The sequence below is a fragment of the Gavia stellata genome, chromosome 11, assembly GCF_030936135.1.
Source record: "Gavia stellata isolate bGavSte3 chromosome 11, bGavSte3.hap2, whole genome shotgun sequence".
Taxonomy (NCBI): domain Eukaryota; kingdom Metazoa; phylum Chordata; class Aves; order Gaviiformes; family Gaviidae; genus Gavia; species Gavia stellata.
This window is the reverse complement of record NC_082604.1, coordinates 4,417,225-4,705,582: the sequence shown is the minus strand read 5'-3', so window position 1 is coordinate 4,705,582 and position 288,358 is coordinate 4,417,225. Positions and strand designations below refer to the sequence as shown.

At 42.0% G+C, this 288,358-nt stretch overlaps 1 protein-coding gene across 1 annotated transcript; it reads left to right on the top strand.

The window, feature by feature from the left end:
• The first annotated feature begins 72,157 nt into the window (after positions 1 to 72,157).
• On the top strand, positions 72,158 to 268,892 carry HS6ST1 (heparan sulfate 6-O-sulfotransferase 1). The gene is made up of 3 exons (XM_059822703.1): positions 72,158 to 72,172; positions 75,471 to 75,982; positions 267,577 to 268,892. Exons 1-3 carry the CDS (start codon positions 72,158 to 72,160, stop codon positions 268,283 to 268,285), a joined length of 1,236 nt encoding a protein of 411 aa, XP_059678686.1. The 3' UTR covers positions 268,286 to 268,892.
• Positions 268,893 to 288,358: the final 19,466 nt, after the last annotated feature.

Below are 288,358 nucleotides of genomic sequence, written 5' to 3'. Positions count from 1 at the left end.
ACAGGAGAATTAGTTTGGGTGAATTTGCAAGGAGATCTGTTGTTTTGTCCTTAACCCATTTATGCAGGGTACAAGTTGTTGTCACATGTCACTTTCACCCCATTTCCTAAAACTTGTATGATTAAGAGGGTAGAGTCAGGTCTTGATGGCTGCTTTCTGTCAAGACACAAAAGTGTATTCAAGTCTGTACCAGCTTTGCTCCGACCTGCCTGAAGACCTGCAACAACTTGGTCTCTTTCTGCTGCATACCTTTGGTCATGTCCATAGCTAAACATACAGTGGCTAAGCTTGAAAGCAGTTAGAGAAAAGGACTACAGAAGCCAAACTCCTCAGCATCCCCCTTGTAAATTAATCTTGAAACAATGTTGCTCCACCATCTGCCAAAGTCCTGGATCGATACTGAATATCTTCCCGAAGGCTTACAAATTTAATAGGAGCTACATAGCTGAACCACCCACTAACTTTGAAATCACCAACTGCTTTTCCAGGAATTGTGTTGTTCCTTGATCATGCAAAGCAAGTAGAGCAGATACTCCTTTCTCTGTCCTGCTCCTCCAATTCAGCTTGAATTGTACCAGTGTGTATCCACAATTTAAGAACCAAACTACAAGGAAAGAGAGTCCTGTATCTGTATTAAGGGCTTTTGGCCAGACATTTGTGGAATGTTATCTTGGGATCTGTGAAACACATTTTGACCAGCAGTTTACTAAAAACATGAATTATGAATTTACTCATTTCAGTAAGTGTTTGTAGCATATTTAAACAATTATTCTTATCCAGGAATGGGCGTCAGTAATTTCACTGAAGCAGCAGGGGATTCTTGAGCAGGAAGAATACAGCTGTCTAGCATAGTCTTTCATTATGGTCGTAACTCCTGAGTATCTTTTTAAGTGATAAGGATTTCTATAATAGTGTAAAAACAAAAACCTTCATCTCTGAAGATAACAGGGCTGTTGAGTGCCAATTCAACAACAGTGTGATCAGTCTGGAAAATCTGGTTATTGTTATAGATTAAACAAATGGAATCAGACTTTCTCCTGAAATGTTCCTCGTTATTACTCTTATAGAATTGGACTCTTTGGCAGTCTGGGAGGATTCCTACCTGAAAGTGCTTAACATTATTAAAAATCTGGCTACTAAACTAAACAGGATGCATTCTCACCAGTGACCAGGGAAATTTATCAATTACCAATTGTATGGCACCAAAGCTGCAGATTATTTGGCTTTGGGGCTCTGTTTTTGCAGCTTCTTTGTGGATCCTCATCCAGTGAATGAACTTTAATGTTTGTGTTTTTTCAAGTTTCCAAATCCAGCTGGCAGTATTTACAGTAACTGAGTACGAAAGAAAATACTGCTATTAATCATTCTTGTAAAAACAGAGCTTTCTGAATATGTTTAGTCCATTTCTTGTCTGAAAGCCAGAGCTGCCCTTGCTACAAAAGCCAATTAGTCTTGTCATTCTTAGTTTTTATTTTTCGTTTGTCTTGGTTTATAAGATTAATTATAGAACTGATTCTCTTATCTTTATGGATGACTTTGGTCTGCTAGGTTGTTCTAGATCATATTGTGAGTAATACTTACACCGTCTTTCCTCTAGAGCTAGAGCATAACCTTGAGAGGGTTGAAATGCTATTTTCACCAAACTTCTGAAGGAAGAGAACAGCGTTGCCTAGTTTATTTGAAACCCTGTCTGCTTGGAAAACAAGTGGACCAGCAGCTTAGAATAATTACTGCTGTAAAATTAAAGTATTTTCTGAATTAGATGGATACCAACTGGGTTACCTGGCAGTAATTCAACTGTGTACATCCCATCAGAGTGTGTGGCAGAGATCCTCTGCCCAAGCTGACGCGGTTTCTGCTGTAGCTCTTAAGTCCTCTGGAAATGATCACTTTTATAGCTGTCCCCAAACACAGCTTCCTCCATGTACTGCAAACGGAGATGGAATTGTGAACCTGTTTGATATAATTGATATATGGTCTTAGGATCCCTTAAGTAATAACTAAGGTGCTTAAAGTTCTAATCCTCTTGCTGAATAAAGCTCTTGGAAACTTGCTATTTTATTTACAACTTCAGCTTTCACTTATTTCTGCACTGTAATGAATAGCCTGGGTAAGAATAAATATTCTTCATTTGAACTCTTATTGAGTAATTTGCTGTTTGAAAGGGGTAGAGATCTGCCACATAATTCCAAAATCTGTGTTTTTGCTAATTATTAGCCTAAAATCTCTTCAAGGGAAAATGCATGCTAACAAATTGACTGGCCAGCATTAGTGTCTGCTCAAACTGTGCATATAGATTCTGAAATGCTGTTGTCTCATGGGAGCTGTAACAATGTTCCTATTGTGTTCTGCTCAAATATAAAATTTCTCTCCATTCCCAGGCTCTGTGCTGAAGGGCTGAGCAGGAAAGGTCGTGCAGCTGTGAAAGGGACAGCAGCCAAACTTCATTCTGTGCCTGAGCTGATTAAATTGCTGCTGCCTTCAGAGTACTCACCCCCTGGCTCTGAGACCTATTTGTTCAAGTGGTGGTTTCTGGAGACCTTTAAAGGCCTTTTAGTTGCGTGCATGGAAAAGAAGTATTAGGAAAGTAATGTATCAGAACAGCTGGAAGCTAACCAGCTTAGAGTAAGCCTCCTTTGGCCCTGCCAGTTCTCTGCAAAGCCACAGCAAAGTATGAAGCTGCTCTTTGGTAGTCTCTGGTATAGACCACTGCAGGAAGAGATCCTTTGTATAACTTTTTCTTTAGGAGGAAAAAGAGAAAACTGGCAACCAAACTTGCATTTCTTTTCAGGTTCCTCATGTCTCTGCAATTTGGAGAGAAGGCCAATGTATTTCTTGATCTACTGAGATCACATGCCCTGCTTGGCAGCAGTTTCTTCTACATGCAAAGACCTTTCTCCATTTTTACTAAACATCAAGGAGTCTCTCTAGCTGGCCTGCAGATTATAGCTGCAATTATGCTTGTTCTAGTTCAACAATTTTCCAAAGTAGAAACTTTGGGAGGGATATAAACAAGAGAAGAACTTCAGTATCTTTTCATTAGAAACACCTTGAAGAATCTGTTCCTCTTTTGATGGTGTATAAAAGCTTTTTGCCTGAACTTCCTGGAAATGGTTCAGTGAGGGACATAGTCACAGAAACTATTAAATGCAGGCATGATGCAAAATTAAGAGTCAATATTAATAAAGGCTGTGGTCTCATCCTTTTTCCTGGAGAAAAGAATCAGCTTTCTGTACACATTGTTATTGAATGCAGACTTGCTGACAAGCAGGTGGGGACAGCAGTTGGCAGAGCAAAATCTTTTTTCCATGTTGTCTTAACACCTGGTAATTTTGGCTAAGAGTTATCAAGCAGTTTGGAAACTGGGCACCTAACCTTTAGAGCCCTGCAAAAGAAAATATCTTAGCATCACGGTTCAACTAGCAAATTTTTCCTTAGCAATTGATAAATTCAGTTGACTCTGTACTATTTGTACTCTTCTGTAAAACCTGTTTCCATTTAATTCCGGACCCTTGTGAACAATTGTTATGGTCTCAGAGTAAAACAGAACTAGAAGATAGCTCTTAAGGCAAATAGCACAGCAAGGCTAGATCATCATCTGCATGAGGGAGCCAAGGTTTCCTCTACTCCAAAGGCTGGAGTGGATTGTTCTGGAAATAATCCTCAACAAGGGTGCACAGTAAAAGACCTACACATAGCAAAATGGATCATACGTGTTTGTCTTCACAATTCTTTAAGATCATACCTTGAATTGAACTTGCAATGAGGAAGAAATTTTTTCCCAGATTAAAGTAGGAGGGTCTCTCCTATAAAGATGCAAGGAGACTAACTTGCTGGAAAGATATGGATGTTCTTATGTAGACTCTGCCCTGTGCAGTGTCCAACCTTGGCCTCTCCTGTGCTCTCCTTATGGTAGAAACTTGATAGTCTACTGAGGACTGGCTGAATGTATTGAATTCCTACACTGAATGCAGGAATGTATGGAAGAAACTTAATGACCTGTGATTCAGCAGGTTGTTAGATTTATTGGCTCATGTCGACCTTAAAACCTATGAAACTATCACATGTGTCTTTGATCAAAATTTCTGCATGAAAATACTTTATCTGACACTATCTTCTCACCTGTGTTCATTAATGACTTCATTCAGAGGCAGTTTGACTCTAGAAGGCAAAGTTAATCTTTTGTTATCATTAGGCTTTATCTGCTGCTACCACCTTTTCTGGAGGAGCAGGAGTGCCTTCCAGAGTACCATTAATCATTGTCTTTCCTTAGGAACTGTTCAAATCCTGCAAAAGAGAAATTTGAAATTGAAGCTTATATCCTATGATACTTAAGCCTCTTGCTCAGATAACAGAGCAGCATGTATTTTTAACTGAAAGTTATTTCAGAGAAGCAAATAGCACTTCCCAAATTTATCACATCCCTGTTGATTTGTGTTGATTTTAAAGAGAGATTGGCAAGAAACAATAAAACAGCACTAAGGGCTGTTGTGTACTGTGACTTCTGTCAACTTGATTATGAACATATTACCAAGAAGGGCCCTTCTTGTTGTTCCCTGGTGCTATCTGGGAGTTTGGCAGGTACAGAAAAACAGCCTAAACCTCAAGGACCAAGTTTAGCAAACTGCTTATTTCAGTTATCACTGTTTTGGGGAGCTGCCAGAGGGTTTCACAGAAAGAGGCGTAGTCTAGAAAATGACCTGGTCAAGTAGCATCAGGTCTCACAACTATCTTGCTGTGTTCTTCCTTGAAATTCAGCCATGCTGGAAAACCTTTCTCTGTACGAAAAGCTGAACTGTCATGAAGATTCTGGCTATGTTTTAAATAATGAAAAAGCAGCTTGCTTCTAGTGTAGATCTGGGCTGGCATGAGGCAGAGAGAATGAACATTTCCATGCCTTCTGATTACTGTTTAGCTCACAAGCATATAGCACATTCCGTCAAAGATGACTGCAGACAAACAGCTAAGCTTGCATGAGTTTCTTCTGCACATCAAATTTACAAAAATTAGCCTGTTAAAATAGATTGAAGTTCAGGTAGGATATGAAGCTGTATGTAAACTTCAAGATAATCCTTTCACTGCTGAGCTTTTTCCCTTCTGAAAAGATGAATACCCTAAAAGGAGGGAAGGAGAAACCTGGTATTGTATCCTTTGTGAAAGGGGAACTGGGGCAGAAACCTAGTGATAAATTTAAACCATGACTGGGATCAAATCTCAGTGGTGCAACAAATAGCCTAATGTAGGGTCATCTTATCTAGAGCTCAGTTAAAGTATTTTATTGATGGTCCTTACATCTTTGCTGTTAGAAACCATTTGGACAACATCAATGCAAGAGAAGTATGGGTTTCCTAGAATAAAACAAATATGCTAAATGTGTCCGCGGTGGCAGTTTTTAACCAGCAGACCCTGTAAAGCCTCTGCTGATTTGAGACACACAATTGCAAGTGCAATTGCAAGCTGATTTGGCCCATGTAAACAAAGCTGTGCATGCAGTCTGCAATCAAGTGAGCACATGTGCACAGCTGTGTTTATCTGACACTTTGCAAATCAGGATTTTATTTCTAAATAGCATGCTGACAAGAACAAGGTCATGGAAATCTTCCTGTTAGCACTTAGAAGGAAATAGATATTTTTAGAATGTCACCTTAAGAGCTTGAATATTAAGATTCTAATTTCTCACAAAGGATCGCTTTTTTAAATGTTTAAACCTTCACTTAAATGTACCCAACTACAGGACCACAAAGAATATAGCTAGAAAAAGCCTTAAGTAATTAATGGACTCATAATAAATAAAATTTCCCTAACACTCGCCTTAGACTTTCAAAGAAAAGTGTTGCTGGCAAAATATATGGGCTTGGTTATGACATGTCCAATCCATTGCAGAGGGCTTCTATTTCCCATTGACTTCTCTGGAATTGAAAGGCTTCAGTCTCTATTGAAGCTGACAAAGTTGAACACTGGATTTCATTCATGGCAATAGGGGGTATGTAAGAGTATCTTGAGAATTTTGTTGTGAAGTCAATTCTTAATTGAATTTTTTGAATCTACTTTGGAATGAAAGATGGACCATGGGCTTTCAGAAGTTGGTTTAAAAAAATGTACTTCCTCCAACTGACAGCATATCAGCAATACAGCCACTGGATGACAGGTATAAGGACTGCTGACAGCCTGAAAGATATTTAGAAAGCTTATTCAAAATATTACTCATAGAAGGGTGGATCATCATCTGGTCATATCTGAGAGTCACATTTTGGATATGAATTGGGGTGTGTTATCAAACTGGAGACAGCCAAAAGTCAGGACAATTGGGGAGCAATTTACATAAACGTGTATTTTCTGTCCCTTTAAGACCTTAGTACATCACTGCTTAGAATCAGGCAAAGTTTCTAGTACTAAAATAATCTCATTTGCATTTGGATAATATTATCTTCTACTATTGTCTGTGCCTTGCAGAAGAGTTCTTTTGTATGTAAAGAAGATTACACTGCCTGTGTAATACTGAGTTGCTACAGTGGTACTGCTTCTTGAGCATTGCTGCTGAGGTTAAGGGTTTACAGCATGGCAAATGCAGACAAGCGTAGATTTTCACCTTTATTCAGTATAGCTTCCGGGGATGCAGGACGTAATCTGGTCAAGTAATGGAAAAGCTGGGGAGGAGCTGCAGGCTGTTTTGTTTTTATCCCTGGTTGTTGTGCTGTTAGGTAGCCAGCAGCCCTGATTTGTGGTATGCCTGACTGCAAAGTTGCCTCCGTAACTGTTACACATAGGGCACACTCATGAATAATCAGGTAACTTTGGAAAAGCTGTTTTGATGTATAATATGCAAAATGGTACTTTTAAATGCTTTTCAAAAGTATTACGGGATTATACTAACTGAACTTGTAAAGTAGCTAGGAAAAGCCTAAATATTTATTATGAACTCATGGTTTTGGAGAACTTGGCTGGGGAGGCCACCCAGACAGAATGAGAACCGGGAGGGCTGGCAAGGGGCTCTTCTGATCAAACCAGAAACAAGACACTGGATAATCATAACTGACTTATATGGAACCTAAAAGAAACAAATATGGACTCTCAAAATAGAAACAAATGGCCTGTATGGCTCTTAATAAATTCTTCCCCCTCCCTTACACATGCTGGTTATGTCATATCTTCATTATCTGTGCTACAAAAAGTTCATTTCGGCTCTTTTAGTTGTTCACATAATAGGACAGAGAAGGTCCTTTAGATTGAAGGGGATGAAAACCATATGGAATGGCTGGTTGCCACTTCCCTACATAGCACAATTCCCAGAAGACAGGAAGATTACCCAAGCTCATCTACTTGCAAAGTAGGTTACCAAGCAGGAAAAAAGGTGGTGTTACTGAGTAAACATAGTCTGTGCATAAATACTCTATTCTTAAAATGGGATACTATTTGCCTGCAGGTATTGAAAATTATGCATTATGTACAGATTCCAACATAATAAACAAATGCTTGCATCCATTTCTCCTGGGCAGCTAACTGTGAAGCGAGATCTTTTTTTCTATCAAGTAGAGAATCTTAGAGAATTATCCCAGGTAATTCTATGCGATGAAATAACTACATTTGCTGTCTACCTGTGCTTGAGAAAAGGGAAGAGAGTGAACATTTGTTTCCTATTTCAAGCTACTGTTGTGCTACAGATGAATTTTCCAGTCTCTGCCTTTCTCCAAAATATCTTCTTACTAAATTAGAATTAAAGAAGACAGACTTAAGAAAAGGTATTTAATTTATTTTTAGTCATAATTGTAAGTCTCCAACTCAATCCTAGCTGGGCAACAGCAGATTTAGTACATTCCCAACACATTAGTGGTCACATCATTCAAGAGGGCTGTGCTTACCTTCTTGTGCTGGAAAAGTCTGTGCTGAAATTTAAGTTCTGTTCTTTTTCCTGCTTCTTCCCCCAGCCAGTGGAACCCAAGGTAGTTTCAAAGGGTAATGTACTGAGCCAAGTCTGTCTAGAGAACTGGCCTTGGAAGTTACCGCTGGTCTTTGGTGGGAACAATTTAACCAAGGTATTAAATTTAAAGGATGTAACCCCACAAAGAAAACTCAATCTTTTAAGGTCCCACACTTTAAAAGCAGTAATTTTAAGCAAGCTCCCAGTGATTGGGATGCCCAGAATAGGGGGTTTGCTAGTAATGTGGGATAAGTTAGAAAACTTGAGAACAAGCTGAAAAATATCCGGAGTTAAAGTTGTGTTAGGTTCCTCATATAAAATGCCTGTGCAGGCTTTCTAGGACACTTCTTCAGATTCTGTTTGCTTTTGCATCTGTAATGCTGTAGCTGATGTAGGTTGGATCCTGAGATGGTGTAACTTACCCTACTTGAGTAGGATGCGCTTAGGTTATACAAGATGAACATTTAAGTTTGTGCTAGGCTTACAGGAAGAAAAAGTAAATTAACTTAAGGACTAGAAATAATAATGATGGCACTTGCCCTTGTAAAGGAGCTATTTTAGATCACTTTTCAGAAGTTTAGTTTCTCAGGTTTTTTTCAGGTTGAGCTCAGTGTAGTACTTCTTGCTGGGGGACTGTGAATCTTCCCACTTTTTGATAATGAAATGTCTAGCCCTGCAGGTTACAAACTACTGGCAATTAAGTTGGATTTTAAAATATCTGTCCCATATGAATATTTTCAGCTTGCTTAAATATTTGAAGTTTGTTGCATTTAAGATAGCAGTACTCTCAGTAACTGCTGGACAGGGCTACTCTGTGTCAGACTGTATTCCAGCAAGTGAAGTTGGCCCTGAAATGTCAGAGTGATGCCAAATGGAAAAGTGAAATTCCTGACTTTTGAAGAATGTACTGAGCTGTTTGTATGAGGCAAAGTGATATTCTTTGATACAGAATAGAAACTTTCTGGAAGGCAGAAGGAGCACTGTGTGGGGCCTCTAGCTGTAAGGTTGGGGAAGCTCTTGGGACCGTTGTTTGTATCTTGTTTCCATGTCCTTGGCCGAAGTTCCTTTATTCTGATCCAGCTTGTCTGCTCTTCCTCTCTCCTGCCCTTTTTGTAGTCATGATAGTGGAGGCCAGCCACACAAGAGACCCCTCCCTGCAAAGGAGCAGCAGCTCACCCTTGCTCTTCAGATGATTTATAAACTACCACCCCCCCCAACTCACAGCAAGTTTTCAGTCCTGTAGAGAACAGCATGTCAGTTCTCTGCTGCCATGGCTGTATGGCTTAATCCCTCTCTGAGAAGGACACTGACCAAGGATGAACAGCCCTACTTTTTTTCCTCCCTTTCACTGCTGACCTTAGGAGATGGGCATGCATGTACTGATGGATTTCTGATGTATCTGCCTTGACTGGTCCCTGGGTAAGAGTTTAATAATCTCAGAAAAAAGTCCAAAACTATAAAGGAGGCCCTTCAGACTGCAGGGTCTATGCAAAAGGTGTGTATTTGCATTTATGAGAACGGGAAGATTCCCTTTGGTTCAGAGGCCCTGCTCTAAGACAAAGAAGCTCTAGGGCCTTCTTGGGGAAGAATAATTAAATATGTAATACTAGAGAAACATAGTACCAGCTTGTTCTTGAAAATAGCTCAACCCAATTTTAAAAATAATGCAAGTTGGACAGATTAGCAAAAAAAAACTAGGGAGGGGAAAAAAACTAGCTATAAAACTTCAGCTGTACTGTTTAAAGTCTGGCTAAATTTTAAAAGTAAGATAATAGCTCTGCAGCGCAAAGGTTTGAGCAAGTTAATTCTATGGGCCTGTTACATAATTGAGAAATTTCTACTGTGTCACCTGGAAACTTAAAATGCTGTTGTTGGTATCTTCTCTACTTGTGCGATAGACCTGTCAGTAAAGAATCAGCATTCTAACTGCAGTTAGAGAAGGTCTTAACGTTTGAGCTACAAGGTCCATTACAGCTTTTGTGGGTTAACACACAAATGTAGGAAGCAAAGTAATTTTTGGAACAGATTGGCAGAAGGTCAATGGTGTACCAAACACACAGGCGGAGAGCACCTTAGACTGTTCTAGAGTATATGTTGGTTGTAGGAGCATGGGAAAATGTTTTTGTGTAGGCCATACTGTTGCTGAAAAAAATAGTCTTTTAAGTTAGCTGTGTCAAACTGGATGAATGCTGTAAGGATTGAATAACTGTATGGTCCCTGCTTTGAATCTGCATCCGTGCAGTTTTCATAACTCTAATGAAGTTTGTTGCTCCTTGCCTGACCCTATATTGTCAAGTGTATGAGAAATGCCAGAGTGAACTTTGAAGGTACATAGTTAATAGAAAAAAGGATTAATGCAATCCACAAAGACCTTGCTAACATATACTGTAAAAGCACACTAAATACCACAAATTAACCTTATTCAGTATTTAAAAAAAAATTCAAAGCTTTAATGTTTTGAATAGCCTGCTCTGTTCTCTTGTAGCTGATTAACGATATTAAATTTTAGTAAATCAACAATTTTTGGCAAAAATGTAGAAGTACAGGTCAATGTAGACTGAAATATCAGCCATAAGAAAAAAATCAAATGCTTTTAAAATACCATTTTCCCTTTATATTTATTCTGCAGCTGTGGCTTTATTTAGTAGTAATCCAGTGCATCTTGCATGTGATGAATTATTTTTTTTGATCCGATTTCTTTCTGATTTAGAGACCAATTAGTCATTCCTGTATCTCCCCCCATTCTGATGCTTCCCAACACCTGAATTACAGATACTATTTTATGGTAAAGTAATTAACCTATGAAATTAGAACCTCTTGAATTTCTTCATTTCTTACAAAAAGCAGCAAGTAGAAAAATATGCCTGATGCTTTAATAAGAGCTTCATTTTCATGCCTTTCCAAACCCATAACAGGAATAAAAATCAGTGAACTCAAGGGAGCTGAATTAGATAAGCCACACCTACCAAACCCTTCTGCTTCAGAAACCACAGAAGGCTCTCCCATAACTTCATACTGCAACAACTCAACTCAAAATATTGTACAAAAAAACCTTAAGCATCTTTTAATGTGTGTATCCTTAAAGCAGGGATCTTTTTTTAAACGATGCCCAGGAAATTAGGCATAACTGGCTCAGTGAAGTAAATGTAACTGTTTTCTTCAGTGCTTGGTCCTCCTGTATACCTTTGGGAGGCTGAACTACTTATGAGAAACCTATTTGGGGATATATAAAAATGAAGAGAAAGACAATACAGGGGAGATAAAAGGAAGAGCCTGGAAGTTTGGGAAGATACATGTGTGCTCTGTTGCTATATGAAAGTACAGAAAGGCAAATATCATAACATCTTTAGTGGAGTCCACCTTGAAAGGGTAGAGAGTCATAAATGATTGGAGCCATGAGCTCAACAAGAGGAGCAGGAGTTCAAGTAACTAGAGGTTCATGAACTCAAGAGAATCTTCTGGAGAAAGTGCTTAAGCATTGTCTTCAAATACAGCTCCTGAGTTACATTCTAAAACAAGTGTCTCATGTTTTGAAGAAAATTTAAATTAAATTCTACTAACATGTACAGTATGTATTTGCATAGATTAGTGGAAGTAACTGAATCATCATTCACAGAGTCACTAAGGTTGGAAAAGACCTGTAAGATCATCAAGTCCAACCATCAACTAACACCACCATGCCCACTAAACCATGTCCCACAACGCCTCATCCACATGCTCCTTGAACACCTCCAAGGATGGTGACTCCGCCACCTCCCAGGGCAGCCTGTTCCAGTGTTTCACCACTCTCTCAGTAAAGAAATTTTTCCTAATATCCAGCCTGAACCTCCCCTGGTGCAACTTGAGGCCATTTCCTCTAGTCCTGTCGCTAGTCACTTGGGAGAAGAGACCAACACCCACCTCTCTGCAACCCCCTTTCAGGTAATTGTAGAGAGCGATAAGGTTCTCCCCTCAGCCTCCTCTTCTCCAGGCTAAACAACTCCAGCTCTCTCAGCTGCTCCTCATCAGACTTGTGCTCCAGATCCCTCACCAGCTTAGTTGCCCTTCTCTGGATGCGCTCCAGCACCTCAATGTCCTTCTTGGAGTGAGGGGCCCAAAACTGAACACAGTATTCGAGGTGCGGCCTTACCAGAGCCGAGTACAGAGGCACGATCACTTCCCTACTCCTGCTGGCCACACTATTTCTGATACAGGCCAGGATGTTGTTGGCCTTCTTGGCTACCTGGGCACACTGCCGGCTCATATTCAGCCGGCTGTCGATCAACACCCCCAGGTCCTTTTCTGCGGGGCAGCTTTCCAGCCACTTGTTCCCAAGCCTGTAGTGTTGCATGGGGTTGTTGTGACCCAAGTGCAGGACCTGTCACTTGGCCTTGTTGAACCTCATACAATTGGCCTCGGCCCATCGATCCAGCCTGCCCAGATCCCTCTGCAGAGCCTTTCTACCCTTGAGCAGATCAACGCTCCCACCCAACCTGGTGTCGTCTGCAAACTTGCTGAGGGTGCACTCGATTCCCTCGTCCAGATCATCGATAAATATGTTAAACAAGCCCAGACCCAAAACAAAGCCCTGGGGGACTCCGCTTGTGACTGGCCGCCAACTGAATTTGACTCCATTCACCACGACTCTCTGAGCTCAACTGTCCAGCCAGTTTTTTTACCCAGCAAATAGTGTACCTGTCTAAGCCACGATTTACCAGCTTCTCCAGGAGAATACTGTGGGAGACAGTGTCGAAGGCTTAACTAAAGTCCAGGTAGACAACATCCACAGCCTTTCCCTCATCCACTCAGTGGGTTACCTGGTCATAGAAGGAGATCAGGTTGGCCAAGCAAGACCTGCCCTTCATGAACCTGTGCTGGCTGGGCCTGATCCCTTGGTTGTCCTGCATGTGTCCTGTGAGCTCCCTCAAGATGAACCTCTCCATAATCTTCCCTGGCACTGAGGTCAGGCTGACAGGCCTGTATTTCTCTGGATCCTTCTTCCGGCCCTTCTTGTAGATGGGCGTCACGTTGGCAAGCCTCCAGTCATCCGGGACCTCCCCTGTTAACCAGGACTGTTGATGAATGATGGAGAGCGGCTTGGCAAGCTCCTTCACCAGCTTCCTCAGCACCCTTGGGTGGATGCCATCAGGCCCCATAGACTTGTGAGTGTCCAGGTGGCACAGCAGGTCATTAACTGCTTCTTCCTGGATTATGGGGAGTTTCTTTTGCTCTCCGTCCTTGTCTTGTAGCTCAGGGAGCTGAATACCCTGGGGATACCTGGTCTGGCTATTAAAGACTGAGGCAAAGAAGGCATTAAGTACCTCAGCCTTTTCCTCATCCTTGGTGACAATGTTCCCTCCCACATCTAGTAAAGGATGGAGATTCTCCTTGGCTCTCTTTTTGTTGTTAATGTATTTATAGAAGCGTTTTTTGTTATCCCTTACGACCGTGGCCAGATTGAGCTCTAGCTGGGCTTTTGCCTTTCTAATTCCCTCTCTGCATGACCTATCGAGATCCTTGTATTCTTCTTCAATTGCCTGCCCCTTCTTCCAAAGGTGATAAACTCTCCTTTTTTTTCCTGAGTCCCAGCAAAAACTCCATGCCGGCCGTCTTCCCTGCCCGCTCTTCTTATGGCACGTGGGGACTGCCTGCTCCTGCGCCTTTAAGATTTCCTTCTTGAAGAGGGCCCAGCCTTCCTGGACCCCTTTGCCCTTTAGGACTGTCTCCCAAGGGACCCTCTCAACCAGTGTCCTGAACAGGCTGAAGTTCACAACACTTGGATTGATGGAGAGCTTTTAAAAGGTGCTTCAATTCAGTTTTGCATTCCTTTCAGTTCAGCTCACCTGGGGCTTTCTCTGCTCTAAAGAACACATTAAATTCTAGGTGACTAGAAAAATCCTGTAAAATTTTCCAGGATTTTTGTTGTGCAATCCAAAATAAAGTAAAACAATAAAAATTTAAATCACTGATTTAAATTTAAATCACTAATTTAAATCACTGAGTCAGATGCCAAAACAATTTTACACATGCTTCCTTTTGTCCCAAACAAACCAACCCTGCTTCCCTTCATTTCAGTGGGACAGCCTGTGGGAATAGGGTGAATATGCACACTTGCGTAGGGCTGAAGCTTGAGGAAAAAGCAAAACTGCTGCATTGATCATTATTTGTTTCTGTGTGAACAAAGGCAAATCAATTTAGCCTCCAGAGCACAGTAGAAGAGGAATTCAGTTCAGCAAGTGTTCAAAATGGGTTAAAGCATGCTGAGTGCTGCACACCAAAAATACTATGAAAAATGCCTCATTTTCTTATCTGTAAATCCCAGAACTTAATAAAAAGTGACTCCCATGTGAATTAAAATAAAAAATCTCCATGAAAATCAGGCAGGCAGGAGAGGAAAGATTATGCCACACTGTCAGTCATGTGGCACTGAAAGATGTCTGGTACCAGTAGTAATATTTACTGGTTAATCCTTAACTCTGTATTCTCTTAAAAACCATGAAGAGTGGTTTATTACAATGCAGAACTATATATGCTGCCCTAAAATGTAGAAGTTGCTGAAATGAGAACGCTGATAAGCAAAACCTATCAAGAAGCAATAAATTAAACTTTAGTCCAACTTTCTTGTGGAATATTAACTTTCTTGGTACCAGGGCCTTGTTAAAAATGGGAAAATGTTCCTTAAAGCTTTGGTGGAAAAGAATAGTGACGAGAAGGAATTATGTAGGCGTTGGGTACTTGGATTCTTATTTCCAAAGCCTCAGATGGCACAGGTAAGTAACAACAAGTTGCCACAAGCAGTCAAAGTTTGGGTGGCTTGTGCTGCAGGATTCACTGTTTGCCAGTACCTGCTTGATTGTATGTTTTCATCTTGCAGTCAATGCAAAGTAATCTCCTATAAAAATGTTATTAAAACGTGTATGTAAGGGTAGTTAAGCACTGGCTGGCTTTATAGGTTCTCTTTTTTTCCTGATCTAGAACCTAGATGTTTAAAAATAAAGGCAGTTTAAGTACTGATGTGGTTTCCTACAAATACATTCCTTGTACTTTTCCTTGTAGGACAAAACAGTTGTTAGACCTACCACTCTTCTAAGCAATGTAAGAAAACATCTCAGAAGAACAGTATTTTTCTTAATAAACAATATCCCGAAATGGACAGAGTATTTTAGTTCAGTCCTCCCCACTGTGAATGGAATAGTTATGTTCTCTGCCTTTTGTGATTTATTATGTTAATACTGCTTAGAAATTTTAATCTGTGGTTCAAGCAGAAGGGGTACCTTAGGGTTCCATTATAGGCATTAGTCCCTTAATGTTTATCTAGTCTATGAATTTCTCAAGTAACAGGGTTAAAAAATGCATTTGTTTGGCTACTGTAGTCTGAATGATACTGCATATTGCTTTTTGCTGAAAGCTGCTATTCCAGCAAGCTGTTGGCAGCTTCTATAACCTAGCTGCCTGAGAAAATGGCCTGGACCACTTGATTTCTTGGTTACTGTTAGAGAATGTGAGGAAGGCTTCCTGTTAGAAATTGAGCTTTTTAAGGGGAAGTGTTTCTTATGTTAGTGGCCTAAAGAAACAAGGAATGCCAAAAAGAGTTATTTCAGCAGAAATTTTGCTTCTTACCAAGGGGGAAGGGAAAAACAATGTTGCTGATTAACATTACACATTTTTCTGACCATAAATAGTCCTCATCTTTTTTTTTTCTGCCCCTCCTTTGGCCTGTCATCTATTCTTTATGTGATCAGTGAAAGTGCCAAACGCCAGCAGTGATTTGTGAACTGTGAAATGGCTTTAGAAGCCTGAGCACGAAGGAAGATATCTGCTTGAGCCTGTTTCCGTAATCAGTATCAATGTCAGTGCTGTCCTGTGCTGATTTTTTCTATTTTATGTGTAAATTCAATTTCCTTATAAGAAAGGTAATGAGAGCGATGCAAGTTTTTTCTTAAGCATTTGTTCAGCATCGTTCTTCAGCATGTTATAGGTACTGCTTGCTTTAGCGCAAACATACCAGGACCGTTCTCCAGCCAGCCAAAGGTTTTTGTGATAGAAGTAAGTTTTATCTAATACAGTCTCATCAGACAGTGTGCTGCTGCTAAAATGGGCAAAATTAAACAGAACACAGTAGTATAGCAGTAGGCTACCTTTCCCCTTGCAGTGGTAAATATTAGTAGTAAGAGCTAGGCAAGTAGTCTCTAAATCACAATTTAGCTATACTGTCAAAGTACTGTTTCTGGCAGATACATTCTGTCTCCACTGGGAGCATTGCCTGTATAATCATACCAGCCTTTCCTCTGAGGTATGCAGTTTGCTTTTTCTCAGGTAAAGCACCCAGGCAGACCTCTAACTTTCTGGTAGAAAGGACTCCACAGTAGGTAATGCTGATCAGACATTGGGAAGCAACTGCTATTTTGCTTTTTTCTTCCTGTAGCAGTTTCTGCCCCTGCGTACTGCATAATGGCAAGTGAATTTCATGTAATAATGTTGTCTTATTTGGACAGAAGCTGGTATTTCCTCATGAGTATAAGGATGTGAATAAAATCAGTGTTAGTGAGTCAAGGAATATAAGGCCTTCATCATGTCTGCGTAGAGAGCTGGGATTGCCTCACATAACTCTCCTGGACCCATGAATGATTAGGCAGGAGCATGTAGACAGCGTGTGATTTTTGACCACTGTATTGCTATTCATGTATGGGATGGGGGACAAAGACCTGGTTGTTTACGTACAGTGTAACAGCATCTTGTCTTGCTCACGGTGGTTTGTGTGAGCAATTTTGTTTTGAATTTTCTTGGAACTGAACTTTTTACAGCATAGTATGGTTCTGTAATCCACTTCTATAGTACAAAATATGTCTTAGGGTGTGAATGTAGCTGAATGAATCAGTAGCAACTTACAAGAAAAATTGGTCCACAGATGCGAAGTCCAAACTTGTATAATTGATGCTAGGCATTGTAGATGTTCTCCATTTCCAGTCACTCTATTGGTACGAAGAAGGGTCCTGATCCTGGGAATGCTGAAACAAAATCAGCTTTACTCATATGGGACATGGCAGCAGAATTTAGATCAAATTGGGTAGGTTAAGGAATCACAAGTCACACGATACACTTAAAACTCAAACTTCAGACATGTGCTAGAAGTATGGTGTGGTTTTTGGGTGGAGAGCTTCTTATGCTTTACTTCTGGTGTTGACATTAGTGAGACCTAACCATGACCTAACACCTTAACAGAAGGAACTGTTTTCAGTGAGTTTTATTCTTTGAGAACTATGGTAGTGAAAAACCAACCGTGCAGTACTCTTCTGTCAAAATTTCCTCTGAAATATGTTAAGTTTCTGGAACAGTGATCATTTACAGGGAGTTTGTGTGCTAGTGATATGATTAAGAAGAATATTTTACATGGGTGGGGTTTGCTAACAGGGGCCAACACATCAAACTTGAAATCCATTAATAGCATTCACATTGTCTTTGTATTTCTACCAAATGGCAGATAGAATCCAATTTAGCTGCTTTTATGTCACTTTCTTTTCTTTATTTCATAAAAACTGGAGTGCTGCCATTGTTCATAAACAAGGCTGGAAAAATCAGAGTAAACTGATGAATACCATGAAATACTTGGCTCAAATTCATTTTGGCGAATAAGCAACTCCAAGTCAACTGCCAGCACTGACTAAAATTCTACTTTGTTTTTTAGCTGAAAGCATGAATTAGGTCCATCTAAACTAGTGTTCAGCTTCATTGTACAGAATTTCTAACAGCATTGCAACTTCTCGTCTATACATAACTGTTAACAGTTAAGACTGTGTCATTTAGTTTGCTCTGAGGAAGACTGATAGCAAAAACATGTTAGTTTAGCTAATTTTCCTGTTTTCAATTCTTATCCTCTAGTGGCTACATTGTACCACTTTTTCCAACTAGTAGGGGAAAATTGTTAGTGTTTGGAGATGTTGTACTGAGGCAACTTAGAAGTACTAGTAAAGAGACAATTTTTATGCATCCCCAGACCTTTTTATTGGAGGTCATGTGATATGAATGTGCTGTGTAGCCTTGGGCTTCTTCTCTCACTCCAGTCCAAATCAGTCCTACAAGTTTTGCATCCTTAAGTAGTACATTTTAGTGGTGGGTGACAAGTGGCATCACAGTCAAGATTCTAAAAGTGAATTGTTAAGTGGGACCCAAATGAAAAGATACTGCAGTGATCATAGAATGGTTTGATACCTGAGCTGTGCCTGCACTGCCTCCTGTGGTCGTACTTCTCTGCCTTGCTCAGAAGCTGTGACGGTGGTCTGTCCTAGCAGTGTTCAGGGACACAGCAGGGTTGGCACCTTTCATCCCCTTCCTGGCTGGTGGCATTCATCTCCCCAGCTAAGTTCAAGTGTAGAACTGCTATTTGTGAAGTCAGTGTAAATCTCAGCTTGCTGCTGGGATTATCTCAGGTTACACAATCCTGTTCTTAAGGGACCATATGGGAAGAGGTGAGGGTCAGTATTCCCTTTCCATCATAAGGTCACATCTACAAGGAACAGCTTCTGTATCACACGGGCAACCAGAAAGTTGGTGTTGGACGAACTTTCTCTTCTCCCAAGAATGAATCCCAAAATATTAAATAAAATCATTGTTTCGGAGTACTACAATTTGGAAGGTTGTGGTATTAGATGTTTTTTACGCTTATTTGACTTTGGGATGATAAATCTACTACCTTGACTGGATTCTTTGGAAGTTTTGTATTTATCTTGTCTGTTTCCCTTCTGTTGCCCTTAGACACTTCCATTCAGGATGGCATTTTGTTGGCACTTTGCTGGGAAATGCCAAGTCAAACAAGCAGCAGAAGCGTTTTGGTGTGAATAGTTTAGGTATTTAGGAATAAATCAGTTTTGAAGTGAGATACTATTAAGGTGAGTGAATTTAGAACTGTTCAGTAAGTCATGATCTACAGGGTGCTGAGACTCAAGTTCCCTATAAATACATTAGTCTAACTTCTTTTCATAAGTATGAAGATGTTTGATAACCCTACACATTGTAGTTTGGATTCTGGGGCTAGGCAAATCATCATCCAGGGATAAGGCTTTCTTGTGCAAGAACTTCAGAAAACTTTCTTTTTATTCCTCCTTATTATGGGTTAGCAAGACTGAAGTTAGGCACCAAGAGACTGCTGGGGTTATGCCTTCCAGAACCTGAGGTACTGTTTGTGGGATAGGGGTGGAATGAAAGGTGTCATGTCCTGTTTGATTTAGTGGTGACTAGCACTGAAATCTGACTTTATACTCTGGAGCACAGTGAAAACTTGAAAGTGTGAAGATGATTTTATTGCAACTGTACTGAATGTGTAGCCTTTAAATATGAATGCAGTAAACTGATAAAGATTAAATTGTCCAATTAGTTATATCTTGCCAGAATGCACAGGTCTTTATTCTCCCAGACACTTCAAATATGTTCTGATAATACTAAATATTTTCATGGGGTTTATCACCATGATATCAGACTGCTTGCACACTTGCTTGAATAGAAATAACATTTTGTGTAGTATTTTTCTTTTCATTCAGACTTTTCTGAATTTTTTTTTAATACAATACTGGAGAGAATAATTGGTGTGCATATTGCACTACATGTGACTTGACATGTGATTCCATATGCAAGCAATACTCAGCTGGGGTGTCATGTCAACACTGCATGCAAGGTAAAATATGCTAAGCAAACAAAAATGTCATTAAAGAATAAGCTTCTCCAAAGAATAAGCCGGCTGCACATCGAAGTTAAGTGCTTAAGAGTTCCTTAATGGAGTGCCATTAATATATCTAGTCTGGGGGTGGGACGGGGAAGAAGGCTCTGTGGTAACCCACAGGCAGTATTGTAACATCACTTGTGCACTTAATTATATCCTGTTAAACATCAATCTGTTTGCATTTCTGATTCTACAAAGTGCCTCCAGCATTCCTAAAACAGCTTTGAATATTTCTCCCTGTCCAATAATCAATCAATTTTTTAATTAGTATACTAAGATAGCTGATGAGATAAGCAAATACCTTCCCAAATAACTGATGTGCCAGTTTTGCAGCAAGAAAATCCTCATAGTCATCCTCCTCTCCACTATTTACTGTAAATCAGAAAATCTGAAGTTTATTTCTTAATCTAAAGGGGTAGGAAAAAGCAAACAAACCCAATAAGCTATTCTACTACAAGACTCTTCCAGGACCTAAGTGAAATAAAAGATAGTCATTTAGAACTTTCCGTCAAGTTGGTCTTGGTCATATATGACCAGTTAATTGCCTGAATAGCTTCAGAAACTCTGGCCTCAGTTTCCAGTAGTCTGGCATTTTTAATGTCTTGTATTTGCATCAACCGTGTATTATTTTCCTTTCATTGATACATAATCTTGCATACGCACATAACTGATTACAACTTAGTTGTCTGGCTTTCAGCATCACTCTTGCCAACCAACTGTGCAGTAAGTCATTTTGCAAACTGCACACATTACTTTTGCCTTTGGTAAAATTTCAATATGTCTTTCGTACCTAGAGGAGAGTTCAAAGGCAACATCTGAAGTATGTAAACAAAGCAAGATGGCTAATATAATTCAACAGCATACATGATTCTCCAGGTATTTGGGCTGCCTTTTAGAAAAAGGTCTTGGTAATAAACTTTGGGCATGTAAGACACCTCATTCTCCTGTTAAGGTTCTTTTTCCACTTTCTGTATTCAATTATATATAGTCTGTGTCTCAGGATTGATCTCAACTAAGTGGAACATTTCAGATCTCTTAGTACGCCACTTATGGGAGACTTACACCATCTTCATCAAAAGTTGCAGTTAGCTTTCATCATATGTGGCAAGGTAATATTTATTAGACATGCAAATAACTTGTGCGATACAATGTCTGTAATGCCACCTTCTGATCTGAACGTGAATGATAGTATTGAAAAGATCACATGAATTGTATGATGAGGCAGACTTACTTCCCAGCTCTTGGTTTGTGATCACATTTATATTTTAATCAGGAATATCTAATGGCTTCTACCAGTTTAAGTATTACAATATTTGTTGGCACAAAGTAGGTATTGTAATGTTGCAGTTGTGTAGACCTGGAAGAACCACAGGTTCCTGTATGTTCCTGTATGCTATTTTTCACCGTTTGTCTGTGCTTCTCCCACATGCGCTTGGCAGTCTTTCTGGCTTTACCCATTTTTATGTGTGAAACAGCAAAACTTTGGCTTGTAGGAAATCACTTTTCTAGGATAAAAGTGATAATTCAAGGAATTAATGCAAAAGAGCATTTTTAAAAAAAAAAAAAATTGTTGCAATCATGTCCCAGCCTCAGTTACTACAGAACTGCACTTCAGGACACTCACCACTATGTCAGACTACCCCTTTCTTGAGGTATCCTGCCAGTAATGTAGGAGCTGTTTTTTTAATCATAGTTTTTATCTGTTTCCAGAGTATAAAAATGGAATATCATTTAAAAATAATTTCAATAACATTTTTAACTACTCCCTGAAATTGTTTCATAAGGCAAACATCCCTTGGCCACTGTTTTTTTTATATTCAGTCATTGCTCAGTTTCTTTTGAGTTTGCAGAGATTTTTGTCATAGAGGATCCCATTTCAGCTGCCTGGAATAGATAATCTGATTCTGATACCTGAACCATTGTAACATCTTGCAGTGCTGCATCAGCCTGAAAGAGACTGCCACAGAATCCCACTTATTGCTCTGTTGTTCTTCTATTGGCCCTCTTTTCACTGCTTCTTAACTCCCTCCCAATCCACCAAAATGTTTGGGTAAGTTGGAAGGTGAAGTTCACTTGCCATTTCCTTGGCTGGGATCATAACTCTGCAGAAGTGTCAAAGTTTTGTGGCACAGTTATAGGGAAAGGGAACAGCGCACAATGGCATTGCTTGCAGCCCCATAAACAGAAAACAAAATTGATGCATTCTCAAGGGCACTAGCTAGTTTTTTCTCCCCCCTCAATCTGTCAGGAACAAGTGCAACAGTATTGGACCTGTCAAGGAATGGCCAGGCAAACAAGGAGATCACTCATCAGTGTCAGTGACAAGATTCTGAATTTGACGGCAAAGCAACAAGAGGAATAAGGATGACTTGATAATGGAAGTGCATAAGCAGCACTTCAGGCAATCAGAAAAGCACATGGGAATGAGAATGAGCTGCTGTCAGTATATCTCCTTCATGGTGATGAGAGGGAGGGAGTGAAACTTGGAGTTTCATAATGACAGGCTTGAGAAAGTGTTCCAGGCTACAAGCTGCAGAGAGTCAAATCCCCTGTAAATACAGATACCATGAAATCACCTTGATGGTGCCTGTATGCTAAAAAAATACTTGGAACAGTTCCTGGACAAAGAAAGAATGCATGGACCGCAGGTCACCACATAGGTAGCAGTATGGGCTTTCAAGGTACAGCTGATTTTTTAAATTCCAGGAGCAAATTCACCAACTTTTATAGACCCTACCTTAATATTTATCTTACCTGGCCAAAGAATGTATAAATGTAATAAACTCATTTTAGCATCAGAGAAAATTCTTAAAGTGAAGAGAAATCAATTTAAAGATCTACAGTTCAGTGCAACACATTCAGCTAAATGAATTCAGCAAAAGTGGTGCTGTCCCATCAAAATGAAAACCTACTCTACAGAATATTTTTAAAAGAAATTGGGATAGTAGTATAATGATCTGAAGAGACTATCTGGTATATAAAAAACCCAGATTTAAGAGCTGCTTCAGCAGGTTCAGCCACAGCCTGACAGAAAACAAACTCCAGTCTAGAGCAGGGACTTCAGTTCTTTTTTATTATGGAGAAAGCTAGTTCCCACAAAACTATACTTGTATATACCTAAGCCATACCACAACACCAAGAATCACATTTCCATCTGCAAGATCAAAGCACTCAGAATCAACAAGTTCATTACAACCCAGGAGACTATAGGGATAAACTGATTTACTGAAGGATTATCAATAATTACTGTCAACACATTTTTCATCACTTTGTGGAAAAATCATTTTGGAACACAAGGCCACACCCAGTATATAAATCTTTCTGTAGGATCAACACTCCTGTAACTTTATTTTGTAACTGCAGACTGGAGGAGGCATGGCTCAGTGTTAACTTGATTGAGATCTTTATATCTGTTGTGGTGACCATATCTTGATAGCATTTAATTGCAAATAGTATAGCATTATAAACCGTTACATTTTTGGCAACTTGTCAGTCCAACATCCTAGATATAAGTGCCAGGATTTGTGACTTTACTCTTTGAGCTACATCTGTCATTCTGAAGATAACATTCTGTTATAGCTGAGTCTTATGGCAAAGTGTTTCTGCAAGTAGACTGACAACCACATATCCCTGAAAGGTGAGTGGCAGGAGGAGCTGATGCTGCCAGGAATTGCACAAGGGACAGTGTTGACAAAAACTAACACTAATTGTTGCATATCATTCTCAGGTCAAGAGCATTTGTTTAACTTCTGAGCAGTTGTGTTATCTGGTCTTGAATGTTGAGTCTTCTGTTGAACAGTGCAGACATGAGCTCTTTTGCATACCAATTCAAGGTATAAAAAAAGAAGTTGCAATTAAGAGCAAGACTGATGTTGCATTAATAAGCTCAGTCCTAGCAAATTACTGAGCTAATGCTATACTGGTGACAACGAGACTTGGTCGGAATAATGTTTATGGCTGAAAAGTTAATTTGTTCTATGAATTGCATATTTTTGCAAGCAATTACAAAGCAGAATTAGGCTAAGGATCGTGTTATCTTATTACTCTTACATACTGTAAATCGACATTAGAAGTTTCAAGGCTTTTGGATAGAGATGAGCATCTTGCCTCCTTGCATTCAAGTTCTGGAACTCTTCTACAGTAGTTAAATTGATGACTCATTTATGCTATAGTCCTCAAAGTCACCACTGGTATTTGCCACAACTTGAAATCCGTACAGCTCAGGATTGTTTCACCCTGTGAAGCAATGACTAAGATGTCTGGCTCTGCCTTACTCTCATCTAAGGTAACGTACTGGCACCATGACTGTCTCCCAGAGGAAAAATGTTATGTTATCTCATAGTGAGTCGGTTATGGCTTTTTTTGTTCGGTTTCTTTTGGAATGAGTCATGGTGCTTGAATCCCTCCAGTGTGTGTGTGTCAGTTTGCCTGGTGCTCAGAGATTTTAAGGGAATAGTGGAGGGGGTTGAAGACAATGATGGCGGGAGACAGCATGGCTCTAGTCAGAATACGAGAGGAAAAGTTACAGTTTGTTTTAATGGCAGTTTTACCAATGAGTGATAAAGGACCTTGGATATATCCCTGTTAGTCTGTGTCCATAGTCCCATCTATGAAATGAGAATAACAGCATATCGTTTAACCAGGTTAAAGCAGATTAAGAAACGCAGATAGTTCTATCTGAATAATTCCTCTGATTCCAGCACCATCACTTGGAAATCTGCAAAATGTAGCCCAGTGAATACCTGTCCTATACAGCTGTATGGAGTTATAACGCCTATTTATCCTCTGGATTTTTTTTAAGTTGGGGTGTTTGAAAAAAGAAGCAGGTACGGAAGCCAGAAGGTGGAGTGTGGCTCACAAACTCTGCCTTCAGTCTCAACCACGTTCCTCTCCAGTGACTTGAATGACCACTATTAAATTAGAAATAGATGGATTGCATCTATCACTTAGGGACTAATAAATGTATCTGCATAGTTGCAGGGGGCTCCCTACAGTGATAGTGAAGACTTTGAGATACTGATAGCGGTATCTTAACAGATCAGAATGACAAAGTGAATCAGATTTCATATAGGCTGTTGGAAGGGAAGGAGGACTTGTCATGTATCTTTCCAAGGTGCCAAAACCTCTCACAGTTGTGTGTTTTCGCTAGGACTGAGTCTGAGTCTTTAATGAAAAAGCTGATACCCTTCTAACAGGGAATCCATAGGTAGGAAGTAAGTGCCAGGGAATTGGAATTAACTGTATGGCTAATGCAATGCAAGAACAAGATGAGTGAACTCAAAGAAAATTTTTTTGTTTAATTTTCTGGATCTTTTGTTCTTTGCTTTCTAAGGTGGAAATGGAGTTGTGTGGTTTTTTTATTGCAAGTAACTCATTAAACTCTTTTGAAAAAGATAGAAGTCAGTATATGAAGTTAAAAGAGATGGTGCAATAAGAAGTGTAAAGGGAGATTAATTATCTTATTCTACGATTCTTTCATAAATCGCCTAGAAATATTCCTGTTATTGATGTCTCTGAGCAGCAACTATTCTAGCTATGATGGAGTCCCCCACAGGAAATGCAAGCTGCATTCATTCCACAGATGATGAAGTTGTGCTGTCACTACAAGCGCAGCAAAGCTAACTTGACAAGAGGGTTCTCTGTTAACAAAGATCTTCTGTTGATGTTTGGAGTTTTGTTAAACACTGCAGTATCAGCTAGAGGTGTGTGTAATTTTCATGTTAGGCCACCACTGTTAGACTGACAAAACTTCGTAGTATTGACTTATTGCAGTGCAATGGTGTTGTTGGCATGGGTCATTAATTGCCACCATAGTATTGCTGTTTTCCCAAAGTAGAATATTTGCTAAGTTAGTGGAGCTGGGAACCCTCTGGCCACTTCTAACCTTCTCTTCTGTGTAAATATTTGAGGTATAGTTATTATACAGCACCATGGCTTGCCTCTGCTTGGAAAAGAAAGTTTCTGAGAGCAAGTAAATGAACAACATAAACTTAAATATAACCCATTCTTCTACCATAGCTTTGTTTCAGAAAGCACATTAAGTCACTTCCAAGGGAATAACACGCAGACAACCAGTTTTATTTAGTTAGATTAATTCCATTTTAATATTTCCATTAGCCATTTTAAACTTGGCACTGCAAAGTAATAAAATCCCCCAAATATTGACAGATAGAAAAGTAAATGCCACCCAGCCATGACAAGCTGTTTTTCAGCCAACCTCCTGGAGATAGAAGGGCTGCTATCATAATTTATTTATATATTAATAAGGCACATGATTTTTATCACTAGTTTTTCCCTTCTAGCAATTAAGGCGAAGCTGATAAAATCTTTCACTAAGTCAACATTTTTGTTAACTTTTGAAAATTCATAGCTAAAAACCTTTGTCCTGCACACTGGGAAGAAAAGGATAAAACTTCTCTTGTGGAGCATGGAACAGTCAGACATGAATGGAAGAAAAGCGAAGGGTCAGCAGGGATGTATAGGCACCAGAACTGGCACTGGTAGACCCCTGCTTTGTTACTGGAGGTGCATGGTTGGCTGCATGGCAAGTGTGAATGAACTGTGCTGCCTCTTCTACCTATGGTCCACAGTTCTACTGGAGCATTAGGGGCGAATATTTGAATGAATTGCAGAGTGAAACAGTTTGGTCTTTACTTTTAATTAGGCTTTATATCTTTAATGTAAGCTTGACAGCTAATCTATTCAGGACTTGAAAATATAGTTGAGTCCATGTGTGGGAGGAGGTCCAAAAGGCTGGATGAAACCTGAAACTTAGTGTACTCAACCAGTGATCTTACATGTTCTGCTCAGTAACTTCTAGCCACAGAGGAAAACTGACTTTTGCATATGCTAATGTCAAGGGCAAGTTACCACTTACCTTGTGTTGAAAGACAAAATCCGTAATTTTTCAAGGGGGGTCCTTACAGTTACTAATTATGGACCCCACCTTTGGCTGCTGGATCTTGCACTAGACTTAAAATATTTAAATACTGAATATCCATGGGTTTTATATATGCTAAGGAAATATTTTCTGAATTGTAAATATTTGAAAGGTAGAATACATCTGTATAAAGGCACTTCATGTTTTTCTGGATTTGTCCCTCACTGGATTGAAGGCTAGAACTTCAGCTGACAACAACACGGCTCCAGAGAGTTTTTATCAGCTGAGAAATTGCCTTCTTCAGTTAGTGTTTGCCTGAGAATCATAATAATTAGCATTTACTGTAAGGTATAAATGCTTTCTACTGTGTAATTGCATAAGGAGACAACTAATCCTTGGGGAGAACATGGTTCCTGGCCTTTGGACAGTGACATTCACTCCTTCAGCAACAGTAGGAAAGTAGCTAATAATCTCAATTTTGAGTAGTTTATACAGTGTTTTGTCACGTGTCCAGTGTGCCATCCTTTCCAGGAAGACATGTCATTCTGCTCAATATGGTTACCCAGGCACAAACATAAAAGTAACTGTGTATTAATAAAATGTTTTAGCAAATAATTTTGTAAAATCTTCTCATTACCTGAAGAGAATAAACCCGTATACTGGAGTGTCTGGCAAGATATACCTTTGACCCTTGACGACAAAACTTGTGACTCAAATAAGGTGAAGAGTCTAAAATATAAATGGAAATCGTGGGACAAACCTTGCAATATATTACATATTTTCCAGCTGAGCAAACCAGTAGCAGCTAAAACTGATTCAGTGTGACAGGCATATAGATGCAAAAAGGATGCCTTTAAGTGCCTGTCTTTACTACTAGGCCATGAATTTCATAGTAGAACTGAGATACTACTAAAACAGAAGTTGTTTTAGCCATGGAGAATTTTACGGCTGTTGCTGGTTTTAACCAGTTAATTCAGCCTTTCAAGCTATGTAATCTTTAGTAAAAGAAGTAGTACCAAATACAGTTTTGTTAACGTATTTAGCACTATTAGGTTTCCTAATTACCCTTTTCCAAATTTTGCGTTTGATTCTGCTATTCACTGTATTTTTAGTTTTTATCAATTTTAAGGTTAGGTATAAAGGATCCAATGGATTCATGTACAAAGGGAAGGAAAGGCATAAAAGCGCTGTCTCACTGCTCCAGAAACAATTTGAGATTTGTTCTCTACACACTGAATCCTTAAATTATCTCAACAGGTCCTGCTGACTTCATACTTCATGACTTCAGAGTTAATGAAACTCTGTCTAACCTGCAAATCTTATAGCTAGCAAAACCAAGTTATACTTAGCCAAAATAGAACATCATAAAACTACTGTTTTGTAATTTACTCGTAAGCCACAGTAGCTCCAGTCACTGTAGAATTGTAAAATATGGTATGGCCTAGGTTCAATAAAACAAAGTGAATGAAGTGTTAATTTGATAATTGTGTGGTTCATCTGAGTACTAAAACACAATAGGGCATGCCTTATTCCATCAAAATAGGCTACCTCAGGGGTGTTATGATGGTCTCATCCCTTCAACCACCCAAGAAGCACAGTAATGTGCAGTAAAGTTTGCCCAAAGGGCTGTGCTGCAACTGTAATGTAGGTTTCTGTCAGAGCTGTTTTCATTCTAAGAGATGGACTGTTTTGTTTTAACCATGCTTTGAAAAATATTTTCAGAAGACACAAATCTTGTTTAATATAGCTATGTATGGGGACAGAGTACATATAGGGGAAGTAGAAACTACACTTATTTTTTTTTACTACCCTTTCCAAAGGTTCTTTATTCAGATACAAAAAAAAATGAAGAGGCATTCAGGAATAAGGCTTTTATTAACTGAATTATTATTAATAGTAAAAAGGTAACAGAATTACTTGTCATAACTAAGAAGGCGGTAGAGACTTTCCATTAGTTTCACAGAAAAGGCCCATACGACAGGAGTTTAGTCAAATGCTGAAGATTTGGTACTCCTTTTGCTACTACATTTAAGAATGGTGGTAGCACAAGCATGTTATTTCCATAGTCTTAAAATCCTGATTCTTCAGTGCTATTCATATGAGCAGCACCTGCAAATGGCTGATGTTCCACTGATACCTTTGGGACTTTGAATAATCATATATCAGGATTGTAGCCCAAGATTCATTGATTTAGATAGTACTTCCCTGCTGCAAAATATTGAAAGCGCATCCTGACAATCTAGAGGTCTATTATGTTCTAACAATATGATTACTAAACCATAATTGGATGACTCTTACTCACCATCAGCCTTATGTGTTGCTCAGTGTTTTAAATGGGATCTTCTAATTGAATAACAAGGCACAGCAAAGCAAAGGATGTGCTAGCAAACTGTAAGCTATGATCTCATGAGTGCTGTGATTCCAAGAGGAATGTTCTTTGAGGTTGTTTTGATGCTGTTGTTAAAACATATAACTGTGAGAAGTCTGGCAAGAGGAATTTAATTTATTCTGCTAAGCAATGAAGTCAATCTTCAGCCGAGTATTTAAACTCTTGAACAAGTTTTTTCCTAACAATATTTTGTGGAGGCTGCTAGTGTCTCTTTTATAAGGCAGATAACTTGTCCTAAGGCTCCCATCAGTTGGAGAACCGCTTCAAAAGTTCAAAAGAATAGCTCAGTTTTCTGAAGGCTATTAATCCCAGTATGTGATGTCTTCACAGTGCTTTTGACAAAATTAGTATCTGATTTTGCAGCTGTTTTTGTACTAATGGATCTCTACTATTCATGAAACCCCATTGACTGTATCACTTATTTTACTGCAATATCTAGGATCTTGACTGTGGACAAGCCTATTACCAAGCATTTTGCAAACAGAACAAAAGGACTGTTTGGGCTCACAATGATTCACGTCAGCCCTTATGAAACAGCCACTTTCTTTACTGTTACTGTGATGGGAATTTCTCCAGTCACAGGCCAGCCCCATACAGGCATAAGAAAATAATTTTCTATTATCTCTCTACACAGGCAAAAAGAGGCAACCCAAGAGGAATCATAAGGAATGGGGGGGCAGCTCAAGGTACTCAGCCTCTTTTATGATGCTATTTGCCTGTGCCATCCTCTTGCTTTCTTTCTCATTCTTCTCTTTATATTAGCAAACCACCATTCCTTTTACCATCCCCAGCCTTGCCAGCTTCTTGTGTTCATGCTGTTTCCATATTCAGCTCATTGCAGCTTCTTGATACAAATGCTAGCTCACATTTGTAATTCCATAGAGGCTAGGCTGCTTCTGTTCCTTAGTGGAGGAAGGTGAAACCAAAACAGTGTGGACCACCAGCACCTTGTGATGGACCATGAAAAATTACAGAAACGTGCGAGCAGGCAAGATTTGCATTCAGATTGTTGAGGTTTGATGCTTACTTCTAAACACAGGTGACAGAAAACTCTTACCACAATGCTGTCCACCAGAATCGCTCTCATTGCACCTCAGCCTTTAGTATAAGGCCTTGAGTCTTCTAGGGTATGAATTTGTGTAGCTCAAATGATTTTGCACTCCCTAATACTGTGAAAGGCAAGTGTCTATTCTGGCATGAAGAAAAAATGCTGGTCAAAGTGAGACTGGTATAGTAGGCAGGGAAATGTCAAAAGAGGGGGCTAAACTGTGGAAAATCTTCTTCCAGAAAGAAAGGATAAGCTCTTTATCCATGCTGCAGTCTCTGGAACAAATCACAAGCAAGCACGAGGTGAGAAATAGTTCCTTTAAAAAAATGTGTGATGGGCATAACTAGTTGATTTTTCATGAAATAAAATCTGAGATAAGTAATCCATTGCTTTACCAAGCGCATCAGTGAAAATCTGGTCTTTTCCATATCCTGGCAGGCAGCTACAGAAACAATGTATTTGACCACCCTGAAATGCTCACCAGTGAATTCCCTAAAAACGCATTGCATCAGCTAACCACAAAGTATGTGCTTGAACTGTATGCTAGCTTCTCCCTTTTCCTCCTTTTTGAAAGAGAAGAGAACCAATTGGCAAGGTCCACAGACATAACTCTCTGTGGCCATTTTAAACTATGGAACCTAGTGCGATGCGTCATTGCTGCAAAGGGCTGAAAGGGCCTTTCTTGACTGTATTAAGGTCAAGAAGACCCAGGCTGAATAGTCTATCTGAACTAGAAAGAATTGTTATTGCATACCCAACACATCGGGGAAGGCAGCAATAATACAAATACTGTGTGTAGTTTCCAGTACTTATAGGAGGCTGGGCACCCACACAGAGTAACTTACCTCCTTGCAAGCCAAATGCAACTTACAACTGTATTAAAATGACTGGTGTGAAACTGTATTTTCAGGGTAATGAAGTGATTTGCTTGTCATATATCCGTCTCTTCAACTAGAGATTTACATTCATACTGAAATACCCCTAGGGGTGTAACTGTTGCCAGAAATTCTAGTTGCAAATAATTTTGGCAACAAGCGTTCAAGCATTAAACTCCCAAGTGGCAACAAAACCTATGGTTTTTGTCATCAGAGCTTCTACCAGTCACTGAAGTACCAAGAACATCTGTTTTGTGATATGTAGCATGGTATCCATGGTGTTCATTAGCTAAAGCCTTTAAATTTCCTGTGCCCCTAATAAAGGTTGTGTCAAAATCAATCTAATGCAATGACTTGGGGGTGGGGTGGGGGAGAGTGGGAAGCACCCATTTGATTTTAAAAGGAAATCATTTGGTTCTTTAAGGTGCTGGACAAAGAATAGAGACCTAGATGAACTGGAAATTATTTCTAGTTCATCTGCAAAATGAGCAAACTGCATCTGCTCCCACCACTCTGTCCTCAGTACCAACCTTGAAGAAGGTATTCCTTCCAGTCTTATCATTTATAGGACCCTAGCATAGTGAGGCAGTAATGGCAGTCATAATATACCATTTCTAGCAAACAGTGTGTGTCTGCTGAAGTTTGTGGCTATTCCGCGTAGGTGTGAGTTGAGCTTATGTTGTAGGCAAACAATGGTGATGGGCAGAAAATACCTGAAATTTTTTCATAGTGTTGGAAACATGTTCCTGATTTTTCTTACCGGTTGGCACGCATTGGTATCAGATATAATTAGGAAATAGTTTTGAGTAGCATTTTGGAATATGTGTATATAAACATTGATCTACTGAGCCTCTCAAAAAGGAGAGGAAGTTGCATTTAAATTGTACATCAAAGACATGAAAAATAAAAGGAATTAGTTGGATGTTGGCCAACCTATTTCCTCTTACCAACATCCACTTTTCATTCTCCTGTAAGAAGCAAGGGCAGAAGCACAAAGCACTCCTATTTTCATTCTCTAAGGCAGTTCTTCTCAGGCTTTGCCAGCGAGCAAGGTCAGTTTTCTCAGGCTGCAACCTCTTTCACATCTGAATTATGTTGGCAGATAGCCCTGGACAGAACCATTTGTAACAGAGCTCCTCAAGTTACAAGGCCTTTGTCCAAAGTCTATGAAAGTCAGTGTGAAAGTTTTCACTGAAGTTTATGGATTTGGTGTTGGGGTCTCAATGGGGACTTTTTCTTTAAAAGCATGTTTTTATAGATGCTTAAATCGAACAGGATGGAGCCCATGGCACTAGCTCAACACTTGAATTTTTAAATCAGCTAAAAATTATTTGACATTTACCTTAAAAGTGGGACAAAATTATTAGTTCTGTAATTGCTTTGTTAACATTCGAAATTTGATCTGAAGCTCATTGACATTAGCATGACTTTATGTTAAATAATGAGTTTCTGATTGGGAGTTAGAAGTATTTAAGCATAACTAAAGTGGAAGTAAAAGGCAAAAGAAAGGCAGGAAAGGTTTAGATTCTCATGTTTTATGACTTGTAACTGTTGGGGGGGTGTTCAGAAAAATCAGCATAGCTAGTCAGAACAGGAATATAGATTCAGCCAAAACAAAATTATGAAATTACTCTCTTTGTCATTTGCTTTTTATACTTTGGTAAGAAAAACGTTCTGTAGATGCCAAGTATAAGGAACAGAAAGGATGCTAGGATTACTACAAGCATTGCAAACTTAAACCAGGTTTTATAAATAACTTGTGAAATTGGTTCCTAAATGCGTTGTGAACGTGAAGGCGGACGGCAGAGGTAGCGCGTAATTTGTCAGTCTCTTTGTGGTCAATGGGAGTCGCAGCAAGATGGGAGCACAGTGGTCTGGAAAGTAATTCACGCCTTTTGACACTTGTGTTAATATGCCTCTCCTTTTCCAAACAGATTGAGGTGTAATTGCTGCAAGAAGAACCATTAGTCTTATACAGTTTTTTAGAATTACTAGATTTAAGTATTTCATTAGAAAAGCTGAGTGGTACTTCCTTGCAGTTTCCCTTCTTTTCCAGGAATCAATAGCAATAATCCAATAATCTTGATTGAGATAGAAACACAGGAAAGAAATTGCTCTGTGGAAGTAATATATAGTTTCATACTTGGCTTTACTGCAACCTAGGCTGTAAAAGAGTATGTCAATGAACAGTCCTATTGCACAGAACAACTAATTTTCTGCTTTAATGTATCTCTATATCGTTAACCTTTTAATACCTTCTAAGAAAACCTATTTGAAGGAGATCAAAGTAGGTGCATCTTGGATTCTCTCTGTTGTTCCATTGTGAATATCTGCTCTGAAATTTCATGAGTCAACTGAGATGTTACTGTTATTTCTTCTACTTGGTGCTGGTGGTGCTGATTCACACATACTATTTCTGTTTCTTTTTGTTTCTGTATTGTTTCTGGTACTTTTCTTGGCCCTTCCTGTGTGCAAATGGTCTAATAGTCACTCTTAATTCCTAGACAATCCAAACGTAAAATTGTGAAAACCAGCAATACTGTTCAATGCACAAGCTATTTGTTGAATGGAGCATTGATACATGTAGCCTTAAGATGGTCTAAGGTATTTATAATTAGTCTCTTCTGTTTTCTTTGTAAGAAGTGCTGGTTGTAATGAATTGCAGGTAGAGGCAAGCTTTAAATAACCTGAAGTATTTGTAGCAGCATTAGTTTCCAAACAGTTCTACTCTGCTATTGTATTAGCTTCCTAAGACAGCACCTGCTCTGGACTGTGCAATTTAAGATGCAAACATTCAACAGGACAACCTGAAAATGCATTCATATTAAATTTTGTGCATACTGAGAGATCTGTCTATACCACATCAACAGGAATTTGCACTGTTTTGCTTTCCTGTTCATCATGCTTAAGAGTAAAATAAGTCATCACTTCAACTTTGTATTAGTATTTGGATGAAATAGTGCAAGTGTCATTTCCCTATAAAAGGAGAGCGTGTCAACGTTATACAGACGGTAAGCGGAGACAAAATTCAACTTCCAACACTGACACATACTGAGGTACTGTGCAGCTGGCATATATTCCATTCTAGCTTATTGTGGAAAAGCATTTGCTGTTCTTTTACACTTTTTGTGTCATCTCCCCTCACGCAAGCTTGGGAGAAATGTCTTGCTGCCTCAATGTGTAAAAACTACCTCACCGTGCCGGTGGAGACACTTCAGGGCTTCTACTGCAGGATGAACTTCACATTAGCCTTTCCTCACCACACTACGAGACCCAGACCTTTTTAAAACTGCATGCAGCACTAGAACAGAAGTCCATCCATTCCTCTATCTTTAACAGGGCCAGCTTTTAGGATGCTGTACTTACCGTAAGAATCAGTAAAAGCTAAATATTTTGTAATGAACCTGGATGAAATAAAAGTTTGTCTTCATTTTATCAGGTTTTAAATGTTATTCTAGTTGGAACTTTATCAGTGAACTGGTCATAGTATTTAAATTAAGCAAGAAATAAATCAGGGTGTTGTCTACTGAAATAGTGAAAATAATCTTTAGAGAATGTAGTATGACATCTCACGATAGTATCTCAAGACCTTGTTTTAGGGCAGAGTGACCAGATAGCTGAGGAAAAAGATTTTGAAAAGACAACACAGTCAGACAAGACTCTTAATTCATGCAGAAGAGTGAATTACTGTCATGTCAAAAAATAAATGTAAATAGTTTGAGATATGTAAATTTACTTTTAATTAGCATCACAAACTGCTGATATGACAAAAAGTAGAATAGATGGTCAAGTGACTGATAGATGTATGATGCAATTGTTGTGGTGAGAGCTGAGATTCCAGGTGTGCAGTAGGGCTACCAAATGTAGTCCTTGACAGCACTTTGAACAAGGGTGTTTTACAGTGGAAAAAGCTGAAACAAGTCTAACTTTTGTGTATTGTATGTTGACTGTGGAACCATTATTGACAAAGCCCTAGCATTTTCCAAAGGCCATCCTCCACCTAAGTCCTTGTTGTATTTCTTGGACAGCTCTTGCAAAATCTTGAGATTGTTTTAAAAGTTCAGGACTGCAAATGGGGGATTTATTTACCTCACTTTTAAATTATTCTGCATGTGAACAACTTCAAGCTCTTCTCCAAAACTACAAATGCTGGAAACGTGTATAAAATAAAATGTAATCTGATTATGTCCCAGCTCTTGACATCAAGGAATATCTCCCAAATACTTCAAGAATCATTATAGAACACGAATCTAACAATGCTAGTCTAATTCTTTTTCCCATCTCTATAATCATAGAAAGCCTAGATGCAGTGAAAATACTGGACGTGTGTTACGTAGACCAGGCTTTATAAGGACTCATGCTTTTGTTGGCCGCACTCCTGATTTGTTGGACATGGGCTAGTGATGTTGTAGGGATAGTTTGAGTGTGATTTTGAATAACATGGGGTTTTCTCTGTGGTGATATAAGATTAAAAAGATAAAGATGCAATCAAAATAATTGTGAAATAGTTATTTACTAAATTGTGAAATAGATGTAAATATTTCTGCAGAAACTGGCAGTACACACCACCCTGCCTCAGTTCAGTGTTCCTGTTGATGAAACCTCTCTCAAATAGACTGCAAAACTGATAGAAAAAGCTTTATCTTCCCTTTCACAAGAACCTTTAAACCTCCCTTTTAAGTAAAAGCTTATCTGCTAATTGGTTTGACCCCTGATTCACCTATTCATTAAAGGAGTACATCACTTTGCCCAGTCTGATGCCTAAAAGGTAATGGTAACTCTCACCTGGGAGTGTGAATTGAGGTTCTGTTTTTTATTCCTGGACAACATGCTGTTACATTTAGTGTGAAACCCCTACAATACCATTAATAAAGAGATTTTTATTCCTCATAAATCAAATAGTACCTTTATTTGATATTTAAGGGCAAGTCAAGGATATTGAAGTATTGCTGAAGATAGTAATAAAAAAACCCAGCTGTGCTTGATAATCCATTTAAAGACCTGCAGAAAGGATTGATAATTATCCTGGCATTATAATAGCTTGATTTCTACAGGCTTTGCATCTCCTGACTTTGTATTACTTTTGCATCTATGACTTTTGAGGTATTATTTTTAGGTTAATTTTTTACAAGATTTCAAAGTCTCAAACTTGATGATAGGTCTCCAGAAGTCTAAATGGGGTTGCAGTTCCCAAGGGGAGACTTGTTAGAAAAGAATTTGTGGTACTATCTTAACTAGAATATTCACCTCATCTGCATCTTGCAGAAACCTTTGGAGTCTGTCATGCACAAGCCTCACTCTTACCAATTCAACAGAATAATGCATGACAGAATTAACCCCTTGATGTTGGACTGTCTTGAAAGGAGAGAGAATTTATGCTGGCAGATCAACAAAGACAGTAAGCCTGCAAGAGCAGACCTTGGATACAATCAAAGGTCAGCGTCTTGCAACACTGGATTGTGACAGTTGGATAAAGAGAGAGACGGTGTGTATGCATGTGTGTGAGGGTGCGTAGGCTCTTAAAATGGAATGAAAATGATAAATGGGTTAAGTGACCTGGAAACAAAAACCACAAACTCTTCTCATTTTCCATTGTCCTGTAGAAGTCTAGCTCTATATACCTATTTCATGCAGGGATAAATAGTGATTTTCACCTTATCTTACCCAAGTCAGAATTGGAGACTAATATAGCTGGAGATTTATTTGTGTGTAATCAGAGAAGAAACAGCCTGCCATATGAAAGTTCTGACAAGTCTAGAGGAAATCAGTAGAGATTCAGATGCTGGGACTGATAGTTTTACACAGCTTTTCAGAGTAATGTTCATCTTGTTTGACCTTTGGTAAAGCTAAAAGTTCTCAAGGCCCCAGCTACTGTTCTTTAGTACTTGGAGCTTTCCAACCACTCTGAAATACATTTGGCCTCTTAGGCCCATTAGGAATGTCCCCATTCCTTACCCTGTATTACATCCATGGGGAATGGTCAGTCTAGAAGACTGATAAATGAAGCAAGCCTTTCCCTGACAATTCTTCAAATTACTCCTGAAAAATCTTGCCCATTAGAAGTCAATCCCAGCAGTAACCATGTTGAGAACCTACAGAAGCAGAGTAGGGCTGGCCCTACAGAGTAGTATAGAAAAGCTTATTTCTTCACCTGCTATGTTAAGTAGCAAATAAAAGTATTCATTAACATAGCTGAGTCCCACTATCAGAGCAGTAAGAGCTCGTGCTAATGGCAGAGATACAACGTTCTTTAATGCATGCCATAAATTCACAATGCTGTGTAAGAAAGTAAAATTACTAATGAAACAGCAGCAGCTTTCCAGATCCTAATGTCATTTATATCCTTTTTGATATCTTTCCATTATATCAACTGCTGCCAAAGCTGATGTAAGAAAAGCAAATTTCCCATAAACATGATTATTCAGGAATTTGGAGGCAACTGGGTGCGCAGAAGATACCTCCTAGTTCTTCCATACTTGTCTGTCTTCATTTTTGTGCTTTGGGAGTGAGATTTGTTCCCCAAGTTCTCCAAGCATGTACTCAACCCCAAAGCAGGTGGAAGGCTGGCCAAGTGACCCTTCCTAGCCTTGTAGCTAGGAACATACGGGCACAAGCCCATTCTGTGTCAAAATGTGGATGAGAACTTCAGATACAGTCTCCCATGTGCTTCCTCTTAACAGTGAACGTGGTACAGATAGAGGAACCACCCGAAGTATATGATTTGGTGTGACAGGCACAATCGGCTACTGAGCAACTAAAATGAGGAAGAAGTCATCTGACTTCCTTATCAGAGCAGGACAACGAACTGGTTTTCCCAAGCGAAAAATAACAGGACTAGAAATGTATTGAGCCAAAACAAGGGAATGTGGGACTTGTCTTAATATTAGGGGAGGGCACTGAAGCTGTGTCTGCAGTGCTGACAGTGCTGGTGGAGCTTGCTGCAGTGCTGAGGGATCACTTCCCTGCAGGGGGGCTGTTGCAGTGGTGAAGGAGCTACTTTTTGTGCGATTCCCTGTGCAGCTCTGGCATGTTCCAGGACTTTTTGCTTGCTGAAGGAGCTAGCCCTGGTTGTTCCTATAGTTCTTCTCTTGCCAGATAAAAAAATTCAGGAAAGAAGAGCCTTGGGATCCTTCCAGGGGTGACTGCTGGTGTCTTCACAAGCCAGTTACTGAGGGTGAGATTTTTTTGGATCACTTTGATTTCCCGTTTAAATTCAAAACGCATCTAGACTTCCTCAGATCGATCTGAAAAGCATAAGCCGAAGTGCCCGAGGGTTTGTGCGGCGGCAGCGGGGCTTGCGCGGCCCCCGGAGCGCTGCGGCGAGCGGCGGCGGCGGGGCTCCCGGCTGCCATCTCTTGGCGCGCCGGGGGAAGAGCGCGCCTGTGACCCGCTCTTCCTTGGACGTTGGGATTGAGATTTAACTGACTTTTAAGAAATCTGGAGGATCTTAGGAGAGAATTGAAGTAGGGATACTACATTAATGCTGTCCTTACTGAGAGACAATAACCAACAAGGCTGTTTTGATATGGCTGAACCAAAAAGGAACTTAGGCTATTTTCAAGTATCCTCTCAAGTTACCCTGCTCCAATGCTGCTGGAAGTGTAATTTCCACCCATCCTGGTACCTGTAGCTATGTGTAATAGAACAAGGAGATGATGTAGTAAGAGATAGGGTAGAAGCTGCAACATTTCCACAACCTGGAGTCAGACCTGCTTTTCGGTGCCCCAGGCTAAGGGACTTAGGACTTGCTGCCAGCATTTACTTAAGTGGAGCTCACACAAGACAGGCATATTGAAAGATTTGTCACTACCAGTATATTCACTGGAGCATGTAAGGAAATAGACAAAGGACTTTTCCAAGGATATTGCAAGAACATAGCAAGATTATATAAACATACAATATAAATATTTTGTTATTGTATTTACCCAGATTACCCAATAATATCTGAAGTGTAACTCTGTAAATTGTGTTTATTTACACTTGCATACTGAACTAGTAGCAGAGTCTTGCAGCATTATTGTAGGTACTGGAGGAGGATATTACGTTTCCGATGTTATTGGGAAAGAAGCCAGAATCACTTCCCTCCCTTCTCCCCTCAGCAGCGGTCCTAGAGATTTGAGTCCTCTGTACAGCTAACATTGACAGAGTTGGTTGTATTCAGGGAAGGTTTCTGTGTTCCAACTTTAGGAGAAAAACTTTTTAAACATCAAACTATGCTGCAAAGCAGAGGTAGGCAGCTGAAGAGAAGTGGAAAACAGAAAAGCAACAGCAAAAGACTGCTGTGAGAATGAGGTTAACAGCAAGGAATGAGGAATGTCAAGCAGCATGAGAACCATGAAGTAAAATGAGTGTGGGTGTCCAGCAGCAGTGGAACAAAAAGCAGATATGTACAGAGAGACTAGGTGGGAGAAAAGATCAGACAGAGTCTACCTGAAAAGATAAGCTTGCCGTTGCTTCTTTCTCTCTTCACTGAGGGTGGCTGAAGGATTAGGATGACTTTCAGTCTGTTGGTTAAAAGAAGCTACAGTTCTTGTTTCCTGGCTGAGGCTTATCTTTAAAACAGAAATTAGTTAGATGAAGCAGAGTGAACAGGGCTAGTACAAAGGACCTATGACACAATATTTATCTTTTTAGCATGGCATATAGGATATTTTATCAGTATAGGCAACTTCTAGTCAGTTATCTTTGGTTAGGTATTTGGGAGTCCTGGCATAGCCCAGCTGTGAGAGAGAGAGTTAACTGTACCCATAAAAATCATACTTGCAAGTTTTACTGTACTCAAACACATATTTTGCTTCCTGTGTGCAATTGCTTTGTGACACTTGTCACAGAAAGGGTTCTGGGCATAAGCATGATTTGGTAAGCATAACTAAATGTTCTTTGTAAATTTAGTGATGTGTTTTGTAACGTGATAGTTTTAAGTCTCAATGAGAGTGGACAATCATACCAAAATACTCTTTCTAAAGTCCTTGTGTTATGACTTATGCTCTTAGTGCTAGATTTGGGACATGGAAATCATAGGAGCTGAAATAACTGCAATGTAATGCAGGAATACAAAAACAGTTGGGGAAGTGGTAAATGGACTCTTGGGAATTAAAATGTATTTTTTTGCATGTTCCTCTGCTAAGGGAGGAGAATAGAGAAGCTGAAATAGCAGAAGTTCTCCCCAGTGTGTTGGTTCTCAGTGCACTATTGTGAACTGCAAGTCTCTTTAACCTTAGGCATGGGTTAATTCAGCAGTATAGTTCTTCTCCTGTGCAGGAGACAGCATTGACCCTGTTCTTGGCAGATCTCCAGCATGGAAGCTGCTAATGGATGGCATGTCTGGACCTTGCTGAGGATACTTGCATCCTAAATTCATCAGTAAACAAAATGGTAACTCAGTCCAAACTAGTAAATAAGGTAATGAACAACTGAGACCCTGTGAAAGATGATATAATCTGGAATGGCTGTTGTGTGTGTTGGTAACGTGGAACCTGTCAAACATAATGACTTGCGTTTCTGGTATAAAGGCTTGATCTTTTTGGAAGCTCAGTTATCAATGTCCTGAGGATGGTTTTCTTATGGTGTAAAATCATAGAAGAGCATCAGATCTATTCTGGTGAAGGGTCTAGAGAACAAGTCCTGTGAGGTGTGGCTGAGGGAGCTGGGGTTATTTAGCCTGGAGAAAAGAAGGCTGATGGGAGGCCTGATCACTCTGCAACTACCTGAAAGGAGGTTGTAGCGAGGTGGGTGTTGGTCTCTTCTCCCAAGTGATAAGCAATAGGACGAGATGAAAACACCCTCAAGTTGTGCCAGGGGAGGTTTAGATTGGATATTAGGAAAAATTTCTTCCCTGAAAGGGTTGTCAAGCACTGGAACAGGCTGCCCAGGGAAGCAGTGCAGTCGCCATCCCTGGAGGTATTTTAAAAGACGTGTGGATGTAGCACTTAAGGATATAGTTTAGTGGTGGACTTGGCAGTGCTAGGTTAACCGTTGGACTTGATGATCTTAAAGGTCTTTTCCAACCTAAACGATTCTATTCAATAGCAAATAAACAGTTTTAAGTGAGTAAAGTTACTCTAAAATTTTCAGAATAAAATAGGACAGAGAATGTATCTGAGAGAGGCTCAGCTAACCTTAATGATGCAAAGAATACAAAGGAATACCCTGGTCATATTTTGAGTCAGTTTCAGGTTCCCCAAAATCGTCATGTTTTGGCAAGGCAAGAGGAAAGAAAAGTCAGTAGCATGAGAATTGAATAGTATTAATATTTACTCTGTTTTTTCTCTTGCTGTACCTGATTGCTGAGGGCGGAGTTGGGCTTTTTGATGGCACATGGGAACCTAACTTTGCATCTGAAGTTCAAGCAAATTTTGCCCAGCTAGTAATTAAGTTTAAAACTAAACTCTGCAGGCATATGACCTGGGGGTGCTATTAGAAACTGTTGTACCAGAAAATCTTCCAAACATGTTATAATATTTTCTTGCACAGTAAAGCTTACAGTGCTAGTTGGATGATATTCCTATTAGATTTAAACAATTGCATTTTGTTTATGCTTTCTGATCATAGCCATTGGGAGGTTTTAGTCCTCAAGATAGGCTGGACCATGTAGTTTATTCACGCACTGAATTTGGGAGTTTGGGTAGTCACTGGATTATAATGAATCCTCCCTAGGAGGAGATACCATCTGTAGCATATGCCATTCCAGTGTGCTGCACTGTCTCAGAGAACCTTAAATGAAGATGTGATTAGTACAATAAGGTGTGATGATAAGGCTTGCTGATCAAGTCCTACTAGTTGCATTCATTCTCTTCTGACCTTCTTCCTCAATCTCTGGGAAATTGACTTTGAATTTAAAGTTTTGTTTGTAGCAAAACATAGCCTGTAAATGGGAAATGCAACAATTTTTCCCCTGTCAGCTGTAATTTTCTTTCCTTTTTTACTTTCTCTTTCCTTTCAATTTATTTTTGTTGCCTTTCCTTTCTTGTTGGCACATAAAATTCCTCCAGTGACTTAATGAAGGGAAGCTATTTCACTAGGGCAACCAAACACCTCTGCCAGGACACCACTAACTGGCATGCTATAAGTCAGCCCACCTTTCAAGCTCCAGGCAGATGTTTTCAAAACCAAGTGGAAATTTGTTTCCAAAAAGGATGCACGGTGTTAGTAGAAATGCAGCAGTAGGTACAATTCAATATCTTGGATCTTCAGCTCAGCTGAGAGTCAGTGGCTGCAGTAATGGACTTAAAAATGGCAATGAGATTCATGAAGATTTATTGATTGAAGAAGTGAAATAAAGGAAAGGCTGGCAAGATCCTCAGGAAATACTCTGATGTGACATATAAAATGAGCGGTGAGAAGCGTATTTTCACTGTCTTGCAAAAAAAAAAACCCCAAAAAAGCCTTCCTTGACATGTCTTCAGCCACTCTTTACTGGGAGCAAGTAAAAAGTTTTACCAGGAGGCATTGTGCCACCTGATTTCAGTAAATTTGTTTTTTCTGCAGTTTTCATCCCTTACTGCATCTGCTCACTCTCAGCATGAGGAGTTCACTTCAAGTGGGGCACAAACCTTCAGTCAGCCTATTTCCAGTTTACCAGAAAGTGTTGCACAAATTGTTAAGGTAAATTGCCACCTTGCAAAAAAAAAAAAAGTTTCTGGCCAATTTGCCTTGCACTAGCAAGAAGCACAGTTGTGCTGCACTCCTGGTCTTACCTGTCCACGCTGGCACCCATGTTTCTTTTATTAGTACCCTGAGAGTGCCTTGCCTTCAGATCAGCATTCTTTTATAAATTTGTGGTTTTCTCTTTTCCTCCCTTTAGCAGAGATGTAGTCTGGTAATGCTACTCTTGTTGGAATACCAATTAAACTTGCTATATTTTGCATTAGAGCACAACCATGAAAGGGTTAGTGTAGCAGCTGAGGCTGTAGCTACCTCTTGGTAACAGCACTTTATAGTCCCTAGGAAGGGAGAACTTTCCTCACCTGGGAGCTCACCAGGGCAGCAGAGCCATTCAGCTCTTATGGGGGGAGAACAGCAAGCTAGGCAGGACTTAGAGCCGAGCAATCGTGCTTTTCCAGAAGCTTCCCCGCCTTCTCCCAGAGTAGGGCTGTCAGAAAATGATTGACTGGTTTGATGGCCAACAGCTACTTTAGCCTTGCTGTCAACAGTGTTCCATCTCCTTTTTTGACACTTTGTAACTCCAGTGAGGGTAAAAGTGCCTGGCAAGGCCAGAACCCAGGATGGACAGAATATGCATGTCTTGGTCCTTATTTTGGGCCTTTAGTACCATCTTAAAATGATAGAAAGTCTGTTACCTCAGTGGAGGATTTAGTCAACTCAGCAGAGAATGGTTTGGAGCCTGAACTGAGTAAGGGGGACACTGAGGCAGGAGCACTGGTAGGCTGCATTGCTGGAGAAAGAAATCAAGGAACTCCTGATTTTCCTTCCGCAGGCTGCAGCTGTTTCCACTCTTGAACAAAGAAAAGGGATCACTGAAAACTGGTCCTTTTGGAACAGCATAGCTCAAAGTCTCTTTCTTCTTCTCCATTCTGTTAAATTAACACTTGAGGAAATGCTGGTGGTGGGTGACTTGATGTCTCCCTTCTCTCAAGTAGTAAGATTTTAGGAAACTACTCCCTTACTGAGGCAAGAGTAAGCGCAGAAATGCCAAGCAGGATTATGAACCCTGGCTACATAGAAAAAACAGCAAGGAAGAGATAAAGAAAACTATAGGAAAGGTCTGAAGAAAAAAAAAAACTTTCCCCACCTTACCAATTCCACTGAGGTGATCTCATCTCTCTACATCCAACATTCAGTGTCTCTGATGTTTTGTGAAGCTGTTGTAGCTGTGTGTGTTTTGCTTTGCTCTCACAAGGTTTCCAGCATCCCCTGCCCCACGACAGATACAGTATCTCCCTCAGAAGAGGTCTCCAGACTTGCTGTGAAATCTCACTCTACTGTGGTGAATGGAACAGGGTGTTTCTTTAAGTATTTTAGACCTCAGTCTTTTCCATACTCTTAAATACTTGGTTTGGAATGCGTTTTCCCCATATCCTTACAGAAGTTCAGCATACCCCTGTGATGGCATGAAAGACCTGCTTATATCTCTGCTGAGTAGAGTGCTAAAGTGCATGATACCAGCAGAACTTACGGCACTGTGTCAGAAACAGCAAGAGCTGAGAAGATGTTGCTCCCAGTGAGCAAGAACAGAGCTTGCATACAACCTCTGTGCTGTCTGCAACTATTGGCCAGTCCTACAAGCTCCCTTTTCCATTTTGAAGGGATTTGGTTGGAATAACTGTCCCCAGCTTTGATTAGCTGACAAGTTTAGATTCGTGTAGGTGGTGGAGAGAGCCATGCAGGTGGAGGAGGAGATAATGCAAAACTACAAGTGAAGCTTGTTAAAGAGAATGTATTTGTCATGAATACAGCATCACAGTAAAGATGCCCTTCTGTCTCTTTCTTGCTTACCTCACCTCATTCCTTTTCTCCTTTATTTTCATTCTCCATCTGGTCTTAATGAAGCAATAAGAAGGGTGAGTGCAGGCCCCAGTGTTCTTAGTGGATTGTTGAAGTAAGCATCTCTAAACTAAAGGGATGGCTTCTTTCAAGTGGTGCAACACCAATAGTTTCGGCAAAGCTACGCTAACATGCACTAGGAAATAATTAATCTTGGTCATTTCCCTAGTAGGCAAGGAAGAAGGAAATATGAAGTAGTTCAGTTTCCCTTGACTGCACAGACATTATTGTACCAGGTATGAAGACTAGGTTGGCTCTCAGTGTACATACTGTTATATGGATTTACTCCTAATGCACTTCTTTCCTCTCCTCAGTAGCGGGATAAGACATTTGCAAGCATGGCATGTTGAGTTAATTGGAATCTTTGCAAATTACTGTGAAGAAAAAATTTCCCCCTCTCGTAAACTTACAATACCACTCTAAGGTCACTTCTATAAAAACTGGGTGGCATCAATTCCTAACAAATTCAGATGCTGGGTTACAGACAGGTCAAGGCAGAAGTGGATGGTGATCTCCTGTTATTTGTACTGCAGATGAGGCTGCCAGTGGTTTCAAATTGAGCAATTTCTAAATTTGCTGTGAAATACACTAAGAGCCATCATCTCTAAGAGGTTTTTTTAATTGCTAATTGCAACATTCTGTGCAAGGTCCCCTTCAGCCTCAGAGACCTGGGATTGCAAGCCAGTAAGTGGGGCTGGGCTGAGCACTCCTTCGTGGTCTGTGCTGGGAGTTAGCATCCCACGGAGAAGGTGGGGGATGCTCTTTAGCTTTTGACTGCTAAAGCCATTAGCTTGGATGAAGGATTTGTTTTTGTTGTTTAGCTGCCAAATGTGGTAGCCAAGAGAGGTCAAAGGACGCTAAGTTTGGGAATATCTTTAACCACACATCCATCACTGGTCTTTTTAATTGGATTATTGTTTTTTCATAGAAAAACCTCTCATAAATCACCTACCTCTTCCATTCAGTAGTAGTTTCACTTTCGCACTGCAGCAGCATGAGGCTGAATGGTTGGCAGAAAGACTACTCTTTATAGAGGTGGAAAGGATGATTTTGCATAGGAAAAACGCGGGGGGGGACATGACAGTGCGGTCACTTCATTGCTGCTAAATTTGCCAGCTGCAAAGATTCTGCCCGCAGTGGAAGGATTTTCTGTCAGCAGACCTCTCAAATATATTCATTGCCATGGTAGAGGGACCTGCCCTGTACTTTCAGTCATTTGAAAATGGAAGGGTTATATTGCAAGTGCAGAGGGTGTCTTCCAGCACAGCCTCTTCCAATTTTTATATTCCTTTGGGCAGCACAACATCCAAGAGTGTTGTAATATTTTCATTTCCCTCCTCCTTCAAGATTTTTGCAAAGAACATACAGTAGGTGGGAGATCAGGCTGACTGGTCCTATTCAGTATGTAGCATCGCAGGTTAAGGAAAGAGACCACCCCAGTGAGCTGTATGTGCTGAATGAGATTTGACAAGTTGTGGTGGAATGCACATGCATATTTGAGGTTTTACAAGTCTCTGTCTTGAGCATCTCTTTTGCTAGTCTGAGGTTATGGTCAAAAATGTCAGATGAAGGGGCAGCTCAGGTGTTTGAGATACTGTTCAGAAAAGCTTTTGGAGACTAGATTTGATTACATTCTCAGAGCAAAGTGTAGATGTGAAAAGCAAGTTGTGTTGTGCTCTACTTCCTTTTTACCGCCGGGAGGAGCTGGTAGAATAAGCTCCCCAAATGCCCCAGGTGCCTTCACTCCAGACTTTTTTAGATCCAGTAGAAGCAGAGATGCCTGTGAAATGTGCTGGGGTGGTATTTTTTTTGTGTGTGTGTGCGCGCATGTGTGCGTGTGTGTGTGTTCATTCGGGATAACCCTGCATGTATTTTTCCCACTCACACTGCTTTCTTTGTACAGAGAGGGCAGACATTCCTTTCGGCTCAAGGGCATACATTTAAATAGCATATTACATTGGACTAGGTGCAGTAGAACAGCCAGAATCCAATCTACACGGAGTGATTTCTAAATATCAGAGATGTGTCAAAGCCATTAACAAGAAAATTCTGCCTTCAGCCAAGAGGGAAATGTATGAACAGGCCTCCAGGCTGTTCAGATGCTTCAGGCACTTTTCCTGCTTCAGCTAGCAGGCTCCGTCACTCACTCTATACATCATGACCAATGAGTACTTGTTGGAGAGGTCAAGAGCACTGGGGAGAAGGAAGACAGAATTTTCAGACCTTTTCCAAAGTGTCATGGTTCAGTTGTTCCATGTTTCTCAGCTAAGATGCAGGTAGTGAAGAGTTTTTGAGAACACAAATTTAAAAAGCAAAGATAATGTTGGAAGAGTGTGATAAATGTGGACTCTTCCCCCTCAAGACAATAACTGGCAATAATGATGAGCATGTCTGTGGCAGTATTAAATCAACCCGGTGATTCTTTCTAGCTTATTTCTTTGTAAGTAAGCAGAATTAGTTTCTGTGCAGTATGAATGAAATACCTACATAGTATCTTGGATCTTTGGCTCAGAGCACAGATGGCAAACATTGCGTAGACCCTCACAAGGTCACTTTGGGGAAGTCAGCCTTAAAAAAGCTCTCTGGGGATGGAGTAGTCAACTGTACTGCACAGCAGTGTATCATGGAACAGGCAAAGGAACATGGATACCTTGAGCTGTGGGAAGGAAAATGGAGGAGTGCCAAGTGCATCTCACTAAGCTAGAGTTTGCTTATGATCTTGTAGCATCTTTTGATTACCTTCTGGTCATTTCAATAACTACAAATGGTCGCAGTGCTTCATAGCAGGGAGGCAGCGCAGGTCCATTACCGAATGAAGAGAGGGAGAGCATCGTACCAAAATGCCAATACCACTTCCTGAAGGCTTCATCAGGCTTTCATCAGTACTTTGCTGTTGCTCATGGCTGTTTGCCCTCAAGATTTTCAGACTGCACAGAGTAGCTGCTCTCTGGGTAGCGGCTATAGGAAGCAGATTTATTCAAGATTTATTAACCTATGCTACAACTTTGAAAGGCTAGAGCAGTTTGTGAACTTCCACCTCTGCTTAGATACTGAGAGAATAGTTGTGGAAGTCAACTTAAAGAGACCACGTGAACCACACAGTCTGGCAGTTAGTAAGGCATTTCAAATGTATTGTGTCATGTATGGTCAGCTAATCAAGTGGTATGATTTGGTGAGCACCACTTGGGCTCTACAGCAAATAAAAGAGCTATTTGAGTGATGAAAAAGCATGTGAGCTACTTGAGTGATGAAAGGGCTTGTAACCAATTTGAATATTTTTCCCCTCAGATGCTGGATTTGGGACTTCGAGCTAATCACTTGCACTGCAGAGCATCCAAAGTCCCTGAAAGCCTTTAAGATAAGGAGGAGGGGAAGAATAGGTAGCGATGATACATTTATTTTCTTGGCTCCTCAGACATTGCCTGCTGCCAATTTTCACTGCTCTGCACACACAAAGCTATTTGTCTCTGAATGCTCAATCCCATACTGGGATTCACAAATGCTTCTTCCGTGCGTCTGTAGGGATCAGGCAGATGTACAGAATTGCCATCAAAGAAGCTATGTGCTTTGGAGGGAGAGGGAACGGGACCAAATGCTTAACATTGGTATTCTGCATTCAGCTATGGAAGGTAATCTCAGTATCAGGGCAGAAGTAGATCTGCTTATGTAGTCTGTAGTTCAGTGTTCTGCCTACCCCAGAAAGCCTCAAAACTCAGCAGAGAGGCAATCTCAGTGATGAAAATACACTGAAGAACTTAAAAGCCCAGATCTTCCCCACGAGAAAGCAAGTACTGCTCCATAGAAGCTGTCACTGGAGGTTCAAGGCTGCAGAACTAGGCCAAGGCCAAGATCATTTATTCTATATGTATATCAAATTTTTGCAATCTGGTACCTTATAGCAGCCCTTTGAGGTAAAGCTTATACCACATCTCATAAAACTGAACCCTTTGGTAAACCAAAGGCATTTTCCCAAGAATAACATAAGCAAAGTTGCAAACATCATCCAGGAATTCCTTGGCACCTGGAGTCTTAGAGTTTACTGTCCCTGTGAGAATTTGGGATAATAATTTTCAGTTCTATTTGCACTAGCTGCTATGTTTTCTATTTGGCTTTTGTTGTTAATGTCTTTTTCCATAAAGGAGTTGTATTTTTCCCTGCTACACACATGAAATTTGAACACATAGTATAAATTAACAATCAGCAGTCAAGACTTACTTGAATGTTCACAAAGTGATAGGAGATGTAGATAAACCAAAACGAGCCTTAGTTTCTGATATACTGAGAAGTTCCTTGTAAATGATTCACATTTGAATTCCTCTCTAAGGACGGTTAGTAAAAAACTTAAGGAACAAGCTAAATTTAGCAAAATTGCAGGACACATCTCACACACCCAAACATTTGAAAGCAGGAACATCAGTTATTGAAACTTATGCCTCTCCTTCTTTCACATGCTAACAAAAATATTACCACTTCTGTATTCTGCTGTTGCTCTTACATCTCCAATAAATATCCAAAGAAGTAATGCTATTCTTGTTTCAACCTGGAAATCTAACAGAAAATGTTTAATAGTGTTGCTGTGCTTTTACACCAATACATCAGAGCATCACAAGTTCCATATGTTCAATGAAGTCTTTACTGCAGAGGTTGTCGTTACTGTTAAGCCTCTCAAGCCTCTCCAGAAGTGGCTGAAGGTATACAGCAGCAAACTTAGCACACTTAAATGTTTAGTGTGTTCACCTCAGGCTACATTTTCAGTTCTGGTTAAAATCCTTTCAACAAACACTACCTCTTACATTTTGGAAACCAGGATGAAAAGGGCATGGTATGACCCAGGGATATATCCCAAATATATGTTGACACCATTCTGAGAGGTGAACCAAAAGGAAAAAATATTTAAGCTTAGAAATAATTAAAGGCTTGCATTTTCATCTCACTAGCATAAAAAAAAGTATCCCAAAAGTGTTTTTATTCTGCTTTGCCTTTTGCCATTTCAGTGACGTTTCTGAAAAAAAAAAAATTCTGGAAGAGCACTAGAAAACCACTCTATAATGCGGCAGAACCTGCACCATAATTATCTGAGTTTGAAAACTGGTGTCTGCCTGGCTGAGCTCCCCTTATAGAAATAACAGTTAAGATAGCGAGATTCTTCTATTTTGCCCTTATGTCTAAATTTTCACAATCGCCACCCAAATAGAGTGTTTGCCTTGCAATGGAGGGACAAACCCCATGACAGAGGAAGAACACTTTCATGTAGGTTTAAAATGATTCAAGGGAAATGTTATTAGTTACAAAGGAAGGAATGTGTCATCTGTTGCCTTTAAATTTGGACAACCTAAAAGGCCAAGAGAAGTCTTTCATGCCAATGTTCTGTGTCAGCACTGATTGTATTATGTTGATTAGGGTTTTATGTTATGTATACACTTTAGATCTAGGTCTAGGTTAGAAGAGGACAAGCAATTTTTTTGTGTCTACTTTCTGTTCTGTGTTTGGTAAAAGGAGGAATGAAATGTCTTTGTTTAATTGGAGAATACTTTATTTATGGAAGATGCATCACAGTACTACCATTAAGTAGCAATTCATTATGTGACTGTTTTCTTTCAGTCAGAATAGCTTCCATTTTTCTCCATGATCAGTGGAAAATTTAAATCTTCAAGATAATGGTCTAATCTACCTAAATCACAAAAATCTTAATGTTTCCTGTCTCTCATCTTTCCCTGCTGTGCTCCTTCTCTCTCCCTTATTTTCTGTGAGCTACCATCCTAAGTTACTTGCCACAGCCAGGAATGCTGCTTTTTCTTGGCCATGTTATTTCCCTTTTTTCAGGGCTCGATGCCCTGTAAGAATTGAATAAGCATTGGTCCAAAGAAAATTTGCTAGTAGTGGCTTGGAATACTGTAACTTCAAGAAATCTTGGCCTCTTATCTCCAAATACTCTTAAGTATATTTTTAATTCAATGGTGTGTCTCACTTTCCTTCCACATAAGAAAAGCAGTGATAAAGAAAATTGTTTGTAGTGTGACTGAACCCTTGGTAGTGATCAAGAAGGTGGTTTGAAAATGTTTGTTTTAGAAAATCAAAATTAAAAGGAAAAAAACCCAGTGGCATACATAGGGAGATGATCTAGAAAGCCTGAATTGATAGCTTTAGGGATACATTACCTGGAGGCAGAATCAGTAAATGTTAGTCAAAAGGGGTAAAGGGAATAAGGACCCTTGTCTATAATCACAAGCTAATACTTTGTCTTGAGAATTGTTGAAGGTTGCTAAGTGATAGTTAATGTACTTCATATCACTCACAAAACCTAGGTACATAAAAGTAAAGAAACAGCCAAAGACGTCACAAATCTAAGCTTCCTATGCAACAAAGATTTCTTCTGTCAAATTCCGTCTTTCATCACAGCATGAACATTAGTGGTACATAAAGCTCTAACAAATAGTAATTACAAAGCATTTTTAATTTAAAAATACTTACATTGCCAAATGTGAAACCTGAGAGCCCTCTTCCTTCATTGCATAGGAGAATGTGCTACATGTGGAGGCCATATCCTGGTTTACTGCAGCTGAGCATGTGAGTCCAGCTTTTTGAGGGAACCAGTTCAAAGTGTTAGCTATGCAAAAACTACCAGCTTTTCATAACATCTGAAAGTTGTTCTTATCAACTTAAGGAGAAAATACAGGGTAAATAGATGATTCATGATAAGCAGAGAGGTGATGTAACAGGTATTTAGATTTTAAACCCATAAACTATGGGGGGGGGTGTTGGGTGTTGGGTGTTTCTCCCATAATCAACTTAAAAAGTAGTGAAGTCTTTCAGATCTTTAGATTCTTGTGTCTCCTGAAGAAAAGCCCTCCTAGCATGCCAAATAAATACTTTTGTTCTAATTTTTGTAATTCTTCTGGGCTAGAGAGACAGAATCACCCATCTTATTGGCCCTCTGAAGTTATTCTTCAGTCCTTGACACCGTGAGAACCATCAAACTCTCCTTGCTAGACATCTCTAATAAAATAATGTCTAAATACCGACCAACAAAGGAAAGAAAAAGATTGAGAGCTCCTTCATGTAGCAACCTAAGGATTTCAGTTGCCTCTCCTTATCTCAGTTGTAGCGGTATAACTTAGCAGTTCTTAAGTTAAAGGAAATATTGGTGGCAAATATCCAGGTAATGGCACATAGCATTTATGGCCTTATGATAAGTAGCAGCTGCAACATCATCTTGTAACAGACTCGTTTGTCTGGGTTTGTGTCTGTTTTGAACCATAACAGCAGAATAAACCAGCTATGTTACACGTGTATCTATGCCACGTTTTTTAACATCAGGCTGTTTCTTTTTGCCTCTGTTCTTGCCTTCCTTGCAATTTCAATTAACTTTTATAGATGAGCAGTATTTCCAAAGACACGAAGTTCGTACAAGTTTTGTGAAAAATCTTTAGCTGTATATAAGAAAGAGACAAGCTACCTACTTCCAGGAGAAAGCTGGGTAGGTTGAATTCTACTGTTCTGATATTTGCAAATTCTTAAATAGAATATTAAATATTCTGATACATACAGTTATATATAGAAATGCACACACATATTCTTATCTATTCTGATATATATAGTAGTTAGAGATGATGAGTGATCCCTGGTATAGTTTGAATGTTGTATAACTGCGGATACAGGATGTGAGGAAGGCAGTTAGCATTGGGAGCATGGTAAAAAGATGGGACTTACGTGGAGCAGGGGGTGAATTCAGGAACATAGTGTGCAAATCTGTACAAACCCAGGCTTTGTTAGTTTTGCTGTTCACAGAACAACAAAAAAAGTGTTATTTGTCCAGAGAAATTGTTCACGTAGCATAGGAGTACATACAAACTGTGAATGGAACAGCACTAAGCATTAGTTCCTGGTGATAAAATTTAAGAGCAAATCTTTTTTTAGTCTTCAACATTATTAGACTCTTTTTCAGATCAGGCAGTTATTGCGAATCCACGGCAACTTCTCCATTATACTGTTACATTAGTATTTAAGCAAGCGATTAAAGGGACAAACAAGAGACTGCATTAAGCAGTACAGCTTCAGCAAGACTGCACAAATGTCAGATGTAATAAGGGAGTATTTTCTTAAGAAGCTATACCTAGGTTTTTCTTATTCCTTTGTAAGGCAACTAAAGATGGCAGAGGGTTTCATGCTTGAGAAATAGAATCAATGAAGACTTTTATTTTTACAATTCATGGTTGAATCAGCGATGACAACTTATAGTTTTGTTGCCTGCTTTTGCAAGTCAGTGGCAAAGTTACAGTCAAATTCATTTGTGCCACATCAAGTCAACTGGCCAAGAAGAAAAAAGAAACCCTTTCATACAGATTTACTTCTAATTGTTTTCTAATCAGTTTAGGTTCTGTTTGTAGTCAGAGAAGCCAAACCAATATTCAGCTAGGCAAATGTGCTACGAAGGCAATCTTCCCTCATGCCAAATACGAAAATAATGCTAGCTTGCAGTGTTACGACCTTTCTAATCTCACTATGTTAACAATGCTGAATCTTCAATTTCATGATTGCTAGGTTGTCACAGTGCCCCTCACTGTGAGGATGTTTTACTATTTACTGCCAGTACCTTACCTACCTTAATAATTGTGATAAAATTTCTTCTTGATAATGCTTGCAACGTGTTTTTGAAGTAAGCTCTTCCTATTTTACCAATAGGAAAACTAAGAAGGGAGAGAGGTTAAACTACTTGCTCAAGGCAAAAACGTAACTGAGTTGCAGAATTCCAATGCCTTTGCTGTACTCAGAATTATAAGTATGCTCCTCTTTTTTATTACATAACTTTCTTGATTGTTTCAAGGACAGTAGGAGTATTTTCTACACACATGCGTTTATTAAAGCTGCTCATCTGAAGAAGTGCTTTAAAATCTTTGTCAATATTATGTTTTTAATAGTATCTGCATCTTTAGTAATAATATATTCACAGTACTGATATATTTGATTTGTATTTCTTGAAGATTCACAGTGTATTAAAATATCCAAATTCTCTGAAGTTTTCCTACCAATCCAAATAATACTGAAGTCTTTCTGGCATCCCAGAATTTATGAGTTCCAGGTGCAAATATCTGCATTCTACATTTGCATTTTTTATTTAACAAATGTCTGTTATTACATTTTTGTGCCCAGAATCTGTATTATTTCAAGCATTTTTGAGCAGCAGTGCAATATTTGTAATTGCTAAACTCGCAAACCTACACTAAGTGGAAGTAAAACTTATATGGGGCACATTTACAGTTAGTACTATGGGGTTTTTTGGTTTGTGGGTTAAACAAACTTTCATCTTATTTTGTTGTTGATACTAATTCTCTAATATCAAAAGCATTCAGGGAAAGGAAATACGACCCTCTGAATTTGTAGCCTTAGAGGGATTTGGCGTGCTAGCCTCATCTTGTATTCTCTTAGTGTTTAAAACCTGTTGGAAACATTTTTCTGCAGAACTCAAAGTGTTAGTGACCCCAGATTTAGTGAGATCACTGACCTCTGCCTGTCCCGAAGGCAGAACGTTACATCTGGGTTCCTGATTTGGATTCATGTCTTGTATACTGCTAGGCAGCTGGTTCATCATCTGTGGTAATAGTAAAGAGAATTTTTTCCTGTGGCGCTTGTATCTGGATGTCATTTGTCTAGTATATTGCTCAAGCATATTTGTTTTTACTTTCTGAGGTAGCTGTTGACCTGGAGTCTCATTCATAAAGAAGCTAAGGCAAAAGATTTTAAGAGGCATTCTCACAAAGTTCTCACAGTAAGAAAGAAATTCTTACAGGTCAGACTCAAGAGATAACAGAAGGCCAACATTACTGATGCTGTTTTACTGATGATGCTGATGTTACTGATACTCTTAACTGCTACTCAGGACCCGGGCCATGAAGCCCACAAACCCGTGGAAGACATTCAGGACAGGAGGCTGACAATTGTGAACAACTGCATGAATCCTCTCAGCCATTGAGTAATTTAGGTTTGATTTTTTTTGCCTAGACCTTTGAAGCTAGGTTTGTTTCCTCTTCAGGCAGCAAAACCTGAGGCATGACCAACAAACAGTGGTGTGCTAGGGAGCTCCAGGACGCAGGGTCGCTGAAGGTACTCAGTAATTCAGCTAGGAGCTCACCTAGGAACCAGATTGTGGCAGTCAGAATGATGGCCAGACAAGGCTAAGTGGACTGTGCATCAGAAATAAATCACTCACGTGATTTGTTCCCAGACCACTCTTTAATGGTAATATAAACATAGACATTAGTTGTACAGGATGTTATAAGAGTTATTTTCTTATTGACAAATACTGTATGGACCCTTCGCATAATGCTTCAAGACATTGAGTCACATATCCATCTTCATAGCTCCTGTAGTTCCCTAATAGAAGAGATGCACTCTGATTCTGATGAAAAGTAGAGTAACAGCAAAATCAATTTGGAACTTTTGAATGAGAACACCACAAACTTTTTGCACTGAGGTCTCTGGATATTATTTCAAAATTTTTCTGGATAGTGGATGTTTGGTAGCATCATGTAATTGGTCAACAAGAGATCTTCTGTGATGCTGTGCACATGCTGAATTAAAAATAATAGTAAGATTGAGAAGTCAAACACTTCAGTGTTAGAAACTGCACAAATCATTGCTTGACCCAGCCCTTTAGGTAATAACTAAATGTATGTTCCACTCTTTCTAGGTGGCTAGCTGAGATTTTGAGGCCTGATTACAGAACTGTTGTTAAGCCTTAACAATTGTACCAGTATTACTAGCAAATACATTTGTAACACAGGCATGTTCCTAAAAATAGGTCTTTGTTGTAACAAATTGGACAGTTAATATTAGGTGATAATGAAGATTAAAACTATTAGAGAGATATTTGTTCCACAGGCATTGTCCATTCTGTGTACTGGATAAAAAGTAGCTCTGTGGTAAAAAGTACATGTGCAATGATGTAATTCAATATTCTATCCTTCACAGCAAAAAAGGGCCAAATTGAGTTTACACAAGCAACCTTTATTTCTGGTATTTTTTAAGTTTCAGATGTTTGATTTTGTAAACATGAGGTTATTTTCTTTCTTAAATGCAGTTTTAAATGGGTAAATTCCTGGATTTATGAAATAAAGTGACCCCTTGCTCTCTCCCTCCTTCAAATTCCATCATCTGAGTATTGACATAATCAACAGGCACCATTAAATGTTTATCACTTGAGCTAGTACTTTACAGTAGCATTCCCTATATAGGCAGACAGTATAGGAGGGGAAGGGGTTTTGTCGTACCTTTAGAAATTCTTGCTTTCAAAAAAGAAATGGCAGTTTAAGAAAATATCAGGTGGTGTTGCAGACTCTGGAAGAGCTGCTCTGCTTTTGTGAGCACTGACACCTCCTAAGCTGCAGCAACTTCTCCTTCATTTTCTCAAACCTGTTGTTGTCCAGTCTGTCTCGGTCATTCTTGTCACTAGGCTCCAAGATTGTGCTGTTCTGCTGCCTTGCTCCTCCTCGGTCTATGTCTTTTTCTTTTTCTGCGGGGATGGCCCTTGAAACAGATCCAATACAGGGAGTTGAGAGTGGTTTCAGCATGATCAGGGAGGAAGGAATTGAGAACTGTATTTGCTAAAATCAGATTCTCCACTGTCACCTGTGTGTTGCGACTGTCATTTCTGTGTTTTCTTTCCTTCTCCAGCAAGAATGAGGTACTTTTAGGGGACAGACAAGTGGATTATTCTTCATAAACTAGTAAGCATAAGTATGTAATGGTCGCAATTAAGAAATGAGCTTTGTTAAACTGTAGTGCCTTTGAATAAAGGCAGTTAGCACAGGCAAAGAGACTGTTTTCTAAAGAGATTTACAAAGCCACAATCCAGTGTAAATGCTGATAAATTAAAAGGTAACCTAGCTTTTAAGCTGTCCCCTTGCTACAAAGATCCAGTTACAAGTCAAAAGTATTTCCTTCTTAACTGAAGGGTTTTCCATGCATTAGGAAAGACACTTCCTAAAACTCCAGGGCACTCTTATTCAAAATTCATTAAATGACCATGATAAAAAATAGTGTATTTTTCTTTGCACCATAGCAAGCTATTCACATGTAAAGAATGCTGTACTGGCCTTCTTTCTTGTCTTCCACCAAACTTCCAGTTCCAGTTTTTTTAATTGTCTTCCAGTATTAGCACTCAATAGGATAAGTCCAAATCCCAAGTGCTAAAATGCAGTGTAACAAACCACTGTGCTGTGAGCTGGTCCAAATTATGCAAACATACCAGCTGTTGCCAAACAGTTAGCTTGGCACTGGAGCCCAATTAAGTATTTATGCCCATGTAAAACACTTCCCAGAGCTCTGGCTTATATGTACAAAAAAGCCTTTGATTTAAACCAAAAATAAGCTTGTGAGGCAGGGGTGGGGGTGAGGAAGAAACCTTGCATGCAAACCATGGCTTAAGCATAAGGAAATTCTATGCTTTTAAAACTGCCATTAAATCAACAAAACTCCTGTGAATGAAGAATTTTACCACCTTCTTTACTGCAGCAATATTTAATGTTAAAGGCTGTGCCAGGTATGAAGGAGAGGTTTCTGCCTCAAAAGAAAAGGTACTGTGTTGTGATTTTCTCTTTTTCACCAGGAGTATCTTTTGGGAATAGGAAGCAGGGAAAAGGCATTGGAGAAAGTAGGAGGGAACCAAAAATGGGATGATAACAGCAGGGTGTCCTTACCGGGAGGAGCACATCTCTGAGCCTTGGTTCCTCAGTTAGAGAGTACAACTAGCACTTGCTTCGTGCTTTTTTTTCTAGAAAGCCCACAAGCACATCGTACCAGTACCTATCCCTCGGTATCCATCTGTTGTGTAGTGCACTGATGTGCTGCTCTAAGGCTTTACCACTAAATGGTACTACTATGGTAACACGAAGTGGGGAAGACTGATACAAAACGTATTCAAGAGCAGCTTGAGGAACAGGGTGAGTTAGAGAAGGAGAAGAATAGAAGGGAATTACAATAAGTGAAATTAATGTGGATTTACTAACAGAGAAGTGTCTCAGTGTTGTGTGAACTACTCTTCAGGGATAGAGGCAGCCCACAGAAGTGGGGCACTACAGCCAAAGAGTATGTTGCTTTGCATTGACTGTTTTATCTGTGGAAATGTAATAAAAAGGAAGAACAAGGATTTTATTTTGCTTGCTACTTAGGAATACCATGGCCATGCCTTTAAGTATCTTGTGTCTCCTGAAGGGCCTTTTCCGTATTCCGTGTAAGGGGGCTTGGCTATAGGTCTACTTCAGGCTCTTATAATGTCAGGTACAATTTTAAATTGATGGTGTTATAGATGTAGTCTGAAATATAACTATTTAGTATGGGGGAAAGGTGGAGAATTGTTCCCATCTGCTTTAGGTTGTTGATGTATCTCAACAGGAGCTGGTAGCATCTATGTTCAGACACCTAAGTTTATAATATAGTCAAAATAGAAACTCCAGAGGTTGATGCAGTATGCCTAAACTGGATGTCTAGACTAAATCTCTCCTACTCCAGCATATTTTAGCTGAAAACACTTCTAAAAGATAGACAAATAAGAAAAAAAAACATATAATTGTCTTCATGGTGGGTGTATGCTATTTTAACAATGGAATCATATAATTTAGGCTGGAAGAGACCCCTGCAGGTCATCCAGTTCAACCTCCTGCCCGAAGCGGGGCCAGCATCAAAGTTACATCTCTTTGTTCAGTATCAGTCCAGTCAAGTTTTGTGTACCTCAAGGATGGACATTCCACAACCATCAGCCTGTTCCAGTATTTCACCCCTCTCTCTTCAATTTTTTATAATATTGAATTGGAATTTCCCTTGTTGCAACTTTCTTTCATTGATAAATATGCCTCAGCTTCATCCATAGCTGTTGTGCTGTTGTGTATACCTAAGTATAGATACATCAGAGTTTGCTTTAAATGAGCTGGGTTTGGTATCAGAGCAGCTGGTTACAGCAGTGTGGAGCTAGGAAGAGTCTGTAAAATTCATCTGAGAATCATGGAGTGGACAGGCAAGGAAAGGACTGCATAATCTCTTTATCAAGAGGGCTTAATGGGACTAAACGGATACAATTCAATAATAGAGAATCGTAGGAGAATATTGGGTATTTCAAACACTGTGCTAATACACTGTGTTAAGTCACAGCTAATTGGCATTTTATTGCCAAGTTTTCTAGTATCTCAAACTGCTGCCTCCTAAATTGCATTGTGTGAAATGCAAGTCATATTCCATTCATCAAAATACTGCTAAAAGGCCAGCCTCAAGTTGATTCCCTTTCAAAGTGAGCAAGGAATGATTGAGGCTGAACTAAAGCAGTCAGATGTGAGAATGGATGGAATGCAACACAGGATGGAGTTTGTTAAATCAACAATATCCAAGCAAGGTTGAAATGTTATCTGGGTATTGTAACCATAAAGAACTGGAATCGAAAGGATCATTTATAGATACAGCAAGTCTGTACAGAGGGGAGGCATGTAAGAGGTACATGCTCATGGTGAAGAAGTACTGTTTGATTAGGAAAAGCTTGAAAAAACTGTTGGCGTAGGGAAAAGGAAGAGTTTCCATTTTTAGGAGGAGACACAATGCTCACTTCCAACAGGGGCCTGACTCTTCAAAGCAGGGAATACTGAAGAGCAGGAAGGAAGCAGGTGTGTGCAAATGAACACAAGCAACTAGTGACAAGTTAGGTATACAGATTTAAATAAGTGAATGCGGTGGTATTTTGGAGCCCTCTCAAATCTTGGGTGCCCTTTTGCTTTGGTGACCATGTTTCCGAAGAGGTTGACAGAAAACCCTATGTGCTCACAGGGTTAGAGCCCTGGGAAATGGAGTTCTTAAGCTACTTGAGAGTATCAGAGTACCATTTAGGGTCCTACTTCTGTGAAGGTAAGGGAAAGAGTTGTACCCAGGATGCTCAACAGAGTTTAAGGAAGAGGCTAGTGACACCACCTATAGCAGCTGAGGAAAGCTTAAGGGCCCAGCGTTCCAATGCAATGAGTCCCTGACACAACAGCTTGTTAAGTGTTCAGCTTTCCTAACGATACACAGTATTTTGAAACAATTAAATGCATTTACTTCCAGTATCAGCATGACATCTTTATTTGAGGTCTATGGCAGGAGGGCTTATAATTTTAATGAAATACAAAACATATTAAAAATAAGCCATATATAAAAACAAGCCATATATAAAAACTTGGTATCAGTGACTTAGACCAGTGTCTAAAGTCAGATGAACTGCTAAGAAAATGCTGAGAATATTCAAATAGAAAATTAACTGATTCATGATCTCAGCTTAATATATCAGCAGGATGCACTGTTTAAAAATGAGTAGTGATACAAAACACCAGATAAGAAGAGAACTCTTTTCTTTTAAGAGGTAGAGTTGAAGAGAATTTAGAACAAGATCAAAAGATGATGAGGTTTTAAGGAGTAAAGTATTACTACTTATAGAGCAAGAATAATAAAAATTAAATCTGCTGAAACTGTATGATTGCCAAGCTGCTTAACATAAACATGTATTTTTTTTTTTGGCTGTAATCACACAGATCTGTTAATTTGGGATAGCTTCATTTTCTTTTTCAGGAAAAAAGATGGTTGATATGATAATATTAAAAGCTGAAAGGGGAAACAAGCTTGCTGCATCTCAGTTAGACACAGGAAAAATAAATTTGTCTTCAAGAATGCCAGATCAGAGAGTATTTGCCTCTAATGGTTTCGTTCACCATACTGTAAATTCAGGGCAATTTATAGAACTCTGATCTGTCTTGTTATAGCCTAAATTTCATGCGTGTTCAGTTTAGGCTTTGGCACAGATATAACTCTATTTTTACTGGAGTTCATTCTTCTCTTTAAGTGACCCCTGAGAATCTTCCATTGTCTCTTTCTTCCGTTGTCTCTTTCTTCAGTGAGTTACATTAGCTGCCAACTCAAAAGATGGGATGAGCTCAAATTTGAGAGGACTGGAGTGTCTTAATGTTTTTTCACTACAGTAACAGCTTTGTCTGATTAGAGGTAGTTGTTTGTAGGAAAACATTAAATACTAACTAACCTTCCCTTTATTCTCTCCCATTACAGTCTCTGTAAAAAGACAAAAGTACATTTGGGTAAAATACGGTCAAAACTGCATATTCAAGTGTCTGAAGCTAAGCCATGTCTGTGTATATGTGTCTGCAGTTTGCATGCACCCAGCTGCTATAGTGCAGGGAGCAAGGGCTTGTGCTTTGTGTAGAACTAGGGCAAGATGGCACAAATTCTAGGACTTAGGAAGTTGTTCGGACTAAATATTGTAGGTGAAGATCATGCCTCATGGCCTGAAGTTCATAAAACTTACCCTGAGTTAGTAAACTTAAGAGCACAAGGTCCGGTGATTATCAAACATGCCACAGTGCGAAAAAGGGAGTCATACAGGATATGGCAGTATGCTGTGATATGGCTTTAGTTCAAGTATTTTTCTGAACATGATACTTTCTCAAAACCTCCCTGTCTGTTACTGTGGTTATCATTCTTTAGCCAAGGTCATAAGCCACTGATAATAGATTTCAGTTCTCAGGAACCAATGTTTTTCTAAACCCATTTCAGAAAATGGCTTTTTGATCGGTTGCACACTCTCATATCAACACATTTAAAATGTTCCTATATGCACATTACTCAAGCTGTATTTTTTAAAAAGTATATGAAGTTTACTGCTGAGAATTGTTAGTATGTGGATCCACAGCAAGATCTTTTTATGGTTTAATGTGTAGCTGTATGCCTCAGAAGTACTGCAAGAAGGGAGATGCCTTGCAGAGCATGAATATCCTCATCTTGGTCCAGGGACAGAGTGGCACAGAACAGGCGCAAGTTCTTCTCATGGAGGCTAGTGTCCAGGACTAAGATCCTGTTTCTTCCTCTCCACAGATTATCTGAAGTGGGAAGAAGGTGCTCATTTTCCTTCCCACCTCTTTTCTCCAGCATGCCACAAAAGTTGTGTCTGAGTTCTTTTTCCCTAGAGACAGATGACTATACTTTTAAGGCGTGTCTTTTGGGGCTATAATTCTTAGGGGGGTGGTCTACCTAGGAGGAAGTCTGATAATTTCTACTCTCAGCTTGCCCACATTATCTTTTCCACAGAGGTTTCTGTTCCACCCCTGGGCAGGAAGGCTCAGTTATTTGAAGAGCTCCCAAACCATTGCACAAATTATAGCGGACATAATAGGGAAAGCTAAAAGCAATGCCAGTTAACCATTCTTTAAGTTACTACAGTTCAGCTTGTACCTCTTAAAAATCTAAGGGAACAGCGAGACAGGCAGCTGCTTATGGAAACCATAACAGCTATTCCTACTGGCCAGTTATGTGTGTTTCTTGCACCAGACCCTTTCTCAGAATGACAGTCATTTCTAGAAAATAGTCTTGAAGGACCTAAGAGGGGAGATAAAGAGTATTTTGGTTTTCCCGTTTTGACCTTCCCCTCCACAGCATCTTGCAGTTCAGCAGTGCAAGGGTACCAGAAAATAGTACATCTTCCTCCTGTGGCTATACTGCCAGAGAACGCTGCTGGTCAATATGCACGTGTGCTGCCCTCTGACTGCTGCAGAGCCAGTCTGTGTCAGTGGACGAGCCTTCCACAGCTGTTTTCAGTACAACTGCTATAAAATCTGCTCTGAGCATTGCTGTCAAGCCAGAGACTCATCTATTCAGGCTCCCACTATGCCTACAGGAATGCTAGTAAAGGTGGAATTTTCACGGTATAACCGATATTGTTGGCAAAGAGACCACATCCGTTTCGTTGATTTCCAGTTGCTGGTGTTGATCTGTTGCTTGAATAAGTGCACTTTTAGCTACTTTTTCTAGAGCTAAGCATCTTTGCCAGAGGTTGTATTGGCAAAAGACATCAGGCGCTGTTAGTCCAGGGCTTACAGCTGCTGACAGGGCTGTGCTGCTAGAGTGCATCCACTTTGGCACTTTATTGGTAACTGTGTGTCAACTGTGACCTTGCATGCTTCACACAGACAATGGAAGGCTGGACTGTGCCATTTTTTGCACAGCTGCATAAAAAGCTGTGGTAACAAAACACTGCGCACTTTTCATTCTCTGCTGATCAGAATTTGTTGTATATCCAAACCAAAGTGGTCTGCTGACCAGCTTGATGCATATGTCATGAATGAGTGGTTTAGGCCGCTTAAAGCATCACCATCAAGGGTACTGGTAAAAGCTATTTTAATAGAAGTTTGTGCAAATGCGACTTAACAGAATTTGATGGCAAGGTTCACTCTGTTACTTGCTAAAACATACAAAGGAAAATCAAATTAGAATTGAATCGGCATGATTTATGCAGAGAGACTAGAAAAACAAAAGGGGTAAAGAATAGGGAAGACCCTCCAATTGAGTCACGAGGTTCAGAATTAACTCCCTTGCTTTCCAAACTTCTCAAAGAGGAGTTTAGGTGCAGCTGAATCCAGACTTAGTCTCAGACTTGGTCAATGACTTATGTCTAAGGAAAGGAGAAGGTACAAGGGATAAAGAAATCCTCCTGTTGAGCCACAAGGCTCAGAATAGACCCCCTTGTTTTCTAAACTCCTTCTCGGAGAGGAGTCTAGGTGCGCCTAGGTCTAATCCTAGTCCCAGACTTGGTGAATGGGTTTTACATAAAGGATTATGTGTATTTAGCAGCAATTTGAGGTTCATTCACGGTTTGAGGCAAATCATAAGATCTTTGCAACTCTTAATGGTAGATTAGTTTTAAGATTTACAAAGCGACCTAATCAATAACAATAGCTTAGTTACAGATTGATTCACACAGACATAAAGCTATAGCTATATACAAAGGTACCTGTTAAAAATTTCACTCGAGTTCTGTGAAAATACTCACTTCAAATGTCTCGGCATTCCTCAACAGGCCAGGTTGAGTCTTAGGGAGGAGAGAGTGTTAGCCCAGGTTGCGGTCCGCCAAAATTTCACAAACTGGAGAGTTTGTGAAAACTTCTGAGAGGCGTCCCACTCAGAGGGAGATGCTGGTCGCAGCCCTCTGTGGTCCAGGAGAGCTCAAAGGGTCTCACCTGGGACCGCTGTTTCTAGGTTCGCAAGATGATTGGTGTTGTTCCACTTAGGTTACAATCCTGATAAGGAGTGTTCCAGGGGTTTTAGGGAACGATGGATCGTTCCAATCTTCTTGTTCTCATTACCCGTCTCGGTCAGGTAACAGGAGTGCCAGGTACAGTCAGTGCGGTTTTTGCCTTAACCATGCAAGAGTTCCTGGAACAGACAAGGGATGCTTAACCGCCCAACTCATTACACAAAGGCCAGGGCCTAGGTGGAATTTCTGAGATCGTAGAGCAGTCCAGGGGAGGGGGGGAGAAATGCACCACTACAGCATATCCATTTCTCGTATGGTTTCTAGAATTTGGCATATGGAATTTTTGACTCTCTTGAAGTTATCTAAAGGAATTCTTGACGGTTCAGTGGCAACTAACATTATACAGAGGCTTGTCCTTATCAGCAGGCAATTGTTTGCTCCTTGAAGCTATCAAGAGTAAAGTGCTAACCACAATTTACTCAAGTTTCTGCAAAACCAACACAAAACCTTCTCCAGGATTTATCTCCAGGAATGATGTGGAATTTTTTCTAGTATGTTTTGCTGGATTATCTGAAGAACAACAATGAAGTACTCACAATCTCTTTTGGTTTCTGCTTCACTGAGGGCTTTCAGATTCTTTTCATAGGTGACAGGAGTAGTTATCAGCAAGGTTCATGTATTCCTCCAAGGGATGCTGTGGACAAGTGCACTTGTACTGCCTTGTTATAGCCTTTGGTTCAATACAACATACATTTTGCCAATTTCCATTTCTCTATCATGGACAAAGTTTAAACCCCTTCCTGTACCCTCTTCCCTCACGAGAAAGTCCACTGTTAACCTGGCAAGCCAGCAGCAGTAGCAGAGGAAGTGCTGAATTAAAATGCTCCAATGCATTACAGTTACCCAACTTGGCTTTTGCTTTTCAACAGCCCTAATTTTGCCTGTTATTGTGCATCTCAGTGTTTAATAATGCAAATACCTAGCCAACTGTCAGTCTCTTTTTCTCAACTGATGCAATAGTTTAACATTGATACAAAGCCCCAAGCTCTGGGCTGTACTCCTTAAAACAGACGACTTGTGTCACTCAGAGTGGTTCCCCCTCAAAATGGAGCACTTCTATAATTTCTTCCAATTCCTAAATAAGCTAACAGCATGTCTATATAGGTAGTAAATGACCACAGTAAGAATTCCAGAATAGTTCTCTGTACGGACACGGCTCTAGAAAAATAGCTTGGGGAGGGGGCGTTATACCAAAGCAAACTACTTTGCATTTGAAGTAAACTGATTATTCCAAAATAAATCACTCTTCTATAAGAGTGTCCACACTGGGAACTACAATAATACATATTGCTATACTGCCAAGCACAAACTAGAAAGAATAATACTTTTATTTTAAACAATATCTAGCCTATGTGAACTCCTTTTATTCAAGACTATTTCCATTGTAAGAATAGTATTAGACAGCCTGTTTCTGTTCAGAGATTCTTATCTCAGTGTTCTCAAAAGCTGTTTTCCAAGAGGTCACCAAAATGACAGATAAGTGGAAAGCTTTAATATTCTGCCTGGAAAGAGGAATTTTTCTTCTTCCATTTCTTAGACAGCATACTTTTCCCTTAAGTTTGTTTGGTCCACAACAGTATCTTACATACTGTTAGGAAGTGCTTATACCCTACGTTGTCCAGTTCCTATGGAAAACACAAGTATGTTTCTGTGAAACAGATACTTGTATCTGTTTCAACCACTGTTAGAGAAAATGATCTCTCGCCTCTAGCTTCAGCAGCCTTTTCATTAAAATCCTCATCAAATCTAGGAAACTAAGTTTGAAATAGTCATTGTTCTTGAAAATAATATTCTATATTTTCATAAATTCAGCCCTTCCCTTTTTTAACTAAGAATATTCCTGTAACACTTTTCCAAACAAGAAGGCGGCATTTCCTTTCACTACAAATCAATACTCTTTTAATTAAGGAAAGTAATGTTAGAGATAGGTTTTCATCACAGGGCACACTATGTGCACATCAGCTCCACCTGAGAAAGTGGCAGGGACAAGCATCTTGTATTACAGCAGCATGGGGAAGCCCATACCATCAGTACAGACTCATTGCACTGTCTGTAACAAAGCCTTGACAAGGTACCCTCTGTTACAAATTTTTTCATCCTCTCTGCAGTGTAAGTAAGGAAGTTAACTGGTGATAAACAAAACTTTACCAACTTGGAGGAAAAAACAAAGAGCCATAAAAACACTAACTAAAAGAAAAGACCCTAGTCATATTAAAACTCCAGTTGTTTTAACAACTGTACAATAAATGTATTGCAGGGAGAGATTAAAACTTGTGAAATTAACAGAAAGTTGCTATCTATACATTCAGTTTCTTTCCTTTTCTGTGATACATATTTTACAGGAAATAGGTTGTTGGGCTTCCTACAGCAAGAGTGTACGTGCTCTGTATTTTTCTTTAAAACATACACAAATTGGCAGGACTGGCTGATCTTGCTTAGATCCCATTTTACTGTCACTGATGAAAAAGTCTTGGAATTTCTGCTGTTTCCATCCAGCATCATCCAGTGGTTAGAAAGTGGTACGATAAAGAAGGTAGCACTGTATCCTCTTATGTGGAATGATGTGGAATTCTCTCCAGTAATTCTGGCTGCAAATAGTTGTTGATTGTAACCTTTCTTTCTCCTGACAAAGGAGAATGAGGCAGGAATTTTTTTTTATTGCAGCAAACCTTTTAAATGGAAGCATGGAGCTGGATGAATTGTAGTGATATAGGGAGGAGTCAGATAACTGAAATTGTCAGTGTCTAGGTGTCAACTCTAGGACAAAATTCAGCACAAGTTCAGTGTAGCTCTGTTGCTTTCTTTAACCATACAGAGTTTTATGTTTACCTGGCTTGTAAGACTCAGCGAAAGGGTAGTTGGGACTTCTGTATTTCCACTAAAATAAAATAATACATTTTTATGGTGTTTAGAAGTTTAATTCTCTATTTCTGCTATGTATAGACTAGTAAGCTCAAACTTCTTTTGCTTTTCCTCTTACTGTTTTTGAGTCCATCACACCAACTAACTGTAATACCAGCGTACTGCATTTGTAGGTATTAAGCTCTTTTCTAGGACTTTATATAAAAATTGAAGAGGTAGAAAATTCTGTGCCACCAGGTATCACTGATGCTCAGTGTACAAATCAAAAAAAAGAATTAAGAGATTGATGTGCTATGTATAATGCCTTGAGTAGATCAAGCTTGAAATATACAAGCCCTCACTCCAGAGACTGTGCTGGGTCTACAGGTATTTCCCCTATGTGCCTGTATCAGGCTTAACTGATGATCCACTCTGGAGCTGGTCATGCCTTTATCTGATGCAACTTTAAGTCGCCACTATCAGGTACAGTTTCGGTAGATCACCGGTCTTATCTCTGGTAAGTTATCCTGTAGCAAGGTTCAAAAAGGGATTGAAGTGCCACCTAGGACTGAACAGAAAAGTAAACTTGAAATTCAGTCCAAGAAAGCAGCCTCGTACTACAGCCCTAGTATGCTACACTGGCCCCACTGTTTTCATTTTAACCAAGAGCTTTTGTTTGCCTTGTGGCATTTCAGCCTTTTCTCCCAATTTTCTTGTTGCTGTGGCCTAAAAATATTTAACACTCAAAAGCTTCTTTTATGGTAGCTTTTCTTTAATTATAAATGTTGTGGACTTAATTTTGGTCTTGCCATCTTCATGAAATTCCTTTTCCTCGTGCTCTCAAGTGTTGCCTTGGTATCTTTTTATAAAGACTGTTTTGATAAGACGCTGACAGTTATGATTGCTGTGATAAAACCAACCGCTGGGCACCCGCACTGCATGGGCATGCAGGCAGCAGCGCAGGGAAGCCCTTGATCTCTTGGTTCTCGGACATGCAATTCCTACTGCACAGAGGCAGCTGGAATGCAAACTTCTTCCCAGTTACCACTGAGCTAATTTTATGGTGCTCCAAATATTGTGAAATGGAGGAGTTTTTTTATTTCTGCACCTTTTTTCACATTAGGGGATTTTTAAACCAGGAGCTTTTATTTGTTCAGAAAGTATTCAGACTTTTGTTGGTCAAGTCTACAGCTCTTCTGCTACAATGCTTGTAGAAGCAGCATAATTGAAAGAGCTGATCCTGGGGACACAAGACAGAGGCTGTGATTATCCACAGCTTGGCTTTGCCAGTCAATTTCTTTTTTTAAAAAATCCATTAAGCAGTACACTTCAAATTCCTCACACTTTTCAGGTGGTTGACTTGTGTCTAAAAGCCTTCAAAGAGCTGAATTGTGCACATTTCCACTTTAACAGCACATCTCTAAGCACATGAGTGCTACATAGCTGGTTTATTTTATAGCTTTCAGCTTATTCACTTCATTACATAGCTTCTTAATTTGGGGCTTAAAGGGGAAAGTGATTAGTTACTTTTGTGCATGTACCTCAGTTCTCATGAACTTTAGCATCCCTGCTTTGTCTGTTCACCATGTATGCTCCAGCATCAGCAAGGAAGGATGAATGCCTGTTCTAATTAGTTCTTTCTCTGGAGGATGACACAGATCTCAAGTTAAAATCCTATAAGCACATTTGCTTTAGAATGGAATTTTCAAACTGAGTTGTCAGGTTTTTGATCAAGATCAGGGAAAAGATGGTATAAAATGTTAAGAAACAGTGCATGTGTTAACAGGACATCTATATGTTTATGTAAGCCCCAAAGAGACAAGGGGGCAAAAAGACAAGGATCTTCCTCGTGCATTGTAGGATTTACTGAAGAGCACAAAAAGAAAACAAAAATATATTTAATATAGTATTTAGATTAATATGTATGGCAAAAAAATCCATGCCAGCAAGCTTGGCCATAAGCCAATCTTAAGCTTCAGGTCATTGCAGAATGTTACTAAGCTGTTAATACAGAAATTATTCCAGCACCATTTTCTGACTGTCTAGACACCTGTTACAGGTGTGGATAGAGTCAACATGCGGAAACTTTGCTGGCTGCACTGACTTCCTTCCACGATGAGACCGCCGTCTTGGTATTTCTTGATATATATCACACTAATGTCACTGCCAGAAGCCAAGTGTTTGTGTCCCATTTGTGTTCTGAGGGGTTTTACAGAGCAAGGCTGAAAGGGTTACACTTGTTCCCTGCTAACAGGCATGTCACAGTGGACAGCTGCTACATGAGAGAGAGTCGGGGGGAAGTGAAATCTTGTAGAACCCAAGCTCCCCTTACGTTTATTTAATCCCCATGTACAAATGGGTAATAATGCTAGTAATATGCCACCGACAAATAGGCCTGTCCTTTCCATCAAGACTCGACAGCATCATCTTGCAGCTGTTGCAGTGCAAGGAAAAAAGGAGCCTGAATAAGGAGCGGCTAGCACCTTGTGCCTTCTCTGTGGACCCACAAACTCCTCCCTTAGATGGATTAATACATTAGAAACTATGTATGTTTCAGCTGCAATCCCAACTCCCTGCTTAAACTTGAAGGCATTCATATATTTTGAGAGATCAGCTAAGGTCTTTCCAACGTTTCAAGGTCCTGACAGACATTTGGGTCTGCCATCTGCAGTTATTATATGTCAGCATGTACACGCGGCTTTGAGTTCAACTTTTGCTTATGTCTCTCCACAGGAGGTCTCGAAGCAGTGAGCTGCAAATGGAGGCCCACAGGGTGGATCTACTTCAACTATCTTCCCTTTGCAAGAGAGAAAAGACAATCATCAGGTAACTAGCCGCATCTTAACCAGTCATATGCTGACCTCCTGCGAAGACACAGATGTTTAGATCCACAGCATCCACATGAGAAGAGGGAGTGGGATGATATCATAACCACATGGTCTGTGAAGGTAGTTCTAAAACTCAGATTTGATCTCTGTAGCTGCTGAAGTTAGACTTTCCTTTGTTTAGGACAGCTGTTAGTGGCTTCACTGTTTTGATTTCTGCCAAGGTTTCTAAGACTGTCTTTGGTACCTTTCAAACAGCAGACCTTTCCAGTGGCCCTAAAGAGGTAGTGCAAGAGCCTGAAATCAGAACCAGGCTTGCCAGGTCCGATAGATTTTTGGCATCTTCAGTACCTGCTTCCCTGACTGAAATGGAACCATGTTGTACTCGGGGAGCAGTGATCATCTTGCTGGCTGTGAGAGCTCTGTGGTGTTATGGCTAACCTACAGCATTAGTACTCGAGCCATAAAGTCTTTACACCAGTGCTTCCAAACTCCTGCGGGTTTCCAACTATGAGTACAATATCACAGGAAAACGGTTTGTGAGTGCTGCCACTCTGTGCAAATGTATATGGCTGGGAACTGCTACTGATGCTGCAACAGCAGAGGATGAGCAAAAAAAGTTTAGAAACCCCTGTTCTATACTTTGCTATAGGTCTGAGTGTTGATACTACAGGCCAACTGCTAAATCCTATTATTTGTGACTCCTCACCATTCACTTGCTATATGGTACACACACATGCGTATCGCCAAAGCAAATGAGGGTATCACGTGCCCATTCTTTCTAAAGGAGATGAAAAAAAAAAAATCTAGATTGGAATAAACAAGGTAAGTGGTTTGTTTCAACCTATTTGGGGGAACTGGGAGCTTATCCTTGGGAAACAAAGTAAATACATTCTTTTTTCTTAATTGGGAGTAGTAGAACTTTATTTAAGGTGAATTTCTTGAGATATTTCTTAGGATTTGCAAGTGTTTAAAGAGGATTTTTTTACTGCTTTGGTTAACTAAGTTATACTAGTTCACAGCAAACTAGTTAACTTATGTGCTGAGATGCCTTTAGACTTCCCCTGCCTAATAAAGCTACTATTTATTTATTAGGCTTTGAGATAAGTATTTCATTGAGGTTTTGGTAGCAGAGGTGGTATGTGGTTTACATGTTTCCTATGGCTGTTTTCTCGTGGGAGGCTTTCTGTAATAAGCTGTACTCTCACTTTATCTGATTTTGTCCTCACTTCAGTATTAACTCTGATGTTGTTCTTCATCTGAGTTCTAACTGCAAATACATAAAACTTGAGCTCAGGTGTGTGCTAGTAATTTACACCCAAACTAGTGGACCCATCCCATCATACAGGTCTAAGAGCTAAGCCTAAGTGCTGCTTGCTCTCACTGTTGGTAACCGTGTGGCTGCAGTCTAAACTTTCTGAAGGCTTAGTCCCTTAGTGCCTGCCTTCTGCATTTACTTGGAAAGAGTGGGAAAGGGACAGGCTGCCGTGCTGGGAACCAAAGCGAGGCCCTCACCCCAGGTGAACACGGGGTACTGCACCTTGCTGTAAGGCAGTATGGCTTTGTAATGGGACAGGTTACTCCAAGTCAAACCAAAGCCACTACTCTCAGCTTCTCTGCAAGGAAGGCATAGTCCCTGTGCAATATAAAGAAGAATATTTTATTAGATCTTAAGGTAAATATTTAGGCATACAATGGCCAGCAGCAAGCAATGATAAAATACTTTTCAACTGCATTTGCAAAATTTGTGGTTATTTCTTGTTATCTGTAAGAAGATCTCTAATCTTTGTATCTCACTCCTAGCAATGTCTTACCATGAATAAATCATGAGTGCTGGCTTAGCTGTCTAGGTTTCTCTTGACTAGGAAAGTGGTTGAGTGTAGATCAAGCTTAGGTAACTTAGCTAGCATAAGCCTGACCTCAGTCTGATTTATTTTGTAGTGAGAATTCAAAGTTAGTGCCTTCACAAATATGGGCTAGTGTAAGGGAATGTACAAAAACAATAGACCTTTCAAATGTACCTGAAGTGGCTTAGTTGTGTGAAAATCACTGAAAATCAATGGAACTTTTATTCCTAGATCAACTGGATTCCTCTGAAAATAACAAACAATCTTTAAATTTGCTTGTATTAGGAGAGGTTCTGCTCAGTCTGACATAAATCTGGAGTGGAAAGTCACTAGGTATTTCAGTTTTATGTTAGTATAAATGAGCAGAATTTGAGCAGCTGCTAAAACCGGTCTTCTGTCTAGTGTCAAGCTCAGAATAAAGGAAATGATACTGAAAAAATAAAACACATGGATTCCATGTCGAGGTTTAATCTCCTAGCACCTAAGATGTGGTTTATTTTTCCCACCACTTTTTTAAGTCCTAGCTTGCATCGATGCAGCTTTAAATACAACATGATCTTCAGTCAGTTGATTTTGGAGTTCCTGCAGCTTTTGGTATGATTTTTAAACGGATACCCGAACTGCTTGTGATGGTTAACTATGTGGCCGATGTAACCTCCTTTGTGCTGGACATGAAGGTGATGTAAAATGTTACGAATTCAGAGATGGACTATCACCATCTGAGGCTTGGTAGTGGAACGAGGGACGTTTGGCAGAGTGCAGTATGAGCGTTTCCATGCGGCTTACTGGGGGCTGTACAAACAGAGGAGAGACAGCGGTACACTTGAATGTACAGTGTACACTTGAATGACTGGAAGTTACACCATTAGGCAACTGAGGGTAGGATTTATGCCAGGAATGAATTGCAAAATTTATTTTTCCAAACTAGGATGCAAAGGATCAGATAGACACCAAAGTGTCAAAGAACGTTTTCAGTGGGCTAAGGGGGGGGGGGTCTTCTCTTTGCATTTGCCTGGAAGAATGCAGAGAAAGGAAATCTGAAATGCATCTCCCCCAGTCCACAGGTTAAAGATAAAAATACAAATGTTTTTTTTCCTCTAAAATGCTTTTGTTCTATGTAACCATTTAGTTTTTAGGCAGCTCAGTGATTGCAGATTGTCACTCTCACTGCCCCAGAGGAAACAAGAGTTCTGCTCCTGGAGCTGGTCAGACCTACTGTGATGAATCCCAGATGAGACGTAGGAAAGCCTAGGGAGGTCTGGCCTGCGAGTGGAAGATTCAACTTGGAAAGATGGATAATGGCTAAACGCACGGTCTAGGTGAACTCGGAGAATAAGCAGGTGGTAGCAGTAGGTAACAGGAGGCAGCAGTAACAACTTGTATTTTTCGGATTTCTCATCTTTTTCTGTTGTTTCCAAGGGAAAGGCCAGGGAAAGTGTAGATCTTGTTATTTTAACTCCACGCAGATCTTCTCTTATCTAAGAAACATGCTGATCTAAACTAGCACTGATGCAGTACTTGATGTTTAACTCCCTATGCAGCAATGAACTACTTTGTCATTGTCTTCAGTGGAATTTTACCTTCAGTATAAATAGGGATTGATTTAAGTATTTGCTTAAGTGATCATCTTAGGTGAGTCATACCTGTAAGCACCTTTGAAATACCAGTATTTCAGAGCAGCATATAGAATTAGCAGCGAAGGATTCCACAGCATTTCAGTAAAAATAAGAGTGTTGATCCCAGAGCTTTGGTTTTGCAGTATCTCCTAGGCAGGCTGTCGTCTACTTGTGTGGGTGGGTGTAGATCAGAAAGGCACAAGCCTTCCCTACACTTCCAGCATGTTCCCTGTCCCCCACTTCTAGATGGAAGGTGCTGCAGTAAAGAAAACAGCACATTTTCAGCTGTAACTCTGTATTTTCCTTTGTGGTCTGTTTATCTTTCATGGATCAGATTTTAGTATGTTCTTTCACAAACTACCAGGCGCTACACTTAACCACAAATATACATCAGTAATGAAATCCACTGGAATATCTCCCTCTGTATAACTAAAGAAAAAGGCCAAATATTTTATATCTTGCAGTTCAAACAATTCATTAACAATAAATAGCTCATGTAGCTGGAATTAACTTAATGGCTGATTTCTTCATAGTTCTGTCATTTCTAAATATTTATATATCTATAACCACAGGCAAACACACTGCGATCCTAAAATCTGCCCTGCATTTTTTATGCTGCGGTGTATAGTCCAACCACGTATGTAAACCTTACATATGTCTGTCTTTCCCAAATCATATTATAAATTTCAAACCTTTAAATTGGGTTTATAGTATGCTTCTGGATGTAGCCGAACTTTGTGTATAAGAATGACATCATTGTTTCTGGAGTTATTAGCGTACATGAAAAGAGGAAAATCAGAAGCAGACTTTTAAGAGGAAAATATCAAACAAAATAAATGGTTTGAACACAATATATGATGCTTTTGGGTGCTATAAACATTTTATTGTTACTTGTTTGGGAAGAACTGCATAACTCACTGGGGCTCCACAACTTGTGAGTAATGCAGCCATCAAAATCTAGCAGATTTATCAGTCATGGTGCTCAAATGAAAATCTGGGATCTCATTTCCTCTTAAGCCCTTATAAATTTGACCTAGTGTTTAACAATGGCTCATCTGCATGTGTTTCCTTACACTTGTTATAGACACAACTTGGATTAAAAAGTGTAATCTGAGGGGAATGTTTTAGTGCCAAAGCACTAAAACCTAGTTGTAACTTCTATTTAAAAGAGCATTGGAAACTGAAGAAAACTCACCAATAGCAGTAATTACAGGAGATACCATATTTCGGTTAGAGGTTTTTTGCTAGAAATTAACAATTGTTCGTATTATTAATTCTGCATAGACAATAACTCATGCCTAGGCTGACTGCCACTGCACTGAGCCTTGCTGTGCTCTTTGACAACGGGCCATGTTTCATCCTCCATTTACAGGCAGCTGAGAGAGGCACCAGGCGGTGATTTCTCTGGGGTTGCCAGGACACTCTGTGGCAGTGAACCCCACCCGCCTTTTGGCGCCGGGCTGACAGACCCTCCGCGGGACCCTGCTTGCACCTTCCGGAGAGGACTCTGCTTGGGTAAGGTGATCAAGCCTAGCTGTAAGCGCACCAGCCGGCCTCTGTAGGGCCTTACTGTTCCTTGCGACAGTATCCCAACCTGCTAACTGCCGCCCTACAGCGGGGATCGCTGTAAGCCAGCTCCCCCCCGGCAGTTCCTGGGTCTTCCAACGTTTTGCTTCATTTGTGAGACTACTGTATTGCAAATGAATTCCGCAGCAGCAGGGCTGCTCGGTGGAAGGCTGCCTGACCGAGCAGCAGAAAGCATCTCGCTGGGAAAGTTTTCTGTAAATAACACCTCTGATTGTTTTTGCCTCAGCTTCACCTATTATTATTCCCAAATTATGTGGCTGATGGCGTGCGCACAAGCTCCTTCCTGCCCGCAAACATCATCCTCCTCTGTGTGACCAGAGCATTTTCCTGTTGCATCCAGTTGCAACATTGCAACTAAAGGCTTGTGGTGTCCCATGTGGCAGCAGCAGACACATGTGGGAAGACCTACTCCTCTTTCCATGCAAATTTTCTTGTTACTAGTAATTGTTTCAAAAAGGGGGTAGAAATCGAGCCCCCGAGGAGAGCTAAGGCTCGCTCTTCGGGATTAATATTGAAGTGGCGTATAAAGACTGCCCCTGAAAGCGATGAGAGCCGGGTGCTTCAGAGAGCCGCAGCCGCCTCGCAGCCCACCCGGGTCTGCAGTACCAGTGATTTAAGCGGCCGCCCCGCGGGGGCCGGCGAGCGGAGCGGTCCCGGCGGCGGCCGCAGCTCCGCGCCGGGCCGGGCCGGGGAGCCGAGGCCGGGAAAGGCTGCGGGCGGAGCCTCCAACCTGAGAGCTGAGCGCAGTGCGGGCCCTCCGTGCCGCTGCCGCCGCCGCTCGGTGTGTGCCCGCAGCCGGGCGGGCTCGGGGCGGCGCGGCCGGCGGCGGCGCTGTGCATGCCGGGCGCGGGGCGGCGCGGGCAGGAAGCGCTCGCTCCCGGCCGAGCCGAGCCCGTGTGCAGCCGGCGGCGGGGGCGGGCACTGCCCTGCCGGTGCCGCTGGGGCTGGGGCACGGCAGAGTGCCGCGGCGGAGGCAGCGGCGGGATGGGGTTGGCTTCCTGAAGCGGGGGGAGGGCGGGAGGGGGCTGGTTTTGCATTTCGGTCCCTCTCCGCCCCCCTCCTGCCCCTCTCTCCTAAGTTCGCCGCTCTGCCGCGGCCCCTCCGGAGCGGCTGGCTGCGGGCTGCCCCTGCCCCGCTCCCGGCGCTGCCCGCGGCGGGGCGGGCGGGGACAGCGGGGAGCCGAGGTAACCCAGGGAGCGGCCCGCCGCCCCCGGGGAGGCTTTGCTCCGGGGAGCAGTGGGGGGAGGCGGCTGGCACAGGCGCCGGGTTCCGCCGCCCGCCCCCCGGCACCGCCGCCGTCTGCCTAGCGCTGGCAGCCCCGGGAGATGGTGACACATGAAGCGTGCGGGAAGGACCATGGTTGAGAGGACCAGCAAGTTCTTGCTGATCGTGGCCGTCTCGGTGTGCTTCATGCTTATCCTGTACCAGTACGTGGGGCCGGGGCTGAGCCTGGGTTCCCCCAGCGGCCGCTCCTACTCGGAGGAGCTGGACCTCTTCCCCACGCCGGACCCGCACTACGTGAAGAAGTACTACTTCCCCGTGCGGGAGCTGGAGCGGGAGCTCGCCTTCGACATGAAGGGCGAGGACGTGATCGTCTTCCTGCACATCCAGAAGACCGGCGGCACCACCTTCGGCCGCCACCTGGTGCAAAACGTGCGGCTGGAGGTGCCCTGCGACTGCCGGCCCGGGCAGAAGAAGTGCACCTGCTACCGCCCCAACCGCCGGGAGACCTGGCTCTTCTCCCGCTTCTCCACGGGCTGGAGCTGCGGGCTGCATGCCGACTGGACCGAGCTCACCAACTGCGTGCCCGGAGTGCTGGACCGCCGGGAGAGCGCCGCCGCCAAGACGCCCAGGTACCGGCCCGCCGCCGCCTCCCCCTACCCCGCTGCCCCTCGGGCCGCACACCCCTCCGCCCGCCGCCGCTCGCCCGAGCCCTTACACTGTTGAGCCCCCCTCCCTGTGCCTTGCAGCACGCTGGCAGCGTGTTGTGCCCCAACCTGCCCCGAACCTTTCCTCAGCCGGTTCACCTGTCCTCCCCTCCCGTCCTCCAGGCTGTGCCCTGCACCTTCCCTCTGCATTCCCAGCCAAATATCCGGCTCTTTCCCTTTCCTTCCCACGTGCCTAGTACACTGCACCCGCAGCCCATGTTCTCCTGCTCTAGCAGCCTCTGTGGACCCTTTAGCAAGCCTGTGTATTTGTGCCGCTTACTCCCTTTTTTAAACATGTAGTTTTTATCTCAGATCTCACTTGCCACCTTTTAGTACCCATCACGCCATACCCTAGTCCCAAGCTTGCCTTTGTAATCAGCTTTGCCCTAGCCTGTGCACCCCTTTTCCTCCAGCTGAAATTGTTCTCCAGTGCAACTGAGAGGCACACCAGACCACCAGTCCTCATGCTTACCCCCTTCCTTACCCCTCTAGTCTGCCTGATAGTTTTTCGCATGTTGCAGAAAACATCTCTTAAACACCCTTTCATATGTTCCTTGCTGTTTATCTTGATGGGAGATCTGAGGTGAAATCTTCTGGGGAAAGGAGCTACCTTGTATATGTTCCATGTGTCTCCCTTGTGCACCAGGAGAGAGGGAGAGCCATCCTACAGCACCCCTCAGTGCATCCCCGTTGAACACCCAGTGTATTTCTGCCCTTTTATCCCATTATTTATCTACCTTGGCTTCTTTATAGATTATAAGCTTCAGAGGAATTTTCTGTTTGAAGTACTCTGGTAAAGATAGTGGCTTATATTAAGATCTCCAAAGATTATGTTCTTTTAGCTCAATATACCTTTGTGTCTTTCATTTCAGGAGACAGGTATTTTTAATTGATCACTATTTTTTAACACTACGCACACCTTCCTTGACGTACCCGTGTTTTCATTACAACACTTTAATCTGTTTGCTTTAAAGTTTCATTCTTAAAGGTGTCCAAGATCTTATGCTAACATTTGCTTATGCCTTATGCTTTATTTATATGCATATTGTTAATACCATACATAATCCCTTTAGGGAAAAGTGGTCTTTAAGAAAGTGTGTTTTAGCATCATAACTGTTTTTTCTTCTTTGAGTTTTTTAAAAGTGATTTTTAATCATTTTTCTTTTGTTGGAGCTGTGTGCGATTGCCGGGGTTCTTTATTGTCTCTGTGATGATCGCTGCTGTTTTCAACCCATTTCAGTGTTAGTCATCCAAGTCATCCAGCAGCTCACATTGCTGTTATGCTGCCTGACCCAGGCGCAGCAAACTGAAGTATGTATCTAAAGGGCTGAGCATTCAGGCTTTCCTGTGGTCTCTTATTTTATTAATAAGTTGCTTGAAAACGCCTATAAGTAAAGTATCTTCAGCCTGCCTGGTTGCTGTTGAGATCTTAGTGAAGTGTTGCAAGGAAAAAAGCACAAAGTTCAAATCTGATTCAAAAAAGAAACAAAAAATTACTTGTTTTGTGAACCTTGGCACTTGGCTAGCAAACCGTTAACCTTATGTAAAGACCTGTGTAGTTTTATGACTTGTCTCAAAGCCTTGTGTGTTTCAGTTGGCAATTTTGTACTAAAATCTGCTATTTGTACAGTATTTACTGTCTCATCCTACTTAGCAGTTGTTTTTTTGTACAGGTACCTGAGAACAGGGCACTTCAGGTTATGAAGTAGCAATTAAATTCCTTGCTGCAACTCATGGGAAGTTGAGAACCAGAAGCCTATTGCCTCATCTCAAATGCTTGTAAATAAGGTTTTCTTTGCCATTTGTTTGGAACATCAGAAACTATATGCGTCTTAACTGTCTTGATTTTTGGACATGCAGGAAAAATAATTAATCCTGTCCCACTCCCTCATGTCTGTGCATATCCAGAAACAGTTCTGCTTAATGTGGTCTCTATACTTCCCTTAAATCTAAATTAGAATTTTGCTTTCAGCAGTGTAAGAACTAGGATGTGGAAGTTTTAGATAATCTAAGGTTTGTTGTCTAAGGTATATCTAAGGTCTGTTACAACAAAAACCAGAATTAACTGTTCATTGTATCCTGGGGATGATTTTGGTGCAATGAACAGCTGCTGGTTATTTGAATAATACTGTCCTAGGATACTGCTCTGTTCTACTGCAGTCCGGTTTAGTAGGCACCTTCTCCAAACTATTATTTAATTTCATGTCTGAGAAAATTGGGAATAAGAGTCAGGCAATGCTTGTTTAAAATAAAAATTTGATGGATTTTCTTTGTTAGAAAAAGGATAGTCTTGTACTATGTCCGTTACACTAAGAGCAGTATAACTTTATTTCTCCATTGTGAATGTTGGATCTCTTATGTTGAAACAGGACATGTTTTTACATAAGGCATATGCTAGAGAGGCTACTGTTTTATAATGGAACTGAATTATGAAAATATCTCTCTCTTTCAAAAATTAAAAAAAAAAAAAAGGCAGCAAACAACTGTTCTGGCAGGGTTCACTCACATTCTAATAATATCCAGTCTGGGTTTTGGAGTAAGCTAATGTACTGGCCTCTGCATTTACTATTTAATTCAAAGTTTAAACCTTTGTTCTTCCAACTATATGTTTATCCCCCAAAACAAAACAGCTGACTTGTGATTACAAATAAATCTGCCTTCTAGTGAATGTTGGAAAGCATGAAGGTCATTCAGTATTGCCCACGTGTACAAATCATGAGCTTAAAGCTGTTAACTTTGTAAGGAATGCAGTTTTATCACTGCATAGTGCCCTATTGCACTACATTCCATAACCTGTGCATGGTACATAAATTTACAATGCAATTGCTCTTTTTATTGTTCTGCTGTTCTGTGTTAGACTTAATGATTAGGAGCCCTAGATTGCCAAAGACTGCAATTTTTTTCTTCTTTCTTTCCTTCTTTCTTCCCCATTGAGATAGTAAGCAGTTAGAGATGGATGTTTTAGCTCTAATTGGTCAGCACTCTTCAAAAAAACCCCAAAAACCAACAACAAAAACCAACAACAAAACCAAAAACACCCCAACAAACTGCTGGTTCTCATCCCCCTCTTACCCCCCCGCTAGTGACTTTCCCTGTTTTGTATTCAAAAGACTTCTGGACAAGCACTTCTTGAAGCAAATGTTATGTTTTATACACAGCCAGTAAAAGAAAGAGATTGATTTGTTTGGGGGCTGTAAAACTTGGGACTCCAAGGAACTCTGAAGCTGGCTGTGTTTATCAGTTAAGTCACTTAGCTGCAGTTCTCTTCATGGCTTTAGTAGAGGGCAAATTCCAAGATTTTGGGAATGGAGGCCTATTCATTCCTTGTACTGTTAGGCATAAATAACTGCTGGAAAAGACTTTTTTTTTTAAAGCAGATAATACTAGGATGTGTGCTTTGAGTCATCGTGGTATTTCAGAAAGCAGAGGCTAAGCAGTTTCTGTGAACTGCTCCCTTAAATTTGTCTCACCTAAAACTGCAAGAGATCTAACCTCTTCAGTTGATTCTGAAAAAAAAGCCAAACTTTTCTGTCAGCTCAGTTCCTTAATTTGACTTCCAGAATTAGAAAAATCTATGAAGTGATCCACTAGTAACTTTTCTACCTCCTCCATTAAAGGACTGAATGAAAGCCCTTAGAGGTGTTGGAAAGGTTCCCTTGTTAGCCCCTGGAGGAAATGGGATTCGGTGCCCTTCTGGTTACATCCTTCTCTGGTGCTCCCAACACAAGAGCAGAGCTAGGTGTTCTGAAGTTGTCCTTGTAGGACACTTCATGCGTAAGCTTGACTCTAATGTAATGTGCTGCAGGAACAATAAAACAAATAAATCCCACTGAAGGAGTTCTGCGTGCTTCCTCTCCCACCTCTTCTCAAAAAAAAAAAAAACCCAAAAACACCAGCCTCACGAAACAGCGTAGGCTTTGTTACTGTCCTGCTGGCTTCTTCTGTCTTGTGAAAACAAGAGCATCTAAGCTGGCGTTTTCCTGAAGACACGTTATTCACGTGGAGAGGACTTTAAGACATACAGCTCCTTTAAAAATAGATTTCGTGCCAGCTCCCTGCTGCTGTGGCAAACTCACGTACTTGGTAGAGTGTTGGAAGGGCATTGCTGGCTCTGTGCTCCCCCAGCTCACATGCATGCGCTGCCTTCTGTTGTTCTCTATCAAGCAGCAGGTAGATTAGATTTTTTTTATTTTTTTTTTTAAATGAGCCACCTTAAGCCACTAGCTTAGTCTTGGCTTTGTGTATGTGTTTCTGTGCTAGTCTGTCATAGAAGTTTGGTTTCTGAGTTCACCTATGGACAAAAAAATTGACAGAAGTATTTATTTGTGATTTTAAAAGCATGTGCGTGCTTCCATTTTTGATATTCTTTCTCAAGATTTCATATGCTTTAGAAATAAAAAAATCGTAATCCACATACTTTTATGTAAGAAATCTATGGCAGGTTAGTAAAACCTGCTGTTAAACAGGGTAGTCCAAGTTTTAGAATCTCTCTGATAAGCTATTTAGAGCTTATGTTTTGGGATTTTTTTTTTTAAAGAAACAATTAACAGGGCTCAGCAGTTTGTTAGTTTCATTTTTCTGAAGTGTGAACTTTCACAGCTACCAACCACATATCTGTCCCTTTACAGGGATCTGTTCTTGATGAGATTTTTATTATATGTGTGCTTAGGAGCTGCAGAGACACGTTGTCAGGAGACCAAATGTTTGAGAATGAAAGGCTTTACCAAATCATTTTTATAATATTAGCACTTTCTAAAAGCTTAGACTTACCATTCTTTGTGGATCTGCGTGTGCTGAGGGTTGTGAAATACCTGTCTGCAGGGAGCAAGGGGTGTTTTTTCCACTCACAACTCGGACTAGTTTCTCTTAAGTACCAGTGGGGAAGTATCAATATAAACCTGTTTTCAGTAGCCTGATTCTCCTCTCAAATCCTTAGCATGTGGAATATTTTAAAGCCTGCTAGTCTGATATGAAACCTTTTGCACCCAGTTATGCTCACTCATAAAGCTAGGTTGGTCTTTCAGAGTCAAACAATTCTGAAGGGCCGGTTAGTTTTGTAGTGAAAATCTTTAAATTTGACATAGTAACTAAAAGTAGCTGAAAGTTGAAATTCTTCAAATAGCTGCCTTAAGTTTGAGGTACTGTATTTATCTCAGCTTAAGACTTTTGGCTAGTACACCAGGTTTAATTACTCTATTTTTTTCTTTTGTTGGCAAAGCGAAAGGATGTGTCCTTAGATATGTCCCTGCTTGAGTGTATACTTATACTAACCTGATTTTGCAAAACTATGCATTTGGTGTTTTTTCATTAATCTTTAAACAAAAGTTGCATCATAACACGGTAATTTTGGTTTTCTGCTTAGAAGTTTGCAAACACTCTTTACCCAGACCTCAGATTTTGCCTTTTTGCCCTTATCCTTTCCCACTTTACAAATAAAAATGTATCCTGTTCTGAGTAAAGCCTTTGATAATCACCTTTTCTTTTTTTTTAACCAATTTTATTGAATATTTATTTAATGAATTTTATTAACAACTGAACTGGATGCTTTGATAGATTCTCCCTGTGTAAGGACAGTCTTTAAGGAGTGGTCCACTGTAAATGCACAGCTGATGTATTCTACCACACTATTGCATGCAGATTTTTTGAGGTTAATTACTTAGAGATTACTGTTTGTAACATTTTGTATGAAACATCTTAGCCAAACTGATGCCATGCCCTGTCTTCAAGGCTCTGCTGAACGGTCCTGTTTTGTCAGTTTGAAATGCCAAATAGAGGGCCTGTTCTCTATCACTCATTGAGCAATTTTAGTGTGCATATATCTTTTCCAAACTAACGTGATCTTGAGTAATGTCACCTTGTGAACTTTGTGTTGCATCTTGAAAGAAATCTGTGATTTAAGAAAATTAGTGTGATTTAAGAAAACTGGAATTCATTATTGGCTGTAGGGGCTTTATGTGAAAAATAACGTGTGATCTGCGAGTATGTGAATTTGATGTCACCTGATAGAACAGCTGCAGACTTGCCTGGTGTGACGGGGTGGGGCATACCTGGGTATGTGTGTTGAGGCCTCTTCCCTGCAGGAGGCTGGTGAAGGTCTTTAGTTGGATATTAGGATGTGAACTGGAAGAAGTCATGTTACCTCCTAAGAAAGCACTGCTAGAGGAGGTTACGTTCTAACTTGGAGATTATTACAATACTGCCTTCCGTCTGGGCCATCTGTTTCTTCTAGGAAGTAGGAAGAGATTAGCCTCCTCTTGTGGCCTCTTCCTTCATTGGTTTGCAGGGTTAGACTTAATGGGTTTGTCCAGCAGGCAGCAGAAGCTTTTGGTGGCTGCCTGTTGTAGAAATTGCAGGAGTGTAACCTGGGACCTGTTTTCTAGAAAGTAATTCAGGCTATGCAGGCCTGGAGTTATTTAAGAAAACGTCTCTGTGAGTTCATTTCATAGGTGAAATTGATGTGCCTTATCTGAGTCATATTTGTACCCAATGCCCACACTTCCGGCTCTCGTCAGAGTCCTAGATGACTCTTTGCCAACATGTTCCTAACCCAAATGTTAGTCACAACAGCGACAAGCAGAGCTGCAGAAGAATCATGATAGAGATGAGTCAAAGGGGTGTGGTTGTGGCTGTGGTATTCTAGTTACTTTGACCTGGAAGCAAAGAGTGACTGTCCAGATAGAATACACCTGATTTTAAGTTCAGTTAGGAATATCTGGCTTATTGAATGTGTCGCACACATTTTGTGTCTCACTGCTGTCTTTTACAGGTTATAGCTTTTGTACATCTCAAAGTGGGAAAGCAGCATGGACAATTGCCTTCGGTCAGTCATAGCACCAAGGTCATTGCTTTGTGTCTCTTTATTTTAAACTTCCAGTTATTTGGCAGCAAATTTACCAAATTTGTGGTAGTAATGCTTTGAATAGGTGATATTTTGTCAGTGAATGCTTGGGCTTGTGCTTGCTTTAGAAAGCCAAAGTGGCATAGTCTTAACTCCACAAAGGTTACCTTTGTTTATGCTTGTATTTCCAGAAAGTATTAGAGCAGAGTATTATTGACTGAAATTGTGCTTTGTCAAGCAAAGATGAAGCGCATGGTCTTTAATTCCTAATAATCACAATTGTGATAGTTGCCGAGTCAAGATTTTTTGATGGAGCTTTGTTTGATGTGGATGGAACAGAATAATACTTAAAACATCAGAAGCAAATGTCTTCCTAAACAAAGATGTTAGCAATAGTGTGTTTAAAGAGTACATGAAGCACAGGAGGAACACAGAGCTGAAGTAGTCCATTACAAATTCCCTTGTTTCTGAAACGGTGGTTGACCTTAAAAGCAAAAAAAAAAAAAATTCTCTACTTCTTCTAAAGGAATTGAAGTAGAATTGATGAGGGAAAAATAACCACTAGCATAGATTCAAGGTGACACAGTTTCTGTAATTGCTGTTTGATGTATTTTTGTTCACCCTTCTATTTCCGTAACAGAGTACTCTGCTGAAAATCCAGTCTGGGAATCTCTCTGAAAGAGTCCTTTGGAGATTGACACAAAGACGCAAAGAGCCTTAAACACCTTTGTGCTGTAGCATGTCAAGTTTCAGATCTGAAGAGGATGCTTCAGATAGTCTTGTGTGTTACTGCCAAAGGAGGAGCTATTTACCAGTGCATGGCTATTGGAGCCTGAGATATCTCATGCCTGGAAAAAATGTTTTCAGGAAAGGTCCATGCAGAGAGAGGTCGTCAAATGAAAAGCACATCATATACTTAATAGGTTTAGTTGTTTCTACTTGTATGAAATGGCATACATCCTTTCTCATTTCTGTGCTTAGCCTCAGAAGAATGATACACTATACTGAATGCTGCTTCATGCCTACAAACTGCTGAGTGGAGCTAAGGATATGAAATATTCTGGGGCATCTCTGTGCTGATGATGCTTCCAGAAAGGATTAAGAAACTCCTGTTGTCCACTTCTAACTGTAACCTGAATTTCTTAGCAGTGCTAATTATATAGCTCTTTCACCTGTATATCTCAAAGCCTCTTACAGAGTATTTAGTAAATAGCAGCTGGTGTTATATTCACTCACAACGTAAAACAACTCTTATGTGGTCTGTCTTAAAGCTGGCTTTGACCATAGATCTCAGGGTTAGATGTTAATGTACAGACCTTTCCTGCCCAGTGACTTTGTCTCTTTCAGAAGCAATGGGTTTCTTAGCATGTTATTACTACTTTGCTCTGTACTTCCCTTCCTTCTACCCTATTAATGGTAAATGCTACATAATAGCTCACCTATGTTTTTATAGAGGAAATATTTCACAATTTCCTGCCAATTTAAACAAGAAAACAGTGATTTGCAATTAACTTTTTATGGTCTGACTCTGTGTTTTCCTTCATAACTAATCTCCAGCCTATTAAGCAGAGATTCTTTGATTACACCTCACTGCAGATTGAAATATTATCATTCCTTTTATGGGGCACTTCTGTGCAAGGGGGGAGAGCTCTGAGCTTCCTGACCCGCCTTTGCATTTTTGTTTTTAAAATGCACCAAATTTCCTTTTTGGTTAATGTTAATCTTGAAGTACTAACAAGACTATTTAAGGTTTTCTGGCCAAATAGCCTTGCTTAGAGTTTCAAAATGCATGGTGACTTTTCATAGTCTAATTTCAGATACATTGAAAGGGGTCTGGTTTCTGGACAAGCGCTAAAGAAGTGAAAGTGCTGCCTTCTAAAAACTCCTTCCACCTGTTGGAGTTACTCTACATTTTAGTCTTACTTCTTGTGTTAATTAGACATACACATGTATAAGATACCTGATTACAGGGAAATATTCAGTGACTTTTGAAAGAAGATTTTTGTGAAGAGCATGCATTGTTCTTTCCTTAACAGCCTAAAGAAGAAAGTCTTTTTTGTATTTTTTCCTCTCGGGTCTCTCAGAAAATTTAAATGTCCGAACAAATACTGTAAAAATAGAATTTACTTTTTTGTTTAAACTAACAGCTCTTGGTGCTGTGACCCCATTGCTCTCAGTAAAGATTTTAGTTAGGATACCTGTGACCCTATATCAAAGCATTGGGGAAAAAAATCAATGCCTCATAGCTAAGACAAACAGCAGCAGCATGCTGACTCACCAATTTCCTGACAGGTTTTGCTTTCCTAGCGGAGATGGGGAAAGAACAAGGAGCACAAAAATCACAGAGTGTAATCATAATCAGTCAACCATCCCTTCTGTTAACATGCCTTAAATCATAAAAGACAGGATTGCTGCCTTCTGTTCTTTACCTCTTTCTCTTCTCTTTCTTGCCACCTGTACCTTTTTTTTTAGGTCTTTGAAAGAGAAAAGACAGGTGTGACTTGGGCAGTTCTGCAAGGAGGAAGATTGAACAAATTTATCCTGGCTGCTGAAGCAAGTACAGTAGGGGTCATTTAGGTGAAAACCCCCATTAAGGCAAATACTTCACCCATTGTATATTGTACAGGAAAGCCGGTACATACACATAGGAGCCCCTTCAGAAAAGGAAATGCCTTAGCATCTTTTCTAGAGGGACAAAATGGGAGCTTCCTGTTCCAGGCATCTGAGTGGAGTTCCCATCACTGATCATATTGTTGTTGGTGGTGTTACTATTTGCAACATAACCAGAATAAATCATCGTGAGCCTTTTTTTGCCCTGAAGTTTTCCTTTGATTTATTTGACCAGATTTCCATACATGTTTAAAAATGACAGCATCTTTCATGTACAGACTATGTACATAGCCTGACTCCAATAGAGCCTTAGACCTGGCCAAAGACTTCACTATTAATTTCACCATTATTGTAGTGAGGTCCTGCATTTTTAACAACCGTATTGTGTTACATGTATTAGGATTCCTACTGTTGCTACCGGTAGCTTTGATTCTGAAATGCAATGCTAAAGACTAATGACTCAATATTGCCCTTCTTTATTCAAGCATTTAATCCTGCTCTTTCTCTTGTACTTTGCAAACAGGCTTTGTCTGAGCAGTGTGTTATTTCTTCAAATATCTGAACAACCTTTATTTTCTATTCCTTGAACTAATGCTTTCCTCCAGGCTGGCATCTTGTTGTGCCTTGATTACTTCAATACTATCTTCCTGAACTTGATAAATTAAATCTTCCTCTTTCACTTTAGATATCTCTTACTGCCTAACCCTTCTCACTCTCATAAGTTACTAGAAGTAGGATGTGAGCTCTGAATCAGCCAGTAGTCTCCACTTCCATCACATCTTGAATTTTCAGGCAAATTCAGTCACACTTTCTAATGTGCCAAATCTGCTTATTAAGGGGGAAGTTTCCTGTGTTGAAAGGCTAAGTTCTGTGGTGGTTGTTCATAACCGAGAGCTCATAGACCCGCGCTATTATACACATGATGAATGCTATTATCAATGGAACAGGTTAGCATTGGTATTTTGATTAGACATTCTCAGAAATGTTTGGTGCTGAAGCAGGAGTTGAAATGCTAGGGTCATTTTCCATCTTATCCTTAGTTTACTTGAAGGCTGTGTCATCTGTGCTTAGATGCCCATGACTTGACTCTTCATCCTGTGTGGTGTGCAAGCCATGGTCAAAGTAGTCCCCTATGCCCAGAACGTCCCGCAATGTGCTCCAAACTGTCTGATTGCCTTTTGGGTGTTTCTAAAGTAATCACTTAATTAAGAAGTGAAATCAGCTAGATTTTCTTAGAAAGGGAAAATGAGTTTGATAGGATGTGTTACTCTTTGAATGCTTTATACTCTTGCAAGACGTCATGTGCTTTGTTAAATTAGGGTAAGTCAGAAGAGGGTGAAATCATTTACTTAAACCTATGCTCTTTTTTTTTTGGCTTTTTTTTTAACCAAGGTTTCTCCCCATAACTCTGTGTGATCACCTTCCTCCACCGTTCTTAGTCATGATGTGAATGTAGTCCATTTACTGTTCACATGCATTTAAGAGTTTCTGAAGCTGAGCAGATTAGCAGCTTGAGGCCTAACATGGCAGGAAGTAACTACAAAAATGTCCCGTGTTTTCTATATTTAATTTGCAGACTTCTTACAATGGAGAGGATGGTTGTACTCCAGCACTGTGAACCCTGTGTGTTCCAGAATATGAAAAGAAAATCCATGTGTCTATTTTCAAATGCTGGTTGTGTCTTGAGATTTTTACTTGGGGTTTCTTTTTGTTCTGGTTCTTGATGAGCCCCTTTTTTTTAATAGGTCAGACAGTTTTAGGCTTACAAAACATAACTATGCCAACATCAGAAACAGTCAAATCTCAACAGTCAAATTTAATACCATCAATACATTTAAATCTTTTGAGTGAGTTATTACCATCTTAGGATGAGCCTCTTAACACTACTCAGAAAGGGTTGTTTTCGTGACTTTTACTAAATTGGATGAAGCTGACACCTGTTTATCCAGCCAGTCATACATAGCAAAACACATCTTACAGAAACTCAAAATTAGCCAGTGACTATTTTCATCCCTTACACTTTAATATCCAATTCCAGGTCCAAGTGTTCAGAAGGCAGTCAGGCTCCAAGCAGACAAGTGCGCTAGCAGTTTATATGGGAGTGTCATTTTCTTCTGAGAAAATGCCAGCTCCAAATATTGAAATGGTAAAACAAAAATCACCGAATGATACATGAGTTTTGATTTAAAAAAATAACTCTGTTGTTGACTGTTTCTAATGAGAGGACTAGCTATAGGTGATCTCTTACCTTGTGACTTGGGTATGTCAAGAAGGAACTGAAAAACAGCTGCCACAATTTTGTTAGTGTGAACTTGGGTTTGGTCATATGTCGTGAGGACTGATGTGACGCCTACCAGAAAGGGGAGCATCAGGAAGTTGTTCAATGGCAGGAGGAGTTGTACTTAACTTTTGGTTGTAAAAGGAGCATCTGAGGCTGGGGATAGAAGAAAAATGAGATAATCAGTCCATAATTGAGGATGAGGAAAAAAGAAGAAACCACGCATACCTTGTGTTGACTAGGATTTTCAGGTATTAGATGGTTTGTTAGTTACCATAAAGCTTTTTGTTAAATAATCATAAAGTCTTTGATCTTAGTGAAGACATAGTTTGAATTTCTTGCCTTTCTTTCCACCAAATTTCTTTGCCTTGGGAGTTCTGTAGGATTTGACACTGAAACAGTGTGTCATTGTTTAAAGGAATAATATTGGACTACTGCAAGAAAAATACTTGAAAAGTCTAGTGTGAATAAATATAATATGTGAGACAACTAGCTTAGTAAATTTGAAGGGCATTTGTCCCTGGCATCTAAAACATATTTAGGTCTTTAACTGGTAACTGCAAAGAATATGTTTTTATAATATGATTTAGGCAACTTCTTGGAAGAATAATTTGGCAAGTTCTGTGTAACTTTTTTTAACTTTTTCCTCGGTGAGTTAGCTGCCTTGAGACAACTGAAAAAGTCGTGGATTTGCCTTCAGCTAGTCTGAAGGTTTTCCATGCTGTGACATGCTGCTTATAGCAGCTTCTGTGATGTAGCGATGCATTAATGAAGAAAGGTGTCTTTCCCTGAAAGCCTGCTCAAAGCTCAAGGGAGGTCTCAAAAATCAGGATTAGTGCTTTGAAATGGGTTAACTTGTGGTAGCTGTGATACAGAAGTTTTAGACAGTCCTTGAAGTGTGGGAAACAAGTTCCCGTATGACAAGCTAGTGGCTTGGTAAATGAGTAGATCAGTGTGGCCAAACATGGTGTTGCATGAGGGAGAAGAATCACATATCCTGGCTGCCTGGCGGTGGCTGGCTCTGCCTGTCCTGGAGTATCCTGCTTGCTCAAGCAGGAGCTGAAGCCGTATCACTTTCATGGGCCTGTTGGTCAGGTGTTTGTATCTGTCAGGGCTTCCTTGAACTTCTTTTTCTCGGAAACATTACTGAAGGTTTCCCTGGGTTATGCTTATGCCAGCGGTTCTTCTCTAGGTGTTAACCTGCCTATGACAGCTGTTCCTGGGAAGAAATATTCCTGTAGTTAGCTGCAATGTTTCCATGGTGCTTATAACAGTAGCTGTCAGCAGGAGAAGTACACTTGTTTTGTCTGAACCTTTGTAATTGGTTGATGAAAACAGTTTTGTTTACTCTAATAGGATTTTACCAACTGGAAAGCAGTAGGAAATTGTCCATCCCATGTCTATCCCAGCAAAAGGCCCAGCCAGGGGTGTGGAAGCTGTGTATTGCAAAAGCTGGATTGTTGCCCATATTATTAGTTACTTCAGGGAAGCTAGTAGAAATGGTTCTTAACCCGGCTGTCTGTCCCAGCTTGCTCAGGCAAGTTTTTATGTTTGTTTGACAATGCTAAGACTGGGTAATGCACACTATTTGCACAGCCAGCTTTTATGTTGCTAAATTGTAAGGTGATACATGCGGGGGGGGCAGGGGGAGCGGTGCTGGGTTTTGTAACTGTTCAGCACAGGTTTTACATTCTTCCCAAACAGTTGAGCTCTCATGTGCAGGGGTTGTTTCTCTCATCATGCCTGGGGGAACCATGCATTGCTCCCCACCCCCTGTCACCAAAGCCATTAAGAGAGCTTCTCCTTTGTGACTGGCCCAGGACAGCAGCATGTGAAGGAAGCAGCACCAGCAGCAAACTCTTTTGGTGCATAAAAAGGGATGATTCTTGCTATACCTGGATGTCAGTTTGTATTTGTGAATAGCCCAGGCATCATCTCTAAAAGGCAGCAGAGAACTTTGTCTACTTTTCATATCCAGGGAAAGTGCTACTTGCCACCTAACCTGAAGTATTTTAACAATAGTTACTTTTTATTGTATTATCTGTTGCACTTATCACCTTGGAGCTCTTTTTGAAATAGGTTGCCTGCACAAAAATGGAGAAATGTTTGTATCCCATTAGTTTCCCAGTCTTGAAACCACAGATGGCAAAGCCGTTACCTAGTGAAGGTATGTAAAGGCTATCGTTCTTGAAGAGCATATACATGAGATGTATGTGTGTGCATGCTTTGTTTCTTCAAATTCCTCTACAGTATAACTGTTAATCCCTATGCCATGCTGAGCTGGGATATTATGTGTTCTTTTTATAAATGCAGAAACAGAGGCAAAGGTTAAACTACTTGCTGTGGGATATGCCAGGACACCAAATCTAGGATTACAATACGTGCATGTTGAGTGCTCATCCATGTGCTTACTCTAGTAGGCTATGCCTCACCATAGGAAGGGTTGTACAGTACTGTCTTTCCTGTCTCGGGATCTGCCGGAGGAGTGAGCTTGGATCGGACTGTGTAACAACGCGACTGAGAGAAGATTTCCTGTCGCTCAATCAGACACTATAAGTAAAGATCTTCTAAAGCAGAAGTAAATCTTCTTGCTGATTGTCCACAGCATGACTACTTCCATTTGGAAATAACTTCTCCCTGAGGCTTTCTCCCGAAAGGCCTTCTTGAGAGCATTTTCTCCCTTGTGCTCTAGCTAGTGTTGGAAGGGGAGGACTTGACACTTGAGGTGTAGCTGGATGGTAGTGACAATATAAATCACAATAGGAAGGGTGCAACTGCAATTTATAAAACTTACTGGATGATCAATAGTTTCTCCTGTATACCGCATGGATAACAGTTGGCTATGATAAAGCACTAGTTGTCAGTGTAACACCCAGCTGGAAGTCTTGCAGAAATTGAAGGATGGATTCTTTGAACATTTGGGAGATGTGGGATGCTTGCTCTGCCAAATAATTCAGGCAGGATGAATCCACCCCTTTCCTAACTAGGATATTTCCTGACTTCTGAAGTTATTTGGGGATTGTCATGAAAAGTCTGTTTTCTGGATTGAAGCCTGGCCAATCCCAAAGCTGGAAATAACTGCTCATGAGAACAAAAAGAACAGTTATATTTGTCAGCTATACTATTGTGGGTAAGCGAGGTTTAGAGACTCTTGCCTAGTGCGGAAAGGCTCTGAGAACAGCTTTCTCTTAATGCAAGTCAGTAGAATTACTTACATACTGAGGCATTTATATGGCTCTTTACTCCTCTTCGTGGGAATATGTGTTTGTGTTGGGATGTTTGTGAAAGTTTAAACCAAACCACATTAAAATAGATGCATTAAACTCAAGCAGGATGCTATATCTGTATGAACCATGACATCTTGAATTATTCTGAAAATAATTTTGTAATCTGTGCAAAAAAACCCCTAGTATATATTGAAACCAGAGCTAGCAAATTCCAACGGTGTCAGCTATTAAGTTCTTCAGTACTTCAGGATTTACTGTATAATGCATACTGCTGTAATATCCCTGTCACAAAAAGAAAAACTCTTTCATGTGAAGTGGTCTCTCTGGGGTCAGTGAGGAGAAAATACGAGGGGGAAATGACTGGGCGTTAACAACTTCCCACAGGATAAAGCACAAACAGTCCTCCCTCCAAACAAATCCAGTTACTGGGTGTGAGTAGGAACTCTGAATCTTAGTGGATTTCTGCAATTAAGAATACAGGCCTTGTGCTCCAGAAAATAATTAAGCAAGTGTTTATAGTGGTGAGGGAACTCAGAGTAGGAGCTGGTTATACCAATTCATTCTGGTTATTGGCCTTTCTTCCCCCTTCCTATTTATAGCTAATTTAAACGTGACTAATGGCTAAAGCTAGAACTATACTACATGTCACATAATCTATTTTTTTTTTTCACCCTGCTTGATGATGCAAGTTTAAACAAAGGCCTAGTTGTTTAAGCTCCCTTTAAAGTATTTAAATGTTCACGTGCTTCTAAGCCATGCTTCTACATCACACCTCCAAGCCTGTACGGGACAGCTACAGACAAGTTTTGAGAAATTCATTCTTAATTCTGTTCAGCACACAGCTGATGGTGTCTCAGGAGAGGGAGAAGGAGTGTAAGGATGAGAATGGTACTTGTAAGTACTCTACTTGGTTAGAGATGGAAGTGAGACCAGTGCCTTGAGGTCATGTAAGGAGATATCTGGAGCTTTTTGCCCCCAGGTCACTAGATCAATGTAGAACATACTTAATGTGCTAAAAGCTCATATCCATCTGGTTGGTACTTTCAATGCTGCTCTTAGGTGACGGATGTCCTCTCTGCAAATGCAACTATCTATATGGCACTAAATGGACCCCTGTTTCTTTTGCAGTCTTAGTTGAGGATGTAAGATTTAATTAATGGAGGAACTGAGCTATGTGAATGGCCAAGTCATTCATGGTGTCATAAGGCTTTCTCTGATTTCATCAGCTAGCCTCTCTGTCATGCCGGAGTGCTCTTCTGCTCTTTGTAAATAAAATAGTGATGGTAGAATTGGGCACAGGTGCAGAGTATGTCAGTGCTGTTGAAGCATATCTAGAGCAGTGTTGAAACTGCAATTCTGACCTCCGTGAATCATCTCAGTTTAGTTCTGTGATACGGGGAGTATGCAAGTGGTCCTTGGACACAAGGACCAAAAATGTTTAACTTCAACTTACTCAGGTTAGAAAAGTTGCCGCAAAGGCATACAAAATGAGGAGGAGGAGAAACCCCGCCTTTGAAATGAGACTTTTGGACATAGTCACAGTGGGAGTCACTTCAATAGCTTGGGCAGGTACTGGGTGCTCTTATTTTTCCCTTCCTTTGTAATGGCACTATACAGCTCTGAAGAAGTTTTTATAAAGGTAGTGAATTGTAAGCTAGCCCAGGAGACAGGAGCAGCTTTCTGATACCAGTTGGCAGGAAGACAGAAAGAGACACTGCATTAGTACCAGAAATAAACATGGATATGGGCTTTACAGCTTTCTCAGTACTCATAGTTTTGTAGTTTTGGTTCCTGTTTATATCTAATTAGAGTTCCCCTTGTTTGGGAGAAGGGAGGAGGTATCTCTGAAGTATGAGCTGTTGACTCTGTCAACAAGTTAGTGCAAGGTGAGGGCGTGGATTGCTGGCAGGTCATTGCTCTGCCTGCTCTGTTCTGCTCAGCCTTGCCTGGTGCTTGCTCTTCTCCCGTGGTAAGGTGCAGTGTTTCAACCTCAGCGGAAATGGGTAAGCTGCTTCACACCTGCTGTGCAACAAAAACATACCCACAGGTTTTTATGGCATTAAGTGGCGTGCTATAAATTTGCATGATAACATACCTTCAAATATTACGATGTAAAACCTGCTGTGTTTGGATTGAGAGGAACTACAGTACTACAGCTGGTTGCCTGCCTCAGAGGGAAAGGTTAGTGGACATCTCTGCCACATTCTTGAGTCAAAAGGATTTGCTGTTTCTTTGCTTACTACAGCAGTCTTTACCAGAGGTAAGAACTGTGCCATCACAGTGTCAGGAGGTTGGGTACAAATGTTGTATAGAGCCTCCATGCGTTAACTCTGTTTCTCACACACTGGAGCAAACATGCTTTTACAAAAATTTTTTCTTTTTTTTTTTTCTTTTAACCATTTGGTGCCACCTCCCCTTCCCTCTTCAGCTCTGTTCCTCTATATCAAGAAAAAACTAATTGTAAATGCAGGCACTCAGCTAACTCTTAACCTAAGGAAGATGGAATTGGTTTATTTGGCTGGAAGCCACAGGACTAAGTGAACCTGTCATAGGATTCTTAGCCACTTAAGAGAAAAGTCTGGGTTTAGTTTCAACAGTTTAGTAATGAAATTCAAGCACGGATAACAGTTGTGGTTCACAGTCTCAGGAGAGGTACACTAAAGGACTTCATTTCCAGCTCTCTCCTCAGAGCTCTTGTGGCAGAGGGAGAGCTCAGAGCTGGACTGTGGCTCATCCAGCTGTCGGAAGATCAGGTATCGCACTGAAGAGGGCGGTTATAGTATTGATCTAATCTGGAGTGGACAAAAGAGGACTCATGTCTCTGACAGAAAAAAGGGTTGAGCTGTTCATGCAAACTTGTAGCTCAGAGCAATTGGTTTCACTGGCAACAAGACAGATGCTCTGGTGCCGTTAATCTTTGTCTGGCTTTGTGTGGCAACACTGCTTGGGTTTGTGCTGCGTCCAGTTGCATCCTGGTAGAGAATGAAGGCAGCAAGAGGACACTGGAAGGTACCTTAGTTCACTGGCCAAGAATGTCCATTTGCCTTCAGGCTTTTTCTGGCTTAATTTTGTATGGCTTCAGTGAGGTTGCAGTGTTATTCAGTTAATTTGTAGGGTGCAGTCTCAGGCAGGTTGTGTCCTGGGTTTGACTAGTCCACATCCAACTTCTTCTTTCCATGAACAGAGAGATGTGGGAGGTTTAGGCTGTGTGAAGCTTTGACAGGAACCACCACATGCCAGAGGTTCTGAAAAAGCAGATTTGGAGCAATGGCTTTGAGGAAAAACCTCCTTGTCACTGGTTGATCTTCTTTATAAGAATTGCTCTATATAAGCAGACTGCTGCCCGATTTCTAAACTTTTTAGCCCTATCGTTTTATGGTGTATAGGCATAAAGTTTAGCGTTATCAGGTTCAGCAGCTCTGATATCCATTTACCCGTGCAATCAATCCTCAGCAAGAAACAACAAAGGTGTCCTTCAGACTTTAGGAGTTTGGTTTTCTGTTCATTGTTTTTTTGAGTAAAGGAAGAGATAGTGATACTCTCGGTAGCAAGAAAGATTCCTGCTTTTTTATTTAATTGAGGAATTTGAAGGGGTGGAGTAAAAAAGTGTGGTTTATTCTTTTGTTTCATTTTGCTCTCCTCCAGAGAACAGATGTTGGAGTTACGTTTATGTCATTCTAGTGCTAAACACTTGCCTTGACTTAAGCAGCAGCATTACTCCAAAAAAAGAAAAAGAATGAAAAGTTTTATGCCATACCACAAAGTACATATGAATTACTGCAGAATGTTGACTTGCATTTCTAAATTTTGACAGGAAATGAGGCAGGAAATGCTTTATTAGAAACCTTGTCCAAAGAATCTATAATGGCACAATTTAATTGTGTCGGCAAGGGACTCTGGAAAGGTGCTCAAGCTTCCATCAGGCGGTGACAGCGTATCTATGTGTTTTGCCAATTGCTGCCTCTTGCCCCGCACACTGATATTTCAAGAGAACAGTGAGTGTTTGCTGAATGGGAGCATGGAGGTGGAAACAAAATAGAACAACATTTTCAACTCCAGCACAGTCTACTTTGGCATGCAGTACGCTGCCTTTTCCACAGGGATTTGCGTGTTCTGTGGAGTGGACTGGACTGAAATTAAGCATTTGCAACACTAATTGTAGCGTCCACTGTCTGAGTTCGTTTATCTGTATAGAAATGCATGTAATGACTCATATTGTTCTGAAGCTTTTCTGCATGCTCTCATCTATGAACAGTTCGAACTATGTACAGAAGGCATCACCAGTGCTGTGATAATATTCACGTTCTTCTGCTGAACTCTCTTCTGGTGTCAGTCATCCTTTCAGAACCCAAGGGCACAAACTGCTTCAAGGGTACCTCAAATTAAATTGGCAGGAATCTCATAAATTTGAGTCTGGTCCTGGCTATCCTCAGTTATAAACATTTATCTCTGTTGTTGCTAGGCTGTTAACAAGAAATGCAGACCTGGGGTTTAGTTTGTGTAAGTGCCATTTGAACCTTACGTATAAACACTACAAATAAACCTACCAGGCTAAACAGAAATCCGACATGTAATTCCTTCCGAGGTATCTAGATGCCTTGCTATCTTTTCTGCAGGTAACCTGCCAGTTGAGAATTAAGAGTTGTTGCTCCCTGTCTTCTCTTGAAGATTGCTTCTCTCCTTACCTGTATTACACAACTTCATTTTTCAGTGCTACTCTCCTGCTTTCAAGTGTTTCCTTTGCTACTGGTTGTAATTTCACCCTCAAAAAGGGGTCGTTCTACAAGACTCTTGCGGGACATCACTGTAGAGCAGATGTGATCCCTATGCTGCTTTTCCCATTAGACATGAGTTAAGGTCCTCAGAGCCTGACCTAAACCAGTCACAGTCTAAGAATGGAGACTTGGTAAGATTATTATGGATAAGTATCTAACAGTGAATTGCAAGTTCCCAGATCTTTCTTTTGCACTATAGTGCTCTGGACACGCTCCAGCACCTCAATGTCCTTCTTATAGTGAGGGGCCCAAAACTGAACACAGTATTCGAGGTGCGGCCTCACCAGCGCCGAGTACAGGGGCACGATCAGGGAAGTGCCCTGTTATCTTCTCTGTATCCCACACTGCCATGTGGCTGCCCCGTACCTGACTGGGAATCTGCTGAGAGGCTAGACGATGAAGGAAGCAACCATCTGTTGGAAACTGGAGATGAGTAACAGAAGTGGAAGCTGTATTGCCTCTCTTTTTCTGGCTCTACCTTTCCTTAGAAGGCAAATTAAAAGACTGTAGCAATTCTAGAAAACTCAAAGAGTGGGGTTTGGGGTTTGTTTGTAGAGGAAATAAATACTGCACAAAGGGGCAAAGTTAGCATTAGCTTTTGCAGTCCAGCACCATTGCTGAGGTTTGGGAACGACTTTATTTTCCCTGACTTTGAATGACTCCTTGCTGCTCTTCCTTATCCAGGTAAAGGAGGGGCTGACCGGGCCTTCTCCATATCCAAATCACAAAGTAATTGAGCAGTCTTGATCCTTTTGGAAAACAGCACAGTGATACAGTCTTAAAGTAAAATGGTAATAGGGTATGAGAACACAGGATGATGAGAGTTGCTTGATCACCACTTCTTTTCTCTTAACAAGCATGCCCACTTCTTCTATTGCTGAAATGTCTTTGGTTTTTGGGACAAGGCAAGACAAACTGGGATGCTGTTTGCAAGCATTCAAACTGTTTGCAAGACTCAGGAAGCTGGCCTGTGGTTTCCTTGATTTTTGTTTGTATGTTTTCCCATTTCAAGGAGGAAGAGGCATACTTTATGTCCTGCTCTGTGGGCAGCATCTGTATGGCAGGTACACAGAGTCCTCAGTGGAGATCAGACCCCTAAGGCACCTCACAAGCACCAAGTAACCCCATGCCATGAGCAAGGCAGTATAATGCCCCTTCCTGCCCCATTCTTTTGGTCTCTCAGGAGGCACAAACAAATATCACATTGTCATCCCAGAATGGGAACTCCAGCACCAGGAAGGATAATGTTACCCGTGCCGTTTTCTCAGTATTTTAATACCTGTATTTTGATACTTGTTTTGGAAATAACTTTTATTTTATGCAAGCCTGTCCAAGCGGCATTGGCACATTGGTAACTGAAGAGCTGCTTCTCTCACAAGTGTTCTAGTGAGATACAGTGCAGCATGTCTGTGAGGATTGAAACCATTTGGCGTGGGTTCTGTGTCTGCGTGGACTTCCTTGAGACACTAGTATTTACAGAGTGGGTTTGATTCAACTTTACCTCTAACCGGCCTAAACTGGGTATGTTTTAGCTGAAGCCAGTGATGTAAGCTTGCTGCCAGTAAGGAAAGAATAGAAGTTGATATAAAAGGAGTTAATTTTTCTAGGACACTTGATCACACTAAATTCCATTTGTCCCAGTGTAAACTTCATGGAGTTCAATTCTGGAGCCATCCTTTTCTGCCCCTCTAGTTTAGGAGGCAATAAGGAGCATGACTGCCTGGCACCATGGAGCTGCACAGCTGGCACCTGCCTAGTTATTGGTTTTCTTCTAAAGCTGTGCCTAACAAAATGTTTTATGACATCCAATGATCAGTGCAAGTACACAGTAAAAATCCACCACATTTATTTTTATTTCTAAGTCATAAAAAGAAAAATAGGCACATTATATGCTATGCATATATATAACATATATAAAAGTGTGTTTAAATGGGAAACGAGCAGCTTTCCTCATCTTTCCTAGTGTGTTATGGTTGTTAGCTCTTCACTTGCGAAAGACCAAAGGTCCTGAAACAAGCAAGGAGGGGGCAGGAGGAAAAGCTCTCCTAATGCAACCAGCAGCATTTGGTGCCTGCAGCCACGTCTTGTTTTAAATGTAATCTACTCATTTGTTGTCAGTGGAACAAAATTATCATACCACTCTTGGCTAATGCTTCGATAACCAAATGAGTGAATATATGCAGACTATGAAATGAGCTAAAACACCTACAAGCTCTGTGCTGGAGAGGATAGAAGCAGGAAGCCTAATTCGAAGTCTTGAACAGACTATACAGGAGCTGATCCAAATGATGAGTGCTTTGGTGGGATTCCCCTGAGAGTGGTGAGCTGCATCCATAAGACAGAATTAAGTCTTCTCCTGTGGATGCTGTCACCTTCTGTATGGTCTAGTGGGGAGTTTTTCATACTATTTGTAGGTAGAAGCTGCTGTCTGTCTGGGGGCAAGTATTTTCCAAGCCTATGTCAGTGACAACCTTATGAACAGTCAGCGGCTCCCTTTTAAACAGTGCCTTTGCCTCAGACAGTTTATTAAAAATTCTGTGCTTCCTTTCTCCATCTATCAAAACAAGCTGATGGTGAGCAAAATGAAAGTAATGGTGTATTTCCTACCTCATTTTGTAAGTCTGAGTCAAGAATTGTTGCTCTCAAAGTGTACCGAGACTGCATGCTGTGTCCTAGGCTGTAGCTCCATGCTGCAGAGCTCCATTTGACTGCTTTCAGAAGTGACGAAGCAAGGCTCCGGGAGGCTTGTGTATTCATTTGTGATATTGAGAGCGATGGCATTTTGTTCCTTAAGAAGCCTATCAGAAATGGAACTGATGTCTCAAAGAGTTTATGACAATTTGTAGACTGTTAAATGAGGTCAAAATAATCTTTCTGTTGTGTGATACAACAAATACAGTATTACAGAGAATAGCAGTGACAGAGGCTCAGACAGATCTTTAATCTTAAAGAGATTAAGTTTGGGCCTATTTCACTTTTTTAAGCTTTGCATACAATATTAAAAATTAATGTGTTTCATCATGGTTTCTTAAAAAGTACAAAAGTCTAACGTAGAGAAATAAATCGGTAGAGCTAAGAGGTGTCATTTTGTAATGGCGAAAAAGTGACAATTTCTTCAAAAGAGGCATAAGAGACTATTGCTTAGTGGGCACTTTTTTCAAGTTAATAATTGGGAACAGTGGGTTAAAATTCTCCTAAACTTCTCCTATCCTTACTCTTCTGGGGCATTCTGGAGTATCTGCAGTTTGGAAACAGATACATTAGTTGTGAGTTGCAAGGAATAATTTAATATGTATTTTTACTACATTTTCCTTGCTATTCATAGACTATCATAAAATATGCAGTTTAACTTGGTGATATGTTTTTAGGCAGAATTACTACTGAGAATAGGCTTGGACTTATGCCACCGAAATCACAGTAAGCTCATGTTTTTTCCTGCCTTGGAAGACTGCTGAATCTCATAGGGCCAAGCCCTTAATAATTGAAAATCCTGGATACATAGGTCAATGATTTTTTTTCTTTTCCTTGCTTTAATTTCCTTTTGCTTTTTGCTATCTGAAGTTGCTACTTCTTATTGTCTGGTCTGTCTTTTGACAATCGATTTTTACATGCGAAAATGTAAAATACCACTTACTTTTGTGTAGAATACTCAGAAGGGAACAGGATCGATGTCTTCCCTATTCCAATAAAGTCCTGGGTTAACCCTTGAGGCTTTTGACAGGTGCCACCTTAGTAGTGAGTTATGTTAATAGGAAAGATTGGGAGCCCTTCTGTGAAAGGACAGGGTAGGTAAGTCACAGGTGATTCTTATTTGTGTGCTGCATCTTCCCCATAGTCCTTTGTTCTTAAGACATTTGATTTTCTACGGCTAAAAGATCAAGGAGAAAGGTGTTTTCTAGCTTTTTCATTTGAGTTCCCAGACTGCTGTGGAGAAGATGGGGAGAAGAGGTAGGCATTATTTCCTCTCTTTAATTAGGTAATTGATTTCACTACCTTTGTACAAAAAGTGTTTGAGCTGTAGCTGAGTCACTGGCAGATTTGTAAAGGCAACTTCATTTTAATTGCTTAAGTTTGTTGGCCAGACAGATGCATTAGCTGCTAGGAGAGAGAAAAGTTGAAGTTCTTTAAAATTAACCTTTACTTCTGCACAATTCAGTGATCTTAGCCCTATATGTCCTATGAAAATCTTTGCACTTGGTACTGTTGAATGGTCCTTTGTAGATTTGTTTCATGGGTTGACAGTTACAATTCAGCAATGGTCGGTGTCAAGCAGTTGAGTACAGAGTGTAAAGTATGAATGTGATCCTTTTGAAGTTAAGAGTTTCAAAAATTAAATATGGAATGAGTTGGGGGAAGAAATGGGAGGAGGTCAGGAGAAAAAGGCTGGCAGAGAGCATGGAATAATTGAAAGTGGATACCTTGTAGCTCGTGAACAAAAGTTGGCATATCTTCATCTGCCATGGCAGCTGCTTCTGTCTGATTTCCCCTCTGTACCAATGGTTTCTGGGGGACTCTTTGTATTGAAGAGAAGCCACCTAGTACCTCTAAAGCAAAGCATTTTAAAGAAATGGATGAAGTGTGTGTGTATATATAGATGTGTGTACGTACATATAGATGTGTGTACGTACATATATATATATAGTCCCAACACTTTCATCTGTGGTTATTTCTAAGGGAGTTGGGTAGAAACAGTGGAGTGAGAGAGGAAAAGGAAGCATTTAAGGGGACATTCTTTATTCCCCACTGAGTCACTAGCTAAAAAAACTGCAAAATGTGAGTATGCCATACAGCTGCATTAGAAAAGAAAGCCTCAGTGATTCATTTTGTTTCTTTTAATTGAACAGTAATAGGAGAAACAACTTATTATCTTAATAAGCTAGTTCAATGTTGTATAGGAAACCCTTTAGAACTGCCATTATGTTTCCTCACCCCAGAGTAACAAAACATGATTTTTACAGCCGTGAAACATTGGCAGTCAGTGTTTTGAGGATTTTCAGGTTGGCGGATGAAAAATCAGACGGCATTTAACAATTCTTGCAAGTATGTTCTGATAATATGTTGAAAATGTCATGTCCGAAGTTTTATTTGGGTTGCATTAGCAATAGTATGTCCAAAGGCCACGCTCTGACATGACTAGTGTCACCTCTCAGATGTGCAGGGAGAAGGCAGAGAGGCAGGACGTGATGAAGTCTTTAATGGTCTGTTTTATTTCATCAGAGCCTGTTTCACAAGCAGAAGGTAGCCAGAGCATGTTATTTTGTTGACCGTGTCCTTTTCTATGCTGAAACCATGTGTAGAGGAAGTGGAAATTTCATGTTTGGTTTTTCTCACTTTTCAGTACTTGGCTGTTGTGTCAGCTTCCTTTCAAAGCCGTTGGTTGCAGGGAAAGCTGTGTGATATAGTCGCCACTGTTTGTGTGGTTGTTTGAAAGGGATTCTACCGTAGGTTATTGCACCACTGTTGTGTGTTTTATATAGTTAAAGTTGTTGTATTTTTAAAGTGATTTTTTTAATGGACTTTTAAAGCATTGCATGTAAGGTCAATGAGCAGAAGTAAGTGATCAGATATTTGGGGTTAGAACTAAGTCCGAGATGGAGCCTTGTTTTGCTCAGTATTAGGTGTCGATTCTCTAATGAAAAAGGAGATCTAAAATTAAATCATGTAACAAAAAAAATACATAGTTGAATTAATTTACTGGCAGTTGAAAAAGACACCATAATCTTCTCTTTCTGGCAGTTACTCTGAAATGAAATGTAAGAGATGCCATGATTTAGTGGCAGGTCAATATAGAAAATAGTGTTATTGCAATTGTCAGTACCTTTTCGAAGGTGTTGGTGTTTGTCAGAAATCCTGCCTGTGAAGGGCTGGTCTTTTGGTAGTGGTACTGACTGCAGTGAGGTCTGTTCCTACAGCACATTCACAGTAACTTTCAGTTACTTTTGCAACAACAGATGTTCTATATGAAGGTTTCAGATTAAAAGTAGTGGGGGAAAAAAATAGAAATATAGCTATAGAAATATAATCTGCTTCTTTTTCTACAGAAAAAAATAGCTACAGTGGAGACTCATAAATCAAAAGAAAAGGAAGCATGCCTTGTGTATGTTAAGTCAGTTATGTGGCCTGAGCTTGTCAGTCAAACGTAATGAAATTCCTATTTCTGCTGAAATTATTGTATTTCGCTTCAGAAAGGAACACAGAAGATTTCACGAGTTCATGAAATGCCATGAACTGTAAATACATGGGAATTCTGTGACTGTAAAATAATTACCAGGGCAATACAAGCTTAAGTTCATCATATTCTTTTAATTCAAGGGGAGTACATCATGGAACTTGGCAGGCTCTAACTATGGCTTTTTTCTAACATTTGGTGTGCCACTCAGTAATAATCCAGTTGTAGGAGAGAAAAACAATGGTCACGGGAGGAGGTGTATCATTGTTTTGGCATGTCATGATGATAGCAAAGGACTGTTGTCAATTTTGATTTTGAACAAAAAAAATATGGAAAAAAGGGAAATTCTTTGTAGTGTCTTTGTCGTCTTGGGGGGAAAAATGTGAAAAGCCAAACTGGGTGGGACGATATGTTGATGAAGTACAGTAAAAATGGCTGAGACTTCTTACTAAGAAAACATCTCTTTGCAAAGTTATTAATACTAATAGCCACTTTTCTAAAGAAAGGAGGACTTCTGTGATTACAGAGATTATGAAAGAGAAGATAACTTTGTTGGCTTAGCCAAACTATTAACAAAACCCCATCAATGTGTTGTTTTTCTTGTTACCTTCAGCAGATACTAAGCCAGTTTGTAGACATGAGCTGATAGATATGTCTGAACAAGAAAGTATGCATTTTTACTGTATTATTCAGCATTATAAGAGTTTGCCAAGTCTCAGACTTCTATTAATTTTTTCATGCACGGTAATTTCTTTCTGACTGTCCAAAAATGGGTACACTTTGTATACAGAAGTGTCTTTACAGCCTTGCAAATATTTGTAACAAAAGTTGGAATTAAACGAAACATACATGAGTTAACACAGTTATTCTGGACCCACAGGCCACCTGCCTGGAGAACGCACTTTGCTTCAGGGGAGCTGCATCAGTTAGCTTCCTGCGTGGAAGCACTGGCATTTTGCAACAGTGTAGTAACAGATGTAAGCTCACAGAGCTACAAAGATGATCGTAACAAAACGGCAACCAGCCAGTAGCAAGTTTTCCATGTTCTTGTAGCCTCCCAGGAAGCGTGGTTCATCTTCGATAACCACATAGCCCCAAAAGATTGGGGGGGGGGGGGCAGGCAGAAAAGACAGGAATCTAAACACCCATTTGGCTTAACATCTTCTGCACAATAAGTATTTTCCTAAATGTAAGAAAAACTGAGTAGCTGCTGAAGAAACTGTGATCTCCACTGTCCAACCTGCTTTTTTGTTCTCTTCCTGTACGTGTCTCAGAGCAAACTGAAATGAGGCCTGGCTAAGTTTTGGGTTGTGTTAGAACGTTGCAGTGAAACTGAATATGATGTGCCCAATTTTATAACTTTTTAACAACCAGTTTCATTAACAAAGACATGTCTTATTTCAGAGACTTTCTTACAAAATGCTTTGGTTTTGAAGAGAAGTTCAGCAGGTTTGCCAGTAAAAGCTTATAGAAAGTGTGTGTGCGGTGTGCGTAACTGTGGAGGCAAGAAGTGTCTTTTGACTTCAATTCTTCAACTGCTGTAACCTAATATAGCTTTAACCTGCTCCCATGACTGTTTTTTGCTTGTTTATGAGCACTGGAAGTAAGCAAGAGACAAGAATCTTGTAGTCCCAGGTGTGCAGAATGTAGCACAGACCATTTGCAAAACTGCTTTAAATACCAGGCTAGAGTCTATTGATGCATTCAGAGCTGAGGCTTTGTTTACGGAGAGTTAAAAGTTGTAAGCTCCACAACTGAAGCGTCCCTTTCAACCAAAAATCTCAACTGTTCTGCCGGACCCAGCTAACTCCGGGAGGGAACAGATGCTGGCTGAGCAGGAAAAGTCAGCCTCCTGCCTAGGCCAAAAAAGAAATGAGAGGAGAAATGCATGCCATAGTGAACTGAGGTGCTGATCTTGGTCATGACATCTAGCGCCCTGTTTTGCGTTTTCATAGCAGTAAGTTCATTGCGTTGCTTACTTGTTGGGATGCATGCAAATTTCTTAGCTAGCTGTCTCTTACATAATATGAATATTATTTTTCAGGCTGAACCTACCTATTGTTACTGTGGCTATTCTCCTTTGCAAATATTGTAGGACCTCATTGCCATTAAACTGCAGTTTCTCTTCTACCACTGTGGTATTAAATAACTGTCTGACCAGCGAGTTACTTCTCTGCCCCACATGAGTTGCCAGCGCGACTGGGAGGCAGTCTTTTCAAAAGTACCTAGCAGCTACTTTGTCTGTCAGGCAAAACCCATGACTGTTTTCAGGTTGGAGTTTATAGGGACATGAATCCAAAAATGTCTTCTGATTTTCGTTTAACTATTATTTCAGGAGACTTTAGATTTTCAAGTCTAGACAGAGAAGAAATTGAGTCTAGCTTACTTGTAGTTACAGTAAAACTCAGGGGTCAGTGCTCAAACTCTCAGACAGTTATAGAGTGCTTAGTTCTTATTCTCTCAGCTCTGTAGTATGGTGGAAATGAAGGGAGTAGATGAGTAGGAGACCTCTTGCTGTAGGGCAGATTCCTGTTCATGGTACGTATTTTTTTGAAATGACTATTGGACCCTTAGACCTATCATCTGCAGGATTTTGTCTGAAGTTGGAGGAAGGGCAAAAATAATCAGTGTAAGTAGATGTGCAAACAAACCGTCATGCTTTTAATCACAGAGGCACTGTGGGAATCATAAATCAGGGAGATGGCTAACAGAGTGGTTACAGGAAGCACAGATGAATAGGAAAGGTTAGGCTTTTCTTTAAAGATACTTCAGCTGCTCACTGACCCTGCACGTGCTGAATTTTTGCATAGCAAGTATGACAAATAGAAAACAAAATTATACAGAAAGAAATCGGCATTACACAGATTTTCTCATGCACCCTTCTAACTGCATTTTCTGTATTCGGAAATATGTATGCATCTTTTAACCACGTACAGTAGCAAAACACTGCACCCTTCTGATTGCACACAGGGTGCTCCTCTGTTCTTGTTTCTTTCCTTGTGTGTTTCCTTCCCTTGCTGCCTCTCAAGAATGCAAAAAGGTTATAATATGATGGAGTTCTTTTTCCAGAAAAGAAACCAATGAAGTTTGGAGAGACAGAAGATCATCATAAAGTAGCTTTTTTTGTTCATGGAGGCACAGTTGAGATATCTCTTCATTTCTTACTTGGGCAAGCAAGGACAAAATTGGAAAGCTCAGTGTTGTATTTCTAGATCTATTACCTTAGACACAGCTTTGAGCCTGCAACCACAGCCATGAGAATGTAGTAGTCAAGGAACATATCGCAAAAATGTTTATATTTCAAAGAACTTATGTGCTCACAAACTTATATCTTTCTATGCTCTATTAGTTATTTTGGTCATAGATATTTGATTTCCTTAGAAAATCTTTCCTCCTTTTGCTTTGATGAACCTTTAAGGCTTACAATGGTCTCTACCTTTCCTTCTTGTAGACTAATCCAAAATTGACCTACTGCTATAATAGCACCTGGGGATTAAAGATTTCTAGGACCTATTTTCTGTTCTATTTTAGTTTTGCGCAGTCTTGGGCTTCTGTCACAAAACTTACGTCTTCAAAAATGTCCTTATTTTTAGTATAGTGCCCAACTTGAGACACCTTTGGCCTGATTTTGAGAAGTACCCAAGCTTCCAGCAGATGCATTGCAAGCAATGCATGTCCAGAGATTTCAGTTTTTGAGTTTCATTATATAGAACGTCCTGATTGTTTTCATTGAAGTTTCTCTGTCTCACTTTCCAGTTTTGCAAATGGTATCAGTAATACTACTGCTGTCCTGCACTTCAAGGTTCTCGGGATAAGCTTTGTGAGCTTTTTTTATAACTCTGCACAATGATAGCACTTTATTTGTTATGCTTTTGACATGCAAAAATATTGTAGCAAACAGTTCCATTTTTCGCAGGTTGCTAATTTGGTTATGTCACTTGTAAAACAGAACCAGGTGTCAGTGCAGGGCTCTGCCTCCAAGTTTACGTTTACCAGTTTAGAAACTGGTTTGAGATCAATCAGTGCCACTGAAGTCTTGCACATAGAGAGTTTCCCCTTTCCAAAGAGAGGTGCCTTCTCTAATTGTGTCTCATCCCACAGTCATTTCTATAAAATCTACTTGTAAATTTCTCTGGATCAGGCAATCTTGTTACAAGACTAGAAGCTGACAAACACCCCAAAGTTCAAGGGGTTTTCCAGAGTTAGAGAGAGAATGCAAAGGTCCTTCAGCTTTGTATAATGCGCCTTCAGCAACAAGAGATTCTGGACAGTGCAAGCTGCAGGCCCTCACCCCGTGTACCAAATTTGGGTGTCTCTTCCTTGGTCCAACACAGCTGAAAAGTTGAGGGAGGGAAGTGTGCAAGAGAGATCTGTTTCGCTAATACGTGCAGAAGCAGTGTAGGAGAGGACTTTGATAGGTTTAAGTAAGCATTATGGACTTGAATCAGCCCTGTAGGGCAAGAGTGAGGAACAGGATCTGTGCAAGTCCACTGAGAGCTAAAGAAAGAGTAAATTGCACCAGGTAATGACAGTATCCAAGAATGAGACTTCAATCCTGAAAACCTTGATGCATCTCCTTTGTCTTAATGATCTGACTTGTCCTGTGATACACAGTCACTTGTCTGCAGACTCAGGATTTAACTTCAGGGGGGCGAACTAATGCTGTGGAAGTTTGTTGATTAGCCATTGCAGCACAAGGATTATACTCTGGTGAGAGCAGAGTTGCTGTTGCAAATTTCCTTCAGTCTTTTCATTATGTTTGCTAGGTTAATAGTCTGTAAGTGATACTTGGGTGAAGGGGTTTTGTTCTTATTTTCTTTAAAGGTCTTTGATTTGCTGTCTTTCTAGTTTGAGGTCTCTGCCTTATTGCTGGTAGGTGACCTGTTCATATTGTGGAAACTGGAGTTTTTTAAAAAGGATTGATGCCTTCAACATAAAAAAAAAAAATTCCTTTGCATTAGTCCATTTTAACAGCCAAGGCAATTTTCCACATGGTGGCTTTATGGAAATGGGTTGCAGCTCTTGCCGACCATGACCAGAACATTACAGGAAATGTATTTTCATGGAAGATTTGCTGCAATTGCCAACTGGAGAAAGGGAGGGGGACAGGGGGTTGTTCTGTTAATGGACAACTGTGTGCCATGATGTGAATCCCTTCTGTTAAATTAAATTGGTTTGCACTTTCCACTATTGCTTGTTCCATGCTGAAAGAAATAGTCACTGATATGCCATTTCCCTCTGTAAGGACCCAAGCGTGTTGGCGTAGCATGACACCTTATGCTGAAATGGGATGAACAACAAACGCATTTGGGTATCTGACTAAGATAATTTAAGCGGTACAAACAATTGGAATGTTTCCATGGAGTGGCTTGGTCAGAACTGGAACTAATAGAAATTGGCTTTGCAGCCTCAGTGCTTATAGGTGGTAGTATCTTACGTGATTTACAGTAGTATTGAATGAGATTTTAAATCTGCAGATACTGCTGCACAAGCATGACTTTAAGCATGTGAATAGTCTCTTTAACTTAAAACTTTAGCATGGAAGTCTGAAGGTTTGGGTGGGTTTTGGCGCACTGTGAGTGCATTTTTTCCATAGCTGCTACAGCTAAAAGTTTGATATTTTCCAAGTAGAAGCAGGAATGATATGTGGCCTTATTCATATGTGAAAATGTTATCTGTGCTGGGAATATATGATTGCTTGCAGGAAAAAGCACTGCATGACTGATTGCCCTATGGTAAATATTTGAATTCCAGTAGGTTCGTTATCAATTCCATATGAGATATTTTCTGGCTCTTACTGCCTACGTAGGAGATAAGAACAAAAGAGAAACAGAAAAGAGCAGAGAATGAGCAGAGACCATAGGTACCATCCCCTAAGCTAAGCTCCTTGTTCCTGTCAAAGTAGATTTGAGCTGCAGGGCAAGGGTACCTCTTAAATACTCATGTAGGGTCTTACTGGCTTATGTTTTCATTTAATTTTTCTGCAGCTTGATTTCAGTCTTCTCTTGTAAGGAGTTTAAAGTTGAGCTCTATAAGTTTGTATTGACCCTGGCACTGGATAGACAACTCTGTTTAAACAGAATTTAATAGAGATTTTACTTGAAATTGGCAAATGTCATTCTAAAAAAGTGCATGAGGTCGGATTTTCTCTGTAAGAGTAGAGTTATGCTGGACTGGGGTGGGGGTGGTAAACCCATCCAGATGGTAAAAATAGTGTTTGTAAAAATAGTTTTGAGGGGTTGAGGTTTTTATAGGGATGTATGGAATTTTCAGTGGTTGGGTTGGTTTTGCTTTGAATTTACTCTAGAAGAAAGTTTTAATGTCTACTGTGTGATGTTTGTAATTACATGAGTAGGGAAAGAGGAAATGGTGAAGTAAGACTAATTTGATAAAATTACCCTGAACGTACAATAGATGTGTTTCTTGACAAGTTGCCAAGCTGTGTGTTAGAAAATTTTCATTATTAGTCCTTTAATTTCCCACTCCCAACAAGGAGGAATTGGTTTAGCTATGTTTGCTTGCTGAGCAGAAAAACTTGAATGATCAATTGAAGTTCACCCTTTTGAGTAAGGTACTGTTTTATACTAAGAGCATGTACTGGACGAATATATTTTATGTACTTCATGTGGCATATGTTATATTTAAAGTCTGGTTTTAATTTTGATCTTGTCAGCAGCACTATAATAAGGTTGCACAGCTTATTCTGCTATACTTGTCATGTTTTAACATTGTGTGTTATGCAGAGAGAAATACCGCAGTAAGTTGGAAGAAATTGCGAAGCGGGAGCGTGGTGGAGAGGCAAGGGCCTTCTAGGAGATGACGCTATCTTGCTTCCTCTTTGTGACTGAACTTAGGAAGTGCGAGGTATAGTGCTTATTTCTTTGTAAATCTTGGCGATGGTAGCGAGAGAATACTAAGGGTGGATGGTCTCCAAACATTTCTGTAGTATCTTGAATGTGAGATTTTGGAAAATATGCATAAAACTCTTGGTGCTGCAAAAGTAATTTAATTCAGAGCTGAGGTTGGAGAATCAGTCATGCAGTGCCTCATGCTGCAAGGGAACAAGGCAACCTTTCTGTACTGGCCCTTACTACTGCTTGTCTTCTGGACAATGGTATGTGCAATGAACAACCTCCACCAAATGTGGTACTTTGAAACGGTGAGGAAGGGAGATGAAGAGCGGGAGGAAAGTAAAAATAAAGTCCTGTTTACAAACAGGGAATGAAGCCTATGCATGCACTGTATCATTCCTGCTTTTTCTTTGCCTTTTTTTAATTGACAGATTTCTTTGCTTTTTTTTTTTTTTTTTTTATTGATGAGTAGCCATTCTTCTTAGTATAGATTACTGAAGTCCAGGCTACTCGGTGGAAGACCTGGAGTTCGATAAAGCAGTCAAATGGGAGACAGTGAAATAGTGCCATTGTTTTACAAATCAACACTCCCATCAATGACTCTTTCCATCTGACTGGAGCAACTTCTGTGATAGATTGAATATCATGTGCCATCTTGTATCCCAAAGACAGAGTTAATTAAACCGACATACCATGCATGAGTTCTTAACACAGTATCACCAGAGAGGAGAGGAAGAAATGCAGGCTTTATGAAGAAAATCAAGCTCTCCTGTGCCAACTGACTATTAAAAACTTGTTGATGAAAAATTGCAGTTCAGCACAATTGCGCCACACTGTGCACTTGGAGAGCTATATATAGCTTGTTCCCTTTCTGAGTTAGCAAGGCAGCTTCTGAAAGAGAAAGAGACTGTTCTGTGTAACTGGATGAAACAATGGATTTCTTTGCCTGCCGGTAGATGGATATGGTGCTTAGGAAAAAGTGGCTTTAATTGTTCATGTGGTCAGTGCTCAGCCTTGAATAACTCTGAGATAAATGAGCCACGTGCACCTAGTGGCTGGTGCAGAGCAGTAGAAACAATATGCTTCCAGTCAGTCAACAGGTTATTTAGCTGATAGATGAGTGTTAGTAGATACATGTTGGCATGGGTGAATGAAGAAACAATACATCTACAATGCCTGTTTTAGGAACAAGCATTAGATGCTTGCACTGGAAATGGCATTAAAAACTTGATGTCAATTCATAAAAGTTGAGAAATGCACATTTAAAGCTTAAGAGTCCTTAAGGTCTTCATTTGGCTTGGACATTACAGCATCTAAAAATACAGTATTTTAACTCTGTGTCTCTTACGTGTCTTGTAAGAGTGAATGCACATAACAAAAGCCATACAAGTGGGATTAAATGACAGAGGGTCCATCTTTGATTTCTCTATGCATTGCAGTACTTAAAATGGTGGGGCAGTCTGTCATTTTGCTTATGCAGGAAGTTTTCTTTTCAGCATCCGATTATCCCACTGGCCTTTTTATTTGGATTTTTTTTTTTTTGTCATGGTAAAGAATGGTGAGGGACTCTGTCTTGAAATTTTCTGGTTTCGCTGTCTTGACTACTTCTTGTTAATAGTTTTTTTCCCCCTGGTTGGGTATCTAGCGGCAAGCACTGAATTAACATGTTTTGGTAGTTCCTTGCTGATGTAGTTCTGCAATGAATCTTCCTCACTGGACTGGGAATGGCTTTCTCTTGGAAGTGAAAAATGATAGGCTGAAAGCAAGGTTTTAGAAGTTGCTTCCTGTTTTTTATCAGCGCTTTACAAAGAGAGTTGAGTTTGAGACCTGCATTGATTCAGAAAAATCCCAACTGGCTCCTTGCCACTTAAATTATAAGAAATAGTTCAACAAACGGGTGTTTTAGCTATGAAACAGCCAGCCCTTATGATCAGTAAGTCTCTGTTCTGAAAGGAATCGTGATCTCAAGCACACCTAAAGTGGCTGCAAGGAGGAGCAATGGTACTTGTGACTTGAACACAGAGTCTGCATGGCATTATTGACAGATGCGGCTGTTGTATTTTGCACATATCCCTTTGGTCTTGCTATGCAATTGCGTTTGTTGGTAAGGTGTCTTGCTAAGCCCCCAGTGAAGGGTGTCTCAAGATGAGAAAATCTGTGTAAGTTTGTATCTTCTTGCAGTCTAAACCAAATCCTTCCCCTATCTTGGATATAGATAAAGGTCCTGTGCTGCTAGAGGTTACTATTGGGTGGCACTGGGAAAACGCATAGTCAGCCTCATCAAATATTAAATAGAATTGAAGGCACAAAAGAATTTGTATCCTTCATTCCTATCTGATTCATTGCTTGATCACAGATTGTCCTGTCTGTTGTTGATGTAAAGAGAGAAGCCTGCTTTTCTGAAACCGCTGAGGGTCTTTGGAAGTTGGGTTTAAATGGGGCTATTTTACAGATGGGTTGGTTATCTGCTTTCTCTTAAACACTTCGCTTACTGTGTGTTTGTATTTGCAGCAGAACAGCTGATGCTTCAAAAGAGAAAAAAGATAAGAAAGAAAAGAGAAAAATAGCTATTTTATCAGTTGATATAAACGGATGTAGGTATCTCATCATTAACCAAAGTTACTCTATCTTGCTGCTGAGCTGAGGACTTAGAACTGAAGATTCTGAGCCTGCGAGCTTTCCTACAGCAAAAGGCAAATGCTCCTCTGCCCCATGCCCAGTGTCTGCATGCTGTCATGTTGCGTGAAGGCAGATTTGGCATAGTTTAGCTGGCAGTGGTGATGATTTGTTTGTGTAGCATTATTAGTGGAAGGGTGAGCAGTGAGGCTCACTGAGTCTTGTATCCTGTAAGTTAATAGGAAGTAGTAACACTGCCATGAATGGGATCCAAGGCCGTCTCCTGGCCTTTTTTAAAAGAAAGAAGAACGAAGAAGCTTTTATTGTTATCTAACAAAATACTGTGTAACTTTACTGCTTTTGACTGTTGTATGCTCACAGAAATAAAAAAGAGAGAGAGTGCTTCTCACAGCTGCATTTCTTGTTTGAAGCAAGCAAATACTACGAGTCAGTGAAGCAGTGTTGGTACTTGATATCCTGGAGCCAGGGTCTTACCTGAGTGGGGAAAAAAAAATATCCCCGCTTCTATTTCTGTATGTAATTAGTGCATTTAGCCTCCAGCAACTAGAATGGCAGAGGTCTGGTGCAAACAAGAGCTGTAGAGGTGCTGATGAAGGGAAAGACAGATTGACCATATTAAGCTATTTCCTTTGCCCTTAACATCACTGTTAAGCTCTGGATTTCTGATCAAAGATACTTCTTCTACCCAGGGTGCAGCCGAGACCACTAAAATCAAAATTTGACAGCGAGATTTGGTATTTAGGGTTATAAAGTAACTTCACGGAAAACTGCTTTCAATACTACTGGAACAAGTCAGTGTGCAGCCTGGAAAATGTGGAGGAGACTTCTGTGTTACATGGGTAAGATCTAGGGCAATAATGTCAGCAGTAAGTAGAAGAATTTCATGGATTTTCTACCAGAGTTGGGCACCTTTCCTAAACGGAGTAGGAAGATGCAAATGGATCGTTCACCCTTTCTGCAAACAGCAGATGAAATAAAAAGCTTCATTGGCTTTTGTTTTCCTTCCTTCAGGCAGCAGCTGAATTGCAGTTATACTTGGATTTTTTTTCATATTATTAGAAGGAGGGGAAAAAAGCTATTTCTCATGCCAGCATTACAGATTCAGACATGAAAATGAAAATGTTTATTTACTTTTGTTACAGAGGTTGATCCCACTTGCATTGCCATCAGTGGCAAAGCTCCTATTGATTTCAGTGAGAACTGGGTTGTCCTCTTGCTGGGAACAGGAGATGCTGTGATCAGCTTGATTTGTGACAGTGAAAAGAGTGTTGAAAGCCAAGGGATTGAAAAACAACCCACAAAAATGTGGAAAAACATACTACGAAAACAGCCAGCTATCATATCTGTGGGCCTGGTAATAATTTTAGGGGAAGTAAACAATGCCAGTGGACTCTGAAAACATGCAGTGATCAGTAAAAAATACCAGATCTTTGGAAAATTCTTCCCTGAGGGAAGAAGTCTCTCTTTTGAAAATAATTTATTTCAAAACAAATATAGCAAACATCTTAAAATTAACATTTCCGAAGCGTAAAATGAGGTGTGTGGGTTCGGTATGGTATAGTTTAATTAATCTCTAGATAAGCTTTGTGGGTGTCCCAGTTTGGCAAGTCTAGTTACCTGTGCACCTTCCCAGGCTCACAGCACGATGGGGGAAGAGGGACGTTAGTGCCATTCTGTCCAGGCATGGAGGAGGCCCAGGTGCTGGGACCCCAATCTGAGCAACCTGCCTATGCTGCTTTGTGCTCAAAGCTCACTGGTTTTAAACGGGGTTAGTTATCTAAGGCTTGCCTGCCCAGAGTAGGAAACTGAGAGTAACTAATGCATTTTAAATTTGTGCTTGCTTTTCATGCTGGCAGGCATGAAGTAGAGCTAATTCTGTTCACGTTTTACGGTATCTGAGCCAAAGTTTATGTAGTCCATGTCTCTTCTGTTTGCTGAATAATCACCAAAACAAAAGTAATCAGTCTGTGTCTTTTTTGTTAAAAAACAACAAAAAGTCATTATGAGCACTCTTGAAATAGAAGACATGAGAATATGTGTTGAGAAAGGAACACAAATTTTTTTTAATGTTAATGCCTTGCTGTAAGTAGAAGGCTTTTAAATTTAAACAACAGTTTCAAAGTGATGAAAAATGACCTAAATGTGTCCTTCACTCTAAAGCTTTTGATGCATTTGCTTTCTCTTGAGAATAAACTGGCGCAGAGCAGTGATAATTCTCCAATGGAGCTAACTTTTATTTCTTGTCTGGTGTTTATATTTACAAACCCAAACCTTCAGTACTTACTCACGACTGTGTTAATGCAACTCTGGTTTCATTTTGTCGCTACATTAGCACACGAAGGGAGAGAATGGGTTATGGCAAGGCTTTGAACAGGCACATGCCTGACAGCACAAGCTGCAATGGTTGGTTGGAGAGCTCACTGCACCCAGGAGACCCATGGTCCGGCAGACCAATTCCCCCTTCAGTGTGTTGGAGCCACCCTGGGACTTGCTTTTGCCTTAGATCTGAAAACTTTCTGCTCTTCTGAGAAGAACAGAGAGAGGGAAACAACTCTGTCAGCCACACACGGATACTGGGCTGTGAAATGGGAGTTTGTGGTTCTTGGAGAGCTGAGAGGAAACTAATTGATTTCAGTCCCAGCTCCACACCCTTGTTTTACTGTAAAAGTCAGTATCCCCTGCCTTCAGCAGCTGCTCTTCCCTTTTCCTTGGGTGCAGCCACGATTCGTGTTCCTCATTATTACAAGCAGCTTGATACTTAGTAATTCAGTCTGTCTTCTCCATGCTTATCCTATGCAGGTGGGAATCCAATTTCTCTCTGCTTGTTGCGTGTTTGGAGGTGGTGGAAAAGAGCATGAAGTAGATGTTGGCAAAAGCAGGCAGAAGAATTGGTTTGGGCTGGGGTTTTTTTTGTTTTGTTTTGGTGTTTGGTTTTTTCTGTAGTTTTTTTTTTTTTAAACACTGCGTGCATGTTCTGGAGAAATAGCTTTTCACAGAGGGGAAATGTCATTATTGCTGATTTCAGATTGGGTAGCTTATTTGATTGCTACCCAAATGATAGTCTTAAAAAAAAAAAAGAAGTTACTTATCCATGTAGGTTAAACACCATGTAATTTAAACTGGTTTTTTGAAGGAGAAGACCGTTTTCCCCCTCTACAGACGAAGCTGTGTCTGTAAGACAGGAATGTGGATCATCCTACATAACCTCAGTCTCAATGAAAAAGAGTGATGCCAGAAGATGAGGCAATGAAATTCTGCCCAGTTGAAGGACTTTACATCCCTGTAATGCAGCATCATGTGCTTTCGTCACCCTTGGCCACATTTCTGCAGGCCTTTCCCTAGACAAGGGATGACCGTGAATACGTAGACTACAGAGTTCTCAGACTAAGAAGTTGTTCAGAATAAAACATATCAATTACCACGGTAAGATGTACAAACCTGGGCTCATTTTTTTTTTCTCCCCCCACCCCCATCAGTCTGTAAATTTGTGGTGTGGTTCTAGAAATCTTTTTTCTGTTCTGAAGAAAATCTGATCTGCGGAATTTGGGAGCAAACCCTGTTTGGCAGGGAGTTTCTTTTGTGGAAGGCTTTTGTCTTCCAGCCCTGTTGTTTCCCAATTGATTGAAAGTGTTGTGAGAGGAGAAGGAGCTCCTTTACCTTCAACTTAGAAAATAAGTATTTGCATTACTTCAACTTGCCCTTCACTGGATTTTTCTCAAAAAAACAGATCTCTAAAGAACTCTCAGTGTTTCTGTGACATCAGAAAAAAGTCATCCAGGCCTGACATCTTTAATTGAGTTTATAAAGCTGGGGAGATTGCAGGCCCCATGCTCCTCTACTTAATGCTGGTGTAATTTTAAAAAATGGGCATTGCCCACTTTACTCCACTGAATCTATGGCACTACCTGTAATCAATATTGAATTCTTTTCTTCATTCACTTAACTTTTTCTGTCTAATTATATGTTTTCACATTGCTTTTGGTTAGGATGAGTTAATATAAGGGTGTATTAGACTTCAGCATGCCAACAAAAAGCAATTTCTACTGTGTCAAAGGTGAGACAGTAAAAGCTGGAAAATATGCAAGTTCTGGACTGGCATTCAATATTCCTCCTCATTTTCTGTGCCCTTTCCACTGACAGCCCATCAGGTGAGCAGGGTGAGGTGAAACGCTGTGGTCAGACACAGGCTGGAGGTACATCTGCACTGCAGCCACCATTGATCACAGCTGCTGGGTCCAAAGCTGAGCTGCCTTTATGTAGTACCTTATTTTTGGTATTGGTAGTACCTCATATTGCCTGGCACAAAGTACCTGCATCTTATCTAGTAACATGAATAGATTTTTACAGCTCACACTGAGGTCTCTGCGGTCAGAATTATGCTGTTACCCATAACCTCTACTTTACAGTTTGCTTTAACTGCAGACCAAGTGACGCTACATATATTCTTTAATTGACTTAAGCAGTTTCTTCTTGTAGTTTGTTTTTATCCCATGCCGTATCACCACTGTCTTGGCTGTACTGATGCAAGTGTTTGGGCGCCAGACTTTAAAACAATATTGCTGAAAGAAGCTAATTTAGATTTTCTCTAATCCACATCCCTTTGATTTTTACACAATGTCCTGCAAATGCCTGCCTCAACGCAGCTGAGAGAAAGACCGAAGTATGATGTTAGAGCACAGATGAAATCTTGATTTGTTTTTTCTCATCCTATGCCCAGTGTTTTCAGATGCTGTAGAGTTGTTATGTCCCAAGGCCACTAACACAGCTGTTCATTCAAAAACAGCGTAACAGGAGTTAGTGCAAGGCAGCAGGAACATTTGGCTCTGCAAGAGTGAAGAGTGCCACAGCGCACACAAGCCAAACACAAACAGTGGTCTGCCTGGATGTGCTCTTTGCTGCTGTTACCAATCTTCACAGAAAATCAACAGCGTTTAAAGTTTGCTTTGCCTTTTTCACCTGCACATAGTCACTTACCATAGAGAAACCGAACCTGTGTGCCCAGTCTGCGTGGCTCTTGGCATTGTCAATGTGTATTTTTTGTTACCTTTCCAGGCTCTGTTTAATCTACCTTTGTGATGGCAGGCAGTGCTGTGATAGATGACTGTCATTCCTGGAGCTGCCCCTTTTTGCCTTACTCATTTGCCCATGCAATTTAAAATGCATACACCCTCTGGCCATTCTGTTGTTCACCTCATCTGCAATATATCCAGAGCCTCCCAAGCCGGGCCTGCCGCTGCACGCAATATTATCATTAGCACAGCAGGTAAAACTAGAGGGTTATTTCTAGCAGTGTATTAACATAAAGGAGCTGATGAACATCATCCCAAACCTGCGGTGTATCTTAAAGAGTTCTAACCTTCAGAATTGTGCTGAAGAATGTTTGTTCACCGTGTAGGCAGATTTTTATCTACAGCTCTGATTTCTGGTCTAAACCCCTGTGAATACTTTCTTGTTTCTTACTGCTTCATCTGAAAAATTTCTTCTTGGGCAGTTGTAGTTGTTGAATTCTTACTTCATTGTGTGTGCATAGTTTTTATATACTTGGTTTTATTTTAGATATAAAGCACTGAAATAATAATAATTGTGTTCCACAGTTGATATTCTGCAATGTTAAGAGGATAAATTGTCTAAAAAAACTTTTTTGAAAGAAGGTATTTTTTTCTGCAGACTCTGTAATCTTTTTGGTCTTCCACAGAGATTCTGTAGCATGAAAGCCATCTGTTTGTAGTTTAGTATTTTAAAATGCTTTTCATTTTTAATATTTTTTTCCCAGATTATCTTTCTTGGTAATCTATATATAAATAGTCTATTATAATGTGTAATCCTTTGTTAAAGGAGACCTGGAAGGATCAATGGTGCTGTAAGAGAATAATTAGCTATTTTTTCCCCGTTACCCTGAATTGAATTTTCATTCTGTGTTGTATTGACTTCTAACAGTTTATTGAAAATGAGATTTGAGAAAGTCTGACTCTCACCCGACAGGCTAATCAGTCAATTGCTAATAGACCTGTGATGCTCCACAGCCACCAGCTAATAGATTTTCTATTGTTGTTCCATGCTTGTTGATCAGATAATCTGTTTCAGTCCTTGAGCTAAGGCATGCACAAATGGCACTTCTCAGAGCATGAAGACCCTAAAATTTCCTTATACAAAGTTTCCATTCATTCCCGCTTTGTAATTTCCCTGTCTCCACCTGCTTTTTTCCCCTTCCTCATCCAACTCTGTTTAAAACTGCTGCTTATTCAATCTAGAGATCCTGAAAGGTAGGGGACTGATGGTTCTGCAGCCTTTATTCTCCTAACATCCATGCAACAACTAGCGTGTAGAAAGCAGGAGCACGCTTTCTTACCCTTGGCTTAACTGTGGTGAGTGTCAGCTTCTCTGTCGGCACTACCCTGCCATGTCTTTGGCTGCATTCACAAGGCTTCTGGGGGTCATGGCTGCTCCTTTCTGGCTGGGGCACACAGATGCAAAACAATTTCACATGCTGCAGCTTCACTTGTGTTCAGAGTGCGAGTGATGTCAGGGTACGGGTAAAACTTCTCTCTGTGAGGAAGCTGAAGTTTAGAGAGCTCCCTAAAAGCCTGTAATCTGCCGTGAAATATATGAATATAAAAATGGACCATCACAGATGGACATTATTAACAAATGAGTTAATGCCAACAAAGCATGAAAGGAAAGTAAAAATGTAGTGGATGGTGGTGTTTCTCTGTAAGAATTAGACTCTAAAAATAAGCCTTTGAGATAATCTTGCATATTGCTGCACACTGTGGATCCATGCAGGAAACTATGCCTCCTTGCCTCTGCTAGGACGACTCTTGAAAATAAATCGGGGTGAAAGATATAGCCAAAATACTGCATGAAAAAAGAAGTCTGACTCTAAGAAGCATGTCTGGGGTCTGTCGATCTGATGTGAGCAAGTGAAGGTGCTTGGAGTTCTGTCAGTAACTCTGCTATGAGTACCCAGCTCTGTTTCTGCACAGAACTTAGAGAGCTGTTTTTCACCAGGATCAGAAGTCGGCACCTCCTCCTTTTTTATAGATAAGCTTAATAGCCCGATAGATTAAATTATTTATCTTCAGGGGAGAGGAGGAAGTTGTTTTTTTCAAAATACATAGGAGAAAATAGGAAAAAAATTGTATTTGTGCATTGTTTTGTGTACTGCGCATCCCCACCCACCCCGCAGTGCTGACAATTTTCATTTGCAGAAATTTTAGCTTACTGAATGGTAAGCTGCTGGGATGGGGACAGGCATGGACACGCACAACCCCTCCTACCCTCCCTCACCCAGGGAATGAATTTTTTCATAGTAATCGATTGATGTGTGGACAAATAACTTATTCCTAACAATGACAAGATATATTTTAAAGGATAATTCCCAAGGATTGTATTTAAAGGAGGAAAAGTACTACCGTTATGGTCAATTTTCACTTCCTTTCCAGAACTGTAGAAGTCATCTTTAGAGAAAGTATTCCATGTGGAAGACCTGGGAGTTTTAATGCCATGATACATGCAGCATCAGAAATTGTTTATTGGAAGATGGTTGTGCCAGAAACCTGACTTGTAGAAAGTCTAAATGTAGTTTCCTGTGTTGCCGTGTTGATACGACTGACTGAGCCCTGAAGGTCAGGGCCTGTTAGACCTCTTAAACTTCGGTCTAGTTTTGTGTTCTCTGTGTAGCCTTCATTGCGGTAACAGTAATCCTGCCCTTGATGTGAGTGGTGAGCTTCTAAAATTGAAGTGGCATGAAAATGGTGCTGATTTGGTTAAAATCTCTATTTCTATGTAATATCAATGCATGAAGCATAATGGCTCATTTGCAGTTCTGAGATCCGAGTTTCAACCATGTGGTACAGTCAGGTGTGAGATGAGAGCAACTCCACAGCCAGCGTCTTGAATTAAAAGGGAAAGAAAATAAACTGATCCCAGTAGGTTTGCCTGGAGAAAGATGATTGATAAATGGAAAATAAGTAGCAAAAGCTTCTAGGGATATTGGAGGGGGGAAGAGTTTTCTGGTTAAGTGATATCTTAAATAAGCTCACAAATGCTTTTTCTTGAAGTTCTCTGTTTCTGCTGGCTTAAGCTCTAAGTGCATAATGAGACAAAGATCTTTAGCTGATAATGTCGTTCATCAGAGTCTGTTAAGCAGCCAGCCAAAACATTTAAATTGTATTGAAAGATGAAGGACTGGACAACAGAAACCAGAAAATGCCCTGAAGGAATGACCCTGATTTCACAATTCCTTTTTTAACCCATTATCGTTTTTCAAAGTCACAGTTTTCATGATACGCACTTTTAGAAGAACTCTTGGGCCTAACCTCTTCTTGAATTTTGATCATTATTTTGGTACTTTTCTGGGAGATTTAACCCCTTGAGAGCCTGCCCAGATATATTCCATGGTTGTAAGGTACGGTCCTCATCTTCTTTAGACAGCAGTGTTCCTGCGTAATGCTTAAAGCTGTTATAGACCTTTTGGGAAACTAGGTTTTGTTCTTTTGTGCAAACATTGTCAACATCCTTCCTGAGAATAGACACTGTAAATATTTTGCATAAATGGGGAAGTGATCTAATTCCACTCATGCTGGCTATGATTTTCCAGTGTAAACAACTCTGCTGTCCCTCCATTTCCTACCATGCCCAGGGGCTGCAGCGGCTACCCTTCTAATTGCTGACAGTTAACTGTTGTCCCAAGCAGAAACTCCAAGGAATTGGGTGCAATCCATGATCTTTCAAGTCCTCATCTCTAAGGATCTCAGTGCTAACACAGGCTGTGCTCTGTAGTTTTAGGTGCTAGCTGCATAGATCCATTTGCAAGTTTAGAGCCACAGTGATTCAAAGACAGGAGCACATGTATTAGCTTGCAACATCTCTGCTCCTGCACAAGCCAGCTAGCTTGCTGTGCTCAGTTTTATATTCCCAAATTTTGCATGTTATTGGATGAATATATATACACACCTGTGTGTGTATGTGTATAAACACAAGAAACTTGTGTGGAGGGAGAAATTAAAATAAAATGCAATGCAAAAGGTTCCAAAAGCTAGAAAACAGTGCAATTCATTATTTTTTTCTGTTCACAGATCTTGTGTTTTACATTGTCCATCATCATTTCCTTGAGAATTTTCTGCCTGAAAATTTATTGGATAAGTCTGAGTTTAGAAGTAGTCTTAAGTGCCATTTCAGGCTGTAGAATTGCCCAGACAGCAGTGAAGGTGCCTTGTAAGAACTCAGGCAGGAATGAGTTTGGATCCTTGATACTATGGTGTCTGCTGTTAAAGGCAGATTTCATCATTCCTAACTGTAGCTAGGAATTACTTGATTTTGAGATTTACATTTTTAAAAAATGTCTTGGATTCTGTTCAAAGTAAAAGAGGAAAAAAAGAAAAAAAAAAAGTATTGGAACAGGAACACTGGAGCATCACATTATGAGAAGGAACACACCAACTTTTCCACCCTTTTCAGTGAATCTTCTTCCTCTTCCCTTTCAGAGGTCAGCCAGCCTGATTCGTTTGGTTACTCACAGGATAGGGAAGTGGGAATAAGCATGCCCTATTCCAAAGTGCACAAAAGAAGGCAGAGTAGAGGTGGGAGTTTAATGTGTGCATCTAAGACTCCACTTGAGGATTTTGGCCAGAGATGTCTCATGAGAGGGAGCAGTTAGCCACCAGGGCCCTTCAGCACACACCCCTTGGTGGCCACAACAGGCTGAGCCCTCCCCTCTGCCTCCCTGAGGAGCTGAACTCCAGCACTTGTACTAGGTAGTGATTTAAAGAAAAATCAAAACCCTGATTGGATTGCAATTATCTGAACTGTGTCCTGGTGGGAAAGTGTGTGTATGTGTAGAATAAAAGGGATTAGTGGTAACACTCTGCAGAAAGAGATCGTGGAGCTAAAACCACCCAAGGTGTACATGACCTGCTCAAAGGTGGGAAAAAAAGCTTCCCTTCCCCCTTGGGGGGGCCAGGCGCAATCTGCCTTTCTGTGGTTTGAGTCTGTAACAATTGGCAATTTGTAATAGTCATTTTTTTGAGAGGATAATCCTAGGTTCAAAACAAACAAAAGCTGGAAGGAGTCCTGTATTTTGTGATAGCTTTCCCAGGAGAGAGCAAGTTTGTAAAAGAGAAACTGCATATACTATACACTTGTATTTTAAATGTCTTTTCTTTGGGCACTTATCTCGCTTGATTAAGTGATTTCTGAGCACCTTTGAATGCTGCAATGGTTTAATTCTTAGCTCATTTTCAAAACTAAATCAAAGCATGTTTTGTAGAACAACAGAATATGGATTCTGACAACATTGAATGTCCTTTCTAGTTAAAGATTATTGAAATTTAGTAAGAGATTCCCAAAGATAGTGTATGTTTTCAATCTGGGAGTTGCCCCGATGATGAGCCATGTCGTATGAGTACTTCCCAAAATGCCAAGTTGCCTGTTTTTCTTTCGTTTTTCCTGGCCAATGTCTTAGCACCCACCTGATTTTTTTCTCTATGTAAAAAGCTAGATATTGCAAGGCTGACTGAAATTCCTGACTTACTCTTTGGGAGCTTGACGTTTCAGAAACCACAATGGATTTCTAAGGATTTCTCATTGACAAAAATCTGTCCATGGCAAGCTTCATACGAAACAGTGCGGTCAAGGTAAACTGCAGAGGGAATATTCTCTGGATCTCTTTGGAGGTCTCCAAATACACTTATAACAGTGAAATGGGAAAAGATGTATGTTCTCTAGACCCATGTATAAGCAGCTTCTGATGAAATCATCAGTCTGCCTAGCAGGCATTTAAAAGAAGAGGTCAGTCAAGCTGCTGCGTGGTGCTCGGAATAGCGGAGCTCTGCAGGTTGGGAAGGGAGGGGCTGGGTGCTGTGGTAGTCCAGCCGCCTCCTCTGGGGAGCTGAGAAAGGGGCAGCTTTTGGGAGCCCTGGTTTTAGGTTTCATCTCTCAGGCTGGGAAACCAGGAAACTATTATTTCATTAATCATCTATCCAAATATGCCTGCATATTATATGGACTCCATTGTTTATAAAAGGAAATTACGCGTTTAATGAGTAATGGCAGAAGAAGGGGAGAGGGGAGAGAAACCCACTCCTGCTTCCATTAAGACAAATTCCCTTGCAGAGAAAAGCCTTCCGTTTCCCATAATGAATTCCTCTACAAATAGAAACATATACTAAGTGCTCCTGCTATGCTAGTGATGGAAGATGGGGCATATGTATACTTCATGTATATTAAAATAATTGTGCAATAGGTGTAGAATATGATTAGATGCCACTTTGACATAAATGCATAGGCTTTGTGAAAATGTGGGACAAATTTAGCATGGAATACATTAGCTCAAATTTCTTGAACCTTGTTAATTTGGGGAAAGGCCCCACAGTGCCTAAGGAGTCCCTCTATTCCTGTCACATTCTTCCTCCTGTTCCCGCTACCTTATTCCTTTAATTATTTCTGAAATCTATTAATACAAATGTAGTTATGAACATGCTAAACCTTTAACTGTGTTAGGTAGCGAGATGTGAAAAAGCAAATAATTTAAAGGGTTCTGTGTTATCTTCCGCGGGGCGGGGGAGAGGGTGTCAGGCTGTTTGTGAAAGTAGTGTTTGCTTGTGAAAATAGGTTTGCCGATTACTGTAATAGGAAAGGGCAACAGTGCTAAATGGATAGGCAAAGAGACATTTGAGACCAGAATACAGCACTTTAGCTCTCATAGACAAATTAACTGTAGAACAGGGAGACCGCCTTTCTTAGACACAAGGTCATCAATTCAAACAGTAGACTGGAGCCATTACATTGACTCCTACACATGCTTTGAAAATGTAAGGCCAAAGCAAGCAATTAACACATCTGGCTGTTGTTGATCAGGAAAATACACCGTTTGCGTGTTGTCTGTGTCTGTTACAGTTCCCTTGAAAAGTCACTAACAGCAGGATCCAAAATCCTTGGAGTAAGATGGGGCAGAGGGATAAAATATGTAAGTGAGAAAACCAAGAAAGGTAGAACTGGTGTGAACAACAGCTACACTTATATCTGTGCATGATTTGTCATCTTTCTAAGACTGTTTCATTGCGTTTGCAGCTTGCAGGGTACAAACTGTTTTCTTCCCAAGCCTCAGTGTGCAGAAGCCAAGTATTGGCAGTAAGATGGCTTGAAATTTGGTATAGCCTATTGAGGCTAGCCTGTATGTGGCTTATACTTTCTGCACGTTCACCTGGGTGTAAAAAAGAAACAGAGAATGAATTGGCACCTGCTGGGGGTGGTATTATTTATGTTGTATCATCTTAATGTAGCATTTGGTGGCCCTGTGAGCTCCACGGCTGTATTAGTATGAAAATAAGAGACTTTGCCGTGGTTGTGGCACATTTTCCAGTGATTTAATCTGTTTTCCAACTTTTGTACTTCTATAGTTCCTTCAATCCTAGATTACTGTTTCATTTGAAAGACTTTGGGAAACTTCATTTTCAGTCAGAGTTTCTATCCTAAAATTTGGGGGGGAGGCAGGGTAAACTTAGAAATTCCAATTGCCTCCTTTGAATTTCTGTTAAAATGTAGTGCTCTGCTTTTTCCACATTAATTTTTAAGTGCTGTTACACTCTATTCTAGCAATGGAGGGTGAAAAGAGTGGCTTTAGAGGAGGAGAGACATATGTTTTCACAGGCACTTAGTCACTTGTGCTTTTTAGAATTGCCAGAGAGCCTTGGTCCAGGGAGAGAATGACCTAACGAGCAGCTGGGTTGATAATTGCCTACCCTGATATGCAAAAGACTTCTGGTGAAAGTGGGGTACCTCATGTTTTCACAGACCTTACAAGCCATTTATGTGCGTGGACCACCAATCTTCGTTAAGATTTAATGGGTCTCAAATAACATGTTACTTCTGCTACATTTCTTTCGATTTCTACAAAAAGTTATAGAAAAGTACAGATGTATTTAGGGGGGATATAAAAGATAGTGATGACATTCTTATGTTGAAACTGAAAGTGTTATTTAATTTTTTTAACTTAATATGGTCTAGCAAAAGAGAAGATGACATTTTGAATACAAACATCACGGTGGAAATGGTCTAACAAGCATTTTTCTGCCTACTTTACCCTTTTCTAAGCATTTATTGCAGTTGCTGTCTTTGCACTTAGATCAGTGTTTGCTGTCATTACCATGCATATGTTGTAACTTAACCTTGCGCTTCATTGCTGACCAAAAGCAATCATTGCAAGCACAACTCAAACATTCTAACTTTTAAAAGGAAAATAAAAATATGATTTTTTATAACCAATAAATATACTTTCTGAGTAGTAGGATAGCATCTGTAAATCAGCATTCACTTACCTTAGGTCAAGGAATTCTTTTGAGCCTAAATTGCCTGAACTTTTTTTAAAACAAAATTCAGTAATACCCAAATGATTAAATGCTGCAGAAATCTACAGTTGATCTGTGGTGTACTAAAAGTGCTAAAGAGTTTTCTTTATTGCATTATAAAGTTGTTCAGGGGAACTTTTTCTACTGTATCCCCAAGGTTGTTATTAGGATTCAATTAAGGTTGTTTGAAATCACAGCATAAGTTTACAGAGTTGCCTGTTACATCTTATTCCAGCTCTCTTCTCCTGACTTGTCTGGTGGCACTGGGTAAGCCACTTCACCCTCTTCCCATGTTTTTCTTACTAGCATTCACATTCTCTCTCACCCTGATTCTTTTTTTTTTTTCTTTTTTTAAGTATTGTAAGTACCTTTGGCCAGGAACAGCCTTTTTGCTCTGTTTATGTCCTAGCATAGTAGAATGACCGATCTTGCTTAAAAATCTCTGGGTTCTACTGTAATAGGAATGAAAATCATAAATAGTAAATAACAGTCCCATAAGCACTTTGTAGTTTACCACAAACAGCTTTTGTTCATAATACATACCTTGCTTTTTTTAAATGAATTAAAACATGTGAAGTCAAGATAAAAATCCCAGAGTACTCAGATACAATTAAAAAATAAATTGGCTCTCAGGCAGAAACACTGTGCACTTCAGTCACTTGAAAGAAAAAAAGAAAGTGGGTAGAAATGCTGTATTGCTGTCTAGATGGAAAACATGTCAAATATGCATGAAACTCTCGGCCCAGGGGGTGGGGAGGTTGAGAAATGGAATGCATTTTTTTATCAGCTAAAAGAGACCATTTGCTTTCAGCCTCACCTCTAATCCTGATAAAAGAGTTTATTGAACTCAGATGCTTGTCAAAGAGAATTGAAGGGCATGCTCTAATTTTATTTCTCAGAGAAAGTTGGAATTACAATGTTGCCTTCATGTTCTCAGTGCTTCTTCGGAGTTGGGAAAAAAGCAGGAACAAAGCAGAAAAAACCCACCCTGCCTGCTCCCTCCTTCCAGGGCTGGTGACGGGGTGTTTTTATTAACTCTGTTTGTACTTCCATGCCGTCTGGTAAAGCGACATGGAATTCAGCACAAGGCTGTTATATCTCCCATTGCACGAGCCACAGGGGAAGAGCCCATTGTGCTTGCTTTGTAGCTTTCACGGAACCTGGGACTCAAAAGCCTCTGAAGGAAGGAACCCTGACTGGGGACTGCAGTTCCCCTTACCTCTGCGGTGATGAATCCCTTTTAGAAACATCACCACAACTGCTCTTTCAAGTCCTGTTTCAGCCTTCGCTTTGTCAACTCCTGTTGTATACTGTGGCCTACTTTTGAGGGGTCTGTGAAAGACACAGAAAAGTGAGGTTGAATATGCTACGGAGAAGCTTGTATATAGTTTAATAAAATAACAAACCCTATATGTCCATTATCAGTTGCTTAAGGAAAGAGCAATTGCACAAGCTGGGAAAGGTGAAATACCACTGCTGTTTCTTTACACAAGTTTTCTAGAAACCTTCCCCATAAAATGCTGATGGACAAGTTGGAGACACCGGATGTACTTGGGAAAAGAAGTGTGATATTGTAATGGTTGCTTTAAAGCAATATTGGAGGACATCAGGTTGCATTCATGCAACAAAGAGTCTTATGCATATATTATGCTCATGTGGGGATTTTTGTGGTTGTAAATCTTTACTCTTTTCCTTTTGGACCTCCACAGACAATTAATAGGTGAAAGGGGTTGGGGATCTGAAGGATCTTCTCCTTTGTAGAGAAGCAGTAGGGTTTCCTTCCCTGTTTCTCTACTTGTACCTGCTAAAGGAAGTTGTCATACCTTCATGTCTGTTGGGTTTTTTTAATAGACCGGCTTTATAGTTGGTCTGTAATACACACTCCAACTTTGGTCATCTGAAACACCCCCTGTTCTGTTTGAAATTTATCATTTTCTTATTTGCTGAGGTTAAAAAAAATATATTGCTTGTATACCTTTTCATTATAAGACTGGAAGTATGTGAGAGGCTCTTTGAATGCCTTGATAAAAGACCACAGCAATGAGCAAATGGCCACTGAAAGCTCAGGAAGATAAACCGATGGTATGAAGACATTTCCTTTGTTTTTTTGGCAGTCAGTGGGTCAGGTCCTGTATCATTCATTACTCGGAGGTAGTGAACAATGCCTGCTGATTGATCTTTTTTGCTTAGTATGTAATACTGAGGAGTTGAGGGTTCTTCCATTGTATGAATTACTTCTGATTATTTTTTAGCTTCTGCTAATCTGCTTGTAATAAGAGAGGATGGAACTTTTCAATCTACTATATTCCCCACAGTAGTGGGGAAAGGTTAATTTAATAAGCTTGATTTTTTATCAGCTAGTAAATTGTAACAGGAGATGTCATTACTCTGTTACAGTGTATGCTGGTTACCTGTTCTGACATTCATTTCTTATCTAGTATTCACAACTTGTGAACTATCTTTTTTGTTTTTAATGGGTTTTCTGCCTCTTAGTTCAGTTTGTCAGTGTGGTAGATTTGTCCTTTCATTTGTATTATGTATGAATCTTCCTTCTTTTCAAGGCCCTCAGGTCTCCAGGTCCATAAATATTCCATGAATAGAAAGCCCCTTATGCTTCCCCTCTGGACTGGAAGTGGCTGAGAAAGAGGAGGGGTTACAGAAGTGAGAGGATGGGGCAAATGCTAAGCAATTCTTCAGTTAATTCTTAAAAAGAAAATAAAATAAATCTTTGTGTCTTTCTCCTTCCTTCCCCCTCTACTTAACAGCATGTTTGGGCTGCTTTTTACACTGGAGTGGGGCAAGAAACTATTTTATTATTTAGTACCTGACATTTCTAATGTCCTTAGAACAATTTTAGTGTCAATTATCAGAATGGGAGGAGGAGGGATAACAATGGTTTGAAGTCATCTTGTTGTTAACAGGATGTTCTTTGTGTAATCAGCCAGTGAAGACATTTGTAATGATATAGCACAGAATGTGACTGTGGCATGCAGCATCAATAATAGGGGTGAAATATTTTATAGTTTTCTTCTCCAGGTAACAGTTGTAGTTTTAATTGTTCATTCTTATGCATCTGTATGGTGTTTCTTTGTCTTCCCGTGGTTCACTTCTTTTTATGTAGCTTTTGTAACTCTTAACTTCCCTTCCTATTGCCAGAGCAGCACCTGCTGCCTAGAATTTATACAATTGCCATCTTTAGTAAATAGTTTATCTCTTTTATTTCCTATTTATTCAGGGTATTGCCATATCTGTTTCTTTCCTCAGGTTTGAAGAGTTGTGCCAATTGCCAATGCAGAGAAATCACTGTCAGTACCTTGAAGAAGGGTCTAATTTTTCTGCAGGAAGTATGAAACAGGGTGCAGTGGTGGCGTTAAAAGTACCTTTGTACTCCCTTTTCCCTGATACATAACCTTTTGCTCCTAGACATATTATTTCAGGTCCTATCACAGTTCTCATGCCAAAACAGAGTATCTTTGAGCTTCATCTCTGTTCCTTAACATATGTGAGCCAACTTTCAAAATGACCCCATGATCTGATGTTTGGATCTGTTCATTAGATGTCGTTAGCTGGAAGAACAGCGATCGAGGTACTGGAATGAAAAGCAATGGCTAAGTCTGTGTAGGGAATTTTTGTCCTTGTTGAAATGCAGACAGTATTGTGTTTATCAGGGAAATGCTAATACAAATCCCTTAATGCATGCTACGAGAGGGAACATGATGAGTGATACGCTTCCCCTACATTTCCCTCACTGCATTTGAACAAAAAAAAGAAAGTGAGGTACCCTTGTGCTTTTTAAGTTATATTGTGGATTTCTGAGAAAATTAGTTTTATCTATCAAAGTTATAAATAAATATGCAGAATGAAATGGTGTAGTGCCAGCCAACGTCCAGCTGGGATTTACCCGAGGCACCGTGTAGACATGTTGTGAAAGAGCTGGATTTAGCCTGTCTGTGGATACTTAAAATTTTGGGAAAAGATATGCTCAGAAAGTGGTGCAGTTTGGTACAGGCAAAGAGAGAAAACGTGTCTGAGAAGCATTTTTATGAGGCTAAGTATGAGGTTTGTCTGCAGCAAGTGTGATTTCATAGTACCCACAGAAAGGGAGAAGGGGAGGGGAGACCTCTCTTAGAGACTGGGAACAGTCTGATGCGGCCTCAGGCTGGGGAGTAGAATCTTAATGAGAGAAAAACATGAGTTGCTCAGGAGTCATCCAGCGCTTACCTCCCTTGGACTCACCAGCACTCACCAAGCTGGCTCAGGAGTTGCAGTGTTTTAAGATCTTTATTGTAAAGCAGTGATTTACATGCTGAATTTTTGAGGAGTTTATTTCTTAGGTTGGTGGGGAGTTACATGTGACAGGGGGATCTTGCTGGGTACTATGTAAATGGTGAGCTGTGGCTCGAGTCCTACAGACTTCCCAAATTATGCAGAGACATAAAGTGATGTGGCTTGTACAGCGCTATGGAAGAAGTTAGTGGCAGTCAAAGACACATTTTAGATCTGCATTTCTCCACTAGCCCATGCTGTCTGTTTAAATCATGTGAAGACAAGACAATGCTGTGAACAGTGACGGCAACCAATAAATTACAATCAGATCTCTAAAAGCTAAACGCTCACAAGTGTAAGCGCTGCACGTAGTCTCCATTGTGATGTCTTTTGTACAACTACAGAAAATACAAATTTGGTCCGAAGAGAGAATCTTTACATTCAGAAACTCAAACTTTTCACCTTGCAGTTTGTCGCTGCTCATCCCCTGGGCTTCAGCTAGCTGTTAGGTAACCGCTTCCTGTTTTTTTTCCTTAGTTTGAAACCTCAAATCTTAAAAGTCAGCTTTGCATATCTCAGTGTGCACATCTCAACGCAACCACCTGTTACTCTCTACTCTAGAAATTAATTTGCCATTTTATAACAGAGTTTGGTGAATGATATGTTGAACTATTTACAAATCTGAAGTAAAAGCAAACAAAGTGAACAGATAATTTATTAAACTGTTCCATACTGAGAGTAAAAAAAAAAAGGCAGCTTGGTAAAGAGGTAAAAACTACTTCTTATATGCACTTAACATATTTTCTGTTGCTTTGCTTGCATATGAGATGACTTAACTATGCGGTATAGTCTGTGAACTTAGCTGCCCAGTGTTTACACTCACTGTTTTGTGACCTTGTGTTCCTGGTCCTGAGAGGAGTAGGAAGGGCCAGACTGGATTTTTACAGAGCACAGCTTACAGTTCTCATCACTGTTCAACTTAACTTCTAATTATTCTATTATCTCTGCTCCTGAAATACAGAGATTTTTCAGAGTGAGGGCTGGAAGGAGGAAGGGAAAAGAGTATTCTTAGCCAGGAATGTGGGGTTAAACCTTTTTCTTTCCTGCTTTGCGTGGTGCTGCCCTGACCTCTGATAAACTCAAGGGGAGTTCAGGACTCATGTGGAATTTACTCACATTTGAAAGCTCAGTGTTTTGAGCTGAGAATAATCTACTGAGCCACTTTCTGCCTGCTGATGAATGACTAAGATGGTTAAATTTAAAGGGGAAAATGAGTTGTAGAGAGGATTAATGGGTGAGGAGGGGAGAATTTTAAAACGGTCTGGCAGCCCCGTTTACTTGGGAAATCCTATCTCCAGCAGCCGTGTACACGTCTCAGTCCTGATGTGGTTCTTGTGAAGAGAATATAACAACCTAGTCTGGGTAACTAAACTGTTAATTAAGCTGTCATAGGGGGAATGTGAGTGAAAGCCCTGGCATTACAGGAGTGTTTTTAGTATAATCCTTAGTTGTTCTTTGAGCACTAGGTTTCAATTTGTGGAAACACTTGAGCATGCATGTAAAACTTCATCTATTTATTTGTATAAATACCAGTTTCCACTGCAACTGTGCCTGCACCCTCACAGCCTGCAGATCTGCTGTGTGTTCGCTGAGCAGAAAGGAGTGCCAGCCCCGCAGTGCTCACACCTGCTCAGCTCAGGTGTGCTAACTGGGGGAGAGTTACTTGAATTTCCTTATGTCTGCACAACAGCAAATACAAAACAAAGATGGTTTTTGAGATCCTGATCTCTGGCCAGTCCAGGACAGAGAGCCACTCCTCATACCAGAGGATCATCATGGTCTGCTTTGGGGAGAGTGGGCGGAAACACAGTGCACTGTTTATTCTCCAGAGCACTGGGGGCTTGGAGATGGGCTTGAATGTTGCGTGGCTGGAGCAATCCCTCACCATTCACCCCTTGTTTCCAAGAAGTTTTGCAAAGATCTTTTTACTTAGTTCCTGGAGAGGTGCAGTTCCTCCAGCAGCACAGCATATTCTTCTGGCTTTGGGAAGGGAGGCATAGGAAGTGTCGGTAAGGATTTCACAGTGTATTAAAACATTTGACGTGTAGCTCTTTACTAGGAGAGGAGGACAAAGAAAATGGAAAGTTCAAAGGCAATACATCATGAAGTAGACCTGAAGAGATTACGTTTTTGTTTGTAAAGGGGCGGGTTACTTTACAGTGCACCATGAATGAGGTAAAAACACTTCCAAGCAACAGCTCGAACAAAAAAAACTCCAAGCCCACATAAACCAGAAAGGCTTTTCATTGACATATTTGTTTTTAAATGCCTTATATCACAATCTTTTTACTTCAGGTTTTATTGTGTGTTTACTCCTAATCAAGCACTTGATTTTTGTGCCTAGTTTCGAGTCTTGTGACTTTATAGATATTGGTCTCCCTCTACTTTGGAAAAAGGTCAGTTGATTTCATAAACCTCTGCAATTCATCATCTCACTTTTTAGGTGAGACTAAACACGGAAAGTCTTAAGTTGACTAGAGGCTTTTTCAGGCAGACATAAATGAGCAGAAACTGGAATTCATAGCTTTAACTATAAAATTTTCTCTGAGAGTCCAAGATAGTGCAGGTGTTGTTGAAGTAAATAACAAAACTGTCAGCTAGTAGTTACATTTTAACATGGTTTTACAGGGAACTGATTTGAGCCGACTAGGTAAGGGCAGGTTAACAAGCTCTTTCTGTGACCTGCTGTATTCTTCCTGATCAAGCTCTGATCAGACGGTGCCAATTGTGCCAAAAGGTGGTGTGATTTTGCAGCAACCAAGGAGCAGGATGGGACTTGCCAAATACTTGCATGCTTGCAAGTGATGCCAGAACTAAAAAAAACCCAACGGGCTCTGGCGGCCTTATTGAAAATGTTGCTTTGTATTTTTCCTTCCTTTTTGTCTTGCTTTCTAACAACGTCGCGCAGTTGCAACGGCAGCCTCTAGTTGTCCAAATATCTGCAGGCTTTTTTTTGCTGTGTGGCTTATAGTGGGGGGGAGGGGGAATCTGTGCAGAAATTCAGTCCTTTCCCTGCCCCCATTTCCCCTTTCAGGGAGGGCAAGCCAGGTAGAAGATCGGCACTCTTAGGATCTTCAGTTTTTAAGCTGGGGGTGGAAGGATCCTGACTCAATTAGTCCATTGGTCTCCTCTTTCTTTGCCTTCTTTCTATTCCTGGTTTTTGTCCGTCCTTTCCCCTTGGATTCCTGTCAACTAGTTTCTGTACCGTTTCATCGCCTACAGCCAATGCTGTGGCTCCCAACCCAGGGCCGGTGCAGCAATAAATCACACCCACTGCTGTGCACTGGGAAGAAGGATGCTTTCAGTGAGCTTGGGGCTTGTAATGCAGATTAACGTTTCAGCCTCTCCCGGGAATGTTGGGGAGAGCAGCGAGAAGGAGGGAGGGAGGCAGAGCTGCGTCTCCATTCAGGAGCCGTCTAGCTGTTTGTAACTCGCCTTTGTTGAGTCCCAGTCAGGTCTCCCTTAGGTCACACATTTGCACTTGTTTTGAATAAGGTAGAAGAACCCTTGAGAGACTGCATTGCCAAAGAGGGCCGGGGGAGAGCAGGGGAATGCATTCGGAGCTTGGGAAAGCAAAGGGAGGGAGAGCTAAAGCTCCTCCAGTGAGGCAAATGAAGGTCAGAGGTCTCCTCCGACCTTGCACTGCCTTCGTGACCTTTTTAAGGCTGTTGACTGTGATGATTTCCCTGCCTGAGGGATCACTGGCATCTGCAGGCATTCCAGCAGCAGTTAAACACCTGTGCCTTTGCTGCTGACATTTCATTAGGACAAGTAATGAGGCTGGATATTAAATGTCTACCTTTCTGACTGGTCAGGAGAGAAAACAGGGGAGGGAAGCTATACCATGTCTCAGGGCTTATGAAATCCTCATAGGAAAAGCAGAGCACTCTCCCCTCAGCCCTGCTGCTGAGAGCAGAGCACGGCGAGTGGACCCAGCATCGCTGTGTCCTTGCCCTCCTGCACTGTGGCCATGACCTGAAAACTGTTTTCCTGTTTTTACAGCCATGGCATAACTCCTTTGTGTCAGTCTCGGGTTCTTCCTAGAATGATAAAAATTCAGTGAAGGTTCCCTGGAATAAATGCCCACATCTGGGCAAAAATTTATTCTGTAGCCTCCAGTTCCAGATAACTCTCCTGTGTGCTGGGATCCATAGCTCTGCCTTGCCAGATTGCGTTTCAGTAGCATACGGAGAGGGTGTGAAGGAATGCCTGCAACAGCCTGGACTAGGAAAAATGTTGCTGTCCTCTGATGGTGGGCCAGGGCTGCTCTGCCAGCAACCTGAAGGGCTGGGAAGCAAGGTCAAAACATGGGAGCGTCCTACCTTTAAACTCAGCAAATTAAATCCGAGGGGATGAAATACCTCTCTGCTCATTTCAGTTGTCAAAGAATTGTATGTGTTTTGAAGTTTCTTGTGCAACTGGTACTCCTATACCACGAAGACACACTTTTTCAAACCTAGTAAATGTCAGGCTATGATTGGCAAAACAAACAAAACCCCAAGAGTGGGTTTATGAATTTTTATTCTTTGGAGAAAGGTGTCTCTACCTACAGTCTGATCTTGCAGCAAACTGCATCTCCAAATCTAAATCCTTTTATGCTTATATAGGGGACAGTGGGCTTATCCTAACAGAATTTGAAAGGGCTGTATTGCTGAGAAGGAAATGGGTGTCTGTGTACACTTTAACACGCCTGAAACCAATGCAAAATCTTTCTCTTGGAGTGCTTTTTCACAACAAAGAAGGCAGCTGTCATTTTGCTGTTGCTTTGAGCTGTGCTGTAATACGATCTACTGACTTGCACCGATGTTCAGAAAAATTGATGTCTCTTTGTGTACACAGTAGCATAAAGATGTGCTACTCTTTACAGACAGTTGGCAGGCTCCTGTACTGAGCAGCTGAGCTTGAGATGTTTTAGATGTGCTGGTGGAGATGCTTTCCTAAATTGTAGGAGGTGCTAAAATTACTCCTCTTCAACAGGCAAAGATGGGCTTCCACAACCACTCCTATCTTACGATAAAAACTTACTGAAATAAGTGGGGTAGTGATATTCTTTTAAACTTGGCTGAGATATAGCTGTGGACCTTTAAATATCCTATTTGTCACTGTTGGCTGAAGGACAAGATCAATGTCCCTCAAGTTCGTATTGAGTTTAATTGGAGGCATGTTGTGCTTCACTCTATCAATATGGAGTGTTCAAAATGAGTTTACCACGGTATAGAGAACAGTTAGCTGGGGTTTTTTTCCAGCCCTAGGGAAATTATTGCAAGATTGTTTTATTCCTTTTGTTGCTGATGCACAGGACAATATTTTCATGAGCGGCATTTTCATTTCTGACAGGAGCTAGCCTATAAATCACTTTGGTATAAAACCATTGTTTGGAATCTGAAAATCGGATGTATCTTACGTAACTGTGCTCCTGCCACCCAGTCAGGAAAGTCTGAGGGCTGCTTAGACTGTTTCATATACACATGAAAGAAACAGTAATTTTTTTATCTTGTTCCCAGCTGTCCATGTGTTGGTTTTGTTATGTGTCTGTTTTCTTGCCTTCACGCTACCGCAGGCATTGGTGTCCTTGCAGATTATTCATGAAGGGCTGCATGGTTGTGTTTCCTGTTTCACCATAGCCATGCCTTATCCCACTAGGGCTCTGTTGTGGTTTAACCCCAGCCAGCAACTAAGCCCCACATAGCTGCTCGCTCACTCCCCCCTGGTAGGATGGGGGAGAGAATTGGAAGGGTAAAAGGGAGAAAACTCATGGGTTGAGATAAAGACAGTTTAATAGGTAAAGCAAAAGCCGCGCACTCAAGCAAAGCAAAACAAGGAATTCATTCACCACTTCCCATCAGCACGCAGGTGTTCAGCCAGGAAAGCAGGGCTCCATCACGTGTAATGGTTACTCAGGAAGACAAATGCCATCACTCTGAACGTCCCTCCATCCTTCTTCTTCCCCCAGCTTTTTATTGCTGAGCACGACGTCATATGGTATGGAATATTCCTGTCCTGGCTGTGTCCCTTCCCGGCTTCTTGTGCACCCCCAGCCTGCTCATTGGCAGGGTGGTGTGAGAAGCAGAAAAGGCCTTGACTCTCTGTAAGCACTGCTTAGCAAAAACAAAAACATCCCAGTGTTATCAACACCATTTTCAGCACAAATCCAAAACATAGTCCCATACAAATGACTATGGAAAAAATTAACTATCCCAGTCAAAAGCAGCACAGGCCCTTAGTGTTTTACATCTGTTCAGCATTTCTGTCCCTACTCGCTGGCCTTCTCCCTTGGCAGAGCTGATATACACACTTAATTGGTTCAGGGTTATGCTCAGTCTGAATAGAAAACTTCCTTGGAGACTACAGTTCAGTCATTTTTACAGACAGCCACTACGGACCATTAGGTACTGACGTTGACTGAGCTGTCCTGCCTGCTTCCTTCAGTGTGTCATGAACATCACTGGTCCCCAAAGCTTCCATATTTTCTCCTGGTTCCAGCAGCAGCGATGTCTCCTGTGTGGCCTGTGAGTTGAGTTACTCCCAAGAGGATTTTGGTTTTTAACTCCCTTCCTCTTTTCCTTTCCTGACATAAAAAGTGTCTTGAGTAAAACAACCATGCTCATAACAGTGAAGATCTGTGATGAGAAGCAGTGAGCTGCTTTGGCATATGGCATCTTGGGATGTTATAATTGGCCACTAGACCCTTCTCTGCTGCATGATCAAGTGAACAGGATAATAATGTCACAACAGTCCCATGGCTTGGGGTGTGTGCTGGGCAAAGGCCTCTCATATGTGACGGCTGGAGTAGTTTATTGAGGAAAGCGATGGAAAGAGAAGGTGGCGGAAAGTTTCTATTTGCTTTTTGAATGTGAGTGATAAAATTCATGGTTCTCATTGTGATAAGATGTCAGAGAATTCGCAACTATCTTCTATTTTTCTAATTCCTGAACAAGAATGAGTGAGACCTAGGTGGACTTGAAGTTCTGTACTGACAATGTTAAGACTCATCCTCTCTCTAAGTTTTAGAGCTCAATGCAAGTGTCATGACATGGAAGTTTGCAGCCTGTTTAGATTTTCATACCTACTGACCTCTAAACCTTTTATGCTACTTTATCTCTGATTGTCTGTGTTTGAATACAGGTTTCATCACCAAAAGTCTTTGTAGAGTGAGGACTGAGCAGAGGGGAGGAAACTCAGGCAGACCTTTTGAAAGACTCTACAAAGGTTTTTGTAATCACAGAATCTGCAGAGAAAATACTTTTCAGGAGATGACACCCCTCTGTTAATTAAGACCTTTCTTTTGGAGTTGACAAGCAGAAAAAAGAAAAGCTTTATTTTAATGCAATTTAGAGGGCTGGGGGAGAAACCAGGCTGGTGTTGAAGCTGCCTTGCAACCAGAAGGCGAGAGAGAGCTGTGAGTAACTGTGGAATAGCCATGAGTGGGGGAGTCATGTTCTCAGCATTGATTTCTTTGTCCTGACAATTGTGCTAAGCTGTTACGCATGTGTACTATGTGTGTGCGTTTAAGTCATTTTTAAGCCATTAGTACCATGGTGGAGGGAAGAGCAAGTGGACTTCAGATCATCTGTTCTTTAGCTGGTTGTTTGGGGTTTTCCCCATATGGCTGCTGTCCCACAGTGGGTTTTGTTTCTGTAGTTCATCCGCAAGTCTGGCACCAAAGTTTGGAAATGGCAGAGACAACTAAGAGGGAAGGGCGTTTGGCTGACATTGAGCGCTGGATGTGCTGACCTTTTAAACTCATGATGAGAGGCAGTGAGGTGGTGTGAGCAGACAGCAACAGAGAGGTCTTCTTCTGAACCTTTGCTGAGAGCTCAGCTTTACCCATTCGACTACTCAGCAACAGCATTTTGAAACCAGAGAAGAGCATATTATAGGACACGGTTTACTTGCCCTTGCAGTAAGATCATGATTTAATGGACAGTGTCGAATTCTCTGAAGTCAGGCAGCACTTTGGCTACTAAAGTGCTTGTTCACTCCAGCTGTGCCAGAGCAAGGCTGCTGCTGTAGTCAGACAGATTCTGAAAAGAAATACTGAGGGAAACCTGCAAAATCATTGTAATTTGGTGGAATGAAGTGGCATAAATGTGGGTGGTTTTTTTCTGCTGAGCATCATACAAGCTCATGGTAACAGACAGTTCCTGCTTTCAGATGCCCGCAATCGAAGATAGGAGGAAAATAGGCACAGGAAGGTGAAATGATGTTGCTATAGCTGTACAACAAGACAACGACCTGGGAACCCTTGCGCTTTATGATCCAGCACTCTCACTAGCCAGGGCTGCATTTGCCTCTCTGTACCACTTCCTTTTTATTCGAAGCAAACCTTTTGGTCCCCCTTTCTCATAACAAAACTACTTTCTTAATCCTATTGTATACCTGAAAGGAAGAAAAACACTATACAAGAAAAGTTGGTAAAAATAATACTAAATATTTTTGGTTTTGTAAAGTAAACATCTCTGTAATGAAGTCACTCTCAGAGGCATGCTCTGTCCTGCTCCTCTAGAACAAGCTGCACTTGAACGCAGGATGGGATTCTAAAAAGTGCGGGATGTTGATCTAATTCTACGGTCACTGAAGTCAAAACTACTGATTTTGGTAACAGCAGGTTTATGTCCATGCTTGCTTTGTTTGAGGAAAACAAAGATAATTCCACTCTTCTAAAGCTGCCTGTTGGTTTCAAAGACCAAATGAAATGGCCGACATATCACAGAGTCATGATGGCTCTGTAGATTTTCTTCTCGGTTCTGAAAAATACTTTTTAGTGTTTAGTAAAACAAATATTCCAATATTGCACTTAGAAGCAATTCCATGGGAAAAAGGTATCACTTTTATTGCCTGAAAAGCTAACTTTCTTGGAGACATCTGATTACTGTTTTTCAGTTTACTCATTATGGTAACTCCCAAAGTGGAATACTGAACACTTTTTAAATGTGTATAGGGGAGAAAACTGTAATTTCATCAGTGTCCAATATAAAATCATCCCAGTTCATACAGTAACAGAAAATGAAAAATCTTTAGTGACAATTAAAAGGAATCAGTGTAGTTTCATTCCACACAAACCTTTTTATGAGTAATCTGAAAAAAAACCCATAGCATTTACCATATGGTTTTATTTCAGCAAAATGTTAGCTTATTCTAAAAGCAGTGAAAGTCATCAAGGCTTTTGAAAAATGGTGGGGTTTTTTTTAGGGGAACGGGTTTTCATCATCTTTTCAGATTGCACAAGGGTTGTTGGCATAAGGTCTTGGCAGGTCCTTCTGCCAGCTGGCCTTGCATGGATTTCTGCATCTGATGCTGTGTGAGATCTTGCCCGGATCATATCATATTCTGCTTTATTCATCCCTGCCCATAGAAGGGACGCAATATTGCTGTACAAGACTTTTGAGATTGAGGGGACACTGCATAAATGCCAAGTTATGACATCATTTGAGTCTGAGCTACAAAATTATTTGAGCTCTATTACTCTGTCACTCTATGCCCAAGGCTTTGAACTAAAACCCAGCTTAAAAGCTGAAACAAGGAACTCTGCTGTCTTGCCACACCCAGCCAAGGCCCAGGTATGCAGAAAAGGTTGTCTTTTTATTTCTTTTCCGTAGGAGATGCCTTGCAGTGGAGAATGCTAACTGGGTTTTGCTCTGTTGTAGTGTAGTTGGCTGATCTGGGTATGAGGGCTTGTTAGTCCTTGGGCAGTGGGAATTAGGACTTGCAAAATACAAAAAGAGAGGGTGTTAATTGGAGTATAATATTGTGTTAGTTTTGAGTTACGCTGTAATTATTAAAGTCAGAACCTAAGCTGGGAAAAAGTTCACGTTGTACATGTTTAATTTTGTTGTCTCTCCCTTTTACAAATAGCTTTGTCGTCTTTTTGTTTCCTCGCTGCTCCTGCTGCATCTGTCAACCTTGGACAGCCTGCATGATTTCCTTGGCAATGCCACATACCTCTAATCTTAATTCCTATTACTGTCTGGCTCTGGGATCATATGTAGATTTCTCTGATACACTGCGGAAGGTGGCCAGCAACAATCTTTCTTCTTTATACCTCTGCAGCTCTAATCCTGCAGAAGTCCTCGCTTGTAAAGATAAAGGTGCATTTATCCTCCTTAATGAGGCAGCAGGTCTGGAACTGCAAATCGGTGCTGAGTTATGTCAGCAGAACCATACAGTGACTAAAATGTTATTGCTGATAAAGACCAAGTGGTACTGAAGGAGCATGTGCGCTTTACCTAGCTCTAGCCTGCCCTGAAGAGTTGCTCATGTTCATTTGTAAATTATGTTAAGATTAAGAAAAAATTGGTTTTGCCAGCACAGACTGACACAGAGTATTATGTGGGCTGGTAATGAGGGAAGGAAATCCTTCAAATTGGGGAGGAGAGGGTCATAATTTGCTTCGTTGGTTTTAAACCTCTGGCCGCAGGGAACATAGTCCCAGATGTGCAAAAAGGCAGATTAGGAAGCAAGTGCTCTTCCCTGGGCAGCGCTGGGGGTCTGTGAGATGGAGCACTGATGTTGTATTGCAGCCCCTGCCATTCAGGCAGTGTGAGCCTCATCCTGATCCATGGCTCCCATCTTGTGTTTATGGTTTCATAACTGGGTTTTGGATTATCTCTGGTTCAAAATTCAAACGTTAATGATTAAGCCAAACATGCAGAGGTTATATAGTTGGTTTTGGTTGGGTTTTGGTTTTTTGAACTCCTTCTGATTGATCTCATGGAGCAAGAGGAGCTGTTCTTCTTTCCTCCTTAATCTTTTTTTTTTCCTTTTTCTTTCCCTCAGCACCTTTTGTCCTCATGAGCACTTGCCCTGATTTCTAGCCATAGAGAGCCTTCTGAGAGAACAGACAGGCTTGAACCTTTGAATACTAGGATATAGCTATCCTGGGTCAGATTAAAAGCCCGTTTTAACACACGTCTCCAATGCTGGTCATAAAGAGATCTCTACAGATAAGTAAAACAAGGCGAGGGTGTATGCTACTTCCCCTGAGTGAACTCTCCTAGTCTCCAACTATTTCAGCTCAAGAGATTTCCTGAACTAGATGCAGTTTCTACTGTATTTGGTAATTCTCAATGGATTTTTCTTTGAATTTGCCCAGTCTGCCATGAGTATGGCTATCCTTTGGCAGTGCTTTCTATAGGTGCCTATATTTCTATATTGCTCACAGCATGAAGGATTTACTTACTGTTGTTTATTTTGAATTTGGCTCACAATCTGCATCTGCTGCCCCAGCTCTGAGAATGGACAAGACAGAGAACAGTTGATCCTCCTCTGTTCACTGAAGGTCGGGATGAATGTGGTGGGAGTTGGTGGCCATTTTTTAACAAGGATGGTTTCATTTGTTTGCGCTAACAGAGAGGTTACAAGGAAGTTTTGTATAGAAGCAATGGCAAGACTCAAGATAAAATCATAGTAAGATATGGCAGGAATAAGTTGATGAAAATGAAAGACTATGGAAGAGAAGACATTGGGTAGCAACGGTATGGTTATCTGGTGGTTGGAAATGTCCATCCCTGATCTAGGGAAAGAAAGCAGAAAGGTAGATTTGGCTGAAGTGAAAATGTGTATAGTTGAGATAAATAAAACACATTCTTTTTCCAGTTGACATTGGCTGCAGTAGAAATATAGATTATTGTGAGTTACTACAGGTAGTGGAACTGGGTGCCGGCTGTTCCCCTACAAAATCTTTGTTAAGAATTAAGATTTTTGGCATGCAATGGGATGAAAGCGTAAGGTTATATTGTATTAAATAAATATCATTGTAACAGGAACCTCAGTAAGAAAAAAAACAGTGCAAAATAAAGATATTCTGAAAATTCATTTTCCTGTCTTTTTTCCTTTCCTCCTAAAGCAATTTTTTTTTCCCCTGATTATTATCCGCTCTTGAAATTTGCTCCAGGCTTAGCACCACTAAGAATTAATGGGCTCAATAGGAATCAAATTCCTAAAACTGCTTAGCCAAAGTCAATGAGATCTGAAGGCAAAGTCAGGCCTTTTATGCCCAAGCCATGTGTGTTGAACCTGTGCAGAAACAGTCTTAGGTGGGCAGCTTCTGTGAGCCTTGCAGGTGGAGTTGTGTTCTGTCCATAGTGCGCTAAGGGTTTGGTTTTATTTCTCTGCTTTTTGTATCAACTCATCTGCATGCATCATGCTGCTGCTAAACCAACACACAGCAAAAAGGCAGCACTTGAGTAGAATTAATTTGTTAAACTTTGCTTACTCAAATAAAGGTTGGGTCTGATTTGTTTGGGGTGCTCTCAGCTCCTGTCATCAAGCTAACTGGAATTGCCTATCTTTGAACTAATTTATTCCCTCTTTTTTCTTTTTTCATGTTTCCTTGATGTCTTCTGACCTGAACCTGTTTCACCATTTGATGCGGTTTAGGTAAGTGTATATGCTCTGAAGGAGTGTTGTTTTGTTGTGGGATTTTTTTATTCCCTTCCTGTCCCCTTTTGTACATCACACAGCATTTTCTGACTGTTTTTCCCACGGTTAGGAAGCAGTTTTTGCAATCTGTTACATTATTGTTCCATAGGCTGAGCTCCGATGCTGCACCCTCCAGGTCCCTTCAGCTCCAGGTTTGGAAAGGAAGATGATGTCATAGGCTCTTTATGACGATGCCATCCTTAGGCCTCCAGTCTTAGTGAGGGTAGCAGTTCCCTGCTGTAGCAAGGGGAGCATCTCTAGATAGAACACTCAGAGTAATACGGAAGTGATATCACACAGGTTAGCATACAGCTGACGGGAAAAGCTTTATGATGTGCCTGAGTGATGGCTGTGTAAAAGCCACCTTCTCTTCCCTAGAACTCCAGTTTCGTCATTTGTTTTCCCCTTTTCTTTTTTGTGCCTGCAAATCAAAGATGCAGGTTTGTTTAGTATGGGACCTTCACTTGTATTCAGAGTCTACCTCACTTGCAAGCTAAACAGGAGCTGGAGATTTTTTTAAATTGTCCAAAAACTTAAATCTTAAAAATAAATAGTGGTTCATGAAGCTTTCCTTGAAGGGCTTCTTGAAAATCTCACCCTTTTAGGAAATGTATTCATACACTTTTGAAGAGATAAATCCATATCACCATAAATGCAGACAGAAATCATTTTCCTATTGAACAGTAGGTCTATCATCTGATAATGACTCTAAAACATTATTATACATAGCCATTTTTTTTTAATTCAAAATAAAGTGCTTTTTAAGGTTTTAAACATACCTAGAGTTAGAGAATATGCTGGCATCTATTGAGGATGTTAGTATAGCCGTGTGACTGAGACAAGTGAAGCACTTGCTGTGGTTGGGGAACTGACTTCGGTACCTATAATCTACTGCTGATAGCAGCTTTAATTATGATCAGTGTGGGACTTTTTAATGGAATTTTTTGTAAGAAAAATACAGAATGTAGAGATGCCGACACACTAGAGCAGCATTTTACTCTTACGTGATGTAATAGAGTAGTTACTGACTTCACTGAACCACAGTGGATTTCCACTGATAGAAACGAGGCATAATTTGAATTGCAGAATAAGGATGCATGAACTGTCTTTCCTTCATGAGTATTTATGTGTGAGAAATATCACTTTACATGCAGTTATGGAAAGCCTGCAGGCATAATGTGGGATCCCATATGCCTGACAAAGAGAAAGTATAGAGGACAGCCTACTCGTTAGATTTCCTGTGTAGGAAACAGATACCTTGTGGATTTAACACTGAGATCATCTATGCACAGCAAAGCTAGCTAGTTATCCTACTCGCTTCTGTGAGGCTGCGAGGTGAGGAAAAAAAGAAGTGAAAAGGAAAATAGAATCATATAATCATTTAGGTTGCAAAAGACTTGTAAGATCATCGAGTCCAATACTCCCAAGGGGGCCAGGTTCCCAGCCATAAATGTTGTCTTTATGGGCAAACCAGGACAGACCAGTTTAGAATTCACGTTCCAGAAATCCCACCCCATCAGCAGAGTGGCTGCTCACAGAAACAGATGGTGAGGCTGCCCCGGAGCCTGCGAGGCGCTTCACACGCTGGCTGACGTCGCCCCGCACGCCGCGTGACTGTGTGCAGGCGTGGGCGCAAGGCTGAGGCAGCCAGCAGGGAGGGGAGAGGAGGGGAGCTCAGCTCCGGAGGCAGACGTGCACCTGCCCGTGCCCTCTGGCAAGGTGCAAATGGGATACTCTGCCTCTCTGCACAGGTTCAACTGGGAAACCAAACATGAGCTGCCTGCAGAGAAAAAAAATGACTCTTTCAGCAGCTGTGTGAGCATTGCTATGGTTCTTTTCAGAGATAGTTGTTCCAACTAAAAAAGAGTTTTCTGCAGAAGGCATAGCACTAACCACATCTGTCTCGCTGTGCTCAGAGAAACAGCAGAAGCAGAGGGGCTTTGTCTTCACCACATAAAGTTTGCCAGTTGGGCCCCAACACATTACACTGACGCATGGAAAAATGTATCACTAACGACGCACATTTACGCAGTACTTCTGCAGGGACCATACTTGCTTCAGCGAAGCTAAATGCTATGTCACATGCCATCGTGTCATTTTCTACCCGAGCAGTAGCAGCAGATTCTGCTCGTTTGTCTCAGCTGTCCAACTCCCACAGTTCCACGTTCCCCAGCTACAGCTGAGGTGACATAGCTTGTTGAATTTCTGTCCCCACATGTTCTTGTAGCATTAAATGAACAATATTTCATTACCTGGACTTTCCTGACAGCTCCAACTTATTACTCGTTGTATGCTCTTTTAGAAACCATCTTTGGAGCTCTCAGAAACTGCCTTGTAGGGAAGGATTTTGGGTGACTGTGGGTTGGCTACTTGTGAGAATATGGAGAGAAGGAGAGATTCAGCACAGCCATCTTCTGTACTTTGAAACACCCTGTTCTGTGACAGCCAATTTAACTATCTGTGGTGTACCAACAGCTCTAGAAGTCATTGCCAGGGAGAAAGGAAAAAGGTCTGTAGCTCCTATTAACAGGGTGTTTAGGAAGAGCAGAAGCTACACTAGGTTATTAAAGAGAAGATATTCCCTTTTAAAAGAACTGAATAATCTTATTGTTGCCTGTCCTGTGTATGGAGCAGTTTTAAGGAGCTGAGTGCCAGTCCGTCGAGGGACCAGGGTAAAGAGGTCATCAGCCGTACTGTCCAGTGTCAGAGCAGTTGTGCTTAAACCCATCGTGGGGTCTCATAACCCTGCTCAGGGGCTATGTGTGCACAGACAATGAGGAACATTTGGGCAGGAGACAGCACTGAAGGGGGCTATGCATCATTTATGCTGTAGTAGTGCTGAAAAGACTTGATTATTTTAGCTCCTGTGTTGTGCTAGGTTCAGAACAAACCATGTAATTAATGACTGCCTTGGCTTAAACTTGTCATCTCATTCGAGGATGAGACAAACAGGCAAGGGCTGCGATGAAGGAGGAGAGGTAACATGCAGACCATCCACAGACAACAGCAGCAACTGCTTTCAGCTCAATTATTGCAGCTTTAGCTGGTGATGTGAGGGGCTGGTGTTGCATGTTCTATGACTTGGGAAACATGACCCGAGAATTAATGGTCTTAAATTTCAGCCAGTGAGGTTGTGCTGATACTAGAAAAAACGGTGAGCTTAGGCAAACACTGGAATAGGTTTCTTGGGGTGGGCAGAATTTGCTCAAAGTTTAAGGACTGGCTGGGCAAACATTTTATCAAAAAAGTTTTAGGTAGAGTTGAATCTGTCTTGCTGTCTTGGGAGCAGGATCTCTTCAGGGTCTTTAAGCACTCTTCATGCTCTCCTCCTATCCTCTTTCCTAAGACTTTTTCCCCAACCACTTCTGCCTGTGCAAAAAGACTAAATGCAGTCCTGAGAGAGGAAACAGCCTCTCTCTATCTGATCTCTCCAGCTTTGAAGTCAAAGCAGGGTCCTCTGCTAGCTTGATCAGTTCTGGTGAGCTTTATCAGTTGTGACCTGAATCCACCTCTCTTTTTTAATTTTGCAGGGCAGGGGGGAATGTCAAATGTTTGCTTAACATAAAGCAGATTTCCAGAGGCTCCAAGACTCCAGATTACCTGACAGAATAGAAGCAGGATTATGTTATTAGTGTGTTACCTTTTCTTTAAAACCCTCTTACTGAATTTCCCCACTGTTGCCTGATTCCTTCTGTGGATTACCATGACACTTAACCAAGTTGGTAAGTGGAGCAAAGAAAACCAAGATTTCAGGACATGTATTTCACTTCAAGTGCCACATATGTAGCGTGATACACATTTTGCTTTGCAGTTAGGCAGTATGTTTATGTACTCTAATCCGCAGCAATTTTTGCTCTATTAATAACCTATTAGTAGCCTGCAGCGTGTTCTCTATACATCGCCACTTCACAAATTAGTCAACTTCGTCTCTCAAGTTCATATGAACTGAAACAAACTAAAACAAAAAGGGTGAGAAAGATTGCTTTATTAGAAAAGGTGAAATCTGACCTGAAGATCACAAACAATGACTCTTGAAAAATACAGATGCTGAATACAGCCTATTTCAAGCCCTGGTACTTCACATCTCCCTGTGCAATCATGCAAAGTGTGCACACTCCAGTTTGGTTCACTTGCCTAGTGCCAGCAGCAGTCATGTAAATCACAGCCTCAGGTAGCATTGCTTTTCATTCCAGCTGCACTGCAAATCTCATGGCCCTTTGAGCCCACATGCTATTAAAAACCTTGCCCTGGCTTTTAGAAATGGTGTGCAGAAAAGAGGCAGAGATTATGATACCTCTGCTGCTGATTGCACTGTCATTGTGGGTCATTAATCTCTGCCTGGCTTTGAGCCTTCCAAATGAGCACTCTGCTATTGCTCTGCACCTGCCACAGCTGTAGCTGCGTCGCTGCATCTGTAGGATCCAGGCCTGGCTTTGCGACCCCTGGGAGCAGGGAGAATGCAGGACTCCTGGCAATCATGGCAAGAACAGGGTCCGTGAATGTGTCTGTCCACCTGTGGGTCTTTAGCTGCCTGTTACTTGTCCAAAGTAACTGGTTTCCACAGAGTGACGTGATGAGCTGTTGTGTTTTTCAGCTGGGGCAATCACCACTGATTTTTGTACTATGAGAGAGACTCTTACACTGGCAATCTGGGACTTGCATGTTGAGGCTGGTGTCTGGTCTAGATACACAGGGAAATTCTCTTACTTGGAATCGTGTGGTTACATAAGCTCTGCCTGAGCTGCTGATGGGCAGCAGCTTGGTTCTAGCAGCCAGCACCTATGGGCCAAGTGGCCCCTGGGATTCCACTGCTGATGGACTCTATGGAGTGCGTTATTCCATAATTTGGGAGGCAGCCGAGGGCATCTTTTACACCTGACGCAGATTCCATTAGCTGATGGTATTGCTTGCTGTCTGTCTATAGACTGTTCATTGAGCTCTCTGGTCATTGAGTTTTTTGGCAATGATACTTCACAGGTTTCTGCAGAACACGTAATCTGCTCATTGAAGGAGTGCAGGCTTTCCCTCCAGTCTCTGTTTCGAGAAAGCCACAGAGGCAAGTTAGTGTGGTTCCGAGAACAGCCCTTCCTGCAGGACACGTTGTGAGGTCTTGACGGCCTCGCTGACTCCCACAAGGCACGTGCCTGTGCTGGGAAGCGTGGAAGGATGCTCCCAGGATGGTCTTCCTACAGTGGCTGAGCTATGTATTCACATGTGAAACAAGCAGGGCAGGGCTGGTGAAAATGCACACCCACAGGCCCGCAGAATTGACTACAGTACAAGAAGTTGATCAAAGGAGGGTAGTTTGTTGGAACAGGTTCAACTGAAAATTTGAGCCAATATCTTTTTTTCAGTAGCTTTTTCTGCATGTCAGTATTTCTACTTTCTCTTGGTTCTCCTGTGTATTTTACTTTTTTTATACTTTTCTCCTGTTTTTAGAGAAACAACTCAATTATTTTTAAGAGTTGAAATAGTATTTGTTCAGTTTCTGCTACTTTTAGCACCAGATTTGTCCTTCCTACACTCCCACATAATCTTTTTTTCCTGTAGAGATACTGCCTGACTGTTTGAGCCAGGTCCAAATGCAAAATCAATAAAAGCTCATTGCTGTACATGGCATCGTATTAGAGCTCAGCAAGTGAGACTCTGGTGGGAAGGAGTTTGCTTCTAGCCTGTTATCAGACAGCCACCATGCTCCTTGGGTTTGGGGCCAGTACCCCGCAGCACAAAAGGAACAGTGATGTTCTGCTGGTGCTAAGCAGCAATAGAATTAACATTGCTTTTTATAATTTAGATGTTTTACCATCAAGTCCCAATACTAACCTTTCTCCTTTCCTTCTGAAAATCAAACAGACCAGACTTTGGAAATATTTTCTGCAGGGATTTTACTCACTCACTATGAGACAGGATATCTAAACAAATTGTTCATTAATTACTATTATTAATAATGCACGTGTATGATGCCTCTTGACAGTTCTCAGTACTGAGTGCTTGGGGTTTGGGGTTTTTTCTCCTTTAGCCTTCCAGTTTCTTTCAGAAAAGCAATGTAAAAGGGAGACTTCCTTGTGTTAGGATTTTTTTTTTTTTCCATTCATTAAATCTGCATACTTTATTTTTGAGTCATCTGTCTCTCCTAAGAGATGACTTTTGAAGGTTGTGAACTTTGCAGCTTACTGGGAAATCCTCTTCTGTAGCCAACAAAGTCAGGATTTATTATGTTTCCTGCAGTTCTTTCTGGCAGGAGAAAATAAATACATTTGGTGGGGAAAACTGGTTCTGGACAATGAGAATAGGAAGCTTAAAAAATTAAAACAGACGTAGAAGGCATTGTAGCATCAAGGCTGTATATTAGATGAAATAGTTCCTGTCTTTTATTTCATTTCTAATTCCCTAAATGCAAATGGAGTTTTTACATATTCAAGGAGGCTTTTGCAGTTGGAGTCTGGGTTTTGATGTTTGGGGCATTCTTCCTAAGAAATAGGCCAGAAACACCAGCTTCAAACGCATACACTGCCCGAGGCATTCCCCATGACCAGCATTTCAGATACCTGCTGCCCCAGCTTGAGATCTGTGGGGATAACATGTTGCCTAGAAAATGGTGCATAAAGAATGAATGTTGATTACATGACAGAAGTTGAATAAATAGGGGTAGGGGGAGGTGGGTTTTTATGACACCATCTGCTTCTGTGATCTGGAGCCTCAGTGTAAAATCATGGCTCAAGCTCTATACTATAGGTTAACAAAAGCCTTTAAATAGGGTAACTAATGGGTCAAACGTATCTTCGCTTGTAAGGTTAAGACCCACAAGTTATCATTTGTAAGAAAGTGGGGGGTGGATTGGTCACTGGAGAGAAAAGACATTAAATTAAATGTGGTGAAACAGCCACATGGGACTCCTTAATAGTTTCTGAGTATTATTTTTTCTTAATGAAATGCAGCTTAATGCAATCGCACCCTCCTGGCCTGACAAACATCGACTCCGGCCTTTTGAAGGTTGTCATGTCGCTACTGCCTTTTAAATGATTCTATGCACCCTCCACTCTCTGCTGCTTTCTTGTCACTTACAGGCCCCAGTTTTTGACGTAAACAAGGGAGTATGTCAGTGGGAAGCTGGGACTGTCAGGCCTTTCAGTTTTGCTTCTCACCTCGTTGCTTTCTTACAACAAAAAATAAGATATATTTAAAGGGGGGGTTGTACAGGGACCCAGTGGTGCATTAAAAACAGGCAGCAAAAGTGGGGGGTAAACATCTGTGGAATATGAAATATGAATGGGGATCTGAGCCTCTGGAGGTCATGCTCGAGTAGGCAGCGTTGTACGAGGTGGATCCAAGTGAGCCTCAGTCCAGGGTTCATCTACTGGTCAGGACTCCGAGAAAGCATTGCTTTTTTGGGAGTAGTGAGTAGAAGTGGGTCAAAGGCAGGCGGCCTGCATCATTTTAAGAGCCGTTTTAGGAAGGCTGAAAGAACTTGCATCTTAAACATGTCTTTTTAGCAAGACCAATGGCCACAAACCATCCTAATAATTTTTACAAGTGTGTTTAAACACAGCTAAAGCAACGCTGCTACTGATCATTGCTCATAAAGAGCAGCACCTCATAGATGGAATGCTATGCTTTCTCCTCTAGTAGCTCAGTCCTGGCTTCCATTAGGGAGGAGGTTTAGTAGTGTATTTCTTTAACCTCCCCCAGAAGAGTTCCTTCACCCCTCCTAGCTTTCTGTGCAAGAACCGTCATTTTTCCTCTTCAGTCTTTGGTGGAGGAGGATCACTCTTTCCCCTCCTTCTCTTCAGACCTAGAGATAAATTGGACCAGAGACTCCTGTACACAGCTCATCCCAGAACTTGCCCACCATTTGGGCAACACTTACGTGTTAGTTTTAGTGCTTCCGGGTCTCACAGCTGTTCAACTGACTGAACAATATTTTCCTGCAAGTTGGCTCCTTCTGGAGGCGCCCTTCAGTGCCTGGTGACTGCGTACTCGGTGACTGTTCCTCCTGTTGCCTGGGCCAATTGCTAAAACATCCAGATACATACATCTCCTCATCTTTTCTTCCTTCACACCAGTGAAGCACATATGCTTCTGGAGTCTCACTACTATTTCTGGTCTCAAAGGCAGTGTTAGATGGAGCCATTGCTCCGCTTCATGAGTCTGCCTGTAGCTGGCAGAGGAATTATTGGGTTCTTCGGGCAAGAGCAGTCTACTGTGTATATCGCATAGCGAGCGTCCTGTTTAATAACTGAGCAGGCAAGGAGTAGGGGAGAGGCGTGTATTATCGCCTTGGTTTGCCTCTTGTGACTGAGGCACAGAATTTAAATGGCTTGTCAAATGTTGGCAGCATTCAGGTGGCTTGGTTTTTTTTCCTTTCTCTGTATTCTGTCTTTTCTTTCACGGAATGATTATTGTTTTGAGGTGAAATGCTTATAGTTCTGGCTGACAGGTTTTTAGGAATGAAAAGCTTTTGGCTTCTTCTTAGAAGTAGTTGGGGAGGAAACTATCTAATAGTGTTACTGAGAGTAGCTGGGCTCAGTAGGAACACAAGGGAAGCTGGTTGGAATTGAGAAGCGACAGGAAGAGTAGAGGTGACAACACAGTCTGAAAGATTTCTCATTATCACATGAGTACGTGTGGAAGAAGGTCAAAAAATCTGTCGCTTCAAACTAAACGTGTCTGGAAGTGGAATGTAACTGAAATGTCCCACTACATCAGTATCCATAGTACCCCTCATGCTATTGTTTTCCTGATTTACTTTGATGTTATATTAATTGTGCGTATGCAAAATGAATCTATTTACCTAGGCAAGTCCCCTACTCATTATAAGTTAACGCTTATTAACACTGATAAGGATAGTCCAACAAAGTCTGACAAGTTCTCTAACAGTAAAAGTTGAGAGCACTTACAAACCTATGGAAATGGACTGTGAGATTTAAAAGGACTCTCCTACCCTGCTGTATGGTTCAGCTATTGCTTAGCTTTTATTCTTGAGAGAACTGCTCCAAGTCTTCCCTGCCCTAAGGGCTGTGCTAATCAACATAATCTGCTTTATGCAATAGGACTGGTAGTCTAATTGATGTGTCCATATAAAAGAAAACTCTGATAGTGGAACAGAATTTCATACCCTAGTTGGCATCTCAACAAAGAGGCATGAGACTGGCTGGGTGTGAAATCAGCATTACCTTTATACCCTGTGATGGTGGTTCTCTCAGGGCATGGCCGTGCAATGGCAGGGCATGCTCGCAGTTGCAAACTTACTGATTCTGGAGGCAGAAAAGTTGTTGCAGCTGGCACAGTTTGAAAATAAAAATTGTCTGTGGAGACACAGCGAATGCTGTAGTCCGGTAGAATTCCTTAGAATACTCATCAGAAAGTTAAATGCCACTTGTTGAAAGGACTTGGCATCTACCACCATGAAAAAATGTGTATGAGTAACTGAGCAGTTGCACAGTCCAGTACGCATATGTAGCAAATAAGGTTTTCATATGTAGTAGAATCAACGTGCTGAGTGCCTGCACCCAGGAACCCAACAAAGAAAAGGAGAATTGGTTCAGAGCTTTTTGTAAAGGTGGTTCCCAAGGGGCAGTTCCCTCTTGTGCTGCTGCTAATAAGGCTTTTGTCTCTTCTCCCACCTGCAAGAGTCCTTGGAACAGCTGCAGAATGTGGCTTTCCATATCCCACCAGCAGACTCAGCTGTGTCCTGGGAAGATCCATCTCCACATTTCTCCTTAGGGAAAGTTGCTGCTTTGGTTGCATGGGCTGGCTCTTGCTAGGGACAGTTAATAATAAATAGGTGTCTCTAGAGAGGCCTTTAAAGCTCAGGACCCTCTGTTTGGTCCTGTTTCGGTAACGTAAAGGTGAAAGGTCAGGGAATTCATCCATTTAAGCATCCTCCCTTAGGAAAGAGAATGTCATGTAATTAAATAACTGTCCCCACAAGGTTTTCGGGGATAACAAGCAGCACTTAAAGCGGACGCTTCAGTAAAAATGATCAGTCTACCTGCTGCACTCATACTATAAGCTGCTTAAGGCAGGTAGAAGTCCTTGAGGTTATGGTGAGGGAATGACATTGTAATTCCAGCCTCTTTTCTTTCTTAGTATAGGTGGAGCTCGAAGGTCCAAGCGCAGTCATAACTGGGTATGTGTGCAAACCCCATCTTGAACCGTTGAGCTTGTTTTAAAGCTAATCCATTTGTGCCTAATTTACAAACAGCTGGTTGATTTAAAGGGATTTTCATACTGGAGTAAACAAGAAGAACATTTACACAACGAGTAAACTATCCTGTCATAAATTCTCTTTGCAATTGTTGTAGCTATTTGTTTGTATTAGATCTTAACTTCCTCAGTGCAAAGCTAATCCTTCTTGATCCTGTAGTGAAGTCATGATCCTGTGTTTGATGTCACCATCTGTTGCCGTAGAAGCAACTGTGATGTTGCAAATTAAACTTTATGACTTCATGGCAAGATAAAAGCACGTCTTCAGCTGCTTGCAAAAATAGTTAGGAATATTTCCATGAAGTTTATGAAAAACATGCCAGTTTAGATTTTGTCTAAATACAGTTCTTGGAAAGTTTATGAACAGGGAGGGGTTGGAATAAAGTACTGTATGAAAGGAGAAAAAAGAATCCCAAGGCTTGTATCAAATTTGAGCTTTAAAAAAAAAAGTCCCCTGGCAAGTAATTCATACTTGGCAGGAGCCCTGCATGTTAAAAGGTTAATATGGTTACCAACAGGATCGAAATAGAAACAGTTTAAAACTCAAGCACTGTACAGATATCTCCCCTTCTGACTATAGAGCTGACTATAGAGAAAAGCTCTCGTGATCTTACGTGGCAGCGTGCAACAGCTGTTGATAATGACAATTTAAGTCATTGTCACATAAATATCCAGTCAAGGATTACAAAAGCCTGAACTAGAATATGATGTTATTTTTTCCCTGTAGCATTTAAATCGCTTAGGAAATTAAGCCTTGATCACACTTTTTGGTGTCTGACCTACTTTGAGAAAATTTCTTTTCATAAATTAGCAGAATGTTTTTTGCCTAAATGGCAGGGGAAGGAAAGGTGTAAGTAAGTTCAGTGGTGCAGGAGGAGAGCAACAGTGATACAGATGCATCTGCACAAGCGAGCAAAGGGCTGTGTGCTCCTGGTAGCCCTCGCTCAACTCTTCTGCCAACGGGAAGAGGCTGCAGAGAATGTGAGGTAAAATGCAGGAGAAGTTTTTGTTTTCCTTTTTACTGTACAAAAGAAAAGGAGATAAAAAGTATGATTTTTTTTTTTTTTTTCCTCTCTCTGCTAGCAGGGAACAGAGCTGCCGAGTCCTAAATTAGGAACGTATTTAATTATTTATTTATTTTTAATTGGCCCTTTCTCTTTCCTGCCACTGATCACTTCCTTAAGATTTCCTATCTATTTCCCTCTTAAAAATGGATATCAAGTTTCAATATCTTCTAATTCTGTATCTTTGAGTGACAAAGACTAAATCATCTTACCAGAGCAATCCGGAGTAATATACTGATGTCAAAAATAACTTGACAGACTACTGATGACGCAATGCAATCTCACAGGGAAGGTGAAAGTTTCCCAGTGACGTTCAAGGAGTGCTCTGTACCTATGTGCACCTGTTGGAGAAGCACAGGCTTGATTCTGCTCATCTGTTCTTAAAAGGTATACTGTACATGTCAAATACTCCGCGGGCTCATCTTCACCCACTTGCCCTTGTCTGTATTTGAGGATGGTGGCTCAAAATGGATGGTTTCCAGACATGGTTAAAGTTAAAAAGAAGAGGCAGTCTGTAGTGCTTACAGTGAGGATGCAGAATCTAATATGTGTGGGTTTTTTGCCTTTCTGTTGAAGACTGAGCATCTTGGGGAAGAGCAAGGTTGTATTGTCCGTCCTGACAATGTTCAACTGCTGCGCGGTTCATCCCGCTGATGTATTTGTAGTTAAATTATTTAGATCAGAGTTCACTTCTCCGATAAGCGCACGACTCGAATAAGTGAGTTAAAGGATTACTCAGATTATTTCTTTAAGTGAAGGCACTAATTCTGGATTCTCTTGCCATGTCTCTCCCCATCTCTGAATATCTCTGAGGGAAATGAAAGTAAGAAATAACATCCAGGGACCCCCAGTGGAATTAGGTTCACTTTAAACATGACACATGCTCTATATCCCTGGGGCAGGCACTTATTTTTGTAGTGTTTCAGACTTTTATGACATGATGATTGATTTTGTAGAGGTGGAGTTGCCTTAGTCATTAGTTAAAAAGCCTGATAAAGCTGCACAAAGATATTAAGTTGTTATCAATCATCAGTGTGTTTTTGTTCTCCCCCAACCTTTACCCCACATTTCAAAGGGAAGGAGAGAGACAGGCAGGAGGCTGTCTCACTTTCAGTCTGTCAGGGTTTTATTAGATCCTGGCTCTCTTGTCAGGCCCACTGCTGAAACCCACGTTTGCACCAGATGATTAATGGGGAGCAGCATGCTCCGGCTGATGGGCTCACGCCAGGCTCCCGCTCTCCAGCCGGCAGCCTGAGCCACACAGCCCGGGCAGCCAGTCCTCCGCTTGAGCTTAAAATGCTGCCTTGCCCACACTCCCTGCCCAGCCTGCCCTGCTCCCTTGCTGCAGTCACCTTTGCAGATGTGCAGTAGCCTGCAGTTGAAAACCATGGAAGAGTTTCAGGGTATTAGTTTCCTTTTCTGCCTTTTCCGTTCCCCTCCCTCTAGCAGGGTTTAATTGGTTCTTGGAAATCTCTTCAGCATATGAATGGCAGCTCGAATCCTCCTGTGAATTGAGAAGCTGCCCAATGCACACACAATTGATTCCTGCCTTGATTGCATGGGGTTCTCCCAATTTTTTTTAATTATGTATTTTCTCTGAATCACAGAGGTATTTTTCCTGATTTCTAGTGCTCAATTTCCTTTGTCATTTCTGCCATCAGTGTCCTAGGGGTTGGATTTTTCATTCTCAATTTCCTTTTTGTCATTTGCACTTACAGACGATGGGAAATCCTCACAGTACAAGCTTCTTGTTTGATTGTGGTTGGGAGTGTTGTTCGGGTTATTGTAGGAAGAATATGTTTGGTGGATAGGATTTTCCAGCCAGAATAAGCATATATCCTTATGACACGGCTAATGAAGGGATAGTGCAAGGAATGGGTGGATAATAACTTATGGAAGGTGATCATCAGGTGACACAGTTGAGAACAGTAAAACTGTGCTTCATCTCTCCTACATGTATTTTAAAAAAAAAAAAGAAATCCCTGGTTTTTCAGCCAGCCAACCAAAGCTGCTAAGTGCTTCAGACAGCTTACTGTAGCAGTGCTATTGTAATGGACTTAATTGGTGCAGGGAAGGGATGGATACATATATTTTTATTTTTCTCTAGGCTTATGTTTGATTTTACTTTTCGTGATCCAAGAGCATTTTTCTCATTCAGCAAGTAAGACCCTTTCTGTATGCAAGTGCAACAGAACAGATCTATAAATGTGTTGAAAGGACCTGTCATACTTATGTTTTTCCTTCTAGAGCTCTTTCACTACGGGAACTCCACTGAAGGGTCCTTGAGTGGTACGCAGATAACATATTAAAAGCCTATTTAAATCTGTTTTGACTTAAGTTCTGTCTTTTTTTTTTTTTTTTTAAAGAATGACATATCATGTCAGATGGAAAATGTCCACCTAGCTCCCTGTATCCAACAGCAACTAGACTGAAAGCCTGGAAAATAGCATCAGAACAGGGCAAGAATATAATTATAACTATCTTAGTGGAGTTTCAACCTCAACGACTTCCCTGAGTCAGAGGTAACACCTTCAGATATTACTTCCATTAATTTTCCCAATTGGTTTTTGAACCTCTACTTCTCTTAGCATTTACAGCATTCTGTGAAGATGAGCTTCACAGTCTGTCTACATATTGTGTGAAGAACCACTTCCTCTGCTGCTTGTGAATTTGCCACCTGCAAGTTTCATTTGATGCCCACAGTTCCTTTTCTAGAAGGTACAGTGGACAGCTAGTCTCCAGGCATCTTCTCTGTGTCACTTGACGTTCAGTAGCCCTTGTCCCTGTGCCTACTTAGTCATCTCTGTTTCAGGCGGAAAGTATTTTCTAGTTCAGTTGCATCCTTTCTCAGATGGTAAGAAAAGAATATCTTATTCTGTGTATAAATCCATCATAGTTACTATTGCATGTTTGTTTTTCTGTTCTTAATTCCTGTCACTCTGTTTGCTTTTTTGACAGTTAGGGAGCACTGAGCTGGCAGTTTTATTCAGCAGTCTCGTTAACTCCCAAGGTTGGGTTCTGAAATGACCAATTTGTAGTCCATCACTGCATATGTAAAGTTAGGACTACATTCTCCTATGTGCATGATTTACCATTTTTCTACCTAAGTTTCTTTGCCCTTTTATTCCTCACATGCTTAGTGAGGTTTTCCGGGAACTCTGAAATTCTCTCTCTTTCCTGTCTTGACATACTGGTACCTGCGAACTTTGTGTCATTAGTCACCTATTTTCATATCACCTGGGAGTTTGTTGCCTGGGAGAGACCCCAGCGCAGATCCTTGTGCAGTTTTCTGTGTGCCTTTGTGCTCTTAAGAAAAATCTCTATTTGTATCTTTTGTTACCTGTGTTTAAAGCAGATGTCCTTCCTCCCCCGCACCCACTGCATCTTCTTTATTGAGGCAGATTTTCTTCTGAATCTGCACTTTCCACTTTGAAAACACTGAGGTGCCCAATGACACAGGTGAGAGATACTCTACATATTCATAAATGGTTTACGTTGGAAGGGACCTTAAAGATCATCTAGTTCCAACCCCCCTGCCATGGGCAGGGGCACCTTCCACTTGATCAGGTTGCTCAAAGCCCCCTCCAACCTGACCTTGAACACTTCCAGGGTTGGGGCATCCACAGCTTCTCTGGGCAACCTGTTCCAGTGCTTCACCACCCTCATGGTGAAGAATTTCTTCCTTCTATCTAATCTAAATCTACCCTCTTTCAGTTTCAGAGTTAGTTGTAAGATTTGGGTTGCAGATGTGCAGGCAGAGCAAGGATCAACTTTGTTGCTCAAATGCTATGCTAGAGAAGTTTTTCAAATAGGAAAGCCTTTAGTTTATCAAGCATGAGAACAAGTTTGAAGAAGAGGTAAAAAATATGTTTCTCCTACTGATGTTTTACAGGTTGCCTATACTTTATCTGCTGTTTATACATCACATAAATCCATTTGCAGTATAAGTAGATTGGAGAATGCCAACTTCCTGTATCAAAATATAGTACTAAATTTAATTTAAACTCCTAAAGATGGATAATATTCACTAAAGGTGCAGTAGAAAAGAAAATATTTATAGCTAAAAGTGTCAATGTTTTCTCAAACTTCTCAAGGAGTTTATGATCCTCTTGCTTTCATCATCTGTATCCACATGCATACTAGCTAGTTGTGTAGAGCTGTTTAAAAGTAAGGCTGATTCGGTGGCTTGTTGCTAAAAAGTAATGCCAGTGTTCACTGTGGACTGAACTGTTTTCCAAGCCATTTTACTTCTTCCAATTTCAGCAACCATGACAGGAATCCACAGAGTAGTTTGGATAAACAGTTATTTATAAACAGCTCGTTAGAATTATTTTCTCTTTGGAATTGGTAGTGAGTGAGTGATCTTACAAGTTTGGTGATGTTGTTGCTCTGTTCTGATTGCATGATTTAAATTTCTAAAGGGAGGAAATGAACAACTGAGAATAATGAGCATCAAGGTAATAATGGGGATTCTTGTTCTTGCACAAACACCCTTTCAGCTCTGGAGAAAGCAGCCATTTCCCTAACATTTGTGGAAACAAAAAAATGGTTCAGTTGAACGTTCATGAATAATAATAAGGCATGAATATCATCTGTAACAGCTGTTTTGTGAGAACTAAGCTGTGAAGCAGTGTTTTGAAGAGTTGACCTCTTTGTTCAAGAGCATGAAGTTTTTGAAAAAAATACAACTATCAAAATGATAAAGACCTGCTGTCCAACAACAAAGACAAAAACTTGGAGGATATTTGAGGGTTTTGATATTTACTTAATTTAAGCACTCTCTCCCATAACCCATGGGAGCACACACACCTGCGCACATGCATGGCTGATTTCAGTAGCGTATAGACCTCTGCACAGACTCCTTTCAGTGAAGTTCTTAAAGCAAGGGGAAGCTTTGTAAAATATTTGCCATTTCTAGCTGGTGGGATAATTCTCAGAGGACAACTGCCAGCTGTTTGCACAACAGACCAAAGGCTGCATGTGTGCAAGGGAGAGCAGTAGCTGACTCAGGTTGTAGCACTAATAAAGCCTAAGGCTCAAGAAATGTTTAAGCAGTCCTGGATGGGATTTAAGGAATGATAGAAATGTGTGAATCATCAATAGGATTTTCATTATTGAATTCAGGTTTAGTTTCTTGCTGTAGCAAGGGAGCACCATTTCAGAGGAGACACAAGCATAAGAAAGGGTGAATAAATGGGACTTAGAAGTGCCAGTTTCGTTTAAGAGCACCTTGAGTATTGAAAGATGTGGGTGAGTAATCGGTTTGATTACATGTCCATTTCAATGACCATCTACTCCCTTTAAATACTGTTTCCTGGATGGCCGAAGTGAGGGCCCAGAGGATGCTGCAGTGCAACTGCTCAACGGGCTCCTCTGTATCAGAGGACACGGCAGAACATGCAGGCCCCCAGGTGTAGTATTCTATCTGAGACGGAGCAATTCCTGGGGTCACACAGCAAACGTGCTTTCTGGTAGCTATCAAGTGCATAGATCAGGCTGGTATTGTAAAGTTGAGAGAAGCTGAGAACTTGCAAATTGCTTATTTTCTGTTTGACTGGGCAAAAGAGTTTGCCTCTTACAACTGCCACCTTATTTTCAGAGTAAGAGTGTAGCAATGTGTGTAGGGGTAACTTCTCTTGCTGGAAGATTTATTCAAAAAATTGGTCAAAAGCAAATAATTTGGGAGTACAAAGGGAGGCTGATTTCTCCCCTCCACCCCCCCATTCATTACGTGGTGCAGTTCAAGCTTGTTACCTCCCTGTGTAATCTGCTCATTTTCCCTTGTCAGGAGGCGCTCGAAGCGCTGTATTTACAGCAAGGGGATTAGGCTGGCAGCTCTCCAGCGATGCTGAAAACGGCCTCAGTGAGCCCCGGTTTCAGCTGAGGTTGTCAGCGCTGATTGATTTTCATGGTTGACAGCATTTGAAATGCTTTCAGATTGTGATTTCTCACTGGGCTTGGTGGGGGAGAGCTATTTTTATTATCATTATTAATAGTAGAAATAGTATTATCTGGATACTTATGCAGATAAGAGATTATGGGCAGAGACTGGCATGAGCAGTTGGTGTCAAGCTCCATGTTGGCAAGGAATAATCTCATCAAGACTTGCATTGCAAAACGTAGCTAGTTCATGGTCTTTCCAGGGTAAATGAAAATTCACCATAAATTTTCATAGATTTTACTATTTTTCTCATTGCTGGTTAATAAGAAGAATAGTGGAATTTGGGTTCTCCTGTGGGGCAATCCACTGTTTTTTGTAACTTTTAAAATTGTATGTTCTTAATCTGATGGAACAAAATTCGCATCAGTTTCAAAGGTGAGTGTTTTGGTGAGGTTTTTGCAGAGCTATTTCTGAGCTACTTCTGCTGAACAAAGGATCTGCAGGCTAATGAATTGCAGGGTGACTGTTCTTGGAAGGTATAGCATGTGCTGGCTTGTTTTCTGCCCCTGAGCATGAATCTTTGTGTTTGTCCCTAATTTATTGCCTTATTTGCGAAGAACTATGAAGCCAGGTAGGCATGAGCTTTTTGCTGTTATCATCCATGCTTGAGCATGGGATGGGATTTCTAAAACTGCTCTGGCTGCCTTTGATACCATATCTCCTTAACACTTGGTTAATTGCTGCGTGGAAAAGTGGTGTCCTGGTCCTTAGGTTTTGTGTGCTGCCTAGAGATAAACATAGGAAAGGAATTCCTTTTGAGTCTTTTTGTGAGTTTCCAAGCAACGTACCTTGCCCTGCTCATTGCATTACCTGGCATGGCAGGAGAATGTGTTCCAGCTGAACACGTGTTCGCATGGCCGGATGTAAGCCGTGCTTATCCTCAGCACCTCAACTTCTTTTTAAGTGTCTGGCCAACACCTGGCTGTAAGGAAGCTGTCAGCTTCCATCTCTTGCAAACGTCATCTGTGGGCACCAAGTGGTCTCGCTTCATGGAGCAACGTGCTGGCTTGTACCCATGTGGAGCTGATCATGTGCCGTCCTGGGAAAGTGTTGCATAAGGCAGCTGAGCTTGAGCTCCAGAAATATGGTATTGGAGCTACTTAGAGCTTGTCTTGCAGTTCTATCAAACATGGCAACCCCAAATCGTATGTAACATCAAAGTTAGACGTATTTGAGTGATGTCGTGATGGTGTTTGCTCACCCACAGCCCCTCCAGGTGCCACAAGGGGCAAAGCACAGCCTAATGTGTTGCTTTGAGTCTTGCTCATCACCAATCATCTCTTCAGACATAGAGATGCAGGTTTTTTATTTGCCTGGTTTTTGCTCAGTCTTCAGAGCAAGGAGGTATCTCTTACTCTCATGTCACTTTGGGATACCACTTCGTATGACACATGTCTGTCCAGCTCCTTTGTCAGTTACTTGCTGATATAGTGCACTCTGAGCAGCCCCAGCTCAAGAGCATAGCCAGATGAGCATTTACAGACTGCAGAAGAGAAGCAGCAACTATTTGCTGAATCCTCTAAACCTGCACCTTGACCCAGGTTTTTCCCATGCCTTGTTAAAAGAACTACTTACCCCAGTGTAATTTCTGTACAAGTAATGTAACTTCCAAAAATACGAAAAATAAAAGGAAAAACCCATTGAGAGCAGCACAAGAATAGCATTAAGGTTTATTTTTAACACATGGAACATCTGTCAGTTTTGTGCTATGAAGACAACATATCCTAATGCTTTGAAATTAGCTTTGTTACTGTTAAGGATAGTAATGAAAAGCACACAAAAAACCCCCAAAGGAAGTCTGTTAATAGCGTTGCTCTGAAAAACAGTCTGATCTTTTTGGGAAATACATTACTCGCGGAAATAGGAAATCACAGTGGCTAATGAGAGGAAGTTTCAGAGTTGGATCAGTCTGCTCATCTTTGTTTGAAGGGATCCCCCCTTAGCCAGAGAAAAAGGTCTTTTTAAGGTCAAGGCTGAAGTATGCTACTGTTTATGCAATATGTTTTTTTACTACAGTATAAACATTAAGGAAAAACAATTCCTTATTAACATCTTTGGTTAGGGCTACATTCTTGAGGATTTACACGTAAAGTGTGCCCTATATCACTCCCTGAGGCAAACTGGAGATAAATCTATGACCTTACTTCACTTCAGAAGATGTCTCCTCTAGTGCCTGTGGACCAAGAACCTCTTCTGTAAGTCATTGTATAAGTATGTACCGAAGACCAGCTTGCCCCCTCCTCCAGCTTTTATTAGCCTCTAGGTACTGAACTTGGCAGCAAGCTCTCAGAAGTGGTGGTGTTGGCTGAAAAATCCTTAACAGGCCAAGGCAGGTAAGACACTTCAGCAGCTACTGAGTCCTTTTAAAATAAGGGGGAGGTAAGCTGTGGCCTGGAATTTCTTGGGTTTTTCATGCTGTCATGAAGCATATTTAGTAATCCTTTGGCTACATTTATGCAGTCAGCATGGCTGTTGATATTGCAGTGTATTTACAGGAGACTTCTTTCTTAATTGTAGAGAGTCACATTTTGGCTGCAGGTGGTTTCTTAATTTGTAGAACTATAAATCTGAGACAGATAAATGTTGAGTGAAGTATTCTATCTCCCTGCAAGTGATGGTTTTGCGTGGCAATCCAATGGTAGAGCAAGGTGCTCCTGTTATCAGCGCTTGCCTGTCAGGGGCCAGTAATAGCTACTACCTCAAGACCATGTATTTCTTGAAAAAAGAGAAGTAGTTGTCTACAGCATGACATATGGTTAGGATCTGGCCAATTCTTCCAAATGTGTCTGATAACCTTTAGGCAGTTTAAACGTACAAATTCTCATCTCGCACAGATTCTGGACTGCTTTCCTCATTTAGGAAGGAGAAGCAGAGCTGAGCATTATAACCTTACAGGGCACATAGATGAGGCGGGTGGATTGCCACATTGAAAACAGGCACTGTTTCCTTTCTTTGAGAGCCACAGATGATTGCTTGCAGGTAGGTAGGTTGTCTTTTTTTAAAGGATATACCAAAGGACACTCATTATTTGTTCTTTATTGGTTTTCACCAGCTCCCTGTGGGGGAAGTCTGTTGCGGGCTTTAGTCGAGGTATCCTTGAACTCTCGCACTTGCGCAGTCAGTCCCAGCTCTCTCAAACAAGGTGGGCCAGGTTCTGCTCTTTCACACTGAGAGACTTCCCTGTATTGGATATAACATCTGGTAAAAATATTGTTTTGACAAATGAGGTCACATCTGAGGTTTTGTGAATGCAGTATACGTTTACTAACCTGTTTGATTGTACGTGGTAGTTCATTTCACCAGGAAGTTCAGAGAAGACTGTCCTGGCTCCTGTCACTTCGGATCTAGATTCTCCTTCTTTGTGGAAGTGGTACTGCTTAATTAGTCAGATGCATCCTCTATCCTTTTATACTGAGATAGTAAACTAATTATTATTCTCTGTGTCTTTTATTAATTCGAATAAATGCTTCTTTTAAAAAAACCTTTTTAGTACCTGTTTTTCATAATAACTCCACACAAGTAATTAATCCCTTTCACCCTGCCTGTGCAATGGAGAAGAGACAGGGTTTGGGTGTGGTAAACTCTTCTTCGTCTTGGTTGTTGCTGTGATGTTTCATGTAGTTTTCCCTAAACTGTAGGATTGTACATGAAAAAGGCATAGCCTGCTCTGCCTTGTTGCTATAGACCCTGTTCAACTCTGGAATGGATTAAATAATCATATGCTGTATTATTGACTGCATTTGTTTCAGATCTTCACTAAAATCAGTTTTGCCTTTCTCATTGAGCTTTTCTAGGCGTTTTTTGGGTTGTAGATTGTAAGATCCCATCAGACAGTAGTAATCACATAGAGGACATGCCACTGACTTATCCAGTATAGCGTTTTCAATTTCATTACTACCAGTTTTAGTTGTGTTCACTCTGTCCCTGCAAACTGAGCAGAGTGCTGCCCATCACAATGTCCAGATCTTGTTTCTGGAAGGCTAATCCATCACAGCATAAGCCAGGAGTGACAGATCGTTGTGGGCATTTTGATGCTTGTCTGCTATAAAAGCGTTTTCAAGAGGTCAGGTTTTGTTGAGTTTTATTCGGTTAGCTAGCTCTTTTTCTGAAGCTCCCCATTTATTTTCACTTGGGAGGCTTTCTAAGTCAGCTGGCAATAAGTAAAGCTATGCTACCGTATTCCCTCTCACTTCCAGATCTTCAAATGCCAGGCAAAATGCTATGGAACTGGGTGGGAATTTTGCTACTTAGAAGAATACAGGGCTTGAGCCCAGTATCCTTTCTGTGCTGTGGAAAGCTCATTTAAGAGTTTTTGTCTCCTGTTTATGCCTCCCATTGCTTAGTTTGTGACAGGATCTTCTCATTCTTAGCTTTCTCTTACTTTTATGGTCTCTTAGCAGGGACTTCATGAAACTTGCACTGAAAATGTAGATAAATTATATCCTCTTGTGCTTGTTTATCTGCCATACTGATCACACTGTTAAAATTGAAATATTGTGGTATTAAGAATTGGCCGAAAGAATATGTATGAATTGCAATTATAAAATAGAAGCAGATTATGATGTACACATCTTTATTGGCTTACTATCTAAAAACTGTTACAGAGGTTGTTCGTAAGACTTTACCAGAGACACTCTGTACTTACCGATTGTAAGTATCACAGGAACAGGGAGCAGGAAACCAAAGAGAGAATTTTATCTTTAGACTCTACGTAAACTCCATCACGAATATAGAAGTGTCAAGGTCAGTTGAACCAACATGAAGAATAGTGCTTAAAATACAGGGCTTAAAATGAAAATGAAATGAAATTCAGCCTGTCTACTTTGTTCTTGTGTGGGTGGCTAATAAAGCATGCGTATGCATTTCTTCACGTAGGATAAAGTTGGGCTTCTGATTCCTCCAAAGAATAGTTTTGGCAGCAATTATGTCTATCAAGAACCATTTATTTTTCCCTGCTTGCTCAGGGGATATACTTAAAAGGGAATTGAGAGAAATAAGCTTCTGCAGTGATCTCCACTGTCAGAGCAATTCATGTTACAGTGGCAATGCCAAATCTTGTGCGGGAGTGCTTCTCTTCCACGTTTGTATCTAATCCAGAGTACACATAAGTGGGGTTCCAGTGCTCGCTGAGTCACAACGAGCATGTCCTCAACCACCCTGATGGACTGAAGGTGTCTGCAGCAGATTTTGTGTTTTAGCAGGTTTTGTTCTAGACCTGCTATCCTACTTGCTTTCTGTAGGTCCTTATCTTGTGCTATCTTTTATTATTTTAATTAGCTCTACCTTCTGCGAAGAATCCTCTCTCACAAATTAGTCACACTTTACTGGTTGTCACAGGGCAGTTTGTGATAATGGAGCTCAAATGTTCTTTCAGGTAAGGAGTATCTACCCTGTAGTGGACTCAAATTCAACTATTGTATTTAACACCTGCATGGTGAGGGATGTTGTAGAAGAATTTCTTTGTGCAGCTTACCATATCTCTGCAGACTCTGGCTTCAGTTAGTCACCTTACATGAAGGATATATTTTTTCGTTGGGTTTGGCTTGGCTTGAGGAAGCTGGAAGACGATGCTGCTCTGTTTTTGAGGTAAAGAACACATAGAGGTGAATGTGTGCACGTACTGTCAGTGCTTTGGTCCTAATGAGCAGCACAACCACAAACAGTCAACAGCCAGAGTTTATATAGAGTAAGTCTTGCCAGAGAAATTCTATTGTTTCATTTGCTAATTTACAAAATTAGTGGCTGAGAGGAATGCGGTTTCAAGGCAAACATGTGAGATACACAAGGAGGAGAGTGATTTATAGAGCTAGAACAAGAAATCAAGGAAGAGGAAAGCTTGAGAGGATACTGGGAGGAAGGAAGGGAAACAGCCTGACAATGAGGTCGATTAATTTTTTAATAGTTCTCCAAATGGATGCATAAAGCTCAACTAATACAAATAATATTTATTATACTGTAGGGAACAGATTTGTAAAGGGAGAGACACAAACAGTCTAAACTGATTTAGCCTGTTTAATGTGTAACTATTGTTTTGCACAGGTGGGGTTTTTTTTCCAAAAATATTTGCTGGCTAACTGTTAACTTATGAAAGCCCAGTTTCTGACCAAAAAAATTGGAGCTGTTTTCTTTTTTGTTGATCACAGCCTGTTTCCCCGGTCCTGCCAAAATAAGCACCCACTTAACTTGATGGGGTGATAATTTTCACACATTACTTTCTGCATTACTCTGTTTATCCAATGTGCAGAGTCAAATGAAAGACTCAGGATGGTTACACAGAGCGGTAAGCACATTTTTAATCCAAGATGATGCTCTGGTCATGGCCAGAGCATATATCAGCCTTGAAGAAATCTTAGAAGGAATTGCTGCAAAACTTATTGAAGGAACACAAATCGGCAGCTGCCTGGCCTAGCTTTGAACTTAGCAAGTCCAAACCTTACATTCTCGACGAACTTCAGCCAGGTGCATTGCTAACGTGCCTCGGGGTGCTCTCTGTTACAACATGAGAATATGGCTGCAAGGGCTACGCTGAAAAGTGAGTCCGTATTTCTTTCATCCCGTGGCATGCCCTTTGAGAGGTGTGTTTGCATTATTGGTGAGGCAATATGGATTTTTTTCCTCAGTATTTAACTAGCTGAACACCTAACCCTTAAGATATTGCTGAATTTATATCTTAAAAGTCTGGGTGAAACTTTCTAATATGCCTTTATCTTTTGAAAAATGCAGATCTTCAGTTTCAAAGTAGACAGACAAGCTAAAACACACCATTTCACTGCCATGCTTCTTTGTTGTTCTTTTGCTGTTTGTTTTCCCTTAGTAATAGAAACTTTTCAAAAACACAAGCTTTGTTATATTTGCTTTTGTTACTTATTTTCCTCAGGATAATGTATTTCATTTAATGTCACCTCTAACAGTAAGTTAATAATCAAATGCATGTTTGAGTTCCGTATCTAAACCATGTCTATCTCAAACACAAGAGATGAAGGAACTTCACATAAATTGTTGTGCTTGTCTTAGGGCAAATGTCCATTTTTATATGGGGGGGAAGACAATGAACAAGATCAGAAGCAAAGTATATTAAAGCAACACTTAGGTTTAGTTAGAAAAACAAAATCTCATCTTTCAGAAAACTCCAAGAGCTTTTGGGTACTGAATTGTTTTGAAAACCTAATCCAGAGAGGTTTTGGTTTATTGGGTTTGTTTGTTTCTTTGGGGTTTTTTTTAAGTCATACAAGCACCCATTTTCTATATTCTAAGCAGTTAAATGTTACCTCCTTTTTGAGAATTAAATGAACTTGCACTGTGTTTGCCAGGAGCTCAGAGCATGTACTCAGTCAGTTACTGCTCTTCAGCTGGGGCACGATAAATAGTCAAGCTGCAGACTTGGTTACTCAACTTTTAAGCTAATGTTGCAGTGAATTCTTTTTTTACAACTGAGGAGTAGACAGATGATGTGTTAGATTACTCTGCATTCGTTCGCATGCCTTTTTTTTTTTTTTAGGCGACTGAAAGACAATATATTGAAATAGCAGCATTGAAAGTCTAAGGGTTATATGAGTTTCAAAGACAGATGATATCTTTTGTTACCCTAACTGATACGCATGGGAAAGCAGGACAAGCTTTTGATGACAGTTATTTAATGGGCTGAAATATCAAAGCACAGTGTTTTATCTGTATAGCATGAAGATCGTATTTTCCAAGATTTTCATGATGATTCAGTAGTTCTTTAAATACTCCTGTTCAAGTGTGTTTAAATCAGCCAGCGGGAATGAAGAATTGCAGTTTTTGCCACAAGAAGGTGGTGAGTGTTAAGAACAGACTCACTAAGTGTGCTTGGGAGATACCTAAAAGGTTTCTTCAGTACGTGTTTTTGGAGTACTAGAGAAACTAGTTGAAATTCAGCAGTCCTTCGGACGCTGGGGCACTGCAGTGATGTGCTCATTTCAAGTTGATGAATGGACTCGATGAGAACAACTTAACGGTGGTATCGTGAATGGGGGAAAGAAATTGCTTGCTCCAGGAAAAGCTCTCCTGCCTGCCCTCGGATGTTTGGCCTTTCTTTTAATGGCAAGCTGTATGAGTCAGCTGCCAAATGCATTTCCCCGCTGTGGCAACAGGATGTATAGTGTATTCCCATCTAGGGAATTCATGCGAGCTATATTTCTGTATTATTACGAGGGCCCCCCCGGTGTTAGATCTATGGCAGAAAAGAGGCAGTGTCTCTCAGGCAGGAATGTTTAGCATCTGATAAAATGATGGCATGATTAACAGCTATTTGTAATGTGCCTTTTCTTCCTTTCAAATTTAGTTACTCTTAGGTACAACACTCAATGTATGAAAACTCTGAAGTGTATATAAAAACATATAATATTTAAGCAGTCCTGTATTTCACTGCATACATTTGTTTTTCTTTTGGTTTCTATGTTTGGATGGCATATAAATACTGGATCCCAGAAGGTCCTGTTATAGTTAGGAAATTGAGCTGACTTATTCTCACTGAGATGAGAATTACAATAGGAAGAACGTTATTAGCTCAGAGTAGGACAGTCTAACCTCGCTCAAATCCCAAAGCTCCTCATTCTTCATACCAATATTTTAAAGGAACATCAGCCACTTGGAACTGGTCTGTCTCAAGTCTCTTCTAGAGCTTCTCTTTGTTAGTATTTATGTTTTCCCACCTTAAAACCTTTTTCCCTGGTGTGTAAACTATCTGTACACTCAGAAAAACTGACAGACTGTAAAAAGCAGAAGCTGTTCAATACACAATACCCAGAATTAACAGGTGTGTAATGAACCAATCTCCATGTAAACTCCAGTCTCTAACTGGTGCTGCAGTGGGGTGTTGGTCTTCTGCTGGGTCTCTGTGCATTTTTACTTTGAAAGAAATTCAGTGAGTAAGGGAAGAATACTTGAGTTTTGTCCCTGATCTTTCATTTACAATAACCCAAGGGAGTTACTGTAACTTTTAATAAATAAAAAGACCATGATCCTATCCAAATTAACATGTGGTTTCCTCTACATGCTGTTTCACCGTGTGGTTGTATTGTTGTGGTACTCCTTTGTCCTTTCTCATCGCTGTAATTTTATATCCTCCCACCCCAAAAAAATATAGGATCCCTGTCCATCCCTGCTTGCTTGGGATGAGGTAGAGGATAGAGGTAGAATGGAGGGAGAAAGACTGCTTGCCAGCCTGAGCCCGTGAAACCAGCTTCTATGAAAGACAGGTTGGTGAGAACTGCTGACCCATTCCCAGTCTGTGGTAATAGTGATGGTAGAAGGTAAGGTCCATCTCACTCCCATCAAACGAAACCGAAAATGCTATAGTGAACGCTTTCCTTCAGTCTCGCTCATACAAAAGTCATTTTGGCCTGGTGAAGTGGATTTTTGCAAAGGGTCTTTCTCAAAACCTTTCTCTCATGCTTCTGGCAGTTGAGGCCTTGGAGGACATTTTATTTAAAGCCTTTAGTTTTGAGACTGGGCTATGAGTCACAGGATCTCTTCCATCATCTCTGTGCACATCAGACAGCTCTGAAACAGGGACTCTTAGGGGATGTCAGGCAAAATATCAGTAAAACTCATCTAGACGAAGTTGCGTTTTCTAAGCCAGACCAGCATATGTCAAATAGATTGCATGAAATAAAAGTCCTTGAGTTAGGATGCCTGAGCCAGACTTACCATAAGCTTATGTAGTGTGATTTCCTGGGCAGAATCTATCTTCTCCAGCCTGGTGTCACAGTAGTTCCTCTTCTCCTTCCTCAGTTCCCCTAAATCTTGTACAAGGAGGCTTTTATTTTCTCCCTCAAAGTAGGCTCTTTCAGTTATATTGCTTCATTTGAGTCTTGGTGTGCTGGTCAGGAAGCTTACTGCAAATACCATTCATTTCTTAGTCTTCCAACTTGGAAAAGGAGTTGCAGAAAGCTGGGAAGAATGAGGCCCGTAAAGGGATCATTAAAAACAGGCAAATCAAATACTCTTTGTATCTGCTGTCAGCACTAAACATGCTTAAAGACTTTTCTAATATTGTCACAGCAGGTAGAACTTATGTATTCTGGTTTCTATCATACAAGTGGTAGGAAAATGGTTGGAGTAGTTCAGTGCTGGGTGAGAGAACCAGAAACGACTCTTTGCAGTCACCCTTGTGATCCAGTACAGCATCGTTCTGTCCATACAGTGTCTGGTTCAGTCCACTTAGTTGAGGCCCATCCAAGCTGACTGGAGATCTCTATCTTGGGTGCTCTTGTTAAGAGGTATTCACTATATAGATTATGAATATAGTCCACAGTAGCAGAATGTCACCTCCCAGAGGGTGGTTCGGATTTTAGGCATCAAGCAAGTTTCCAAGTTAGGCATCTCAGGTAAATGTCTAAAAGTCAAGTGGGATGATTCTGGGCTCTTTTCTCTCTCTGTATGAGGAATGCTCTTTTTATGTATATTTTTTCTGTTTGCTCACATAGACATATAATTGCATACTTTGCTTCCTTTTCAGTTAAAAAATTTAGAAATAAAGCATTAGAAGGGCGTAGTTCTGATGTAAACAATACTTTTAGATTGCAAAACTGTCCCGGATTGCTTTCAATTTCCAAACAGCAGACTTAAGAATCCACATAAGAACGACTCCCCCATTTGTCTGCCCCTTCTCCTTCTCTTTGATTATTTTTTCCGATTAATCAGTACTTTCCTTGAATAAGAGTAATGATTTGATGTCAGCAACAATTATGTTATATTTCCCTTTTAAATACTATGCATGACCCTATCTTTCACATTCACAGTTTCAATGAAGGAGAATATGGAGTTGGAACCAGTTTGGGTTATAGAGTGGAGAGGGAGATTTTCCCTTGGGCAGCTTCTATGCTTTTTCTAAATTAAATTTAATCTTATCAAATTAATTAAGGACAGTTTCTCTTAAACCTGATCTGATCCAGCTGCTTAATGGAAAGACAAGTTAGTTTTGTTAGACTAAAGGAAAGCAAACTATTCCTTTCCTATTTCTTCCTGGTTTTCTGCCATGAAATGAACACCAACATTGGCCTGGGTTGTAGAGACAGGAAAAAGGTGGCACTGGACCTTTTGTACCACAGTGCTCAAAAATTAAATCATTGAGATTTCCTAGATTTTAGATGTCGAGAACACTGAACAAGGTAGGCCAACCTATTGAATATTGCCCTATGTTGCCATTTATTTCCAGGTAAAGTTGGCTGTAGGGGACAGTAACTGAGAGTTGCTGTCTGAGAGCAGTGTGGTAGCCAGTTTAGAGAGAGGTGAGTGCTCACAAGCCTTAGTAAAAGAAGGATCTCTACATCACGAAATTCATCACAGTACTTGGGACAGGTAGATGTTCTCGAGCGTTAAATATGGTCAGGTTTCAAGATTACATTGTTAAGTAGTGGTGGCCCACTGTTGTAAAATGGAAGCCCTGCTTTAAGGCACTGCAGTTCAATGCGTAGATTTTGATGCTTCTGTGCCCTGGCAATATATTCCTCCTTACCTATAAGTAAGGTGAAAAACAGGAGTAGGACAGCTGTCAGATGGTATTATGAAAGCAAACTTTAACCTCGTGACTATTAGCCCTTGAGATGTAAAAGGAAGTTGTATCTGATAGACTATAGGCACTATTTTACATGCGAGTCATCCATGGCTCTGAAATACACTCCTGCCCGGGCCAGGCAAAAAGGCAGCATTGTTATCAGGTGGATCTGAAACCTGCTTGTGGTCCCTGTTGACTGGACAGAGTGCTCATCATCCTGAGCTGTAAATTATTCCCCCAACACTGTCTTTAAGTTTCCAAGCGAACAAGGTTTATGTGGGTGTGCTGTATTTCTGTTGAATCCCCCACCAAAGTATCTGGAGTAGAGAAGTCTGGCAAATTCCAGCCGAAGAGGACTAGTCATCCTAAAGAGAGGAAGGTCTAGAAAGTTTAATGAAAGCAGGCAACAACATAGAGGAGAGGCAATAATCTCACAGCGGTAGTGGCTACAGCTGCTTATTATTCATCAGAGAATCAACACCAACTCATTAAATTGAAACTCAAATGTATTGTAAACCAGGCTTCATTGGTCTGTTACCCACAGAAGGGTTTTCCAGAAGTGTAGGTAGACCTGACCATTTGCAGGCAGAGATTAAACATCATTTAGATGTTAATGTCAGAGAAGCAGGTACTGGCTCACTGCTGTCTGCAGTGCCTAAGAGTAGAGGAGTCCAACCATTGTGCTGCTGTTCAGGTACATCATAGAGATACAGGCGGCACTTTATTCTCAGCAAATATGCCAGCTGAACTTGAAGTAAATGCAGAGACGGAGGTGACATTTCTTAGTGGTAGCCTCAGACAGCCATCTGTGAAACATGATGTTATGAGATTATGAAAGATCTCATTTTATCTTTTTTAAAGCTATCACACAGCTGAACAAAGAGCCATGTCTTCAGGGTTGCCTGTTTGATGCTTTTTATCCACCGCATTGCATTTACGGTTTAAAATGTTCATTTCTGTAGTAACTTTGTGTTAGGAGGATGCTCACTTTTTGGAGCTATTCCAATTTTATTCTTCCACAGAAGAAACCCCTAACTATATAGTTCACTGGTTTGTGTCAATACCAGTGAAAGGGTGCTTATCTGAAACTTTACAGATCTCACTACGTTGGCCAGGGCTGTGTGGATTCTGGTGATAATCTGCTCAATTCAGGCATGAGTTCAGCTGCTTTACCTCCCTTTATGAATAGGAGGTGCATCCTCTGGCCTGGGCTTGTGCAGTGGTACCTGGCTCCCAAGCTACCAGGAAAGACTGTGGCGTGTTCATTAGCCTAATCGTTACAATTACTGCCTAAAGATAGGGCTGGAGAAGAAAGGGCTATACAAGGAGGCAGGTGAAGACCTTTTCTGGGTGAGAAATCCATCTACAAGTTGAAACTGTCCACAAAAAAACCTTTACTTTTGTTCTAATTTTCAGCTTTCTACACTCTTGCATACACTATTAATCAAATAAAAATCCTATTTCAGAGTCTACACTTAGAGCACTGAGGTTTAGCTGAGGTGACAGACGTAGGTTAACACCCTGCCATCAGGGAGCAACTGTAGAAAAGTCTGAAATACAGTTGGTGTATTTCTAATCAGAATTTTACAGTTTTGCAGTAAGAGGAGTGAGTAACTGATTGCTCTTTGCATCTTATGTTCAAGGAAACAATGCAAGAAAGTTGAAATATATGAATTCTCTCAGTAAGAAAAATTAACTGCAATCTTTTTGCATGTCCCATTCCATACAAGCCTTACCATTAGTCTTGATGGTAAATCACACACAAATTTTAGTCCTAGACTATTGTGGTTTGCACTGTTATTTAACTCCCCATTCTCCTTTTTATTCAGTATTTATTATCTGTTCTATAGTATAGAGAAGATGCAAGATTACTGTGGGCTCTCTCAGCATTGAAACATACATGGGATTATTTTTTTATTATTTCAATTTTTTTTACAACTATTCTTAATTCTAGAAGCAGTATCTGAATTAGCTGTCTCTTTAAAATCATCGTCAATGATTTTTAGATTAGGGGTGGGGTGCTTGCTGGAGAGGGGAGAAAGGAAGACACTGGCATCTGCTGCCTGTTAAGTCCATTAATTGAAAAGAAAATACTGCTGGTGCCAGAATGTACAGCCCTGCTCCTAATTAAGCTTAGGGAAGCAATGGGCTGGTTTTAATTGAGAACAGCATCTCCCTTAATGGTGCCAGCAGCTAAAAAACGCAAATAGATTCAAAGCATGAAGCACATGCAAGACAGTAGTGACTCTTTATTTATAGGGTCAGCCATTGTGCCATGCTTGGAAACCTGCATCCCAGCACAAGACCTGGCAGAATAATTGGATCCCAGTTACGGGCAGAGTCATCTATACTTTTCTAGGTCTGAGAGCTGGGTGTTTACAATACAAATTAGCAGTAGTCATTAGTAGTGTGTCCTTTCAGAAACAGTTAAGGAAGAAAGTATTTCCTGGTAACTTTGGTGGCAGGAGGAAGAGCTGCCATGCCTTACTTTGCTTGTGGCAGTGTGGTTCCAATTAGCGTAGCCTTCATACTTGAAATGCTTTCTGCCCCGGTCACCCACGAGTTCAGGCATCTGGTATGTGCAGCACATTTCAATCTCGGATCCCTTAATTATCCCTACTTATCATAACAGTTTAAAAAAAAAAAAATCAATCTTCGTTCTGAAATGATCAGCCATTAGGAGTTTTGTGCCGAAAAAGCCTGGTTTCTTAAGGGAATGAGGCTTACGTGATTGTATCATCTGTTTTCATGCTTGTCACTCCTGTTCTAAAAGCTTTTGAATCCACTAGGCAATTTCAGCCGAAAAGTTCAGTGAAAATAGGTGGCCAGGCAAAGCAGAGACACACAAATTAATTACGCCCTTGAGGGGAGGGTTAGGGGTAAGCTCAGCTACATTATTAGACATTAATGAATCCACACGGGACACGTGCCTCTGCTTCAGGAGGAGCTCTGACTAGAGCTCCCACTTCGGTTAGACATGGGATAATCAAACCCCAAGCCCTGGAAAATCAGTCTTACTAAGTCCCACTGTTTGCTTGCTTTCTTTGATAGATCAAGGTTTGCCTGGTCCACTCTGGAAAAAATTTTTTCATTTCTCCAGAGCAGGAGGCTCGTCCTTTGCCCAGCCATCTGTTCCCCCCATCGCCACGGAAGAACTGCAGCATTGAGGCTTATCCACCATTTCAAAGCAGCTTTTTGATCCGTATTCACTGCCTTCCAACACAGATGCTAGTATCCTTTGCCTAGGCAGAGAATGTATTAGATGTATCCTTCTGTGCCCCTTCTAGGGGATGTGAGCCTTGTTTTTTTTTTTTTTACAGAGCCTGGCTCTTTAGCTCCAACTATAGACAAAACCAAGACTCTCAGCTCCAGGAGCAGCTGCTTCAGTCCATTTTATCGGCTAAAATATCCATCATCACACCAAACTACGGACATTTTACCAAAGCCAGGGTTTGGGACACAGAAATATCTCCGCTCCCTCTGTTGTCTTGCGGTCGCTGAGTTAGCATATTGAGTAACACTTTAAAATCTGAGGTCCTCCTGGAACTACAGGTTCGATGAGAATGTGTACCTTGAGTGATGGGTGGCACTTACTCTCTGTGAAGGGAAAACACTGGCCTCCCAGTCCTGCCTGCGACAAGTTAGAGCTCATGGTGCTAACGGCTTACACCAGAATGCCTAAAACCAGCCGCTGTTCATTAAACAACTCTCAGCCAACACCAGAGCACCTTTGAACAGGAGAGGTTTTAAATGGCACTTCACTTCTGTAGTAGTAGTTTCAAAAATGCAGTTTGGAAGGGGACTGAATTTTATCTGCCTCATCTGGAAGGTAGGAAGAAGTCAACAGTGAATTTGTTATCAGTCTGGGATTTTTGTCTAATATTCCTACAGCTTAAAGACTGGTTTTGTTTTGGCTTTAGTCCAGATCGTTTAGTAGTCTGGCTCATCTGACTTGGGCTATAATGACCTGGCTATGTTTTTAACCTGCTGTGAGCCTAATTGTGGATTTAGACATGGCTTGTGCTTTATGTCAGTGGTCAGTAAGTCCAGCCTGTATGTTGCAAGACTTTTGCCATAGTACCTGCTGGGTTTTTCTCTTGATTGTATTGCTAAAATTGTTTCTTAAACTTCTTTCTTGTAGAAATCTAGCCTGTGATTTATTTTGAGGTGTGTTTTCTCACTTCAGTATAGCGAGCTTCTACTTTCAAGTTGTTCATATGCAGATGGCAGCAAAATACTCAGTGAACCGTAAATTGGCCAAGAAATATGATTGGGGGTGGGAGGGAATCAACATTATTTACAAACTCTGGTTACATTTGGCAAACAGTTTCAGCCAAAACATAGAAGACTTTTTTTTTTTTCTATGTATGTGGGGCAAAGGTCTTAAGATCCAGGAAACAAAATTGGTTTGGTATGAGCAAAAATTAAACTTCTACATGGATTTGGTCACTGACTTCCAAAAAAATTCTTTTGTGTAGCTCGAAGTTTAAGTTTTCTTTGAGTTCAGCCTATGCTCTGCCAATTAAGGACACTCTCCAGAGCCAAGACCTAGGATGCCTCAAGGCTTCTGTATTTCTCAAGGCCCAGGCTGCAATGCTTACTAACCCTTTGACTTCTCCAGCTATGTCTCTTGAGATTTTGTGGTTTATGTGGTTGTGCTGTTGCAATTTGTGCTTGGGCAACGACCTCTAAGCACAGTTCCAGCTCTTAAAGTAACATCTCTGACCTTCCAGGCAGAGCGATAGATTGAACTTTATAAACTGACCCCTGTTCGTGATTCAGTAATTAACTCTTCTGGGACCATGTCCTGGGAGGCTGGTATGTAGTCTGGGGATTGCTGACCTGCAATTGCACTCTTTCTGAAGACAGTAGGGAGGCAGACTGTTTGGCGTAAGGTAAGCCTTGTTTGCATGTGCCAGAGGATATAGCTCCCAAATCTGAACTCTCGCAGAGCCTCTCAAGAGGTGCACCAGCCCTGCTTCATGCCAGCCAAGGTAGGTGGGAGGCAGGCGCCTGTCCACTGCTGGATGGGGACTGAGTAGGAGTATGGAGCTGGGAGTAAGAGATCGCTGGCTTTCTCAGAGACAAACTGCTACCAGCAGTCGTTGGTATGTCTGCCTCTGAAAGAGGGGAACTCCAAACTCCCACTGAACTGGACTTTGCAGGAGTTGGCCACTCACAGACACAATTTGCCTCCGTGCAAGAAGAAAATGAAACCAGCATACTTAGTTTCCATTTTGTGAAGGAAAAATAAAATCTGGCATGTGACACTTGATGGGCTGCTGACCCTTGAGCTAGTGGTTAGATACTGAAGCTGAGCTTAAGAGAACTAGGGCGTTTCACAAGTTTTGCCCCTGGCCTGCTTTTGAGCCCTTGGGCAGCCTGCTTTACCCTGTGGCTCTGTTTTCCATTCATCCTTTGTCTCAGACATTTAAATTATAAGCTCTCAAAGACACTGCCTCCCTCACTGTGTAAGTACGTGGTACCTACCTGTACCAAGCACTGTTTGTGGTCTGGCTGCTCCTGTCATACAGAGAGTGACAGGAGCTGATGAATATCTTTTGTTCCCCTTGATTTTAGTGAGATTTGGCCCCATACCACATGCCTGAGACCTCCTACAGACTGTTACTGCATTTTGGGACTTTCCCGTGCTTGGTGATTCTGAGTGACAGAATAAACTGGTGGTTTGAAGGCTCATTCTTGAATAAAACTGTCCAATTAATTTTTTCCCTGATGTGGAGAACAGGAGTATTCTTACAAAAGTGGTGGGGAGCTTCTAATGAAATTGGTCTGTCATCAAAAATAAATTGAGAAAAAAAAACAGGTTTCTGTAAAAAGTGGGGGTAATTGGTTAAATAGTTCAGCAAATCAAAATTAAGTTTATACCTCCCGTAATATTGACTTTTCATTTCCACTGTTGTTCCCTAAACACACACATTTAGACAGTCTTCAAAGGAAGAAAACAAGTGTGGCCAGCAGTTGGTAGAGACACTTTTCCATAGTACTGTTTCTTTATATGTAAAAGAAAATTGGAAGTGGATGAACTAGTGTGCAGCCCTGAGGTGTCTGGATTAGTTGCTTTCCAACTTAACTGTCAAGTTCGGTTCTAATTGATGCTTTCTCCCTCCTGTTGCTCTCCTCCCAACTTTTCTTTGACTTTGGGGGGGCCCTGACCTTTACTACGGGATGCCCGGGAGGTAGCACACTGCTTTGGGGAGCTTTTAGCCTCTGCTGAAATAGAGTTTCTAAAATGCTGTTTAAAAACGTGGCCTGCATTCATTTGTGGCTGTGATTGGTGGTCTGGAAAACAAACACAAGTAGCAGCTCTTCTGTGTTAGATAAGTTAGACTGGACAACAGCATCCCTTTCAATTGCTTTCTAGTTCTTTCTGACTGACCTCAAGCAGTGCTCTCTCTTAAGACAGGCCATGATGCCGAATTGGAAATCTGCTGCCTTATAATCACTGGGTGTATTGCAGGGAGAGCAAGGCAGCACCTTTGTCATCTGTTCTCATTTTTCTTCTCTTGCCCAGGGCAGAACCACACCTCTCTGCGCCTCAGCCTCTTCCTCCTCCCTTCCCCAGCGAATACACCTGAGCCGTTTGTTCGGAGACTTCCCATCTGAAATTACTGTTAGCCCATTAGCACAAATGCCAAATCTCCCAGCCCTCCAGTGTGTTTTTTAATGGAGCCCTCTGAAAGTGAATGCTTTATTTTGGGGGCTCTGCTAGACAATAGGCTCTCTGGATTCTCCTCCCGGGGACAAGCTTGTCAATCAAATTGTCACAGACAATAATTACCCCCTGCTTTATTCGCTCTGTCTGTCTTCAGAACAGTCAATTAGAGCTATTGATACAGACAAGCCATTCTCACTAAGTTAGTTTTCAGCCTAATTAAAAGGAACCTGTCAGTGCCTTTCCCGTAACCCTCGGGCTTCTAATGGCTTCTCTTTGTGTACAGTGCAGGAACTGAAACCCAGCCTCAGTCTTGGAGACAGAGGGCTTAGTTAAAGTGTAGTCTTTCATCTCGGCGTTTTCCTCAGTTATGGTGAGAGGGCAGGAGGGAGGGAGGGCGAAGAGGATTTTCTGGAAAACACAGAGTCCTGTCTGCTTGGTTTTGTCCAGTGATTTTAAAATTCATCATGTGGAAAGGGGAGAAATCCTCTGAACTTCAGACTCCTTGAAAGCACTCTGATGGTAAATAAGTGTTAATTCTCTCTGAGCATAGAGACCTTTAAACAGACACGTAAGGGCCCTCTTCAGGGATGAAAAACAGTGCTTTTTCCTGCCAAGGTGTTCCGTTCTGCTTTTTTTCTTAAAATGACTTAGAACACACAAAAAGATATGCCAAAAATCTCATCATCTTGAGGATACTGCTGATCTAAAGTGTATTCAGAAAAGTAAATACTTTGACGAGGCTTTCATTGTGATATAAGAAAGAAGCTGCCACGCTCCACAGTTTAAGCTCATTTCAGCAATTGCTTCCTCAAACATAAAATAAACTCGCTGTCCAGACTTCGGGGGGGGGCGGATTCTGCCATGAGTTTACACCTTTCGAGATCCAGTGTATGGGATCTAGTTTCTGAAGAGACAGTGGGCAACATCTTCAGGCCTCTGCTGCCACAGACCAAGTTGTACATGCTCTATAAATCTGCTGCTATAACTAGTAATTCCTTTTCTGAATTAACGGCATATTTTTTCATTTTCTTTTCTCTTCCATGTTTTCACTGCTGTTGGATCTGCTTTTTTTCTTCTCTTCGTTCATGAACTGAAACGTACAGGTAAGCGTAAAATCTTTTCTTACAAATATCCATTATCAATATTTTTTTCTTCTTTGCCTTTCCCCCAATTGTCTGCTGCATTGCAAGTAACTTCTGAAGAGTGTGTTGCACAGAGAGAGAAATAGTGGTGAGAAAGATATGGTATGATCCCCAGTGCTCTATAAATACATGTTCCCAAACAATGAACCATTTCACAAAAAGAAAAGAAAATCTAAAACCAAGTTTCCCATTTAACCCAGAAACGGTGTAAAGTGAGGCAACACAATTCGCTTGCCAATGAAATTGCTAACCCCCCACTTCGTGCCAATGTTGTAATGAAAAGCATTGGAAATCAGAACTCTGTATGAAGAAACTCCACTTTGCCTCAGTGAGGTGGACCTCCGTAGGAAGTCAGAAAATTATTTCTGAGTGTAATTCAAAATGGGAGTGGGATTTTAAGTGTAAGAAAACTTCCCTGTACATTTCATCGCTATGGCTTTGAGCTCAAAACTCTTTGCACACTTCTACAAAGAGTTTGCTGACAACTTTGCTGTAATATGTAAGTCTACTGTAATTCAAAACCTGTCCTAAATCCTTTCCCCCGCCCTGCCTTTAATTACCCAGTGCATAAAAGAGAACAAGAATTATTTAATTTCTGGAGTCTTGGAAAACTTTTCTCTTCTTCCACCTTTGAAGATGTGTGGAGAGCCAAAAGGGTCTGTGAGATCTAAAACTGGAGTTTTCAGAGAGGCATTTGAAGCCTGGGCTATTGTACCTGAGTTCAGTAGCACAGGATACGTCCCGAGCTTCTCCCATCCTCTGTGTGACCTGAGCTACATGCTTTCTCAAAGAGCTTTATAATGGCTCTGGAGCTCCCTAGTGATGACTGCGTCATTTGGAAGGTGTTGCAGATATCTCCCACACTACTGCTCTTGCCAGTACTGCAATTTATTTTCATAGCAATTTGTAGGAAACTGCTGAAAATTCAGTTTTGTTCTCAACCTTGTGTTTTCTGCATTTTTCCTCCCCTAGATATCTGTGACTCTACTGATGTTACAAAGGCAGAGTCTTTGTGCCACCGCTCACTCACCAGTCATAATTTTGTCTAAGTTGGATTGAATCTTGTTTTAAATGTGTTTACCTTCAAACATTTGGTTAGTACAGTACTGCAATATCATACAACAGCCAAAACGCTTAGAAATTCCCATTGTTTGACAAGCTGTTTTGCTGCATAAGTGAACTACTGAACAAAGGGTAATTACAGGTATAAAAGCACTCATGTAAACTGCATGTTTTAAAAGCTGTGTGGCTATTACAGTTTTAAAATTTGAAATGTTACAAAATACCATCAATATTGCACGTACCACATATGGAGCATACAAATATCTGAGCTGTAGATCTGAACTGTGTCTATAAAAGCAGAGTTCGAAGCGATCCAGCTATGTAACTCATGTGCACGCATGCGTATGTAATCTTGATACACTTGCACAAGTATATATTGACCTTAAGTTGTGTTCGTGTGGGGTGTTACCCTTCTGAAGGAAAAAGAATAAGAACAGCTGTACTGGGGCAAGACAAAAATCCATCTAGTCTGATAGCCCAGGGAAGAGTAAAACAGGGCAAGCATATGTGATACTTCCCCCTAATAGTTCTCCAGCTTCCAATTATTTTCAGTTTAGTGACTTCCTGAGCATTGCAGAAGTAGGACAAAATTATAATTAAACTTACCAGACAAATATGGGACAGAATATGGAGTTTCTGACCTGATGATTTAAACACTGGTTACAGCAACATACTACTTTCTTCCCAAGTTCCCCATTCCTTAAGGTTCCCAGCACTGCACCCCCTGTCACCCACCGATGTTAGCTGTCTCCCAGAGGGCAAATAAATCATGTGCACCAGTTTACCGGTTCCTTTGATGTAGCACTCTTAAAATTATTTCAGTGTAAGTAATAGTTATCAAATGAAATTGTAGTCAGTGCTGGAAAATTCAAAGGGGTTCTTCTGTATCTGGGGAAGAGGGAGGCTTTTCTCTTGCTCATGTCAAAGACACTACACAGGGCTGTGTGAGAGGTCATTGCTTTCCTTCTCCCTGGTTTTTACGTGTTATCTTCCAGTCTTGCCATTAATGAATACTATTTCTGGTTTTGTTCAGTTACACGGAACCTGTGTAGACACGGAATCTGTGTCTATGCCAAAGTCTTTGTGACTGTGAGTGGCTTCTGTAGCATTAGAAGTAAATCTCCGAGGAGTATCTACCTGCTGTCCTTCCCAGTGCACAAGGGATATTGTGAGCCCTAGTTTAATCCTCCAGTGCCAGTGATGTTCTCAAGCCCATAGCCAGCATGAATAGCTGGCCTTTACTTTCCTTGCAGAAAAACAATAATAGATCATCATTGTGAAATGACTTCTTTCAGAAATAATTTGTTGTCCATTAGAGAGAATGTTCCCTTTGGTTACCAAATGTCATATTTTGAAATGTAGCTGAAGGCAGGCAACGTGCACGCGTTGGAGGAGTGGAGCTGGACGTGCTCATGGTATTACAGAAAAAGTGGGAAATGAAATCACTGGATTGGCACTCTCCTAAAGAAGGCTTTTCTCACATGCAGCTTGCCTGTTGCATACCAAGTCACAACGGCAATTTGTGGGTTTATATGGTAGATTTTTCACTTTTTTTTTCAAATTCTTCTTGAAAATGAAGGACCAGCCTTTCTGATGCAGTAGGTGAATGAGATTTGAACTCTAAATTGGTCAGCTGTAACATGTGGAAGATTTCCAGAAATTTTGTCTGCCATTTTTGGCAATCTCTGCCCTTGGGATGTTGTCAGCTGTGATTGGGAGGTTTAAATACATAAAAGTCCTGTTTAGAAGGAACAGTCCCTATTTATAACAAACTTTTCTATAAAAAAATCAAACCAGGTTCTATTTTTGCCTCCCTAGAAATCCACTGACTCTCAGATAATGACCTTGAAATTTTCCCTGTCCTCCTTTTCTTCAGTTCCTGAACACTCTTCAGTTACTGGTGTCTTAACACACTGTACATAAACACATCAAACTGAAGCAAACTTTTCCCGACTTAGTAAGGAACTGCAAAACTTTTCCCGACTTAGTAAGGAACTGCAGATTCTGAGATAAACAGAAATCTCAAGGTGGGCAAAATCAAGTCAGATTACAGCAGGATGAAGACAGTGTGCATGAATCCTGCAGATTTGAACAAAATTTAGCATAAAAGAGAGAAAATGTATCAAGGGTGTTTTCTGTCTCACATATTTATTTAACTCTTTATTTCTTTTTTTATACACAATTATAGCTTTCCCAATCTAGTGTCTTAACATCACTGAGTCTTAGCCTGCATTACTTACAGGGATAAAGTAGCACAATGTCATCCGTCTTAGTTTAAAGCCATATCAAAGGTACTAACACCTCTTTGAAGTGAAATATTAGGCTTGCTGGTTTAGACACTAAACTTTGATATACATATGCAGTTGTGTGTATGAGGGCTCACATAAATGTTAAATACTCTTGCAGAGCTACTTCACAGCCTTTCATAGGAAAATTCAACCAGAATTTGTAGTTTACTAAACCTGAACATATCTGAAAGCTCAGCTGAACATTGCATATAATCTCAAGTGAATTAAGTGTAGTTGGCTTAAGTTTCTGGAATTGATAGGAGGAGTGAAGAGAAAGTATATATCAGTTACAGAAGACCCTGGATTTTCTTCTGTTATATTTACTTCGGAGTGGCGTATGAATCGCTGCCTGCATTGCAGCTGTGATATGGTTCTATCAGTAGCAAGTCCTCTTGTTAAAAGTTGCTTAGTAGTTCTGTTGTTTTGCTTTTTTTTCTGTTGCTTGTAGCATTCTGAAAATGTAATGTCTCAGGCTAAGGTATTCCTGCTCAAAGCTGGCTTGTGTCGGAGGGAGGACTGCCATGGTTCATCAGTTCGGGTGGAAGTCTGTGGTGGAAGGGAATTGACATTCTGTTAAGGAAACTGGAAAACAATTCTTGCAATTTCTTTTGATATGTTATCATGCTGTTCAGCCAAATAATACACATGCATCATGTCCAACAGAAGATACGTTGTAATAGATATTTGAGAAATGCAAGCATGTAATTAAATATTGTACCGTAACACACACTCAAGTGGGAATGCAGTTAACGTCATTCCTTAGCATAAATATTTTTCCTCTTTGGGACATTAATTATACAACGGTAACGCTTTCTTAATATGTTTTGGTTTATAGCCTTACACTCAAAATACGAACATTACTGAAAACACTTACTTCTGTAAATTGAATTGCCTTATCTTTTACATGAAATTGTCTGAAAGTTCATGGGCAGAGTTACTCCTGGTTTTCTTAGTTTCTCGTGGCATTGTTGCAAACAGATAGAGAGCTATGATTTTGATCATGATGAGATAAGAACAGGTAAACTGGCTTCGTGCTGGTGTACCACCTCTGTATTTTCTGTTTCCTACTTTTATTCTGGCATTTAAGTTAGCTGCAAACAGCAGAAATAAAAGAACACTCAGGAGGAAGAAGCATAGGGGCTTGTAAAGCCTGTGACGATACAGGGTAAAGGGAAAAAAGAAATGGTACGTTGAAAAGATGCCTAAAAGGCAGAGCAGGCTTTCTCGCTAAGCTTGTTTCCCTGAAGAGCCAAGTGGCTCAGTGTGAGTCCAGGTATACTGGTGAGCGGCCTTTCCTGGGCAGCCTGTAGAGCAAGGTGTTTTGCTACCAAGCTTTCGTCCTTTTATCCTGTTGAGGGATGTTGTTGGGAGGGAGAGAAATGGCAAACACCTCTTCAGTCTGGATACTCGAACGTGTATCTGACGGAGAACGTTGTGGACAAATGGCCTGTGTTGCGGGATGATTTTGGTTTTCCTTTCCTGCTATGTGATGATACAAGTGCTTTATTAGGTTAAAGAAGAGAATCATAATGCTAGAGTAAAAGTTACTGCTGTGGGTCCAGTTGCCATTTCAGAGGCTGCTACTTCAGTTCAGTGACTGTAGTCTCTGCAAAAAGCAGCACTTAAATCCCTCTTGCTGGGAGACTGGGGGGTGTCCACCAGTCGTACCAAGGGGAGAGCGTGCTGCCTTTTCAAAGCAAGGCTGCTTTGTTTTCAGCAAACCTCATTGTAGAAAGCTTTGAACCTAGAGAAGGTCCAAGTGGAGAAACGCTGCCAAGCTACAGGTTAGCAACGTTGGTCTTTCACTGGCCCTCTCTGCCCTCGCCCTGCCGGCTTCCCCTGCCGCTTTCCTGAGCAAGTAACATCATTCACAGCTTGGAAAGTTCAACCACAGCATATTTTTATACTCCAGGGATCCAGCTGAGGGCAAATTGCCGTCCCATCAGGAAAGATACAGGACACCCAAATGTCACAGTTGCTTCATTTATAGGTATTTACTTAGATAAGTGAGCAACCTGAAAGCTGGATTAAGTCTCAGTGGAGCTGAGCTGGATGATGAACAGTTTTGCCATATCTTAACACATTGTTTCACAGTTCTTAAAGATACTCTGCTGAATTAAAAATAGGTGGAGATATGCTTTCACCTCTTTCTTTCCTTGCCATTTTTGTCTAGACTGCAAATTTTTTTTTTTTAATTAATTTTTGGAGAGACTTGAGCTGGCCTTGGATCTGGAGGGACAGAAAATTTTAAGAGAAAAGAAAATGGGAACTCTTCAGACTTGCATCAATGGACAGGCCACGGACACTGGTTTGCATTTGTGTGTCTCACAGAAATGTGCAATGTAATTTTTTCCTCATCCTGTGGGTTTTGTGGTCCTGAAGATAATTACTGAGGTTGGGAAGTGCCTGGCAGCACGCTGGCTAAAACAAGGCATTCACATCTGGCATTGCTTAAATCTCCCACATCCCTCTAGATCGCGTTTTTGCAAATCGCTGTTTCCCAGGCAAAACCATGGCAATCATTCTGCTTTTTTTTTTTTTTAAGTAAATTCATGAACCAGATTCAGGAAAGTATTTCTGGCTTTCCCGTCTGAGTATCAATGGCTGGCAGCATCATATTGAGAACAGGCTAAACCAATTCAGCTAGGTTCCCAGGCAAACTTATTATGTGAAAATGTACAGTTTATTAATACCAACACACATCCTCCTGCAATATCAGCAGATGGTCCAGTCAGACAAGCAAAGAAGCGATCCATCTCTTCCCAGCGCAGATCAGTTCCTCCTGTTCAGACAAAAAAGAAAAAAAAAAAAGGGAAGGGAACAACAAAGCAAAATCTAGAGTTTCTTGCTAGATGCATCAGGAGTTCATATGTCCAGAGAGAGAGCAAACGAGCAATGCAAGCCATCAGACTAAACCAGTGGACTTAGCATCTTAGCCTTTTTCATGAGGATAACTCCCTTGACATCAGCTGAGATAAACTATACTAACTTGTAGAAAATCACACCCATTACTTACAATTCTCAAAGGCTTAAATTATTCTGATGTTGCATCTCTGGCCCTTGTGTTCTTCCTGTGGAGGGTGTGTTTCTGAGCAGATGCCAAACAAGTCAGAAGATGAAGGACCATTCTGCCCTCGGTATATTATTAGAAGGGTGGAAGGCTGTCAAAAGGTTTGAGAATCACCACGCCAAGCACTGACCCACTCTCAAAATTTGTGTGCAGATCTGATTTTACCAACATACATCTTTTTAATCATTTTACTTCTCAGTTCCCTGTAAAACCTTTCTTTTCCTATTATAGCCATCATTATCAGCAAAATATTACCAAGCTGCACCACTGCAGTTTTCCCAGGCTCTTACAGCAAGAAGTTGACAGGGATGTGACCTGGTTTGTTTTGCTGCAGCCCCAGATATAGTTTTCTCTCATTTTGCTGCTACTACTGTATAGTCTCTTACGAGTATTTTCCTGCCTTGGGAGTGTTGTTTCATCTTTCTAACCTAATACAAATAAGTAGTTTAGTGTAGAGAGGAGCTCGATTAGCAAATATAATCCAGCAAATATTTATGTTTTTAAGGACGGTGAAACAGATCTCACTAGGGTTCTTGGAAGCAAATGTGGCTGGCAGTGCAGCTGAGTTTATTACTCATTTTAGCTCAATTTTACAATGTTTGGATCTATAGATAAAGACTGAAATTTCAGAAAATTAGTAAAACCATCTGGTGAGTTACTGGTTACCTTGTTGAATTTTACTGTATTGTTGTTCTGTAAAGACTGCTAGTTATAACTTTCTCAAGATGAGAGAAGTAAAGATAGAGGATGTCTGGACGCTGCAGAAATCTATTCTGTTCACTGGTACAGTTGCCCAACATGAAAATTAATTATTGGATTTTCCCTTTCCCCTTTTCATTTTGATTTTTTCTGAAGAGTAGCTTGACTAGTAAAAAATATGGAGAGCACGTTAATTTTTTTTAAAGTCTTTAGGAAAAGTGGAATTTGGTGGCACTGCCAGTAGGTCCTGTTTTGCAGGGAATTTTTTGCATAGAAATTTAACCGGTGTGAATGTGGGCGCAGAAGCCTTTGCCTGAACCTATGAGACCTGTTGTTTTCTTGTGGTCTTTCACGGAACCTTCGACCTTCCTGATAAGGTCAAATAGTTTCTTGTGCAGGGTCTGTTCAGTTCTTCAAGGGAACTCCTGGCTTAAGCCTATTACAGAAATGATCTAACCAGGTATACATCTCATCTGTTTCAGCAGTTACCTGCTGGAGGGTAATAACAAAGGCAGCTCATGGAATATTTAGTTGGGGTTTTGTTGCAAAGGCTAAATAAAATTACCTTCGTGAAATATCTGCAACAGAATTGTATTTAATTCAAGTCACTTTTAGGAAGATTGTGGCATGCCTGCTGACAGCAGGAGAAAATCCCCTCTAAGGCTCTAAATTAGTGTGTCCTAAATTGTCTCCAAAAATATAAAGGAGAAAGAGTGTGTTCCAAACTCGAATCCTGATGGCAAATAATGTGAGACATCCTCCACTGTTTGTAGAGTAAGGTTGCTGCCGGGAATTAGCCATAGCTGTTAAATCTGAGTATGAAGCCACAGTTTAATTTCAGATTACGTTATCTGCTTTGGCATTTAAAATACTAGTCCCAGTGCATCAGTGCTGCAAAGTATTGATTGCCATTAGTAGGGGACAGAAACTGATAGTCGGTTCCATGTGTAGTAAGGAACGTCAGGTTTCTAGTCACAGGTTTCGGCTAATGGATTCAGAAGTCACTTAGGCAGGAATAGAGCGTACTTGAGAGCAAGCATTTCACTTGGGGGTTTCTTCAGCCATAGCCGTAGGCTCAGCTTTGAACTGGCAGGGCCCACAATTTCCCTGCCCGCTCCCAAACTGCTGTCGGGCTCAGTGTTCCCTGTGCATCCTGCTCTAAAGAGCCAGTAAGGAAATGTTTTGAGTGGAGCAAATGTTGTGAGGCAACACAAATAATGCTGCTGCTCAGAGTTTCCAAGTAAACTGTTTTAATCTGTTGCTAACAAACCTCTTCTCACCAGGCCCAGGGGAGTCCCTGGATGTTCTCTATCAAAATATGTAAACTGCAGTGATTGGTGCCATTCTGCAAGTGAGAAGATCAGAAACTGCTATTTATTAGTACATGAAAATGCTGTTCATTTGTCACAGACTCTAACCTAGGCCGTGGTCGGTCAGACATTGTTTGACCCCCCTGGCCACTAGCCAGCATTTCAATGCCGTGCATGATTTCAGTGTAGCAGAATCCAACCTGCAGTCCCACACCGATGAGGACGCCCCAGTGTAGCTGAGTGGGATTGCGAGCCTCTCTTTGCAGCATTTTCATTTACTCTGAGCCATCGCCATGGCTGTGGGATATAGCTCTGTGTGCGGGAAGGGTCTTTGGGGCTTTATCCCCTGGATTCCGTATTTGCTGCTGGAGCCAAAAAGATTAAGAAACTGGGGTTTGAAAATACCACAGCACTTCTGCTGTGCCCGTCCTGAGTGAGTTGGCAACCTTGTTTTTAAGAAGGTATACTTGGACACAGAGAAAAGTGTATGGAATTGCTTCTGGTTCCTTGATTTATTTATTTTTTAATCATATGGACTTGATAGCCTTATCTCAGCAACCATTTCTGAGATGGGCTTTTTGCCAGTTTTACAGCCTTGTCAAGTGCATCAATCACACAGCTCATCTCAGGTCACAGCAGTCAGCGACTCAGCTAGCATTAAAATCAAGAGCTTTCCTCAGTGAGCACATTCACCTTTCCGTAAGAACAGACGGCAGGCCTAATCCAGCATTCGTTCGTAGCAGTGAATATGCTGTGTCACCTTAGCAGGCTTTGTGCGGCTCTGGCATCTGCCTCAGTTGACTGTCTTCTACCACCGCTGCAGCGCAATCAGAGCTGCCGTCGTCCCTGGTGGGCCCACTCCAGCCTGCAAGAGAAATAAGCTCATGGGTAGGTAGTGGTGCTTATGAGAGGAAAGCAGAAAATGACAATTAGGAACTCGATGTATCTCTTCATTTGTGTGAGTATTGGAGGTATGGTACCAATTAACAAGTGATTTTCATCAAGCAGATTCTCAAGCTTTTTCCCTATTTTCCCTGTCTCTGCCACACATAACTAAAGCCAAACAGTGCATTAGCGACAATGGATAGGCAGCATGGTACGCTGGTGGGAGGGCAAATGGTGTATTGATCTGCTTATAAACTGCACAACAGGGTAAGGTTTCAGTGCTAGTAATATTAGTGATAGCATATAGTAACAGCTGTCTGTAAGGAAGCAAAATATGCAGTGTGAAGGGCTGCATTATAGAGCCATAGCTTCAGGTGCTTTTGGGGGCATAGCCCAAAACTGTTCTGGTTATAGGGGACTGAGTGCACCTGCTGATCTTGGAAACTAAACTGTCCTGGGCTTGTCCAGTCCAGCAATGAGACTGCTTGGCAATCTCAGACAGGAGAGGAGTCCAGACTGAAGAGCTGTTGCATGTTAAACAGTAGAAATCAAATGAACTCAAATAATTAATTCACCCCTATCACCACTGCTGAGCTGCAAGTTGTGCAAAAGAAGATATCTCAAAGTCCTTTGTCCTGTTACTTTGAGAACTTTATTAATATCTTTCCATTTATCAGCTGGTACTTACATTCCTACCTAAGAAAGATGATTGAATTTGCTCCATAATCCTAAACTTTCTGTGTGGTATTCCTAGCGTTACACTAAGACGAAAAGTAACAACCGCAGTCCAGATAAGAGGTGGTCCTGGCAATTGGGTGCACTAGGAGAGTCTCTGCAGAGCCAACCTCCAGTGCAAACCAATGGGAAAATAGACAAGAGTCAGGAGGAGAAATAAAGAGCCGGAGAGTCTGAGGGAGTGTGCTTTGCATATAGCAGGTCAGTAAAGGGTTTGGGAATATCAGGTCTTCTGACTTCAGCTTCCAGGAAGGTAATAAACCATTAAAGCCTGCTGTTACAGCTCCTGACTGGCTGTTAGGACTTTAATCATACATCTTCATTTCAAGTTCAGCAGGCAGATAGCTGGCTTTCTTACAGCGTTCGAAGCAGGGGAGACAGCTAGAACATGCAATTATTTGCTTAAGGTGACAGACATGCCTGGGTCCTGGAGGACGGTAGTATTTGAAAACTGGCAACCACAGACCTGTTCATGTTATGTAAAGGCATCTGCCTGGGGTGATGATACCAGGAAAAACTGTGTGAGAGTTTGGAACGGTGCCTGTCCTCTCTGCCAACCCCTCTCTGCATGATGCTGCTGATGTTGCGTCTTGTGGCTGTTCCAAACGGGAATACTAACTGGTGGCCTTGAAACTTGACTACATGAAATGGTGGAAGCAGATGTGTCCTTTGGACTTCTCGCTAACAGCTAAAAATGTTTAGGACAGGATTGCTGAATTTTTACCCACATCTGCTTAGGCAGAAGTTCAGCATAGTCTCTAGTTCTCTTTGGCGAGTGACGCTTTCGCAGCTGGTTTCTGAGACAGCTTTTCTCTTTACATGACATTTTATCTCCAAATTACAAGTGGTGTGAAATATGGAATATGCTGCAGGAGCACAGGGGATACCATATATGAGAGAAAGTACTGAATTTCTGGTAACCTTGCAGTCCGGTTTGAGACCTCAGTTCACCTTTAGGTAAGATCTGATCCAGGGATAGGAACGAGTCTGGTTTTTCCCAGAAGTTTCTTGTATCTTTACATCTAACCTGTTTCTTGTATGAGTTTTTTTAAGTTATCACCAAGTGCTGCAGCTGCCCTTTTGCTTTTCTGTTTCTATATCCCCAAATATGCTGCTCTTTGAAACTACCTAAGAATGGTTAAAAATCTAACATCTAAGAGAGCTAACTTTTTTTCAGTAGTGGAAGCCCAAGTATGTTCCCCCTCCTTCCTCTTCTACCCCCATCCCTCCCTCTTTTACTATGGTTCCCCCATTGTTTAGTCCTTTCCTTTTTGATTGTCAGGTAGTAAATTCACCATGAAGAGTGTCTGGGATGTACAGAATACGTCCCTTTTTGCATGGTAGGGAGAGGGAGGCAACGAGTCAGCCTCCCCTTCCCACTCTTCCAGCATCCTTCAGACAGCTGTCAGTCAGGGGCAGCAGCGTGGCGGAACGGATGGTAATTATGCACATTTAAACTACAGCACCTTTCTCCCGTAGAAGGTGGAGTCCTTGAGGTGCTTAGGGAAGTTATGTGTGTTCTGCCAGGACCCCAGGCAAAATATTTACCTTTTTTTCTCGTTACGAAGGTGCTCATTTCTAAATAAACGCTATAGTCCGCTTTCCCCTGCCCTGTGCATCCTACTCCTGCCCTGGCGTTGGGTCCTTAGGTGAATGCAGGCAGGGGAAGTGATCACTGAATGAAAGAACAGTGATGTATGGCATATACGGTATGGGCTTTTCAGACCTGTGCTGACTAGCCTCTTGTTACTAACAGATTGTGAAAATCAGAAGAAAAATACAGGGAAACATGCATATGGTTTGGATTGTAAATGATTTGGCTATAACTCTAAATCCTTAAAAGAGTCTATTACAGCGAGATTAAGGAGCTACCAGAGGTTTATAAAGTCTTGCTTGATGCATTGCCACTTTGAAATGTTGCATGCCATCTCCTAAGACACGTACTTGGTGGTTATAGCCATGAAGTGGGCCCGTTCAAAGACTCTGAGATCATACATTTTTAATACATGTGTGCTTTCCCAAGTGTCATTTATTTGGGATACTGTGTAAAACATTTCGATTTATCTTAATTTCACCTGATTTTATTGGATTGTGAAGAGCTTCCTCATTTAGACTGCCACAAAGCATTTAAACTCATTAATTGATAATTATCTAACAAGCATCAGGAATAGATCTCTTGCTGGCCTGAAGCCTGCAAAGCCCATTTGAACCTTTACAAATGTTGGCACATTTAATGAGCTAACAATGAATTTGAGTTTCTCCATGTTCAGTGGGAACTCTTCCTAACTGAGAGCCAATTGCATTTTTCTCCTCAATCCAGGAGAGGTAATGAGACCGGGACAGTGTTTAGAGTGGTCCACAGAGAGCCTCTCTTTAGAAGCTGTTCCTTCTTTCTCCATCGTGAGGCTGGACTGAAGAGTGCCTCCCATTTCAAAGGGTTAGCATCTGAAAAACATTATTTAGAGTTCCTGTAATTTTATTTATGAGGAAATTGGGGGTTTAGACAGCAAAATGCTACATTTCAGTGTCACCTTTAATCCATTCTCTGGCCTAACCCCCCCCCAAAAGTGCTTGCTGCCAGGGTGGAAAACTGGAAGTATGATTATAATTAGCATTGGACAAGGCAGCACAGCAGTCTGATTCCGGGCTTGCCCAGACATTCTCATCTGGAAAGTAGGCTTGATGTCTTGACAGCAGTCCTTCCTTTGCCATAACTAAATCCCATGCCTCATTTATTTGCCTTTAGTACTTCCATGATACAGATACTCATGGTTTTGTTTTTGTCACTATGTATGTCTGAACATTGAGTACTAATTACATCACACAGCTGCTGAAGCTCGGCCAGCAATGTAACACATCAAAAATGCAGAACTCTACCTGAAGGCAAAATTGGTTGAGGTGGTTTATTTTAAAGGAGCTTTTTCTAACTTTCGAATTCAAGTTCTGAATCCTTGGTGAAAGCTGGAGTCAGTACTGAGGTTAACCTAAGAATTGCTAAGAAAGCTACACTGTAAGTGCTTTTTCAGGGGAAAAACCACCATACTGACAAAGTGCTCTTGCTATGGAATCAGCTGTACTGGCAAAGCTGTTCTTTGTACTGTTTTAGTAACACTTCTCCCTGGAGTGCGCACACACGAAATAAGCTTTCCAACCACAAGCATGTGCTGCCAGTATAAACATGTCTACGCAGAGGGGCTTCTGCTGGCACAGCACTGTCCTGCAAAGACCCACCTCTTCTCACCCTTCACAGAGAGGGCTGTGCCAGCAGGAGCCTATGGTGGGTATATGGCCTTATTTTAGCTGAGCTTGTTTATTCATCCACTCCTGTAAAAGTCCTTGTGATGTTGAGTATAGCGTGGCACAGTGCTGTTCATGAACCCCAGCCTCTCAATGTCAGTCTCTCTATTAATCCTCGCTAAACCTATTAAACCCTGCCTCTTAATACACTTCCCACCTGCTTCACTCCGCAGTACGTGTTGTTAGGGACAATGCGAGAGTATATAGCTCGGTAGATGAAATTTTCACAAGTGTCTGAGTGAACGTAGTGGCTTAGGCTCTTGAGAGTTTTACTCTGTGTAGCTCTTAGCCTCATTCAAGGTCTACAGTCTTGTATTTATATTGACTGATCACTTGTATGGGTAGGTAATCCTCATTACATTGTTTGCAGACAGACTGAGCCAAATCATCGCTGGTATGAATCAACATCACCCCATAAATTTCAGTGAAACAAGCTCATTTACACCACAGTGAGGATTTGGTGCTTTATGACTGGGCTCATCACGGAAAGCATTTGTATGAAGCATCTGAACCCCTAAACTCCATTCAGAGAATCTGTTATGCTGCCGCGTTTTAGAAACCACAGCCTCAGCTGGCTTCCCCTCTTATAGCATAAGTATATGTCATATGACATGTGCAATACAAAATATGCGTGAATGACAAACAGCAGCCTGATTTCATGTATGTTCGAGGCAGCCATAACACTACTTGTAACTTGTTATTGGGAGTTACTTGCTATTCCGTCAGCCCAGAATTGGGGGACAGAAAACGGATCACTGTTATTGCATGTTCTGATAGTGAGCATACAGGCTATCACACAGGTTCCCTCTTCTATCTCACACAATAAATTTTCCCAATTCTTTCAAAGCAGTTATGGATCTTTCCACTTTTTGTCAGTCTTGTTCTGTGTGCAAGAAATCTTATAAATGGCTTTATTTTCAGAAAAACATCCTTTCACTCATATTTGTCCTGAATACAAAGAGATTTTAAGACTTAAGCATCAGGTCTATGAGCAAGTCCAGTGCATTTCTAGCAGGATTTCTTCTGTGCATTGAACGGCATTGTCAGTCCATCCGGAGAAAGCTGTACTATTCCATGCCAATAGAGAGTCATTCCCTCTGATCTGAGTATTATATTTTTCATTTGTGTAGAGAAATATGCTGTGCCGGGGTTTCTGCAAATGTCGTGTCTTGCCAGTGTCATCAGAAGTTTGTCAAACTGAGTGCTGAGGAAGTGGAGAAATCCAATCTGGGATTTACCTAGGACTTGGCAGAGTCGCTGGTGCTTTGTATCGGTGTCGGGCAGCAGGCGGGAGGGAGACAAATGGCTCTGTTTCTTCTCCTACTTGGAGTGACTTGTTCGCTAAAGTAAATCCTAAGGTTAGGTTTTGAGCACCGTTTCTGCTCCGCTGTGCGCCCCAACTTTGGAATGGGCCCTGCGATGTTTAATTAAAAAAGCTACTACTGTCTTTAATTCCGTGCCGGATTCAGCTGAAGGCCACTCTCACTCACCAGGGCATGAAATCAGGGGTCTGACTCCATGTGAGGGTGGGAAGATCAGAGGTGCTGGTCAGATGTTGGCTGAAGTCGGCTCTCCACCTTTTAGAATTAAGTGGATCTGCCATCCGTGTAACAACTCAAAGGACTTTCATGCCTCAGAGAAAGGCCTTTTCCTTCACAGATTTCTAATGCTTCAAGAAATAAGGCTTTTTCCTATATAGTGGAGCTTTTGCCCTTGAAGGATCTGATGCCTTTGTGCTGAAGCCCTCCCAGCCTCCCTCCATTGAAACAGAAATGATCCTGACCGGAGGGGAAATCTGTCAGAAGCAGGACTGGGACTTTCATTCCCTGCCCTACCCCTGCTCGGCCTTGTCTTTCAGCAAGTCACTTTACATCCTTAAGTTGCTGTTTTCCTTCCCATCTTCTTCCTGCTTTATCTGTTTAGGAACCTAAGACTGAAAACGATCTCTTCAGCTGTAGGTGCAGGCAGTCATACACTAAATATTTAGTAGAGAGGAGTCCGTAACAAACCTGCTTCAGATGCACACACATCTACGGGCTGCCAAACGCTTCCCGGTTCCCTGAGGAACAAAACCCAAAACTGTGGGCATCGCCAGTGGTTCAGGGCCTTGAACAAGCAGAGGCTTGTCCAGTAAAACTCTAGGTCACTGAAAAAGGGGACCGTGCCCCCTGCTACAGAGGACAGAACAAAGGAAAAAGCCTGGCCTCAGCCATGGAGAAAGCTCTGTCCCTGCCCCCATCAGGGACCGGAGGGATGGGTATTACATATTCTGTTTGTGGCAGGGTTTGTGGCTGCCTTGGTGCTGTCCCAGTACAAATAAATATTAATAAGTGTAGGTAACGGTAATTTGGGGGGGGGTTTCATGCTGAACTTGTATCTCCCTTTCAGAGGTGCTGAGCACAAACAGCAGCTCTCAGAAATTCCGTGTGTTCAGTGCTTTTAAAAATTATCCGGCCTTCAATGTTCTCCAACTAGCACGGGGGGGGGAGTAAAATAAGTGAATAATTCTCAAGAAAATGTGCTTTTTCATCTTTCTTACCTGATCCTCACCCTTCTCTGCAGCATGAAGTGAGGGAATAAAGGCAGAAGAATTGAATTTTGGAGATGATCAAACGCATTGAAAATTTTAACGTGGCGGTTTAGTAAGCAGCGAGAGGCTGTCCCAAGGCAGCCTGACACACTGATGGCTTGGTATGAAATGCAAGGGAGAGCTTTTAAATAAATAATATGCGAAAAGAGCTCCTCCAGCCCACTTTTTATTCAGCAGGAGGATGGATGTGAAGGAGCTGGGGGGAGGGCCCATTTCCCAGCTAAGCAGTGGTGAAAATACGCTCATTCAAAGGTGAAGAATTTTTAATTGGGGGAGAGGGAGACTGAGCGCAGGCGGGACTGGAGCAGGGGAGGGAGCGATGGAATGACAATTCTTAAAGATGCATTAAACTGCAGGGAGCCTAAAGTAGGCTTAGAGATGAGCCTAAGTAACTGGGACAAAGTCTGCTCAGAAGCCACAGATGGGCCTTGGCTTTCACTATTATCTGCTTGAACTCACAAAGGGGAGGAGAGGGAGGGAAGGGGGTGAGGGTGAGGTGCTTCCTCGCCTCCCTCTCCCTTGCATTTGCATCGAGAGAAAAGTATTGTTCGCTTCCCCTTGCACAGAGACGGGCAGGAGGGATGGAGGGTGGAAGAAAGCAGCAGCTCCCGGTGGCTCAGGGGATCAGACAGCCCTGGATTCTTCCATCCTGCTTCTGCCAGGCAGGGTGTTAATGTGGCGTGAAAGCAGTTTAAAGCCCTGGGCCTCTCTGGCAGTCAGCAGGGTGTCCCGCGCAGGCCAAAGTCCCCAGTGGGTGGCTGTCAGTGGCAGTTCGGTCAGTTTGGCAGAAATTTATTAGTATTATATTTTCCCCCATTTTTTTGTTAGAGCAGCGGGGAGAAAGTGACAGCTGTATTAGGGGCTGAAGTGCCTCCAAAGGGATCAGAAGACATCTGCAGAGAGGGCTTCTGACAAAAACCCCTTTCAGTATGCCTTAGCAGCAGCTTCCAAAGATACCATGGAAAAGAAAAGAAGGGAAGGTTTACTGCTTCTGGAGGGCTCAGGCTCCTGCCTTTTTATTTCTCTGTTTCTTTCTCTGTTTCTTTATTCCTTTCCAGCCTTTCACAACATAGGCATCCTTCCCGTTAGCGCCCCGGCGCCTGAGAGAAGAATAACCGCTCCGCTGCCTCCACTAGCTTGCTCCTCTCTTGCTCTTTGTCTGATGTCCAAATAACAAAAAGTGGAGGCTTTGAGGAAAAAGGTTGTCTCGGAGTCACGTCTGAAGGCAATGCTGAGTTCCTCTGCCACTGGTGCTATTAGGCAGTCAAAATGGCTTTGTACTTTTTAATTTCTCTGTCCCTAACCATCCTTCCCCCCCTCACATTCCCTCGTGTTCAGCTGTGAATCTTGGAAGAGGAAAAAAAAAAAGAAGGAAAAAACCCCCAGCAATCGCTTTTATCATTAACCCATTCAGCTGCAAATCCCCCTCCCCAAAGAAAATTCACACACAGATTTGCATATGCAATCAACTGTATTCTTTATTTCTATAGCGCCTTTCTTATTAACCACATCTCTCAAAGGAACTCTTCAGGAAATAAAATTGGGTAGAGATTAAATACAAGAAGTCAACCTTCCATGTTAAAATACTGCTTTTTTTTGTGAGGGAGGCAACATTAGTTGGCCTTATCGTTAACGCTGCTCGTTTTCACATCTGCTGCCCCATTGAGCTGGGGCATTTAACACAGCAGATCGGGTTCTGTGCCAAGTAGCTGTGGGCAGCCTCCGTCTATTACTGATCTTAATCCTTCATTACCTTAACAGGTTTTACTATCTAGGACTCTGATTTTATATTTTTTTTCAGGCTTTGAAGCACCATAGAGACTAAAATACAACACTGGGGGTTTTTTTACTAATGTTTCAGAAGCTTTCATTCACACCTGCCCAAGTTCTGTTTATTTCATTTCTTTCACCTTCCGCGCGAGGGGACAGAGAGCTGCGGCTGGAGGAGCAGTACCTGCTGGGGGTCAGGAAGCTGCCAGGGTACTTGGGGCTGCCAGGTTTGGCAGCTCTCCTGACACTTGCATCCCCCAGCTTTGGCTAGGGAGCTTCTTACGGTGATTGCTGGCAGTAGAAATACGACTTTTGGGGTTTGGGTTTTTTCCACTGGAAAGAATACAAAAACCTTTTGGGAATTAAGATCCTAAATGGAAGGGATAGCATTTGAAATAAAAAAATGAAGATTAACGTGATAACTTTCTTATGTATATAGAAAATACAGATACAATACATAAAGGAAGGAGTGACATCATATATAGCAAATATGTAATTGCTGAGCATCAAAAGAAATTCAGCAAAAGAGCATTTTCATGTTCATTAATTCTGTATGTCATTGTTCTGGGTATGTTTCTTCATTTTCTGAGATCCTGTTTTAAATCTGTGATTGTTAAACTCAGCATTTGAAGCTGTAAGTGAAAATCTGTAATATAGGAATTCACAGTTGGAAGCTCATGTGTCAGTTACAGTTGGACCGACGCTGCGTGCTTTACTGAGTACAAGCACAAAAAGACCACTTTTCCCATAAAGAGTCGGGAAAGTGGAAGAAATTACTTTTCAGATTCTATCATCTGTAAGCAGTCGTACCAAATACCATCATTTGGTAAAAAAAAACCAAGCAGGTAGTTTTGAGTAGTCTCATTTACTGTAAGAAAGATAAGAAATTCCAAAGTGCTTGCCAGGGGGTTACTGAAAAACATTGGTATTGTTAAATAATTTCTCATTCAAACTCCAAAACAAAACTCAAATAGATGTCATTTGTGCATAATCAGTATCCAGAGCCATCTCATTCCTTTGTGATAGTTTGTTTTCTGTTAACTGTGATGACAAGAAGAAATTTTGCACTAGCATTTGTTCACTCTTTATTTATAAATGGAGAATAAATCCGCGTTATGGTAACAGCAGTGTTCCCCACGGCAAATTGTTCACACTCCAGAAGGTGCTGGAGTTTTATTGTGAATATCGTGTGCCTGTTTCTGTGGACTTCAGTTACAGTTTAAGAAGTGAAAGCTCGTAAGACCACAAAAGTTTCTGGAAAATTTACAAATCCAAGGTTAAGCAACATTGAAGATGGATGGAAAAAGACATTGAGAGCTGGTCTGCTTGGCATTTGGCCAATTTCCTTTTAATAACACATACACTCACCTGGTTAGGTCTTTGTAATCCCTGTCTAAGAATAAACGGACGCTACAGCTGGAGTCAGTGAGGGAGGTGTCACCACCTCGTTTCTGCTGTTTACAGTGAAACTTAAATAGTTCATGGTTTCGAGTTACTTAATGAAAGTACCAGACTGGAAATGTAGCTTTTAGATAAAAGCAGATACCTGCCTATATCAGACTTTGAAGAAAGTTGAAACGTCGCTTGTTTTAAATATTTTTAAAGGGCATTGTTTGCATTTGAATTTAATGGGAAAAATTATGAAAATCCTAACTGAATTGAAATAACACAGTGAAAATTGAATCGGGAGGCTTATATAGATAGTGCAGCTATTCCCTGGCTTGTCTCAATGTATCAATGCTTCTGATCCCTTTAAAACCCCTCACTAACCCTTCTCACAGAGGCTTCTGGGTTTTGCGTTGCCCTTTGGCCGATCAGGATCTTGCTCCTACACTGCACAGGGTGGGTTTGTGTTGCCCTGAGCTTGTGATGCTGTTTGTGATGGCTTTTGAGGTCCCTGAACATGCTTGGAAGCAGGGGTAAGGGGGACAGCCCTCGTCCGGGGTAGAGCGATTAGGGGAAACAGCTAATATCTGAAAGAAGATGTTTAGACACAGCTGCTTTTGTTGGAGTACTAAAACTGGAGCTGCACCCAGCAAACTGGAAGCTTAGCAACCTGTGTGTGTCAGCAGAATCTTTGTTCAGAAGTGTAAATTCCTGGGAACAAAAATAATGAGTATTCTGTTTCCACTATTTTCTCTGCCAGCAATTGAATAACGCGTGCCTAAGGGTCAGAACCACAAGAATGGTGTCCCTGCCCTGGTTTTCGCTTTGCAGTCCTCAAATGCAGGCAGTCCTGGCCCAGAAATTCAAACCACATATGGATAATATGACTGCAAGGAAGAATCTTTGATTTTGAAAATAGGAGAATAAAGAGAGGAAACCCAGAGACTCTCACTGCACATGTACAGCCTCACTCCTGGATGATTCGTTGCTCATTAAAAAGACAGTGATCAAGAAGTGCTCCATTTTGTAACAAATGTGGGAATTGCATGCAACTCCCCTGCCACCTGCCACTCTTATAACTGCCACTCTCTTTCAGAGATCAAGGAGTGAACAAATGAAGAACACAAACCACCTTCCCTTGATGAGACGTGACCTCTAATGTTGCAGCATCAGTCGTAACAGTGATAATGTTATGGCCATAATGATCAAAAGATTTAAGAGAAAAAAGGATTGTAGGGGTAGTTAGTATGTTTTGTTGGACTAATACAGCTGGAAAAAATGGCTGGGCTTTCATCAGCTCAAGCAAAGTTGGGGAGACAATACTGTGCTGCTGTTGTCTTCGCTGTACCTGTTCCTGCATGGAGAGAGGAGCACAGATTTTGCAACTGTCAGTCAGGGACTTCTTATGAGTCCCTCAAAAACCTCTGCCTTAAAACCCACTTGAAAGCACGTGCACAAGATGACGTGTACTTGCATGTGTTCTCCCTAGAGTGTGATAAGCAGCCTTGTGGCTGGTTCTGCTCCAGGAAGGATATCGTAAAAAAAGGAGAGGGGGGCAAAATCAAGAAAAACCTTATGCATATGAACTGACTTCACATTAGTAAAACCTGAACATCCCTATTCTAGTACTTTTTCTTTGGGCCTTCTGATAATGCGTACCATTTCTTAAAATTAGGAAACGCAAGCTTCGCCCTTGTTTTAATACCATCCAAGAAAGATAATCATTGTGATTGTTGAAAAGGGGTAGGAAGGGGGAGAAGTAGGAAATTGCCATGAGAATTGCTATAAATAGAGCTTTGCTATAGCAATGCTTTTAGTGGAGAGTGTTCTCGCAGACAGGCTTGTAACGAAGAGGGAGCAGATTTATTGTGCAGGACTGTCAGCCTTTCTCTGAAAGATTTGTTGATGCTGTGCCAGTATGTTCAGTTTAATTCTCTTGTGCTTCTGCCTAAGAATCCCCCCCTCTACGCTTTCTGCCTAAGATTTTCTGTATTCGTATATCGTTCTTTCCATTGCAGTACAAGGAGCAGCACTGTTTATTTGAGAAGGATTCTGCAGTTTAATTTAGGAGAATGGTTCACCTACCTTGCAGGGATGCTTTCTTGCTTTGAACTGTTGAAGCTGATCTGAACCAGTCTTGGCATACTCCATGCTACCATGTGCTTTATGGAAGTGGAGATGCAGGAACCTTTTTCTGTAGTCTGAACAGGGACAAAGAATCAAAGACAATATTCTATTTCTTTTTTTAAAAAAAAAAAAATAGTTTTGATCTAATTGTTTAGTGTAGCTAAGGCTGAAACAGTAACGAATCCTCCATTATTGTCTGTAATTTCAGGCTACCGCGTGAGAGCTTTCTTTTCCTCCTCCTTCCCACACAAACAATCATTTTTAATTTCTATGGGTGTGTTCTTTCACTGGGAGGTGGGCAGACCCTGCTCCTTGCTGCCAGAGATAGCAGAAAGGTTCAACCAAGTCAGCCTCGGCTGGCTTTGGGCACTCAGTCAAAAGCAGGTATCAAACAGAAGCAGAGAATTTTGTTTTATTTTATTGGCTTTGTTCCTTCCTAAATTGTATCTGCATCAGCCCCTGAATCTTTCTGAATTTAATGAGCATATTTTAATGTTCTTTTGTCAGAAAGAACCCAAGACTAGACATACCCGTGCTGCTGTTTCTTTCTTTTCTCCAGCTGAAAGAGGAGGCTGAAAGTCCGCACTAGACATTATGAAGATGGGCAGATCTGCACGCTAACCTCCCCATTAGCCTCGTCCCAGAGGTCAGAGCTGAGGAGAGCAAAGAGGGCAGAATCTCACCCCTGTCTCCTTGGCATGTCATACACCCAGCAGGTCATCCCAGAATCATCCCTGAGGAATAACTCTCTTCCCCATCTTAACCATAAAATTATTCATTACTGTGTCCAGTATGTTAGTGGCGATCGGTGAGGCCATTTCTGTTCAGAACAGTTTCCTGTCACAGGCTGTCTTCAGTCACAAGGCATATCAAGATGATTGCATTTAGAAATTGGGATGGATGGCAGCTGTTCAAATATTCCTTGAAAAAATGTTATTATACGGCTCAGCTATAAATCTCACGAACATGCTAGGCCCCCTGTTACAGAGACAGAAATATCCTGCGCTTCTTGGCTAGAACTTAACGGTTAACTGTTGCTGACTTTCCTCTTCTGGAAAAAATACCTGATGTAATGGGAAGCTTTGCTGGTGGTGATGATTCTTCCATGAGTGAGCTCACCTGCCACAGCAAGGTGCCGTCCGATCACAAGACCAAGACCTGTGTGAAAAGTGACCCATGGGAGTGTCAAATTCAGAGGTGCCCGTAAGTAGGAAAAGGGAAGCGTTGGTCACTACTCTTTTTAAGAAAGTATTTTTATAGGTTCAGGGATAGAAAATTTCATTTTTGTAATTTATTTTTCTTTGTTTTCCTCTAGCCTGTTTCTAAATGTCAAAAATCTGAAGAGATGTGAGTGCCTCTAATGCTTGCCGCATTAGGCTGATTGTCGTGGAGGGAGACAGCTGGGTGCTATCTCAGTATATAGGGGAGGAAATCAAAAGTTCACCCCAGAGCAGATACTCCTGTCAGTCATAACGCATCGCTGAGCAAGATGAACCTTCCCTCCTCCTTCCTGCTGGCAAGCACCATAGAGGGGCCCATTGTTGCAAAACCTGTTATCAGAACAGACATGCTACAGTGGCATATTTAAGCCACAGGAAGCTTTAGCAACACTGTACGTATTGACCACAGCAGCTTAATCGACGAATAGCTGATGAATGAACATATGGCTAACGCTTACGAGGAGGCTGCTAGTTGGAGCTGGAAGCATTGTATTTTCATCAGATTTGTAGGCTGGTGCTCATTACAGTTTCTCAGGCCTATGATAAAATGTCACAAATATAATTGTAGTTGACATATCATCAAAAAGGAGAGAGGCAGCTCTTTACCCTAATGTTGACTCGCCTTGACAGTCCAGTGGCCCATAACATTTGACCTGTAATCTCAACAGAGTTACCACAGTAAGTGGGATCAAGTCCAGTCAAACCTTCACAAGGCTGCTCCAGGAATGTATGAGAGTGTCTCAAGAGGGGACAGTCTGTCTGTCCCTGAGTTACCATTGCGCAAAGATGCTGACAACAGCACTGTATGGTACTGTGCAATTAGAAGCTCCTTCAGTTTGAGCCATGTCTCAGCTCTAAGCACTTCCATCTTTGAAAGACTTGGGCAAAGTGTTTCTACTGTAGTCTGTCAAAAATAAAGAACGGGTGTGTGTAGAGATAGAAATCATGGTTGTAACAAAATTCCCAGCAGTTTGTTAGTGACTGTAGTAGAAGACTTTTTTGATACAATCATCTGCCTGTCGGAAGGAGGGATGTGATGCCTTACTCCAGGTATGCAGGCTAGCTTCCGTTGCAATTTGCTCTGTATTGCATTTGAGGCAAACAGCACTCTTTTTTCTCAGTGGTTTCGATGCTCTGCAAGCGACAGCGTTCAAGTTGCCATGTACACTGCAGCAGGTCGATTATCACAGCTATATTTCCCCTCCCTCGTCTTTTTTTAGGAATACCATCTGTTTAGTCATTAGCCCCATCAGCTCTCATTAATTGAGTCATGTCTCATTTAGGCTGCTGTATTAGCTTCTCATTGTTCCCTAGATAAGGAATCGCAGGCTTTTTTCCAGATGCCTTGCTTCCTGTTGAGCTCTGTCCAAAGTCAGGTGTCAGCTGGAGAGCAAGGATGGGATCCAAACCCAGGCTGTCTTTCAAAGCCTCATGCCAAACTGCCAGCCTGTTCCTTCAGGGCACCAAGTGCCAGCTTGTCTGCGCTGGCCCAGCTTTGGAGAGTCATGGGGAATATGGAATGGCCTTGACTAAAGAGAGGAAGCCTTCTGTCTCCTTTCCCCTTTGATTTCTCTGCTTTTCATCATCTCTGCTACAGCTAATAGGGTTTTTTCCTCCCGCCCAATAGCACAGTGGGTGCATCTAAGTATCAAAACCCTGATGCAGAACAGATATTAAGAACAAATCACCTAGAAGGAAATGATGGGTTGCATTTCAATTAGCACACTTTGGTTACACATAATTAGTCCTGTCACAGAACTTTATCAAGAAAGCCTTCAGAAAAGCAAGGAGAAAAAAGGAGCCCTCCTGTGTAGTTGAATTTCAACACTGGAGGACTGAGGGTTTGTTATAAAATCTTCTGTTTAACTCAGTTGTTCCAGGCTTATGGTTTTTTACCATTAGTTTTATTGAGCTTGCTGAGTTGATTTTTATTTTTTGAAGGGTAGAAGGATTAGTTACAGCACAGCCCTTTGATTTGATTTCTTATCCTTAAAAGAGCCCAATTTGAGTGGGAGAATGTGTTAGAAACTAACCAGCTCGCTGCAGAATGGATCATTGTTAAGACTACAAAATGTAGGTGTGACTTTGCGAAAGCTGCCTGAGAGCAGGATTAGGAAGGTGTTGAAGTAATCAAGGCTCCTCAGAGTGATTTACAAAGAAATGAATTAATTAGAGCAAATTGTGAGTTCACAGTTTTCCTGAATGACCTGCCTGGCTTGTATGCTCTGAGGCCTTCAGACAATATATGATCCCTAAACATTTTAAGCACTTTGCCAAAAGAGTGAGAACAAAATGTGGAGCTGTTGAAAGAAAAGTGTTTCTTTTCGCAGACATTTAGGTGAAGACCTGCCTGTTATGTCTGCGCGGTTTTCCCAACTTGCTTAGCTGTCAAATAATTAAACATTAACAATAAATTCTTCTTCTGCTCCTGTCGTTCCCGTGTACATCTGCTTTCATTTTCATTTTGCTGCAATGAGATGCCTACAGTTTCTTCCTAGGGCTTCCTTAACACATGTCAAATGGAGGGCATAGCTTCCTCCAAAGTTTTGGTTCCACACATATGTCATGTTTGCTAAATCTCCTAGAAAAAACTGCCAGTGTAGTGATGACCTTCACTAATGGGCAAAAATTTGGAAATTCTGAATGTGGAGTGAAACAGCACATAGACTCTAAATCTACAGTGTTAGATGCAGGTGATGCTGAGCAACTAAAAATACTTTCCATGGAAGACCTGAGCTACCTGTGCATTTCAACTTGGCCTTCCCTTCCAGAAGTGCAGTGTGTACCTTGACCTGTCGTGCTGCACATTTGAGGCCAAAGCTAGAGGAGGATTTACTAAGACTTAAGAGGACATAACTCCTTGGGCCGTCTGTTCTACACTGTGCAGCCTCTCTGCTCACCTTGGTGCCTGGCGAGCGCTTAGCAGGGTTAGGCAAGTTATTTCTTCTCCCTGCGGGGCTGCTTCTAGTTTCCATTGCTGCCTCCTTTGTATTGCTGCTCTAATTAATCTCTTAATGTGAAGCAGCCATAGACTACCACAAGCTGTTTGCGTTGCATGTATTTTATTGCCTGTCCTGTCTTCCTCCAGCACCTTTTGGTTCCAGGAGAGAATAAAATACTGAAAGGCAATTTTTCTTCAGCCAGAGATCATGTATCTACATATGAAAAGATGTATAGTTTACTAGCTCCAGTTCCGGTTATATCTTTGTAGATTGTATTATAAATACATACAAAAATTATGGTTCATCTTTCAAATGGTTTACAGTCTAAATAAGAAAAACAAACGTAAAGTTGGTAGGATAAAGCATAATTTATAGAGAATTGCCTCAAAATGGAAAACTTAGGAAAAAAAAAAAACAAAAAAAATTGTACCCAATTCTTTTTTAAACGCTGTGACCACAATGTTTCATGTCTTTATTCACTGCTTTTCTCATCCTTGCAAGGAATCTACAAAATACCTAGTCTAAACTAGGGTGTGGCAGGATGAAGCTTCAAAGGTATTGATTTCTTTATAGGGAAAGCTTTAGCTGGCTTCCTAACAAGCCATCTAGCTTCAAACTTAATTGCAAATGGATTCTGGTTCACTGAGGTGCCAAGATGTCCATAATGTCTCCATATCTGCTTGTCGTTTTGCAAATCAAAAGAATGCATTAATAGTGATGAATACACTGAAGTCAGTTGAACAGCACCTGTGATTGTACTGTCTGGAGAAGAAAAGAGCTCAAGGATTACCAGGGCCTTCCGTCTCGAACTGTACAGTGCCTGCGGAGGCCTGACACGATGTGATGTGCACTGAGCTCAGGATTTGCCTATGTAACCAGCTTGCGTTAACCCTTCCGTAGATGGCCTGCCGTGTTCTTTCCCAGGCTGCTCCGCTAAAGCAGAGGGGTGAGCAGGGTTATCCCTAGAGCCAACAAGCTTGTGCTCCTTAGGAGGTTTAGAATCAGCTTGTCATAGTGAGCCAAATACAGACATTTTTCTGATTATCATCTGAGGAAGAGAATGAGTGGGGATAGTTGTTTGCCTGTAAGTATCGTTTCTAGGAGCTGAGAGGCTTAGCGGATTAATCTTCCTTCTGGGATGTGGATCAGGCTGAAGTGCAGGGCAGGATGATTATTAAGACTGAAATTCTCTGTCAATTTGTTGGCAGAGATAGTTTCTCTGCATCAAGATGATGGTGGCAGAAGCGTCTCGTCTCAGAGGCAGCACAGGGAAAGGGCATATCTGAGATGAGACTAAGAACGGCAGGCTGCTTTCTGGAGGGGAGGGGCGCTGGGTTTGCAACACCACATTTCTTTAAGTCTTCCTGCTGGAGGAATTACTTACTTTTCTCCTGCAGAGTTTTTCCGTAAGGACTACAAGCATTGCAGAGAGCAGCACTGATCAATGGCTTCTTTCTGGGGTTCTTTTGAGGGCTGGAACAGTCCTTTCTCTGTCCCTTCAAGGCTAGAGGTGCTTCTTTGTTTTCCCCTCAAAGACCAGGAGGTCCTTCTCTGTCATATTCAGAGTCGGAGTGGTGGTTGCACTAAAGCTATGCTAAATGCCACCCTGGTGCCAAGCAAGGAGTGCTGCATTTGAGGCTTCCTTCTTTCCCAACCTTTGCTAGTCCTTGCCTCCAGCTCCTCCTTCCCCTTGAGGAATAATTGTTCAGTCGGGAGCATTCATTGTACGTTCCTAATGTCACAAATGCAGAGAACACATTACATTATGTTTATTTTTGCTATGTTACTTTTGCACTGTGAGACGTTCTGGGTCAGGAAGACGCTGAGATGCGTGCTTATGTGAGCTGCACTGCATTGACGTTGGCTTTAGTCCTGCTTCACATTCAGGTTGCAGCGCTGCGCAGGAGCCCAGGTAGCAGACCAAGACTCTTACTGTGCTGGGTGCTGGACAAACAGCAGAAAGACAACCAGTATTTTTGGTCCTGCAGGGTTTCTAATTTCAGCGTAAGATCTGCAGTTGCAGATAGAGACTGGCATGCAAGAACACAAGGAGCCAACAGTGACCATTATGATATTCTTGTAGTGAGTTTTTAATTTGAGGGATGTGAAAAATAGAAGACAAGTAAAACTGGGACCTCTTTGTTCTGTAATATTTAAACAGTGCACTTTTGATTTTGTTTATTTTGTATTGCAGGGTATATTAATTTAGTTTTGAAGTACGTGGTATGTTAGGTTCTCACTTAGGAGTTTGTCTCTTAAATACTCTTAAGAAATGTGAATTTGCACTGGACAGAAATTTGCACTGGAGCAGAAAGAGCAGCAGGTTTGGGCTTTGATAGTCACGGTAGCTTGTAGACAGGTGTGTTTGCATCCTGAGGCAGAAAATATCTTTGTGAGTGTGAGTTTTTGTCATCATATATGCTTTAAGTGCAGCCCCAGAAAGTAGTTGCTGGAAAGGTCTTCTCCAAATGCAGCCTGTCTTAGCATGCTTGTCTTCTGTTTTAGGGGTGTGTTTTGTACTCGGGCTTCTCCTTCAGGCTAGTCTGAGTTTAGATACTGAAGCACATGTTCAAATTATTCCCAATGCTCCAGAGACATTTTTATCCTCCTTGCATATTTTATTTTAATTTTGGTGCAGGTTTTATTTTTAAAAGATTGAAGAAAAAAAGAAAACAGTTCTCTTGGCCATTTCTCTTCATCTGTGGTTCAGCTTTTTCCATTGGGCATTGTGGGAAAGAGATGTGCGTGCCTGACCTTGGATCAGTCCTTCCTACAAAGCTTTCGAGTCAGGAGACTTAATCCTCCTTTTCATGGCTCACCTCTGCACAATTAAGGCCAACCTTTGAGGAGAGAGCATAATTATTTAGTGTGGCAGGCTGGGCAGATGGCAGGGTAAAAACGCTTGTGAGGTATTTTGGTTACTTCTGGGGAACAACCCCCATCATCTAAAAGATGGTTGGTATAATTTGCGCCGTGCCTTCAGTTCTTTGAAGGGGCAGTAGCTGGGGTACGTATCTGCGCCTCAAGGCTTTCCACAGTTTCAGTTGCCTTGTAAAAGGTGCTTTTTGAAAACTCCCTGGCGCCAGTACTAGAAATGGCCAGATGGCACTGAAGGGGTCAAGTCAGGGCCTTGCCTGCCGCTCCAGGGCATCCCACTCAGGCTGTGTTTTGTATTTCTATTTGAACTGACAGGTTTTTAATCCTAGTCTACTTCTAATTTAATGTCTTATTAAGTACTGGAGACGCATGCAGTATCACCTAAACAAGAAGTCCTAGAAACCCATTCCTTTGACGTACCAGGAGCCCCGGCTTTCAATGCGCCTTCTTCCCCTCTGCTGCCTCTTCTCCCGACCCGCACGCTCCCAGCCCAAGGACACCCACGAGAATTCACACGCTGCTTGAGGACCAACTCGTCCCTGTCACACCGGCTGCAAGCGGATTAGTAAATACACTTTAATAGGCAGTGCTGGGAATGGGAGCAAGTTCACAAGCAACTGCTCGATCAGGTATATTAACTGTTTCCATGCAAAAAAAGCCGACTACAAGCTGAGTAAAATGACGCAGATTCATGCCTGCTCGTGCCCTCGTACAGAATGCACTGCCTGCTATAAATTTTGATGAAGCTTTCCTGTGGCAAAGAGTTGTTGAAACATATATCAGTATGCTGTAACCTGGCAAACCCCGGAGGGCAAAGCGTTGTACCTGAGGCAGAGAGTGATTAAAATATTAGGCTGACACATATGTGGTATCTGAAAAGTTTTCTGCCACAGCCATTAAGCCTCTTAACATTGTGCTTTGGAATGTGGCCACGAGTCATAAAAATGTCTGAACAGGCAAGAGGGTTGGTAGTGTCATAAATAATAACGGCACTGCTCTCAGAACATGCGTGAGCACAGAAAGAAAAGGAGAAATAAGGAGCAGAACAGGATGACACGGGGAGATTTATTAACCTTAGCAGATGTAAGATTTAAGACTAGAAATTTCCTGACAAAAAACAAACCAAATACTGTAAGGTCTCCTAAAATAAAAAAGGGAAGGCTCCGATTAGTGCTTGGTATGTCACTGGCTGACATTTATTTTTAGTTGCAGCTACAGTAAAGGATCCAAAAAGAATTGAACTGTGTTAGTTTAGTTTAGTTTAGTTTGACACACCATACTGTCACTCTGCTTAATCTCCAGTGCGTGCTAGGCAAAGGAAATTCAGATTCCAGGAACAGTGACTTCAGTGGCAGTTAATATTTTTTCCTGTGTGGTGAAGAAGATGCAATGAAACTCTGCCATTTTCAGCAGAAGCTGCCAGTGGTGGCATTAGAGGATGTTATGTGAGTAAATAGTCTTGTCCCAGACTATGTGCTTTTGCACAGCAGTCACTTTGTGAGCAGCATGGTTGAACCCTGGTTACTTAAAGAGTTGTGTCCTGTGGATTGGCTTTTTGGTGTAGCAAGATTTGGAAAGCTTTGCCTGAAACTGGCAAACTTATCTCATGCAGAAGCTTTGGTGTCTGACAGAAAAATGCCTTCCCCACTGCTGTTGCTGTAGACTTATCTGATATCTGCTGCTATCTGGAGGTGACAACAGCTCTATGTTGCAGCACTGCTGTCCAATGAATGGTAAATGCTCTGAGAGGAAAAGTTGGTAGCTATTTTTATTGTGTCTTTTGTTGCTGCCATGTTGCTGTCCATGATCCTGTTTTAACCAAGTTGTTCTCATCAATGCCCCATTTTCTTCCAAATGCTGAACAAGGTACTCCAAAGACGTGGCTGGATTCAGTGCTGCAAGGGAGAACCAGCAACATCGGCACATCTCTTGTTCAGCACCAAGTTTGGGGAATGGGCTGAAATACAAGCAGAATGTCTTGCTGTGGACCTTAAGAGAAATTGTGAGGACAGCGTGGTTAGCAGTCTCGAGGCAGCGCTAGAACGAGCTGTATGTGCAGGGACACCTGATCTTCTCCAATAGCCAAGATGAAATCATCACCTCGCCTCCTTTGGGCACTCTCTGTGTTGCACTTGGGGCTGTGCCTGACTTTCCAAGTATCAGGTGGTTCTTACATGGCTGCTTCAGTTTGCAGTGTTGTAAACAGCCGTCCACAAAGAGAGGTTTATGGACTTCGTGCTTATTCTTGTTTATTCAATGTGACCTTAATCTCTCTGTATCTTCCTGTGCTCTGTTCCACATCTGGATGCAGCTTGCAGACTAACATCTCTTTGACGGAGTCAGCTTGCACTAATTTAATCCATTTATATAAAACAATGTGACAGGACAGTCCATGAAATCCCTTGCCCCAGTACTGCTATTTTACATACTTAAAAATACTTTGATAACCCTGAATGATATGAAAAATAACGTCGACATTTAGTACTAAGTAGTATTTTCAGCTATAGGCCAGGCCTTCTGCACATAGGGATGGACAGACCCAGACCCGTCCTGCAGAGCGAGGAAGGCCAGTATAAAAGCCAAGTGTCTACAGTAATGCCAGTAGAGCTTGTAGACCTTTTAGAAGGGTTTTGGAAGTAAGTTTTATACTTTATAAATTGAGGCTTTTAGGAGAAGTAGGTCAGAGAGAGTTGGAAATGGTCACAGGTGAGAAGCTTTAGAAATGGTGAACTCTTCACCTCCAAAGAAACTAGTTTAACCACAGGATACACCATCAGACAGGTTAAGTTACCCACAGAATCACGACGTCAGACTAAAGATAGGTCTGATCCATCTGAAGAGAAGGTGGTAAAGTTAGGAATGTCCCTTTGTTGTACTTTGTGCAGATGTACCTTAGTCTTTAGGCGGTAAGAGAGAAGGCTTCTCTGACACCAAAATCTTTTTGCTGGAGGCAGTTCTCAGCTCCACCTGTAATGAGACCCTTTCTACCTGAGCAACTTATTTTCTTAAACGTAGGTTATGATTATTTGTAACAGGCCAGCCAATCTGTTAATGTTCTTTACAGTCTGAGGACTTCAGCATTTTTGGTGTTAAGATTCCTTCCTCTCTGCGAAGTTTATGAATACAGTGCTGCATACATTACTTGATGCAAAATTAGTAATACATTATTCATGATTCATTTGCTGTATTTTCTGCAAAGATCATTTTGTCTCTCTTTGAAGTACTTGTTGTCGCTGTGGCTGGATCCCTGCACTCTCCTAGCCTCCGGCTCAGGTCAGGGTGCAGCTGAGGAGGTTAAAAAACGGGACTTTTTGCTAACGCAGTGTCAGATCCCAGTAGGTCACTGGAATACATTGCAGCACCCATTAAAGTGGACATTGGAAACCATTTTGAAATTTGTAGATTTGCTATACCAGCAGACAAAGGCTAAGTTACAAAGAAAATAACACCAGCCTTTGGAGAGATTATGGACTTTTTTGCATTGCAGCATTGATAAAAGCTGCCTCCCTGCATCCCCCTTTCTGAGCTGTAGCAAACAAAGCCGAGCTTTTTAGCTCTGTCTCTGGAATAGAAATGGACATCAGAAGCCGCATGTAAAATAACCAAACCAATATACAATTGCAAACTCAGATAATCTCTTTAGCCTGGTTTCCTCCAGTAAGCGTCGGCTCTCTGAATCACTATTGAGAGACTTAGAAAGCACCCCCGGAGCTGTGCTGCGGGAAACTCGCTTTTCCTGACTTCCAGGCTGCATTTCTTTTTTTGTTTTTATTCTTTTCTCCCCACGCCTCCCGTCTTTGCCTCTTTCTCTATTTTTGTCCATGCAAACATTATAAAAGGCCTAAAAGTGGGTAAGTGTCTGCTTCTGGTGTCTTTAAGAGGGAGTACCATGCAGAGAATCCCGCAAGACAGCTGCTTTGGTTCCAGGCCAAGCCGGCATTAGTGCTAGAGGGAATTAATTATAATATATTAATATATAAACATAGAATATATGATGCATTTATCTCTTGAAATGGACTTGTTCCTTAACTTTGTTTATAATTATTATTCTTTGCGTTTGAATACTTTCACCTGAGGATCTCGGTATACTTTGTCTATCTTTAGGTATGTGCAAAGTATGTCTGAGGATAGGGACCTTCAGAAAGCCTCTGCTATATTTTAATACCTTGGGAACATACTGCGTAGTGTATGCATAGAGCGTACAGCTGCGAGCATGGGACTGAGTTCGAGGGTATTGAATTACACTGCTGCGTGAGAACAGCAGTGAAGGCACTGGTGGGATGCAAAAGCAGCATCTTTTCATTTCAGAATGCAAGATGGAAGAGCTACTAAGCTGTCAAATTAGAGAAACAGTTTATGGAATGTCCTAGGTCTTAATTGCAGATTTCCTTTCATTTTTATTACATTATCTGGATGCTTCCCTAGCATGCACTCAGACAGTTCCTGTGTCTCTGTTTTCTCTTTTTTGTTATCTAATTATGGAAATTAATTTTAATACAACAAATAGACACTAAGTATATTTAGTGAATGCAAGTCACAGGGACAATTTCTTACTCTCCAGTACAAACTGCTAATGATGGGCCAGTTCTCTGAACTGCAGGTAGCTGTAAGAATCCCAGATTTCCTTGCTTTCTGTTGAGAATTTCCTGCACTTTATTCCATACAATTGGCAGTGTGTGCAGACCTCACCCGGCCCAAGGGTGTATTAAAGGCCCATGAATCTCACAGATGTTCACAGATGGCAAGTGCTCTGCCGTCACCTTCCCAGTGGCAACACATGGCTCATTCCCCGCGCTGTCAGCAGCCTCTCCAAAGTGCTGCCCTAAAGCTGTGAGGGGTAGGAAGGGGAAGGCTCCCTCGAGCACTCCCTCCATGCTCATTTACTATTCCTCTGCTGCACCGTTTCCACATCCTCTCTTAGATGCATCCGTAAGGATGTTTAGGAAAAATTGAATTTCACAACCACAGGGTCAGCGACAAAATCATTTCTTGGGGCAACGTGTGAATGAGGCGGGCTGCTCCCCACCTTCACTCCCATCCGGCAGGGCTAGCCACCTCCCTCTTCCTCTGGGAAAGAGAAACAGATTTTTAGCAGCCAGATTTCACCAAGTGCAGTGAATTCACCAAGGTCTGGCTACAGCAGCAGCCAAAACAGGCAAAGGATGCAACCGCCATCATCTCCTCACTTCTCCCCCAGCCTGGCCCTGCTCAGGGGTGCAAGCTCGGCAGCAGGTTGGTCTGCTGAGGGCAATAGCAGCATTTCCTGGCTGTGCCCCGCCGTGCCGGAAGGATGGGTGAGCAGGAGGAGCCGGGAACCGCACAGGCCTGGCTTTGCGTCAGCTGGGCTGTGTGGCTGCCCACGCTGTCTGCCACTCCAGGCAACTACCTGCTGTGCAGACACTTGATGCCAGCCTTGATCAGTTTATAAATGTACATTCTCGTCTGCAGCCACTGAGAGGAGATTTATGGCAGAGTTTTGGATGAGGCTACTGTGGTGGGTAAACTGGTTGGGAACACTTACTGATACATTTGAGTGCTAAGGAAGATATATTGCAGTGCTCTTCCACGTGAAAGAAGTAGATTCAAACCCTACCCCCTGCCCCGTCCCACCACCCTTCACTGCCTGGGATGCATTTAGAGAAAGTCTGAGCTGAAATGACAGCTAACAGCTGCCCAAGGGGCAGACGTAGTCATCTGTCTTCCCTTCTCCACTCCACGCATGCCTTTCCCTTTGCTTTGGGCTGTGATTGGCATCTTAGTGAGAGCGTTTGCCTCACCAAACTTGCAAAAAACCAATATTGAAAAAAAGGTTGGATGCAAATTAGACACTGACTTGATGTGCTTTTTCGCGTAAAAGCCTGATGTGCTGACTTGGCTCCGGAGACACCAGATGCGTGCCAGAGCAGGGCCAAAGGGAGCAAGACCGTGTGTCCCAAAACGGTGAGGGGAGAGCAGCATCACTGCTGCTGGCAGCAGCAGGCTCTCAAAGTGCTCAGCTCCTCTCATCGGACCACGTTCGCAGAGTCCATGCTGCCATCCAGTGCTGCTGGGGAAAAATGTAGTTAATCCCAAGCTCCTTGGACAGAACGTGGGTATCTCCTAGTTGCGAATAACGGCAGTGATACCACCGCTTGGGACTGAGCGCTCTTGTGTTCATACCTGCAGGTCTATGAACGTTTGGTACTCGTCTCAGCTACCTTCAGGCCATTATTTAGGATTTCTATGGGCTTTCAGCAATAGGTGACCCTTCTCAAACTTTCTTACTTGTCAAAAGTGTGTTTGCAGTCAGCCATGCTTATAGCTCAGCAAGACTGACTTATTTGAAGTTTTGGGTGTTTGTGAAATCCAGCTTCAGCATAAGGGAAGTTCCATCTTTTGAATGCTGTATTTTTTATACTGTTAGGAAAACAAAAGCCAAAGTAGTTGGGAATTCAGCACTGTGTTTTTCCCAGCTCCCACTAACTGTGTGAGGAAAACAGTTGTCCACACAGCGTCTTCTAGGGGGTCATGGTTGCAAATGGCTGGCATTATTATGGGAGTCTTTTCAGTAAAAGCCAAAAGGACGGATCTTTCTCCATCACCACCCGAGGCCCTGCTTCCCCCAAAGAAAGAAAATGCAAGACCCCAGGCAAGTCAATTAAGCATTGTATGGACCTGTCAGACAGATAAGAAAGGGACTCTTTGGCCACAGTGAGGCCGAAAGAGGGGAATGAATCCCAGAAAGTCTCTTGAGCAGATAATAAATAGCCTTTATCTGGGAGGTGTGTCTGTGTGTGTTTTTTGAGGAGGTGTGATGTCAACCTCCCAGACTTGCCTTCTTTGTTGGATGGACATTCACTTTAATTAAAAACCTCCAAGGGAATGTTAATTGGCCTGTGGGGGGGAGGAAATCATTACTTCACCTTCTCTCTCCATCCAAGTCCATGCACACACGTATGCACGAATACACATGCTTTCTTTTACAGCAGGGAAAAGCAGCGACAGCTAGTTTTCTGGCAAGGCCTCCTTTCCCCAATGTGCCTGTTTGCATGTCACAGTTTGGCAAAGGAACAACAAATAAATGTGGTGCTTTGTTTCCTTCTTCCTGAGGAGAAGCAAGGGGAAGATCTGCCAGCTCCTTCTAAGGGTTTTACTCCGAGCAGACCCCGTGGGCCCGTGCGAGAGCCCTGCGCAGCGAAGCTCTGCGATGCAGGGCAGCAGCAATGCCAGAAGCGAGTTCCCCCGGTGGGATATGGCATTATAATAACGTGGAGAGGGACCCGCTTGGCTAACGAGCGTGCTTTGGCTTTGTTCCTTTGAACATTGTTTTCCCTTAGTTTATTTTTTTGAATTAGATCATGTTATCCCACATTCCAGAGTGGGAAGCAGCAAGTGAGCTTGCAGAGAGACACGAGAGGGTTCTCTAACCCAGAAAACCTTTGCTTATTTTTCATTCTTCTTTTCAGCTATTCCAAGATGAGTGAAAACAACCCTACCTGGTTTATATGCTGAATCTGTACATTATCACAGCGTAAACTAACCATCCCCCCCATCATCTGTTTTTTTCTTTCCTGTCATCACTCAGAGCAGTAAGGGCAGTTTCTCGGGAGTACCCTGTTGGAAGCAGCGGTGGTTGATTGTCTTGCTGTGTGAAGTCCTAGTCCTAATGAGAAACATGGTTTCAGAAGTCCTATGCCTTTTTCTTCCTGAGTTGCGGTCTGGTTAGGTACCACTCATCCTTGTGACTATAGCTTTTCCGAAAGCCGTGTAGTTTCAAAATACTGATTTTTTCCTCTGTGTCTCATACATTATCTGTTGTGACAGTTTATAGAAACAAGCTCCAAAATACAGATAATAGCTGAAATGAAAAAACCCTGTGCCTCCCAACCTCACTGTCATCTCCCTCTAACAAAAGATGTGTTTCTCTTCTTCCCTTGCCGTAATTGTAGAGCAGAGGAGTTGAAGTGCACAGCGAACTTCTACCTTGAACTACTGCTGTTGATAGTTTTAATGTTATTAGTGCACTGAGTAAAGAGGAGTTTGGAGACGGGGATTTAAGCGATAGTAAAAATACATATTTTCTGCCAGGGCTGGATCTGGGTGGGAAAGAGAGGGGGAAACCCACAAGCCATCGCTGCTGCCTGCCAAGTGTTATTAACACCACTGACATTTTGTCAGGAACAAACCAAAAAGGTAAGAACAGATGCAAAGCCAAATTTAAAAAGAAATGTATGGCATCCCGCTCTGGAGCTCAGTAAGCAGGCAGGGGTTCCGGCAGCCTGCCAAGCGGAGCGACTGCCAGAGGCGTGCGAGCCCTGCGCTGCTCCCAGCCCAGCAGCACAGGGTCTGGCGGGGTGAGCCGATCCCTCGGCTACCCCTTTCCTTTCCCCCACCGGGCCTTGTGAAGTCCCAGCCAGCACCTTCGGTTACACTCAGGAGCAAATGAAATAGTGAAAACTTTCAAAAACACACATACAGAGAGGCTATACATGTATATATATGAACATAAGGCATAAGAACATACAATTTGTAAATCATAACTGAATTTTATCTAGTGTTTTCCAAAATGTCCTTGGTTTTGGAGGTGCTTAAGTACAGTGATGTATATTCATGCTAATTCGCTCTTAATCAGGGCTAACGTACAACTTCAGAGCATCAGAGCTAGAATAACAGCACAGCATCTAACTTCAAGCTTTTTATATTGTTACCAGAGAGATAGGCTTCTGTTTCACATGTTTTGTATCACCATCCAGAGGAGCTCTTCTCTCCTTTGACTGGCTAGGAAGCCTGTACTCCCAACACCGGCAGTTAGAATAAATGTCAAAATTCGGATGCTGTGCATGCTGTAAAACAGGAGTACCTGTGTAGCAAGAGCTAAGTACTCCATGCAGGTCTCTGCAAAGCCGAGGAGAAAAATGAGGCCTGTTCGTTTCCCCAGAATTATATTTAAAAGGAATGAAAACATGCCAGGCTCTTGGGGAGGTAACACAGCTGCCCTATATTGCATTCTGGAATGTCTTTTAAAAGTGACCTTTTCAAAGGATGTTCTTGTGCTGGAGGCTTGTACCCATTTTTGCTCCTAGGTATTCAAGCATGAGTGTGATCCTACTTGGTGGTTGAAAGAGTAGAGCTATTGAATCGCTAACAAGGACATCCCTTCTGAAAAATGCTCGTTAACTGTTGGAATTTTAAACAAAATACTAGCGTTTTTAAGGAGCCTAAATTGAAAGGTTTTCTCAGTTACGCATCTTTCATTCTCCTGATTCATGTGCTGTCATAATTTTTGGCATTAGCATGGCCTTTCAGAGTAGGCAAGATGTAAATCTGTATTATACATAAGAAGCAGGGAAGAAAAGTTAGAAAAACAAAAAAGCAAAACTCAGAAACCCTTATCATTTCAGCTTTGTTTATTCATCCTACAAAGTACAAGCCCCATGTAGTTTCTTTGCAACTTCTCAAGGTAAGAAAGAGAACAACTTTTTAATTCATGCAAGATTCCTTTGTGCTCAGTGTTATTGACTGATCTTATAAAATGTACATGGGTGACAAGACTAAAAGTCTTGTCAGTCTCTACAAGAGCTGCAGGTTCAAGCTTCCAGCAGCACGATAAATTGCACAGAACCGGTCCTTATCCAATTACGGCTGAATGCACTCTGCATTGCTGCCAAGTCTCCTCTTCACGTGCCACATTTTATCCCATCCGTTAAAAGACCCAAACAAATTTTAGTTATAGTCTGTGATTCTGTGATTTTTAATGCTTCATAGATAAATGGGTGAACTCTAGAGGAGTTAACATCTTTAAATGCCATGTAACCTGTTTGCAGTAGAATTTTAAGATTTGTTCCATTGGGATGTGATAGCTTTCACCCTAATCTGGACATACCAAACCTTCAGATTCTTTTACAATATTCTGACAAAATAGAGGAATCCTCTAAGTGGGTGTAACAACAATTTAAACCATGTTTCAGGCTGACAGACAGATTAATGGAAAGGAAAAACAATGTAAGAAACTAGATTTGGGGCAACTTTCCTGGAATAAGCGGTAACCCCAATCTCACACACAGGCCCATACGTGCTGAAGTCAAGCAGCCGTCTCACCTACCAAAGTCTGTTTTCGCAGGCGTGGGCCCTTTGAGTTCTGGTTATTTCTCAAGTTCCATTTGTCATTATTCTAGTGCAGAAGCAGTACTGAAGGCAATTTAAAGGACTTTTTAAAGTATAAGATAAAGCAGGTCTGTATAAATGTAATTCTGAAAACTAATTACCTTTAAAACCACAGATTACTGCTTTGTCTACTCTGGGCATATTCTTGTGTTGTAGAACTGTCTTAGGGATTGCTGGTTTTCTTCATTGGACTACAAGGTCAACATAAGCATTTCTTTCCACAAGCCTTGCAAATCAAATAACTTCAGTCAATCAACAAATTGGGTCTGCTGATATACAGTTAATGAAATGCATTAGGGTGCTAGTCTCTTGCCCAATAAAAACCCGAGAGGAAGTCCTAGCTTGTAAATCAAATTGGCTGGAATGATTGTAGTTCTTTTGCAGGAGCATACCAAAGCCACACTGGGTTTGGGACAGGCAAACAGGGCACGTCTAGGAGGAGAGTAGCAGTGGATCTGGGATAAGAAGAGCGGGGAAGATTTGATGCTTGCTTTGGAGGTATATTGACAGATGCTGCGTGAGGAAGATTTGCAGGCAGCCTAATGGGTGGTGTCTTGCTGTCAGGATGGCTTGTCCTTCATCTTGAATAAAGTCAGCCCACTTACATTGTTTACAAGAAGAAGGGAGCTAGCTTAGTGGTTTGTAATAGCTGTTTTGCTATTATGGAAAAGTTGTTGAGTGTTCACGTGGCAGGACAAAACAAAACAGTTTATAAAATGAATCTTTCAGCCTATGGTATGTGTCAGCGTGAGTAAGGAGGAACGCTTGCAAAGTGCAGGCGATTTGCCTGGAAGCATGCTTATGGAGAGTGGAAATGGCCAGGAATCATGCTAGGTGATAGTTAGGCAATTTGTCATCTATTTATGCTTTTAAAAGTATATTTTTGTAAAATACGGGAGTTAACAGAAGGTGATCCTAATGACTCAAATCTGCCATTTTCTCTCTTCCGTTCCTTTTAGGAGAGCCCATCAAACACCAATAATTCTAATCTTTTACAAGTACCTAATGGCTCCCAGCCAAGAAAGGTTTTAAGAAATAAATAGGAGCTCTTAATGCAGTGAATTTCAGTTTTGCCTAATCTGTGCAAATTGATGAATTAAATCCCTTTGCATATCAAACCCACTTTGGTGATTTGCATGGTGATTATTTCAGTTTTCATAAATTTTCCCCAGTCATTTCCTGTCATTTCTTGAGAACAGACATCTAATCTCTGCAGAAATGTGTGTGTGTAATAGCTGCGTAGTGTTTAAAACTTGTCTATACATACTCAGCTATTGCACGGTCATAGATAATGTATGTAGATGCACGCAGGACACCAGATATCTCAGCTGGCCCTGATGAACGCGCCTGCAATGTCTGTGTGTGCATCCTCTTCAAAGAGCAGAAGCATATTTTGAGATACAACGAACGTGATTCAACAAGCAGCGATTAGGTTTGGCTGCCCAGCATTTGGTGAAAACCTAAGCGAAGGCCAGTTGTTATGTATGAATCCTATATTGTGTACACTTACCTGTAAAATATGTTCTAATAAACTGCATTTTATATGTAAGATGCAAGACCATATATTATAGTTCAGCTGCTGGCATGGAGTACATTGAAGCAGTAGCTCAACAGATAAGCCAAGAAAGATTTTTCTCTTTTCTGTTTCTGTTCTGTGGTGCGGTTTAGTGACGTTTAAATCACCACTCTGCTCAGGCATTAACTGAAAAGCAGCCACTAAAATGCAACTAGCTTTTTCTGCCTTCTGGGGCCTTCACACAGAAGTTTTGTCATGTAAGTCTGGCCCTCTCCTACGACTTCTCTCAGTATGACATGAGCTGGAGAATATTCTTTTGTCTTGAGCTTACATTTTGCTTAGTTTGGCACATACTGGCACAAAAGGGAGATATTACCGATACACATGATGTTTTGGAATATGATGGCTACGGCATACCATGGCGGTCGGTTATTTGTTCTGGCTTCAGGAGCTGTAATCACTCATTTGTATTGTAAGAAAAGTTCGACTAGTCTGACATGTAAACTCTCTCTGCTTTAAAAATAGCAGTCATGAGTAGCAGCTTTGAAATTATTGTTATGGTATCTTTAGCCTTAATGCTTTTCTTTTCCACTTTCATTCTCATCTACTGCTTTCATGATTATCTGGAATGACTCTTGTTTATAGAAACAGTATATGTATGTTTTGTAGATAAATGGTTGTAGATACTAATAGAGCTAGAGATGTACATCATGTGTGTATTTCTGTCTGCGTGTATAAGCACTTTACCTGTTCATATGAATTAGGAAGTGCTTTAATCCCAGTTTTATGGCAAGTAGAGCAGTCTGAGAAGCTAATGATAGTTGCAAGGATGAATGAAAAGTTATTGTCAGAGGCAGGATTGGAATCAGGCTTCTGCTCTCTCTGCTTTCATCAGAATTGCAGAAGATCGACCTAGAGAGGACAAGAGGTCATCTACTCCATCCTGCTGCCCCCAGGCAGGATCAATTCCAACAAAACTGCTCCTGACAGATACTTATCTAACTGCTTCTTAAAAACCACTAACTGTGGAGATTCCTGAGGTCCTGCGGTGGGCACTTTGGCTGCTAGCTGGATATTTGCCCACAACGGACTATCCTGCCACTGGGTGTTGCTTTGCCACGCAGAGGATTTCATAGCAAACCTCAAAAATACAGGGCAGAGTGGGAGCCTGGCTTGGGTGGATGTCTGTGGTTCTGTATGTAGCGCTGGAGGTTTAATAGACTCTGTGTTGAGATGGACCATGATACTCCACATTGTGGTATTTCTGAGTCTTCTCTACTTAACAGAGTCTCTTGGCTATCTGTTTAACCATGCTGAGCCTGGTTTTTTAATCTAGAAAAGGGATGTAATATTGTAGCAGGTTGATAGTGGAGTTTGCTGGAAGTTCTGCATCTTCTTGGTAAATATTTATAATGTGATTGTCCCATGGGTTTGGTTGGACTCACGGGAAGCCCACGTATGGGGGAAGTACAGCTGAACTGCAAGGAGAGAGACACAGGTCTCCTGACTGGGAAAAACCCAAAACATTGTGAAAAGGAATAGGCTGTAGTTTCATAGGATGTTTTTGGAGTTATCTTTTGGTTAGTAAGTTGGAGCTACGCAAGGTGAATTTAATTTTATCATTCCCTCTTTGGTCCGTTGTTGGGGCAGGAGCCTGTCTGTCCCCTACCCCCACGGCGCTGCACACCGCAGGAGTGCTGTCTAGGCTGCAGAGGCAGTTTTGCATCCCCCATACAGCACGTCAGAGATTGGAGAAGCCCCTATGGAGAAATCATCTGTTTGAAGTACACTCAGGTAGCAGGCAGCTGGCAGGGGCTGGTTTTTGCCCCAGAGGCAATGTGAAGAAGGGTCAGAGATGCTCGGGGACGTGCTGAGTTCCTAGGAGTGGGGCCCAGAACTGCTTACTACGGGTGTGTGGCCCCATCAGAGCTGTTCTCCAGTGTCTGGCCCTGGTGCTGAGGATCAGCTGTTACGTCTCTTCCCTCCTGCGCCGTCTCTCCGCTCCTCCAGGACCCGTGGCACTTCTAGGTGTTTAGAGATGTTTGACATTCGCCCCATCAGCTCCCAACTCTCCAGTTACGCAGGCGGGCCACTCGCACGGGGATATTGCGCTAGCTCATTCTTTTCTTTAATATGTAAAATGAGGCCAAAAGTAGTGCAATTCCATGAGGTTGGAGGATGTGGGGATCAAATTAGAGCATGGTTTGGAAATCTGATTCTTGGTGGCTTTGCTGGCTAACAGTTCCTTTGCTGTCCCCTCCTTCCTCCCCTGCCTCCTGCAGCTGCTGGCTCAGGGGCTGCATGCTGAACTGGATCAGGAAAGCAGCCAGGGCTCGTTTCTTTGCTGGGTTATTTTTAACTTGGCTCAGTTGCCTGATCAAGCCCAGCATTCAGCCCCATGAAGCAGTTGTTCTGGCACCACTGAAGCGAGTGCTTTCGGGGTGGAAAAGAGCCGTGCAGGGCAAGGAGGGATGGTGGGAGCTACACCAGTTGACCTTGCTGCCAAGAGAAGTGTAGATCATTCTTCCACCTAAATGCAGCACAGCTGAGAAGTGCTGCCTTGAAAACGCTGGTGCATGGGCTCTCCTCTTCACCATTGAGACTCCTTATGGAGAGAAGAAGAATAGTTTTCCCTTCGGTCCCTAAGCAGAGCGCTTCCCCTTTGGCATGAAGAAGCCCTTTTAAGAGCATCAGCTGAGCTATTACAGTGATGAGGATGCGTGTAGGTCAAAGTGGTCATTAATTTGCATGTCCTCATTCCTTTGCATCTCTCCTGGCCTTGCCAGTTACTGTCCACCAAGTTGTGTAAGGGTCTGTTTTTTAATATAGGTATCTGTTGCCTAGGGACTGGATTAGGAGTGCCTCAGTTTACATCGAGCACTGATCAGTCTCTAGGTAGAAGCATCTATCAAGGCTGGATGTGAGGCTGTGACCTTGGAAGGAGAGCCTAGCCATTCATTATCTTCCCCCTCAGCTGAGTCTCCCTCCCCGTGTGTGTAATCCTAGAGTTTGCATATTTTCCATAGAAGAGATTCCAGTTGGCCTTTGAAGTTACCTCGAAAATATTTATAGAGGACAGGTCAACTCTTTTATACAGTAAGTGTTGCGTGTACTCAGAATCGAAGTGTAAATTAAATCTTTCTAAGTGCATGCGCCTACTCTTGAGTATCAGAGCTGGTCTTAAAATACATACTGCTCGTGAAGCTTTTTATTAACATTATGAAGGAGTTAAATGTCAATTTCGAGTCAGATCTTTTTAAGCCTTATATATGAGGAGGCTCTTTCCACCTGTGATGTCCTTGCCAATGTTCATAATACCACAATGTCCGGTAATTATACTGAAAGATTGGAGTCTACCCGTAATTAATTTGCAATGTCGAGTACTGTTACAACAGTCAGTAGGCATGTCCTGAATATTACAAAGGAGGAGAATATTACGTACAGGGGCGATTTTAAATGGATTTCTCAATTTGCAAGAAAGAAATGCAAGTTAATGATGCCTTCCCATGGCAAATCTTTGCAATATTTTAAAGTTCAATCTTTCCCACGGTTGCTGTCCAACAGTCCAAGGTAAAGAGGTTACAAAAACTTTTGCAATCTCAGAAAAGGATGTTACGTCTCTGTATATGAGATCCATCAGGGTGTTACGCAGCATATTCCCAGCAAAGCATGAAACCTGTAGTCTGAATACGAGGGGTATTATATCTTTTAAAGGCAATTACGTAAAGCTGGCTCTTGAGCTGGGCCTTGTATTGGGACAGCCTGAATTTCCATTCTCATCTTGATTTTGGTAATGAAAGCTGTACCCCTACCCGGTGATTTGACAGCGTATAAGATAGGGGTGAGCGAGCCAGCAAAGAAGCACTAGCCCCAGAGCCTGAGCTGGAAATCAGGCTGTTTGAGGGCAAGCCCATGTGCTTATTATAGAGCGGCAATAGGAGTTTTGTGTGGTAGAAATGCATTTTACAACTTGTAAGGAACAGTCTCTCCCACTTCCTTTCACGATTATTATCCGGATTCATAATTAGTCTAGTGCAGCTTTTAACTCAATAGTAGGGTGGATTTTCTTGTGGTTGAAACAGTGCTCTGTCCTTCTGCCGGCACATCTGACAGCGAGCTATTGCTTACTTTCATTTGAGAGATTTCCCCAGTCTGGCTGCTTAAAAGCGTTACTTTACGAGGCTGGGAGATTTCACGAAGCCATTTGTCTGGGATTTCTCAAACAGTTTGCTTCCTGTTGATAGTAAACCAATGCAAAAATGCCAGAGTTGTAATAAACTATGTCCACTCGTGTGCTACAGATCTGCTTAAGATTTGCCTAAAAGTCACTGGGGCTGTGCACCACGTACTTATTTTACCTTACTCTTTTTATTATTTAACACAGCAAAGGGCAAAGCCAGACTGAAGGTCAGTTTATATCTTCCTGCAAAAAGGTGGCATGTCATTTTTGTATTTGCCAGTGTTTAGTTAGGGGATAAACAGACGAGAGAACCCGCGTGCCGTAGAGAGCTGTGCAGCTGGCCCAAAGGCATTCAGATCCTGCAAAACTATTTTGGTGAGAAATAGGCAAGTGGGGACTGAAGCAGACAGCACACTTGTCCGACTAGCATTTGCTTAGGACATAAACATGGGAAGTAATAAACTTGTCACAAAGGTCCATCTGTAAATGCCTAACGCTGGAAAATATAAAAGTGATGCATATGAGCATAGGTTAGATCTGCTCCTGATTTCTTTCGCAAAATGGTTTTGTAAGGCTGCCAAGACAGCTCCGTGAAAAGCTGACCTGAGAGAACGGACAGCACCGCTGTTTGTGTGGCCGTGCCTGGAGCTGGTCCCAAAGGTGAGCAAGGGAGTGATGTTCCTTATGTAAAAGTTTGCATCCACCTGTAAGAGTTCATTTTGAACTTCACAGATAGTGATGCAAATGAGGAGAATACAGAATTAAAACAAAGTTGTGTCGAAAGTGTGTAAGAGGTCGCCCAACCAATCCTTTCCTAGAGGAGATGAACAGGGTGAAACACCAACAGTAAATATACAGGTGAATAACTAGACTGCACTGGTAATCTTTGGGCACTAGAGATGTGTAGCCTGAGTATACACAGGAGATGCAAAGCAGAAGCCACCCATGAAATAAGAAGCAAAATCACCCACACTAATAGGGGGCTTCTTGGAGGTAGAGCCTGTATCATCTGGCCTGGGGCCTCAGACAGAAGTTTCTTTCTGACATCTTCAGAAGAGATCTTGTTGTGCCGTGTTGTGTGTTAAGGTGAGAAGTTCTCCAAGCCAGGGACTGCCTTTGCGTCCTGCATCTCGGCTGAAGCATTTGGGCATTGAAGAAGGCATGCAGTACTTGACAAGAAGCAAAATGTTCCTCAAGAAGGTGGTTACGCTGCTGCGTTCTCTTTTTCCTGGGGGGAAAAATACACTGCGGTGGTGGAAGATAAAAATAGCCGTCAGTCAGAGACCTGGCAAGTATCTCTCTATGTAGTAAGCATTCCATATTGAGGCTAAATGAAGCCATTTAATGCTCCTTTCTTGGTAACAGTTTAATAAGAGAAGGCCGGCAAAGAAGGCCAGAGCCAAAGCTAAGTCCCAGATGGTTTCTGTGGATGTTGCCTAGCAGGACAGGGCCACTGAATCAGCAAGTTCCCAGCACCTCTTTAGCCTCTTCTGTGAAAGGAAGGGGCGAAAACAGGGTAAGTTTGGTCATGAAGGATGCTGAGGCAGGGCTTCCTGAGACAGAGCACCGGTGAAAGGGTGAGTTCTGGAGAAGGCTGAGGACAGCCACGCTAGGTCGAGCCAAATCCACCTTTTCCTCGTAGTAGTCAGAAGTGGTGCTGAGGGGTGGCCAGGAAGATGTCAAACATGTAGGATACCTGCCCCTAACACCCTCCCAGCCTCCACAAGTATTTTTATTCCTTTTTTTTTCCCCTTGTATGTTCAAAAAAAAAGGACTTTTTGTAGATTCTTGTGCAGTCTTACTTACTTGCAAAGAAGTACTGGAGTCATATCAATTTTTCATGGAAACAAGATAGGAAGGCTTTGAATTTTGCATACTGTTTGGGCTAAAAGGGCAACAATACGATGCATTTTAATACATGCGTTTTGAGTTTCTTCTAACGAAAAATATCAAGTAAGCAAGTTAAAAGAGTGCCAGGGCTACTTCTGAAGCTTGCAAAATAGATAAAAGCCAAGAATTTAAAACATTTCATTAAAAATGAACCCAGAAGTTTTTTGAAGCTCAACATCTTGTTCTGCAAGCTCAGCATTATTCATTAACCTCCCACTGAAGATTGCTGAACAGCTGGATCCAATTTCTGCAAAGATAATCATGAAGAAATTAGATTAATAGTCTTCAAGTGGAGCAGTTGAGGATCAGTTGTGGCAAGCTCTTTTATATGTAGCATGTTGTTAGCTATTTTCCATGTGAAGATGGTTACTGCAGTCCCAAGAGGAATGAGGCCATATCTCAATGATACAGATATCAGTTCTCCTGGACTGCGAACACAGGAAGACGCAGATAAGCAAGATTGCTGCTGGCTCCCTTTTCTCCTTCTTTCCTATCTCCCTATTCTGAACACATCACCTCCATGCCATATACGCATATTTGCTGCAAGGAAATCACTGCCCTTTCAATATCAAAGACAGCACGTTTCTGACATACCAATCAGTGCAAAAAAGCTCCTGCTGGCCCAAGCAAAGATTAAGTGCCTTTGTGTGGGGCTTTATTGTAATACGGAGAGGAAAATGTAAAGGATGACCTGTCCCTCCTCAGGCACAGCCACAAATAAAGTACCGTTCAGTACTGGCTTCACTCTCTCCGAATTAACTGATAGAACTCCACTGAGCTCAGCAGTAGCTGAATTGGGCCAGGGCAGAGCACCTCAGAGCCCCGCACTAGGCTGTCTTATCCCCAGTCTCATTATTCCCTCACTTCATGCAAGTCTCGCAAGAAGAGCTGCAAATTTTCTCATGTTCTCAGGTCAGTGCCAGCCACCTCGCTGGCAACCCAAAAGCCTCTTTTGCCCCAGCTCCCACAGCACATCCTTCCAACAAACAGCTCCTGCAGGGATGTGCATTTCCCTCCACAGCCCAGTGGCACTGCTTCTCTTCACATCCCTGCGCTCAGGCTAAACTAAAGCGTGAGGCAGGTGTGCCTCATGCTCTCGGTCTTTCCCTGGCAGGCTCTGAATACTGCATCCCCACTGAAAAGTGTCCTGTATTCACTTGCATGCAGCGACTATATTCAAAGGAAGCATGTACTGTTCTGAATACAGATGTAGGACCCGTATCAGTGATTTCCCCGCTCTGTTCATGTTCTAGTAGCTCTCTCTCAGGTATGGGACAAGCCAACAAAATTGTAAAGGTAAGGCAGGAATTAAAGCATGTTCATTTTTGCACAGGGAAGCATTCTCATGGTGTGTGGATCAGCACATCCTTCAGCAGCCTGGTTGCTCTCTGCTTTGCTTCTTAGCTTGCTCGTTCTCCGATCTATAAGTTTATTCCCATTCGTGCAAATAGATGCAGAATAACCTGGCAAACCTTAGGGCTTTGATTTTCCTCACTAGGTGACCAGAAACAGCTTGCTGTTGTTTGCGGTGTGCTTCACAGGCAGTTTACCAGCAATCTTTAAAAAAAAAAGTCCAGCATCACGAAGCTTTCACTCATCTTTCTCTGTTCCACAATTAGCAAAATGGTATGCTGGTTTTTACCCACCTACCTTCGGTCACTCCCTGTGCAAACATGTATCCTTATATTACCGTACAGGTTTTAGGGATAAACTACGGCATTACACCTTTAGGTGACATCCTGTTGATGTCTTGGCTGCCAGATGCTCCGAGGTCTTAGCTAAATGACAGCTGTGGGTGTGCTCTGGCTTTGATATAGGACACCCCAGAGCTGCTTCTTCCAAACCTGCCAGGGTAGGTGTGTGCCAGTGCTCGGGCCAGGACTTTGAAATGCTAGCTCTGGCACTGCCCGCCACCCCGCGCACACACGCACAGGCACGTTCTCCCAGTTCGGTGGTCCATTCTTGGACAGCAAATGGCTTAAGCACATGCCTGAAGTTAAATATCCACTTAAGGGCTTCCTAGCCCGAGTGGGAATGGGTCTGGGGTCAGCTCGAGTGTTTCTCTGAATCAGGGTCAAGAGAAATTCAGTTTTTAGTGTGTCCCCCACTGGTCCCATGCCAGAAGACCCATCATTTTGTGTGAAATGTGGCAGTAGAATAGGCCATGCCTGGAAGCCAGCCAAGTCACTAAAAGCGTTAGCCTTTTTCTTTGCAGCTCTGAAAGGCATATTGGGATAAAGTGACGGAACTAGGTAAAGAGGCAGAAGGGTTGTTTGTTTTCCTTTTTACTCAGACTTTCAGTACACGCTTAAAATGTGACACTCTTGTCTGGTATTTTCAGTTTAGACAGAACGTGGTTGTTTCTTGGGTTGAAAAATTGAATTCCAGAAAGAAATAACATTTCTGGCAAAGCAGACTGCATTCCAGGGCATGATTTCATCTGGTAACTAGTCCAAGAGAGTCAATATTGGCTAATATGACCATGACTGCATGTATTTCTCATTAATTTTCATCAAAACTTGCTAGAAAATTCATGTTTTGGTGCCAGCAGATCACTCTTCCTTTCCATATATTTTGTAGTGTCATCATTCACTAACCCCAAAAGTCTCTCTAAGGAAAAGAAAAAGCTATAATGCAATGTGCTCATCTCCTCTCATTGCCAGCTGCCGAGCTACAGAAAGAGGCGGACAGAAGTCCTTTAGCAAACAAATGGGAAGTTCTTCAAGAAAGTGGTTTTGTGAGTCCCTTGCAGGACCAATATTTTCCGGTGTATAAGACAACATCATTCTAAATGAAGTCATGAAGTGCAAGGCAGCTTGGACCCTGCCTCTGCTTTCTCTTTCTGCTTGAGCACAGAACAGAGCCTCACTCATATCTGATCTAATTTTTACATATGTTTGGCCCAAATTCCCTCACAATGTCTTTTGAGAATCCTCAGGAGATTCTCGCTCCTCTGTTCTGACGTGTGCTGGCCGCTTCTGCTGCACCGCGTTCCCCAGCAGTGGAGGCGAAACGTGCAGAATTTGGGGCTTGCTTGCTGTCTCACAATACATGGAAGAATGGAAACTCTCGGTGCCTGCTCTACCTGCAAGAGTCCTGGATTTGAAACAAGAGATGCATAATATGCCCATAATTTGTCAGAGATAGAAGAATGCAGTTGCAGATCCCGGAACAATCCGTGAAAATAGATCCAAACTCCTGAATTCTCCTGGTGGTTAAGTGCATTTCAGTGTCGCATCAAGCAGCTGAACAATTTCTGTGTCCTCTCTCCCTAAAAATGCTTTAATTATATCTTTCTGCAGGGACCAGTTAGTGATGAAACTGTCAAAAAATTGACCCACATGTGGTTTTTTGGAATTCCACCTGAGCAGCCTGTCACTTCATCAGTTATCACTCCTAAGCATGTAGTCAGGATATATCCCAAACTTTGCTTTGTTGCCTCAACAGGCCAGTCTTTTCCCCACCTTTTGGTTATATCTGGAAATTGGAAAGTCAAACTGTCCTGTCCTGGAGAATCTCAATGGATCCCAAGGTTTCCGTTACAGTGCTGTCAGCTGGCGTGCAAGCCCTTCTCTCTGAATGTCAAAGCGCTTTCCTTGCAGAGACAGACGGCATCTCCCGCCTGCTTCAGAAACACGCCAGTCTTTGCGATCTGGTCAGCAGATTTGTGCAGCAAGCTCCTGACCTTTGTTAAACACCCTGTACTACCCACGGCAAGCCAGGTCAGATGCCACATTTGGAAGAGCCATGCTTCAATCAGTCTGACTGACAGAGCTGATATTTCTCTTTCCCAGTCTCCAAAGAGATTTCTTCTTGCAAGGTACTGCATGCCAGCGAGTCTACATCCCTGGGTACCGCAGGGTAAATACCTCATCTTTTGAGTTATTTCAGCGAAGGTAGACCTGGTGACCCAGGCTGCCTTCCCTCCCTCTCTGAAATCCTCAGCAGCGGAGATGTTTTATTCTGAGGAAATTTCTCCTGGCTTTCATGATGGAAGGAAGAAGAGGCCCTGGGAGCGTAGGCTGAGGCTGGGCTTGAGCTCTGGAGGTAAACGAGTGTTTCAGCATTTGCAGCTGAATTGACTAAAGAACCAACTCAAAGAAACTTACTGGAAGTTACAGCTCAGCTTTAAAAACAGTCTCCTTATCCTGCCAGGGCATGTCTTTTGTCTGCTTTCTTCTTTTGTGAGGAAAATGGCTGTGAGTGATCCATAAACCAAAATTACATTCACAAACATTTTACAAGGGGGGGGGGGGGGGGTAAAAAAATAAATATATTTGTTTAATTATTCACTACACTGAGTTCACCTGTAAGAAGTAGTGCTTATATCACTATGTATTATACAGAGAGGGGGGGTTATGTTGAATTTCAGTAAACTGAGTCAGAATAGTTGAAATATGCACAAGAATCAGGAACTAATATATGTGTTTATAGCAATATTGCTAATCGGAGGCTTTTTAAGCAGTACCACTGTAGTGGTTTTTCCTTGTATCTCAGCTGCTGAAATTACATTATCACCTTTGACTCCTCCTATAGCAAGGAAGGAACAGTTTTAAAATTCAGGACTTATTATTTAATAAAAGCTATGACTGTGCATGCATGTCTGTAGGTGGAAGGTCCTAACTCATTCATTTTTTCCGTATTTGGCCTGGCACTATTGTACATGGGTGTGCAACGAGAAGACAGTGGGGGGATGTAATCTGTCTAAATTCTCACTGAAATCTATACAGTAGAATAATACGAAGGAAAAAAATCCAGTCACTGCTCGTGCAGCACTCGCCCCGGTGGTGTGCAGTAGGCCCATTATCCAGCTGATCAGATTTTATCTTTTCCTCGCTCCGTAAAATTAAGAGATTTTGAGAGCTAAGTGACAAAGCTCCTTAATACCAGATCTGTTCTCAGCAGCGGTACTGGCATCGCCTGTACTGCGAGCTCGGCTTTGCAGGCAGCCCTCTGCGAGGCCGACAGGCGGCGGAGGCAGGGTAGCAGGGCAGGCAGCTTTGGGGGGATGATGCTCTTCTGCTTCTCTCCCCTCCAGCTGCACACTTTGCTCTCTCTGGGGGTAGGTTTCTCTCCTCTAACTAGGATTTCAGAGGCAGGGCCATAGAAGGCGGCTATGACTTACGAAGGATGGAGCTGCAAGTGTTGAGGAAAGTCTCCCTAAAGGGAGAGGAGGAAAGAAAACCCTTTCAGCAACCCGGAAGAGTAAGCTACGTGCCATCCTGCAGACCCAGGCAATTTGAATGGTGTTAAAAAAAACCAACCCTCTTCCTCATTTTCTCCCTGATGTTTCCACTTAGCAACAGAAGACAATGTTACATCAAATGAAGTGATTGTTTTGATTTATATGGCACCCTGGATGGACTAGGTACTCCACAAGACATGTAGCACTATTCCAGCTTCCAACTGCTTACAGCCTAAGGAGATGCATGAGATGTGACAAGCTCTGCTAGCCGAGAGGATGGACTGCAGGGACCTTCCGGGTGGGGAAAGAGGCATGGCTGGAAAGCAGCTCAGTGCTGGCAGGGACTCCCGTCTGCCAGAAACGAGTCCCTGAGTGGTGGCCTGATTCTCAGTGATGATGCTGAAGCCAGAACAGAGCACCACGTGGCTCTCAACGCCCTGTTGATTTTTTTCAAAATACAGTTTCTTATTCTGCTCCATGTGGGCAAAGCCACATTAATCACCCCGTGCTGGCTCCAGCTCCAAATTCCTGTCAGTGCTTTCCTACTTATTTATTTTAGCTTTTCTTGAAAGTCCATTGTATGGCAGATCTTCCTGTGATGGTAGCTTTTGTTAGAGTCCTTATAATCAAAGGTGAGACATTGCGATAGGTTAGGTTTGCGTTTTGATCTTTGCACTGGTGCTACCTTTGGGCTGAAACCTGCAGAGGTTCCTTAAAGAGTGTCCTCCTTTCTGTTTCTATTTCTCAAAATGTAAGGGGTTTGTAGGGTAAGGTTTGCTATTTGTAGATTGGATCAACATCCATTTAGGTTGTATAATGATGGGCTCTACTCAAATACCAAAATTAGATGAGATCTCAACTGAGCAGTCCATCACCTCTCGGGAAAGTGCCAAAGACCCGCTGAAATCGGTGAACATGAGGTACAGGCTCAAACTTAAGCATTAGCCCTGTCGGCTCCGTATCCCTGGGTGTACTTTTTTTTTCCCTTTTATTTGCCATCATTCTGAAACTAATTTGGAAGGTAATGATTAAATACTGTCAGAAAGCGTACAGATGAGGAGGAAAGGCCTCCCTAATTGTGTTTTGACATTTTTTGACATCAGCAATTCTTTTGAAGGAAACAAAAAAGAAACAAAACAAAATCTGTTCAATGAAGATTTTCTGCTTTTGTTCTCTTTGGCTAAGAGAAATCAGGTTGCAGAGAAGCTAGTGCTGCAGAACCAAAGCTTGCCTCCCAAGCAGGAGTGTTCACGTACTCAGCTTCCATCTAAAGGCAGTTTTACAGAAATCTGCGCTCCTGTAATGTGAGTGTTTTCTTTGTGAGTGAGACAGCACTCAGCTTTCACAGGACCTCAGTGCTTTGCACTGTCTCAGGGACTTCAGGGACGTGGCACTAAGATTTCCTTAATACATGGGTCTGGCTAAACACAGTAGGATGTCACCTCTGTGCCCGGGTTTTGCATCACGAGGTAAATAACTTCGCAAATGGAATAGCACATCTGTGTTTTGTAAGATTAAACCCTGGCTGAAAGAGACCATTATTTTGGCTCTTGAAGAGAGCTATAGCAAAACAGGTACAGGATCTTACATGTGGAAGGCTTTCTATAGAGTTATTTCTCCTATTAGCATTTGAGATTGGTTTCCAAGGTATTTTCTAAATATCAAACCCAAACCATAACAGTAAGATCCATAATTAATGACAGAATTATCAGTTAGCATATAGTCTTGCATGCTTTGAAAGCATTCCTCTGGAGTTTTAACAATGACTTCACACAGAAGACAAGTAAGGCCAATAGCAGGTCTAACACCTAAAGCAAGATTAATTTTTAAATCTCACTTTGTTGGGTTTTGGGTTTGTTTTTTTTTTTAATTTTGAAAGGAAAATAAAGCATTTCCAACCTTTTCTTATGTTTACCTACCAAACTTTAGGACCAAGATTGTATTCCTGCCCTGTAACAGAGGCAGTCCTGTTTTGCTAGCGTGTGACCCTGCAAAAAGTAACAGAAACGGTTAAATCCAAAATCTCTGTGAGGAGCATAGTTTGTTCTCCCTCCCGGTGCCCTGCTGGTGGTCCAATGTAGGTGTCGGTCCAATGTAGGTGTCTTTAGGGAAGGATCCAAAGCCACAGTCTCTCCGTATCAGTGGATAGCTCTGAGCTGGGTACAGGGAAGCATTACAGAAGCCTCCGAGTCAGCCGCTGGGACCTTTTGGTAGATGCCACCACAAAGCGGGTTCTTCTCATCCCCCTCCAGCGAGCCTAAGGGCTCTCCGCACAGATTTCTTTCCTGTAGCTGTAAAGGATTTTTTTTTTCTGCTGCCTGGTAAGCTTTAATACTACTTCTTTCTTGGGTTTGGCAGGTAAATGAGAGCACAAGCTTCCAAATTTTTCTTACGAATTACATTAAAATGTCTTAATTTCCAAATGACTAATAAAATCTGAGATCTCCTGAGAGACCTAGGGCTTTTCCCTAAGATTGGCCCCAGATGAAAAGGCCATTACTGTTTGAATATTTCCAAAGCATATTTTAGATACGTTTTAAAATTTTGATTGAAAGTTAAGTATACAAGTTATTTTGAAGGGCCTTTCTGTTTAGTTGTCAAGAAAGTGAGTTGAAAGGAATGAGTGACCAAATCTGAGCAGAACTGAAGACTTGTGGGATTTCCCACAAGTGGGATCTGAAAGAAATCTGAACTCCTCCTCACCTGGTAGTTGCGGGATGTGGTTTTGGAAGGGACTCACGAAATGATGTATGTGCAGACAGCACAGCTTCTGGCACTTCTGCATGGCGAACAACATTTTAGAGTCAAGCATCGTTTCAAAGGAGAACGAGAAGAAAAAACACAGATTTTGCTAATAAGCTGGGAGTAGTTTTCTGAACCCCAGGAACTACAGTCACACTCTGTTTCTCTCCATGTCTGCATCAAGGCACCCCGATCCTGCCAGTCAAAATTAATGAGAATATTTTGCACATTAACTTTCTAGTGAAGTGACTCATGTGAATGAAGTTACTCAACCACATGGCTGTTTACGGAGCACCGTCTGCAACACGTGTACATTTGAGTTTCCAAACGTCCACAGATTTAAATGTCCACCAGTTGATGTGCATAAAGGATTGAGTTTGTCCCCTGAGTGTATTCCCACGGAGTTAAGAGTCCACCATCTGAAAAAATGGGTTAATATGTAACATGGCACAATTTCTTAATAATTTTGCAGTTCCTTGGAAACAATAGCATGAAGTGCAGGTGATACTCTCTCAAGTCATCGCCTTGCTCTGGTTAAAGCAGAACTTTAAAGCTGTATCCTGTCTCACTGTCCTGAAACGTAGTGACAGCTCTGTCACTCACTGGAAAACTTTCTTCTGAAGTCTGAATGTCTTTGTTGTTTGTTTTTTGGAGGTTGTTTTGTTGGTGGTGGTTTTTAATGGTAGCCTTTTCATTTCTTTTACCCTTACGGTTTTGTACATCCCGGTGCTTTGCTGACGATCCCACCAGCCTGTGAGGAGCTCGCTTCAGCAATAGGTAGCTTTCTCCCTGTTGAATGCAAGCGGACAGTACTTCAGTGCATTGGTGGTGGAGGGATATTCCAGGAAAAGGGGCTGGGGCAGACTTACAGTAAATGAGCAGGCAGTTTCTCTTGCTTTACTCTCCTTTTCAGATCTTAAGAACAATTTGGCATTTGTAAGATTCCAGAAATTATTGTCCTCAGAGAGACAAAACTCTCACTTGTTCAGCTGGCAGGCCAGGGCACATCTAAGCGCTTTTCTCCTGCAGGCACATTCTTGAGCATTCTCCTCTCCCTGCCCAAAGCTAACGGCCAGGATACCATCCTGCTGTAATTTCCAAGACCACTCTTTCATGCTTCCGACTCCAGCCCTGAATGAGATGTCGTGTGGAGCAATCCAGCCTTTGTAAACTGGCATGCAGAAGCTTAAGAAGTAGTTCAGTTCTGCTTGCGTGCATCTCTTCACAAAATTAGGGACTGCAAAAAGCGTTGTGATTCAGAGCTGTATTAACAGCCAGATGTAGGAACTTTAAAGAAAGGCATTCTGCAGATTGATCACAGCAATGCTATTACCATCAGTGGTGTGTAAAGTGTCAACTGCAGCTGTGTTGAATTATTCATTATTTCATAAATACAGTGAGGTTTCCAAGGGCAAGGTTTTTAAGATCCGTTTGAAAAGTGAAATGAAAGCCCCTGTAATTAAAAATCATTATTAAACCTCGTTTATTTAACTTCAACTTTTCCCTATGTGATTATTATTAAAGTTATTATATTTATTGATTTTTCTACTCTCTTCCCTTTCTCTGCCAGCTAATGAGAAAAAAGTGGTTTTGAATTAAGCAAATAATCTTGCACTCCCTGGACGATTGTTCTGTGCTCTCATGTTGACCCCTGGAAAGAGATTTACTGGGTGATGCTCTTATTTTTGCTGATAGGAGACACTGTGCCCGTCAGTACAAGGTAAAAGGTAATAAATTAAAAGGAAATCTGAGTTTTGATGTGCTTGCATCTTAGACCCTTAAAACTGTCCTTAGGTTTGGAATGACTGGAATCTGCCCTGGGCTCAGCGGGAACAAAGTGCAGCAGACAGAGAGCAGTGCTTTCTTGTTCAAGAGCAAGCGCTGAAGACAGAGTGCACGTCCAATTCCATACAAACAACAGTATCTTTAGTTCATCTCTACTAACAGAACATATTTCCATCAGTACTGTGCTATTCAAGATAAAAAAAGTTAAAAGTCCCTTTGATACCTCAGCCATCTTTATGGTCACGCTACAGTCCTCTTGAGATCAAGGCTGCGGTATAAATACCTGTGCTGGCTTGTGTGGCAGGACCAGACGAACGCAGCGATGATGCTTAAAATAGCCTGAACTGAACTCCATCATGGTGAGGGTCACCCATTTCCTATAGCTCAGCTACTCATTTACAATGTGTAGCGGGGCATCCAGAACAGCCGCAAGGATGCTATGAGAGCAGCATGCCTATCCCGAGGGCTCCTGGCTCCCCTGGCTCCTCTGGCCTCTTCCAGCTGTCATGGCAAGGGTGGCAGCAGCCAGAGGAGGCTGTATGTGGTGGACACGCAGGCAGCAAGAGTGGTGACAGCGGCAGGTCTCAGATGCCACCATGTTTTATCCCTCCCTCCTTCCTGAGCCCCTCACCACAGCCCGACTGCCCCTTCCCTGCTTAGCACGTGGCATTAGCACCCACCGGCAGCAGCCCCAGGAGCCTGGCAGAAGCCGGGGCTGGGGCCAGGGGCTTTACTGCCCACCGTATAGCTGGTGACACCTGCCTCCTTCGCATCATTAATCATGGCTCTCTTGTGCTTCAGTTTTCCTGCCTGCCCTTTGGAATTCTTAGTCTTTGCCAGTTTCTCGAGGACGCTGCAGGGCTGTATTTACTGACGTTTGTGAGGTTCATTTTGACCCTGCAGTACGAGGTGCTCTTAAGCATCAAGAAGTTGTCACTTACATTGTTACCTATAAACAAGTATGTTCACACAGCTGATCTAGCATTTGGCACAGGAATAAGGGCTAGTAATTCCATTTTGTCTTTCTGTTTCATCTTCCAGTAGTGCAGTATTGCCCACAATTGAGAGCCAAACTGGTAAGATGCAAAGCATTATGTATTCACCTAGAAAAGAGTATCTTTTTCTGGAGTTAGTTGTGCAGGACTCTTTTCTTCTGCTGATTGTGTAGTGCAGCCTTAATATTGCACCTCTGGGCATCAGAGTATCTTAGAAATACAGAGAGTAAATTGCCTTGATTTCTGTGCAGTGTGCCAGTCCCTCGCAGCAGCAGGACATGTGCTTTATAGTTCATTCCAGCTCTCCATGGGGAAATGGAGCTTCAGGGCTCTGTTGAGACAGAAGAAAAGATAAATAATCTTGTAGAAGTCTTGCAAAACTCCCTGTCGCTTTCAGAGGACCAGCTGAACCAGCAGTTTTTCCCCCAACCCACAGACAAGAAATCTCCCGGGGGCAGATCTCAGTGGGAGGGAAGAGCCCTCAGACCAACTCTGTGCCCAAATTGCAGATCCTTCGGGTTCTCCTGCCGTGCAGGAGCTCGCTCTTCCACTTACCGTGGTTTTTTGAACCACTTTCCTCCATTCTCACTGCTTTCCCTCTCCAAAAGGGAGATCACTGAGTGAATTCAATGCGTCGATGAGTACCGAGGCAGGAACAGCCAGCCTGTAAAGGTTTTGGGGTGAAAGTCAGAGACGGTTCATGTTCCCACTTACTTTTGTGACCCTGTGAACCCAGTGAAACATATGTCTCCTTACACGTGTGCTTGCTCATTTCTCATTCATCTTCGCTCAGTAGTTCTTGAGGAATGAGATCATAACTGGAATTTATTTAGAGCTATGGTCTCTCCACCCTGTCGGGTCCTTCAGCAGAGTGACTTTATCCAGGATTTCATTTCCTCCCTGTCTTTTTGCATAAACAGAAAAAAAGGTGGATGGAAGAACACACTGGCAGAAATGCTTTGGCAGAAGGCCCTTATTTTCATCATAGCCTCACGATGAGTGAGAGCGAGCGTCATAGCTGAAACTTGTCTGCTGCCTGTCCCCACCCGTGTTTCGTGGCTAGAGGGCCGGTTTCTCAGCACCCAGCTCTGGCCTGGGGGAGGAGAGGAGTTTCCCAGCTCATCGTTATCACAGAGTATTTCTGCCCTGTGAACTGGAGCCAGCGCAGAGATGCCCAGGCAGCGGAGGCTGCTTTTGTGTTGCCATCAGTAGAACTAATTAGCTTGGAGGCAGCACTGAGCCATCTTAGCCCCGACCGAGCTGGACCCGGTGTCTAGTTGTCTGCAAAGCTGTGATGAGCAGAGTGAGTGCATATCTTCCTCCATCCACCATGCATCCACACACCTGCTGTACTGCCCCAGCACATTACAGTTCTTTTCTCTATCTGTCTGTGGTCTTTTTTCTGACATTATGATCTTAATTTCTCTGGAAAAACATCTCTTCATAAGTGTGCCATTTAGGATCAAGCATTGGAGCTCGAGCAGAAAAAAACAGAGATATTTATAACACCATTCTGTTAAAGTTTTTCATATAAACGTAAACTTGATTTTGCAGCTCTTGAAAAAGGTTCCTCTTTATATTAAAAAAAATAAAATTGTGGTTGTAATTTTATCATCAGTGAAAATGGAAGGCATTATAAAAATAATTCAAACACGCCACGCCAAATTCATGAAACCTGTATGCAGGGGTGGGGACACACGATGTGAGACAGAATTTCACATTTGCTTGGGTTTTTTCCTTTATTCACAGACACTTATGTCAAACCTATTACCACAGTATTGGAGCACTAATGAAGAGACAATTAAAGGACTTGAGCCTCCTGCTTGCTTCCTTCAGTAGCACCAGAAATCTTTCAGTCTCTCTGATAAATTCCCCAGGAAACTCACAGAATTTCCGACTTTAAAATAGTCTTTGTTTCCTTTCTTGCAAGTAATTATTCCCTTCCCCTTTTTATCCCTTCATGGCACCAAACTACTGTTGGTTTATGGATTTTTGGTTTAGCTTTAACAGGTCTCCAAAGCATTTTCCTTGGTTGAGTGCCGGAAGTATACTGCTAATACAGAGAAAAGTGACTGGATATTAAAACTGCGCCCGGGGCTTTGAGATAACGTGGCAAATGCAATGGGCTGGGCTGGTACCACCGAGAACTGGAGTTTTGCCAAGGCGTTAATATTGTTAAGTGTGTGCAGACAGATGTATTGATACATACCCTACCTTTTCTCTGTATCTGCATCCATTACTTATACTTAGTGTTCAGAAGGGCAATGGTATGTGTCTGTGTTAAATTTCATAGTACATAAAAGATCTTCCTGTTACTCCTTTGATGACAGCAAATCAGTGTCACGACGGAATGCTGGTGAAAAATTATTTGCATAAATCTTTGAAATCTTTATCCACTGACTAAAGCACTTTGTGTCACTCTATTTCATTTGCTCCATTGTTTTTACTGTATAATTTGCTTGGAGAAAGCAAACTAAATTGAATTAAAATGTCTTTTTTTTCCCTGCTTAGCTGGCGTGCTTATAGTGAAATACAAATCTAACTGTGGTTTTTCTCTCTCTTTCCCTTTCCCTTTTCTCGTTTGACCTGGATTTGTCTTTTGGTGGCTTTGATATCCCCGTGTGATGCTTTCTTCTTCACTGCTTTAAAGGTAAGATCATTATTTCCTCAGTCAGTCTTATACATGTGTCAGAGGTACAGAAATACAACTTGAAAGCCATCTTGGGGAAGAGGTTAGTAAGGAGGCAAAATAATTTGGAGTGTAAGTGTAAGAAGTACATTTCATATTTTGTCTTCGCTACCCATTGGCTGCAAGTAGGGATGCTCTCAGTAGAGGAGGCTGGGGTTTTCCTGGGCAGGCCCTGACAGTGTACTGTAGCCAGTGCCGCTGTGCCACGCTGGGCTTTGTCTCCCTCCTGCTGCTTCCCAGCTCTGCCAGCACTTCCCTGAATGCAAGGATAGGCAAGCTGCGAAAGGTTAGCGGGGGCATTGGAGCAGCCTTGGAGCAGCAAATCTGCCCAGGACTGCAAGGAGCAAAACAAGGTCACTCGATGTTTCCCTTCACATAGGAGTTCCGGAGAATTTCAGCTGTTGAGAGGGCGCTCAATGAATTTAAAGATACGTATATATATATGTGTGTGTATATATATATGCTCATTTAAATTACAATAGAGAGGTGGGATGCCAATCAAGATCAGAATGTATAGTGGTAGATGTACAAAGACAGGCAGAGCCATTGTCTCTTCCCTAAAAGCTTGCAGTGTTTTCTTTCTATCACTGTGTTACAAGTATGTCTTTGGTTTAGACTGCATTTTTCTGCCACTCTCAAGAGTCTGCCAAGTCTGAGGTGAAGTATCTCCAAACCACTCCTTCCCGGAGCTTGCTGCCTTTTCATGCCTTTTCAGTACCTTCTGTTCCTCGGGAACCAGGACACTTAGGCATGAGAACCTTTTGCAGGAGGAATTTAGAAATGTGCAGGTGTTGGAGGACGGACTGTGTATTTTCTGGCAATTTCCGAGTACAGAATTTCACTGGAGACAAGCAACAGAAACTAAAGTAGGAAATTTTATTTTAATGAGCGCTTTTATACGTAATCTGCAAGTGGCAAATAATGAAGTCCTGACAGTACTCAGCTTGCACGGAGACAGTCCTGGTCTCTGACAGATCTGGAAGATATGCTATTTTTCCAGACTTCATACTTGCCCCCCTCCCAGAGGTCCAGAAATACATGCTGTAGTGTCTGGGTCATCTCTGCAGCCCTGCAGAGGCCTGGCTGTGTTCCAGAGAGTGACTGACGGAGAGGGTTGGACCCGGTCGCCTTGCGCCTCTCTCAACAATGGTAGGTTGCCTCCATTTACATAGTGACAGTGGAGTCACAGAAGACTCAATGAATTTAATTAGTAGGAATGGAAAAATGTGTGTACTCATTATGTAAAACATATAAATTTAACCCTTGAAATGGAATTGTCAATGACTCACCACTGTGGCTGGATGCCAGCGCCAGAGGCAAAATTACAGAAACTGCAAGTGTGTCCCAAGAAATTAAATCAACTCCATTAAGGTTCCTGGGTTTTGTTGAGGAGGTGGTTGTTCATGCCCATTATAGACTAAAAACTTGTTAGGAATATTGGGTTTTCTCCATTAAAAATGTGCTTTGAAGTGGGATATGTATCTATAGGAAAGTTAATGGATAGAAGACCAGAAAAAGATGGAAGGAGTAGGAGGAATCATATACTGGATATCTACCAAAGTGTGTGCACAGAGTAAAAGGCCATAATAAACATTACACAGTGTGTGGCAACCATAGGAATACTAGAGGCTCTGATGGGTGGTGCAGTGCCAAAAAAATGGCTGTGAGGAAAGTTTTTACCTACCTAGTCACTGCAAATGTTAATTCACAGACCCTCAGGCAAGTTACATGAGGCTAGATTATCACTGTGGGATGCCCTGGGGTCTCATTCGACCTCTCTGTAGAGGATATGGAACAAAGAGTTTCATGGTGAGCTTTAGACTATTGTTTTCAATAAGAAGGGAAGGGACTTAACCCTCAGGCTGGTGCTGACATTTCTGGATCCCGTCCAGGAGCGGGTGTGTATAGTTGCAGCTCTTCGGATGGTGCACAAAAAAGAATTTTTAAGAGTCTTTTTGAACTGCTGCCACTGTTGAAAAGCAAAAGAAAGGTCTCTTAACGACTCTGCGTATTACACCTGTCAGGCGGTAAACGAACCTCAAAGACTCTAATTTTTCCGTCCTATCCCAGAGGTTGACATGGCGCTGTACTGTAATCCACAGAAGACTGAAGCAGGACTGGGAGCCGAAAGAGGTGACCCGAAGTCTCCCCCTCTGCGGGGCCCGGGAGTTTGGTGGGGTGGCATGTGTCTGCTCCAGCATCGCTTTCCAGTTCTGCAAATCTCTGTCTGACAGCAAGGGAGATCCTAACCAAGGCTGGCAGGGCTGGGAGCGGCTATCAAAGGGCTAATCCACTGAAATGGCATTTTAGAGAGTAAGAAGCACTGCGGCACTGAAAGGCAGAGCAATCCGGGAGAGACGGCCGCCACCAATGGGAAATACGGCCTATTGTCATGATTTTTTTTTCCGTCCTTGAGCGTGGCCTCAGTTTATTTACTCATTTACTCCAGATTTCTTGGGGTTTATTATTTATTTAAGAACTGCTGCTCTTAAGCTTTCTCATGCTCTCTAGGGATCATTTGATGGGTAACATAGCTCTGCTTGGAGGCTCTTGCTTACCCGGCAGTTCTCTCCACAAAGGCGCTGGCAGCCTGCTGCTTCCAGAAAGGGCTGCGCGCTCCCAGACCCACAGATAACAGTCTTTCCTGACCCCATTTCCAAATGTCACCATCCAGGGATTTCCTGTGCGTACTCCAGAAAAATTCATCTAAATTCTTCTCAGAAGCAGGCGGTGAGCGTAGATGTGAAGCCTGGCAGGCCCGAGACAAAGAGCCCGACTCCCACCGTCAGTACAGCCCACCTCAGGGAGCAGTGAAGCACACTTTACAGAGCAGATGTAACGGGCTGAAACAAAAGTGCTGAGGGGGTTGGAAGGGTAATTGGTTTCATTCAGAGCCAAACTGCAGCCTGAATTGTCCCTTCCTGCCTGGCCATCGATACCCCCAGCTCTTCCTACCTGCCTGTTTGACCTGACAGCTCAAGGTGAGCAGGTTCTTAGCCAGGAATGCCACGAGTAAGATTTTTTTGTATTGTGATGCTGCTTTCTTTTCCCAGTTTTGCAGTCTGAAAGCCTGAGGCCGTTATTAGACAAGGATGTTTAACTAGATCAGAGTCCAAGATTATTCCAGTCTCGGGTCATCATGTCAAGTGCTGCTGTTCGCAACAGTAGTTTGAAGGATTTAACTTCTTAATATCTCCAGTTACCTAGGGAGCGAGTCGGACCTGCAGTGGAGGAATGCTTGCTCACGCAGAACTGCATGTAATTTTATGTCTGTGATTTATACCATGCCTCAGAAGCAGTGGGGAAGGTCATCAAGGAAAGTTAAACTAAGGAATGTGGAAAAAGGGTTATGAGAAGATTCTTACCACATTTTCAATGTCTAGAGAAAGTTCTGCTCCTCCTCCCAAGCCTGTCCCAGTGCTCCAGCAGAGTTACACAGGCTGCGTACGCTCTCCCTCCAGTTTCCATCCTCTGCTGCAAATTCTGCAACGCGGCTCACCCACGTGCTTCCTGCCGGGGCTCCTCTGCCCAGGAATTTTCCTGACTCTCTTTCTCTCTGTTTATCATTGCTGCCAACCGCCCGCCATGGCAGAGCGGTGAAATGCACGGTCCCTTCCTCCGTTAAGCCTAGTGCAGAGAGTATTTGTGGGAGTTAGGTGGAGTAAGGCAGCCAGCCCTTCTGTCTGCAAACCAAGCAAGGCTTTTCCGTAGCAGCAGGTTTGCTCTGGGGTGTGAGGATTTAAAGATTTAAGGTGGCTGGGTGTCATTCTGAGGCCAAAGGGCCTGCCTCAGCCAAGATGACACGTTTGAAAGTAAATCTCAAACTGTGTGAAGAGTACCAGAACTGACAGCAGTGGAGATCAGGGACAAGCAAAATCATTTCATCAACGTTTTAGCTGACTCAAAAACTGTGGGTCTGACAGTTGTCATCTTCTTGAATAGTACTGGGCTTGTGCTTTATGTAGGAAAGAAAAAATAGCCAAAGGGGAAAGCATGTTTGGGAAGAAAAGGTGAAAACCTCTCAGGCAGTCGAGCAGGGAGGGTAAAGCACACAGGGGGAGAGGGAAGGGGACTTGCCCTGTGTCACAGCACTGTCAAAGCAGTCCAAACTTTTGGAGGAAGAACGGGCACCCTCCTCATTTGTATCACAGATCTTTGAAAAAGACATTTGTTTATGGAAAGAAAGTCCTCTTTAAAATAAGAACACAAATCATCTGTATGAGACAGTTGCTTGGAGGACAGCTACACACTGACCTCCCCTCCTCCCAGCCAGCCAAATGAAAATCTTCGAAGCTGATGGTTGTGAAACCCTGAACGGCCTGTGGGCTTCTGGACTGCCCGGCTCGGAGCAGCACCGGCAGCTGTGCCACAGGTTTCCTCGGCAGGTACCACTGCTGTGCTCCCCGCTGACTCCAGTGTGGAGAGCTGGGCATATCTACCCCTCCGTCGCTTTTGCTGAAGCTGCCACTTGTGGCAGTCGTCCTGGCTATTTGCCCTCTGGACCGAAGCTGTAATGACTTGCACACAGGCTACTAAACATTAACTGCTTCCCGTTACTGTTTTTCCAGTCGGGTTATGAGCATGTGACCTAGAAGTAAAGTCTCTGCCCCTCACTTGCCATCCTGCAAGTCATTTTGTACCCCGGGATTATTTGGTTTCAGAATTTTGACTCAGTTTTCCAGACCTTCTTAGAAAACCAGCTCTAACTAAAACAAGAGCTGCCACAGCCAGTCAGCAAAGTCCTGTATTCGTCTAGCTACTGACACTCATTAGTGGCTGCTAGGTGATAATGAGGTTTTGTTCATCACCCGCCTCCATCTGATTTGAATTCCTGATCCAGAAGCCAAATGCTGTAACATCTTGTCTTCAGTCCTGAGCAATTTCAGGTCCTTGTTTCTCAGCGTAACAGAATGTGAAATTTGTCCAGAATATCCCTGTCAATATTTTCATCTCTATGGTTACTTCAGTTATAATCTTTTTGAGAAAATCTGTTTACTGAGATGGGATCAGTTTATGAACATTGTTTATATCCCAAACACAGGAGCACGAGGCTCACCCTAACAACATCTGAGGCGGCCCAGGGCACGTTAGTGAGATTTGCTGCTGGGATCCTCCTGTGTGAGCTGTACTATAGGTACACAACAGGTACCCACCCAGGCATTGTGACTTTATCTCCTGTAGCTTTAAGTCTAGAATTCACTGTCCTCAGTGCTGGTGCCCGCAGCTGGAGAAGGTGGCAAATCGGGGAGGATTCACTGAAAAACTACGTGAAAATTAAAAAGACTGGAAACCGGGCCTTGAGAGAAAAATTGCAAAGCACAGTCTGTTGGGTTCAAGCTTAAGTTTAAAGGGCCATTGATTTGCAGTCTGTAAGGGGAACAGCAAGTTGGCAGTAGACTAATAGACAAAAGAAAGATGAGACTAAACAAATTCAGCCTAAAAATTGTGCAAAATTCACTGGATTGTACTGGGTTGAGCATTGCTGACAATTATTAAATTGAAATAAGATTATTTCAAGAATACACACTGAATTCAAAGAAAAAGTGAATCATAGAAGCCCAATGACCCCTGTAATTCCGAAGTCAAAATTGCAGTAGTCTTTTGTAGTTTTATTTTCTATGAATGACAGTGAGATGATTAAGTTCCTGGTTTCGCTGAGATTTGGTCAGGAAATTAAAATCAGTGTGTATCCTGTCACTTGATACCGTGACATTGACTTGGAGAGATATCTCCTCTTGTTTTCCATATCAGAAGGGCCTTTCACTTGGATTTGAGAGGCTTCTTTCCTGTCACACACACCGTATGAAAATATAAAAACAAAGCTTCTCATTACAGCTACGTCCGAGCTGCTCGTGTTTGCTTCTTTTAGCAGTCAAGAGGATATGAGAGTTTGGAGGTACATTTACTAATTTAATGGCAGTGTGCTCTCAGAAGATAAAAGTAAACTAGTTGACATAGTAAACGTTAGTATTGAAACATAAGTAGACTAGTTAAGAAAATGGTCTAAATCTTGATCGCTCCTCATCTGCCTGACAAAACAGTGGCAGTGGAGCTCATCATCTCAGCAGGGCCCATCTCAACAAGGAAGCAAGAAGGTGAAAGGGAAAGCCAAAAGCAGGCTGCTTCGCCGCATTGCCCGGTCAGGTTGGGCTGCTCTGGAACCCCAGAGGGGCATGAACTTTAGTGAAGGTTTGGGTTGTGGTGATTCACCACGACCACTGGTATTCACTGCTGCAACCAAGAAAAAGTGCTTCTGGAATCCCAGCGTGAAGGTGAACAAGGGCACAGTCAGGAAAGGGAAGAAGCAAAAACTAGGGATTACTCAGTGGCAGCATTTTCAAAAGCAGCCAGGTAATACGGGAGCCTAAGCTCCCACGAATAGCATTTCGGATCATCTTTCTCATAGATGATTTTAAAGTGTTGCCATCCTTCTGTTCAAAAGATTGGCTTTTGTTCAACATGGGTGCTCTCAGGAAGCCCACTGTAACATCCACCTCCTTCAGCTGAAAAATTTGGCATAAAGAAGAGGGCCTACCATGTTTTGAAATGCGAGTAGGCTTCCAGTTTATCAGTATAAAAGCTGGGAGTTACTGCTGCATTATCTGAGCCAAAAAATACTCAGTGGAGTGTTATACCAGTAATCTCAGGCTGTACTTAATGTGCACCGTAGCAAGGGTTAAATGAACTGGAAAACTCATAGAAAAAAGCTCATACAGTGCAGTTTTTGTTTATACTGAAATGTTCCCATATGTTTCAGTTAACGCAGAACATAATTGGGTCTGCCTTGGGATGGAGACATTTTTCTTACACGATTTACCCATTAATCGGGTGTGGAGGAGAGTCCACTTCACCAGAAATAGCCTCCCTTCCATTTTAGCCAAAAACCCGCAGTTCAAAATCTCCTCCCTTCTCTCTTCCCCTTAGTGCACTCATTCTCTCCAAAATATTCTGCCTTTCTGCAGTGAAATAACCTGGTGGAACACTTTCAAACATGAGGTAAAATAGTTCTGCCCTAAATGAGCTTCCAGTTAATGTATTTCCTGGCTCAATTTGCTGAGCAGCTCACATTGCACATGGATGTTCCTAAATTAGAAAATCGTACGTATAAAACTTTTCTTGTGTTTTTGTGTGTATGTTGCTTCAAAGTCAGGATTTCTGGTTTTGATTTTAGTACCTCAAAGTAACAGGAATGAATTGTGCTTGACATTAATTACATCCTTCTGCTGCTTTATTATTATTAGAATAAACAAGCTACTGATTTGAGGGAGAGAAAAGTCCACAAGGTGTTTGAGGTCTTTATTTCCTTTTCCTTTGGTAAACTTCCAGTAATTTAGCTTGCCTAATTTGCTGCTGGAAACCTGCTGCTGGGAGTGCTCATACCTGAGAGAGAATAAAATTAGTGAGCTGCAAGGGAAATTTCAGTAATGAGGTGAGAAGCAGGGAAGATTTGGCTTTGTCTGTTTGTTTGCTTTTTGTGTGTGAATGTGCACAAAAAGCAGAAGGAATATTGATTGTTTGAAAGCAAGGCAGTGAGCTGTGCATGAAATGGGATGCTCAGTGATGTTTGGTGGTTTAATCAGTCTGTTAGACATTATGCGGTGTTTCAGCACCAGGTGGACTATATAGCGTATACCTTCCATTGCCTTTCCAGACAGAGACAGAGGTCTTGTGGTGATAACTTCGATCTGCATCGGTACTAGGTCGGGGGCTTAACAGCAGTGCAGATGATCACTGAATTATCATCTCAGCAGAGGGGAACCCTGTTGCATCCCAGAGTCTTTACTGTGGCTCCCCAGTGTTAATTTAAGGGAATCAGAGTGGGTTTGTCTACATACTACCACTGATCCCCAGGTGCTTTATTGGCCCACGGGAGCCACCAACAGCCCGTAAACTTAAGTTGCCTTTTTGTACTATTGCCATTTACTACTAGGCAAAAGGCAGATTCGGGACCAGTGGCGTTCGGCAGCTACCTCTGGCCCTTTCTTGACCTGTGCTACACGTTTCTTGATTGTAGCAGGGAACGTGCCACAGTGCTTGGAGGCAGAGCAGGTTGGTGATCGGTTGTGGTTCACAGTGTACAAATGCTTTATACCAAATGACAGTTCCATGAGCAATTGTGTTCCATGACTTTTTGAACCAGTGGTTTGTCAGTGTATCAAGACTGGTGTCATTTGTGAGAAAAAGCCCCTGTTAGACGTGGGGACAAATCCATTTCCTTTACTAGAGTCCAGCCTGAGAAGCAGCTGCCCTGGAAGAGGCTCTCAGAGTTCTTCCTTGTGCGTGCACACTTGTACCCATGCGTGCAGGTAAATGGATATTTTAGTGCAAAGTTGGGCTGTTCATACGGGAAGAGTTAGTAGCTTCGGTTGACATTTAGAAACAATATAGTCTAATCAGTCTGATCGTTTTGGAAAGCTTCCTTTCCTCCTGTACTACCTCCCTTTCTGGACACCTATTCTTAGTTCCACATCTTATTTGTAGTTAGCATTTGCTTACATTTAAAAATACCTATAAATGAGATTAGCAGTTGTGTGTGAGTCCACTGAGATTGCAGGTAGAACTTCTTATGTTGGCCCAGCAAATGCAGCCTGGTATTTGATCATCAAGCCACACTGTGTTAAGCATCATTGCTTATCATGCAGATTCTGTAAGCTAAAATATTTCCCTTATTCCATATGTGCAAACTCTCTAAATACACTGTTTTCATCTTTGCACCACCATGTGGCTAACCAAGTGCCATTTGGGACAGAACTTGGTTATCAAACTTCATTAACGATAGTTCTATTTATGAGACACAAGACAAAGTTGAATTCAACCGACATGCTTGCAATTACGGTGACCGTAGTGCAAACAGTTGTAAAAATGTATTAAAAATACCTCAAATCAGCAGGCACGACACTGAATACGCTTGGAGAGTGAATCTATTACTATATGGATGCATTTCATAGCCCTGTTTCCGAGGAGAGCTGCACTGTAAGCAGGACACATCACAAGGAGCTCCTCTACTGCCGGGTGCTCCATCTTGAGGATCTTTGTGTTTTGTCTCAGGCTATTTACTGTTCCCTTTCCTTTTAATTAGCACAATTCCCCCTTGCCTAGCAGTCCCAAGTGCTTAAATCTTAACCTGTCGCTTAGTAGTTTGGTCTACTGCACCCATGTGCTTACAAGCCCTTAGGGTCATCCAAAATTTATATCATAGGAAAGAAATTGCCGGCTAAGAGAGAGAGAAGTGTAACTGTGCAGGAGGCGGAGTGATAAATTAGATTCCAGGAGGAGGGGTGAGAGGATATTCATTTTTACAGCTTCTAGAAATCCTAAAATAGACGAGAACTGGGCTGCAACTAACAGAAATCATGACTGCTTGCTGATGAACAGAGGCATCACTGCTGTGAGAGAAGGAGGTTTGGCAGAGGACACCTCCTGCCTGCAGCTTTCGTGTAGTTACTAGAGCGAATGACTTGGAGCTGGAAGGATCCTGGACTCCGCTGCCAGAGTACTTGGAGTTAAGCAGAATGAGGTCAGCTTCATGCGATGGAATTTTTCAGCTGGTCCGGTGGTTTTCCAGGGGCCTGAGTCAAATCTTCTGAATGCATGAATCTGGCAATTCATAAATCTTTTGGCTTTTATAATCTTCAGCCACAAACAGTATAAAACCCACTTTGCATGTGCATGTGGACAGGAGGGAATTTAGGGTCAGTAGATGCCACATGAACGGATTGAGAGACTCTGGTGTTTTCATGGCAGAGCAGTGGCTGAAGTAAGAGGCCTCAGCTTTCTACTAAGGCTTTTATTTTCTGCCTTTTATCTTCTTCGTGAATTAGCAAGGGAGAATCATTCAGTTTTCTTGGCTGCTGTTGAACGGTTGGGAGTCCCCAATGCTTCTGCAGAAGGCAATGAGATCAGCAGAGTCCCAGGTGACAGAGTGGGCACAGAAGGTTGACATTGTGATAATGGCACATAAGACAAAATTCTGGGGAGAAAACAGTATTTGGCTCCCTAAACAAGGCTTGACAATCACATTTTTCACAAATTGTCCTTGCAAAGGATGTGGGTCACTCTGCTTCTGTCTAAGGTGTGGGATATGTGTGGTTTGTGGCAATCCCTTATACCCTGATCCCCCTGTCATGCTAACAAGGTACCTGCCTGGAGCAGCCCACAGCTCTCCTCCAGCCCATTGAAACCACAGCACGGGGTGGCTGGGGCACCCCTGAACATCAGGACAAACCAGTTATCCCACCTGGATAAGAGTTCCTGGATCTGATGGCATAGACATAGCCTAAGAGAACTGGTGTGGGCACAGAAAGCAAAGTAGCTCCAGCTGATAGTTTTCAAAAGCGCCTTCTTTAAACATGAATTGGGAAGGGTCCACACGTCCACAATAAAAGGTGTCCACCCTTTTTGCAGGAAGGTGATATCACCATTGGGTTCCTAATTGTCCCTTTCTGAGAAAGGCCCAGCATTGAAACAACATGGAGATATGAGTTCCCACTTTACCTGGAGATTATTCTTCTAAATTAGGGTTTGGGCACGAATGGCAGGATTGTGTGTGATTGTTGTAATGTGTAACGGTGTAATGGTTTCTGTCTGCCCCTTTTCCACAGTTCTTACTGGTTTTCTCTTCCACTCTGCTCTTCTCACTGTTGCTGCTCCAGCATGGGTTGCCAGCTGGCTGCAGGCCCTCAGGAGAGTCCCTGCCCTGGCGTGGGTCCCCCATGGGCCACAGTCCCTCAGGGGTGTACCTCCTTCCAAGAGCGTGTCTCCAGCCCTGTGTCCTCCCTCTATCAGTCTGCCCCTCCCCGTGTCCCTCAAGCTTCTCCCCACGTGTTCCCTCACGTGTCCTCCCCTAGTAGTTGTCACTCTTTCATGAGAGAGCTCAAGCAGAGCGTTTGCTTTGTCTTCGAGGAAGGCATTTGGCAGGCAGGCAGGTGAAGTATGATCCAAAATCCCTAGGAGCCAGCGCAAATCTTTCCTTTGAGTTCAGTGAGCTTTGGATCGTGCCATTATGGAATGAAAATTTGGCAGAAGAGTGTATGGAGTAGTTGTGACTTAAGAATCGGGCAAAAAGATTTCAGCAAACCAACAGTGACTGGAACAGTTTAAGATGAGTGCAGCAGGCCAAGCACGGGAAGGCAGACAGACCGGGAGAGGTCAGCGCTGGTGCCTGGAAAAACATTTGTAAGGACAGCGATTCTCCATCAGAGTACAGGCGTGTCAGCGTATTAAAAGTGACAATTGACCTCTGAGGTGTTCAGCTTTCAGCCTGCATCAAGGCCAGGTTTGTTTGTGATTCATCCGTACTCATTTGAAAAGTTCTTGTTTCTCATTTTGGAATTAATGTAGTTTTTTAAGTAAGAGCGGTGAAAACCTTATCCACATAAAGAAAAAGAAAAGGTAGGATTTTAGTAGATACGGGTCTAAAAATAAACCTTTTGGATGATGACATACACAGCTAACCTCACCCCAGATATTCACCAAAAAGAGAATTAATCCTGTCATTAACAGCCAGAACATCCCCTCCTGCACAAACTGGTTTTAAAAGAGAAAATGTCTAATATTTTTTATTTTACCTCTTCAAAAGGGAAGCCCTTTGTTTTACAACCAGATTGACCTGATGGTGAACTCAAGGCTGATAGGTTCAATACGCCAAGTAATTTTGCAAATTTAATCTACCAAATTTAATCAAATTTAAACTTAACAAATTTAATCACAACTCATCTCAAGCTCCTCTTTTCTTGTCTTCCTTCCTCATCCTCCCTATCCTGTCATCTGGATCATCCTGAGTTTTTCTCCCAGAATATTTTGCTACTCCTTAAGGCTTAGACAGATGAGAATCTGTGTTTAAAGAAAATCCATGTATTCACTGGGGAGGAATAAAAGTGCAGATGGAGCTATCTGTTGTCAAGGATAACCGGTAACTTTCTGATGAAGGGAAAGGGTAGTAAAAGGTATTGGAAGTTCTTTGGGTTAAAAAATTGGAGTGTGATTCATAAATCTGCCATCTACCATCTTCAGTACCCAATCTCAAGACTCATAGCAGCCTTTACAGGCTCCTAGATGATGAGGACGATACAAGGCACATCTCTCTTCGTAAGGCACTTTTGGCACCCAATTTCTGTAAGTGCCATCAGAAGCCTCATCCGTAGAATTTTGTTCATGGTATTAATGGGCATTTTGCTCTTAGATGCAAATGATCCCCCTTTCCTCTGAGACTGAGTACTCTAGAGAGAGAAAGACCCACTCACAATTTCATGTCAATTCCTCACAAAATAGAATCCCATTATTTTCCAAGTCACATGCACAGCACATGTATTGCATGAAACATGTTTGGGTTTTCCTGTAAGTAACTTCAGCTCAGGTTGAATTCCAGGTCCCATTCAGGAAAGCTGTCTCGTATTCTAATGGACTTAAGCATGTACTCTTTTGACCTTTGGAGCAGTATTAAGGACTGTTGCACAAATATGGCAATAAGGGCAATCTTCCTATGTATTTGAAACACTGTATAATATATATGATACATGTTCCCATATATAACAAGAAAAAATGTAGCTATTATTTATCAGAATGAGGAACTGAGACTGCATTTAATTCTGATGATGAGATGGAAACATGTGCAGAGTCACGTATCTAGAGTTGAGTTACTAGCAAATAGTTTTAGAATTGAAAGTTGGTGTTTTCTGACCAGTGCAATTTCCCATCCTTTTCCCTATTTTTTCCTCTATTTTCTTATTGCTTTTGGTTGCAGTTACAATTTTTCTGCCTAATCCTGTCACTATGTCCTTGTTCACGGGAGGGATGGCTGATGAGTCATGAAGAGCATCTTTCTCCAGCCCCTGCAGGAGCTCTCACCTCCATACCCTCAGCTGTGAGGTATTGCCAGGCTAGCACTCAAACAGGGAACATTTTGAAGCTGTGATTTTGATACCTGATTTATTCTTGGCTTTCAAATTTTTGTCAAGGGAAGTCAGCTGCCTTATATTGGCTTTTAAAGCAAAATAAAATAGATGTCTCCAGTCCTTCAGTGGCAAAGCAAAAATAAAGTTGAGTGGGATGTTTCACTGCCAGTGTAGCCATATCTCTGCTGACTTCATTTGAATGAAGAGACACAGACAGTGGGAGACTGTTCCTGCTCCTGTGCATATCATCAGGGCTTCCTTGGTGGTGTGGGAAGATGCCGGGCACTTCGGTTACATTTGTAGACAGTGAGGAAATAACATTCATGTGGCACAAATAGCTGGAGTCTAAATCTGCTGGTTTCAAGCTGAATTACAGCTCTTCAGGAATGGTGCAACTTCCCAGAGGCACGGAGGGAGAGCAGATGCTTCCATAATGCAGAGCTCTCTGCCATGGATCGTAACTAACTCCGAAGAGTAAAATCCTGAAATGGGTCCTGAAAATGTCTGCCTGACAGTTCAGACACACGTGTAGCTGTCTGTCTGAGAGGTCAGCTCTGTCCTTTGTTTCTTGCTCTTGATTATGGGGGACTGTGCAGGAAGGACAGGAGAGAGTCCAACTGTCAGAATTACTTAAAAGATCTCTTGAGAAGGAAGGTCTTTATCCAGAGGAGGTGAGCTTTATCTTGCAGGATGGAGGAGACCAAAACCAGGCATAGCATACAGAGAAAGACTTCAGAAGGACAGATACATGTCAGACCCAACAATAAACAGAAATTCACAGTTATCTGTAATTAAGTCTCTTCCTATCTAGTCCCAGGGAAATAGGTCCCATGGCAATAACAGAAGGGAAGTAAGTCAGTGCCTCCGCTGTTAATTTAGTGCTCTCCTGGGGCAGACAGAGAATATTGTTGTGCATCCGCCCTGCTAACAGGCTTCATCCTGCAGAGAGGTTCTGGCTCTTCCCAGCGCCTCCAAAAGGGCCCTGAAGTCTCATCCTTGCAGCCAGAGGCCCTGGAGCATCCCCTGAGCGGAGAGACCAGGAGGCCAAGGCGGACCGGGGACCCTGCTTGGGAGGATGGGAGTTGGGAGAAGTGTCTGCTCAGCCCCAGCTGGTACCTGCTACCAAACAGCTGTCAAGCAGTGGTGGAAAAACCATGCAGCGTCTGTTTTCCAGAGGAGAGCCGTGCTCATTAGCCGCTGTGCGCAACAGCTAAAATCTCTTGCTTAAAACATGTGTTGCAAGAAATGAGCAAAACCTAAAGTAAACAGTTTACACAGAGGTGAGCATCTGCTGATTGCTGATACATACAGGCAAAATGAGTCTGTGTTTGAAAATGGCCTCATTTTGCCCTTGCCTGCCTTTTTTTATATAGTGGAATAATTGACTCTTCAGCAAGGCAGAGGACTCCACTACTTACGCTTCCACAGTGCATTTTCTCTCCCAAACAATGTTTGCTGCCCCAAGAGCCTAATTATCACCTAAGAGATGTTAACAGCCAGATCATTGAAACTTCCAAAAGGTTTTGATCAAATACAAGCAAGATGTAGTTTGTATTTTGCTGCCCTGTATTCCAGGAGCAGCTGGTCTCCCGAGGTAGTAAAGTGTGGACTAAGTTAATGAATTTAAATATGCTTCTGTTAGATCTTTTAATCATGAATGTAATTGCATCTGGTAGTCTTTTTAATTTTTAAATACAGAGTATGTGATTGGATTTCTTTTTTTTTTTTTTCTTTTTCAAATCTATTGCTGCTGTTCCTCCCTTCAGGGAGTTGTCCAGAAGGAAGACCTTGTCTTCCCAGAGTGAACATTGTGAATCTTTACTGTGCTGATTCTTTCAATATTAATTCTCTGTATTAGCAATCCCCTTTCTGTCCCTCTCTACAACTGCTTCTGCCTTTGTTATGTCTGGCATAAGGAGGATACACATGTACTAACAGGTACACCAAGCCCAAGCGCAGAGTGGGAGGAATTTACCTTTGGCTTTCTCTGTCTCCGATACATGCCTTTCATGCCAGCTCTGGCACTTGTCTCTAGGCTGACTGGAATAACAGGATGCACAACAAGCATCAGCCCAGCTTCTCAGAAAGACTAACAAGGGGAATTGGAACCCCAATACCTGGGTCCCACAGTCGACTGAGAGATGCAGCTTTTCTGTGTTTGAGCTAACTGATGATAAAAAATGTCATCAGGCTAAATGGAGCAAAGGAAGCAGTGCTGGCAGTTGCTGTGACGCTAAATGCTTTCCAGATCTCTTGCTTTTGTACACACTCTCTCTTTGGGGTGAAAAAATGAAATAGGCCAAGCTGAGATCCCCCAGAGTATTCAAAGAAACGGATCGCAATGACCCTGCTACCCTCCAGCTCCCATTGGCAAAATACTCAAAGAAAAGGTAAATCTGTATGTGAAGAGACAGTCAGGGGATTGAATGCCTCAGGGCTGTGGGATACGGAGCCTCATATAACAAGAGGACCAGCTGTCATCCATCCCAGGTTGGTAGTGACTGAAAGGCTCTCTGAGCTCAGCAGTTTGCCAGTGTATCTGAAAGAACTAATGGCCTCAGCCCAGCAGAGCCCAGTGGGCAGAGGCTTATCACAGCTTGCTCTAGGGATGTAGATTGCCACATTCTTATTTCCAAATTTACTAAACACAGGAAACTTTTTCTCTGTGATAATTGTTTTGACAGAGAGACTAAGCACATGCCTGCATTCAAAATGTGATTATTTCAGTAGAGCTGTGCTGATAAACCCCTCTTGGAAGAGAACTCACACTGGCAAGCATTCCTCTGCCTCTGTAACTTACCCCATTTCCCTGGACAGAATAAGCTATACCCACAACTGTATATATAGCTACCCACAACTTTTTGCTGGCATTGCTATTTGGCTGACAGAGTTCTTTTATTATTTACTTCTCACAGTACGGCTACGCCAGCAAAACTTTTCCGTGTAACCTAAGCCTATGAGGGAGAAAAATTCTGTGTAAATTTTTTGGAGGTGAAGTTTCATAGTCAAGCCTGAGGCAGGGACTTAAGCAAAAGGGTCTATAGATGCAGAACGGTCATCCGGCAACGCGAAATCCAGTGCCGCGCGGTGACGTGTGCGACGGCCCCCGCGGGCCCGGGGGCACTTCGTGTGCGGTGTTCGCCTAAGGAGGGAATGTCTGCCGTTAACTGGCAATGCAAACACCAGCGGCAAGGACTGCGAGTCCCGCTGGAAGGAAGGTTGTGTGCAGGGAACTGCCGTGGCAGGGTGCGCTTGGGCCGACCCTGGGGCTGGGTCACGCACCCCACCGGGGCCCGCCCCTGGTCCCCGGCTGCGCTCCCTCCAGCGCGGCGCGGGGTGCTGTCGGGCGGCCCGAGCCCCGCTACGGGAAGGGAAACGGTCCCAATTACCGATTCCCGTCGTCGTCCTCCCCCGCCGACCCGATGGAGTGAAACTGCGCTTGTGGCCTCCGTACGGGAGGCGTAACAGCCCCCCGAGGAGGGAGGAAAGCGGCTGCGGTCCCGGGAGCTCCCCCCTCACTTCAGGCGGGGCAGCGCGGCCGGCGGCAGGCGGCGTTCGGCGGCCGGCAGGCGGCGTTCGGCGGCCGGCAGGCGGCGTTCGGCGGCCGGCAGGCGGCGTTCGGCGGCCGGCAGACGCCACCTAGCGGGAGCCGGGCGCCACCCCGCCTCGCAGCCCGGCCGGGCCTGGGGCAGGGCCGCGCTCCCCGCCGCGCCGCGGGCCGGGCGCTCCCAGGCCGCAGGAGAGGCACAGGCGTGGTCCCGCCGCGCGCTCTCGTTGGCGAGATGCAAAGGGGTTTTGGGGGCTGACAGCGGTGCTTTGGGGAATTGCAACGGACGCTTTTAAGCACATAATTGGACTGACCTGCAGTGGAGCTTTCAGAGCTGAAAGGCAGCCTTTCCGCCAGCTAGGACTGCTCCGGAGTCCTTCAGATGGAAAGCGAGGCACTAACATTGGCCTGTATTTAAAAAAAAAAATGTCTCTCAAGGATTTATTAATCAAAAAGCTGCTTTTCAAAGTCACATTCAACACATTGCCGCTTTTCTGGTAGTTGTAAGTGCTTCTGCTAGCCACAGGGCAAGGGCTCTCATTTACCAGCCGCAGAAGCAGAAGCAGCCGTGGTTTGTCAGGGCGTGACAGCCGCCTTCCCAGCCCAGGGGTGCTGTCCCCGTGAAACACCCACTTGGTATTGCATTGGACCTTACCTTCGCTCAGATTTGCTAACTCTTTCAGCCTCATCATGTATCGCTGTGAGGGATCACCCAACAGAGAAATCCTGTGGCTGTGGAAGTTTTGAAGACTCAAACGTCCCTCTGAAAACCCGACCCCCGGGTCTGATCTGTGATTCCTGCCAGCGCAGCTAAGACGAAACAAGAGGATTCCTGTAATTAGAAATAGCTTTCCTGTTCCTTGCACCTCTCTCGGCAGCGCCTGGGACAGGTCACTGTCAGAGACAGGATGCCGGCTGGCCTAGACGGATCAGTGACGGATTCGGAGCAGACCTTTCCAGCACTGCTCAGCTAATGAATTTTGCAGTCTTTGTTGGCTTCCTCAGTATGGGGATTCACTTAGGAGAGAAATTGTTTCTGTGACCTAGGCCATCACTTTGACAATTCCTGTTGGATATTTCTGTACGCCTGCTTTAAATGAGCTGTGGCTGCCGAGGTTGGCAGAGAGTACTAGTGCTGTTCGGTATAAAATAACCTGCGCCTTGTACTGTGCGTGTTACATATTTTCCTTTTCTTGAAGAAACAGCATTAACAAAAGCGTTAATTGCAGGGCAGCTCATGCTGTGTTGTTTTCAGGCTCAAGCAAAAGAAGTTGAAACCAAGAATTAACCTACTGTTTTCAGATGAGCAATTTGTGAAAAAAATGAGTACTGATGCCCATGGAGTCCCCAGTTGTGCTTTCAGGAAGGGCTGGCATTGGTTACGGCAACAGCATAATGAATAGCACCCTCTTCATCGGGCTGCAGCCCTTCCTGCCTGCCTCAGCCCAACTTCGGCCGTGTTTTTAGGAGCCACCTCTAAGCACTTCCTTAGGTCTGGCTCTGGCTGCTGTGCCACATGCAGAATGCACTGCAGCGCGGGGTTCCTGATGGGACTGGGCGAGATCAGTGCCTTTTTGCTGCATACCCTTTGATGGATTCGTTGCATACAGCTTTTAGTAATGTCTCGCTTTCCCAGGAAATAGTGTGTTTTAGACAGAAGCCAGGCCTCTCGTTACTCCTCCCAACTGGCAAGGGGGGTGCATATATGCATATAGACCTTTGGTGTTTATTAATTGAACCTGGATATATCAAGGTTGGCAGCATGTCTTTCAGCTTTAAAGTCAGGGCATTGTTACAGGAAAATGGGATGTTTTGCTGTGCTGGAGGCAGATTTTTCTTCCCCAGCTAATCCCGGTGTCTGCAGCTGCTGTCTAGATATCACCTCCTAAAAGGCAGGGAATGAACTTCTGAACATCTGTAACAGCTACATTAAGTGGCGTGGTTTATTGTAGAATTATGGATGATGATGGCTGGATTACTAAATTATAAATCAATCAAAGGCATTCTGATGATATTCTAAACCATGAGAGAGAGACTCATGCAGGAAGAGACAGTGATTTATTGCACCAACTGGTAACACATCCATCCCCAGTCATTTTTATTTATCATTATTTTGAAAAGATTTCAACCCTTCATAAAAGCAAATTAAAAAAAGAAATCTGTAATGATGATAAAGTTTTGCTGTAATGAAAATTGACACTCCTGCACTGTGATTTCTGGTATTAGGAAAGCGGAGAATAAGAAACTTAAGGTACACAAACTTCACAATAAAGTAGTTGAACAATTGCCTTTGTTTAATTGTCTTTTACGAGCAAATGAAGGGAACTTCTTCCTTTTTATTCTTAAATCTAGCCCTTTGAAAGCGTCTCACACTATCTGTAGTTTTAAACCATTGGTACCCAGGATTTTGAATGCTTAGCAAGTCATCCATTTCCAAGGCATTAGCAACACAGACAGGATTTATTTCAATCCCTGCAGTTGATTCTTTGATCCGGGGCTTGCTTAAGTGCATTCCAGTGCAATTAATTAGAAAAACAGTATAAGGCAGTGGCAACTCCAAGTGATCTTAAATGTAAAAGTGACTGATCAGTAGCTCTGCTTTCTTGAGGATTATCTATTTGTTGCTTGACAGCATCTGCTATTCCTGAGCAAGGGGGAGTCAGTAAACTGAGAAGAGGGAGCTTTGGTACTCTTTGTAAGCCGCTAATATGACTATTCGCAAGAAAAGCAGCACTGATTTCAAGAAGGAACTGGGCAAATGGAATTAGGAGCAGTCATCTACCTCATGCCATTAGGTGTATGGCGGTATGTGGTTCACGTTGATCTGCTTTGCTGGACAGCAGTTGTTCCCTTTCGCCAGCAGCCCTACGTGGCTCACAGAGGAGCTCTTTGGAAACCAGTCCTTGCAACAGCTTGCGGCTGCTTCCAGGAATGGGTTGTGCTGCTCTTTGTGGTTTTTTTCTTTGGGATCTCTTGTTTCTTGATGTACCCTGGCAGGTTGAAAGTTACAGTGTTTACTTGTATGTCCAGGACATGTCAATCTAGTTTCAAAATTCTGTGCATCTCCATTCTGTTTCCTGAGGCTTCCCACTCCGATCAATAAAAGTAGCCATCCCTCAATTTTTGATTGGAACAAGATTGATCCACGAGCAATTCAGGGGTGTCTGTGTTGCAGCTGCAGCTGCCTGACACAAATATTGCATCCCTTTCGGCTGAGGCAGGCAGCTGCCGAGGAATTCAATTGTCCTGCATAGGCGATCAATACCTGCTCCTCTGACTACTCGTGCTCCCTTCATCTTCCTGTATGGTTTCTTTATAATTTAATCTTCTTCAAGGAGACATACTTCCTGTCTATCACACTGTTACACTTTTCTTGAATCTTTCTTGACTCTCACCGCCAGTGGAGCTCCTGTGATTCACAAGAGAAGCTGGCTTACAGTTCAAAAGAAAATGCAAATTCCGACCTATCTGCTTTGTTTGCAGCAGATTTGGATAAATATCTTTGCATATCACATAATTACTTCTGCTTTGTCTTTATGCTATTTCAACTTGCTTCTGGTTTTCTTTTTTCTGTGTGGCAATAGCCCCATCATTCTTTCTTCTGCATCCTGAAGTGTGCGGGAATCAGCTGCAGAAATCCTGCTTTATTAGGTAAAATATGCACTTGTTTTATTCATTGTATCCATCTTGACACCTGGGGAGGCTGAATGCCTGGAATTCTCTCTCTTCCCAGGGCAAAGACAGTACGAAGCTGTGCAGATTTCCGTGCAGAACCAGCGCATCTCAGTCCTGCTGATGACGGGGAGACTTGAAGTTCAGCCTCCCTGAGAACACGGCAGCCTGCACTGGCAGTTTATTAGGGGACAGCACTTATCCCCCGAGCTAGAATGAGACCCCGAATGTTTTCTGCTTAAACTATCTAGTAACAGGGTGAAAACGGCTACCTATCCAGTGCAAACTGGTCTCTGACACAGAGATGAAAAGTTCAGTGTCTCATTGCAAATGTCTCATTACTCTTCAGGGGCTGATTTGTTTCTTGCTTGATTCTCATGTGTCTAACATATAGGGAGAAGCTCAAAAAAATAGTGGGTACAGTACCCTTCTAGCAAATATTTTATAGTAAATATGGCTGTAATGTGTTACTAAACTCTGTATTTTGTGTACTGCTGAAATCAATAAAAATGAAAGTCTCTGCGATAGAGCCAATAAGTGAAGGGAGTGAAAATTTTTCTTACGGAGAATAGCAGTGTTTTTTCATCCTGAAATTTCCTACCTCGATGACAGCAGGGGCAATAATAAAAGCAAAAGAATGCAAAGAATAGGCATGGGTCGCAGTCCACATTTCTACCGTCTGTCCTCTGCCAGCAGTGATGTAATCCTTCTGGCAGTGAAACTTTCCATTGCAGGCTGTCAGCATTCAGATGTGCTATTGATTAGTTGGTTTACTAAGGTCACTTAGGAATCACAACAAACCTCCTGAAACTTGGGAAAGGTAATAAATCAAAGGTATTTGATTTGTAACTCGCCGTCATTTTTGGTGCCTTGCTTCAGTAGAAGACAGCAGTCAACACTTCCTAAGCGCTTGATATGAGGAAGGTTATGATGGCAAAAGAAAGCACTTGTTTATAAACGGTGCAAGTAACATAAGCTTTTAATGGGTCCTAGAGGAGTCCAAGGCTCCAGAGGGCTCTGGAATGCCTTCCTCTCCGCCCCCATCTGCTCCCCTCACCCTAACCCCCACTTTTTTTTTCCAAGCCTTGGGCCAATTTTCATCACATCTGTCATTTTGAAAAATGAACTGGCGGTTCACTCCTAAGGTTCATAACATGTCATGTATCTTTTTTTAGATTAACTTGTTTGCAAGAGACAGTGCAACAGGAAATTCTTGTGCTTACACAGCAGCTCAATTTTCTTGAAAAGCAGAGATGTTGTTAAAACTCGTAGTCTGTGTCTGTTCTGCTAATTGGATATAAAATAGTCAAGAGACATGAGGGTGATAGGACCATACTTGTTTCCTGGGTAAAAGCCTATCAGTAGTATATTGCTAACAAACCTGAACTGGGGCTGACTGTGTAACGGTGTCTTATGAACACAGCAGTTATCAGAGCTGCACAACACTGAGGCCTAGGGTAAAAGCGTACCCTCATTTCATTTATGGAGATAATGATCCTGAAAGTGTCCATTTCTGATGGTTTCAGAGGAATTAATACCCAACCATACCTATCTTGATGCTGCATTTGATTGCAGACATAAAATGCTCCCTTGTGTTACCATATATGTCTCATCAGTGTGGCACAGTCTGTATCGTGCTGCTACTCCCAGGGTGGGTGTGAAGGCTCCGTGTGTCCCCCCAGCTTTCTAACAAACCAGGGTTTCACCCGTCTGCCCTTGGCGTGATTGCATCCTTTGTACCTCCACTCCAGCTCTGCAGCCTTTACCAATATAATTCAGAAGGAGTATCTATGTAAAAGGAATATATACGTAATAGTATTCCCCCTATTGCTTTGTAGACCTACCTTTCTTTGTAGGTCAACTTTATAAATGCAGAAGTCTCAACATTGAGCTGTTACTGCACTGCAGCCACGGTGTGTGCAGAGGCATGTGCAGACACACAGCATTATCACTCCTACAGAACCCAAAATCAAGGCTGGATTGCTGCAGGGTGTCCGGATCGAGCACACAGACTTATCTTTTCCTTGGTTTCTTCACCACCAGGCTGGGGAAGGCCCTTGCCATTGTGTTTGACCCCCTCCGCTGTTTTTAAAGCTGTGACTCAGAGCCCTTGTGCGTCTTACGAAGACCAAACCGGGAGCTTTTGTTTAAAGTTGTTCTGAGTGGATGGAGGGGTGGTTCTTCCTCTTGTGAAATGCTGGAGCTGATGCTTGCTCTTCTGTCTTCTTCACTGTCAGCTCCTGTTACCGTTTCTACTGCCTTTCCAAGAAAGATGTGTTGTGTTTGGTACACACGGGTACACACATGCACAAGCTTCACCGCTCCCTGGCTGGCACTGCAGCGTGACTGCTCATGGTATGATGAAAGGCTGCATCACCAGGATTGTGAAGCATTCAAAATCCTCCACATTTTATCAAATACGCAGGGAAAAAAAAGAGAGGTGTGGCTTTTCATGCATGCCTGCTCACAGTTAAATTATTTTTTTAACTCAGGGTTAAATAGTACTGGTATTTTTAAGAGTATATTTAATGAATATAGCACATTTTAATTCCTACTAAAAGATAGAAATATGTAATAGATTCTGACTCTACAGCTATTTAAATCCAAAAGACCATACCTAAGTAATCACAGGTTCATTTACACTCTGAAATCTGGTACAGATCTACTTACACCCTCAGCCAGTATTGTGGTAGCTGCTGGAAGTAGAGTTGACTCTCTGTTTCCATTTTTAATCTGTTCTTCCCCAAGAGGTTTTTAGAATAGAATAGAATAGAATAGAATAGAATAGAATAGAATAGAATAGAATAGAATAGAATAGGATGGTTCAGTTGTAAGGGACCTACAATGATCATCTAGTCTAACTGTAATTCTCCTGGGCAGTAACTGTGAACTGGAAGGGCAGCAGGTAAGGCTGCAGCCCTAAAAGCTGTAAATACAAATGTTGCCAGCTACAGAAGTGCTCTTTTTCCAGGGGCTGCTGGTGCTCACCCCCCATCCTGTGTTTCAGAGGGAGTTAGACATGTCATGTCAGCGAGGATCCAAAGCTCCGAGCATCTAGCGGGCACTCCAACGCCAGGTTGCTAGGCCAGGGTCTTCCATGGACTCCAGAATCTGCTTTGAAACCCCCTTCTTGGGAATGGAGGAATATATGTTTGTATTAAACTGTGTTTAAGCTATCATGGAAGAAGGGCCCTTCTTACTCCCCCATTGCCTTAACAGGAGCTGGGAGTGCAGATCAATTATTAGTGGTTTCTTGGAGCTGGTGTGACATGTGAGACTCCACTTTGGATATGCCTGGGATTGGGATGAATAAGCAGGCGAGTGGTTTCTGGAGCATCCACACACAGACGGGCATTCATCTAGCAGCTTGTTGTTTAAACACTCTCAAAAATACAGCCAAATTGTGAATGCGTGTAGCCTCCTCACAACTCCGCTTCCTTTTCAAGAAAGGGTAGCGGGACTGAAACACCCGATTTTACCTGCTGAAACCCACCCCTGTGTGTTTAGAAACCTGTGCTTTGGATTGCATCCAGCCGAGAGAGTCTGTGAGAGTTTAGTTTCTCCATTTGGAAGAAAAACATGTCAACGTGTCCGTAGTACGAGAGTATTCCCTCCTTCTGCCTCCAACTCCTGAAGCAGGCTGAGGGTTGTTTTTCGGGGTTAGGTCTCAGTGGGCTCTCAGCGGCATGGCCCAGCGATCGCTGCTTTGGGAATTGGCCGGTGGTGAAATGGGACCCTAGGAAGAGTCCCTGAGCGAAGATCTGGAGAGCAAGCAGCGCCTCTGTAATGGTACGTTTCCAAACATCCTATCTTTTAATACAGCAGAGTCCCAAGAGCAGAGACCATCAGGCAAAACAAACCCAACGGGGCAAACCAAACCCAGTTAGCGCAGCAAGCACTGACTTGCTGTAGAGACGCCCCCTCCTTTACTGGAAAAGCAAAGCAGTGATGTAGGTGTTTACGCAGTCGGAGTACCGGAGGATTGGCTTTGCTGTTAAGTTTCTTTGCTTTCGGTGTCTTGTGTGGCAACCTTTATTTAAACATAGGGGACAGAAGAGACTTGTTTATTTGTTTGTTTGGGGTTTTCTTTCTTTTTCTATGACTTTTAAACGGCTGAAGAGTTTATTGTGTGTGAAATGCAGGAAGAGTCTAAATGAACACCAGATGAGAGGAAACAGCCTGAGGAAAATGAGGGCTATTTGCTACCAAAGGAAGTAATCATTGTACATATATTAAATTCCAATCTCTGACTGAGAGTGCATCTTGCTATGCAAGAAACCTGACTGTAGAGTAAAAAAAAATGGAAATACGTGGAGTCTTCCCAAGTCTGAGCTTTAAAAGTGGTAAGCAGGGGTTTGGTGTACTGGTGGTAAATAAGGCAGGAGGCAGCTTTTAGTGAAGCGAGTGCTGAGGTTGGCTGGGGAGGGTTCTGCACCCCAGTGTTTCCCACTGGAGTGGAAGATCATTTTGTGGGTCTGTGCAGAAGGGTGGAAGAGATTTTCATACATCTGTTATTTGTAGGTAACATTTAGTATGACTTTATAATGAGAATAGAAATTCCTTATAAACTTTCATCTGCCACATTCTCAGTTAGAGACACCTGACTCACCTTTACTTATTATTTACCTGTAAGTCATTGCTGGAACCGCTCCTTTAGGGTACACTGTCCCTTTTCAGTGGAGATACCGTTACCTAATAATGCCCTTAATTGTCTCTGTAAGGTGAGGGTTTAAGTGATCGCAGTAGGGGTACTCACTGCTCTAGTTCTTCTTTCCTGGGTCCCTGCAGACTAACAGCAGGGTCGGTGCACGTTCCCATTTCGCTGGGGGAGGCAAAATCGCTAGTTGTTTTAGTGATAAACTATTGACAGTGAGAGCCAGTATGAATTGAATAAGGACCCTCACAAATTATTTGAGGAGTGCTTAATACGTGGGCTTGGCTTACACAGATGCCTTAAATCAGCCACAAATTTGACATTACTACTTCTTTTAAACAAAACAGAGTGTTTCTCATTCCTGCAAGCTGGCAGACACCCTGTTCAGTTCAGTTAATTCAGCAAGGACGTAGAAAGATTTTTTTTTTTATTATTTTTTCTTTAGCAGTAGAAAAATTGTAGCCTAGGGGCATGTTGCTTTGACAGATTGGGGTTATACAGTTGAAGCTGACCTATGCAGCTTCTTTCCCCTTCCCCCTCCTGGCAGGCAGGATGAAGCCCATATGATTGGAACTATCCTTATTTTGCTCTTTATCTGATGGAAGGCCACCGCAGTAGTCAGGAAGGACTTGTGATAGATTTTGCTTTTCCTGTGAGGGATGCTTGAAAGCTCATTGAATAACCTGTAGAAATAAAAAATAAGATATTTTGGCTGTGTGGGAGGGAAGCATTTAATCACAGCGAAGAATAGGGGACTGCACAGTCAAATAAGTGGTTCTTGGCAGATTTTTGAGACCAGCAGTGGGAAGTAAGAAGGGTGTATCGAATAGGAGTGTAGGAAAGCATAAATGGAAATGAACTGAAGAGAGATAATAGCATCATATTTAGAGTCTGTCACTTTATCAGAATTATGTTGACTGGTTATTAGCAAAAGAGAAGGAATTGTTTTTTTAGAGGAAGAAGGGTTTCATTTCCCCTTCATTAGCTGAGGAACCTGCTGACAGGAATTAAGGCAGAATATTACTAAATGGGGACTTCAGCCACTCCCTCATGTCTGCAAGAAAGGGTTATTTTTAACCCAGATCTGCTCAGTGACTGCGTTTGCAGCATGGCCCTGCAAAAAAACTCTGCTGGCAAAACTAAGGCTGCTTTGTGCTGCCATGGGAGAATGGGAAGGAGAGGTCCGGGGTGGGGATCCTGTAGGGCAGCAGTGCCCCTGACGCCTGTGTCATGAAAATATGCCTCAAGTTAACTATTGTCCTCTGACCTCAATCCCTGCTGAAACAGGGGCTTGGCTTTGCATAATCGTTGAAGGAGACGGTTCCTGCTCCAAAAGATGTTATGTTTTGAATTGCCAAAATAGACAAAGGAGACGTTGTCAGCCCTTCACACATGGGAAACAGAGGCAGAGAGAGAGAGATTTGTCTGGGGCACATAAGCTAATTTTGACAGAAGGGGTGCTTGCACTCAAGTTTCCTGAATTCAGTTGTGTACTATATCCACAAGATTGCCCTCCCTTTCTAATACTGAAATTTTTTTTTCCTTGAAACTTCAGTTCTAATACAGAGTTGTTTATCAAAGACATTATTACATTTTGCTCCGTTTAATACATAAGCTAGTGATTCTTTCCTCAGACAAAGCTGTGCCGCTTGCATGCAGATCCGAGTTGCAGTGCTGAAGTTGCAAATGCCCCAGGGAGCTTCAGGAGGATTTTCACATTGGGACCACCGGGGACAATAATGCAAGGAAAGGCAGAGGTGGGACTTCAGCTTCTGCTTTTCTTTGTCCTCCTGGGGCTCACAACTCCATGGATACGTAGAAGGAGAGCCTGCGAGAGCAGTAATGCTGTTCTGCCCAGCTTCACATGGGAAGAAAAAGAAAAGAAGTATCTTTCTAACTAGAATGTCCATTTTTCTTGCTCAAGCTTGTTAACGCCAGGAAAGCCAGTGAGACTTGGCATTGCATGACCAAACTCGGGCTGTTTGGGTTTTTTATGAGGCACTATTGAGTGGAACCATCTGGGCCAGGAGAAGACCACACTAATGAAATGAGCCTTTAGGAATACTTAAGTTAAGTAGCTGTCTGGGGCACCACGCTGAAAGGAAGGGCACTCACAGCTGCATGTATTTTATGGGTTTATTTTATCTCTGATGACAAAAGAGAACTGAATAGTCATGTGGTTCCTCATAAATTTGAAGCCACTGCTGACAAGTGGCACTGCCTGTGTTCGCAACCATGCTGGCGCAAAGTTCCCCGACTTTCTGGCTCGCGATGTTAATAACGATGCTGCTAATGGATGATGCTTTAGACGGGTATCTAACTGTTCTCTGAACTTAAAGGCGCAATCCCCAAGTTACAGTTTGACAATGGAAACTTCAGTATCTTAAGAACCTTGGGTGAATACTTCCATGGTCATTCATCTAATATCAAAGTGGCTCATCTCTCTGGTTCCGGAGGCCCCAGTCTTCCTGACGTTGTGCTGTTCACTTTCCTGTTTGCTGAGTGAATCTGCACCTCTGAAACCAATATCCTTCTAGAAAGCTAAATACAGGTTTGGGAGCATAACTTTCAGTATGTCAATGGTGCGCCTCAGCTTAGGCGGTTTAAACTATTCTTCTGCATTGCAGTCTCTGTTTTGGTTTGGTTTTTTTAATTTACACCCTTTTGGGGGGCAGCTACCTAAAGTACCTCAAGAGACCTGGTTCCGTTGCCTGTATTTCCGTTTCCAAAGATGTATCTTGCTAGGAGGCCAGCTCCCCTCCTTCAAGCACTTTTCTGTGTGACAGACCTGGAAAGGGGCACATCAAACTCAGTTTAAGTTAAAAAAATGTAACCTGTTTTACTATGCTTTCTATTCACTGAGATGAATCTTAGAGAGAGATCACTCATGGTAAAACATTTCCCAGTGCATCGCCTCAAGTAAATAATAGCTCTTATAGTGCGGGTGTGAAGAAAGAAATACTTGCTCCTTAACCTTTTTTCAGTCCATGTCCTCTTGAAGTTGTCTTTGTTTTAATGGACACTAGAAGCTTTGCATGATATTTATTAATCTGATTTACTAATAGACTCCTAAAGTTTAAACAGAGAGAGAGGAAGAAAAGATGAACTGGACTCAGGCTTACAGCGATGAGATTTATGCCAGCTCTGCCGCAGACACCCATTTGACTTTATGCACATCATTTAGTATTTGTGGTTCCCCTGTCTACAAAATGCAGATACTAATTCTTCTTTTTTTCCCTATCAGCTCCTCCTGTATCTTTGGATGCCTCACAAATGAGTCCCTGATCTTACGTGAAACTTCTAGTTGCTTCTGTAAACTACATCATAATCATTGGGCTTCAACCTGTTTCAGGAAAAAATGCAACCTTTGGATTCCATTGGTGTAAATAAAAAGTCCACTACAGTTCACAAGACAAAAAACGCTGGTAGTGTTTAGCATCGATGTCTGTCGCTTGAACATCTGGCATTCATCATTGCTTTCCTTTTCCTTCCACTGTCATATTTTATCCCCATCTGTTAGAGGTTTCTTTGCACTGTCTGTATAAATTATAGCTGCATCTCAGTCTGGGTAGTTGAATCGTTACAGGCTGCAATGTAAATGAAGGAAAAAGAGATAATTTAAGGGAGGTGTTGCTCTTACGCACTCTGCTCCCCTTCTTTCTCCCCTCTCCCTATACACAGACAGTACTAGACAGTATTACTAGACAGCGTGATACCCTGCTATGAAGAGAGACGGAAAAGGTTCCAAAAATAGCAAATGTTTTTACCAGCCCTAGTTCTGAAGGCAGAAGGCAGGAGAGGAGTTGGAGATGGAGTGGACACCCATTGACATTGTTGGAAAGACCAAAATTTACTGCTTTGGAACAACCCTTCAGCAAGTTAATAATAAATTGGGAAAACAAACATTCCTTAAAATCAGACTTCCTGGGCAATGTCTTTGGTGTATTTTCTTAAAATTAAATTACTCTTATTGCAGTAATTTAGGTTACTGCTAGGAAGAATAATATTGAAGGTGCTAGGAAAATACGAGTGTGTTAATATTAGCCAAAGCAGAATTTTTTTTACTTTTTTTTTTTTCCCTCAAAAAACTGTGCAGTGTCCTCATAATAGCCATCGCTTTCAGCTCTCCCAAGCCGTGCCGGCTGGGCAGTGAGCCATAGCAGCATTCCAAAGATGCATTTCTGATGGGGAAATGAAGCCACCCCCCCCCCACATGAAGTACTTCCAGTAGCATGTGCGCGTTACCCTGCCAAAGCCAGGTGCTCCTGTTTGCACAGCGTCACACAGCCCCGTGTGCACATGTGGATTTAATTCCCTGTCAGCTTTGGCAACTAGAGAAGGTATTTCCTCGTTCTAGAAACACTTGGAGACACCACAGTCCCAAGCTACTGGAAGTTAGGGAAAAAAGGCCCGTTTCCCTCCGTCTGGAGAAGGTCATTGCAGACTGCCATGGCTATCAGTCCCAGCCCTTTATCCAGGCTCAGGGTGGCGGGTCTCTGTGTACAAGACAGCTCTCATGTTTTCAGTTCAAGGGACAGCTTGTATTGTTGGGGACTTCATTATACTTGGAACAGCAGGAATGCCCCAGGTCACTATGTGTGTTCCTCCTGATTGTCTTGCTTTTTCCTCCTTTTCAGTCTCCTGTATAAAAAGTGTGTCTTAAGTTTGTTTGAATTGACGGCAGATTAGCTGAAATGAGAACAAACTAATGCTACTATTGCTGGTTGCCAACTCTTGCCTTCTCTTTCTACAAAGCATATTGCATTCCTGATTTCCCGTTATTTTTCACTTACGTTCCTGTGGTGTTATCCTGCTACTTGGTGCAGACTCCCAGATTTCAGCTCGGCAGCCAGATGAATCAAGCAGTAGGTGTCCTGGTCAGCATCTGCACGAAGTGAAAATGATAGGCCCAGCTCATCAACAGCGCGGTCGCTGCACTGTTCCGCAGAGCAAGTCCTGGCTCATTCAGAGGGCGCGTGGTCGTGTGAAAGGCTAAGCAGTCCCGAAAGTCACAGTTGCTCTCTGAAGCTGGTAGATCGGTTGAAGCCTGATGATTTGTTCTGACATTGCAGTCTGTTGCTAGAAACGGATGTCCCGGTGAAAGCTTTACTACTTGGCAAGACTAAAATGGGGGGCAATGAGAAAGAGAAACATGGGTCTAATGTTGCACAAACTACTCTGCATGAGATACTGCAAGAAGAAAATAATCCAAGAGTACAGTGGAATGGATGCTGTGGTGTTGATTTACTCTTGTCTTTTCAATACCTGCACTAGATCTCAGCTTGCCAAGCACCTATCTTGTAACTACCAGAATATTTATTTTATTTTCTCTTCTTCTTGTAGAAAATTTTACTACATCACGCTGCTGAGAGACCCCGTATCTCGTTACCTCAGCGAGTGGCGTCACGTCCAACGAGGAGCTACTTGGAAGACCTCCTTGCACATGTGTGATGGCAGGACACCAACTCCTGAAGAGCTGCCGTCGTGCTATGAAGGCACGGACTGGTCAGGTTGCACGCTGCAGGAGTTCATGGATTGCCCGTATAATTTGGCCAACAACCGCCAAGTGAGGATGTTGGCTGATTTGAGCTTAGTGGGCTGCTACAACATGTCTTTCATCCCCGAGAACAAGCGAGCACAGATCCTGCTGGAGAGCGCAAAAAAGAACCTCAAAGACATGGCCTTCTTCGGCCTGACAGAGTTCCAGAGAAAGACTCAGTACCTGTTTGAGAGAACTTTTAATCTGAAATTCATCCGGCCCTTTATGCAGTACAACAGTACGAGGGCAGGAGGGGTGGAGGTGGATAATGACACCATCCGGAGGATTGAGGAGCTCAATGACTTGGACATGCAGCTCTATGACTATGCAAAGGACCTCTTCCAACAGCGCTACCAGTACAAACGGCAGCTAGAGAGGATGGAGCAGAGGATAAAGAATCGGGAAGAGAGGCTTCTTCACCGGTCCAATGAAGCACTTCCCAAGGAAGAGACGGAAGAGCAAGGACGCTTGCCCACTGAGGACTACATGAGCCATATTATAGAGAAGTGGTAGCCTAGGCAGACTTTTATATTAATGATATTCTAGGGTTTCCATATAAAAGATCATGGAAGTAAAATTACAAAAACAACAAAAAATATTTTATTTAAAAGCAAGTCTGTAAAACAGAAGATAGATTGCTTCCTTAAGCATAGGGTCTTTTTACTGTTTCTTACAAGACCGATGAGATTCTTAAAAAAAAATAAATAAACACATAAAAATAAAAAAAGGGTCAACATTATAATGCAGAGGTAAAAAATGCACAAATGCAGTTACCCACTCTTAAGGCCGAATACAAAAGAATGTTTCTTATCCTCACAAGTCAAACACAAATGGCAGAAGTAGGATTTTTTAAAATCTGTTTATCCCCCAAGCATAATGATATAAAGATGCGTAATTAAAAAACAAGGAAACTGAGGTTTTCTTTTGTGGGTGGTTTTGGAGGTGGGATGGGAATTGCATTGCTTGTAAGTAAATGATAATGGTGACTAAGCTGAGGACGTGCTATCCTGTCAGGATCTGATCTGAGCACAAGGGTGGTCACTTCGTTTCAGCTGGCAGCCACTGCCAGAAAAATAAAAGAAGAAGGAAAACATCAGAGGATGAGAAACATTAAAGCAAATTGACCGTGGCCTAGGATATGTACTTAGCAGTGGTTTTGATACATTGCACTGGTATCACATATACATACGCAACTTCATCGCAAAAATAATAGGGAATTCATGCACAGAGCTCCCAGATTGGTTTCACAGGCAGGTCCCAAAACAAGTTAAAAGCCGACCAAATTCCACAGAGGCTCAAACGTGCACTCAACTCACGTGCCATCCTGTCACCCTACACAACTGCCGCCCTGCCTTCTTCAGTATTACCTGTTATCAGCACATGAAAACCCTATCCTACATACTAAAAAAAAGGAAGAAGAAGTTAAATAGCAATACTCCCTGATAAATCTGCATGACAAGTTCCAGGAAGACCCTGCAAATAATCTGTCATTAATGGCAACATGAGGATGGGGTGATTTTGTTTTGTTTGTTGCTATGTAAAATACTGAACTAGAACAAACATACAGACATACCCGTATCTGTATTTTTTCTGTAATTTTTACTTGCTTTTATTAAGAGATAATGGGCATCAGCCTGCTTCCAGTGAAGTCACTAGAAAGGATTTAAGTGGGAACAGGATGGGGCTCTCTTCCAGAGCTGTGAAAATTTCTGACTATGGGTCTGAATTAATTACAAGCCAGTGCACATTGTCTTTTGGCAGAGTGCCTGTTCTGCAGCTCTTACTTTAAACGAACAAGCTGTGTTCATAAAACTGGAAAGGGGAATCATGGATAATGTTTTTTTAGTCTCAGACCACTTTCAAAGCAGAACCCTTTCAATGCTGTTTTTAGGGACTCATGTAAGTTTAATCCTTCAGTGTGGTGACAGTCTAACCAGGTTCTGCTTACTGACTTTTGAGTCACAGAACAACAATGACTTCTCTAATGCCTCTTCCCACTCACCAAATTAAAGTATGGCTTATTTTCTTGCTGTTGCAAGCACTTCTTTGTTTGGCTGGAAGCATGGAAGTGAGGCAGTTTTTGCCTGTCTCATGTCTCACCCCGTTATTACTCAGCCTGTAAGACCTGAACCAGCTATTGTTTAGGGTAAACTATGAACCAAATGGAATATGATTTGATTTTCAAAGGCCAGGTTAACTGCAAATCAAATACGGCATTGAAATCACAGGAGGAGAGGCAGAGAGCTGATGCGTTCAGCTTTAGCATGTCGTTTTTACAGTGTCCCTTTCCCATCACACAAATCCACCGAAGTGCTGCTTGTTTTGTATTTTGATTCGCTCTCTCTGCCTCCGTACACACTTTCCAACAGTTTCAAAGTCAGATTGAGTTTTGCAAAGGAGGTGGCTGCCTTAAGCGGAGGAGCTGCCTTGTTTCTTCTGTGTACACCCTGGGGGATACACCTTGCTTTGGAGAAGTTCTTCTCCAGAAGAGCGAAGACTAAAAACTTAAGAACAGAAAATACAAACAGCACTTTGGGCTCAAATACGACCCTGTTACAGCCCCAATCCAAACTCCTCCAAAGGCGAAGGATGTCCTTCCTGTTGATTTCAGATTAATTTTGGTTGGGTCTGCATCTTGGTGCTGCAAAGTGCCCGAGCACACGCTCACCCACCTACAAGCACAGTGGGACGTTGTTACCCACGCCCTTGGCTGGTACCAGCGTTCGCTAGTGGTGTCACTGTCTTTAAGGTTCTGCCACAAAATGGCCCCTGTTCCCAGAGATGTGTAGCTTGGCCGTAAGCATTTCCTCCTAGCTGAGAAGTGGGAACCAAAATGAAGCAATTTTCAGTTGTTGGCTTGGGGGCAGAAGGTAGTACAAATCCATTTGCTCATCTCCGAATTCCAAGACTGGGAGGAGCTATGTCTGCTAGTTCCCAGCGCTTTTATGTGTTGCTGTAACTAAAGAAAACATTTATATTTAAAAAATGCAATTTTACAGGCTGTTTACCCACAAAACCAATACACGAGATATAAAAAGCAACTGTTTTATATGCACAGTTTCCAGCTTTCCCCAAAGGCTCTTCACTGTGCATCCGGCGCTGTGGATCCATAATGCACAAACGGTTACTGCAGCTAATCCGTCCTGGAGGCGCACATGGGCACAGCCCCGGCAGGGCCGTGCGGTGAATGCGCAGGCAGGTCTGCGTATGCCGGCACTGACTTCTGAGAGCCATTCGGTACCGAAGGCCAAATTCGGCTCTCATCTACCAAAGGGTGACAGTAAACGGGACTGTGTATGATTAGGACCGGTAACATAATTTGGCCTGCTTTGCCTGAGTTGTTTCGGTGTTACGGGCTCCGAGTAACCAGCTGGATTTTAATGGATCTGTCCACAGGGTTCTCTAAATCAGAGGCAGCCTCTGACCCTAGAAGCATGTCAGTAGAAGACCTTGTTCCAACATTTTCTTTGTACTATATTACAGTAACAAGCAAAAGAAATGAAACTATCTTGAAAACTGTCTTGTGAATAGTTTCACTTCAACCCACAAAAGGAGGGCTGACCTCAGCTTAGCACTAAGGCAGAAATTTCTGGATTCAAATCCTGTGCCCAGCAAATGCCTCTGTTTCTCCACCTGTACATTGGGAATAACAAATTTACAGACTGTAGAGATATTTCAAGGTATGAGAAGCATAGGGCACTTTGAAGCAGATTCTAAGTATAGGAAATTAAGAGAATCCCCCAAAAGCCATCCCTCCCCCTGGCTGCTGTGCTGGTCTGTTTATGGCTATAGGCCATGCTTTAATTTATTGTTAAGTGCTCTGTGCCAGACCATGGGTTGCAGGACATACCTGGCACTATTTTCTTCCTTTAGTGGGTTTAAGGGAACTTTTTTAACATAATGTGAATGTAGTTTTTTGTGATTTATATGTACTACAGTTTGAAGTGGTACAATTTTTTTTATTTTTAGGACTGATTATTTGATGCTACAATAACATGAAAAATGTATGTGTAGTTTTAAAATGAATGGAGAACAACGGCTTTAAGGCACTCCAGCAGAAGTAGTGGCCAGATAGTAGATTCTTGTTCAATATGTGCCCCTTTCTTCCAAAATGTTTTTCCTGTGACTTCCAGATGCACTGAGACCTTCTTCACTACGTGAAGTGTTTCTTCAGGGGCCCCATCAATGCATCATGATCCAGGTCAGGATAGGTGAGTGCTGGGAACAGTGAGGCCAGGTACAAGACTGCAGCCTGCCTCTTACTGGAGTTGGTGAGGCAGTTCCCCTGGAATTCAGAGTTTACCTAGTCGGATGCTTGTCCATCCCACAGTGTTTCTGCCGTGGTTCCAGGGACACCCCGTGAAAAGCCTTTATAAAAGCTGGAGCTGTGTAAGGTATTCCTAAGGGTTTATACAGTCAGCAGTATTAGTGTGAGTGAGCAGTTTGGACAGGCAGTTACGTGGTACCAGGCCAAAGATACCACTCTATCTTTGCCCAAAGATACCAAACCACGGCTGTTAGCCTCTGCCGTCTTACACCGTGCTGACCCTTGCACATCCACAAACGAGGGTGATGCTCTGAGTGGGGACTTCCCAGCAGACTCCATTCCTGCTTTGGGAAGGTGGAAACGCCAAGATACGCTGCAGTGCTAAGAAGGAGGAGGTCTTTTTTGCTTCTAGTCACCTGAACAGCGTTAACTTCACTGCTTGGTAGGCATTGTTGCTGAAGAAAACTTTTTATTGCTCACTTGTCTCATCCCAGCTAGCTCTGTTGAAGGAGTTTCTCTCCTACTCCGAACTTTTCCAGACAGTCAGATGCCACCTTATATCTTACCCAGCTCACAAAATTCAGGACTGACTGGTAAGGTGGCAAACCCAGGCTGTCACGGGGTTCAAAGTCATCAACCAAAAAAACTCTCAACAAAGGATCAGTGTGAATTTCTGGCTTGCCTGAATTTCCCCCTTTGTGCCCAGCGGTTTGGAACAAATGGGGAGCACTTCAGGTTGATGTTTTTTCCATCCCATAGTCCCTTACTTGCTTACAAAACTGGGACGGCAATGGAAGCAGCATAAAGGTCCCAACAAGCTTTTGAATCCTCTCTCCCAGGGCTGTCCTGTAGGAGCAGAAAGGGCAGCACAGTTGTTGAGAACACGAGCAAGGCAGAAGGACCACCACAGCAGCAGTACGGACAGATGCCAGTTAGGAAGTTTTCACTCTGAGCCCCTCAAATTACTTCACAGAGACCACTGAACAGCTACAGAAGGTAATGATCAACGTTACAGAACAGGGCCTGACCGATTTATATCCTGGGGTGAAAAGCTTCTCTAGCTTCTTACTGGCATTTAGAGTTACTCGGACCCTCCCCTATCCCATAGAATTTTCCGAATGTCACAAAAATGGATAACGCTACAGGAATTTGCAACACAGACAATGCTAAATGTATTTCCAGGGCTGTATCTTGGAACGCAACTCACGCTATCTGCTGGATTCAAATCACAGGGGCTGGCTGCATTATCTTTTTGTTCTTGTTTTCACTAATATTAGGCGATCATGTTCCAGTGGCAGACGTGAACGCAGGATTCGCTGCCCGATCAGCAGTAGAGCCCAGCCTTTAAAGCACAGGGCAGTTAGCAGCAGTTCAGGTAAACCAGGGAGCAGCGGAGCTCGTGGCTGCACACACAATCCGAGCTGGCTGTGGCTGTTTGTTTTGCCCCATCTACAGGAGTTCTGCCAAGGTGAATGCAGTCCTGATAAGCACGTGGGTATTAAAGCCTGTGTCATCCCAGCTGCAGGTGGTTGTCTCTGTAATTTTTAGCCATGTAAGCTGAAAAAACCCAAGATTTGCAAATGAGTCTGTCTCATCCTTCAAAGCCCCACAATTCCCCCTCCCTTTTTTTCCCCAGGTGTCAATTCTGCAGACTGGATTGAGAGAGTTGTACTATAATGAATAATTTTATATTCAAATGGTTTACTGAGCATGATTTGTTTTGTACATATTGGAATATGATTTAACTTATTTTTATTGCCCCTTTTCATCTTTTTTTCATAAGGAGAAGACAAAAATCCCCACCCTCTCTCAATGTGAAGTTCCTCTGTGTTTGTGTGTAGTCTGCCAGGCAAACACGCATCAGCCACAGGATTTCTCACCATCCCTACTGGTATCTGATTTTATTTTTCATTGTAATTTGTTTTTGTCTGAGGCTTTGCTTATATTGCCTCTTCTTTCCTCTCTGCTGCACAATCTGTACAGGGAAGGGAAAGGGCAACGCAGGCAGGACTTACTTTTTCTTCTTCTCCCCTTTCTTGTGTGCTTTACCTACCAAGGAACTCAGAGTTCTTATCTTCTAGGAGTTGTGTGACTGAGGATAAAAAAATACAACTGTCCCCCCACCCGCCTTCCATCCTCCATACTGTAGATCAAACAGATTCAGCTTCTCTGAAAGTGATTGTGGCTGGAGTCATTCCATTGGGCTGAATGTGTATGGTTTGCACTTTTTTTTCCACTTCAGGAACGTAAAACCAACAAAAAATAGAAGACAACTGTTTAACTTGAGCCAAGTAACACTTAAAGCTTTATATATTTATTTATAGCATCTTACAAAAAGTGTTAAAAGGTTTTTTCTTTTCTTCCACAAGAAAAATTGGATTAAGAAAAATAATCATCTAATTGTTTTTGTCTAGATCAAGAATGAATGTTAGCAGATTAAATAAACCCTAAAACTGAGTATCTGTCGTGTGTGTTGTCCTTGCATTGGTCTTTCAATACTGTTTCAGTGTAATATGTCTTGCCTTCCTGAATTACAGAGATAAAGCTGCCAGTGGAGTTGATGGAGAGTATTTGTTTTCTGCTAAAAACCCAGACTCCTAACACAGAAATATTTAAGCAGAAACTGCAGTCTGTTTATTCCTATTATTACGTTTCAGCCAACATTACAAAAAGCCCTTAAACCTCCTAAAACCTATGGTCTTTTAAAAATTAATTACCTTTAATACTGTACAGTCCTCTTACTTTTTTCCACAGCCATTGCAATGAGCAGATTTGCAGGCAGTAAATGGTGGTTGTTATACCAGATATTACAGAATAATTAACAGAATTTTTTTTGTTTCATGTTCAGAAATACTTTCACCAAATGTGACCTGTGAAAATGTTCTCCAGTTACAGAGCTGAAATAAGCTGTGCACCTTGTTTTGATACGGTGAAAGTTAGTAAGGTAGGAGGTAAGAGAATTATGCTACAAGTGCTTTACGGTATCCTAAGTGAGACTAGCTAGATGTTAAGGCAAGCATAGCGAATAATACCAGCTATTTTACGCAAGCAGCATTACACTTCCCACCGCAGGCACTGGAGGAGCGGGAGGCAGCGTTTGAGCCTTCCCAGCCAGGCTGCCTGGGTGTTTTTTCTCTTCCGCCTGTGAAAGGAATCCCGCTCCAGTTACTGGAGGCCCAGCCAAGTAAAATGGATCAACTAGCAGGAACCCAACGCTGCATTGGTTCATACTGCCGAGGGGTTCCTCATTCCGCTCGCTGGGCAGCGCGGGTGCTGGCGGAAGGTGCAGGTCAGTGTGGGTGTGAGGGCAGCGGCACTCAGCTCCAGGGGCAGCCAAGGCACAACTTTGCAGTCGCTTACTCCAGGCCGTGCCACGAGCCTGTTGCAGAAGGAGCCTTCACATCCCGCTCTGCCGGCTCGCAGCCTTTTCCCATAACCACGAGGCGACGGTTCCTCGATGGAATGGTCAGGTTTAACCTCCCATTGACGTCTCCTCCCAACCGTTACCGCTGCTGAAAAAGCAGCCACGCTCCGAGGGAACTGGGCTTTTATTAATCTCCTAATTTTATTTACTTCAGAATAACAAGAACCGTTCTCCGCTCGACGCCGGCGGCGGGAAGGGCCCGCGCCGCCCGCTCACACGGGCAGAAATTTCCCGAAGCGCCGGCGGCTCCGCGCGCCCTCTCCCCCTCAGCCGCGTGCGGCGGCGCGGGCCCTCAGCCCTAAAATGGCGGCGGCGACCGCGGCGCAGCGGCCTCGTCTCCCTCCTCTCCCTCCTCCCCGGTGCTGCTCCTCCGCGCCGGCGGCCGTCTCTGCCCCGCCGGTAAGCGTGGTCCCGTCCCACCTCTCTGGCGGGGGCCCCCCCGGGTGCGAAGGTGTGGGCAGCGCACCGGCACCCCTCGCTCCCATGTGCTTCCCCTCGAGGGGGTCTGGGGGGGAGGGCCCGGCGCCCCTTCGGGCGCTGAGGTGCGGGGCTGGCGGCGCGCCGGGCCCGGCGCGGCAGGAGCTGGAGCAGGGGCTCGCCGTGGCCGCCGGGATGTGCTCTGCACACTCCGCTGGGGTTTGTACACGTGGCCTCTCTGCGGGGTGCTCTGGGTGGTCGCTGCAGCTGTGCTGCCCCTCAGAAGGGGCTCTGGGTAGCGGGTGAGCCCCCTCCTGCAGTTCGCGTGCATGGAATGTTACCCAACGGCATCACTTTTCCAGTAAGCGGAGTAGGCACCATAGAGCGCGGCTGCCTTAATTGGGACAGGCTGTACTGTGAGCCTGGGCGTTCCTGTTGCTGAGACCTGCGTGCCTCTGTGTCCAGACCATTAGTAGCTCGAAGCAACAGAGGCTGGTGGCCTGTGGTTCTTCCAGAGCTTTAAAAGGGTGCATCAGCCTACATACGGACGCAGCTCATTCTCCTGCATGGAGTCCTGTACTGTGGTAATGTTCCTGTTTGAAAGTGCTGTTTTTCTCTTCCTTTCCCAAAAGCCTCAAAGATACTCTGTCACAAGAAGTCTGTGCAGGCAAAATGCTTTCATTTGCACATGGTCTTTCTGCACCATTTTTAATATGGTTCTTCCTCTCAATCAATACAAGAAGCCTCCAGGAAAAGGAGGGAGGATAGCTAGCAAGTGGATGGAAGGAAGGAACTAGTGCAGGAAGGGAAAAGGAGCAGAAAAGATGCTGAAAGAGGGTTTAAGGAAGTGGGGGAATTAGTTGCTGAGGGGAGAACCTCCAGAGGTTGGGTTTTTTTTCCTTGGTCACACTGATGATTGTTCGGTTTCCTGTGCCTGAGTCCAGGATGTTCCTGTTCCTATTATATTTGGTCATTTTACACTATCCAGCACTGCCTCTGGGGGATGTGCTGTCTCAGGTTAATTGGAAAGTGCCTTCCTTTACATCCTGCGGTTACCCTAACAATAAGCAGCCCCTGGCTGCTCTGCTGCCCCAGGTGACAGCCTGCTCTTCTGAATGGAAAAGCCGATCCTGACAGTACCCAATCACAGGAGGTGGTGATGAGCTCTTGTCAGAGGGTTGTGTTTTGTTTCTCTGGCTCACACACTCACACGGAGTTACTTTAACTCTTTAATAACATTTTTCTTGCCGCTGTCTACAGGAGGAGGAAAAGCAGAGCAAGCCTGCTTTAACACTGTAATGCCAAAGGTTTTCTGCATTGATTGATCTTTGGGTAGTACAGGTTTATTTTTTCCTTCTTGAGGAGTCATGTGTGGGTCCACGTAATGCTGAACAGCCTCTTTGTCAAAGAGGAGAAAGAGGGATGAAGATTCTTGCATAATTAAATGTATATCTAGCAATGACTGCATGTTTCTATGAATTTTGTAAAAGTGGGCAGGCTTCAGGAGAGCCCCATGCATTGCAGTTCGTAACGTTTCATGATGCAGTACTTCAGTGGCGCTTACAGTAGGGATGTAAATAAATTTATATACAGATAAAATTCTGGGCTTTCTACAGCTGGAAATGTTCATGATGGATTTGGGCACCTCAGCTCAGACCCTCTCTGCTGCAGGGGAAACTAAGACGTGTTCATACATATATTCAAACATGAAAAATACATTGTAGGCTTAAGGGTAAAGCAGTATGAGCTTTACTATAGTTATTTCATAACCTTCAAATTAAAATGGGTAGTCAATGAAATATTCATTAATTGAACAGTATTTAATAGACCATTGCTATGTATCTGCTAAAGCAATCGGAGGTTGCAAGTGAGGAAGGCTTCACTAGCAAGGCCCTGCATGCTTTAATTGATCTGGGAAGGAAGTGGCTTGGAAAAGAAACCATATGTGTTCATATTTTGCAAGCATTGTCTATAAGCCTAAAATGAATACAATTACCAGTCTCTATTAATACTAATCAGACCATACCGTAGCATATTCAGGTGCTTTGGCATGTGATACTGTTTCTTAGGTCTTAAAATTCTTTGCCCAACATGATTTTACTCATTTCTCTTTGGTGATGCTCTTCTCAAAAGCTTTCTTTACTCTGAGTGCTTTCAAGTCCCTGCCTTACTGTTGCCCGCTCCCTAGTCCTGCTACACAGAAGGCTTCTCCCCGGTGATGGAGGACATGCAATATCTGAAGCAGGGATCTTGTGCCCTTTGTGCAGGGAGCTGCAGAGCCGAGACACCGAAACTTTTTAATCAATATCCAGGCAACAACACAAGGAAAAAGTTGAATACCTGTCCTCCAGGAGCTGGGAATGGATGAGTGATAGCAGTGCTTTGCAGATGTTTAATGAACTAGATGTTATTTATATATTTTTTTTTTCCACTAATAATAATATTCTATCAGGCTATGGTTATGGAATCCAGATTTCGTGCAATAAAAGAGTAATAGTGATAAATAATAAACATTTAATTAATGCGGCTTTAATATATTCTAGTTCTTACTGGATTCCGTTTAAAAGCTCTTTCTTTTTATTGACTTAAACCAAAAATTATACTCAGTTGTGCTGTAAATAGTAAAGAAATTCCATGTGGCCTAATCTAGTTAATTCAGGCTGGATACCTGATACTGAAATGAATATGTGGTAATCAGTCTTCAATTTTCTGGCATAGGCAGTGACAACATGTATAAATCATACAGCCTTTGTGAGAGAGTAAATAACTTCCCCGTAGAGCCCTTTCTTTGGGATCGTCTTATTATTGCCAGACATTGTTTTCTGAACAAGAGCTTGCAGCCAAATTAGTGAGTGCTTGGATGTTTTGCGTACTACAGCACCCTCCATCAGTACATGTTTCTACTGATCGTGTTTTCTTTTGTTTCCTTAATCTCAAATATTTTGATGCCAGATGACAACTGATGCCAATTAGCCACAACTTCTTGTAGGCTATTAAATTTAACCAGGTTAATGCATGATCAAACCGTTTGTGTTACTGGAAATACTAAAGATAAGCCCTGCTGCTTAGTACTGGGTTCTAGGGTAGTTAATGGAGACTTTGCTCCCAGGCTGGAGGACTTGGGTCTTGATACCTGTGCCGCTGGGACAGATGTACAACCCAGCCCTCTGGATTGAGAGATCTGCTGTTAGTCTATTAAAGTTTCTTAGGTTTTGGTCAAGAATCAAGTGGGGAGTAATTGCAAAGCATTCAAGAGAACGCGTCATTTGTTTTAAGGGCAATCTAGCCTTCTGAAGTAGCTAAAATACTGACATTCAGTTATTTTGAGGGTGAGAGTGGAGGCAATGGTCCAGTTTGAGGAGAAATCTCTTTATAATAACCTAGCTAATGTTACCGTGGGACCCTTTACCACAACTGTTTTGCATAATTTTTCATGCATTCGTTTCTGAGTACTGTAGTGAGGCAAATTATTTTTCTCCTAGCTTGAAAAGCTTGTTGAAGGAAAGTGTGGAAAATTGGGAGCCAGAGGGCTGGCTAAAGCCCTGGCCCTGGTGGGCATGGCCTCGTCTCTAATTCTTCATGGTCACCCTTGGAGAGAGAAGTCTGCAGCCTTCTGGAAGCAGTGTTCCATCTGAGAAAATTGTCAGGCTTTTTGTTTCTTTGAAACATTTTAATAACTTAGAGGCTGTTTAGCTGTCTCTCTGCCCGTCGGACTCTGTTCTGGTGGGTGCCACGTGCCGTGCTATCGCTACGCGTGCCATAGCTAGCGAGGCAGTGAAGGACGCTAGCATGGCTGCCTTCTCCAATGCAGGAACAAACCCACGATTAGCTTTGCCAAGAGAGCGTGCTAAGGCAGGGGCACGCCTCGGTGGGCAAAAACGTAGGAGGGTCCTAAACGCTGGCCAAACTGAGCAGTTGTGGCATAGATTGTGGTACAGTGACGTCCTCCAGCAGAGATGGCTGTTAGCCTGGCAGCTAAGTTTTGCGGATGTTGTTCGTGTGATTCCCTAATACGTCTGGAGGGGATTCTCCCTTCCACATAAGTATTTTATTTTTCTGAAATGTTGGACTTAATTTGTACTCCATCAGTTCTGCATTGTAAGAGTAAATAATGTCTGTAAATTAGTCATTCATTCTAGGTGCATGCGAGACCTATGCATGAAGCTTTTGCTTGGACTTTGTTATTTCATGTTTATTTTTAAGCAATGCTTAAAGTTAAGAAATCCTTAAAGATCTTTGAGACAATAAGCTTTGACTTTTTAGATGTACATTTAAGGACTTTCACAAGAAGATCAAACCATACATCTGCTGGGACAGTGTGTTGGGAGGAACAATTGCAGCAAGAAATAAAGCTTTCTGCTTGCATGCCAACTTAACAGGCTTTACTGTCTCCTCATCAAGCGATCTGCCACTTGTTAACAGTTGCTTGTTAGGGTCTTTCTCCTCTAAGCCCATTCTTGGTTTTGTGTATATTTTAATCATCTTGACAAGGGAACAGAACTATATTAAATAGAAGCATTTACAATTTACAATGCCTGTAACATCTGTGGCAGGACTAGACTTACAGACCACATCAGCATATTTTACTTTTTTGTTTGGGAATCTCATTAGCTGTCTCACATTTTTTGTTTGTGGGTTGTTGGTTGTGTTCCCCCCACCCTCCTGTGGTTTCTTTGTGAAAACAAATTGCTTTGTCTTTCTTCCTCATTCTTTGTAAAGGTAGCCTGCAGGTCTGGGTTAGCCAAAACCCACAGTAACTGGCAATGAGAGGACATGAGGCAGCAGATACCTCTTCTGACCCTCTTTTCTGATGGGGAGGTGGGATGGGGAGATGGTAGGTGGGAAGTGATGCCTTCCTTACAACAGCCCTTGCCTCTGTCATTCACTTCTCGGATAGGCCAGAGGTGCCTTTTGTGTGTTAAAAGTGCTTAGGTGTGTTTTTCACCCTCTCCAGAATCTGTTTTCAAGTTGTCCTTAGTGTTTTCCCCTCAGCCCCCCTCCTCATACTAATATTATTTCTGTTTTTTATTAAGCATAGATGCATTATAGGAAGAACTAGTAATTTTGCCTGTAAGGTGTCTGATGCTTTCTGCAATTCCATATGTTCGTTCATATATGGGCTTCAATAATTAAAGCAGAAATTTCTATGATTGTAACAATGCTGAAACGTTTCAAAAGCTGGAGGATGAAGATTGGAGAGGATAAACATAAGGGGATAAAGACGGACAAGCTGGTGGTCACCAAACCATGTTACCCTTTTCAAGGGTAGGATGGAACCCAAAGATCTCCCAGTTCTTTTGTACTGGCAGCAGAGGCACAGTGCTGCCATTTTCTCACCCTGGTGTCAGACCACATACGGGAAGTTTTCTGCATCGGAGCCAGTGCGGAAGGCTCTGTGGTGGAACTTGGCTTCAAGTGTCTTCTTGCAAATGGGACTGTTAATGCCATAGCTTGAATAACTGTAGTGAGATCACTGACCTTCCTTTCCTTCGTGCCCTTATAGAGAAGAACATAGATTCTTCCATGCTGTGAACCGTTATCCAAAAAATGGATACCACTTTCTGGAGAGCGACGCCAGGGTAAACGTAGGTTCTTCATTGCTCCTGTCAAGAAAGCTTAAGTGTCCATTACATTTCCTTCACTTTGTACAAGGAAGGGGGCAGCACACTATCCTGTCATTGTTATAAAGGACCATTTCTTACCCGTTAATCCTTTACTTTTGTGGATTACATGAAAGTAACACAATGCAGGTTTCAGTGTGGAATAGCGGAGAAGAGCAGAAGCCAAGAGGTATCCATAGCTGCTGTGCTCTAGACGCTCTGCAACCCTGTTTATAAAGCAGGTAATACAGAGAAGTGTCTACCTACAGTTAATTGGAAAGACGCCAAAGCAGGGTGATACACAGACTGCTGGCAGAGATGATGCTCTGTGATAAAATAAATGGAAAGGTCATCTTGATTAATTGTCCACGACTTCTTACCCTTACTCTGTCTTGATCTCCCTGCCATCTTGATAACTGCAGGCATGTCTAACTAGTCAGCCATGTCAGGCAGTTTCCATTTGAGTGTGAGTAGTTTTGAGTATAAGCTAAATCATTCTTCCTGTTGTATTTCTTAAGGTGCTTCATGTTGGTGTGTGGTAATAAAGAATTGCAGGAAAACTTGCTTAAAACGTTGATGTAGAAGGGGTGTTTTTCTGATCTGTTTGAGAACTCCGTTGTTTTCACTCTCTGTGGACCTTCTGGCTTAAAAAAAAAAAAAACTAACCGACCCAACAAAAAGACCTGTCTTGTCTGGGGTTTTTGATACATAATAAACACTGCAGGTTTTCACATACCTTGTTTTGAAATGCTGTAGCATCTGTATCCTAGTTCATGAAGTATGCCCTCACTCTGCCATAAAAAACACAGAACACAACGCGACCCTGCCTCAGGAAGCTGTAACTTAAATCATGAGAAAGGAAAATTAGTTTTGTCTCACCCCTGGGCTATGGCATAATCGGTAATCTTTGCATTAACAGTAAGGTAAGATTAGGAGTTTCTCACTGTTAACAGTGTGAGGACCTGCAAACTTGTCTCATTGAGAATAAATAAAAGCTGGCTCTTGTCGGATCTACCTTTAGTCCCCCCAAAAGTGAATGTTACTAACTTCAAAAGGTTTTCCTTAAGTATTTTTAAAAATGGCCTATTGGGACATGTAAAAAATACAGAATTCCTCCTTAAAATTATTGTCACCCTGTTTAAATAACCAATTAATCTATCATGCTTTACTGATCTACAGAGCAGGGAATGAGCCATAATTTTTGAGGGGATAACGATTTGATGACACTGATGGGGAAGACTGAACTCTCAAACTCCATTAGGGTGCATGAATCAGAAGATTTTTCTCACAAGTTAATTAGTCATTTTTCCTAATATAATGAAGTTCTGTCTTTGATCCTAGAATTTCTGTCTCTTGTCAAGATTTATTATTGTCTCCAGATGGACTGTTCTTTCTCCTCCCCCAAAACTTTCTCATATTATGAGGTGAGGTTTTTATAACAGTACAAAATACTAGTTTCATTTCCTTGAGGAAAAACTTTTCAAGGTTGTACTCTATTTCACACAAGTAAAGAGTTGAAACTACATCTTGGAGTTTCATAGGCAATTATACACAGAAAACTGAGTTCTGATTTACACTCTAGATAGAGGATATTAGAATGTGACTGACTTAAAAGAAGATAATTTTGAACGCCATTAATTGCCACTCTCTGAGCGGTGCTGCCAGGCAAGTGCTGCAGTGCAGGAGCTGTGGAGGGCTAGGACCACGCATTCTCCTGACATGTCCTTCCGAGCAGGAGCACAGGGCTTATAGCAGAGGGGAGGGAATTTGGATATTTAGTGGAGAGCCCCACTGCTGTCTCCCTGTTGGAACCACTGTTTCCTGCCTGCAGTGCTGCTTGCTGGAGGTGCTGTAGGGTGTCCCTTCCACTGCCACGAAGCAGCTCTGCTGATACACTTGGGGACTTCCACTGGGGAAAGCCCTTCCATGCTATGAATACGCTATGAGCACGTGCACCTTGAGGGGGCCAGGTCATGCTCTTTGACTGTGCTGTTAGATCACAGGAGAATCTGGGGAAGGATGGCCAAGTTTTTTCTTGGAAGTTGGTGGGAGAGCTGAGCTCAAGTATTGGAGGCCATCTCCGTTAGTAGAGATGCGCTGGATCCAAGGCTTCTGCCTGTGGGGACGTCCACTGTTTGTTCTGGTAGTGTTGGAGGGAAATTTTCATTATTTTGAAGGAGTCTTTTTTTAAAATGTGGGATATTTCAGGGAGCTGGAGATGAACTTCTTGTAGCAGCTGTTCTCTACGGTGTAATCTTCCTTCCAAGTCTGCAAAGGCTCACCCCATCTCCCTGTCCTGCATCCAGTTGGAAAGTACTGACCCACTTAACCATAGGAATTTCTTGGTTTGCATCTCCAGATCTCTTTGCAGGGCTAGAGCACACTAGGTTTGAGGAATGAGCACAAATACGATGTAAAAATTTAATGAGAGGTAAGGGGCAACTGTGCCCCTCACAGTGCTGCTGGCTTCTTTTTATCACAGGAGTTTGTGTCTTTAGGGTTTTTTTCCCTTCTACTTGTTAATGTTCAGTATGTGAAAGCATATGATAAAAAAGGAAGTTGAAATAATAATCTACCTAGAGTAGAACAGAGTTTTGGAGGGGGGTGTTTGGGTTTTGTTGGGGGGGGGGGGAAGGGGGTGGGTTTAGATCCTTAGGTTACAAAGGATTTCTTACACCCGAAGGATGCAAAACTTGCAAGGGTGGTGAAGAGGGGTTTTTAAATTTTTTTAAAGTAATTCTGGGATTGAAAGGTTGGACTATTACCCAAAATCCATCTGTCTGCTCGATAAGCATTATGGTGTCATTTTTAGTAAGCTGTTACACAGAAATTTCTTGTGGACTGGCTCTAAAAACGCGCATCTGGATTGCTTTTTGCAAGACAGGAGGCGGCCTGGGTGACTTTAAGGAAGGTGCATACTGTTAGCTGGACAGAGGGTGGGATGTGACAGAGGACGGTTTGAGAGAAGTAAAATTGTGCTTGGTCCTGGGATTTAGAGCAACAAGTTTGAATGTGGTACAGTGTTGGAGAAAAACAGCGGAGGGGAGGGAAGGGTGGAGAAGTTATCTGGTCAGAGCCTGAGGAAGCTGTGGGCAGCAGCTCTCCCTATGGATAGGAGAGGGCAGCGTGGGTGGGGGAGAGCCTGGGGAGGGGAGGCTCTAATACTGAAGCTGGGAAGTCCTGACCACCCCAGCAGTAAGAGTTTTAGTTGTGAAGCTGCAGAAAAATAGATTGCTTCCACATTTTAATTCAAGAATTGAAGTCCATGTCCAGACATGGACTGTTTTCAGTAGTCAGGTTCATTTGTGGCTGCTGATGAAAGGTGTGGGGAGCCAGACCTGTGTGTAGCTTTTGAATTGCAAATGCAGAAGTGACAGAGAGGAAATGAATCTCTTCTGATACATGCGCGTTCTCTGTGAGGAGTGCAAAGCTTTTGTAGCTATCAGCACGCCAGGCATGGTAACCAGTGTATTCAACAGCACATTATCCTATTGCAAGCTACCTGCGTGTTTTGAGTTTCTTATCACAGCAGAGCTGCTTACAAATGAATCCTTCCTTGCTCCTTTCAAAGTTCAGGTTTCATTGCCTTTCAGTCCAAATTCTCTGCTCCTTCTAATTACCCCATGCCTTACTGTATTAGACTTGGCACAGCGTGCAGTACTGAAGGAGTTACCAGTCCAGATTGACTCTCCTGGACAAAGCCTATACAGAAGTCAGGGGAATAAGTAAATTTTCTGACAGGTAAAGTGAGCCTGCATCCTGTGGGAGAGAAAGGGAGCCAGTGTTTAAGTAAGGATTAGGTAGTACCCGCTCTCAAAAGCGACAGTTCAGGAGGGACTACTCCTTCCATACTCCCTTGGTAGCAGATGCTGTCTTGTCTGACTGCCTCTCCCTTTGGCGCTGCTCTGTGCAATACCTGCTGTGTTTGTATCTCATCACTGACATGGTGACAAGAGCAAGTGCTCGTGCACTTAGGTGTTTTATGGGAGTCTGTAATATATGTGAGAGCATTTCCACTCGCTTCACGCAAGGCTGTTCCTGCTGAAGGCTCACAAAGGTAACCAGTGATTCAGGGCTTCTCCCTGGGAGCCCTGAGGAGGTATCAGTACCTGGTAGTTGTTGCCAGACTTGAAAACACAGAGGCTTGTGTTCAGTCCTCAAAGCATTTTGCCCAACTGGAACACTAGTAAGTATACTTAAAAAGGAAAAGAGAGCTGAGGAATTACTCATACTTCCCTGTTTAGAAGTGTGCTGGTGAGAGGGAAAGTGATCTGCTCTGATTGGAGCTCCAAGGAGTAATAATCTTTCCGGATCAGGGAGTTTGCCACAGTAATGCTAAGCAGAAGTTTGTAGAGTCCTGCTCCTGTGCAGCTGGAGAGAGCTTTGTGTTAAGCTGTGTGTTTTCTGAGGCCAGGGAGAGGTGATGCGCTTTGATGCAGGACTTGCATTTTTTTTTTATCTGCCCCCCCCCCCAAATATTCAAGAAATTGGCATGGGATCATGTGGAAGACCAGGTCCAACTGGTATCTTTGTCTCCTCTCAAAAAAAAACCAAAACAAAAAGAACCCACAGAAACCAAAAAACCACTCAGGAATGAGAATTGAAAAGAAGAGAAAAGGCTTTTGATTTGTAATGACTATTTCTTGCTTTTGAATTTTGAAGGGGCTCGGTACAGGTGTAAGAACCTTTCCCAGAGTGACATCTCGTGCATAAAATTGCCAAGGTCCTGACAGGGCTGCCAGAGGGAATCACGCACAGTTAGCTGCTAGATGTGTGCATGCACGGCTGCCTCCCTGCCCTTCACTTTGAGAGGGAGAAAAACAACTCTGCTCTGAAAAAGGAGGGAGGGGGAAGAAGGAAAAGAATATTTAAAAGTAGGTTGAGTAACTAACCTGTCTAGAAGCCTGTCTGCCCACCCATAATCTGCCAAGCAGCTGTGATGCTGCTCTTAAAGTACTCGAAGTGCACAGAGCCATGTGAACTTGGCCCATTGGTAAGGGAATAAAGTACAAGTCCAGTACTGCAAGTTAGATCCTAAATCCCTCTGTATATTGAGGGTGTCTGAAAAACTTTGTCAGTGTAGTCTGATGCTTAGGTATAGAGCAAAGTACCTGGCCTGAGTAAACCCTTTCAATTTAATGCTCTGCATAGAAAGATACAGTTCAGCTTTGAGTCAGTTACATAAAGGGGCCTTAGATGCTGTGCACAGTATGGTGCAGAATTGGGTGGTTTCCTCTGTAGCTCTGTTGGAAAAGTTACTGTCTCTGTACACTGCGTGAGCATTGTGTCAGGTCTTGCGGACTAGGTTTTAGGAAGCTTTTCTCTCCATTCATTTAATTTTGGGTTCTGCTCTCATAAATAGTCTGAGACATAATGTTTGTGTTTCTTGGAAACTAAGGTCCTGATCCAAAAGCCATTTAAATTGTCAGGAATGATTTCACTCTGTGCAAAACCTGCATTTCTGGAATGGAACAGAACAGTTCTCAAACATGCCTTCCTAGGCTGGCAAGAGCAGCTGTCAGAGCAACACCCAAGGCGGGAGGTGGAGATCTCCTGGCCGTTCCGTATTTCAGGCTATGCCTGAAAGCTTGGCTCCTAACATTCACCTTTTCTGCCTCTGGAGCCAAATCCCATGCCATGCTGTTGAGATGATAGCATTTGCAAGAAAGTGGGTGAGGGGCCCCAAAGCGCCCGTCTTTGGTGGCTGGGAAGAGGCTGGAATTAGCAAAGCCTCTCTCTTAGCTTGAGCCTGGGGTTTTCTCTGATGCTCAGAATGCCCTGACTTCCCTCCCTGTTGTCGACGCTGATATCTGGAGGAGTCTGCCCAAACGTGTGGCTTTGGACTTGCTGCACTAGATTTTAAGAGGTAATAAGAGTGTCAGTGTTACAGAGACAAGCTAGAACTACAGCCAGTTTTCAGGGAATTTACTATGCATCTTTTTTTCTGGCTATTCCCTGCTGGTTTTGGATGCGAATGTAAGCAAAACCACAAGTTGGCTGCTACCTTTGGTATGGAAAAGGTCTAGAGCAGTAGTATTCAATTTTTATTTTTGCAGGCTAGTGATTGTTATGATAGTTGTGTACCACTGTACTGCATGCTTTAACTGTACAAGGAACAGACTTGCGTTATGTTGGATAACTTTGTGAACCTTAGAGTCGGTGGATTCTGCTTATACTGCAGGCTGTCAGATCAGAATAACCGGAGTAGGATATTTCAATTTCATTATAGCTGTTCATGTGGTGGTACATGCTGAATGGCTTTCCCATGACTGAGCCACAGCATGCAGTTCCTTGCAGGATTGAACTTTTTGTAATTTCCAGCTTTTTGTTCCAGAAGCTTATTACCTGTTGAAGTGGCAAACCCACCTATGGTCAGTTTAAATGCTACCAGTTTAGATTTAAATAAAAATAATTTTTAAAAAATCACTGCTGAGAGCTGTCGGGATCACAGAGGTGTAGTGATTTTATTGAAGGCTGTGGCTAACTTAGCCGTTTTCAGATCAGGCCATGCTTCCCTGTGCTGTTTGCCAAGGGATTGGTTGCAGGAGTTAGTACCTTACAGGTTAGAGATGTGTGCATGGAGGTTCCTAACCTGCCTCTGCCTTAACGGAGTGATTCAAACCTCCTAACCAGGCAGGCTTTGCCTGAAGTGTTTTATGTGAGCATCTTTATGCTGGTTGAACTGCAGAAGAAATAAACACAGGATGGGAACACCTTCAGGTAGCACAGCTGTTAGCAAGGTGTCTCTGTGCCAGCAGTGTGAGATACAGACTGTCAGAGGTAGCCCGGGCTTTTTATTTGCTGTGTTACAACTGAGCACATGCTCCATTTATTGTGCACAGACCATATATATGTCCTGTATTAATAACATACATACA

Coding starts and splice junctions, on each gene's coding strand:
- HS6ST1 (XM_059822703.1), top strand. Junction 75,983..267,576: donor GCCGCCGCCAAGACGCCCAG/GTACCGGCCCGC, acceptor TTCTTCTTGTAG/AAAATTTTACTACATCACGC.